This window comes from Somniosus microcephalus, chromosome 7 (assembly GCF_052327205.1).
Source record: "Somniosus microcephalus isolate GS21.2 chromosome 7, FLI_Smic_1.0, whole genome shotgun sequence".
Taxonomy (NCBI): Eukaryota; Metazoa; Chordata; class Chondrichthyes; order Squaliformes; family Somniosidae; genus Somniosus; species Somniosus microcephalus.
The window spans coordinates 248,850,662-249,133,168 of NC_140993.1; the positions used below are offsets into that span (position 1 = coordinate 248,850,662).

Genomic DNA, 282,507 nt, shown 5'->3' on the forward strand with positions numbered 1-282,507 from the left:
CCATCCCGTTCAGCTGCCTTACAAGTAATTTTACACCCAGAAATTCTCTGAACGTTCAAAGTGAATATGAATACTTTGGTTTCCAATGTTTACCTTGTTTTAATGTAATTTTCTACTGTTTATCGCCTGATCACACTCCAACTAATGATAATGATATTCCTGGCTAATTCTTTCCCCCTGTAATCAGGCACTGAGCACAAATGTAACACAAGCACCGCCCCCCCCACCACCACCCGCCCCCCCCCACCACCCCCCCCCACCACCCGCCCCCCCCCCCCACCACCCGCCACCCCCCCCCCCACCACCCGCCCCCGTGACTACACAAGTGGAGATCCGTTAACTCAGCACACAGCTGCAGTGTGGTTTTATGAAAAAGTTGTGTGAAAAATACTGTTTGGATTTTTTTTTCCTCTCAAAAGGTTTCTGACCTTGCCCAAAATAGATTCCGCGCGCCTGCAGCAAAATTATAAGTATGTTCCTTACAAAGTTTTTCCTCGATTTTGTTGCATATAACATACAAAGAAACATTTCCCTTGCTTTGTATATAGGGGCATGCACTACATAATTAGCCATGATGTTACTGCTGGACTCAGAATATCTTATAACCTGTAAACTTTAATTTAAACTTAACATAAACCAAAAATTCCAGCTGCACCATAATCTTAGAACAGTGGTTAACACGATGGGCAATTTTTGACGCAGTCTGTATTAGCTGTTTCAGGAACTTTGCTTGCCTGAGAACTCCCCAAAATGGTAAAGCAATCTTTTACTGGTAATAAAGCTGAAATGATTTGTATGCAGTTTGCAGCGTATTTGATTTGCGGTGCAATTCAGCAGATGACACTTGTTGAATGACCTTATTCCCAGCTCTAGAGCCCTCAACAAACTAACTATCAATCCCCACCATTTGATATTTATTGGATTAAGAATTTTCTTCTGTAGCCATTTAGCACAAAAATGGAAATCACAGACGTATTTTGGCAAATAAAATGTTGTCATATCCAATTTGCACAGGGGTATATTATATTGCTGTGTGATATAAAGTGATTAATGACCTGTGTAGGTTTTAGGACTTGAGTGATTGCCTGAGATTCCAGTTTGACTTGGTCAATAGCCTTTATGCAGCAAACCCTGTTCTTGTTTGTGGATCACATTTTGTAATCATGAGACCTGTCACATCCTAGTTCAAGAACTTTAGTACTCTTACACACCCAGTTTTTGTTCCTTTTTCGATTCTGATTTTTTTTTTTAAGTTTACTAAATTGAGGAGGAATTATGTGTTGCTATATGTTGCTTCTCGTGCAATTCTTACAGACGGAAGTGATGATGGCATCATTAGAGTCATAGGGCTGGATTTTGCCAATGGGGAGCTTTTGGAGGCGGGACTCCCACTTGTTGGGTTTTAGTCCCGCCTCCATCAACTTCTGGCCAACCCACGCTATTTTCCCTTGATTGATTTTGTTAAGCCCGCCCAGTGGGCTTAGCAGGCCAATTAAGGGAAAACCAGTTACAGAAAACTTTTGACAGATGAATTGCCATCGTTTGACAGCTCTGTGAAGCTGTCAAACACTGACATTCTCTGTAGTTTGATGAGTTCTTGAATTCAAGACTCATCAAACCTCTTTCTTTAGCAGAAATTAGATGGTTGTTGCATTGGAGAATGCAACAGCCATCTGTCATCTCTGCCGTGGAGGTGCGAGACTCTCTGCATCCCCAACTGTTGAAGCCTGCAGGAAGAAACAAAGGTAAGTGAACTTTTACTAACACTTTCCACTTACCTCACATACTCACCTCTCCACACTTGCACCCATCACTTACCTTCACAGCGCACTTTTGTTCCCCACCGACCCCCACAGACCCACTGCTCACCTCGGTGACCCTGGCGGGGTTCACAGCCTTCAGGAAGCCCGCACTTGTGTAGGTAAAATGGGGATAATCCTCTTATCTGCCTGTTAACAGGCAGATAAGTAGCAGTAATCCCCTTCCGGCCTCCAACGAGACGGGACCCGGCAAGGGTCGGCTACCCGCCTCCTGGCAAGATGGCATGGAGGCGGGTTGGGGGTGGGATGGGTACCCGCCTCCAGATTCTGCCATTTTCCTGGCAGTCCTGCATCTGTACCTGCCTCCCCAGGGCTGGCAAGATCGTGCTCAGAGTCATATGGCACAGAAGGAGGCCATTCAGCGCTCTGTAGGGCAATCCAGTCAGTCCCACTCCCCTGCTCTATCCCTGTAGCCCTGCAAGTTTATTTCCCTCAAGTACCTATCCAGTCTCCCCTTGAAAACATTGAGTGTCTCCGCTTCCACCACTTCTGTCGGCAGCGAATTCCAGGTCCTCACCACTCGCTGCGTAAAAAAGTTTTCCTCACGTCCCCCCTGTATCTCTTGCCCAAAACCTTAAATCTGTGTCCCCCTAGTCCTTGTACCATCAACTAGTGGGAACAGCCTTTCCCCGTCTAGCCTATCCAAACCAGTCATAATCTTGTACACCTCTAGCAAATCATCCCTCAACCTCCTTTGCTCTAATGAAAACAAATCCAGCTTCTCCAACCTGTCCTTGTAGCTAAGATCCCCCATCCCCGGAACCATTCTGGTAAATCTCCTCCGCACCCTCTCAAGGGCCTTCACATCCTTCCTAAAGTGTGGTGACCAGAACTGGACGCAATACTCCAGTTGTGGCCTAACCAGCGCTTTATAAAGGTTCAGCATAAATTCTCTACTTTTGTACTCAATACCTCTATTTATGAAGCCCAAGATCCCATATGCTTTGCTAACCACTCTCTCAATATGTCCTACCACCTTCAGGGACCTATGCACATTAACTCCCAGGTCCCTCTGTCCCTGCACACTCTTTAAAACTGTGCCATTAAGGGTATATTGCTCCTCCCTGTTCCTTCTACCAAAATGCATCACCTCATACTTCACTATATTAAATTCCATCTGCCACTTGTCTGCCCATTCTGCTAGCCTTTCTATGTCCTGTTGCAGTCGATTGGTATCATCATCACTGTTTGCCACACCCCCAAGTTTGGTGTCATTGGCAAATTTAGAAATTCTACTCTGTATTCCATTTATATATATCATAAAAAGCAGCCTTACATTACATTGCCTTTGAGTGTTCGTAGTTATCTTTGAATGCTGTGTCACCATCAAACTACCATGGGCAGGATTTTCATTCAGGAGTCGGGTTGGAGGCGGGACTACAACTTTCGCGGTTGTAGACCTGCCTCCATCGAGATGCGGCCAATCCACGTGATTTTAACTTGATTGACCTTGTTGAGCCCACCCAGCGGGCTCAGCAGGCTAATTAAGGGCCATGCGGCAACAGGTGACGTCACAGACTGAAATTTCATCTGTCAAGAGATCTTGACAGATGAAATATCAGCGTTTCACAGCTGTTTGAAGCTGTCAAACACTGACAGTCTTACTTCTAACCTGAGTCCTTCTCCACAGACTCAGTTAGAAATCTCTCCTGCTCAGAAAGCTGCAGGCTGTCACTTTTGACAGTTCGCAGCCATTCTGCTTTCTGTGCTGGTGAGATGAGGGACTCCCGGAACCTAAAGGAAGGAAGGCTGAAAAGGTAAGAAAAGGTAATTTACACTTCTTTAATCACTTTAGACACACCAAACACACTTACCTTTGCACTCATGCACACATCACTCACCTGAACACTGACATCTCGACCCCTACAAGCCCTTCAACCCGACAGCCCGACTCCTCTAATTTGGCGTGGTTTGGAGTCATCGGGAATCCCACAGCTCAACCTTAAAAATAGGGATTAGGCTAAAAACTGCCTGTTAACTACCTGTTAACAAGCAGTTAATTGGCACTAATCTCTTCCCGCCTCGGGTAGGCGGATCCCAATGCGGGGCGGGTACCCACCTCCTTTGAAACTGGCATGGAGGCGGGTTAGGGGCGGGATGGGGTCGGGACCCCCGATTTCAGGATTTTAACCCCCCGCACGCCTCCAATCCCGACTCCACGGCACAATGAAAATCGAGCCCCATATTTCTATTGTAAACAGCCTGATGTGAATGCTCCAAATTGCCTATTCTTTGAGGTGGTTGAGTGTCTTGTACCAATGTGAGCATTATGCGTGTGAGGCCCTGTGCAGTAGTGGGGCCTTGCACACAGCCAGTGCATATCAGAAAATTTTAGGCAACAGTTCACTTTGATTCATCTACCTTCCCATATAAAATGGGTGCACAGGGTTGCTGGGAACAGTACCGATTAGAAAGGTAGATTTGAAAAGCCCAATAGGAAGTTTGGTGGAATCATTTAGACTATTTTTGCAAGTGCTTATTTTTTTCCTAGTTCCGCTTAAGTGTTTACGAATCCCTGTTGCAATTGTTGAGGCACTGCTATTTTTCACCCAAGACCCACAACAATAGAACAGTAGAATTTTCCATGGGAATTTCCCTGCAATTCTGCTTTTTAGAGGAAGAGGAGGACCAATGGAGAGATGCCAGGGAGGTCAGGCCGCACCAGTGGTACCCTGCACCCAACCACCAATATTGTCATGCCCTCATCTATAGACAGAGGTGCACATATCTCAATGTACCAGAGGGACAGTGCCTGTGGAGGTCACAATTAACAAGGGAAAACATGACAGAGTTGTGCCACATGCTCCAAGATGACCTGAAGACAAACTCCTCCACTGGCACGGCACCGTTGTAGTCGTCGCCAAAATCACAACAGCCCTTAAAGCAAGTGGGTTGTTTGTTGCCCCTACGGACAGCTGCTGCTGCTGATGTCTCCTGTGGCAGCTTGGCATAGTCCTGAAGCATAGACTTTAATGGCAGTTGTGCTTTTGGCAACCACTACCAGTGCCGTGCCAGTGGAGCAGTTTGTCTGTAGGTCATCTTGGAGCATGTGGCACAACTCTGTCATAGTATCCCTTGTTAATTGTGACCTCCACAGGCACTGTTCCTCGAATACATTGAGATATGTGCCCCTCTGTCTATAGATGTGGGTGTGACGCTAGTGGTGGGTGGGTTCAGAGTACCTCTGGTACAGACAACAGAGGGGAGATAGAATTAGAAACACAAAGGGCGTTTCTAACAATTTTAATCTGCAGTTTGTTTTTTTTTAAATAACAATGTACCGTCTCTCTCTACTATTTAACATTGAAGTAAGTTTAAAAAGAAAAGACTTGCATTTATGTATCGCCTTTCACGATCACTGGATGTCCCAAAGCGCTTTACATCCAGTCACTGTTGTAATGTTGGAAAAAATAAGGACTTGCAAAAATAGTCTCCAAAAGATTCCACCAATCCTCCTATAGGCCTTTTTAACATCTGCTTACTAGAACAGTGACTGGTACAGTTGGACAAGCACTGTTTAAAATTAGAGTTTGGATTAAGTTTCCGTTAAGTGGAGATATGACAAAGCAGCTGTTCCCTCAATCACAGGCAGGAACAACTACGCAACTTACATTTATAACAACAACAAGTGCCTTTAACGTAGTAAAACGTCCCAAGGTGTTTCGCAGGAGTGTTATAAAACAAATTTTGACACAGAGCCACATAAGGAGAAATTAGGGCAGATGACCAAAAGCTTGGCCAAAGAGGCAAAAGGAGCATCTTAAAGGAGGAAAGAGCAGTAGAGAGGCGGAGAAGTTTAGGGAGGGAATTCCAGAGCTTAGGGTCTTGGCAGTTGAAGGCACGGCTATCAAAGGTTGAGCGATTAAAATCAGGGATGCTCAAAAGGCCAGAATTAGAGGAGCGCAGATATGTCGGGGGGTTGTGGAGCTGGAGGAGATTACAGAGATAGGGAGGAGTGAGGCCATGGAGGGATTTGAAAACAAGGATGAGAATTTTGAAATCGAGGTGTTGCTTAGCTGAGAGCCAATGTAGGTCAGCGAGCACAGGGTTGATGGGTGAACGGGACTTGGTTCGAGATAGGACACATGCAGCAGGGTTTTGGATGACCTCAAGTTTACAGAGGGTAGAACGTGGGAGGCCAGTCAGGAGTGTGTTGGAATAGTCAAGTCTAGAGGTAACAAAGGCATGGATGAGGGTTTCAGCAGCAGATGAGCTGAGGCAGGGGGGGAGTCAGGCGATGCTACGGAGGTGGAAATAAGCAGTCCTAGTTATGGCACGAATATGTGGTCGGAAGCACATTTCAGGGTCAAATGTGACACCAAGATTGCAAACAGTCTGGTTTAGCCTCAGACTGATGCTAGGGAGAGGGATGGAGTCAATGGTTAGGGAATGGAGTTTGTGGAGGGGACCGAAGTCAATGGCTTCGGTCTTCCCAATATTATAGCGTCCTCAACGTAGAAAAACATCTCAAGACAGTATGAGAGAGGCAGAACACTGATGCTTTAAAACAACTTGCATTTATATAGCACCTGTAACGTAGCAAAACATCCCAAGGTGCTTAAAACATACTGCTAATTAAAATGCAATGTTTATGGTACAATGCTCCTGTCATTAGAAACAGCGATTCCTCTGACTTACCATGAATAATATCACAGAAGATCTGCTGGTAATATTATACAAATAGTATAACTGCATGCATTCCCTGTCTATCACAACACATTTCCTTTGTCACACCTCCATGTCACATTTTGGGCTTCACATTTATCTTATTCCTGCTCAATGCAGATTTCTTCCAGCTGATTGGCACATAGGCAAATTTCTTAATTGATTCATTCAAATGCAAATTTATTAGAAAGAGGTGAATCAATCAGATCATTCCAACTAATTTCTTTAGTTTTTGTCTGCCATTTTTCTTCTTCACTCAGGCGACTGTATACTGCCCGACAGCAAAGAAAGACATGCATTTATATAGCGCCTGTCACGATCACCGGATGTCCCAAAGCACTTTACAGCCAATGAAGTACTTTTTGAAGTGTAGTCACTGTTGTAATGTAGGAAACACAGAAGCATAATGTAGAAAATAACAATTATAGCATGATAGTTACACAATTCTGGAAAAAAAAGTCCTGTATTCACCCATAAAAATGATTAATACCAGAAGTTTCCTTGGAAAAGCTTTTCTCTCTGGAGCCAAGGACTTGCATCAGACATTTCACCTAGGAACAGGACGTTGGAATTTCCAGCTGCTACGGATAAATTTAGTGGCCAAGAATTTGTTCATGCTTGAAAGCAGGCCTGCAGGGGACAGGCTATGCTGAGGGACCACGTGAAATTGGTGAGTCAAACGTGCAGCCATAGCTACCCGTACTATTCAATGGCTGCATGCATATTTGGGGTGGGGAGGTGGGGGGGGGGGAACCGTAAACCAGGCTTCACTGACACCACTTAAAGGCAGCCGACCCCTCTTAAAAGGGAGGTGTAGCCTGGCTGCAGACAGGAAGAAACACTTCTGATGAAAGAAATGGCTGCAAACTTGCAGATCCGGGCCCCCAGGTTCTCCAATGCCACATTGGAGGCCCTGGTCCAGGTGGTGGACAGGAGGAGGGAGTTCCTGTTCCCTCTGGGGGCTGAAAGCCCTCCTGGCAACACCTCTGCCATCAGTGGGAAGAGATTGCAAAAGAGATTAATGCCAAAAGTTTAACTCCAATGTAGAAAAAATTCAATGACCTCACCAGAGTTGTCAAGGTAAGAATCCTAACTCTCAGCTCTCTTACTGTCTGCTCACCTCTTCCGCTTGCAGCCTCATTACTCACAATAATCCGCTCTCCCGCATCCCTTCACCCTCCTACAATCACTGCACCACACTTAACTGCACCTCCTTCTCCTCACACTTCCACACTATGCACCTCCTACTCTCACCATTATTGCTACCCTCACATTCTCACACTGCACATCTTACACACCACAGACAAACTATTCGACCATGATGGGAAAATTTTCTAAACAACTCACAAGGATGTCACTAATTTACATGAATGTCACAAACCATTCCCTTATTTCTTGCCGGAGAAGGTCTCGCAGATATTGCAGCAGGAGACTGGGGCAGGAGGAGGCTGGGCCTGCCTGCATATTATCTTCCCTGTGGAAGAAAACATCCTGGCCATCATGGGCAGGGTGAAGAGTCATTGCCGAGGAAGTTGGCAATGCTGGAGGTGATTTCACAAAGGGTTTCTTCATACCTTAAATATTAGATTCAGATGGAATTGATGTTGTTGCATTCATTTTTTTTCTGGATTTAATATTAGTGTTAATATTTATAGTGAAGTGAGGGCAAGACCCATAAAGCTGGACTGAAGGATGGCAATCAGATGATGTTAGTAAGGACGGTGGTGATAAGGATTGCAGGACTGTTGATGTATTGGAGGTAGGAGGGATGGTTCATGTGAATTGCTCTTGGGTGAGCAGCTCTCTAAGAGTTCTGGCAGCTAAGAGCACTGGGGATTGATGTTGCTCCAGCTCTTTCTTCTCTTCATGCTGCTCTTTATCCTCCTCCTGCCCTTCTTGCTGCCCATGTGCCAATATGCGCTGGTCCCTCATTATGACAAAGTTGTGGAGCGTGCAGCAGACAATCACAAATCTGTTCAGTGGTGTACTGTAAAGCTCCTCCCAAACGGTCCAGGCAACAGAAGTGTTGCTTCAGCACGCTAATAGTCTGCTTGATGACATTTCTGGTGGTGGCATGTCTCTCTTTGTAGGCAGCTCTGCCTAGGTTCCTGACAGGAATCATGAGCCATGTCTGAAGAGGACATTCCTTGTTGCCCAATGACCAGCCTATGACATGTCTAATGAGAATGAGGAACTGAAAGAAATTGATATTAGTAACAAAAGAGTACTGGAGAAATTAATGGGACTGAAAGCCAATAAATCCCCTGGACCTGATGGCCTACATCCTAGGGTTTTAAATGAGGTGGCTATAGAGATAGTGGATGCATTAGATGTCATCTTCCAAAATTCCATAGATTCTGAAATGGTTCCTGCAGATTGGAAGGTAGCAAATGTAACATAAGAACATAAGAATTAGGAGCAGGAGTAGGCCATTTGGTCCCTCGAGCCCACTGCCATTTAACAAGATCATGGCTGATCTTCTGCCTCAAGTCCACTTTCCTGCATTATCCCTATATATTTTGATTCCCTTAATATTCAAAAATCTATCGATCTCTGTCTTGAATATATTCAATGACTGAGCCTCCACAGCCCTCTGGGGTAGAGAATTCCAAAGATTCACCACCCTCTGAATGAAGAAATTTCTCCTCATCTCAGTCCTAAATGGCCGACCCCTTATTCTGAGACTGTGACCCCTGGTTCTAGACTCCCCAGCCAGGGGAAACATCCTCCCTGCATCTACCCTGTCAAGCCCTGTAAGAATTTTCTATGTTTCAATGAGATCACCTCTCATTCTTCTAAACTCTAGAGAATATAGGCCTCACTATTTAAGAAAGGAGGGAGAGAGAAAACGGGGAACTATAGAGCAGTTAGCTTGACATCAGTAGTAGGAAAAATGCTCGAATCTATTATTAAGGATGTGGTAACAGGGCACTTAGAAAGTAATAATAGGATTGGGCAGAGTCAGCACGGATTTATGAAAGGGAAATTGTGTTTGACAAATCTGTTAGAGTTTTTTGAGGTTGTAACTAGCAGAATAGATAAGGGGGAACCAGTGGATGTGGTGTATTTGGAGTTTCAGAAGGCATTCGATAAGGTACCACACAAGAGGTTATTAAACAAAATTAGGGCTCATGGGATTGGGGGTGGTAAACTAGCATGGATTGAGGATTGGTTATCGGGCAGAAAACAGAGAGTAGGAATAAACGGGTCATTTTCGGGTTGGCAGGCTGTCATAGAGTCATAGAATTAAACAGCACAGAAAGAGGCCCTTCAGTCTATCGTGTCCGCGCCGGCCATCAAGCCCTGTCTATTCTAATCCCATTTTCCAGCACTTGATCCGTAGCCTTGTATGCTATGGCATTTCAAGTGCTCATCTAAATGCTTCTTGAATGTTGTGAGGGTTCCTGCCTCTACCACCCTTTCAGGCAGTGAGTTCCAGATTCCAACCACCCTCTGGGTGACAAAGTTTCTCCTCAAATCCCCTCTAAACCTCCTGCCCCTTATCTTGAAACTATGCCCCCTGGTTATTGACCCCTCTACTAAGGGGAAAAGTTCCTTTCTATCTACTCTATCTATGCCCCTCATAATTTTGTACACCTCAATCAGGTCCCCCCTCAGCCTTCTCTGCTCTAAGGAAAACAACCCCAGCCTGTCCAGTCTCTCTTCATAGCTGAAGTGCTCCAGCCCAGGTAACATCCTGGTGAATCTCCTCTGCACCCTTTCCAATGCAATCACATCCCTCCTATAGTGTGGTGACCAGAACTGCACACAATATTCCAGCTGTGGCTTAATTAGCGTTTTGTACAGCTCCATCATAAGCTCCCTGCTCTTATATTCTATGCCTCGGCTAATGAAGGCAAGTATCCCATATGCCTTTTTATCCACCTTATCTACCTGTCCTGCTGCCTTCAGGGATCTATGTACATGCACACCAAGGTCCCTCTGATCCTCTGTCCTTCCTAGGGTCCTACCATTCATTGTGTATTCCCTTGCCTTGTTAGTCCTCCCAAAATGCATCACCTCACACTTTTCAGGGTTAAATTCCATTTGCCACTGTTCTGCCCATCTAACCAACCCGTCTATATCATCCTGTAGCCTGAGGCTTCCCTCCTCACTATTTACCACTCCACCAATTTTCATGTCATCTGCGAACTTACTGATCATAGCTCCTACATTCATATCTAAATCATTAATGTACACTACAAACAGCAAAGGACCCAGCACCAATCCCTGCGGTACATTTCGTTGTACTGCACTTGTGCACTAACAATGACAATAAAAGTTGATTTGATTTTTTTTTTACACCACTGGACACAGGCTTCCAGTCACAAAAACAACCTTTGACCGTCACCCTCTGCCTCCTGCCACTAAGCCAACTTTGGATCCAATTTGCCGTGGATCCCATGGGCTCTTACCTTCTTGAACAGTCTCCCATGTGGGACTTTGTCAAAAGTCTTACTGAAGTCCATGTAGACTACATCAACTGCACTACCCTCATCCACACACCTAGTCACCCCCTCGAAAAATTCAATCAAATTGGTTAGACATGATCTCCCCTGACAAAGCCATGCTGACTATCCTTGATTAATCCTTGCCTCTCCAAGTGGAGACTAATTCTGTCCCTCAGAATTTTTTCCAATAATTTCCCTACCACTGATGTTAGGCTCACTGGCCTGTAATTTCCTGGTTTATCCCTACTACCCTTCTTGAATAATAGCACTACGTTAACTGTTCTCCAGTCCTCTGGCACCTCCCCTGTGGCCAGAGAGGTTCTGAAAATTTGTGTCAGAGCCCCTGCAATCTTCTCCCTTGCGTCACACAGCAGCCTGGGATACATCTCGTCAGGGCCTGGGGATTTATTCACTTTAAAGTCTGCTAAAACCACTAGTACCTCCTCCCTCTCAATACTACTTTGTTCAAGTATATCACAATCCCCCTGCCTGATTTCTATGTCTACATCGTCCTTCTCCATAGTGAACACAGATGCAAAATATTCATTTAAAAACCTCACCTACATCTTCCAGCTTTACACACAGATTGCCACTTTGGTCCCTAATGGGCCCTATTCTTTCCCTGGTTATCCTCTTGCGCTTAATCTCCGTATCTCTCAACATTAACTCTGAAGAGTGGGTGCCGGATAGCACAAAGTTTCCTGTACTTTAAGTTTATCTCCCCCCTCCCTTTCCACCCCCCACCCCCCCTTCCCCCCCAACACCCCTTCCCCTCCCCACACCCCCTTTCCCCCACCACCCTCCACACCCCCTTCCCCCACACCCCCCTCCCACACCCACTTCCCCCCAGCCCCCACCCCCCCACCCCCCTCCCCCCCACACGCCTCCCCCCCACCCCCCTCCCCCCCCCACACCCACTTCCCCCCAGCCCCCACCCCCCTCCCACACCCCCTTCCCCCCCACCCCCCCCTTCCACCCCTTCCCCACCCCCCTTCCCCCTCCCGTTCACCCCCTTCCACCCCTCCTCCCCCTCCCCCTTCCCCTTCCCTCCTCTCCCCCTCTCCCTCCCCTCCCCCTTCCACCCCTCCCCCCCTCCCCCTCCCCCTCCTCCCCCCTCTTCTCCCCCTCCCCTCCCTCCCCCCCCTCCCCTCCCTCCCCCCCCTCCCCCCTCCCCCCTCTTCTCCCCTCCCCTCCCCTTCCCCCCCTCCCCTCCCTCTCTTCCCCCCTCCCCTCCCTCTCTTCCCCCCCTCCCTCTCTTCCCCCCTCCCTCTCTTCCCCCTCCCCCCTTCCCCTCCTCCCCTCCCCCCCTTCCCCTCCCCCCTTCCCCTCCTCCCCTCCCCCCTCCTCCCCCTCCTCCCCCTCTTCTCCCCTTCCCCCCCTCCCCTCCCTCTCTTCCCCCTCCCTCTCTTCCCCCCCTCCCCTCCCTCTCTTCCCCCTCCCCTTCCCCCCTCCCCTCCCCTTCCCCCCCTCCCCTCCCTCCCCCTTCTCCCCCCTCCCCTCCCCTTCCTCCCCCCTCCCCCCTCCCCTCCCTCTCTTCCCCTCCCCTCCCCTTCCCCCCCTCCCCTCCCTCCCCCTTCTCCCCCCTCCCCTCCCCTTCCTCCCCCCTCCCCTCCCTCTCTTCCCTCCCCTTCCCCCCTCCCCTCCCTCCCCCTTCTCCCCCCTCCCCTCCCCTTCCTCCCCCCTCCCCTCCCCCCCTCCCCCCTCTTCCCCCCCTCCCCCTCTTCCCCCCTCCCCTCCCTCTCTCTCCCCCCCTCCCCTCCCTCTCTTCCCCCCCTCCCCTCCCCCTCCCCCTCCCCCCGCCCTCCCTTCCCCCAGTCTCTCTCTCTTCCCCCAGTCGCTCTCTCTCTACCCCCCCAGTTGCTCTCTCTCTTCCCCCCCAGTCGCGCTCTCTCTCTCCCCCCCCCCCCAGTCGCTCTCTCTCTCTCTCTTCCAACAACAACATGCCCTCGAAAAAGCCTCGGCACCGCCGGGCACTTCAGCTAGTATACTTATAAAACACCTTGGGATTTTCCTTTATTTTGCCCGCCAGTGTTTTTTCATGCCCCCTCTTCGCTCTCCTAATTTCTTTTTTAAGTACCCCCCTGCACTTTCTATACTCCTCTAGGGCTTCCACTGTTTTTAGTTCTTTGTATCTGCCAAAAGCCTCCCTTTTTTTCCTAATCCATTCTTGTATATCCCTTGACATCCGGGGTTCCCTGGGCTTGTTGGTCCCACCCTTGACCTTTACGGGAACATGTTGGCATTGTACTCTCTCTATTTCCTTTCTGAAAGACTCCCACTGCTCTGATGTGGATTTTCCTACAAGTAGCTGATTCCAGTCCACTTTGGCCAGATCCTGCCTTATCATATTAAAATCGGCCTTCCCCCAATTTAGAACCTTTATTTCGGTCCATCTTTGTCCTTTTCCATGACTACCTTAAATCTCACCGAATTATGGTCACTGTCACCAAAATGCTCTCCAACTGACACTTCTACCACTTGCCCGGCTACATTCCCTAGAATTAGGTCCAGTACCGCCTCCTCTCTTGTAGGATTTTCTACATGCTGGCTCAAAAAGCTCTCCTGGATGCATTTTAAGAATTCCGCACCCTCTAAGCCTTTTACACTCTGACTATCCCAGTTAATATTGGGGAAGTTGAAATCCCCTACTATATTACCCTATTATTTCTACACTTCTCTGAGATTTGCCTACATATCTGTTCCTCTATCTCCCCCTGACTGTTTGGGGGCCTATAGTAAACTCCCAGCAAGTGCTTGCCCCTTTTTCTTTTTAAGTTCTACCCATATGGCCTCATTAGAGGAACCTGCTAAGATATCATCCCTCCTTACAGCAGTAATTGACTCGATTAATATTGCGACACCCCCTCCTCTTTTACACCCCCCTCTGTCTCGCCTGAAGATTCTATACCCCGGAATATTGAGCTGCCAGTCCTGCCCCTCCCTCAACCATGTCTCTGTGATAGCAACAATATCATACTCCCATGTGTTCATCAACACCTTCAATTCAGCTGCCTTACTCGCAAGACTCCTTGCATTAAAATAAATGCCATCCAGCCTTGCCATACTCCCTTGTGCCATTACATATTTGCTCTGCCTTCCAGGCTGACATGGTTTTTCCTCCATAGCTCCACTCCGTATCCCATCCCCCTGCCAAGTTAGTTTAAACCCCCCCAAGCAAGCATGTTGGTCCCGTTCCGGTTCAGGTGCAACCATCCAACTTGTACAGATCCCAACTTCCCCAGAAGCAGAACCAATGATCCAGGAAACGAAAGCCCTCCCTCCTGTACCAACTTTTTAGCCATGCATTCATCTGCTCTATCCTCCTATTCCTAGTAACTAGTGAAGTACCACAAGGATCAGTGCTTGGGCCTCAAGCTGTTCACAATCTATATCAATGATTTGGATGAGGGGACCAAATGTAATATATCCAAGTTTGCTGATGATACAAAGCTATGTGGGAATGTAAGTTGTGAGGAGGATGCAATGAGGCTGCAAGGGGATGTAGATAGGTTAAGCGAGTAGACAAGCACATGGCAAATGGAATATAATGTGGAGAAATGTGAAGTTATCCACTTTGGTAGGAAAAATAGAAAAGCAGAGTATTTTTTAAATGGTGAGAGATTGGGAAATGTTGGTGTTCAGAGGGACCCGAGTGTCCTGGTACACAAATCGCTGAAAGTTAATATGCAGGTAAAGCAAGCAATTAGGAAAACAAATGGTATGTTGGCCTTTATTACAAAAGGATTTGAGTATAAGAGTAAAGAGGTCTTACTGCAAATATATAGGGCCTTGGTGAGACCACACCTGGAGTATTGTGTACAGTTTTGGTCTCCTTACCTAAGGAAGGATATTCTTGCCATAAAGGGAGTGCAACGAAGGTTCACCAGACTGATTCCTGGGATGGGGGGATTGTCCTATGAGGAGAGATTGAGTAGACTAGGCCTATATTCTCTAGAGTTTAGAAGAATGAGAGGTGATCTCATTGAAACATGCAAAATTCTTACAGGGCTTGACAGGGTAGATGCAGGGAGGATGTTTCCCCTGGCTGGGGAGTCTAGAACCAGGGGTCACAGTCTCAGAATAAAATGTCGGCCATTTAGGACTGAGATGAGGAGAAATTTCTTCACTCAGACGGTGGTGAATCTTTGGAATTCTCTACCCCAGAGGGCTGTGGATGCTCAGTTGTTGAGTATATTCAAGGCAAAGATCAATAGATTTTTGAATATTAAGGGAATCAAGGGATATTGGGATAGTGCAGGAAAGTGGAGTTGAGGTAGAAGATCAGCCATGATCTTATTGAATAGTGGAACAGGCTCGAAGGGCCGAATGGCCTACTCCTGCTCCTATTTCTTATGTCAGCCTGGTGGGAATAAAGGCAGCACAAAGGACTAGTGCAGGATGAATGAATCGTAACTGCTGCAAGGAAACTGGGCACAGGGCTGCATGATGCGCTGCATGTGGTCAAAAATAAGCTGGGTGTTGAGGGAGTGAAATCCCTTTCTATTCAGAAAGATGCCAGGCTGGTGGTGGAGAGCAGGCAAGGCAATGTGGGTGTCATCTATGGCACCTTACAACCTGGGGAACAATGAGGCTCGCTCGTCCTGCTTCGCTCTGTCCATGAGGAAAGTAATGTAGGTGTTCCTCCTGGTGTAGAGAGCCGCAGTATTCTCCCTGTTACAATGGTGGACTGCGAACTGGGAGATATCGCTGATGTCACCTGCAACAGCCTGGAATGACCCCATGGCATAAAAGTTAAGGGCCACGGTGACCTTGGCAGCCGCATGCAGCACTGCCCATGCCCTGCTTCAAGGCTCGAGTTGTGGCTGCAGCAGGTGACATAGCTCAGTGACAACCTCCTTGGTGAAGCAAACGTGCCTGAGACATTACTTCTCAGTAAAGTTAAGATAGAAGTGCTCCCTGAAGACCCTCTATGGGTATAACCTCCTGCGCAGTGCTCTCCTCCTCCCTCTCCTCGGAGCTTCCCCTGCTCTTTCCTGTCTTCTTGATCCCCCTTATCCTCCAGCCCCAAAGGCAGCCCTACCAGATCACCTATGACTGCAGTTAAACTGTTTTGAAGGCATACAAAAGCAGTCCACTATCAACAAAAACCTGTTAACAGAAGTCATAAATCAGCTATAGAAGGTAGAAAACAGGCAAGAAAATGCCCAGATGTTAACCAGTAGCCTAAAGAACTAACCTGGATGGAGTGGATGAGCCCTTTAAATAGTAATGCTGAGAGGTCCTTCCTGCCTGTTAGGGCAACAGGTTGCTGAACGAGTTTATCATGAGTGAGTCAGGTGCTGGGGTAGCCCAATTTCAGGAGAGGGTCCGACAACGAGCTTAGGATATTTGTTTAGATATTTTAATGAGTCTTTTTTAATATTTCCATCTTGGAAGACTACGGAGGAGCCCAATCCAATATGGTATGTGGCGCACTTCCAGCATGGAATGAGCGTGCGCACGCCCCACCTGCTATATTGCACCCTTAGATGCCCATTTTACATGAGTTAAAAAGCGGGCATGGTGTGATCAAATTTCTAGGCCAGTGTGCCTGAAAGAGATGCCTCATGGGAGTTATCTTTTCTTTGTTCCTGTGGAACTACAATACCCAGAATACATCAGAACAACCCACATCAGATGCCAACCAGGTAGAAAGCAATAGAGATTTTTAGTATCATTGGTGAAATTCTGTGCATGAGAGAGAGTTCTCAGTTTTCACCCGGCTTCTGGGGAATTACAATGCTCAGAGTGTATTGTGACAACCAGGCAGAAAATGTATAAATATTAACTGTGACAATTGATTAAAAAAAATGAAAAGCTTTAATTTTCTGCAGCTTTTTATACCACTTCCTGGGTTGTTTGAGAAGAGGGGCACTGATGTGTCATGGTTCTTGACTGATGTAATTTATAGGGGCCATTTCCTACTTTTGCGCTGCAAGTACATGCTGGGAGTACATGTCAGGATATTGTGCGTCACTAGCCTGTGATTTTCCATCCATTAATTTTAATAAATAGAAGATCATGATTTGAGGGTATGCCACGTCCTGATATGTGTTCACAGTATGCGCAAGTGTCAGCCGTGGCACAGTTGGTAGCACTCTTGCCTCTGAATCAGAAGGTTGTGCTTTCAAGCCCCACTCCAGACTTTAGTTCAAAAATCTAGGCTGACACTCCAATACAGAACTGACGGAGTGTCAGCCTAGATTTGTCAGAGGTGCTGTCTTTCTGATGAGATGTTAAACCAAGGCCCTGTCTCCTCTCTCAGGTGGACTTAAAAGATCCCATGGCACTATTTCAAAGAAGAGCAAGGGAGTTATCCCTGTTGTCCTGGCCAATATTTATCCCTCAATCAACATCACTAAAAACAGATTATCTGGTCAATATATGTTGAGGAACCAACTAGAGATCAGGCTATCTTAGACTGGGTATTATGTAATGAGAAAGGATTAATTAGCAATCTTGTTGTGCGAGGCTCCTTGGGGAGGAGCGATCATAATATGATAGAATTCTTCATTAAAATGGAGAGTGAAGTAGTTGACTCAGAGACTAGGGTCCTGAATTTAAATGAAGGAAACTATGATGGTATGAGGCACGAGTTGGCTACGATGGATTGGGGAATGTTACTTAAAGGGTTGACGGTGGATAGGCAATGGCAAACATTTAAAGATCGCATGGATTGTAGTGTCCGTGTGTAGATAAAGACACTGAAGACAGGAGTTGGTTCATAGGTATTTACTAAGCAAGTCTGGGGGGGGTTCTAAAGGATATACACAATACACAGGCTTATATAGCCCAAGTGGCAATTACCGGCATTACGCACACCTGGGGCTCTTAAAGGCACATACACCACAATTGCTCTTAAAGGCACATACACCACAATTCCTCCCCTTCTAGCTAACTAGTACATCATATTTTAAGTAATTATTAATTACATGTTATATGCAAAATAATATACATTGCTGTATTAATTAATTATAAGTTAGTCTCTCAGGAGGCTTCCTGACTCGGTCCGGATAACGCCTTGGGGGTGTAATAGTTTCTGGTGGTGTAGTAGGTTCTTCTGGCAAGGCTGATTAGGCTTGAAGGCCAGTGTCGGGTTCATCGGGTTCCAGTATCACTGGATCGGAGGTAGATATGGGTATCTCTACTTCATCGTTAGATGTATAGCGTGGTGGTGTAGGTTGTCCCTTTTCGGATGACTTGATGATTTGGTCCGCATGGCGCCTTATTATGCTTTCTCCGATGTCCACGGTATACATCAGTGGTCCTAGTCGTGTGCAGATAGTTCCAGGCTGCCATTTCTCGGTACGGTAGTCCCGGGCCAAAACCGGTTGGCCTATCTGGAAGGCCCTAGTTGGCCTTTCATTCATGCCCTGAAACTGCCGGTTCTCCACGTCCCTTCGGATGTTGGGCTTGACCAAATCCAGCCGGCATCTTAGGTTTCTATTGTAGAACATCATGGCGGGAGTTTGGTTTGTAACCATATGTGTGGCATTCCTATAGGCAAATAAGAAGTTATCCACCTTGTGCTGAAGTTTTATGTCTTCATTACCCATGGCCTTTATGGCCTTCTTAAAGGTCTGGACAAACCTTTCAGCCAAGCCATTGGTGGCGGGATGGTATGGGGCGGACGTGTAGTGCTTTACCCCATTGTTCTTTAAGAACTTTCTGAATTCTTCGGACACAAATTGCGGTCCATTATCAGAACATATCTGTTCCGGCAGCCCATTCCTGGCAAATATGGCCCTTAATACTGTGATGGTTTTTTCCGTGGTGGTGGAGGACATCTTTATTACCTCCGGCCACGTGGAGTGTGCATCAACTGCGATTAAGAACATTGAGTCCATAAATGGACCAGCAAAGTCGATGTGCACCCTTTGCCAGGGAGATGAGGGCCACTCCCATGGATGTAGAGGGGCCTGTGGCGGAGCATTTTGGACCTTCTGGCATCCTAGGCAGCTCTTGGTCATGTCTTCGATGTCTCCATCGATACCTGGCCACCATACAAACGCCCTAGCTAGGTTCTTCATTTTCACTCCACCCAGATGCCCCTCGTGAAGCTCCTTTAGCACTTTATCCTGGAGTTTGGGTGGAATCACCACTCTGGATCCACACATCAAGGTTCCTCAGCACACTGACAGCTGTTCTCTTCTTTGCGAGAATGCTGGCAACAGTGGTTCGCCATGTGCTGGCCATCCCTTCATTGTTAAATCGTAGACCCGTGAGAGAGTAGGGTCATTTCTTGTCTCCCTTTCAATGGCAGAATTTGTCACCGGTAGACATTCCACTATGGTAGAGTGGAATATCTCTACTGGGTCTACTGTAGGTGCCTCTTCTATCGTTGGCAATGGCAGGCGTGATAAACCGTCAGCATTCCCATGCTGTTTTGACCCTTTGTATTCAATGTTGTATTGGTGTGCCCCTAGAAAAAGGGACCACCTCTGTAGTCTTTGTGCCGTCATAATGGGGACACCTTTCTTAGGGTTGAATATGGAGATGAGGGGTTGATGGTCAGTCAGCAAGGTAAATTTTTGTCCGTGTAGGTAATGGTTGAATTTCTTCACTCCCCATACCAGGCTGAGTGCTTCCCTGTCTATCTGGGAATAGTTACGCTCAGCTGAGTTCAATGAGCGTGACGCAAAAGCTATCGGCCGTTCCGAGCCATCAGGGAATCTATGGGACAATACCGCTCCTATGCCGTAAGGGGATGCATCGCACGCCAGTCTGATTGGTAGTGATGGGTTGTAATGAGCCAAAACTTTCTCGGACGTGATTAAGTCTTTACATTTATGGAAGGCACGTTTACAGTCTTCGTTCCATTTCCAAATCACTCCTGTGTGTAGAAGATCATTAAGAGGGTGTAGAATAGTTGATAAGTTCGGTAAAAATTTATGTGCTGGGGCTTTTATAACTGCTTCAATTTTTTCAGGTGACTTATGCAACCCTTCCTTATTAATTATGTGGCCACAATATGATATCTGATTTTGGAAAAATTCGCACTTGGGGCGATTTGCTCGTAGGCCCCGTTCTTTCAGCCTAGTGAGCACCTGCTCCAAATTGGCAAGGTGCTCGTTGTCATTTTCTCCTGTTATAAGGATGTCGTCTAGGTAACACCGAGTCCCCGGAATCCCTTGCAGGACTTGCTCCATAGCTCTTTGCCAGATAGCTGGAGCTGATGCTACTCCAAAAACCAGTCGATTGTACTGGTACAGGCCTTTGTGTGTGTTTATTGTGAGATACTTTTTAGAGGTCTCCTCAACCTCCATCTGTAGATATGCCTGTGCCAAGTCAATTTTTGTGAAACGTTTTCCTCCGGATAGGGAGGCGAAAATATCTTCTATCCTCGGAAGAGGATACTGTACCGTGTGAAGGACCGGGTTTACAGTCACCTTAAAGTCCCCACAGATGCGAATTTTTCTCTGTTCCTCAGAGTTATTTTTCAATGCTTTTTTCATGACTGGAACGATGGGTGTTGCCCATTCGCTCCAATCTATTTTGGATAATACGCCTGCCTTTTCCAAATTCTCCAGCTCTGCCTCGACTGCCGGACGTATTGCGTATGGCACCGGTCTTGCCTTAAAAATTTTTGGAATTGCTGCATCTTCCACTTTTATTGAGGCGGTGATGCCTTTCAAGGTTCCTAGTTTCTCTTGAAACACTTCTTTGGCGTTGGCCAAGATGTCTTTTAATCGTTCAGGTATGATGTCATCATTGTTTTTTTCCTTACTGGTCACCGTCAGTGCCTGAATGGAGTGCCAGTCTAAACGTATCTTCCTTATCCATTCACGTCCCAACAACGGTGGACCACCATCTTGTAGAATGTATAAATACAACTTTTGTATTTCTTTGCCGTTGTATACCACAGGCACATTTATTTTTCCTTTGGGGTATACTTTCTGCCCCGTATATCTTTTTAAGATAATGGATGTGTCTTTTAGAGGTATATGCGAAAATAGCCTCTCGTAATCTCGTCGATTTATTACGGTTAGAGCTGATCCTGTATCTAGCTCCATTTTAACTGGGGACCCTGCTATTATGAGGGTAACCCAAATGGTCTGGTAATCTTCATTGGCAATTACATTATGTAATTTGAGAGAGCTTAGTCTCTTGTTCCCGGAGTCGCTATCGCTCTTCTGGTCTTTGGAGCTACTGTCCGTCATCATTTGTACCTTTCTGTGCTTTTCCTTATTGATTCTTTCCCCGTTAGTGGATTTTTTATTTTCAGATCGGCATACACGTGGAATGTGTCCCATCTTTCCGCATCGCCTGCATGCTTTTTCTTTGAACCAGCAATCCCTCTGGTCATGGTTGGATCTGCCGCAGCGATAACATCTCTCGAAACCCCGTGTCATTTCATGGGTGCCGAAGTCCTGTGGCCTTTGCTGTATCTTTGCCGCTCCTATTGCACTGAAAGCCTTGTCCAGTGTTAAATCTTTTCCAGAAGATACCTTTTTTTGTGTTTCTACACTTAGGGGATCGCAGATGAATTTGTCTTGCAAAGAATCTGCCAGTCCTGCCTCGAATTGGCAGTGTAGGGTATCAACAATCTCCTCAAAATTCTTGTCCATCGGTTCGGCTGGAGTGATTAAGTTGCGTAACAGCTTGTATGTTTCTGCGCCCATTAGATCCAGAAGCACTGAAGCTTTTTTTTCATCTTCTATTCCATTTGCGGTGCAAAACACCTCCACTCTTTCTACATATGTGGTCCAATCCTCTATCTTGTTATCAAAAACATCAATATTGCCAAAGTTAGGCTCTGTTTCGTTATCAAAAGCATCAATATTGCCAGACTTAGGCATTTCAAAAAAGATATGGCGCTTCCCGCACTTTTTTTTTCTCTCTGTAGCAACGATATGGCGCTTCCTGCACTTTCCCGCCGCTGCTACCGATAACAACGCTGTTTTACTGTGGTTTCCGTTTATTCACTGTTGGAGACTCGTTCCCGACGGAGGTCTAAACGTTGACCTGCTTGCCGCGCCGGCCGTCTCCCGAGTGCACCCTCCCAGTCCGTTATTGCTTGCCTCTGATTTCGCTGCCTGTCTCAGCTGTAGAGCCTGCCGCTGGAGCCCCAGCCTGACGCCCAGGAAGGACTAGCGCAGTACCTGCCACCAGCTTGGCCAGCTGGTGAAACCACAGTTTCTATTACTTCCTTGAGTCTTCTGGACGCTGGAGGAATCGATGTCCTTGAGGTGCTGCCGAATTGCAGGTAAGTCCGTTTCCACTTCGTCGCCACTGTAGTGTCCGTGTGTAGATAAAGACACTGAAGACAGGAGTTGGTTCATAGGTATTTACTAAGCAAGTCTGGGGGGGGTTCTAAAGGATATACACAATACACAGGCTTATATAGCCCAAGTGGCAATTACCGGCATTACGCACACCTGGGGCTCTTAAAGGCACATACACCACAATTGCTCTTAAAGGCACATACACCACATGGATGAACTACAGAATTTGTTCATCCCTGTTTGGCATAAAAATAAAACAAAAAAGGGGACTCAACCGTGGCTAACAAGGGAAATTAGAGATAGCATAAGATCCAAGGAGAGGACATATAATTTGGCCAGAAAAATCAGCAAACCTGAGGATTGGGAGCAGTTTAGGATTCAGCAAAGGAGGACAAAGGGATTAATTAAGAGGGGGCAAAGTTATGAGAGTAAGCTTGCAGGGAACATGTCCAAAGGCACTTCACAGGAGTGTTATCAAACCAAAATTTGACACTGAGCCACATGTTAGGACAGATGACAGAGGTGGTTTTAAGGGGCATCTTAAAGGAGGAGAGAAAGATAGAGAGGCGGAGAGGTTTAGGAGGGTAATCCAGAGCTTAGTTTCTAGGCAGCTGAAGGCACGGCCACCAATGGAGCGGCATGGAGATTGGGAATGCACAAGAATTGGAGAAACGCAGAGTTCTCTGAGGGTTGTAGGGTTGGAAGTGGTTACAGAGATAGGCGGCAATCATGGCGTCCTCAAAATGGCTCAGGCTTCACACTGGCACAAACGGGTGGACAGAGCAGTCATTCTGCTGACTTTGCCACTCGTTTTGAGCACTACTTGAAACTCACCTCCATAGTTGCCAGTCACCTCACAGGCTTTAGCTCCGAGAAGAAGCACAAGATTAAGTAGTATAGCACATCATTTACAGGGCTGTATTTTCCTCCGCCCACTGGAAGCATGGCAGGCGGGGCAGGTGGGCTGAGACCCTTGCCTACCCACATGACACGGATGCCAAGCCATGTGTCCCATTTTCCTGGGACGGGCGTAATTAGTTATTCAGGGCAGGTTTTGGAGCTGTGACCCCACTCCTGAATAGTTTACTGCCACTAGGAAAGAGGGAAGTGCTGTTCTGCTGAAGAGTATAAAACGCTGCAGCTGCTTAAAAGGGGCAGGCACTTTGTCTGTTGTGAACGGATATGGGAAAGTAACCTGAAGCTGGCAGTAGGACCTGGATTTGCATAGATAATGGGCCTAACGTTGGTTCCAGACGTGTGCCCTGGGAGACTCCGGGTGCCCTAGACAATTTGGAATGCAGCGCTTTCCCGGAGCGGAATTAGTGCATGCCATATTGGACCCTTCAGCCCCCATCTTTCGCTTGAAAAACAGATGCTGCACGATCTAATTTCTAGGCCCATATTTTCTTTTCTCGTTGCTTTTAACTTTCTTTTGGTCCCTTGCTGTTAGTAACAGCATTTGTATTGCGCAACGGTTATGGGGTTCACTTATATGTAACTGTGTGACAAGGCATAGTGGGGCTACTTTTGACTTTGTAGTAGTTGACTCAGAGACTAGGGTCCTGAATTTAAATAAAGGAAACTACGATGGTATGAGGCGCGAGTTGGCTAGGATGGATTGGGCAATGTTACTTAAAGGGTTGACGGTGGATAGGCAATGGCAAATATTTAAAGATCGCATGGATGAACTACAGAATTTGTTCATCCCTGTTTGGCATAAAAATAAAACAAAAAAGGTGACTCAACCATGGCTAACAAGGGAAATTAGAGATAGCATAAGATCCAAGGAGAGGACATATAAATTGGCCAGAAAAAGCAGCAAACCTGAGGATTGGGAGCAGTTTAGGATTCAGCAAAGGAGGACAAAGGGATTAATTAAGGGGGGGAAAATAGAGTATGAGAGTAAGCTTGCAGGGAACATAAAAACTGACTGTAAAAGCTTCTATAGATATGTGAAGAGAAAAAGATAGGTGAAGTCAAGCGTAGGTCCCTTGTAGTCAGAATCAGGGGAATTTATAATGGGGAACAAAGAAATGGCAGACCAATTAAATACATACTGTCTTCACAAAGGAGGACACAAATAACTTCCCAGAGATATCAGGGAACATAGGGTCTAATGAGAGGGAGGAACTGAATGAAATCAGTATTTGTAGGGAAATGGTGTTAGGGAAATTGACGGGATTGAAGGCCGATAAATCCCCAGGGCCTGATAAACTACATCCTAGGGTACTTAAGGAAGTGGCCCTAGAAATAGTAGATGCATTGCTGGTCATCTTCCAAAATTCTATCGACTCTGGAACAGTTCCCATGGATTGGAGGGTAGCTAATGTAACCCCACTATTTAAAATGGTGGTAGAGAGAAAACGGGGAATTATAAGCCTGACATCGGTAGTGGGGAAAATGCTAGAGTCCATTATAAAAGATGTAATAGCAGAGCACTTGGAAAACAGTGACAGGATCGGACAAAACAGTGACAGGATCGGACAAAGTCAACATGGTTTTACAAAAGGTAAATCATGCTTGACTAATCTACTGGAATTTTTTGAGGATGTAACTGGTAGAATAGATAAGTGAGAACCAGTGGATGTGGTGTATTTGGACTTTCAGAAGGCTTTTGATAAGGTCCCGCATAAGAGATTAGCGTGAAAAGTTAAAGCACATGGGATTGGGGGTAAGGTACTGACTTGGATAGAGAACTGGTTGGCAGACAGGAAGCAAAGAGTTGGAATAAACGGGTCTTTTTCCGAGTGGCAGGCAGTGACTAGTGGAGTACCGCAGGGATCCGTGCTAGGACCCCAGTTATTCACAATATATATTAATGATCTAGACGAGGGAACTAGATGTAATATCTCCAAGTTTGCAGATGACACAAAGCTGGGTGGGCGTGTGTGCTGTGAGGAGGATGCAGAGAAACTCCAGTATGATTTGGACAGATTGGGTGATTGGGCAGATGCATGGCAGATGGAGTATAATGTGGATAAACGCGAGGTTATCCACTTTGGTGGCAAAAACAGGAAGACAGATTATTACCTGAATGGCAATAGATTGGGAGAAGGGGAAGTGCAACGAGACCTGGGTGTCCTTGTGCACCAGTCGCTGAAGGTAAGCATGCAGGTGCAGCAGGCGGTTAAGAAGGCAAATGGTATGTTGGCCTTCGTAGTGAGAGGATTCGAGTACAGGAGCAAGGATGTCTTGCTGCAATTGTACAGGACCTTGGTGAGACCACACCTTGAGTATTGTTGTAGTGTATGTAACCGTTCCACCTTTAAGAGAACTATTTTAAGGGTTGCACTACTTTATCTTGGCTGCTGTATACTGTAATACCGGTGGTGACCACACCGGTATATAAGTGCTGTGTAATGATTTATTGGGCAGTTCCGCCCTGACCTTCAACTCGTAAAGACCTGTTAAAGTTTACTCTTGTGGTCTGTGTAGTAATTCGCAATATAACACACAGACTTAACAGTGGCGACGAGTACGATCTTACCCTGCGGCAGAGATACATCCAAGGCAGTTTAACGGGCGTCGAGAGGAGGCATCCGCCCTCATCATTCTGCTGAGAAAAGACTCGGGTCTGCAGAGCAAAGGAAGAATTCTGACACGAAGCCTTCCATCAGCAACAGGCAGTAATCATCCCTTCTATCATGGTGGTGGGTAAGCCGATCAGCGACGAGCAGCAAGTCGGCCACGTTGACTGTGAGTAGGGGAGAAAATAACAACAACAACAAAAAATGGAGGATATAAGGGCGGAGAACTCGACCACGGCCGGGGAAAAGAGCCAGACAGAAGTCGGGGCCAGAGGCGCTGAGACTGGGGCAGCGTAAGGCACGGAAGCCGCGGTGAATACAAACGCAGCCGGTGTGAGAGACCGGGCTGCAAGCGGGCTGGGAGACGCAACAGCGTCGAGAGAGAGCTCGACCGCGACCGGTGAAAAAGGCCGGGCAGCTACCGAGACCGCGAGGCGCAGCGACCGGGTCAGCGTAAGGCGCGGGAGAAAAAAAAAAAAAACGCGGAGAACTCAGCCGCAGCCGGGGGAAAGGACCGGACTGCAAGAGGGGCTGGGAGGCACGATTTGAAAACCGCTGGGGAGGGCGAACACAGCAATACGGCAATCGCCATTACAGCCAGCGGGGGAGAAAGGCAAACGCGGGAAGCCGCCATTTTCGGAGGCGGGGGAAGAAGACAAGCGCGGGAAACCGCCATTTTGTAAAAGAAAAAAAAAAATCTTTTGTTTCTCAAGAAGATCGCGAGGATGCCTAAGCGTGGTAACATCAACGATTTCGATCCCGATGTTGAAGATTGGGCCACGTATGTAGAACGCATAGAGATATATTGTAAGGCAAATAAAATATCAGATGAAGATAAAGCACTAACCTTACTAAACTCAATGGGTGCGAAGACATACGGGCTATTGAAGCATCTTCTATCACCAGCTAAACCGGCGGATCAGACTTTCGCTAAAATTGTTGCTGTCCTGAAGGATCATTTGAACCCCGCACCGCTGATGTTAGCGGAACGATTTAAATTTTATGCGAGAACGCAACTGAAAGAGGAAAGCAACGCGGAGTATTTAATTGAACTGCGTAAGCTAGCGAAATACTGCCAGTTTGGGGAAAGCCTGACAGAGGCACTGAGAGACAAATTCGTGTGTGGGTTGTCGAAAGAAGGAACACAAATGCGGCTACTTGAAGAGAATGATCTTACACTTGATAAGGCTGTCACTATTGCAGCATCGCACGAAGCCGCAGCAAGAGGCACTGCGGAAATGCAGCTGAAGGCAGCGGTACTCAGCGTAGATCAAATGGCTTTGGGTACAACGAAATGTTATCGTTGTGGAAAGACAACACACGATCAGAACCAATGCTGGTTTAAAAACCAGGAATGTAGAAAATGTGGCAAGCTTGGTCACATAGCTAAAGTATGCCGGTCAGGAAAGAAGACCAGCAACAAAAAGTCACCACAGGAAAAGTGCAGAAAGGTACATAAGGTGGCTGAGAAGAGTTCGGATGAACAGAATTCGGATTCAGACTCCAACAGCAAGGAACTGGGTAGTCTGAGAATTCACAACGTGAGTAAGGAAGCTGACCGACAAACTATCTGGGTCACACTGCAGATTGCAGGAGTCCAAGTGAAGATGGAATTGGACACCGGATCGGCGTTGACGGTCATGAATAAGCAAGATTACAAAAAGTTATTCAAACATATTCCCCTACGGGATACGGAGATAGTATTGCAGACATACACGGGGCAAAAAGTATACCCCATCGGAAAGATAAAAGTCAAGGTGATACACAAGGGCAAAGAACACCAAGGAATGGACTTATATGTACTACCTGAGGGAGGTCCACCACCTCTGGGACGGGAGTGGATCAGGAAAATAAATATGGACTGGCACTCCCTAAAAGCAATGACGGTAGATTCCGGAAACAAAAATGTCAAACCTGAACGATTGTACAGAATATTGGATGAGGCTAAAGAAGTGTTCCAACAGGGACTGGGAACACTAAGAGGAATTAAGGCAAAAATCAAGATTGCAGAACATGCAAACCCAAAATTTTTCAAAGCCAGACCGGTACCTTATGCGATACGACCTGCTGTGGAAGCTGAGCTGGAAGGGCTAGAACGTTCAGGAGTACTGTCTAAGGTGGACTGGAGTGAGTGGGCCACGCCCATTGTTCCCGTCATGAAGCGTTCATCGAGTAACAAGCCAGGGGAACCGGGGAAGGTCCGCATCTGTGGAGACTTCAAGATCACAGTTAATCCGGTGCTTCACATGGTGCAATATCCGTTTCCGCGGATTGAGGATATCTTTGCTTCATTGTCTGGCGGGAAACACTTCACCAAGATAGACCTGGCGCAAGCGTACTTACAGATGGAAGTTGAGGAAGAGTCGCGCCAGTATCTCACCATCAACACGCACAGAGGCTTGTATCGATATAATAGACTGGTTTTTGGAGTGGCTTCGGCTCCAGCAATTTGGCAGAGGGCCATGGAGCAGGTATTACAGGGAATTCCAAGCACTCAATGTTACTTGGACGATATTCTGATTACAGGAGATGACGATGAGGAACACCTTGCAAATTTGAAACTGGTGCTCACCAGGTTGAAAGAATATGGCCTTCGGGTTAATCGCCAAAAATGTGAGTTCTTTCAGAAACGGATCTCGTACTGTGGTCATGTCATTGACCAGGAGGGGCTGCACAAGTCACCTGACAAGATCGAAGCTGTCGTGAAGGCTCCCGCTCCGGAAAATGTATCCCAGTTGAGGTCGTTCCTAGGGTTGATTAACTATTACCATAAGTTTTTGCCAAATCTATCCACGGTGCTGCACCCGCTGAATGCTCTTTTGCAGAAAGAAGTACCATGGAAGTGGAGCGAGGACTGTAAGAAGGCCTTTCGCAAAAGCAAGGCATTGATCACCTCAGAGGAAGTGTTGGCTCACTTCAACCCAACACTACCTATTCGTTTAGCTTGTGATGCTTCCCCTTATGGTATTGGAGCAGTACTCTCACACAAGTTGCCAAATGGCTCGGAAAGGCCAGTCGCATTTGCATCCAGATCATTGACCTCCGCTGAGCGCAACTATGCTCAGATAGATAGGGAGGCTCTCAGCCTGGTGTGGGGAGTAAAGAAGTTTAATCATTACCTGCAGGGCCAGAAGTTTACACTGCTGACAGACCACCAGGCATTGGTATCCATATTCAACCCTAAAAAGGGCGTTTCCATTATGACAGCGCAAAGGCTACAGAGGTGGTCCCTTTTCCTAGGGGCACACCAATATGACATAGAATACAAAGGATCAAAACAGCATGGGAATGCTGACGGGTTATCGCGCCTACCGTTGCCAGCGGTAGAAGAGGCGCCTACAGTGGACCCAGTGGAGATGTTCCACGCAACCATAGTGGAATGTCTACCAGTAACAAATTCTACCATCGAAAAGGAAACGAGAAATGACCCGACTCTCTCACGAGTCTACGATTTAACGGTGAAGGGATGGCCAGCACATGGCGAACCACTGTTGCCAGCATTCTCGCAAAGAAGAGAGCAGCTGTCAGTGTGCCGAGGAACTTTGATGTGTGGATCCAGAGTGGTGATTCCACCCAAACTCCAGCATAAAGTGCTAAAGGAGCTTCACGAGGGGCATCTGGGTGGAGTAAAAATGAAGAACCTAGCCAGAGCGTTTGTGTGGTGGCCAGGTATCGATGGAGACATCGAAGAAATGACCAAGAGCTGTCTAGGATGCCAGAAGGTCCAAAACGCCCCACCACAAGCCCCTCTACATCCATGGGAGTGGCCCTCATCTCCATGGCAAAGGGTACATATCGACTTTGCTGGTCCATTTATGGACTCAATGTTCTTAATCGCGGTGGATGCACACTCCAAGTGGCTGGAGGTAATAAAGATGTCCTCCACCACCACGGAAAAAACCATCACAGTATTAAGGACCATATTTGCCAGGAATGGCCTGCCGGAACAGATCTGTTCTGATAATGGACCGCAATTTGTATCCAAAGAATTCAGGAAGTTCTTAAAAAGCAATGGGGTTAAGCACTACACGTCCGCCCCATACCATCCCGCCACCAATGGATTAGCTGAAAGGTTTGTCCAGACCTTCAAGAAGGCCATGGGTAATGAAGACATAAATCTACAACATAAGGTAGATAACTTCTTGTTGGCGTACAGGAATGCAACACATGCGGTTACAAACCAAACTCCCGCCATGATGTTTTTCAATAGAAGACTAAGATGCGGGCTGGATTTGCTCAAGCCAAACATCAGAAGGGACGTAGAGAACCGGCAATTTCAAGGCATGAATGAAAGGCCAACTAGAACCTTCCAGATAGGTCAACAAGTTTTGGCCCGGGACTACCGTACCGAAAAATGGCAGCCTGGAACTATTTGCACACAACTTGGACCGCTGATGTATACCGTGGACATTGGTGAAAGCATAATAAGGCGCCATGTTGACCAGATCATAGAGTCATCCGAAAAGGGACAACCTACTCCACAACTCTATACGCCTAATGATGAAGCAGAGATACCCATAGTAACTACCTCCGATCCGGTGATACTGGAACCAGATGAACCAGACACTGGCATTCAAGCCGAATCGACCTTGCCAAAAGAACCTACTACACCACCGAAAACTACTACACCACCGAGGCGTTATCCGGACCGAGTCAGGAAGCCTCCAGAGAGACTGAATCTGTGAACTGTTTTTACATGAAGTTGTGTATATATGTTATGATGTTATGTTAATGGGGAATATATACGGTTAAGCTAAAAAGGGAGGATTGTAGTGTATGTAACCGTTCCACCTTTAAGAGAACTATTTTAAGGGTTGCACTACTTTATCTTGGCTGCTGTATACTGTAATACCGGTGATGACCACACCGGTATATAAGTGCTGTGTAATGATTTATTGGGCAGTTCCGCCCTGACCTTCAACTAGTAAAGACCTGTTAAAGTTTACTCTTGTGGTCTGTGTAGTAATTCGCAATATAACACACAGACTTAACAATTGTGTGCAGTTTTGGTCGCCTTATCTGAGGAAGGATGTTCTTGCCATGGAGGAAGTGCAGCGAAGATTCACCAGACTGATACCTGGGATAGAAGGAATGATGTCTGAAGAGAAATTGGGTCGATTGGGCTTGTATTCGCTAGAGTTTAGAAGAATGAGAGGGGATCTCATTGAAACTTATAAAATTCTAACAGGACTAGACAGACTAGATGCAGGAAGGATGTTCCCGATGACAGGGGAGTCCAGAACCAGGGGTCACAGTCTAAGGATAAGGGGTAAGCCATTTAGGACTGAGATGAGGAGGAATTTCTTCACCCAGAGAGTGGTGAACCTGTGGAATTCTCTACCACAGAAGGCAGTTGAGGCCAATTCATTAAATATATTCAAGAAGGAGTTAGATATATTTCTTAAGGCTAAAGGGATCAAGGAATATGGGGAGAAAACAGGGACAGGGTACTGAATTTGGATGATCAGCCATGATCTCATTAAATGGCAGAACAGGCTCAAGGGGCCGAATGGCCTACTCCTGCTCCTATCTTCTATGTTTCTATGTAGTGTAAAACCGGTAATAGCGAATTGACAGCCTGTTTAATGGTCCCGATTTTAACTACTCCCGTGTGGTGGATGCTCCAGGAATGCCCAAAATGGCTCACATGCCTTCCCTTCCCGTACAAATGATCCCAACTCCGCACAAAATCAAAATTTCCCGCAGTGTGTTTATACCAGAGAACCAGTTACAGAAAGTAACATGTGTAATGCTCTATGATTAGCTAGCTCAGTGATGTGTGGCCGTGAATCAAGAAATAGTAGGCCCAAAATTCCTGTGGCCTCCCTCCACTGCCGGAAGTACAGCAGTGTGGGATTTCTGGCTGCCAGTTTTCCCCAGCCTTGAACCTGTCTCAAATTCAGGGTTTGGGATAATTTGCATAGAAGGGGTAGGCATGTGTGCCATTTTGGGCATTCCTGGGGCATCCACTACACAGGGGACCAGGAATTCCCCAGAGGACTCGATGGGCCGAATGGTCTCCTTCTGTGCTGTATTATTCTATGATTCTAGAACACCTAGCTGCTCTGTCTGAGGGTGGGGTGCTCAGTCAAAGAAGATCAGAAATGTAAAAAAGTTTGCATTTTAAAGAAATTGGCATTTGCAGCTTTTTTTGGGTCCCCATTCCTCCAGGATCTGATCCTGGCATTCAAGTAGACCTGGAGCTGGAACTGGCTGGGATCCCTACTGGATGACATCAATCCCGTTTCTTCTGAAGACGTCCACATGGAGGAATTTCTCCATGTAGGGGAAAAAAGTGGAGATCCAGTGGAACCACTTCTAGAAGGTGCAGTTCTGTGATAGACTTGGCTCTTGGCGCTGTGTAATCTGCCCTGTTTATATGGTGGAGCAGATTCCATAATCCCGGTGCAGCAGTCAAACAATCAATTCCACGTGCACAGCTGCTTGAGATTCGCCATTCACCAGCTTTTCACTGAGCAAGTTTCCTTCGGTGTTGCTGCTTGTTGCACGAGACTGGTCTGGCAGCAGCCAGCAGCACTAAACAAATATAGAAGCAGCTTTCACCTTGTTGCCATGGCACTGATGACTCAGGAGGTGCCCAAGAGAACCAGCTGTTCAGGCGGCTCCCAGCACCTCCAGCAGCAGCCAGAGTCAGAGTTTCCAACAGTACCAGTGCTGTAAAATGAATGCATGAAAAAATGCTAGTCAGTTACTTAAGATGTTAATTGGATTTGGAAAATAAATATTATTTTCTATTTAAGTTGCATTGCTTAAATGTACGCATTGTGTAACCTGCTGAAACGGCCTTATGCATTATCTAAAATAACAACAGAAAATGCTGGAAACTCTCAGGTGGTCAGGTAGCATCCGTGGAGAGAGAAACAGAGTTAACGTTTCAGGTCTGTGACCCTTCGTCAGAACTGGAAAAAGTTAGAGTTGTAACAGATTTTAAGCAGGTGCAGAGACAGGGAAAGGGGGGAGGGGAGGAAAGAGCAAAAGGGATGGTCTGTGATAGGGTGGAAGGCAGGAGAGATTAAATGTTGCAAATGGGGATGGCAGAATCATTAACAGCTGCCGCCTGAAAAAATAGGGGCAGAGGTTATAGTCTGAAATTGTTGAACTCAGTGTTGAGTCCAGAAGGGCCGAATAGAAAAATGAGGTGCTGTTCCTCGAGCTTACGTTGAGCTTCATTGAAACAGTGTAAGAGGCCGAGGACAGAGAGGTCAGAGTGGGAGTTGGGCGGAGAATTAAAGTGACAAGTGACTAGAAGCTTGGGGTCACCCTTATGGACTGAATGGAGGTGTTCCGCAAAGCGGTCACCCAATCTATGTTTGGTCTCTCCAATGTAGAGGAGACTGCATCGTGAGCAGCAAATACAGTACACTGTAAGGCCCCAGGTACATTCCCTGGTCGATGCTGAAATAGTGGATCTCAGTAGGGGTGGTGGGAACTACAATTGGATTCATAGGAACATAAGAAATAGGAGCAGGAGTAGGCCATTCGGCCCTTCGAGCCTGCTCCGCCATTCAATGAGATCATGGCTGATCATCGACCTCAACTCCATTCACCGGCCCTATCGCCATATCCCTTGATGCCCTTACTCGTCAGAAATCTATCGACTTCTGTTTTGAATATGCCCAATGACTGAGCCTCCACAGCCCTCTGGGGTTGAGAATTCCAAAGATTCACCACTCTCTGTGTGAAGAAATTTCTTCTCATCTCAGTCCTGAATGGCCTACCCTTTATCTTGAGGCTGTGGCCCCTGGTTCTAGACTCCCCAGTTAAGGGAAACATTCTCCCAGCATCCATCTTATCAAGCCCTGTAATAATTTTGTATGCTTCAATGAGATCCCCTCTCATTCTTCTGAATTCAAGAGAATACAGGCCTAGTTTACTCAATCTCTTCTCATACCCTGCCATCCCAGGAATTAATCTCGTGAACCTTCGTTGCACTCCCTCTATGGCAAGTATATCCTTCCTTAGGTAAGGAGACCAAAATTGTACACAGTACTCCAGGTGTGGTCTCACCAAGGCCCTATATAATTGGAGTAAGACTTCTTTACTCCTGTACTCAAATCTTCTTGTAATGAAGGCCAGCATACCATTTGCCTTCCTAATGGCTTGCTGCACCTGCACATTCACTTTCAGTGACTCATGTATAAGGACACCCAGGTCCCTTTGAGCATCTGCATTCCCCAATCTTTCACCATTTAGGAAATACTCTGCCTTTCTGTTTTTTCTACCAAAGTGGATAACTTCACATTTATCTACATTATATTCCATCTGCCATGTTCTCGCCCACTCACTGAGCCTGTCGAGATCCCCTTGAAGCCTCTTCACACCCTCTTCACAACTGATACTGCCACCTAGCTTTGTATCATCAGCAAATTTGGAAATGTTACATTTAGTCCCCTCATCCAAATCATTGATATAGATTGGGGCCCAAGCATCGATTCTTGCGGTACCTGCCATCCTGAAAAAGACCTGTTTATCCCTACTCTTTGTTTTCTGTCTGTTAACCAATTCTCAATCCATGCTATAGTAACCTTATCGAAGGCCTTCTGAAAATCCAGATACACCACATCTACCGGTTCCCCTTTGTCTACTTCACTAGTTACATCCTCAAAGAACTCCAATAGGTTTGTCAAACAGGATTTCCCTTTCATAAATCCATGTTGACTCTGCCCAATCTTACTATTAGTTTCTAAGTGCCCAGTTATTGCATCCTTTATAATAGATTCCAGCATTTTCCCAACTACTGATGTGAGGCTAACAGGTCTGTAGTTCCCTGTTTTCTCTCTCCCTCCTTTCTTAAATAGCGGGGTTACATTTGCTATCCTCCAATCTGCAGGAACCGTTCCAGAATCTATAGAATTTTGGAAGATGACAACCAATGCGTCCACTATTCCAATGGCCACCTCTTTCAAAACCCTAGGATGTAGGGCATCTGGTCCTTGGGGTTTGTCGACTTTTAGTCCCATTAATTTTGCTAGTACTGTTTTTTTACTAATAATAATTTCTTTAAGTTCCTCATTCTCGTCAAACCCTTGGTTTTCTCGTATTTCTGGGAGGTTTTTTGTGTCTTCCTCCGTGAAGACAGAAACAAAGTATTTATTTAATTTCTCTGCCATTTCCTCATTCCCCATTATAAATTCTCCTGTCTCTGACTGTAAAGGACCTACATTTACCTTCACCAGTGTTTTCCTTTTCACATACCTATAAAAGCTTTTACAATCCGTTTTTATATTTTTCTCTAGTTTGTGCTCATATTCCATTTTCCCTTTCTTTATCAATTTCTTGGTCCCCCTTTGCTGATTTCTAAAAAGATCCCAATCCTCAGGCTGACCGCTTTTTCTGGCAACTTTATAAGCTTCCTCCTTTGACTTAATACGAGCTTTAATTTCTTTTGTTAGCCATGATTGGATCACTTTTTCTTTTAGGTTTTTATGCCCTAGAGGAATATATGTTTCAGTATCCCTGAATTACAGAGGCGAATAAGATCAGCCAAGGATTCCACTCCAGACAGCTAAGAAAGACAGAAGTTGCATTTATATAGCAGCTTGTCTCAGAAAAATCCCAAATTGCTACACATACAATGAATTACTTTATATTATTACAACACTGTCACTCCGACAGCTAAACAAAGAAAGAACTCACATGTTCTGTTGATTTTGCCCACGTTTCCAACTGCAATGGCCGTGAATATCTGGCACCTGGACATTTTCTGCATGGTTGTTATGTAGACAAAAACAGCAGCTATTTTGTGCACAGCAAAGTTCCACAAACAACACTGAGATAAATGACCAATTAATCTATTTTTAATGGTGAGAGAAGAACATTGATCAGGACTCACCAGATTGGGACTTCTCAAATTGGGAGAATTCACCGTTCTTTGAATATTGCCACGAGATCTTTTTCTGCCTGAAACTACAGGAATAGGTAGACAGTGCCTCTGACAATGCAGTACTCCCTCAGTACTGCATTAGCGTGTCATCTTAGATTATGTGGCCGACTTCTTAGTGGAGTTTGAACTGACAATCTTTTGACCCAGTAATGAGTGCCAGTAATTCAGCCAAATTAACACTTGAAAATATGTGTGTAGATATTGGGTGAAGACAAAGTCAGGCTCAAATGTGATGATCCTCATAGTTGAATAGACTGATCATGTTTGCAGTCTCACACTAATGTTTGCATGAGTACTGCTCGTGTACTGCAAGGTTCTCTGTGCCTATCAAACTGTATCACAAACATGAGTCACTACCTTCAGGAGAGGAGGGATGAAACTGGAAGCAACAAAGAAATAAGGAGATGAGATTAGCTATTAAAGTTATGTGGTGAAACAGGCCAGAGAGGTTTGATGACAACTCCCAAAAAGTAGAACAAAGTTACATAATTTGATTAGGTTACCCACAGTGGCTAGAACTGAGGGCTTGGTGAAATCCAAAAACACTTGCTTTGCATTTGCACTGGGAACCGTGCCACTAGACAGCTCAACCCAAATCTGTTGTGCATTGCTTCCTCCATGTCCTTTAATTTAAACTATTTTCTAATTCCATAGACAATGTGATGACACGTTTGTAGACTATTTTTGTCTTTTTTAAATTCAAATTTCCTGTAATGGGATGCCTACCATTAAATGAATGCATTATCTTTTAACTGGAGACTTGGGAGATTGGACAAGTATGTTTCTGCTCCCTCCGCGCCTCCCTGAGGTGGTGTTCCATCTAATAGACCTGATAACATCTCGCTAAACTCACCAATGATCGCAATTGTAGTTGAGTGATTGCTGGCCCTGAGACTCAAAATTGCTGTGCTAAGACAAGCACTAAAACCACTTGAGCTCCTGGGCTGCAGCCATTTTATTTATTTCTCTTTTTAGAGTGAGAAGGTTGTTTTGTTTTTACCTGCAAGGAAAATAAGACCTTGAGTGCGTTCAAAATAATATACAATATACACTTATATTTAATAGCCCGTGGTTTAAAAATATGGTAGTGTCATCATTTGAAAACATAAGCCCAGTTTTTCAAAGTTAATTTTTAAATGCAAAATATCCATTTCTTGAATATATGTGGGAAGAAAACACCTTTTTGTATTTTGATATGTGCACATGGAGAATGCAACAACGGTAATATACAAGTTATTACTAAACATTCAGATTCCTCAACTAACAATTACTATACTTACTGTCATGATGTTTAAGTGCACATTTAGAACCAACTATTACAGTACCAAGAAAAATATAGTGAGAGAGAAGCATAAGATGTGATCCAAACTTGACAGATAGCCAAACTGTCAGTGTGTAACTGGAACAGATCTCACTGCTATGAAATGGCAATGAGAAGTGACAATTAATGTCATGAAAATGTATCCTGATAAATGTCATTCAGTGGTTGTGTAATCATATTTTGTGTGCTATAAAACATATGTGATGTCTTCATATCTAATTGATTCTTATGGGTCACAAGGTCACACGCAGTGAATTGTACAGAAAAAGATGATGTATACATGTGCATGCGTGGGAGTCTGTTGTCCTGAGGGGAAGAAGTCCATCTGTGGCTTCGTCTTCTTTTGAAAGCTTGACTTGAGGCAGAGAGGAGAATTTTATTTAGAAAATACATTTTAGAAAGGCATAATAGTTGATTTATTGAACATTATTGAACAGTCTGAAGGAAAGGATACAGCACACTAAAGTAATGAATAAAAACAGTTCACTTGGTAATATCATGGTACTAGTACTTCAAATGTAAAGTGTACATTTATGCATGGTGTAAACAAGCAAACATGTTTCCTCTACAAATAACAAAAGAACTACACAAAATTAAAGGAAACATGCCAAAATAGGGTACGGTAGCACAGTGGTTATATTACTGGACTAGTAATCCAGAGACTTCGACTAATAATCCACTTGGGAATGTGAGTTCAATCCCAGCATGGCAGTTTGACAATTTGAATTCAGTTTACAAAATCTGGAAATAAAAAGCTGGTATCAGTAATAGTGACCTTGAAGCTGTCAGATTGTTATAAAAACCCAACTAGTTCACTAATCTCCTATAGGGAAGGAAACCTGCCGTCCTTATCCGGTTTGGCTTACATGTGACTCCAGTCCCACATCGATGTTGTTGACTTTTAACTGTTCTCTGAAGTGGCCTAGCAAGCCAGTCAGTTGTATCAAACCTCTCTCTGGGCAACTAGAGATGGGCAATAAATGCTGGCCTTGCCAGTGACACCCACATCTCAAGAATGAATTTTTAAAACATGAACAAGCTTTCCATGCAGAGACGAGAGGTGGATAGTAAACAGTTAGCTATATTTTTTAGCTATCATTTTCTCCCTCCCACCGGACAAACAATATGCTTTTACCAGGAGGTTGAAATTGCAAAAGTATAGAACCATTTTTAAAGGTGGTTCTGTACTATAAATAAATTAAGTGTTAGAGCAGTGCTGAGGAAACAGTTCTGATCTAGCTGCACAATGGATGTATCACAGCCCATTTTGTCTCATCCTTCCAGAATATTAACAGTACCATCACAGCCTCTAGTTGTTTCTTAAATTAATTCAGTGTTCTGGGCCTAACCACTTTTCCTGGCAACACATTCCAGCCGTTGACCACCCACTATGAAAAGAAATACTTCCTGACCTCTGTCCTAAATTTGCTCTTTACAATCCTGAATCTGAACGCTGTTGTCCTGCTACCCTGGCATATCTGAAAGTATTGTTTTAAGTTTATTTTAGATATTATATTACAATAGTCAATTGGCTTAGGTCCTCTATTTGATAAATGCTTAATTACCAGTATGTTTTTTTTAAAATCCCGATCCTTTTGTATTTTTCCTACTGTTGATGTATGGATGTTGTGTATATTTAAAAAATTATTTTCAATAAACTTCATCATGAATTTCTACATTCAATTCCTGTCACAATGCAAAAAAAATATAAATGCATTGGAGAGGAAGCAGAAGAGAGCAACAAAACTGATTTGAAATGTAAAAGGGGATCACTTATGAGGAAAGGTTAAAGAAGGCCAAGTTATACAATATACAGTAAGATCACATTATTACTTAAAATTAAGACAATAATGTGGCATCAGGAGACGGAAAGTTATGTTAGTGAAAAGTAGATTTAAAGCAAGAACTTCTTTACTCTGTGATAAATGTCTGAAATAGTCTGCTGGGGGGGATAGTAGAGACAATAGCATTGGGGTCCTTTAAAATGCAGCCGAATGCCACAATTGGAAAATTAGATTTCTAGAACGACGAGCTTCAATGGGCTGAGTGGCCTTTACGGGTCCATGCCTTTTCTTATTATTTTCATAAAAAGGAAACCCTCAACTACTAAATTATTTATTTTTACTTCTGTTTGCAGGAGTCTATGTATGACGCATGCACGCTTAAGAAACCTCATTTTCTGGGATTGTGTTTACAAGCTTCTGGCTACTGTACCATTACTCCCAGAATTCCCTTACTAGCAGGCTGTTGAAGTGTGGGCAGGGAAAACCCCTGATCGAAATGGCAGCAGCAGCAGTTAAGAGCATTGTATTAAAATGATGACCATCAGCAAGCTGATCCAATCGCCGAGATACACAGACAAAAATAGAATTATGTAGATGTCTGGCTTCTGTGCAGAATTAAGGCAGCTGAATAAGTATTGGGATTCCAACAGTGAACTGAGTAGATGCTGTGGTACAAGGTACACGTGGTAGATAGTGAGGTCTGACTGGGAAGAAACTTAAGAGACTAAAAGCTTGAATTGCGAAAATCAGAAAAAGACAGAAGGGTGCACTAAAGGCACTATATAAATGTAAATTATTGCTGTTACCATCTGTTCTCCACTTGGTATCTTCTCACAGCAGCATGTTTGAGATTGGGAAGTCATGTTGTGGAAACTCACAGATACAATCTCCTGTTCTACCACTGCACAACACAATACAACATACTGCATTGCCATCCAGATATTTTCTTCCAAAATGTTGGCAGGTATCCACATAGATAAAATAGATCAGTGAACTGGAGTACAACAATCGAACCAATGGCTTCATACACTGCAGGTGGATCATCTCAACCCTAAGTTTAGGTTGTGGTCATCGACCTGAAACTTTTACTGTTTCTCTCTCCACAGATGCTGCCTGACTAGCTGAGTGTTTTCCATTATTTTCTGATTTCATTTCAGATTTCCAGCATCCGCAGGATTTTGCTTTTACCTAAGTTTACATTACTGGTTCAAATTCACTGAGGCAAGCCAATTATCGTGTACACGGACATTCTTTTATTTTCCTCAAGAATTTACCCTCTTATTCTGAGACTGTAACCCCTAGTTCTAGACACCCTAACCAGGGGAAACATCCTCCCAGCATCTACCCTGTCAAGCCCCTTAAGAATTTTATACGTTTCAATGTGATCACCTCAATCTCTCCTCATAGGACAATCCCCCCACACTGGGAATCAGTCTGGTGGACCTTCATTGTGCTCCCTCCAAGGCAAGTCTATCCTTCCTTAGGTAAGGAGACCAAAACTGTACACAGTGCCTACTGCCACCTGAACTGAAATAAAGTAACTCAGACCAGGGACTGAGCTTGGGACTTTCCTGGTCTGTTTGGCTCAGCTGCTCACAGGATGAACTTACTGAGCCACCCAGTGAGCCTCAAAAGAATTTTCTTTATAATTATTTTTAATAATTAGTGCTTATTTGAAGATATGAATATAGGACCTGAAGAGATATGTCAATGTCATCGGACTCATAGGTATAATGAATCTGTGATGTAGAGCTTGCAGTATTGCCATTTTAAATGATGAACTACATTAGAAAAGCTCACTGTTTTGAACAGAATATATGCAAAACTGACATTTCCAATAATTTTCCATTCAATAGTACCTACTGATACTTCACGTCCTCTTATCAAATTCAATGATCAGGTCTTTTGTCGTAAAAATATACATCTAAATCTGAGAAAATAGACTTGATTATATCCTTTATCTCATGTCAATACTTTCATTTTCAAACAGCATTGGGAACCTTTCTCATAAAACAGAAGGCATCAATTAATTTCCCCCCCAAGAATATACATAAAAACATTCACACACAATAATGGATATTCAAATAAGCAATAATGAAGCCTCTAAATGACTTTGAGACATTAATGTAATCGTGTGGTATCAGATGAGATTCGTAAACCAGTTGTGAGCTTTACACTGCATTGGATTATTGCCTTGTAATTCATTTAAAGGCAACCATTACAGGCTGTGGAAGACTGACGTGTTGTAATAGAATTAAATAAAACCGGAGCAATACTTTCCCATTTACAATATATAAACTCTGCTATTTTATTAACCTCGGTTTCATATTACAGTGTCTCATTTCATTGCCCTGTAAGTGTAGATAATACCAATATGTAGCAGGGAGAACTGTAGGGTCACCCACCAATGGACAGCTTGTTTTCCTCTTATCCCTTCTCTGTCTGACTCATTGCTTCTAGTGAGCAATTATTTGATTGTTCTTGTTTTGCTTTGCTTTCAACCACAGGGCATCTGACACTCTTTCAATGCACATAAATTAAAAAAGTCCACCACCAACAACAAGATTAAATATATAAAAATAAAATGCATACAAGGAGTAGTTGAGGCAAAAAGCAAAATACTGCAGATGCTGGAAATCTGAAATAAAAACAGAAAATACTGGAAATACTCAGCAGGTCAGGCAGCATCTATGGAGAGATTAACAGAATTAACATTTCAGGTCGAAGACCTTTTGTCAGAACTGGAAAAAGTTAGAGATGTAACAGATTTTAAGCAAGTGCAGGGGCAGGGAAAGGGGGAAGTGGAGGGAAGAACAAAAGGGAAGGGCTGTGATAAGGTGGAAAGCAGGAGTGATTAAATGACAAAAGGTATGATTGTACAAAGCAAAAGGAGACGGCAATGGAATAAGAAACAAAAAGATGAGTCTAGAAGCGGTGTAAATGGGAATGGCAGAATCATCAACAGCTGCCATGTGGGAAAAATAGGGGCAGAGGTTATGGTCTGAAATGATTGAACTTGATGTTGAGTCCAGAAGGCTGTAGAGCGCCTAATCGAAAAATTAGGTGCTGTTCCTTGAGCTTCGTTGGAACAGTGTAAGAGGCCAAGGACAGAGAGGTCAGAGTGGGAGTGGAGCGGGGAATTAAAAAGGCAAGTGACTGGTAGCTCGGTGTCACACTTACGGACTGAACGGAGGTGTTCTGCAAAGCGGTCACCCAATCTGCATTTGGTCTCCACAATGTAGAGACCGCATCACGAGCAGCGAATACAGTAGACTAAATTGCAAGATGGGGGAAGCTAGATAAGCACACGAGGGAGAAAGGAATAGAAGGATTTCCTGATGAAGTGAAATAAAGTAGGGTGGGTGGAGATTCGTGTGGCGCATAAACCCGGGCATGGACCACATGGTGGGCCGAATGGCCTGTTTCTGTACTGTAATTTCCATGTAGTTCAATGTAAATAAATTTCCCCGTTCAACATTTGATAATGCAAAGCGTTTAAATACATCGCCGACAGTCGGAGGTCCATCAGTCCTGCTCATTAAAGAGAGAGGGCGAATGGCGGCGGCGCGCACAACCTCCACCTGTACCACCGCCGCCTCCTCCCCGCCCCGCCAGAGCTCGCGCGGCGCCAACTTGCGTCCCGATTCCCCGCATTCCATTTTTAACGGCTCTCTCTCTCGCGCACCAAACAAACAGCAGCCCGGGACCGCGCATCACAAAAACAGCCAACGCGGCGGCGGTTGCGTGTGTGATGTCAGCTCAGTTCTCGCGCCAGCCGCTTTAATGAAGCAGCCCGAGGAGGAAGCGCGCGACCTGCCGATGGCGAGAGCGCGCGCGTGTGCGGTCGAGCTGAGCTAAGGGGCGTTTAATCAGCCGAGCCAAGAGTCGGCTCGGGTTGGTTGTTTCCTTTTTTTTTTAATTTTGAGGAGGAGGAGGGGGGACTTTCTTTTACTCCTCCCCGTTGGTTTTTTTTTGTCATTTCGCGCTCCGAACTGCTGCAGAAAGCAGAGCAGTCTGTTTCCCCCTCCCCGGTGTGTGTGTTTTTCTTTGCAACCTGCCGCATCATGTCGACATGATCCGTGTAGAGGACAATGGATATTGTCGGCATTGCGAAAAGAGCAGCGGGTCTCTCACTCTTTGGGGATAAGCGCTGACCGCAGGGAATAAGAGTGCGTTTTTTTTTGCAATCATCCAACAAACCCCTTAGTGGCATTGATTTCCCCCCCCCCGTACCACCACCCCTTCTTTATTCCAGATAGGAAGCTTTCATTGTAATCAGGAGAACGAACGCAACTGTTCGGTAGGTTTAGGGATTGTGTTCGAAGGTTTCCCACTCCCTCTCTTTGAAGAGACTGTGTGAAGGTATTTTATCCTCTCGTTTGTGGAGACCAGCTGTTTTTTTTTTGTAACGTTATTAGGAAAATGGAGGCTGTTATAGAGAAGGAATGCAGTGCGCTCGGTGGACTGTTTCAGACCATCATCGGCGACATGAAGGTTGGTGACCTTTTAAAAATTAATTATCCTACTGATCATTGCACAGAATAAATTAAGTCAAAAGTAGCGTTTGCATTAATTGTAGAAACAGTTTTTTTCCCCCATAGAAGGGGGCCAGAATATACTGAAAGTTGATTGTAGAGCACTGGGCTGTTGTGATGGTGACAGCGGCTTGTCCTTTTTTACAGGTTTCCTAGGAAATAAATACATTGATTAAATAAATACTAAATTGAACAGATATCTGTCTTAATTTGCTGATGTTCAGGATGCAAATATTTTTCAACATTAACCGTTTTGAAGACGATAATATTAACCAGTTTGGAAACTGCACCTGTCAGTTTCTTAATATATATGCCAATGGTTTTCTTTGCTGCAATTTGATTTTTGCACATTACTTACATATATAGGCGGTTCACTAATCGCTTATTTTTCTTGACATGTAGGGACAAGTGTGTTCAAATCCATGCTAGGAACTGTTCGATTTGCAACGAGCAAGCATATAAAATACAATCCTGTAAATGAATCCCCCTTGAAGTGATAGTTCAAGGGCTGTGAAATTGTTTCTGCCGAATTGACTAACACATTTTTATTATATGTTCAATATTCGGAAGTCTAGTACTTAGACTTGAATAAAAGTATGTATTTTATAGAAATGAACAGTAGCTTTTGCACCTTTTTCGGTTAACCTCTTGTAGCCCCTAAATAAAAGCTTGTTTCAGCTTTAAATGGCTTTATGCAGTTTTCTTATCTAAATGATTTTAAGCAGACACTGGATCTTTATAATAGTGTATGTTTTGTTGAAATCTGCTTATCAAATGTATGCCTTTTTCTAAAATCCAGTTCAATAACTTGCCTTTCTATAATGCTCCTCTCAGCAGGAAGTCTTGGATCTTGTACATGATTTAAGCTGTTTTAATTTTTATGTATTACTACATTTTCACCCGAGTCTGTGTACTTTTATAATTTTCCTGCTGACATTGAGTATGCTGGTGTCCCTCTAAAAGGATGATGTAGTCAGTTTCCATCAAACTGTGCCATTAATCACTGAGTTTATACAGACTTTATTGTGAATCAGTTCATCTGGAATCTTCCTGAAGAGAGGTGCATTTTTGGCATAAAACCTTGGTGGGGTGCTGGCTGATTTTTCCCCTCCCTAACCTAGGAGTGCCAAGGCCAGTTGTATCACCCCTACTTCCACCCTGGCTAAGATCGCTAACAGCACAGATTGGGAATTGAATCTGGAACCATGTCTGTATGGCACAGCTACATGATGTCTTTAGCATTTGAGCCATTGGGACATTTTGCTACATTAAATGTGCTCTATAAATGTATTTGAAGAACTAGTAACTCTCTTTAATGTAAAGCAAATTCCCAAGTACACTTTTTGTTAAAAATATAACTTTTTATTTTTGCTAATTTTCCATCTGCCTTCTCACTTTTTAAGGTGTTTACTCCTGCTGGGGTACAGATCCACAATGTTGGATGCCCTTTGGCACTCACTCAACTGTCCATTCTATATGTGTCAATCTAGATATTAAGTGCCAACTGTCTATTTCATCAAGTGAGGCATTGCCCACTCAACTGTCCATTCTATATGTGTCAATCTAGATATTAAGTGCCAACTGTCTATTTCATCAAGTGAGGCATTGCAACTGACCCAAATTCTGTCTTCATCTGACATCCATGTGCACACACTTTCCAGGAGGAGTCACTGGCGAGCAATCAGAAGTGGGAGCCTTGATGGATTTCACTCCCTCTTGCTCAGGGATGTTGAGGCTAACGGTAGCGCCTCTATTATCTCACCTTTCTCCCCCCACCCGCCCCCCCCCCCCCCAACTGAGATCATTTAACTTTGTACAATCTGGAAATTGAATCTGGAGCCATCTGATCACTATTCTGTCAATTTTAATTCGGTACAATTTGAGTTGACATGGGTCCTGTTCTGTGAAGCCTCCCTTGGTTGGCAAGGTGCTGCTGTTGGTTCCGTTGTTTTATGAAACACTGAAGACAAAGAGATGGAAAGGCCTGAGGGATCGAATCTATTTGTACTGCCGCTTTCTCGTGGGTAGATCAGGAATGGCACCAATAGATGTGTGATTGCAGAGTGTCATGGAGCATCAACATGCAATTCCATGAAGTTGCACAGTGCACGTTTATGCTCCTGTCACCCACAGATTTAGTTCCGTATCCCATCAGTGCTGCCACATATATGTTGTCCCTTGAATTGGAATGGATGAATTTTATTCACAGACTTTCTAGCAGTTAGTTTAGAGTGATAGAGATGGAATCTTGGAGCAGGTGGCTGCAGTTGGTGCCCTGGGTTAGACTGAGCAACATGGGGATGGGAAGATTCTATTGCTAGTGATGCTCTAGTGTTCCTTCTGAACTATTTAATTTGCAGCTAATACACAAGAACATTGAATTACATAAACAGATCTTTCTGTGAAGTTCCATTTTTTTTCTGATATTGGTCTCCAGATCGTGTACCAGCAGAGAAGGCAGCCTACTTGCTTCCAAGCTGCCTCTAATACCACTCGAACCACCGGATCGGAGGTATGAGTCATCTGAGATTTGAGAGCAGTGCAGTCAGGTTGATTAATTTTACACCCCCTCCAACTAACCAAATTCCAAGATCAGAAGCTTATTTGTGTTGCAAATCACAAGCTAGAATCTGCATCCTGATCCTCACCAGTAAGTGTTGCACTTTGGAATCCTGCACAAAGTTGGTTTATTTAGATTTAGGATGCAGTTATGCTGTCATTTTTGCTTTGATGCAAAGTGGTTGTGGATACTTATCCACACAAAAATGGCTGTGACTCAGGAGGCTGAAGAGTATAATAAAGCCGAGGCTGCCTCCAGGAGCATGTCTGACGCTGGTTTGAGTTTACAGAGAGTGGTGCATCACTCCAGCCTTAATCTGCATTAGCTGCTGAATAAAATTAAAGTACATCTGTGCACGGGTGGTCTGGTGACATGGTACATTGTTCTCTGCAGTTACTGAGTGGCAGGTGGATTCACATATGTGAGATGCTAAACTTATCAGGAGGTGCTGAGTGGATATTGGGTGACTGCACAGCCGGGAGGCAAAATCAGAAGGCAAGAGGACCACCACTTTATGTACTTTCTCGTGACTAGCTGTCTGCTCTCCTGTGCAGCAGGTAGCTCTCAGAATTTAGAGGAGAAAATCTCAAGTGGGGTTTGGGGAAGCGAGAGATGAAGGCACACACACCCACACACACATGCAGCCTGTTGTGGATTTGGTTTAATTTTGAAGCCTGACCTTTCATCTGTGTTCTGAAGTGAAACTGACTTTTAAATTGAAGTATGGTGCAAGACCAACCCACATTAAAGGCACATACCCATCACTGCAATTGTGTGTCATGCTGTATTTGTTGTAAGTTGACTGTGAAGGACTGTCATTCTCTGACCAGTAAATAAGGAGACCAGTGACCTCTAAAGTTGACCTGACTCTAATTGGATTCCATTTGCAAAATAAACTTTTGAGTTGATTGCAGTTCTTACAAGCTAAACGGAAGTCTCACTTCAGAATTATGGAAAAAGTTGTAATAATACAAAAATAGGGCTCTAGCTTCAAACTATGCATTGCTTTTGATTTGTGGCTTCTTCAATTTTCATTACCTTTCCTGGAGTTTTCTTATTCAGTGAATAATACTTAAATAAAACTGCAGCTTTCTGCACAACTAATGTTTCTTTATGCTGCTGTGGGTAAATCAATAAAAGAATTACTCCGCTACCGTCGGATGTGAAATGTACTGATTTTTTAAAAGCAGTTTGTAAAGTTGCAACATTAACATTTTGCTAACTGTAGCAACTAACTGACTAATTCTTTGTTCAATCGAGGGCACAATATTGGAGGGTAGTATTTTTTGATGCTTCCAGAAGTTTTGCTTAAATATATTCCAATTTAATGTGAGGAAGTGGTGAAGATTTAAAGGAGGTTGTAGAATTATATCGACTTAAGATGTCTTTTGCTGGTTCTACAGCTGTAACTTTGAGAAGTATTCATGCATGCATTTCCAACATTTCTTTTGAAGATCTAAATCATAGTAATTCTGATGTTTTGGGAGAACTTTTTCCCCAACTTAAGCCCAGTGGATACGGTAGTAAAAATTCCTTCACTCAGTAGAGTACTGTTTTACGTGGCCCCTGTACTTAATTTTATGCCATTTTAATTCAAATGCAGTCGACACTAAAAATTTCACTTGGGATTTGGATAAAAGCTTGAAGGAGGAAAAAATGGCAGGGATAAGGGGAAAGAGCGAGGGAGTGGGACTAACTGGATTGCTCTTCGAAGGAGCCGGCACAGACTCGATGGGCCGAATGGCCTCCTTCTGTGCTGTACTATTCTATGTAAGAAATCACACAACACCAGGTTATAGTCCAACAGCTTTATTTGAAATCACAAGCTTTCGGAGCGCTGCTCCTTCTTCAGGTGAAGTGGAGAAATGCATAAAGACACAGCTTATATAGTCAGAGAATCATGTCAGATGTTTACAGGTAACCTTTCCAACTGCCATTTATCGCACCTCGGCAGAGAGATAATCACAGCAGTCAAAGGTGTGAATGGTGTCCAAACAGGTCAGTCAGGGAAACATTACATCAAAGAACATCAATGAGACGCCCTTGTAAGAACGGGATATGACGCTCGACTCGTCGATCGACAGTTCCGACGGGCCACAGCGAAAAATCGCATAGACCTCCTCAGAAGACAAACACGGGACACAACCAACAGAGTACCCTTCGTCGTCCAGTACTTCCCCGGAGCGGAGAAACTACGCCATGTTCTTCGCAGCCTTCAACATGTCATCGATGACGACGAACACCTCGCTAAGGCCATCCCCACGCCTCCACTACTCGCTTTCAAACAGCCGCCTAACCTCAAACAGACCATCGTTCGCAGCAAATTACCCAGCTTCCAGGAGAACAGCGACCACAACACCACACAACCCTGCCACAGCAACCTCTGCAAGACATGCCAGATCATCAACACAGATACCATCATCACACGTGAGGACACCACCAACCAGGTACATGGTACATACTCATGTGACTCGGCCAACGTTGTCTACCTCATACGTTGCAGGAAAGGATGCCCCGGAGCATGGTACATCGGCGAGACCATGCAGACACTGCGACAACGGATGAACGGACACCGCGCAACAATCACCAGGCAGGAGTGTTCCCTCCCAGTCGGGGAACACTTCAGCAGTCAAGGACATTCAGCCTCCGATCTTCGGGTAAGCATTCTCCAAGGTGGCCTTCGAGACACACGACAACGCAAAATCGTCGAGCAGAAACTGATAGCCAAGTTCCGCACCCATGAGGACGGCCTTAACCGAGATCTTGGGTTCATGTCACGCTACATGTAACCCCACCTGATGCAGGGTCATCCAGACTCGAGTCGACATTGGCTTATTCTCTCTACACAGATGCGGCTGGACCTGCTGTGATTTCCAGCCCAAAAAAAAAATGTTTTTTGTCTTTTTTTGTTTTTCATACAGACCCCAGCATCTGCAATATTTGACCCCTTGTGACCCCACCTCATTGTTCTTTGATGTAATGTTTCCCTGACTGACCTGTTTGGACACCATTCACACCTTTGACTGCTGTGATTATCTCTCTGCCGAGGTGTGATAAATGGCAGTTGGAAAGGTTACCTGTAAACATCTGACATGATTCTCTGACTATATAAGCTGTGTCTTTATGCATTTCTCCACTTCACCTGAAGAAGGAGCAGCGCTCCGAAAGCTTGTGATTTCAAATAAAGCTGTTGGACTATAACCTGGTGTTGTGTGATTTCTTACATTTGTCCACCCCAGTCCAACTCCGGCATCTCCACACCGTACTATTCTATGATTTTCTACGATTCCATGAAATATATTCCAATCTAATTCAGATCAATTTATTTGATGTTGCATCTATTCTTATGTACAGGTCACTAAACCAAGAGAAAGACTGCCTTTGACAGGCAGCATGCATATTTTCTCTTAGTGGGACTGAATTTGTTGTAGAAGTTGTTGACAATAACTTGCAAAATAGGGACAGGGAGGAGTTGAATAGCTTCTGTCAGGCTTGTGAGGAATTCTAGGTGCAAGGCTAAATTCAGTAAGTCCGCAACAGACCAACATGCTGTGTCACACACCTCCTAATTTCCGTGTTTTAAATACAACTTTGATTGTTATTTGAAGACCCTGTGGCTTTTTTTGGATGCGTTATACCATTTCAGAAAGAGACTGTTAGACTGAGCACAGTGGGTTGGTGAAAATTGTTGTATCGAGATGAGAAATTGCCAAGAGTCTGGTTGCATTGAAGGGTCTCTAATTGACAGACTTGTGACCCATATACTGCTTTGATCCACCCTGATGGTGAGAGATCCTATGCTAAAAGCCGAGAATAAAGCTCTAGAAAAGATCAACAAATCTAAACACCCTGTGTTTGTCTTTAAGTGTGATAACCTATTTACTGTGTCAGCTGTGGCTCAGTGGGCAGTGCTTTTGCCTCTGTGTCAGAAGGTTGTTGGTTCAAGTCCCACTCCAGACACTTGAGCACAAAAATCTAGGATGACACTCCAGTGCAGTACTGAGGGAGTGCTGCACTGTCGGAGGTGTCATCTTTCGGATGAGACTTCAAACCGAGGCAGCTCAGGTGGATGTAAAAGATCCTATGGCACTATTTCGAAGAAGAGCAGGGGAGTTATCCCTGGTGTCCTGGCCAATAATTATCCCTCAATCAACTCTTCACTAAAACAGATTATCTGGTCATTATCACCTTACTGTTTGTGGAGCTTGCTGTGTGCAAATTGGCTGCTGTGTTTCCTACATTACAACAGTGACAACATTTCAAAAAGTAATTTATTGTCTGTAAACTGCTTTGGGATGTTCTGAGGTTGTGAAAGGTGCGATATAAATGCAAGTTTTTAAAATTTGTGTTAGACCCACAGAGAGTAAGAACATTCAGTAGTATCCAGAGTTGTTGCTAGGATTTCAGTGAAGTGTTATGGGCAGTGAAGTGTTATGGGCATATGCTGTTGTTTCTGTGCTATGTCCACTGTGAAAACACCAAACAATGCAATTATAGAATATCCCATATGAGACTTTGGATATGACTGGAGAGGGAAATTTCAATTAGTTGTTGCATGTCTCTCACTGTTGACGGTAGTGGTTAGAACAATGTGAGGTGATTATTTCAGGGTATTTCGAAACATAGAACATAATGGTTTGTTTGATTTTTTTTATTCCCCACATAGAGTATTCACAGAATCACAGAATCTACAGTGCAGATAGAGGCCATTTCGGCCCATCGAGCCTGCACCGACACATATCCCACCCCATCCCCGTAACCCCACGTATTTAATCCCCTAACACTAAGGGTCAATTTATCATAGCCAAATCAACCTAACCCGCACATCTTTGGACTGTGGGAGGAAACCGGAGCACCCGGAGGAAACCCACGCAGACACAGGGAGAATGTGCAAACTCCACACAGACAGTCGCCCGAGGCCAGATTTGAACCCGGGTCCCTGGCGCTGTGAGGCAACAGTGCTAACCACTATGCCACCGTGCCCCCCTTTATATACCGCTTAATAAATCTAGTTGACAGTGTTGGTATTGCAAATTTGTATGATGGCAGGAATCATTTCTTCTTATGATTGGGGAGATTAGTTCAATAATTCTTTGCAAGACAGAACTCTGAAGTAAAAGTATAAAGGAGTAATAACCTTAAATACTTCTAATATCCATTGTGGTGCAAGAGAGTTGTAGAATGCAGGAATGTGCCAGGGAATTCCTAACTCAGTCGGCTCTTAAACTTGGGTGTGGTATCAAGAGATGTTGAACAGAGGCTAGATGGTTCCTCCTCTCTGCCATTGATGGGGAAAGAAAACCAGTGGATGAATTACCACGGGAATGGTTTCATAGGTAAAGAAATAGGCCAATCTGCCCCTCAAACCTGTTCTACCATTGAATTAGATCATGACTGATCTGTACCTCAACTCAATTTACCTGCCTTTGCTCCATGTCCCTTGATATCTTTACCTAACAAAAATCTGTTGATCTCCATAAGATCAAACTCGTGTGTTACATTATATCCACAAAATGTTAACTATTTCCAAGGAGAGCAAAGGTTTGTTGGCAGCATCTCTGTTGCTGTGGCAACTGAGGTGCTAGGATACCAATACCAGTTTTATGCTGCCGAAGTGCTTTTATATGGAGAAAAATGGTGGTATGAAGTCTAGGGCTGAGTGTTGTTTTCCTGCCATTTTTAATACCAATAAGGTTTACACTGCTATCTTTTTACACCCTTGTGCTTGAATTTAGTATCAGATGAGCACTGAGTTCTGCTTAAATCTGGTATTAAGAATTAAATATAATTGTGAGCCTGCACACCCTACACATATATGTAACATATTAAGAAATCCTACACACTCAAGCCACTGTGCAATGGCTTTACTAACAAAAGATTAAAGCATGCAATGACGGCGAACATGAACAATGAAAGTCATTAAACCGTAGTCTAGCAGAAATGCTATACAGCGTCAACAATGAATGCTGATCAGCTGCTACCTGACCACATTACAAAAGCAGGCACGTTTTATGGTGATTTGTGCTGCTCATGAGGATACCTGGTATCTGCCGTCCACCTACTGATGGCATAAATGACTCTGCTTGTTGGATGTCTAATGACTAACTAGTGACTACAGTCTACCCTTCTGAATTAAAAGTTGCTTAATTCATATCTGATCATTTACATTTTTAGCACTAAATTTTCACTTTGTTTATATTGCTTAGCTCAAATTTTTGCTAATTTGAATTTTTTTTAATGGAAGGAAAACAAGTTTGAATCATCAGGAATAGACTGTATAACCTCTTTGGGGGTTGGGGGCAAAGGAGCTTAGTAGGGCTTCTTTGGAATTGAGTTGGCTCCAAGAAGGCATGTTCAGCAATGAAAGATGGGAACCAAGTGAACCCTTCATGAGAGATTTGTTAACCTGATACGTGAGCCAGGCTTCAATGAGCCAAGCTTCATTTCTCCAGGACAGTAAACCGGACTCATTAATGGAACCTGGAGGAGTAGACCTGTCATTGGGGGCTGGGATACTTCCCACTTAGCTCCAGGTAACCCTGCAAACCAATGTACCCAGCTGTATAACTAGTTGGGAATTTGCAAGTGTTTGCATTGGTAAACCTTGGTTAAACTAGTAATGGAAGTGTGTTCCTGCAGATGGAGAATGTTTACTATCTGTGTGGATTTCTCAGTACAGGAAACTCTCGATTTACCGGCACCTAAATAACCGGAAATCTCTGTTAACCAGCAAAATTCAGGAGTAGGTTCAGGAAAGTTTTACTTCATATTAGTGGCCGTTCCTGGATCTGTGGCCGTGTAACCGGGGTTCCTTCACCTGTTGCTATGCAACAGGGATGCTTGGTCTGTGGCCGGGGTTTCTGCACCTGTTGCTAAGCAACAGGGAAGCCTGGATCTGTGGCCGTGTACGGGGCTCTCGTACCTCTTACTATACCTCTCTGTAATCTGGACTTTTTGATAAACCGGCACACGTCGGTGCCGGATAAGAGTTTCCTGTAGCTTGTTTTAAAGACTCTTGAGCATGGCGTTGGGTTTGTGTGTGTGTATGTCCAACATCTGTCTGACTTTCAAAACAAAAGCCAGACTATAGGCAGAAAGCAATGTGAATGGATTTATCAAGGAACATAGGAACAGGAGTAGGCCATTCAGTCCATTGAGCTTGTTCCGCCATTCAGGTATATCATTGCTGATCTGTATCTCAATTTCATTTACCTGCCTTGGTTCCATACCCCTTAATACACTTACCAAACAAAAATCTCTCATCTCAATTTTGAAATTTTCAATTGACCTAACCTCATCAGCTTTTTGGGGGAGAGAGTTCTAGATTTCCACTTCCCTTTGTTAGTTAAGAAATGCTTTCTGACCTTGCCCTTGAATGGTCTAGCTCTAATCGTAAGGTTATGTCTCCTTGTTCTACTCTCTCTCAGCAGAGGAAATAGTTTCTCTCTTTCTACTCTATCAAATCCTTTAATCATCTTAAACACCTCAATTAGATCACCCCATAATCTTCTCTACTGGAGGGAATACAATCTTGGGAATGCAACCTGTCACACTTTAACCCTTTTAGCCCGGGTATCATTCTGGTGAACCTATGCTGTACCCCCTCCCAAGGCCAATATGTCCTTCCTGAAGTGTGGTGTCCAAAACGGAATTCAGTACTCTAAATGGGGTCTAACTAGAGCTTTATACAGGAAACTTTGTGCTATCCGGCACCGACGGGACCGAGCTGTTGCCGTTCCCGCAAAACTGCCGGACAAACCAGCGTTAATGTTGAAGCATACGGAAGCTCCGTATCTGGCAACAAACACTGTTGCTTAGCAACAGCTTCTAAACAGTTGGCTGTACCTTGGAAGCGTCTCTGTCGCTTAGCAACAGCTTCAGAGAGACTTTGCAGAGCCTGACTGTTGGGGAAAAAAAAAGCCACGAGAAGAAAAAAAAGCCACGAGAAGAAAAAAAACCTAACAAAACGGCTCCTGATTTTTGCCGGTGGCTCGAGCTTGCCGGACATTTAGCCTCCGGATAACACAAAGTTTCCTGTATAACTGTAACGTAACTTCCACCTCTTTTGTATTCCAGCCCTCTTGAGATAAAGGCCTACATTCCATTAGCCTTTTAAATTATTTTTTGTACCTGTCAACTAGCTTATAGTGATTTCTGTACATGGACCCCTAAAGCTCTCTGCTCCTCCACAGTTCCTAGCTGCTTATCAAAACATTGAGGAATTGACTTTTTAAATAAAAGTGGAACTGCTCATGTGAACACATTATGTATGACGCAGAATGTTGTCCAGCAGATTAGTGTAATTGGTCAATCTGTTGATGCATTTGCTGCCAGGACCCAGTGCTAATTCAGGATCATCATAGGTATAATAGGGACATTGTTTTAAAATGATTGCCATACCAGTATTGAAGTGGATCTGTTCATCACATAGCAACAATACCAGCCATCTCTAAATCCTGAATAAACAAGATTCTGAATGTGATTTAATTAAGGACCAGTGATTTTTAAGACAATTTCCAGTTTATATCTGTTGTGATTCACTTGTGTTGCTATTTTAAGAACAGACCCTCTTCCTCTACTTCACCTCTCCCCCTGGTCCTACCAAAAAAGTGGGAGAAAATTGTGCTTATTTTTGTGTTCTTTAGAGGATAGTTGGTGTTGGCGAAGAGCACACATTTACACTGAGTATCAAAAATATTGAATACCCCCAAGTCAGGAATAGTACAGGCCAAAAGCAAAGGAAATCTCTCTACTTTGTGAAAACAATGTGCTGTAACCCCAATCTTGTGTTCCAGTTAGCAATGTTTTACAATAAATCAGGTGGTGCACATGCTTTTGGAGGGAGTGCAAAATGGCTGACAAGTGATCAGGGCAGCCATTTTCTTCTGACCACAAGCAGGCTGTGACCTCTTATTGGCTAAAGTTCTGCCTTGCACACCTTGCACTTCCCCTGACACCTGCTTAACTTCTAGCTCAAGGTAATCTGACAACACAAAAAGCACATCTGGGTGGAAAATGCAGAAAAATTATCAGTTTAATGCACCATGTGTGGCTGAAGTATAACCTCATTAGCTTGCATGTCACATAAAAATTAGCAGGTGTTACAAAGTGCTGCATTTTACAGTGTTTTCTCTTTTTCAATAGGGGAGTTACCCAATCTGGGAAGATTTTATTAACAAAGCGGGTAAGCTGCAGTCCCAACTCAGGTAAGTCAACATATTAAAAACTCGTCGTGCTTCTGTACTATTATTTAGAGACCAGTAGCTTGAAGATAATGCTTCTGCTTTGAATTAAAAGGCACTTGAGGGAGGGGATAAAGGGAAACTTGTATTATAAAATGTAAAAAAAATCTCTTCGTAATCCTGGCGTTACCAGGATATCCTCTAAGGGCTTCATGTTGTTGTCAGAATGACAGGCTGTCAGATTACCAGCAAAGGTCAGGAGACCTTTGAACTTGAACTTGTAGCAAAGGATTGCATTGGGATTTGGGAGTGGTTTGGCTCAAATCTGCAGCATGTAGATGATGATCAGAAAGGTTAAAGCGGCAAACTGCAGCTATGGAGACAGATGGTTTTGTCCTTTAAAATTGCAGTGTGCCACGGAAAATTGATTAGAATCATAATTGCAACAAGTCCCATGGCATAAAAAGTCCTTTTGAAGGTAGCTGGGTATTATAGTTTAATAAAGGAAGAACAGCTCTAAATGTTGCTGATTTTTTTGAAGTCTTCAATTTATTCTGATGTAATTGAAGTAAAGGGGCAGAGAGTCTGTGATTTCTTTTTTACTATTCTTGTTTGAAATTTTAATGTAAAATTAAGATTTGCACGTGCCAATATCTGCCAGTTAAATAATCATTACGGGATGAACTGAAATAAAACTACAGGAAACTTTTGATTTACCGGCACCTAAATAACCGGAAATCTCGGTTAACCGGCAAAATTCAGGAGTAGGTTCAGGTAACTTTTATTACTTGTCTTCCTCCATCTGTTGCTGTGCAAGGGTGTGGCTGCAGCTGTTGCTAAGCTACAGAGACGCTTGCAACTTGTGGCCATTGTTCTGAACCTGTTGCTAAGCAACAGGGTTTGTTGCTTTATACGGAGCTATCTTTTACTATAGGCTTGATTGAAGACTCATGGTTTGGCATTCTAGCCATTCACGTTCGTTACCAATGTTTTGGATCCAACCTAGATTCTTGGGATCAAAGTCTTTCTGCACTGGCTGTCCGTTCTCTAAATAAAATGAGTTTGGATACTGTGGTTTGGATTTGTAGCGAGTGTAAACCTACTCACAATTCACACTAAATTGTCAAAATCACTCTGCAGTCACAACAGTGGATGGGTAATGTATGGGAGATAGAAACTTTCACACATCTGGTAAAGGGTCTGTTCACATTGGACAAAGTAGAAGGTTTATACTCAGCACCATGGCATGTTTGATGCTGACACTGGATAACAAAAAGTAGAAAAGGTTAGCCATACTTCCTCATTTGTTCAACTCCATACAAATAGGAAATTGCTGTCATCCCGTGGGGAGGAAACACCAGGGATAGAATCTGTAATAACTTTGATTGCATAATTTTTGTTTTAAGTGTTTTTCCATTCCCTGTATATAATGTTTTCTGAATAGCTTTTTGTCAGTCCTCTTTTTACCCCACTCTTTGATAGCAATCATATATACAGCTATATATGCACACAGTCCCTTATTGTTTTTTTTTAAAGCAGAGTGTGCAGAGTTACAATGACTAGAGAGCCTTTTGCTTTAAATATACCCTGTGAGTGCTTTCCTTTGTACTTTGGAGATATGCATGGGTAAAAATGTCAGATTTTCCAGCAGAATTAAAAAGTAAACTATTCAAGCTTACTTATTTTCAGGGACCTATGTTTCTGGCAACCAAGTAGATAATTTCAGAGATTTCACAGAACATCAGCAGAGACTAAAGATCTCCCAGGCATGGCATCTAAACTGAGCCTTGCCACAGTCCATGCTTCTACCTTTCAAAACATTGTGGTGGTGGGGGAAGGGAAGGAAAGACCTTTCAGGCCAGGGGAGACTTTATGCCAGGCTGGAGGAGGGAGAATAGCCAGAATGTAGGTGGGAAAAGCTGCCTGCCTCTGACTCTGCCACCTTTGAATTCTGATCATTACTAGACTGCAGAACTTCAGTTGGGAACTTCAGCTAGATGAGCAGACCTTGTTTCATTGGAGATATGTGGAATGGGGAGAAGGCACTGCCCTCTTCAGAGGGATTCCCACTGCTCACAATTTTGTAGTGACTTCTTTGAGAGGATCAAAGTGGTCAACCCAAAGAGCCCTTGACTCAATATATGTGCAGATATTTCGTCTTTCTCCCACCACAGAGATCAGGGATACTTGAGTTCCTATTCCTGTTGTAAATTTCCAGTATTTCTAGGACTACAAAACAACATACATATAATGCCTAAAAATTCTAAGCTGCTCCATAGTGAAAGGAAGGTTCAAGATTTAACATTACACCGAGATCACTCGGGTTAAGGAGGTGGGCTCACATTCTTATCTAGCTATTCTTAGATTGTGTTATTTGTATGCCGTTTCAGTAATAGATTGACACTTCTTTGCTGAATGGGGCGCACTTATGGAATGAGTATGGACCCCAGGCATAGGGACTCGGTTACACACCTTGAGGCTTGAAATCGGTCAGTTTGTTATCCTCCGAGAAGCATATTTGCTTTGCTCATTCCCTTATACCATTGTCTATTACTGTATTGGATATGCTAGGGAGGAAGTAAGTAGAGCCGGCTTTACAAATTGGCTTCCATCACAAATCTGTTGAGCTGATGAGCCACTTTTACATAGCGTGTCTATAGGTGACAGGTGCACAGTAGTCCTGCTGCCACCAGCATTCCATACTATAAGGTAGGAGATGTCTGCACTTCTGTCAGCTGTAGAGTCTTGGTTTGTGACTGAACTAGATTGGCCAAATGGGTTTACCTGCCTCTGCAAGTTACAACTGTCAAAGCTTTGCACAAGGTTTAAATTCTGAAGGCTTAAAATGCTAAACTGGAGGCACTTTTCTATTGACATCAAGATCACAAATATAGTGTGCAATAACTTCTAAAGTGTTTGCAGATCTTGTTCTTTGTGGCTAGTTATCTAGCTCACTTAAATGGAAATAACTGAATCTGGAACTTTTCACCTTCTTGTGGCAGGGAATTTAGTTGGAGACCACTCTATGATGAGGTTTCTGAAGGGTACTTGGAAAGTTTAAAAAATCTCACCTGGAATTTGAATCTTACTCTGAGTAAATGAATGTCAGAACAGTTTAATTCTGTTTTCTTGTGCAATTTACACTAAAGACAGTCACTTTGTTTGCACTTCTTTCTGTAAGTAGCAGGGGTGCTACTTACCTATCTGAGATGCTTTTATTTCAGGAAATTACAGTTTTGAAGGTTAGTCTACCACCATACAAGCCTATTGCTGAAAAGTATTGCCTTGTTGAACATACAAAGAATAATTGACAGGCAAAGACCCACTGGTCTATCCAGCCTGTCCCATACAGTTGTGATGCTTGCAATACATACAATCCCCACACCACCGTAAAGCCATGTAATCTCCTGGGCGAGGCGAAAAGACAGATTAAAACCCCAGGCCAATTAGGGAAAAGCAATCTGGAAAATTCTTCTCTGACCCCCTTAGGTGATCGAAATTAGCCTAGGTGACCACTTTAGCTCTGATTAATGTTATACAATACCTCGTGACTGGATGAGGCGATCTCTGCCTCAGCCAGAAACAGATCTAGCTCTCGCTTGAAGGAATTGAACGAACCAGCTTTCACCGTATGAGCTGGCAGCCTGTTCCACAGGTCCACTATTCTGTGGGAAAATGTGTAATTCACGCAATTGTTTTCTTTCCCAGTTAAAATGGGATTCTTGGTAGGCCTAATAGTTAAGTAGAGGTTAGCAAGTTGGACAATAGTATGCATGTCTTGATATTTTCCAGGGAAAGTTTGAGTGCATTTTATTCTTGCTCTAGCAATCTGATGAGCCAGTATGTGAAGGGAGATCTTCCTCTGATGAGACGGGTACTTGGAAAACTTACCATTTTTGAGCAAAATCTCACCTAGGATCTGAATCTTGGTTGGATGGGCTTTATACTTGGAACAGCTACCTAGTTAACACTCAACACTATAAGGCAGCTACTTGGAGCAACTTTTATGTTTTTGCTAAACATTTTTGACTTGATCTTTCAGTTTAGGATGATCAAATGTATACAGCTGAGTGGAATGGGATTACCTGGGAAACATTGCATGAAATTCTTAGAGATAGATTTCCCAGGTGACTTTCCCAATGAAGATAGTTGATAGCTCTATTTTTGTATGTGGATATTGAACTGCAAAGCAAAGAGTGAATATTACATATAGTAGTAATAATCTTCCAACATTTCCCAAACTGGCAGCTCTCTATTTAGCACTCTATTTAAGAGCTTGGCAAGGCAGCAGCTTTTATCACAGAATTGGGTACACGGTGCTCACGATTTTTCATCCATTCAATTTAATAGATTTTGACGAGCTCTTGTTCCCAAGCACTGAAGAGGAAAATCTAACCCCTCATGTCCACTAACGTAAAGCTTAAAAAAATCTCATGGCTTCATATATTAGATCAAAAAGCAGTGTTCACGATTTTTATTTCTGTTCCAGGACAACGGTGATGGCTGCTGCTGCCTTTTTGGATGCCTTTCAGAAAGTGGCAGACATGGCTACGAATACCCGTGGTAAGCAGTCCTATGTTTAGTGGCTTCTACCAGACTTTAATGGGGTTGCTTGCTTTCCAGTCAGCTTGCATTTGTATAATAGATTTTGCCAAAGGCTTACTGTAATATTTAGATACCAATATGTAACCCATGCATTTAATGGTTAGGTACTGCCATATATTGACCTTCAAATTATAAATTTAGAGGGCAACTAGTATAAGAATTTGGTATTCTGTTCTTCCATATAAGTTGATTGTCAGCTTTGCTTGGTTAATACTGCAACTACAGTGGGATTATTTTCCCATTATCTGCTTCAAGATATGAACAGAATATGTTGCAGAAGAGCTGTGGTGTGGTTGCGATCATGGTTCAAAAAAGACTAATATGCTATTTGACGTTTTGTTTTGGAAACATTTTGTTAAAAAATAAAACTAGTGTTTAAGTGCCAGAGTTTGCTTAATAAAGATTAATATTATTGACACTTGATTCAGTATTCATTTAAATAATTTAGACTGGGGCACTTTCGTTTTAGAATGCAGTAAGATTCTCCGAAATCAGTTTATTCACAAAATAAAGCCTCCTTGCGTTGTGCATAATTAATAGATATTTTAGCCAAAATTTGTTTCAAAGTCCTACCTGTTCTCTTCTAGACTGAAGAGCACATTATATGAGCACCTGCAGTGAATGATATTGGCTTAGGGACAACTGTAGCTTATCCCTTTGTGTTGGTGTGGAAAATGTGAGTGTAATTAATGTAGTCAGTCATTTGGAGGCACTTGTTGGGGTAAATTGTATGGACAGTTTTACAGATTGACTCTTGGATCAGTGTGATATTTTAATTTAGCCTAGGACTATAGCAAATTTTGATTTACATATAGACTTAAAAACTACAAAACCAAAATCCAGTATTGTAGGTTATTTCTTTTGTAAAGAAGACTTGGAAATTTTATGTTGCAGTGAAAATAATGTTGAAATTAAGTATATCTATGTTGACGATGGAAGGGGCTTATATTGAGGCCCATTTGTTTGTCTGCTATACCTACGTGAGACAAATAGTGGATGATCCTACTTTGCCTCATCTCAAAGTTACCGCCATTACAGACGCCAGTGTCCAGCCAATTCGGTTCATCCCACACCTTAAGAAGTGACTGCACTGGCCACAACAAAGGCTGTGGGCCCTGATAATATCCCAGCTGTAGCGTCGAAGATCAATGCATCAGAGTTAGTCACTCTCTAGCCAAGCTGTTCCAGTAGAGCTATGATACTGGCATCTACTGGACACTCTGGAAGATAGCCCAGTTATGTCCCATCCACAAAAAACAGGACTAATCTAAGCCAGTCAGTTATCATGCTAGCAGCCTTCTCTCGAGCATCAGTAAAGTGTTGGAGTCGTCAGCGTGACGTCAAGCAGCATCTACACACCAGTAATCTGCTCACCGGCCCTCAGTTTGGGTTCTGCCAGAACCAGTTGGCTCCAGACCCCTTCACAGCCTTGATCTGGACATGGATGCAAGAGCTGAATGCCAGATGAGACTGGCTGCGCTCAACATCAAGGTAGCATTCGACTGAATTATAGTACCAAGGAGCCCCAGCAAAACGGAGCTCAATGGGTGTCGAACGGAAGACTCTCTAGTGGCTGGAGTCATACCTGACACACAGGAAGATGGTTGTGGTTGTCGGGCACTATTCATTGGAGCCCCAGAACATAGCTAGGAAAGTGTCCTTAGTTCAACCATTTTCAGTTGCTTCATCAATTATGTACCTTCTAAGTTCAGGAGTGGGGCTGTTTGCTGATGATTCTAGTGTTCAGCTCAATTCACAACTCCTCCAATAATGAAGCAGCCCATGTTCGCTTACCAGAGGATCTAATAACATCCAGGCTTGGGCAGACAAGTGGCTGGTAACATTTGTGGCAGGTAACATTTGCACCATGTAGCATTTGCGCCACATAAGTGCCTGGCAGTTACCATCAGGTACAACAGAAAGCCCAGTCTTCTCCCATGACCTTCAATGACACCACCGATGCCGAGTCTTCCCCATCAGCATCTTGGGAGTCACCAGTGACAAGAAGTTTAACTCAACCAGCCATATCAACATTGTGGCTACAAGAGCAGGGAAGAGGCTGGATACTCAGTGACGAGTGGCTCGCCTCCTGACTCCTCAAAGCTTCTCCACCATCTACGAAGCTCAAATTAGGAGTGTGTTGGAATACTCAGCACTCACCTGGATGAGTGCAGCTTTAACAGTATTCAAGAAGCTTTAGATCATCCAGGACAAAACAGTTTGCTTGATTGGCCCCAGTGCCACTGAACTTTCAATATTCACCCCCTCTACTACTGGTGCACTGTATCTGCAATATGTACTATTTTCAGAATGTACTGCAGTAACTCATGAAGCTAACTTTAACAGCACATTTCCAGCTAACTTTAACAGCACATTTCCTGCGAACTTTACCACCAAGCAGGTCTAGAACAGTGGTTCTCAAACTTTTTTGGTTGAAGCTTCCCTTCTTAAATGGATTAGTAATCACGGACCTACCATCTAAATTATAATACTCATAATATGGAAGTGCTGCATGTAAAGAGTATTTTAATAATGCTTTTAAGGAGCATTGTCTTCATTGTTGCCATAGCAGAAAATGATGTTTCACAAATGTATGTTGGGAAAGGTAGCAACACTTTCATTGCTTCTTTTACCAATTCTGGGTACTGACTGGCAAAAGAACCAGAGGTGACATGAGGAAACATTTTTTATTACATAGCGAGTTGTTGTGATCTGGAATACACTGCCTGAAAGGGTGGTGGAAGCAGATTCAATAGTAACTTTCAATAGGGAATTGGATAAATACTTGAAGGCAAAATATTTGCAGGGCCATGGGCAAAGAGCGGGGCGTGGGACGAGTTGGATAGTTCTACCAAAGAGCTGGCACAGGCACGATGAGCTGAATGGCCTACTTTTGTGCTGTATTATTTATTCCTTTATTTATTTAAATAAAGGAAACTACGATGGTATGAGGCACTAGTTGGCTAGGATGGATTGGGGAATGTTACTTAAAGGGTTGACGATGAATAGGCAATGGCAAACATTTAAAGATCGCATGGATGAACTACAGCATTTGTGCATCCCCGTTTGGCATAAAAATAAAACAAAAAAGGTGACTCAACATTGGCTAACAAGGGAAATTAGGGATAGCATAAGATCCAAGGAGAGGACATATAAATTGGCCAGAAAAAGCAGCAAACCTGAGGATTGGGAGCAGTTTAGGATTCGGCAAAGGAGGACAAAGGGATTAATCAAGAGGGGGAAATAGATTGAGAGTAAGCTTGCAGGGAACATAAAAACTGACTGTAAAAGCTTCTATAGATATGTGAAGAGAAAAAGATTGGTGAAGTCAAGCGCAGGTCCCTTGCAGTCAGAATCAGGGGAATTTATAATGGGGAACAAAGACATGGCAGACCAATTAAATACATACTTTGGTTCTGTCTTCACAAAGGAGGACACAAATAACCTCCCAGAGATGTCGAGGAACATAGGGTCTAATGAGAGGGAGGAACTGAATGAAATCAGTATTTGTAGGGAAATGGTGTTGGGGAAATTGACTGGATTGAAGGCCGATAAATCCCCAGGGCCTGATAATCTACATCCTAGGGTACTTAAGTAGATGCATTGCTGGTCATCTTCCAAAATTCTATAGATTCTGGAACAGTTCCCATGGATTGGAGGGTAGCTAATGTAACCCCACTATTTAAAAAAGGTGGTAGAGAGAAAACGGGGAATTATAGACCGGTAAGCCTGACATCGGTAGTGGGGAAAATGCTAGAGTCCATTATAAAAGATATAATAGCAGAGCACTTGGAAAACAGTGACGGGATCGGACAAAGTCAACATGGATTTACAAAAGGTAAATCGTGCTTGACTAATCTACTGGAATTTTTTGAGTATGTAACTGGTAGAATAGATAAGGGAGAACCAGTGGATGTGGTGTATTTGGACTTTCAGAAGGCTTTCGATAAGGTCCCGCATAAGAGACTAGCGTGCAACGTTAAAGCACATGGGATTGGAGGTAAGGTACTGACTTGGATAGAAAACTGGTTGGCAGACAGGAAGCAAAGAGTTGGAATAAACGGGTCTTTTTCCGAGTGGAAGGCAGTGACTAGTGGGGTACTGCAGGGATCGGTGCTAGGACCCCAGTTATTCACAATATATATATTAATGATTTAGACGAGGGAACTCAATGTAATATCTCCAAGTTTGCAGATGACACAAAGCTGGGTGGGCGTGTGTGCTGTGAGGAGGATGCAGAGAAACTCCAGTACGATTTGGACAGGTTGGGCGATATGGCAGATGCAGTATAATGTGAATAAATGCGAGGTTATCCACTTCGGTGGCAAAAACAGGAAGGCAGATTATTATCTGAATGGCAATAGATTGGGAAAAGGGGAAGTGCAACGAGACCTGGGTGTCCTTGTGCACCAGTCGCTGAAGGTAAGCATGCAGGTGCAGCAGGCGGTTAAGAAGGCAAATGGTATGCTGGCCTTCATAGCGAGAGGATTCGAGTACAGGAGCAAGGATGTCTTGCTGCAGTTGTACAGGGCCTTGGTGAGACCACACCTTGAGTATTGTGTGCAGTTCTGGTCGCCTTATCTGAGGAAGGATGTTCTTGCCATGGAGGGAGTGCAGCGAAGATTCACCAGACTGATACCTGGGATGGCAGGAATGATGTATGAAGAGAGATTGGGTCGATTAGGCTTATATTTGCTAGAGTTTAGAAGAATGAGAGGGGATCTCATTGAAACTTTTAAAATTCTAACAGGACTAGACAGACTAGATGCAGGAAGGCTGTTCCCGATGGCGGGGGAGTCCAGAACCAGGGGTCACGGTCTAAGGATAAGGGGTAAGTCATTTAGGACTGAGATGAGGAGGAATTTCTTCACCCAGAGAGTGGTGAACCTGTGGCATTCTCTACCACAGAAGACAGTTGAGGCCAATTCATTAAATATATTCAAGAAGGAGTTAGATATATTTCTTAAGGCTAAGGGGATCAAGGGATATGGGGAGAAAGCAGGGACACGGTACTGAATTTGGATGATCAGCATGATCGCATTGAATGGCGGAGCAGGTTCGAGGGGCCGAATGGCCTACTGCTGCTCCTATCTTCTATGTTTCTATTATTCTATGATAATGGAGGTACTTCTCATGCCTTCAGTTATGACAGGTACAATGTAAGAAAATGTATTGAGCACTGATACTTTCCCACCTGTAACTTGGGTTTAATTGAAGTTTTCTCGCTGGATTTGCTTTAATTGTACATTGATTTAAAAAAAACTTTTAAACTCATTTGTATCGCTTCAGAGTAACTGTGAGGGGCAGGTGTCCAACCCGGGAGGGGATCGTGTACTGGCTCTACTGGGGAATGTACCCACACCTCGTCTCTCTGTCTCTGTTTGTCTGTCTGTCTGGCCATGTTGCAACCTGGGGGACTGGCCGCAGCAACCGCGAGCTGCCCTCTGCCATGCCATCGGGTCACAAAAGAACCTGAGCAGCGGCCTCACCCGTTGCGCCCCCTCCCCCCCCCCACTACTGTCTGTCCGGCCGGCTGCCTCTACCCGACTGCCGCAACCAGCCCACTCCAGGTATCCTGCGCCAGAGTCTGGGGATGACATCACTTAGCAACTGTGAACACTTAACCATGAACACTTCAAAAGCCATTTCCATGCCATTGATTCCAAATGGCTTTTCTGTCAACCAGATTCTAAATAGGATGTACATAATTGTAAGTAGAATTGAAGTGACTTTTCCCAGCTAATGAACTTTCAAATTATTTTGTGATGCCTCTGGAAGTCCACGGACCCCAGTTTAAGAACCACTGGCCTGGACCATCAATGTCATAAGAACACCGTCACCTGCAAGTTCCCCTCCAAGTTGCACACCATCCGGCGTGGGCATATATTGCTGTTCATTCATCGTTGCTGGGTCAGTGTTTTGGAATTTCCTACCTAATGCCATATTGAGAGCACCATCACCACAAGGACTGCAGCAGTTCAAGGGGGGTAGCCCACCACCACCTTCTCGAGGCGACTAAAGAGGAGCAATAAATATGACTGCCAGAGTCACCCACATACCAAGAGCAAATTTAATTTCGTTTAAAAAAGCGGGTATTTGCTTCTCTATCAACATTGTAGCTTGTCCTTCTACAATAGACAGATGATAAGCATGTTCGCCATGCAGCGAGATGATTTTGTGTTTGTTCCAATTGTCTTTTCTGAAGACTTTGGCTCTGGGGTGCGGTTTCATGGCCAACAACAGCTCCTCAATACCTCACCCCAGTGGATATTGTTCATGTGAGTCTAGGTATGGTGCATTAGCAGACTACTTGGCTACTGAGTATATAACATTGGAGTCGGATTCTGTTTTTGCACAACATCTGCATTTCGGTAGGGGCCACTTGATAGCAATTGGGAGCAGGATTTCAGGACAATTTTATATTTTCTCCTCCCTGACCCAGGACTGCTGAGGTCCATTATATCTCTCCGCTTGCTCTCCTGGCTGAGATCAAATAATTGAGCACAAACCAAAAATAGAACCAGGGGCCGTCTTGTATGTATGGCTTAATACCACAGTGGATGGAATCTTTTTCGGGAGGGATATGGAGCAAAGGTAGGTAAATGGAATTGAGGTTTTGATCAGCTGTGATCTAATTTAATAGTGAAACAGGCTTGAGGGGCTGAATGGCCAACTGTGGTTCCTACGTTCCTTCTTATGTTTACCCATTAGGCCATCTTGAGACCTTGAGATGTCTTTTGTACATTGTATACTTTGAAGTCAATCAAAGGAATACTGAAGACTGGATGTTCAAATGTAACCTAAACAATCCTTTATAGAGCTCTCTCTTATTTTAAATAGCGTAGCAACACTTTTGTGTAATTCCTATTAAATCTAACTAGCCTGGAATATTGCCTTAAAAATAAATATCTGATATCGTCCATGGCCTCTGATCACCTCTCTGCAAGTCAGGCATGGAAAGCAGCTAAATTACTGGCATATGTTGAAATAGTGGCTGCTCTCGGCACAGTGTAAACTTCACAATGGGTGGCCTCTGGCGAAGAATCTGGATAATATTGAGGTAGATTTCACAGTGGGTACCGACTTTGGACAGGATCTGAAGTTCCTTGTTAACAGTAAAAGGGAAACTAAGAGCATGGCTACATGTTGGTGCTGTTTGCTGTCGTAAGCTTTCTTCAATACCTCCCGCCTGGAATGTATTTTTTTTCTTGGTTTTGGAAAGCCAGTAACAGTTTTAGTAAAATGGTTCAGTTCTTCATTCTGTTTGGATGGTTTTGACACCTAAAGTCAAATCAGATCAAAGGATTTTAACTAACTACTGACTGGTCAGGTGTTGCATGGTATATACTGATGTGTTGCTTCTGGATGGCTTTGTGCCTGAAATAGAAAGAAGTAAATGTCAGTGACAGTTCCTCATCTCAGTCTGAGATGTTTTCTTTTCCTTTGTTTTAAAAGTGTAGTTAATTTCCATTGGCCTAAAGGAAACTGTCTCCGAATCAACCTTGGTTCCTCATTCTCATATGGCTGCTGGAATTGGGAGGAACTTTTGAAACCTAAGATTTGTAGCTGATGAAAGTACTACATCACTGGGGGTGTTAAATTTATTTGTGTCAGCAATGTTGTGGTTAGAGGCATTAAAGTGGCTGTGATTTTTTTTTTCTAGCAAGACCAGTTTGAGGTTGTTCGTTTTACTGTACTTGTGTATGTAGAAGTTATTGTCAACCGGTGCTGTCCACAGTGATTTATTGACTATACAGGTACTAGCTTTCAGGAAGTAGGTGCCTCTGTATTACAAATGGTAGTTTTGTTAAAAATAGCTCACTTGTTTCCTTTTTTGTTTTGATTTTTTTTGGGCCTCTGGCAGCTGCTTGTTGACTATTTGGTATGGCTTTACAGTTGCTGGACATTGTAAAAATACAGGCTGAGGGAGAGCTCATAATGCTGCTTAAGTTGTACAAGTCTCTTATACATTGGTCTTTTCAGCAAGTCAGATCATAATGTTTGGTTTGATGAGAGAATTGCTACTTCAAAAATGTCAAGTAGTCCTTAATTAGACTTTCTAGTAGTAAAATATTAGTAATTTGTTTTAGACTTGTAAATCTGTTTTTATGAGCAAGTATGATCTAAAGAAGCACAGGCTGCTGTTTGCGTAATTGTCGACTGCTTTTGATATTCATGTCTTGTATTTTAAGTTTTATGTCAGATTAAATGGCTAGACTTTCTATAAAATACGTTAAAGGTGCCGACTTTCTTGAGAAAATGCTGATGTATTTTTTGCTGAAACTGCTCCCTTGGGTTTGAGGGGACTACGCATCGTTCAGTAAATCTTCCTTTTTCTGTTGTGTTAAACCGTAGATACATTGATAGTATGCAAGATACGAACTTGGAAGGAGAAAATTTAATATTCTTTGGAGAAGAGTGAAGATTATTTTAAAATTTGGCTGGACATTAAGCCTTGGCACAATGTTGGGCTCCTTAAGACTTTTACTCCATTGTTAAAATCCATTAATTATGCTCCAAACTTGTAACACTGTCCAGCCTTTTTATTTTCCATGTAAGTGAGGCATATCATCCAGTCTCTTGTTTGAAAGTCCAGTAGACTGGGTTTTGAGGGAGCGAATAAATATTAGTTGCAATTATGCCCAAGAATGAGGCACTATCCTAATGACGCTGCAACACTGGGCTACCTGCATGCTAAGATGGGAAGCTCCAGGCTATTGTCTAAGCTAAGCGGTCCCATAATCATTGCCCAATCAGCAGGAAAGTAATGGAAGTGACTCAAACAGTGCCGCCGAGACACACCTACTTGCCAATAACTTGTTTGCTGACACTCAATTTGGATTTCACCAGAAATGCTCTGTTTCAGATCTTGTCACAGCCTCGAGTTCCTCAGGGAAGTGTTCTCGGCCCAATCATCATCAGCTGCTTTATCAAAGGGTCTGTTTGCTGATAATTCCAGTGTTAAACTCCAGTTAAAAAAAAATCCTCCAATAATGGAACAGTTCATGCCAGCCTACAACAGGACCTGGATAGCACCCAGGTTTGGGCTGACGAGTGGCAGGTAACATTCATGCCGCAAGTGTATTTTCCAACAAGAAAAACCCCAACAATCCTACTCTGCTCTTCAGTGAGACCCCAACATCATGTAGTTATCATTGATCAGAAGCATAACTGGATCAGCCATTTAAAAAAATGTAACTACAGAGGCTGGTTACTCTGCGACGAGTGGCTCACCTCCTAACCCCTCAAAGCTTCTCCACCATCTATAGGCTCAAGTCAGGGGTGTGATGGAATACTCCTGACTCATCTGGATGGATCCACCTACAACAATACTCAAGATGCTCAATACCAGCCAGGGCACAGCCTTCCGCTTGATCAGCGACCCTGCCATTGGAGCCTATTTAGCCCCTCCGCCACTGGCACACTGTGGCTGGAATATGTATACTAGTTACTATGATGGACTGCAGTAACTCACCAAACTTACTTTAACAGCATCTCCCAGCCCCGAGTCCTCTACCACCAAGACTGAAAAGAGCAACAATATCACGGGAACACCATCTCCTCCAAGTCACACACCATCCTGACTTGTACCTCCATTGTCGCTTATCCTTCTACAATAGACAGATGATAAACATGTTAGCAGTGCACCAAGATGACATTGGGCCATAATTTGCGGCCCTTATGGGCGTGTACGAGGTGCATACGTGCCCGTAAGAGCCCCACAAGTTCCGGGTTTTCGCACACGAAGTGCATGCGCGAAAACCCACAACTTGCGATCTGTCAAGAATCTTGACAGATCCAACGTTTCCCTGGGAAAAGGGCATCTGTGGGTGGAGAGTTGGGCTATTTGCCCAACCTCTGCCCAGCGAATGCCCGTGAATTTCTTAGGCCTGACGCAAGGCCTCCTTTTACCAGTGTAAGAGTGTAAAAAAAAAACATAAAATAAATTATCAATCATTTATAGATTTAAAATACCTGTGCAATAAGGTAAGTTTATTTTTAGTCCCATTAAAACATTTAAATTTATTTTTCAAAAAAATAGATTTTTGTTTTAAATGTATTTATTTATTTATTTATTTGATGTGTAGATGTATATTGGGTATTCCCATTCATGCTTGAGGTTTCCGTACATATGGAATCCCCATAAGTATGAATGGGGATTCCCTTCTATTATTGGTTGGGTTGGCCCATGTGATCCCAGGGGCGCTTGTGAACCGCCTGCGCCTCTGGGATACGTGGGCCTCTACCCGCGGGTACCTGGAGAGACTCAGGACCGCGAATCTCCGTACCTCCCGGACCACCAGGTACGCGGGCATTTTAACTGCAGATCGGAGGCATTTCCCCGCAGGAAGCCTCCGACCGCAAATTCAGGGCCATTGTGTTTGTTCCAATTGTTTCTTCTGCAGCCATTGACTCTACCACAAGAACTGCAGTAGTTAAAAGGAGATGGTCCAACACCACCTACTCGGCAACTGGGAATGGGCAGCTGAAAAGTAGCTCTGAAAGCATAGTTCACATCCAATGAATTAAATTAAAATAAGTTTATATGGCCTTTGTAGGCTAGGAATTGATTCTGGAGAGTCTGTTATAGTAGCATGGGGGGGGGGAGGGGATCTTAGCAAGGGTGGAAGCCAAATGGCTTGTTAGTGAATAGGAACTAAACAATAAAATTGGGATGATTTGCTTCCTGTTTGCCAATATTTTTTGTGACACAAGACAATCCTTCTGATTGCTTACAAAAAGAAACGTAAAATGGGTGGTTGGGGGCGGGGGTGGTCAAAGTAAAGTCCACTGCAACCAAAAAGAAAACAAAAACAATCCACAGGAAACTCGTTTAAATGGCACCTAAATATCCGGAATTCTCTATTAACTGGCAAAATTCTCACTCCGAAAACAACACCTCAATAACCGGCAATGTTGCCGAGTCCGAGTCTCCCACGGTGGCCGAGTTAGTCAGTGGGGGTAGTTCTTCAAACTGCCACTACTCGGCTTCTTGACGCTGTCGGAAGTCGGAACACCTCAATACCCCTGTAACAGGAGTCTGACTCTCCCACGCTGCTGGTAGTCTCGTCTGAGCCGCCATGTTACAGGGGTACTGTGCGCCTCCCATGCTGCTGGTAGTCATTGCATTGAATTACCCTCAACTGGCAGTACTGTAATTAATCAAGCATCTTCCACCATCCATTTAACACAACATTCTGTAGGTGAGTACCCAATTACTGTATACTGCACATTTCTTGATTTTTACATTTTTCTTTGTTAAAAATAGCCTCGGTAGATAACCCTCTCCGTCATCCGGAAATTTTGATCAACTGGCAACACGCTGGTCCCGTCGGTGCCAGATATCAAAGAGTTTACTGTATTACTTATTGTTCTGTACCTATTGCAGTTGGTGTTTTTTTGAATTTTTGGAGTTGTCTGTATCATTGATTGGAATACTATCTTCACTTTTTTCCCCCTGAATAACTTGCATGCTTTTGCAGCAAGTTAAAACAGAAAATGCTGGAAATACTCAGCAGGTCAGGCAGCATCTGTGGAGAGAGAAACAGAGTTAACGTTTCAGGTCGAAAGGTCATTGACCTGAAACGTTAACTCTTTCTCTCTCCACAGATGCTGCCTGACCTGCTGAGTATTTCCAGCATTTTTTTGTGTTTATTTCAGATTTCCAGCATCCACAGTATTTTGCTATTGTATACTTTTGCAGCAGTTGATTTTGAGCAATTTTTTAAAATGCTTTTAAATTTATTTTAAGTGCCATTTCCAGTCATAAGGAACTACAGTTAGTATATTCCTTCTGAAAACTGCTTGCATTGTGGTTGAAACAGGTGCTAGAATTTGCAAAGAGGGAGTGAGCAAAAGGGGGAAACTGCAAATGCTAAAGATTGGTTTGCAAACATTAATTTGTGGTATAGGAGGTGGTAGTAGGCAAGATCAGCAATATTAAGGAATTTCATAGATGAGCTAGTGAAGTTTTTTTTTTTACTTTCAACTATAATGCAAAATTGAGATACAAATATTGATTATCAAAGGTAATTGTCTTTGCAGAACTTACCGGACCCTGGGGATCCTGACTTTTAGAACAAAAACTTGCATCAATAGTTATTCGTTTCACCATATTATCCCCAGAACTTAATGTGCTGAGAGTCACTTGGGGGGGGAAAAAAAGGTGGCAAATGGAGTATTGCAGCTGCACACGGAGCTGTCTGCAGTTGCCAGCATCCTGCTTGTTTCCTTTCTGATGATTTGATAAAGTCAGATGCCAACAGGGCACAGAACCAGGCATGTGCTTCAGTGGGAGACAGTGAGCCTGCCAACTGTAAGGAGACCAGTTGGAAGGCAAACAATCAGATTTTGCCGTGATTTTTGAACCACGTTGTGTGGTGCAGACATATATTGCCTCTGGCCTGATGCATGTATTGCAGTATATATGAATACAGGAAATTTTAACTGAATGGCAGCATCAGAAATAGCTTAAAACTTGCACAAGCTGCAAAATCTTCCATATTCTGTAGTGGTTTGTTGGAGCCGATAGTCTGTCAGACATACTGCTGAGAATGTTCATTACATGTGCAGTGAGACCGAGGGACCTTGGTTGCTATGGGAATGTGATCATGTGCCAGTTTGTGATGTTGCTGTGGGACTTTTTTCCAATTTTTTTTTGTTTCCTTTTGTTAATGGTGGATTGAATTTGTGCCCACAAAATTATGCATTAAGGGTCTGTTCAGGGATAGTGCAGAATAAATCTTTTAACTTGTTAGGCATTGCTTTTAATTCCTTGGTAGTTGTTGAACATCAGCATTTTGCAACCTAAGGTAGTTTTGTGCCTGTGAATCAGAGTAATCTATACATCAAATTCACAATTACAAGCTGAAGGTAAATTATCATTTTGAAGGCTTAAAATGAGATGATTTTGATATTTTGTTTGGACTGGAGGAAAAACTAGAGGGAGCATTACTTCCGCAATTAACTCTTTTATTTGAACCGTGGTTGCTTGATGCCGAGACTGGTTTATGTAAAGTCCGCGCCTCAATAATACACGGACTTCGGGAGAACAGTTTAATAGGTACTTTACTGAACAGGAGGCAGCGTCAGACTGAAAATACAGAAGCCTGCTAGGGCCTTTTATACAGGGGTGGTCACTGCCGGTACTGCAGTCTAAGACCAGTTATTCCCTTAAAGGTACATACACAACAATTCCTCCCCTTTTAGATAAACAGTACATAACATTCATTTAACAACTAAATAATAACTAATTACAATTACAATTTTCTCCAATATATACATCAACTGAAATAGTCATTTATAAGTTCAGTCTTTGAGGAGGCTTCCTGATCCGGACTGGATAGCGCCTTTCTCGAGTATCCTGTTCTGGCGGTGGAGTCAATTCTGGCTCATTGTCATTGGTTGTTTCGTCAGCTTCCAATACCCCTGCTTCTGAGGTAGACGCAATCTGTACTTCAGGCTCATTACCAGGTGCACATGCTTGTGGTATAGGTTTGGCTTGTTCCTGTGACTCTAGAATCTGGTCAGCATGGCGTCTCACGATGCTCTCTCCAACGTCCACTGTGTACATTAGTGGTCCCTGCTGTGTGCATATCGTTCCTGGCTGCCATTTTTCTGTTCGGTAGTCGCGGGCCAAGACTGGTTGCCCTATCTTGAAGCTCCTGGTTGACTTCTCATTTATGTGCTGGAACTGCTTATCCTCAACATCTCGTCTTATGTTTGGTTTGAGCAAATCCAAGCGACATCTTAGTCTCCGGTTGAAAAACAGTACGGCTGGAGTTTGGTTGGTTATTGCATGTGTCGCATTCCGGTAAGCAAACAAGAAATTATCCACCTTGTGTTGTAGTGGTATGTCATCATTATACATTGCCTTTATGGCCTTTTTAAAGGTCTGAACAAACCTCTCAGCCAAACCATTTGTGGCTGGATGATATGGGGCAGATGTGTAATGTTTCACCCCATTATTCTTCAGGAACCTCCGGGAATCCTCAGACACAAACTGTGGGCCATTGTCGGAACAAATCTGTTCTGGCAACCCATTCCTGGCGAAGATGGTCCTTAGGACTGCAATAGTTTTCTCCGTGGTTTAGCTGGGGTAATTAAATTCCGCAATAGGCCGTACGTATTCGCACCCATCAGATTTAATAATACCGACGCCCTCTTTCCATCAGCCACCTCATTTGCCTTGCAGTACACTTCGATTCTTTCTACATACGTGGTCCAGTCTTCTACCTCGTTGTCGAAAGCAGTGATACTGCCACTTTTCGGTATCTTGGGCGATTTAAAATGGCGCCTCCCGCGTTTTTGCTCCTTCCCCAATGGAATAAAATGGCGCCTCCCGCGCTTTTGCTTCTTCCCCTTACTGCCACGCTGCTCCTAGCGTTCTACGGGGTAATGGCGGCGACCCGCAGCTTCGGCGCATCTCGCTTTCCTTTCCCCCCCCCCCCCCGTTTAGTTTCTCTCCGCTGTCCTGTTCTTGAGCACCGACCGCGCCCTGTGCACTCCACCCTCTCTCTTGTTTTCTTTTCCCGGCGATGCTGCGCAGCCCGTTTTGTAGAGCCGCTCGATCGAGCTTGAGCCCGCTGCAGTCCGGAAGGGTCAGCGCGCTACCTGCTACCAGCACGATTCGCTGGAACCACCGTCTCTCCCGCAATTCTACGAACACCGATGAATTCTTTGGGCGGTTGCCCTCGGTCGACGCCCGTTGCTCAGACTACGACCTTCCAGGACCCTCCTCTCAGGCGAGATCCCCGTGAGATAATGCCACACTGCAGGTGAGTTCGAACTTACTCGTCGCCAGTGTAAAGTCGGTGCCTCAATAATACACGGACTTCGGGAGAACCGTTTAACAGGTACTTTGCTGAACAGGAGGCAGCGTCAGACTGAAAATACAGAAGCCTGCTAGGGCCTTTTATACAGGGGTGGTCACTGCCGGTACTGCAGTCTAAGACCAGTTATTCCCTTAAAGGTACATACACAACAGTTTACAAAGAAGGAAAATGGTCCATCCTGCAGCATTGGCATTGCTTACCTTGGTGGAAAAGAGAATACCCAGAACTAGAAATATATGTTCTTATATATTTCATTCCCATGACTAAGATAACTCATGTGCACCCCAGCTGAAAGGACGGATATTCAGCTTTCAGGCTTTTGTGCTGCTCTAAATCAGTAAGGTATGCATTGACTCCTGAGATGCTTTCATGTTGCTCTTCATCAGCGGCTCCTCTTGTACGGGTCTCCCGCAGTTGGCAGAAATACGCTGACATGACTGTCATTTTTTAGACTGGTGGCAAGGCAGACCCGTTATCCGCTGAATCTTTGGGGGTAAAAAAAAGACTTAGAAACATAGAAGATAGGAGCAGGAGTAGGCCATTCGGCCCTTCGAGCCTGCTCCGCCATTCAATGAGATCATGGCTGATCATCCAAATTCAGTACCCTGTCCCTGCCTTCTCCCCATATCCCTTGATCCCTTTAGCCTCAAGAAATATATCCAACTCCTTCTTGAATATATTTAATGAACTGGCCTCCACCGCCCTCTGTGGCAGAGAATTCCACAGGTTCACCACTCTCTGGGTGAAGAAATTCCTCCTCATTTCAGTCCTAAATGGCTTACCCCTTATCCTTAAACTATGACCCCTGGTTCTGGACTCCCCGGCCATCAGAAACATCCTTCCTGCATCTAGTCTGTCCAGGCCTGACAGAATGTTATAGGTTTCGATGAGATCCCCTCTCAATCTTCTGAACTCCAGTAAGTATAAGCCCAATCGACACAATCTCTCCTCGTACGTCATTCCTGCCATCCCAGGTATCAGCCTGGTGAATCTTCGCTGCACTCCCTCCATGGCAAGAACGTCCTTCCTCAGGTAAGGTGACCAAAACTGCACACAATACTCAAGGTGCGGTCTCACCAAGGCCCTGTACAACTGTAGCAAGACATCCTTGTTCCTGTACTCGAACCCTCTTGCTACGAAGGCCAACATACCATTTGCCTTTGTATAGCTCTTGTATAGCTCCTTGCTGCATCTTTCAGAAACAACTCCAACTTCTTTGCAATGAACTAATTTGAAATTTAGTGACGGTTCTGTAGGCCTTTTGTACATGGCAAGATCCCACTAACAGTAGCGAGATGAATAACAAGCGAGCCTGTTCTGACTTAAATAGTGTCATAGGATATTTGTCTACCAAAATGGGCCTTCGTTTAATGTCTCAACCAAAGAATGTAACTTCCAGCAAAGTAGTGTACTCCCTTATGACTGCTTACGTTATGTGCTCGTGTTCTAGTGCTCGAGTAGGACTCCATTGTGTATTTAATGTAGAGCCACTGTAACCTGTTGGGAAATGAAAAAGTTAAGCATTCCAATAATTTTGTTTTTAAAAGCTTTAGTCCACAATGAAAGTGTAAGAATGTTTAGACCTATGAAAGTCTAGTGTTCTACATAATATAAGAAATAAGAGCAGGAGTAGGCCAAATGGCCCCTCGAGCCTGCTCCACTATTCAGTAGGATTATGGCTGATCTTCTACCTCCGCTTTCCCGCCATATCCTCATATCCCTTCATTCCCTTAGTCCAAAAATGTTCTTGTGTTCTAGTCACAAAGGACCTATACCCCATTTACAGTATATATCGGAGCAGCTTCCACTGTCTGTTGACTAAGCATCTTGCCAGAAAGGGAATGAAAGGCAGACGTTGGAGGCAGAGCTGTGATATAAATAGGATATTAAGGTGCTGCTTATGAAGATGTATTTTAGAGCTTCAGTCTATCCACTAAAACTCGTGTATAGCCCTAAATGTGTGTGGTTTTATTCCTTCAGCATTCATTTCATTTAAATCTCTGCAGCTACCTTTCGCTTCCTTCCTGGCAAGTTGGGGTTAACGGACAGTTTCTCTTGTTAGAGCTGTCAGCTCCCAATCTGTGGGTCACACTCAGCGGCAACGACACCAAAGCAAATTTGTAGATCCTGTTTAAAAATAACACCTGGCTTGGAATACCTGGCAAATTTACTTTAGTGTTGCCACTGGCTGTGCAATACTTGTGCTTCAGCGGGGTGACTGCAATAGCACATTTTAAAAGAAGCTTTTAATGTTAATTCAGGCCATTTAGTCTGGGAGCATATCTAAAACATCCTGGATCAAAACAATTGCATTGAAGTAGTAGTTCTAGAAAGGCATAGGATATCATTAGTATAAGCCTACTTGATGACCCTAATGGTGAATTGCTTTCCTCCGTTTGGATGGTTGTAGGCATCCAGGTTTCCGTTTTGGGTTTATTTAACTCATCAATGTGTCTACCAATGATGATAAAATCAGCTAGTTATTGGGATGTCTCACTACTATGTTTCATGCGACAGAGGAAATAAATTAGTCTCACTAATTAACACCTCTTCTGTTTGCTGCTAATGGAGCAGTAGTGTTCTGTCTGGAAGAAGCTGCTTTGATATAAAGGAGAAGCCCCACATTAGTGCATAGAAGTGAACTGACTTCCACTGTTCTAAACTGAAAATAATAAGGAGAATAAAGGATAATTGCATGACCTCAAACTAGTTTTGTTATGAGAAATGCTGTTGTTTGCACATAGTATCTAATTTGCGCACAGTATCTAGACAGGTATGTAGTCCGTTTGGCAAGCTCCTGTTGCTTTAAAACCTCACGTGTTGGGTTGTGGCCCACAGCTGAAAACCTATTTGTCCCAAGCTTAGCCAAACCACAGATGTTGAATAAAGCCTGTCTTTGTCACATTGTAATTATTGATGTCATGTTAAGCACAAACCGACTTGGTTCCAGCAGCTGATCCCGCACCTTGTTGGGGACAGTTTGTATGTATCTACGTAACCATTCTGTGGGGGCAAATTAGGTTTCTTGCCTTCAGTAAACGATGTTAAACTTTGTAGGTGCTTTATACTGCCACTGTTTTAATCAGATTCCAGGACCCCATTGGCCAGCTCCTGGTGTTTACACTGATTCTATTATCCTAGTAGCAGACTCTTAGAGCCACAAAAAACTGTGTCTGTGAGACTGCAGCTAGAATAAGGGGAACTGGATTTAGCAGCAAAAATGCTGGAAGTTGGTTTATGGGTGCCAGTCTCTTCGAATCCAGATTAAAACGGCACCAGTATAATAAAAGTACTATAAATTAGGTTTAAATTCCTGTCCAGAAATGAGCATCTCCATATTTTACTGTTTCCCTTTTGACTTTTGTAGCACCAAAACTTAATTATGGTGATACAAAAGCAAAATACTGCAGATGCTGGAAATCTGAAATAAAAACAAAAAATGCTGGAAACACTTAGCAGGTCACGCAGCATCTGTGGAGAGAGAAACCGTTGATGTTTCAGATCAATGACCTTTCCTCAGAACCATTCATTCTGGTGATGGTGAACATTACCCAGGCATCCAACTAAGGTGGTGTTTAGGAGTTTTGCCGCTTCCCTGAATCACAGACTTTGAATTAAAAAATAAAACCAAACAACACCTTCTCCAAAAATTAAATATACCAAAATATGAGAGAGTTTCTATTTCTGAAATAAAGGGTGCCACCTGACTGAAGTAGGAGTGAAATTATGCAATTTGCAAAAAGCAGTTTGCACAGCTACTTTGCATTTATGCTTCAACAGGAAGCAGTTGATCTGATGGTTGTTTCCCTGATGAAATTTGTTCCCTGTATGCTAGTAGATGGAGGGAGAACCATATATCTGCATTGCTGTAATGTAAAAAGTGCCTTGTATTGTAGGTATAATGGAGTGCACTAGGTTCATCTTTGTGCAAGTGGCATCTGAAGGTATCGTGGCAACCTTTTCCTGAATCCTGCCAAAGTAATGGTGGTTTCTCAACTTGTCTGTTTATCCTGTTGATCCATACTTATTTGCATTAGGTTAAACATTTACATGACACTGATGCAGAGCTTGCACCCTTGTGACCTTCTTTGTATATCTGTCTGTCAGGCAAGAGCCACTTTAGAAAATTGTTACTGCAATAACCGTTCAGGGTCCACGATGCTGCCATGCTTATATTGGATGGTAGAGTCAACATTGGTCGATAAAACACAACAGCTGCCTGTGTGGGTAGCTGAGCTGCTTGGCCAGAAACTGTGGCTGCTTCGGATGAGTTACTTTGCTGTCAGAAACTGCACTGCCATTGAAGGCACCTGCAGGAACCCCTTTTGGAGGTGATCATTTCCTCCAGCGACAGCCGTTTGGTTTATTTTACGACTATAGCCTATTTGCTTTTGTTTCTGTGTAAGGTTACATCCAGGAATGACTCTAGATGTCTGTACTAGTAAGGATTTCACAAGATTGTTATGCACAAGTGTCAGCCGTGGCTAAGTGGTATCTCACTCTCCTGAGTCAGAAGGTTGTGGGTTCAAGTCTCACTCCAGAGATTTGAGCACATGACCTAGGCTGACACTTCAGTGCAATACTGAAGGAGTGCTGCACTGTTAGTGGTGCTGTATTTTAGATGAGACGTTAAACCTCTCATCCTCTCGGGTGCTTGCAAAAGATCTCTATTTCGAAGAAGAGCATGGGAGTTCTAACCAGTAACCTGGCCAATATTCATCCCTCAACCAACACCTAAAAGCGGATCTTCTGGTCATGATCTCATTTGCTGTTTGTGGGACCTTGCTGTGTGCAAATTGGCTGCTGCGTTACATTACAACAGTAACTACACTTCAAAAGTACTTCATTGGCAGTAAAGGGCTTTGGGACGTCCTGAGATCGTGAAAGGTACTACATAACTGCAAGTCTTTCTTTTACTGAAGTACTTTTTGAAGTATAGTCACTGTTGTAATGTAGGGAAATATGGCAGCCAATTTGCACAGCAAGGTCCCACAAACAGCAATGAGGCACTGGGATAACTGCCCTACTCTTATTTGAATAGTGCCATGGAATCTTTTAGGTCCACCATGGATTAACATCTCATCCGAAAGACAGTGCCTTTCGACGGTGCAACATTCCTTCAGTACTGCACTGAAGCCTCAGCCTAGATTGTGATCCAGTACCTGAGTGGGGCTTGATCCCACATTGGCAAGGATGCTACCACTGAGCCAAGGCTGACACCTGACAAGTTGCATTTTGTGCCACTGCACGCAATCCATTTTGTCTTCCAATGTGGCTCAGTGTATAAGACTGTTTGTGTAACAGTTTCTTAACACTGCTATATCTTTACTGAATATCGCTTGACGCTTCATTTATTCTGTTAAATAATGAGTGTGGGTATTGGTAAGAGCCAACATTTTATTTGGACGTCTTTCAAGTGGGATTGTCACGCCCTGAAATATAATTCTGGTTGCTGGGTATAAATCAACATATTGGGTTCATTTCTGTTTCCCTTATCCGAATCATATCCGTCTTCTGCTCCATTTTGAAGCACGACTCAGCAGCTATAAGTGAGGTATCTGGAATTAAATACTGACTCATTGTGTGTTTTGGTATTTAATACTAAAATAAAAGTAACGATTAATTTCTTGAAGTATACAGTAATGCTGCACTAAATTCACCATGTTCAAACCCTTTATTAGGAGGGCGAGAAGAGCAACAAAAGAGACAGTATCTGTGTTGCATGTTCAACTTCAACTTCTGTGATATAAAATGAGAAAAGCCAGCTGGCTACATACAACTAAACATGTGTCAGACTTGTCCCTTAAATAGAAAATTAGAGCAAATGCTGAGAGGACAGCTTTCTTTCCAAGCCTATGAGTACCATCTGCTGTCGGTGTAGGGAAACGTCTTTGGAATCTTGGCATAGATTGAACTTGGGATAGCAAAAAGCAAGATAACATCTGGAGCCTGGAAGTGTTTTGCAATAATGTGATTGTAATCCTTTAAACTGTGGAAATCCAAAAATTCATGAAAAACATTTGTAAGCTTCTTTCCTCTTCCCCTGGCATGGCTTTGGGAGTTTATCCAGCCAGTAGCCGAGCCACATGGATCAAGGAGGTCCTAAGTTCGATCTGAAGTCACTGCCCGTAGCTAACCTTTGCTGGAACAGTGATCTCGGTGGCCTTGGTTAGGGAAGGAGAAACAAAATCGTCCAGGATTTGCCCTTTTCCAAAAGTTCGTGTGTGTGTGTGTGTGTGGATGTCAAGTGAGGACAGAGTCAGGCTCAAGTATGATGTCATGCACAGTAAATAGTTCAGGCTTATGCATAAGTAATGGCCACTTGAGCAAGATATTGGAGGATGATTGACGTCCTTGGAACTAAACCCCAGCAAGGAATCAATGCCTTCAGGAGAGGAAAAGAGAAGAACTGGCAAGAAATAAAGTTTTTTATAGTATGCATTTATGAGCTCCAGTGAACAATGGTCCTGTGCATACTTAAACAAATGAATTCCATGTTTATTTGCTGCCCCTTTCCCCTTTTGAAATCTAACTTGTATGTACAATATTGGCTTTTATTCAGTTTAATGAAAGCAATCTATTATAAGCTGGGGGGAGGGGGTGTTTCACTATATAAATATTCAGTTAGTTTGACCTGGCAGAACAAGACAATTTGCTTGTGAGATGAGTGTAAAACACATTCACTTTCTGTGGAGGTTTTCATTTTAGTGGTTAGTGGATTGCTTGAAACATTGAAATCCCTGTCAAAATGATAAATTATTGTAAGCTCCCTTTCTGTAGCAGTAGGTTGTACCAATTCATTGATCCACAGCTGTACTTGGGGAAAGGTTCATACCTGTAAGCTATCCACATTGGGTCATACTCCTCCCCTCCTCTTCCCCAAGCCCCATTCGCAGGCTCAAAAATAATCTGGACAAGCCATTTCCTCAACAGGGAATTTGGCCAGCCATTCTGATAGAGTACAGCAGGAACATTTTATTATATTTCTACGTGAGCACTGTTTCAAAACTGTACTTGAGTAAAACCAATTATTCTGTGAATAAGGGCCTTGGGGCACTTTGAGAGAGACCCCAGCTATCTAACATTCCTTTTAGACGTTCTAACGTGTCAGGATATGGTCATATTTATTTTGAGATCTTTTCCAGAATGGATTAATAAGGACTAAAACCCAAATATAGTTGTGAAGCACTTTGTGGAAAAATTGTAACGCATGCTTTTCCACATACAAAGTGCCTTTTAGTGTTGGCTCCAATGGAGCACTGAAGTATAAACTCTGAACTGCATGTTAATCTGTGAAGTCTTTATTAATATGAACTGTGGAATTAACCAGTTGTAAATGTTGAGCTGTTTACTGCACAGGTCAATCTTCTATACTTTGACTTAGTGAGCAGACTGCTGTAGAAATCTTAGTGGACTTATCAATTTTGGTCATTCTGACCTGACCACACTGCATTTGTTTGTGGTTCCAGAGTTCTGTACTGATCAAATAAATTATGTCTCTTTGCTGTTCTGCTTTGATTTTAAGGGAAATGGCATCATGCCAATAGCAAATAAAGAAAAATGGGTGTTAAAATCACAATGGTGTGTGTGTGTGTGTCTTGTACTGTTAACACGTTCAAAATTTGGTTGGACTTTTGTGGCTAAAAGTTCAATGTTTCCTGTGCAAGACATGTATCATTCAAATGTATGAGATGGTTTATAGAGAATATTGCTTTATCTTGTCCACCACCACAGTAGAACAAACCAGATTTTTGAAGAAAATGTTAGATGTGAAGTGTTTCTCCTCTACATGGCGCTTTCGTTAAACTTTTAGTGACAGAACGCTGATTTACTGGAATCTTTGCAGCTTATTCAGGTGAGACCATGCTGAAGTGGCTGTTTATGGTGTTTCCTTTGAAGGATTTATAGGGGAGTCTTTTATCAGATGTCAAGTTTAGATTAAGGATAGCATCAGTTGAATTCATCAGCAGCCAAAGCATAGTTCATAGCTCTTGCCCCTTATTTTGATTTAACGTTAGTGATGTTTGTTCATTGTCACAGGTCTCAACCTCTGGAAGGGTTGAATGGAGTGGAAGAAAGAAATCTGCTTTTCTTGCAAGAGTGATTGTTAATAAAACTATTTTGGGATGAGGTGTGGTGGAAAAGGAGAGACTCATGAATGACTATTTAAAGCAAAATTTCCACATCGCCAGTCTAGTTTGGAGATGGGAGCAGTTATAACTTGCATTTTTTTCTCAAGCCTTACAACACTTATCAAATATATTGTACTTCAACATACGTTCAAACAAACTTCCAAAGGAATATATGGTTAACTGGCATATGAGAGCACCTAGCCATAACAAAACAAGGTGATGATACATGTGTTTAATAACTAATAACTATTAAATGATGGTGTTTATTCTGAAGAATATAATTTATTGAATGTATAACTTGTATGCATTTTTTTTTACAATCTACTGCATAAAATAGTAATCTGTTCACATTACATTTACTTTAACTCAGATGAAATAGCCTTTTCCACAAGTTGTTACTAAATCATATATTTAGATTAATATGTGCTTTTTTTAAAAAAAAGGGTCATTTTGACATTCAAGCGAAGGTACACAGTTCCATAGTGTCTGAAACAGAAGTAGATTTTTAAAAAATCGACACTGCTGACCATTACTCTGTTGATCATGTGCTTGACTCGCCTTACAATCTATAGTAATTATCACTGGATACAAGCAAATAATGGACCAAGCAAATAATGGACCACTTAGTAGACAGATGTAATTACTGTAGATTGTTCCATTGCAAAGTCAAAAATTACCATAACTATGCCGTGATTTGGTTGGGATTTGTAGGGGGAGCTTTGCATACAATAAACAGCAAGTGCACATCTGCGCTCTCCGTTCTGTTTTATTAAAAATTTGTTTTATGGGATGTGGGCGTCGCTGGCAAGGCCAGCATTTATTGCCAATCCCTAATTGCTCTTGAGAAGATAATGGCGAACCGCCTTCTTGAACCGCTGCAGTCTGTGTGGTGAAGCTGACCAAGAGGAAGAAGGTACTCCCACAGTGTTGTTCGGGAGGGAGTTGCAGGATTTTGACCCAGCGACGATGAAGGAGCAGCGATATACTTCTAAGTCAGGATGGTGTGTGACTTGGAGGGGAACTTGGAGGTGGTGGTGTCCCCATGCGCTACCTTGTAGATGATACACACTGCAGCCACGGTACGCAGGTGGTGGAGGGAGTGAATGTTTAAGGTGGTGGATGGGGTGCTAATCAAGTGGGCTGCTTTGTCTTGGATGGTGTTGAGCTTCTTGAGTGTTGTTTGAGCTGCACTCATCCAGGCAAGTGGGGAGTATTCCATCACGCTCCTTACTTGTGCCTTGTAGATGGTAGAAAGGCTTTGGGGGTGAGATACTCTCCACGGAATACCTAGCCTCTGACCTGCTCTTGTTGCCACAGTATTTATGTGGCTGGTCCAGTTAACTTTCTGGTCAATGGTGACCCCCCCCCCCCCCCCCCCCCCAAGGATGTTGATGTTGGGGGATTTGGCGATAGTAATACTGTTGAATGTCAAGGGGCGGTGGTTAGACTCGCTGTGCATTGCTGAAAATTAAAATTGGGTGCAGAATGAGAAATTTTGGTCGGGTATTGAAAATAAATACTGTACAGGATAAGTATTCTTTGAAGTGTTCCTGAGATAGGACAGTAGCTTCCACTCTGAATAATTCTGCATGCAGCAAGGTACTGCTGGTTAGCTATCTATCTGTACACTGGTATCATTGATTTGGGTCATATTTTGTGCAATAATTCTAGGTGAGTCTGTTTGCAAAGTTAATGAATTGACCTATTTCTGAATCATCTATCAGGAAGTAATGTCCTGACAGCATAGTGCTACAAGATGATTTGCTGTATTAAGTCCATAGCTAGTATGGCTATTTTTGTCGCTGAGAAATAGATTTAAAACTAGTTTTTCTCCCATGGTGTTGCACACTGGGGACAAGATGAAATATATTCTTAAGGTGAACTGAGGTGAGTTGGTGGGGATAGTTTGACTAGGGCATGCAGACGTGAGAATTTTAATAAGATACAGTAACGACAAAAAATCTTGTGTTTCATTATTACTATTGGGCAAAATGGTTTATACAAATATAAACAGTTTATAAAGATCATCTAAATGTAAAAAAGATAAGAAAATTAGGAAGCTGCAGTAATAGGTAATTGATTTCAGTTGACAACATCTCACTACAGTTTCTCCAAAGGTTTACAATCTTCTCCTTCGTCACAAATTTATCATTGCTGCATAGTTCTACTTTATTGGTAATGTTGATTCTTGTCCTGCCTGGACTATTAAACTATTTTGCTAGATTTTTGCCAGCAGATCACTTTTTTCTCTTTACATTGCGTGACTGCTTTCTGAATAGGAATTAAATGCTCCACTTAAGTTAGCTGTACGGTGAAAGAGGTGTCTTAGAAACCAAGTGAACCAAGCAGAGGCCATGTTGTCAAGTAGTCATGTGGACGTAAGATTGCTTCCTTGATGCTGAGAAGTGTAGTCACAACATGTGGGTTGTTTATAACAGTTGATGGCATTTACAGTTCTCTGAACGCATTGATCATGTTACAATGTGAACATGTGGACATACTGAAATTCTGCAATGCTGCATTAAAACTTTACGCTTCTCATATCCCAACTTCAAGGGAATGAATTTCCCTTTGCCTATTCTTTATTTGAATAAAAGTAGTGTCGGTCTAACGGCTTAAAAAAATAGTAATGAGGTGGCAAATTCTGAAGTAGTTGCAGTGCATTCTTAGCGAGGAGATATTTGCCTTCCTATCTGTCTCTTGTGTATAGTGAAGCCTTGGCTCCCTTAAAGTAACTGGGCCAGTTCAAATTAGCAATATCCTCATTCCTGCCTTCCATTATTGTTACTGTTATGATCAGTTCAAATTTGTAAAATAACCAGAACATGTTGGTCCTCTAATGTTCCTACTGTGCTAAATGTGTTTCAAAATATTCCAAAACTGTCTAATTGAGGTTCTGTACATGTTCAGTTTGTAATACTATAAATATTGTAACATCATTCCTTCATTGAGTATTTTCACAGCCTCTTATGTAACCTTCCACTGAGATATTTAAATCACACAAGGGATTTTGCATTCTCTGGGATAGTTTTTTGAGTTATGCCCACTGGAAGTACATATCAGAAAATTGTGCACCTGAAATTGGGACTATAAAACTGGAAAATGTAAGGAACAGAACAGGCAACTTAACAAAATTAACTGTATAAGCCTAGAGCATTGCATGAAATAACTAATGGCTTTTAGCTTTGAAAAGTTTTACCACCAGATCAGAGTTTAGATGGCCTTCATCAACTGCTGAAGCTTCACTCTTGTATTTGGAAATTGCATGGAAGGGTTTTTTTGTGTTGAAGGCTTCTTTTCGTGTGGAAAGCCAACCCTTTATTTTCCCTTTTTGTTATGTACAACTTCAGTATAATGGTGGTGGCAACACAAGATATGAGTGACAATGACAAAATTCAAACACAAAGACTAATTTGAAAAAAAAGGAAACTGTTGCAAAGAAGCTTAGGGGTGGGGGAAATGTGTTGTACCTGCAAGAGTGTAATTTGCTATTGTAGGTTTTTAATGAAGCCCTGATATTTAAACTTGTGTGCCATTAACTTTGTAGCATGCTGTTGTGCATTGCTGGTTGTTAGTGTTCCTCTCTCCATTCCTTCCCCCCCAATGCAATTATTCCACTGTTAGTAAATCTACTCATAAGAGCAACTGTTGAAGCATCTGGAATGCTCTTCGTCATTTTTAAAAAAAAATTCATTGATGGGATGTGGGCGTCGCTGGCTGGCTAGGCCTGCATTTAGTGCCCATCCCTAATTGCCCCTGAGAAGATGGTGGTGAGCCGCCGCCTTAAACCACTGCAGTCCATATGGTGTAGGTACACCCACAATGCTGTTAGGGAGTTCCAGGATTTTGGCCCAGCGACAGTGAAGGAACGGCGATACAGGTCCAAGTCAGGATGGTGTGTGGCTTGGAGGGGAACTTGTAGGTGGTGATGTTCCCATGCGTCTGCTGCCCTTGTCCTTCTAAGTGGTAGAGGTCGTGGGTTTGCAAGGTGCTGTTGAAGGAGCTTTGGCGAGTTGCTGCAGTGCATCTTGTAGATGGTACACACTGCAGCCACAGTGCGCCGGTGGTGGAGGGAGTGAACGTTGAAGGTGGTGGATGGAGTGCCAATCAAGCGGGCTGCTTTATCCTGAATGGTATCGAGCTTCTTGAGTGTTGTTGGAGCTGCACTCATCCAGGCAAGTGGAGAGTATTCCATCACACTCCTGACTTGTGCCTTGTAGATGGTGGAAAGGCTTTGGGGAGTCAGGAGGTGAGACACTCGCCGCAGAATTCCCAGCCTCTGGCCTGCTCTTGTAGCCACAGTATTTATATGGCATTCAACACCGTAAACCAATTTTGCACTTTTGAAGCCAGTTCGTAAATTGTTGTGTGTCTGGGAATGTGTTGATGTAATAAAGATGATGGCTGTGAAATTAGTTCCTCCATATTTCTTTGTAGCAGCTCTTTTTCCAGTGTTAGAGCGCCAAAATATTGTCAAATTGCAGAAAATAGCATGAGATTCTGGGAGGACATCATCATTAAACAGTTATTCGAACAGTCATCCTGTTATGGTGGAACACCATCATATTCAGATGCTCATATTAGACATTAACTCAGAAGTGGACTCTTCAGTTGTGTTAATCACTGCAGTGTCATTCCACTTTGTACAAAAATTACTGGCATAATAAAAATATATACATCTGTGTTGCTTGATATCCTCACGTATTGCATGCTGCTGCTGTAGCTGTTTTATTAATAAAGCATAATGTACTTGTGGATATGACAGTTAAAGATGCTCACATATTGTAATCTGTTATAATTTGATGTTCCCCTCGGTTATGATACTGCCTGAATCTTGACAAGATTTAGGGTGTGTTTTGGATTGTAGTGTAACCGGACTGCATCATGGTAAACGAGGTCCCTCACAAAATGTGAGGACTTTCTCATCATGGGTGAATGGGGGTTGGAAATGTTCTTATTCTACGCACTCTCTTTATTGTTGCAGACATGCAGCCAGTAGCCATGGTACAGAAAATATGGGACTGGGAGATGGACATAATCGGAGAGGATCATTGAGACACACACTACTTTAAGAGCAGTTATCCAAATATCAGTCTGCAGCAAATTGCATGAGAGAGACAGAATTAATTTAACATCCTGATCTGCCTCCAGAATTGTAATCTAAAGCCCCATAGCATGCTGAAGGAACTCTGTTAGAGGGAGGCAAATGACCTTAAGAATGGGGCAAAAATTGGGAAATTCTCCAGTCAAGCCACAACCTTTTCATTTGGAAGGCTGTTCCAAGTATTTTTTTTCTTGTTTTTCTCTTCTCACATGAAGGAAATTGAGCAAAACTCCAAAACATCATCTGACTTTACTTCTTAGATTATTCACCTTTAATTTGAATATTGCTATCTTTAACCTTTCATCCCATTCCTAATCAGCTGTTTACCCGGGAACACACATTATTGATAAAACAGTACGTACCAGCAGAAATGTCCAAGGCCATCCACGTAACGCAAAGCAGAAATGTGCGACGCCAACCACACAACGCCAAGCTCAAGGTTATGCATCACATGTTGCATGCAGTAGCTATATTTATTAATATTGAGTATTTATTATAATTGAGATGACCGTCAAAATTGCTTACATACCACATTGTACTGATGTATTGTAAACTAATACGCCAATTTTGAACAAGATAACTGTACATCAATTTGCTGTACCGTAGAAGATCCGAAAAGATCAGCTGCTACCTGACTGAATTTTTCAAACTTGTGGCAGATGCTTTGGTAAATGGCTATTGCACATTCTTCTCTCTCCACTTATGTAGGACAATCTTTTGATGCTAGATGGTGTGCTTAAACAGCATATAAGACGTGTCTAGTGATAGTGCACACTACCAGTTAACTAATGTGGATTCTCCTTTAGCAAACACTTTTTTATAGCTACCCTTGATTGACCCAATTCATATTAATTTTCTGAGGTATAAACTTTCTGGTGTTTGCATCTGTAAATCTTCAATTTAGTCAACTTTATTTACGTAAAACTTGGATTTACACAAATCTCAGTTCCGTGTCAATAGTAACTTTCTCTCTTACCCACTTTTCACTCCCACTTACTTTCCATGAATTCGTTTGACATATTACACTCTCATTTAAATTTGCAAGAGTTTGTTTTCAGTATAAGAAATAGTGCATCAGAGTAGGTGAAACTTGCCTGTAGAATTTAGTAAATTGGCAAAGATGAGCAAGAAATTGACCAATTTTGCTTCCCGTTTTCTTTTGCTGAGGTATGATTCATGGGTGCCAGCAACACTCCAAGTGACAGGTTCTCACACACAGAACAAACAGTGTATGTTGGCAGGCTATTCAACCATGGACAGGGCACACATCAGCCTGATTATTATCCCCAGCTACAGTTAACACATGCACACTTTTTACAACAAGGGTCACTACATACAATCAAGATCAGGAACCCTGACTCTTTTTCCCCCCCCCCCCCAGCCCAGTAGCAGTTAGCCTGTCACTGAGCTCAGCACAGACCAGGATTAAACCTCAAACTTTCCTGGTGTGTGCGACTTGGTATCACGCAAGGGAAGGAGGTTATACAGAGTTACAATTGTATTTTCTGGGTAAAGAAGGAAAGAAGCAGGCAGGTAGGATTATTGTGCATGTTCAATAGCTGCAATGCATTTTGTAGTTGAGGGAATATCTATCTGAACTGAAGTATAGTTTGTATATAACAATATAAGCTTTTGTGAGCTCTTTACGTCAATAGGTGAATTTAAACTGGGGCACTTTCTTGTTCAAAGATGCAAAAGAGGGGATGAAATTGAAATTAACCTATGAGTCTTGGAAGACACCAAGCTCATCATGTCTAACCAATGCAGAGCTGTAATCAACAAAAGCAGTAGAACATAAGAACATAAGAAATAGGAGCAGGAGTAGGCCAATCGGCCCCTCGAGCCTGCTCCGCCATTCAATAAGATCATGGCTGATCTGATCCTAACTGCCAATCCACTATCACAGAACCATCTCCTGCATCTAACAGAATTAGACACACGAAATAGGAGCAGGATCAGGCTACACGGCCCCTGGGCCCGCTCCGCTACCCACAGGGCCCAGGGGCCGTGTAGCCTGATCCTGCTCCTATTTCATGTTGAACTATATAGCCAGAACAGTAGAGTATATGAGATACTAAATTGTACGGAAAAGGTAATTCAGGAAAATTATTTTAAATTAAGAGTGAGGCAAGGGGGCACGATTGTAAGAGGAAAATTTATGACTGCTGTCAATAAGTCTTGTCAATGCATGGAATTAACTTGCGGTTTTAGGAGTAGAATCAAAAACCTGGGAATCACTTCAGAAATGATTGTTAGCTGCAACTGTGGGGAGGGGGAACACTTTAGGCCCTTTCTGAATGGATGATTTAACATGGGCCGAATGGCCTTCCTTGACCGTCTACTATTTATGATGTCATTATGAATAGATTTGAAAATTAAGAGATTGAGATGGATCAGCACACATCTGCTTTAGGTTTCTACTATGGATTGTACAATCATATGCTGTTGATTTTCTTTTCTTTTATTCCTGAGAAATTTTTCTCCCCTCCTGTTGCTGAAGGCATGGACACCTGGCTGGGATAGGATTCCAAAGTGGAGGTTGTGCTCTGATATTTTACCTAAGTGGCCATCCTTTGTAAGCTGATTTGGTATCTGTTGGTAGGTTATTCAGGCCATTACAGTAACACTTGATCACATCCTCACCCAACAACTACAAATGCCCATTTCCAGTAGAATTGTTGGAGAATGGTCAGGTTATCCCCTGCCCCCTGTCCCCTCTCACTTGAGGGGCACCGAGGCAAATTTGAGCACCTCTACCATGACCAGTTAGCTTAACACATACGGGAGTTCAACCTGGGAGCTTCCTGGCTGAACTATTCACTACCAAAGTCGTTTGTAATTGACCTTCATTTGAAATATAATATTTCTTCAGGTATGTGAGGAGGTACCTTTTTTTATTTATAAAATATGTTACTAAAATTTTGTTGATTTCAGTTCTAGTTCAAAGATAATGGCCAGGAATTTGGGTCAGTAGCGAAGGTGTACGCTTCGCACAAGGATCTAGCGATCCCTGTGTCAGGAACTTCGGGTTTTCCAACCCTCAATTCAATTCAATGGAAGTTAATGGGGATTTTGTGTGAACTGCTGTGACATCAACAGGCTGTCTAAGCAGCCAATCAAAAGGCAGAATTCTCAGACGGCGAACAAGGAAGTGAGTAAGCCCGTAAAATTTTAGAGCGTGCAAAACAAAGATTGGAGGAAAAGGAAAACCTGGAATAAAGATGGATAAACTTGAAGAAAAAATTTGGATTTTTTTAAGTTTCTTAAAAATGTTTGTTTTTTATTAAAATAGACAAATTTCATACTGCACAAAATTAAAATTACTTTTCCAGACCCTTAACATTTGTTTAGCAATAATAACGCTGTTAAAACCCCAGTTACACCTAATCCCTTTGTGTCTAACTTTTAGTGGGGAATTTAACAGCGTAATTGCTGCGGAAGAGCCGAAGTTTTCGTCCTTTTCTCTGATTTGGCTGATTACACAAATTGCCGGCTCTGTGTGGTGGGGAGACGGTGAACAGCGCAGCCCGTGTCGGAGCTCTGAATGACTGACAGACCACAGCTTCAGGAGTTCTGCATGTGGCAAGCCCCAAAGTTGCGGTCAGTTTCAAAGGCGAAATGACGGCGAACGGTGCCAGTTTCGGGCCAATGTTGTAACGGTAAACAGCTTGCATTCTTCTTGCACCATTCTTGGTCTGTACTATCTCCCAAGGTTGTTCCTCGCCATTCTCCCCTTTGAAGTATTGGTTGTTAATAATATGACTATGTCCAATGACTAGGTGATAGTAATTCAATCTTGATGGTTATTGTTAATCATCCAAACTTAAGAATGTGTTTGCTTAATATTCTTTACATTATTTGCCAGAATCAAAGCCAATTGCCTACCTAGTCTGCTTTTAGTTGGTCCACATTGATCTCGAAATGCCTGTTACTTTTTAGAACCCTTTACTATATTTATATTTGTTAAAAAGGAAGTATTGTTCTTTACCTATAACTCATGTATTTTTTGAAAAGAACACAATGTTGTGGCCCATAGAGATGAATTGGCCAGGGCCATGGTGGCATTCCACTCAGTGGCTATTCAAGCTTGTTATGGGGCTGAGTGGAGCTGCAGGGGCTTTTGGTTTGTTGATTGATTGCTCTTGTGATAAAAGATCCAGTTTGGGTAGTTTAATATTACATAGTAGGCAGGATTCTGGTTGGTTGCTAAATTATTATTATTTTTCTTGACATGTTGAATCTACAAAATTATAAAAGGACTTAAACACACTAATTTGAAATTTCAAAAGAAGCAACTTTTCTTTTGCTCTTCCCCCAAAACAAGTATTAGCTGTTTTCTCTCTTGCGCATGCCAATCCCCTATTGAATTTGCACTAGTTCCCAGTTGAATGCCAGACAAGCAACCTGATCCCAGGCTTCTGTCTTTTTGTACCTAATCAGTAGAAACGTTTTCACTCACTACTGAACAAAATAGGTCAGGAACTCTATTTGAGTACTTTTTGGTATTCATCTGTTGTACCACTCATGGTGTGTTTTAATCCATCAATAGTATTAAAGCAACAAATACCGTTTAGGATTTTTAAAAAAAAAAACTTTTGTTTTATAAGAAACACTGCTTCATATGCATCATAGTGAACAGAATAGAGCAATCAGCTTGTCCTGTGGACATTAGTTTATTGCTTCAAATATTTGAGTTTAATCTGATAACTGACCAAGGCAAAATAAATCGGACATGCCAGTTTATGTGTATAATAACGGTAGCATTGCCTCAACACAAACACTTCTGTTGAATTCTGAACAATCTTGAGCACTTTTTATTTCATGAACTTTCTGGGTTCCTTTGCAGTAACTGACATGTTTGGCAACTGCAGTAAGGGAGCCGCTCTGTCTATAAAACCCTTCTCTCCAATCGTGTTTTTGAGAGAAGAGAAGAAAGAACTTGCATTTATATAGTGCTTTATTATATCCTCGGCACCGCCTGACAGTACTACATGTCAGTTAAAGTGCAGTCAATTGTTATGTAGTAGTATTCACTCCGCCCGCCACCTCACCCACAACATTTTCTCCCTTGCTCAGAGGTCAATTTGTAGCTACTTACTCAGCATTGAGCAGATATTTTCCTAGGAACTTCACACTTTAAAAAAATTTAATGGTTTCTTAAATTTACGACTTCATCCCCCTCCCTTCCCCCCCGCAACCCCACACATGTCACATTGAGGTCTAGACCCACTTGTGGGTCTATGATTCTGCACTTAGAATAATGGAGCCAGTTTTAGCATTGTAACACAGGGAGCCAGGGCATGGATGATGGCTCTATGTACCAAGCTAAACAAGCACCAATTGTAAATGTGTCTTTAGGAAATTAATGCTGATTTGTTTCTACTTGTGAAGTGTGTTTTTTTTCCCCCATGTAAGCACAGAAGTGAAGTTAGAAAAGCATCACCAGAATGATCTCCATGTGTATTTATTTATTTATTTATGCATGGGCATCTGATAGCACTTACCCTGTAGGTCTGTTCAGAGCCCGATTTGGAAAAACGGAAACATGATCTTGAGCAGATGTCCAGAGCATCCCGTGTTGCTGAGGACTATGAAAGAATTGCATTGACCCAATGCTGGCCCAGGCTAAGCAAGTTCAAGTTGGGGCTGCAGCAGGGAACTTCACATCATGATGCATGCAACAAGTCTGGGAACTGATGCAGAGTTTTTTTTAATATTCGTTCATGGGATGTGGGTGTCTCTGGCAAGGCCAGCATTTATTGCCCATCCTTAACTGCCCTTGAGAAGGTGGTGGTGAGCCGCCGCCTTGAACCGCTGCAGTCCGTGTGGTGAAGGTACTCCCACATTGCTGTTAGGGAGGGAGTTCCAGGATTTTGACCAAGCGACGCTGAAGGAACGGCGATATACTTCCAAGTCAGGATGGTGTATGACTTGGAGGGGAACTTGGAGGTGGTGGTGTTCCCCTGCGCCTGCTGCCCTTGTCCTTCTAGGTGGTAGGGCTCGCGGGTTTGGGAGATGCTGCCGAAGAAGCCTTGGCGAGTAGCTGCAGTGCATCTTGTAGATGGTACACTGAGGCCACGGTACACCGGTGGTGGGGGGAGTGAATGTTTAAGGTGGTGGATGGGGTGCCAATCAAGCGGGCTGCTTTGCCTTGGATGGTGTCGAGCTTCTTGAGTGTTGGAGCTGCACTCATCCAGGCAAGTATTCCATCACACTCCTTACTTGTGCCTTGTAGATGGTGGAAAGGCTTTGCGGAGTCAGGAGGTGAGACACTCGCTGCAGAATTCCCATCCTCTTACCTGCTCTTGTTGCCACAGTATTTATGTGGCTGGTCCAGTTAAGTTTCTGGTCAATGGTGACCCCATGGATATTGGGGGATTTGGCGATGGTAATGCCGTTAAATGTCAAGGGGTGGTGGTTAGATGCTCGCTTGTTGGAGATCGTCATTGCCTGGCACTTGTGTGGTGCGAATGTTACCTACCACTTATAAGCCCAAACATGAATGTCGTCCAAGTCTTGCTAAATGCGGGCATGGACTGCTTCATTATCTGAGAAGTTGCGACTGGCAATGAACACAGTGCAGTCATCAGCGAACATCCCCACTTCTGACCTTATGATGGAAGGAAGGTCATTGATGAAGCAGCTGAAAATGGTTGGGCCTAGGACACTGCCTTGAAGAACTCCTGCAGCGATGTCCTGGGGCTGTGATGAATGACCACTGACCGCCTCAACCATCTTCCTTTGTGCTAGGTATGACTCCAGCCAATAGAGTGTCCCCCCCCCACCAATTCTCATTGACTTCAGTTTTACTTGGGCTCCTTGATGCCACACTTGGTCAGATGCTGCCTTGATGTCAAGGGCAGTCACTCTCTCGCCTCACCTCTGGAATTCAGCTTTTTTGTCTATGTTTGGACCAAGGCTGTAATGAGGTCGGGAGCCGAGTGGTCTTGGCGGAATCCAAACTGGGCATCAGTGAGCAGGTTATTGGTGAGTTAAGTGCCGCTTGATAATACTGTCGACGACACCTTCCATCACTTTGCTGATGATTGAGAGTAGACTGATGGGATGGTAATTGGGCGGATTGGATGTGTCCTGCTTTTTGTGGACAGGACACATTGTCGGGTAGATGCCAGTGTTATAGCTGTACTGGAACAGCTTGGCTAGGGGCACAGCTAGTTCTGGATCGCAAGTCTTCAGCACGACAGCCGGGATGTGTCGGGGCCCACAGCCTTTGCTTTATCCAGTGCGCTCAGTCGTTTCTTCATATCACATGGAGTGAATCGAATTGGCTGAAGATTGGCTTCTGTGGTGGTGGGGACCTCAGGAGGTGGCCGATATGGATCATCCACTCGGCACTTCTGGCTGAAGATGGTTGCAAATGCAGCCCCTGAGGTCGGCAGAGACTTTTTTGGTCAACAGGGAAATCGAGTGCCTTGCTTGGGGAGGAAACTTGAGGCTGCTCAATTTTTTTTCCCCCTTGTTTACTGTTGCTGCCCTGCCCGATTCAAGATGGGATTGCAGATGAAAATGAGCCCGGATGCCATACCAGCAGAAATGGGCCTAACTGCTGCCTTCTGTGCTGTAATTTCTATATAGATTCCTTCTTTCGTAGCCCTGGGGCACTGAGACAAATTGTAGCAGACCAGCAGCTGTTGATCGGCTAACCCTACACAGACTGGGTTGAACCTGGGGCCTCCTTGGCCTGTGTGGTTCAAATTTCACACACAATAACAAATTTATCCAAGAAACATCAGGGGAGGCTGTTTTTCCACACTCTGATAGAGCATTCTTTTACAGCTCTTAAGGATTGCATAGTGCAGTTTAGGGGGAGGAGAGAAAAACACAAGTACTGGTTCAGTAAAATTCTCCAAATTACTTCTGATGAATACATGATATTTTGGAATTCTGTTCAAAGCAGGATTTGAAAGAATTCAAAAAGTGCCCTTATCAATCATTAATGTCCGTTATGCTGTGACTGCATGAGACAGCAGTTAAGGCACTTGTGCTGTTTTTCTATTCATTGCTGACGTGATGTGACCATGCTATTTAGAAACAGAATTTGACTTTAATTGACCATGTCATTGTGTTTTTAGATTTTCCTGTTCCTTGTGATAACGTGCTGAAATCAATGGGGAAAAAGAAACTGAACATATTGAAAACATAACATTGTAACTTTAAAAAAAAACTGTTTACTTTAAAGAGTAACATTTATAAGAAAAAATTGTGCATCTTCCTTAGCAAGAATTTAATAAATAGCTGTAGTTTTCCTAGTACTAAGTTTAATTTGTAATCTTACATTTTATGAACTTGGATTTAATAATGTAAAGGAAGGGCTTGCTCAAAAAGCATTACTGTACAAGGGCAAATTGTTAGCTGAACTTGGTGTGGTAATGAGTTCATTTATTAATTTTATCATGTACAGTATACTGCAAGCAGAGTAACTGGGCAGTGTGGCGAGCAACTTCTTTTCACCTTTGGGACCTGGATTTAAATCCATACTAGACTGAAGACATGAATGTCTTGTGGAAAATGAGTTGGGTAATCTCAAATCCATAATACAAAAACCATTCATAATGACCTGCATTTATAAAGCACCTTAAACATGGTAAAATCCAAGAGCAACAATGGAAGAGATGACCGAAAGCTTGATTGAAGAAAGATTTTGAGAAGACTTAAGAAGAAGGGGCGAGAAGCCGTGACGTGGAGCTGTTGGGCGAGTAGGGCTAAGACACCGATAATGGAGCATTTGGATGCATGGGAGTGCCGGATGTCTGAAGGACTCTGGCTGCGTTGTTGGGATGGAGGTAGTTTTGGGAAGTTCACCAAAGCAAGACATTGAACTTTAAGTAAGGGGCATCAGGGAGTAACTGTCTTTCCAGGGTGAAAAATTACGTTGCAAAATTGGGACATTGATGCATTTTATTTCAAATTTTAGGATAAATCTAATACAAATTTCCTTTCTGTCATGGTAGTGGCCAATACATGTAACTGACTAGATCTGTCAACCTATTAGATGAATCATCTGGCCTAGATAGTTTTCATTGTCATTGATGTTGCCTGTATTCAGAAATTGTGTCAAGCTTTCTGCATTAGTCTCTTTTGAGATGTTTTACCATCTGTGGAAAAGTGGCATTGACATCCCTTGCACTGAGCACAGAGCTTAACCTATCAATTTCTTTATATATATATATGCAACATGAGATAGGTCAAATTAAATATTGGATTAAATCCCATGCGTGATCTGAAAAGACATTTCAGTTCCAGGACAATCGAAGATGATCATAGCTGAGAGAATTGTGGCAGAGACTAGAAACTGATAATCCTCAAGAATGGATTTTGCGATCTTCTCTGTATGGCTCAGCTAATCACTAGACAAACTTAGAGCTAAAGGGGAGCTCCAGTGTCTGTATTGAGCACTTCTGCTTATTGTCGCGCTGGGTTGCATAATTATTACGAAGCAACCTCAAGAATATTCAGTACCCCTAGCCCTCCAAATTGCATTAAATGCAAAATCTAACCCACTGGCCTTCATCTTTCACCTAGGTTTTATTTCATTGCTGTTTGTGGGGCCTTGCTGTGTGAAAATTGGCTTCTGTATTTCCTACATTACAGCAGTGACTCCATTTCAAGAGTACATCATTGGCTGTAAAGCGCTTTGGGATGTCCTGAGGTCGTGAAAGGCACTATTTAAATGCAAGTCTTTATTTTCAGAAGAACCATAAATCGGGCAACTGCCGAAGGCTGAACCAGACTGTTCACAACCTTGGTGTCATATTTGACCCTGAACTGAACTTCTGACCACATATCCGCGCCATCAGTAAGACCGCCTATTTCCACCTCCGGCACATCGCCCGACTCCGCTCCTGCCTCTGCTCATCTGCTGCTGGAACCCTCATCCATGTCTTTGTTACCTCTAGACTTGATGATTCCAATGTACTCCTGGCTGGCCTCGCCCGTTCTACCCTACGTAAACTTGAGGTCATCCAAAACTCTTCTGCCTGTATCCTAACTCGCACAAGTCCCGTTCACCCATTACCTCTGTGCTCATTGACCTACGTTGGCTCCCGGTTAAGTAACACCTCTCTTTCTCATCCTTGTTTTCAAATCCATTCATGGCCTCGCCCCTCCCTATCTCTGCAATATCCTTCAGCCCCACAACCCTCCGAGATATCTGCACTCCTCTAATTCTGGCCTCTTGAACATCCCGATTTTAATCACTCAACCTTTGGTGGGCGTGCCCTCTGCTGCTAAGGCCTTAAGCTCTGGAATTCCCTCCCTAAACCTCTCTGTGTCTCTACCTCTCTTTCCTCATTGAAGATGCTCCTTAAAACCTACCTCTTTGACCAAGCTTTTGTTCATCTGTCCTAATATCTCCTTATGTGCCTCGGTGTTAAATTTTGTTTGATAACGCTCCCGTGAAGCATCTTGGGATGTTTTACTACGTTAAAGGCACTATATAAATGAAAGTTGCTGATGATGTTGCTGTTTCATCAATTTTTAACAAAGATCTTAAAAGCAGAAGCTTTATGGTTCATCTGAAAAGAAAGAAAGACTTGCATTTCTGAAGTGCTTTTTTTGACCTTGGGATGCCCCAAAGTGCTTTACAGGCAATTAAGTACTCTTGAAATGTAGCCACTGCTGTAATGTAGGGAACACGGAAGCCAATTTTCACACAACAAGGTCCCAAAAACTACGATGAAATGAATGATCAGATTATCTGTTTTAGGTGTTTGAGAGAATAAATTTTGGCGAGAACGCTGGGAGAACGGTACCCTGCTCTTCGAAATAGTGCAGTGGGATCTTTTACAACCACCTGTGAGGGCAGGTGGAGCCTCGGTTTAACGTCTCATCCGAAAGACGGCACCGCCGATAGTGCAGCACTGGCTCAGTACTGCATAGAAGTGCCAGCCTAGATTAAGTGCTCAGGTCTCTGGACTGGACTTGAACCCACAACCTTCTAACTGAGACAAGAGTGGTACCACTGAGCTCAAGACAATTACAATTGAACGCAGAGACTAATTGCACTCTCTGCCCGTAGGTTAGATTTTGCATTTAGTGCTGAATTATGAATATCTGGAGACTCTTGCCCTGTGGTGATTGGATTAAGACTGTCTAAACTGTCATAGAGGAGAATTTATCAGTAGTCTGAGCTGGGTTTAAACCCTTTCCCCAGATGTTAAGGAGCTGTCTGCTAACACATTGTGCTATGTAGTCTCCTACTAAGATTAGGACTTTCAGATTTGCACAGAACTTTCCAAAGCAACTGCTTTCAAGCAGTTAGGTGAGCACAGTGGAAGCATTCAGTTTTTTCTTGATGTAATGTGCTTAAAATCGACACTTGCCGCCAGCACAAGAAAGGGTGTGCAACTGTACTTCCATAAAACCCGTTCTGCACCAAAACACATTTGTGCTATTGCCAGGTCATTGAGAAATGAAACAACCTTAGATTTACAGTAATATTTGCATGTTTGTGTGCTAGTGTGACACTTGTCTTAAACTAATTTCTCTCAACCGTCTTCATCAACCTAGCCAGTGTTAAGACTGAACTAAACCTACCTTAAGTGTTCATGGCCTGCATAACCTATTGCTTAAAAGCAATTCAAAATTTATTCAACATTTTAAAAAAACTTCATTTTTGGAATAATATTGCTTCTCTGTTTTGCATATCATATTTGATATTTTGTCATGATTTCCAAAACCACCTAACATTGTTTATATTTTACAGAAAATGTTCATGGAAAATGTTTGCTCCACTGTGGATGGTTCCTGAAAAGCTAATTGTACAGAATTTGCCCTAAGAACTGAATTTAACTATGTAATATTTATTAACTTTCAGGCTATAACGCAGACTATTATTGTGGGAGGTATTGAGGTGACCTTCAATTTCAAATGTTTCTTCAATTAGTTCTGAAACTCTCAAGCCAGTTGTTTGTAACTATAGTTAGGAGCTGTGCAATACTGGGGCGCTGCCAGTTACCGCTGCTGCTAACCTCCCGTTGAATTTCGCAGGAGGTGTTGGCGGCGCCACGCCTGGGTGCTAGTTGCTTTGCGCCCCGTTGGCGCAAAGCAACCGAATTTCCCCCCCCCCCCCCCCCCCCACCCACCCCAAGTACCTTGTAACAGTTAGGCTGAATGCTTTTAAATTGGCTGAGCTCATGTGTGAATTGCCACATGATTACATGATTTCATGATTCCCTTACAAGATCACAAAGCCGCCTTTAATCCTATCAGCAGCAAGTGCTCCCTTGGTGGTTGAGTTCATCCAGAAAGGACTGCGTTTAAAGATCCCTCCCTCAACCTGCACCACCAAACAACAACAATAACTTTCATTTATATAGGGGCCTTTAACGTAGTAAAACGTCCCAAGGTGGTTAACAGGAGCGTTATCAAATAAAATAAAACCGAGCCACATGAGATATTAGGACAGGTGACCAAAAGCTTGGTCAAAGAGGCAGGTTTTAAGGAGCATCTTAACGAAGGAGAGAAGCGGAGAGGCTTAGGTAGGGAATTCCACAGCTGAAGGTATAGACAACTGAAGGCACGGCCGCCAATGGTGGAGCAATGAAAATCGGGATGCGCACGAGGCCAGACTTGGGAGGAGCGCAGCGATCTCGGAGGGATGTATGACTGCAGTAGATGTTACAGAGAGGGCATATTAGCTGGTCATTTATCTCGCTTGTTTGTAGGACACGCTGTGCGTAAATTGGCTGCTGCAGTAACCTTCTGTTTGGTATGTTTCCTATTTCATCAGTTGTAATTTCAGTTTCAGAAGCCTAAAATTCATCTACCCAGCACGAGAGTGCTGCATAATTTTAATTTGGAAAATGTGACCACCAATGTCTAACATCTGAAGTATGATGAGTGCTAGATGCAAGATTTTATTTGGCCATTTTTACAATTATGGTGCACCTTGTGTTCGATGCATGCTTTTCATTTTCTAAAGGAAAACCATTGTCAGGCAGCTCTAACAAACCAGAACTTTGTGATGGTGTGCTGGAACTTTGAAATAATTGAAAGACTTGCTTGGCTTAATGAAATGAACATATTGCATTAACAGGCTGCTGGGGAGTGATGCCTATATTTCTCCACATGTGAAATAATGAGATTACAAAAACTACAGGCTGATGAAGTGCCATTTCTGAAATGTAATAATTTATAACAAGAGCATGCAGCACACTTTTTTTCATCAGTTCAAATTTTTGCTGCAAATTATAGCATGTTACAGTTCGTATAATGCAGTGTTTTTGAATGGATAAAACCAGTTCAGATAAGTTTCCAGTATTCAGAAAGGGTTTCGTGTAATTTTCTTGCTTTGTAGTGAGGGGAATTTTGCATTTTTGTGACCGACTAAACCAATTACACAACCACAGGCTAATTTATAGCTCCATTTTACTGATCATACTGGTTAAGTACTGGCTCAGATTCTGCATTATTCAAGTTAAAAGATCACCAAGAGTCGCTACTCACTGATTTGCGGGAGCACAGAACTCTGTGCATGTGCACATTACAGTGGCAAGATATCACATACTTAACTACTATATGCATCAAATACACTTGGTGCCCACAACATACAGTTCAATTGTCGGGCCACTTCAGTACTTTGGCGTTTCAGCAGCATCACAATGGAGCACCAACATGTGGCATTACTACAATGGGGAAATGCAATCTCAGTTGCCTGCTATGACCATGGACCCATCCCTGCTCTTTTCTTACCAGCCCCACTCCTCTGCAGGGGAGACAAGTGAGTAGTTGTCACTGGACTGATGTTTTGTGCCTCCTTTGTAGCAGCCAGATTGCAAGCAGTGTTGGCAGAAGTTTTGAAGTCGTTTGTCTTCAGGAAGGTGTGTTTAAAGTTGATGCCATGGCAGAAAAGAGGTGAAATCTCGTGGGCAGCTTATACTATCAAGCTATACATGCCATGTCTAGTAGCTTAAGTCGTTCAGCAACAAATTGAAGATACTGGCTTCTTGTTTCCCTCCAGACAGTGATTTGTTGTAAGACTCTTGGAAATAATCTCATTTTGAAAGGTTTCAACTGCACTCTGGGAACTGTTGAATGAAAATAACAGTGCGAGACTACTCCAAAAATGTGATGCAACTGTCGTGTCTATTGCATATTAACTTTACCTGTATTGAGCTGTAAGGTCCAGGTTTCTCTCTCTAATTCTGGTTGAAAAGGTAGACTCCTTCTCGCACCCAGGCCGGATTAAAACTTGATTAACTTCAAATTCATTAATCCCTGTCCTGTTGCAGAACTGCATTAGCAGGAGTTGCTGGATAGTGATCAGGAAGAGCAAGGACCCTGGGCAGTTTTGTTTCTCCTTTCCGAGGAAGCTGAGACCAGATTGGGTTAAATCATTCTATTGTTGCACCGATATTGTTGCTTCACACTAATAACTTGTGCTGGTCTAATAAAGAGCAACACTTCATGATGTGCAATGTATTGTGCTTATTGGCTCGCATTTCAGTAGTATTAGCATACTAGAAGGAGAAACTGGAGTTAGTAAATTCAGATGAGACCGATGGGAACAGTATTCCGAAGCTAAGTATCTGTGCCGCGTGCATTTGATGACCTTGTCTTCCGTCGTTTAAAAAAAAAAAAGTTTCTCTGTGTGTCGTGAAACTGGTGCGTAGTTGAACAGTGGTATTTACATGCAGAGAGAAGACAGGTGCTGCACTCCAGGAACCAGCATTTCTGAAGAGCAAATCATTAACCATCTGTCCTTAACTAGAGCTGTAAACCAAGCATTATTGATGGAGTACAGTATCTTTTTTGGATTGTATTATCCGTACAACATGTTTCTTTTGTGTGTCCAGACTGCAGCATGTCAACATAGGGAGCATAAAACAATTTTATGTTAGCAAAATACTGCAGATACTGGAAATCCAAAATAACAACAGAAAATGCTGGAAAAATTCAGCAGGTCAGGCAACATCCTTGGAGAGAAATTAGAGTCAACGTTTCGGGTCAAAACCCTTTATCAAGACTAAAGAGGCACAGGGAATGAAATAGATTAAGAGGCTGGGCTGGGAGAGAACAAAAGAGAAGAGACATTAAGAGGTATTCAAAACGAGACGAGATGGTGATGGGACTAGTGGAGACAAAAGACAGCTCTAGATTAGGTGTGAAATGCGCTGGCAGAATGGGAGACAGCTGCCATGTGGGAGAGGGGGGGAAAAAAAGGGGGGGAACCAAAACTAAGGTGTGGATAAAAAAATAAGTGAAAATGTAATAGGGGCCGAGGTTATGATCTGAAATTGTTGAACTCGATATTGAGTCCGGAAGGCTGTAAAGTGCTTAATCGGAAGATGAGGTGCTGTTCCTCGAGTTTCCGTTGAGCTTCCGTGGAACAATGCAAGAGGCCAAGGACGGTGGGGTCCGAGTGGGAATGGGGCGGTGAATTAAAATGACAGGCGACCGGAAGCTCGGGGTCACCCTTACGGACTGAACGGAGGTGTTCCGCAAAGCGATCACCCAATCTGCGTTTGGTCTCCCCAATGTAGAGGAGACCGCATAGTGAGCAGCGAATACAGTATACTAGATTGCAAGAAGTACAAGTAAATCGCTGTTTCACGTGGAAGGGGTGTTTGGGGCCCTGGACAGTGGGAAGGGGGGAGGTATAAGGGCAGGTGTTACATCTCCTGAGCTTGCACGGGAAGATGCCGGGGAAGGGGTGCTGGGGGTGATAGAGGAGTGGACTAGGGTGTCTCGGAGGGAGTGGTTCCTACGGTATGCTGAAAGGGGCGGGGAGGGGAAGATGCGTTTGGTGGTGGGATCTCTTTGGAGGTGGCGGAAATGGCGGAGGATGATCCGTTGAATGTGGAGGCTGGTGGGGTGAAAGGTGAGGACAAGGGGAACCCTATCGTGGTTCCGGGAGGGAGGGGCAGGGGTGAGGGCAGAAGTGCGGGAGATAGAACGGACACGGTCGAGGGTCGTGTCAACCACGGCAGAGGGGAATCCTCGGTTGAGGAAAAAGGAAGACATGTCGGAAGCACTGGTGTGGAAGGTGGCATCGTCTGAGCAGATGCGGCGGAGATGGAGAAACTGGGAGAATGGAATAGAGCTCTTACAGGGGGCGGGGTGGGATGAAGTGTAGTCCAGGTAGCTGTGGGAGTCAGTGGGCTTGTAGTGAATATTGGTCAATAACCTATCCCCAGAGATGGAGACGGAGAAGTCGAGGAAGTGAAGGGAAGAGTCAGAGATGGACCATGTGAAGGTGAGGGAAGGGTGGAAATTGGAGGCAAAGTGAATGAAATTGTCTAGTTCAGGGCGAGAGCAGGAAACGGCACCAATACAGTCATCAATGTATTGGAAAAAGAAGTGAGGGAGGGGACCCGAGTAGGACTGGAACAGAGTGTTCCACATATCCCACGAAAAGGCTCCCTAGAGAGACGCATTCAGACACTCCCAACCTCTGGCCATCAGTCTCCCTGATTTATTTTTTAATTCTGCTGTCGCGCTTGTTGGAGATGGCTTCTGTGTGACTAGCATGTGAGAACTGGGAAATGTCATGACCCCACTTTTCCAGGGAACTTTTTATATTTGAGTACAGTCAAATGCAGGTATACTGTAGACCTGCCATTGACTGCATCCTCTCAATGTAAAACTGTATTTAGTGTTACTGTGGCTCACTGAGGACAGTTGGGAATTGGAGAGAGCACATTATAGGTAATTCCACAAACTAATCATTTTATCCTTTCCCTTGAGTAGACTGAGAAAGGAAGGCAGGGCTTTCTTTGGAAAGGCCTTTTTAAAAAAAAAAAAGTGTTTAATGCAGTCTTTCAAATTAAAATGAGCTGCAGCAAAAACAACTTTGCAGGGTTTTTTGTCCAAATTGTGTAGGTCAGCAGTTGAAGGAAGGGTATGTTTAAAACAGAACTTAGCATTTTTGTTCATCATAAAGGTCCCCTGAAGATTACAGAAAATATCAGTGATACCAGCCATTTGTTTACTTTCCGAATATATGGTCACTATTTGCAATAATCTAATGCAATTAACTGGAAAAAAACATTATAATACATATGATTTATAGAATCACTTTTAACTAAGTTCTAGGTTTTAAAAAAGTGTGGGGGGGGGGTGAAGTTAGGAAAATGTATGGTTTTGCAATAACTGGATGGTGCTCTAAATTGATGTTGCATAATGCTGTACACTGAGTTAGAGTCTATTTAAAAGTGATCTAACCTGAATATTGAAATTTACAGGCCAGGTAGTTAATTTTTTTACAGAAGACACTTTTTTTCCCTTCGGTAAGACTAATATTAGTTATAACCCTTTCCATTTATGACATTTTTTAAACAATAAAAAATTGTCCTAAAATCTATACCTGAGGAGATCCTGCATCTTCCATAAAATTTAATTCAAGGACCCAACTGGGAATTCCAGATAGTCTTCTCGATGTGGTTGATTACGAGGGTGGTCCCTTCTGTCTTGTATGCATTCACCTTGTCCAGAACAGTCTGCGGTCGAAGCCAGGAAGCGGGGGTGGGGGGATGCGGGCGAGTGGTAAATTCAAAACTCATCTGTGGAAATTATTTTTCAGTGAGCGAGTAGTCAATCTATGGACAGGCTCCCGAGGGAGACGGTGAAAGCAATTAGTATTGATTCATTGAAATTCAAATGAGATTTTATTTTCAAAAAAATAAAGTTTGGGATACAGTATATGAGTAATTTGAGACATGTCTTGTGGTAAGGGTAGCATGCTTGGGAGGAGAAAGGTGACTTTGGACCTACAGTTCCAAAGCTATCCACTGCTGGGGTTTTCCTCGTGTCATTTCTAGGTCTGTTTTAGACTAATTAATAGAGATTGATTACTATAATTAGTCAACAACTCCATTTTCCCTATATCATGCGACTACCAAGATGGTAGAAGGCGAACTATCTAGACTGTGATCATTTTTGTCTTAACAATACCTGTGGTCGTAGAGGCTGATGAAGCTTTTTTAGTGGTTGGTGAAAAACAGGCTTATTTCCTTCAGATGTAATGATGTACCATCCTACTCTAATTCGTTCTTTTCCGGGGCCTCTTAAACTATGGAATTCCTTTATCTACATCCCTTCTATAATCGTCAAACTTTTAAAACCCAAGTATGGCATCACCAAATTATTGCTTCTGGATTTTCAATCTTTGTTGAGTCCTGAACTAGGGTATAGGCCCTGTTAACTCGGTGTCCCAATTAAAAAAAAAATGAGATAGGAGATAAATGAAAGGATTATTAAGAGACTAGAACATGGGGCTAATTGATGGGTCTTCCGTTTTCATTCTAGCTGAACCCATTAGAATAATAGCTTTGTAAATAGATACCGTATCACCTTGGTAACCTGTCATGGCATCTTATTAGTACCTGGTGAGGCATGAAGTGATTATATTTGAAGTTACTGGTGCTGTTAACAGAACTACCCAAAAGAAAATGGCTATTGAACTACTAAACCATACCAGCCAGATGCTAGCTTTGTTACATCGTTAACCTAACTAATCCTTACCGTGAAATACTTGATTGCCTATTGCAAATTTAAACTTCCTGTTTGGAATATTCACAGTTGTTGCTTGCATAAATTGTGAGAATCAGCATTCCTTGTAGAAGTAATTCAAGGAAAGGAAATTTATTTCCTGTTCAGATTGAGATGTAATAGGGGAACTGCATAATTTGCAGTATGCTAATGACTACTTTGAAGTCTTAAACCCTTAAAGGCATTTTATTAACTCTAGGAATAATGAAGGAGCTGTTTCCCCTCTTCTCTCTGTTGGGAGAGCCTTCTTGAGCGTAGTTTAAAAATATTGGTATGCATATATGCGATAGTTTTCTCACTGCATTTTAATAAATCCATATGTGCTTTCACAAATGACATGTTTATGGATTTAAGACTAACGTAGAGGAAAATAATTTTTTAAATGCTGCTAGTGGATTGAGTGAATACTTTTAAGGAACTGCTTGAAAGTATAGTTTTAGTGAAGTGTCTGTTTATAACTCAATACCTGGAGCTCATTTCTCAATTGTGGTGGTATGTCAGTTAAACATTTGATAGGTTGTAACAGTTCATAAGACTGTAAAGGCACAATTTATTATATTACTGCAACATCAACAAAGTGCAGGAAACAATCAGCAGGTCAGTCAGCATTTGTGCAGAGATTAGAAATTTACATTTCATGTTCAGAAGAAGGGTGTGCACCAAAACTCGGCTGCCCCTGTCCTAACTCGCACCAAGTCCCATTCGCCCATCACCCCTGTGCTCGCTGACCTACATTGGCTCCCGGCTAAGCAGCGCCTCGATTTCAAAATTCTCTTCCTTGTTTTCAAATCCCTCCAAGGTCTCGCCCCTCCCTACCTCTCTAATCTCCTTCAGCCCCACAATCCCTCGGGATATGTGCGCTCCTCTAATTCTGCCCTCTTGAGCATCCCTGATTATAATCGCACAACCTTTGGTGGCCGTGCCTTCTGTTGCCTAGGCCCTAAGCTCTGGAATTCCCTGCCTAAACCTGTCTGCCTCTTGACCTCTCTTTCCTCCTTTAAGACGCTCCTTAAAACCTACCTCTTTGACCAAGCTTTTGGTCACCTGCCCTAATTTATCCGTATGTGGATCGGTGTCACATTTTTTGTCTTAAAAATACTCCTGTGCAGCGCCTTGGGGCATTTTACTACGTTAAAGGTGCTATATAAATACTTTGTTGTTGTAATGTAAACTTGTCTGTTCTCGCCACAAACGCTGATTGATCTGTATTTCTGTAGCATTTCAAGTTTTTGTTTCAGATTTCCAGTATCTGCAGTGTTTTGCTTTTTACACTTGTAATACTGCATTCAGTTTAGACTTTTGGTCAATTTCCAGTCTTTTTGGTTTTTGGGGTACATTGTATTAAATACAGTACCAGATAATAAAGGTTAATAAAACTTTTTGTTCAATACATGCAGTTTTCCATGTAATGCATGCACAGTATTACAGTACCATCATGCAGTAGGAAGTTTGGTTTCATTAATTTGTTCTCTCCTTTGTGTTATACCCTGCAGGCAGCTGCTTTGTTCAAATGTGTGACCTACATACTGGAAAATGGCTGGTTCCTAGATGTTCATAGTGTATCTTTAGAGACTGAAGGGGGGGGGGGGGAGCGGGGTGGATTCTAAAGGGCATTTTTATCCATTTCAAGCTATATTTAAGTACATCTAATTAATTATTTTAATCCAAAATATTTTAACGTATTGTGGCAATGATTTGCTTTAGTATGTTCTGAAAATTTTGAGATCTAAGCTTGTATTTTGGCCCCGAGCTGTGAAATATTGCTGCAATGTGTACTGGTCTTGCTGTTTTCTGCTGCTTATTGCCAGCATCTCTTTTTTTTTTTTTGCACCCCTCTTTCCCCCAACCCTCTCACCCCACCAGTCCTACCAAAACACAAATCCAGACAAATTTTATTTTGCGAACCTTTGCATACAAGCATGAAACATGTATCTTGTACAGAATTAACTCCTCTCTCCTGGTCGACATACATGCTCAGCTGTTTTACCTGTCCAATTTCTTTTACTTTCTTGTTCCTCCCTCCCTGTCTCATATATGCAAATTATTTTTAGAAACCGTATAAATTGAATTGCAGAAGCATTTTCTGTTCAAATATAATGAACGGCAAACCAGAGTATATCCTCCATTGCACACTTCAAAGATTACAGGATAGTAATCGGGGCCAGAGGGCTGTCTGGGTACTGAGGCCAATTGTAGCACCCTATTCCCATTTCAGCTGAGATTAACTAATTGACCTGGGAATAAACCTGATTTCTTGATGGTATATATGGTTCAAGACCACACCAGGCATATATCGATTTATTATCCATTGTCCCACCAGTGAGATGGAAAACCGTACTTTTTGGAGCCTATAGATTCCCAGGTGTAAGTGTAGCGGTCCTATGTAACATGTATTTATCTTCAGAATTTTATCTACTTGTCTACATAGGACTGTTGTGCTGTAAGTGAATGTAAGTTTTCTTTTTCATTGGTTAAGTGTTTAGGTCTCTATGCATGTTTTCTCTTTTTTTCTAATTTTCGGGGGACAAAAATGCAAACTAACCAATCCTTTCTCCGCAATAAAAAAAATTTCCTCGCTCACACTTCAGCAAAAATAATTCGGAGATAACTGCTGCCATGACAGTTTCTCACGACTACCCCCAAAAATGAAATAAAGAACCTGATACAAATGCGCACACAATGCAGCAATTCAAGAAACAAAATCGCAAACCTAGCCATCCCATTTCTAATCACTCCACCCCCAACAACTCTGTCCCCCGACTTTACATGGTCCAGTGAACCCAACAATGGCTACGCATCACCTACTTATCAGCCCAGCCTGTGCAGCTGAGACCTGACGTCCATAACCAGACAACTGCTGTACAGAATCCCACATGCTATTATGTGGCCCAGCCTCCAGCACGACACATGCAATGAGCGCAATTGTACTGTGAAGATGATCTGGCATAACAAACAACTTGAATTTATATAGTGCTTTTAATGTAGAAAACATTCCAAAAAATGTACGCAAACAGACTGTGGCCCCAGCAGCCTTACAGTGAAAGCATCAATCTCCCTGCACCTCACTCTTCCCCCTCCCACTCCACAGTAGCCCAAAGCCACAGATCTCCCTGCTCCTCATCTCCAGCCTCAGTTCTAACTGTGCTGCCTCCTGCTCCCAAGCCTGTTCTTTTTTTGTTCCCCATAAAAGCATTGATAATTCCAATCTCCTGCCTTTGACTTGAGGCCCGTTGACATCCCTGTCTGTGTTGCTACCTGCTGCAGCCTGAATTTTTTTGCTAGTTCCTCAGTCCCACTAATATTGACATTTGTCTGTGTGAATGCAGTGCTGAAATTATGCAAAGTCTTTGTCCAGGTAGATCACAGAGACCACTGTCCCCCTCAATCAATCAAATCATCAGTGAACCATATCTCTGATGTAATTTTGATTGGCAAATCACAGAAATTACTGATCCTATTCTACCAAAAAAAACCTCTTGACATACAACAGTCACTCAGTGCATTATAGAACCCTAAAAAATAAATGTGAAAAAAAATTTCATGAAACTTGGCTGCAACAATATACTCTTCTCCCCCTCCATAAACACACCATATAATCTGCTGAATATCCTTAAATATTCTGGGCACATCCTTATTTTCAAACCCCCCACCACCAAACCAATTACCCACTCTGCTAGCTGGTTCTCCATGTTTGGAGGCTCGATGTATTGGTCCGTGGTAAGGAAGCAAAATAAATCTGCAGGATTCAGTCTGTTGTCATGGACTACAATTCCCAGGAACTACCTGGAGTGTAGAGTTGCTAATCATGCACAAAAGAAATACACTTTCTTCTTGATACCACCATTGGTGATCCCAATATATGTGTCTAAGAGTCTGTTCTGATGAATGGCTATTTTAGCAATGCCTTGTTTCTACCCCGGCTGCTGACCCAAAGCTTCTTCAGATAATGTAATTGCCATAGACAATAGAAAGGTGACCTAAGATACCCTGCTGGGATTGCGCAGGTGAGCAGACTACATGTTGAATATAAGCAGGTGATCCTAATTTCAATACATGCTTTGTTCACTAGTACTGCAGCCTGTTTGAACAGACAGACTCTATATTGATTTTGAAGTTGGTAGCTCCCAAGATCAATGCTGTGAACTCTTGTCAATGGGATCTCTCTGGAAGTGAGTGCATATACCACACTCCTGTGTAGCTGGGGAGCATATTTGGCTTGTATGCTTACGTTGGCTAGAGTCATGGATGACTTGCAGTTGGTAAATCAACTTGTAGATTAGCTGTTTTAGTTCCAGGTGATCTTGCAGGAGCAGTACATCTGAAACTAATTATGTAAAAAAAAAAACACCTATCGGAAGTCCTGAGTCCCACAAGTCTCCGATTATCAGCAGAAAGTCTTGTTAATAATCAAAAATATTTCTAATTGGAGCGCGTATAATTGATGTTCCACTGCATGTTCATCTATAAGATAATTGGTAAAAGAACCAGAAGGGAGCTGAGGAGCATTTTTATTTACGCACTGAGTTGTTGTGATCTGGAATGCACTGCTTGAAAGGTTGGTGGAAGCAGATTCAATAGTAACTTTCAAAACCAGATTAGATATATACTTGAAAAGGAAAAATTTGCAGGGCTATGGGGAAAGAGCAGGGGAGTGGGACTAATTGAATCCCAGCACAGGCACGATGGGTGGAATGGCCTCCTTATGTGCTGTATAATTCTATAATTGACTACTGTGGATTTAGCGCAACTAAGTATAATTTTAAATTCTTCTTTGCACTCTTGCTTTAAATTTCATTGAGTATTGTCAAATGTTTCCATTACATTGCTCACTATTTGAAAGGTTAGATTTAAGCAGTAGGAAATAAAAATGCTATGTCATTATAGGGCAGTTTTGGTTAAAGAGAATGGGTAAATACCTCCTCCTATACCTAAAACTTAAGTTATTTCCAGGTCTAGAAGAGGGACTGAATATATGTGGAACTGTGGTACAATTAACTTGCCATTATAGAGTTAGTGTCAAGCATTCAACAAATTCAGTGATTCCCAAGCGGGCAGGCACCCATTAGTGTCAAGCCCTCATGGTGTAACTATCATTTTACTGGTGACACGACTTTGTTTTATAGGCATTTGGCTTCCAAAGTTAACATAAAAATTCTTATGTTCTTAACAATTGTGTTTTGGAGATTGGGCAGTGCAAACAGTAAGATTTGTTTTTGAGCAGTTTTTCCAAGTCCAGTAGTTTCATCAAACAAAACAAAAAATATATTGTGGCAGAGACCAGAGTTGATTTGTGCAAGATGTAATTGTGCTGTGCAGATGACTGTGAGCGTTCTGCCTGCCTGCAGATAATGTGCCAATAATTGCGGTGAAATGAACATGGCTGCCTTTTAGGCAAATATAACATTTTGTCATGGCTGTCAGGATGATCAAATCACTCTACTTATTTTTTTTTTGTGTTGGGAAATATTTCAGCCTTAAACACAGTCTGTCAGATTGGGGAAGATTTGTTGTAGACCATGCACCACAAACCTCAGATACAGTTGAATTTTATTTGTGTGCCGGTGTCTCATTTGTGAGAGCTTTCAAATTTTTGGTGGGGAAAATGTTTTGGAGCAAATAGCAGTAAATACTGATGTTTATATCAATCCCATTTTGACCTATTTTTGCTGACCTAGGGCGTACGTGCACATGACTGATGAGGCAGACTAGGTTTGTATGCATGTTGACTATCCATTTGCCAGCTTTCCATATGCACTTTGCATTTGAAAAGGACATAAAGATCCCATGGCACTATTTTGAAGAAGAGCAGTGGAGTTATCCCCGGTGTCCTGGCCAATATTTATCACTCAACCCACATAGCAAAAACAGATTATCTGGTCATTATCATATTGCTGTTTGAGAGTTGCTGTGCGCAAATTGGCTGCCGCGTTTCCCACATTACAACAGTGACTACACTCCAAAAGTACTTCATTGGCTGTAAAGCGCTTTGAGATGTCCAGTGGTCGTGAAAGGCACTATATAAATGCAAGTCTTTCTTTCCTATTTCCTGGAATAAGGGACGATGGGAAAACTGATGCAGAAATCTTGCTACTGAATTTGGACCTTTCCTCCACCTGCAAAAGGTGATGGAAAATCAGGGGAACATTCTTTGCTGTTTTCCTACCTTACCCCTTCCGAAAACAACATCCTGCTCATTACCATATCCCAAGAGACTTCATATTTTGGGATGGGATGATGTGGGCCTCAAACATGATGGCTACCTAATCAGTTGCAGATAAGTGTGATTGATGTGGTGTAAGACACCAACCCAGTCCGAATCATCTCCCTACAGCAGATAATTATTAGACCTATTGTCTTGTCATGTTGCACGCTTAAAATGGAGAGCAGGAGCTGAGTGAGGTAATGATGTATTCAATGTCATGCTGGTGGTTTTGCATATTTAACTTGAAGAGTAAGAAGATAAGGTCAGTATAAAGTTCCTGGTGATCACACTGAAGGATGAACGTCATTTACCACTTGGGGTCCATCCTAATGAAGCAAAAGCCTATATTTGCATTGTATTGCTATGTGGGGAAAATGTCAATTCTATTTGGGAGCCCTCGGTGCAAGAGACTTGCTGCTTTCTGTCATTTAAACGGGCATCCAGAGGGCTTTGTGCAGTGGCATTGCACCACGAACCCAGCCTGAATGGTTAGTAGAGCATGACTTTCTACATTTACCATTATTTACGCAACGGACATCAGTTTAGTTCGTTCTAGTCTTACTGGTGACATATGTACAGGAACTGGTACAGGCCACTGCCACATAATGTAACATTTCAAAGTTAAAATGTAAAAGATTAAATCATCTGTAGGTACATTTTTAAAATCGTCTTTAGGGTAAAGACATCACAGGTAAGAGATGGTAGAAGTTCATTAGACTTGCAAGAGTGTGAAGAAGTTGTGCATCTGAAGAATTGGAATAAACCAGATTTTCAATGTCCTACTGAAGGGCATAGAATAAGATTAAGATAATGGTGATTCAGCCATTGCATTGCAAGAGGATTAGAGTTTGTGTATGCCGAGAGTGTGTGTTGAGAAAGAACTTGCTGGATGTTGAATGAAAAGATGAGTAAAAGAATGGGGAAGTGTTGGATGATGACTGGAATGAAATAAAATGATGAAGTGCATTCTTCTTTTCCTCCACCCAAAGTATTTGGTGAACTAATCAAGGTGAGGATTATTAACATTAAAGAAGGGAACATTTATTTCACTTTTGGCATCCAATGACGATCAGGCATACCGTGAACAGGTGCAAAGTACAGCTCCCTCTGCTCTGATTTAACAGTGATTTTCACCCTCCTGCCTGACCTCGAGGCCCCTCACTACAGTGTGACATTTCTATTTACCACATCATTCATCCTTTGCCTCTGAGATTCAGTTTGTGCCACATTTAGTTTTGTGTTGTAGACCCATGCCCAAGACTGCCAAAACTATTTTCGCATGGGATCCTTCGAGTCAATTAGCATCACTGCAGCTAATCATGAATTTCTTGATTGGGGAAAAAAACAGCACTTTTTTTTTCTAATTTCATTTTATTTAAATATACACTCGTGTGGTTGGCATTTGGCCTAAATTTTAAATTTGTGTGCAGGTGTTGGGGTGAAAAGTATGTGGTGTCTTCATACAATAAACATCAGAATTTGCAGAAACTATTTGATCTTCCATAGGGTAGTCTTGCGTGTAGTTGGAATGGAACCCTTCTAATCGCAAGCACTGCTGGGGGAGGGGATAAGGAGATGAGAGTAGGTAAGACAGCAACAAAATGTAACATTTCTGGAGCAAAGTAGAAGCTTGCCTGTTCAATAGCACATGAAAAGTGGAAAACTGTGATGGCTGTTAGAGCGTATCCTTTCCCCCTGGTTTCCAGTATTTTGTTTGTCCAATCAGAAAATCACTAAGCAACAATATTTTTCATGACTTGATAAAAAGACTAGCCATTCAGAATGTGTTCAGACTGGCTAGTTGAAGCTCCACATGACAGTGAATTTTTTCCTGCTATGTAAAGGCTTAACGTGCCACTCGTATGTAACGTGATATGTACAAAACTTTGTGTATAAATAGATTGCAATCAGGCCACCTTGACACTTTGCAGGTATAGCTGGCATTTGTTGTGCCATAGGCAATGACTTCTTTAACTGCACCCACTGGAAAATATTTTATGGATGACCCAGAAAATATTGACTGGGAGATATCCACGTAAAGAGGATCTACTTTTCCAACATTCCCACCGAACAAACAGGGCAAGTTGAAGAGTTTTACAAAGGCTTTCTTTTAACTGGCTTTGAGTTACTATAACTTCAGATAACATCATGCCCCCCTGCTCTCCAAACCATTTGAGCTTTTGTTCAATAATGTGCTTGTCATTGGTGGGTAGATTAGTTCTCTTACAGACTTGTCTTTACGGGAATCGTTTATCATAACGTCAGAGAAGCCAGACCTTGACTAAAGCTGTATATGACTTGGCCAATGCAGTTTCAGATTGAAAACATTTTTGTGGGGGTATTTTCTTTTTGGCATAAATGTGGCCATTTTGATTCTGGAAAAGAGAAAAACAAAGTATGAAAAAAAATTCCTAAATAGAGGTTGTGATAAAAACACTACCTGGTGTGCTTTGAGACAATGCCACCTGACTTGGGAGCAAGAAACAAAATGTAGGTTCTCATTACTGAGCTAAGGGCAGGAGATGGACATCACAAATTCAAGATCATGTTTCGTAAAATAAATTGTAATCCATTTACTACACAATAGTCGTGTCTCATCTGGTGTACACTGTAAAAGGGGTCAATGGTGTCCTTGATTTATTAGTGAAGTCACTTTCCTTCTGCTTTCACACTTTTGCTCTGGAACACTAGAAAATGCAACAAAGACTGTAGCAGCAGTCTTATAGCCTCGGGTATAATCAGTAGGTGACAGAAGACTACAGTCCGTTGATGACGAGCAGTTGTCACTATATTTAAAAATCAACGTTTCCTTTTAATCAACCTTGTGTGCATTTACAGATCTACAGAGTTCCTGTTTTTCTTTCATCTTCACATTTCCTATTGCCTGTTCTCCACCACTAAACAGTGATATTCTTTAAAATAAAAAAAGTTGTGTTCGGAATGCAGTGATTGAAATCGCAGGAGGCGGAGTGTAGTTGGATTGCCTACGGGGATGGTTGAATTTGGGTCAGAATCTAGATCTGCCAGATTTCCACATTCAAATTCCAGCTCAAATTCCACTGGGGGTGGGGGGTGGTGGTGGTGGGGTGGGGTGGGGTGAGCCGCAGAGGATTGATCATCTTGAAGAAAGTAGCTTTTTGGTCCTTTAAGCACATAACACAAGATTACTGACCCTTTGCTTCAGCCCTTCTTGGGCCTTGATCTCTGCTATTTGAATGGCATGCCGTGCTGATTCACCTGTCAATAGAATGGTGCTGTCTCCTCTGGAGCACCTTTTATAGCACGGGCTGCCTTCTTTGATTTATGGTAATGATTCCATCCCAGGGTCTGCATTGCTGGGCAAGGGCAAATGGGAGCCCTGCTTCTGCTGGCAGAAAAGGACTCCCAGAATTTTAGGCTCACAGCATTTATTTTCCCACAAGCAAGTTCATTTAGTTTTCTTCTAAACAAAGTATGGAGCACTTCCAGCTTAATTCAATTATAGCAATAATGTTTTTTTTTCATGGTTGACCTATTACTGCTACAGATTTTCCTTTTATAAGCTTTCACAAATTCTTTCCGGGTTATTAAGTCACACATGTAACAGCTTCTGGATATAGGGAGCATTATTGAGATGTTTTGCTGTCTTAATGATCCAAAGTCACTGAAGCATATGAACCAGAGAACATTATAAGAAATGGTATTTCAGTACTTTTAAATTACTCAGATCTCTCAATCCTTCAGAAGGTGCTCAGAGCATATAACTGTCCATTTTGCCTCTTCTGCCCCCCCCCCCCCAGAAAAAAATTCAGTTTGTAATTTTTTTAAATTCTAAAAGTAGGTCAAGAATTAATGTCAATGTTTTATTCTGCAAATGATGTATTTTTGATTTAAGTTTAATCCTGATAATTGAGTTTTGAGCCTAAAGTCCTATCTGTATCTAATGTTTGCATAATAATAGTACTCAATGAAAGTGGACTGAGATAGCTGTTTAAGATTGCATTTATACTTAGCTACAGAATCAATTCCAGGGCAGAACCTAAATTATGCAGCCTGGTTGTAAATCAGGTGCTCAAGACCAAGAGAGAGTTCTGTAAATGTATACTTATATATTTTGAGAATCCAGGCAGTAGCAGACACACTCTCAAAACATTTAAAACAAGTATGCTAGTTTTACAAGGAACACCCTGATACTTTTTAAGCCAGGCTTGTAAAGACACCAGTGTCAAGACCAAGCGCAGTTAGTGGGCCTCTCCAAGGGGGTCCTGCATTGCTGTACCAGAGTCAAGTTGGGATCTGACTCGAGTTATAATTTCACTTTTGTGCCATTTTAAAACTGAAATTGCTTTGTCATGCCACGAGTTACCACACTCCCATTTTTGCCAGTTGCTGAAAGCAAGCTCCAAGCCAAGAACAGTGGCTACACTCAGTGACTTTAGTGCAGTCATAATTTTAGTGTGGAACCATTGTGTACTGAGTGCATCTTGCCATGGTGCTTCCTTGGTACCAGTGTAAGAAGTATGTACTCTTAACCCGAATCCATGCTTCTTTAGCCTAAGTGCTGACTCAGTGGCAGGAATGTGCGAGGTGGGAATAAAGTGGCATTTGCCTAAAGACAGCCAAGTCCAGATTGTCCTACTGCAGGCTTCACCTCTTGTGCTGCTGCCACATGTGCAGGCGCCGGAGGGAGCTAACTGGAGGGTACCACTGCCCTGAGATGGCAGTATTATCTGTGTCCCTTCCCGCCATACCACTGGTACTGGGCACTGGCTCGGCATGGCCACTGATCAGGAGAGCGGACTTAATAGCACCAATGAGATCAGGGAAGCCCTATTCAATTCTTGTCTACAACCCAGCTCCAATCTTTTGTAGTTTGGAAGAGAGGACCCTCTCCAGTTTGGCATACAGGAATCTAAGATTTCTTGGAAGAAGTACAGACTACATGAGGGCCTCTAGTGGAGGCTTCCACTACAGATGCCCCTGTAACTGTGCTTCAGGGTGCACTACAGAGTTGCGAAGCCATCCTCTTATGTATTGCACATGTTGTTAGTAGACTCCTCCAGCCAAGCTGCCATCTGCAATATACTATTTAGCGTGACACCCAATGCTTGCACTAACATATGATGCTCTGCAAGCATCACCTTGCAAAATCCAAATCTATATCCTCAGCCTATTTAGCCAAGGGCTAAACAACCTGACCCTCTGGCTAGCACTGTGCTACCAGTGCCTGCTCTGCTCACTCACTCCTGTGTGTCACCCAGTGCACTTCCTTTGGGCCCACTCTGTTAACTTCCCTGGGTGGATGTCTTTAATCAGTTCCTCGAGAGGAATACAGTGAGTGGGGCATGCTGTGAAATATTGGTTAGGCTGGACGTACTTGGGGCGTGCATGTTCTTCTCGGGCACATCTAGAAGATGGATAGAGAGATGTTGCAATGGTTTCCTGCTGACCAAACCCTTATGTCATGCATACTTTAAGTTGCATGCAAACTGAGTGCCTAGCCCACCACCTTCCATTTGCCTTGAGTGACTCTATTGTGCATCATAGGTTAATATCGGACAACTCTTGTTTAATGGAAGTATCCATTTTAAACAATTGTGAATCATGCAGAAACCTTGTTTTTACATATATACTGTTCAGTCCCATTGCACATAACCTAATCACTGTAGAGCAGATAATTGTTGAATGTTTATTTATGTAGATTGACTTTAATCTATTTCTGCTAAGTACAAACTATTGAGGTACCCAGGAGTATGGGTTCCCAACTAAAAGCCCAGCATTTGTACCTATATCAAATGATTGCCACAAGGGTGTGGTTTGCCATTCCACTGTCATCAGGGGCTTTCCTGGATCATGTGAGCATTCCTGGCAAGTTGTCGAATGATATTAGCAAATGGAGACATCCACTGGCTCGGCTGGACTGCTGTCTCAATGTGTGCAAAGATGATAGGTGAATATTTGGCTAATATGGAGGGATGGGAAATGACTGGTTCTTTTGGGACATCCTGAGGTCGTGAAAGGTGCCATCTAAAATGCAACAACTTGTGGCTTGAACTAAATGCTTACCTATTAGATGTAGTAATTGCTTCACTTTTGATTAAGTTATAGTTGTGCAAACAAATGTTCAATGTGGACTTTTATCATTTGGTTGGCAACTGCAGCAACAAGTGCTATTTTTAGTTAATGAAATAGGAAGCTTCTAGGAATGCTTATTACATAAACTGCAGCTGTTGAGCATTCTCAAGTCCCAGAAGTCTATGGCAATGCACGTTCAAATCTCTATTGCTGAATGCTATGTACAAAGTTTGCTATAAGTGATTTAAGTACAACATAGTGAAGCTGTTCTTAAAATTGATACTGATTCTAATTCTCAAACTTCTTCACCCTAGAGTTAAGGTGTACTGAAACAAAATAAGACACGTTGTTATAAGACTATCTTATAACGACGTGTTGGTTTCTATGTTTAAACTCACTGCTGCGTTTGACTACACCATTTCCAAGTAATTGATCACGAAGTGCTTTGACTTAATTTGAGGCAAATCTCTTATTTTTATGCTCTTTTGCTGTTTTGCTCTTCCCCTTTTTCATTTATCATTCCTTCGATCCAAGGTCAATAGCATTTTAATATTTCAGCAGTGCATGTATTTATGGTTAATTTACATTTTGATAGTTCAGATTACACGTGTTCCCAGCTGCAGTTTTGTATTTTCTGACGTGTAATTTTGTAACATTCCTAACATGGAATTTCCTGTATGTAGTTGTTTCTTTTTATAAAGTGTTTCTTTGTTGGGAAGTGCTTGTGTAATATACAGTAAATTCATCCGAATTATTTATTGTGCTTTTTATGTTGTATAAAACTGAAATATACCATGAACTCATTTTATGGTTCTAAATTTTCTTAAAGGATCTGGTGTACTAAATGACCAATTTTGCTGACTTACTCTCTTTTTTGGGAGGTCAAACTGTTTAACAATCTCTCTGCGATCAGTGCTGCTGTACCCATGATTGGGGAAAAAGCTTATGGGAAAGAGTAGAGAGCAGCTCCACTTGTAAACCTAAAGGTTATTTTTTTTCGATGCAAGTTAGGTGGTGTAATAGACTGCATCTAGTCACAACTATAACAAGAATAGATGTTTCACAACATGGTAGTTGCCAGGAGCAGAGAAAGATTTGGAGAAATGTATTAGAGTACAATGCTCAGGTATCTGCACCAGCAACCCTGGTTCAGCAATTGATTGTTAATTCTGCATTTGTATTTCTGCATGTGAAGGACAGAACTCCAAGTGACAGCATTGTCTTGGGAGAGTTTCACAGGCAGAAGAAGCTGTGTGTGAAGTTTCATGACTGGTATTCTATGTAGAATCTTTTGGATAGGCATAGAATGTTCTGCTCACAACTTTAGAGGACTGAGAGCTCAGCCACATCTGTCTGATTTCGATGGTGGATTTTGGCATAGAGTGAGATATCTTCATCCAGTTTACTGATCTTTATTGCTTTGGGCTGTACTGACCCTAGCAGCAAGAAATGTATTTTCTCCTTAGCCTGACCAACAGGGCTTAGTATTCGATTAGAAAGCAGAGGTAGCATTTTTTTTTTAGAAGATTAAAGTTGCTAACTGTGACAAACAGCGCAGTTTGTTGGACAGTCTAGATTTAAGCTACTTTACAGATACATCTGTTCACCTCTTATAAAATCTCTAGCTATTATTCGAATATTTTGCTGTGTTGCTTTATTGACTAGTTCATTTTGTTTCGCTTTGTCTTTTCTCTTTCTTATTCTTGTTTTTTTAATGATCAGACCATTCTCCAAATGGCAAGAACCTGCAAAATCGGCCACTGTATCACCCCATTATAATTTCATTTTTATTAACAGGTAGAAAGTACATTTTGAACTGTTGTCCCAAGGTTCTGTTACATATCTACAAGTCTTGAATAGAACATGTATGAAGCTGAAGGTGCCACTAATTGTACTGTACCATGCTCCAGAGAGACATAATTTTAAGAGCAAACAATTTGTAGCGTTCTTCCAGGCAGTGTGCAAAGCTTTGGAAAATGTATGTTATTGCCTATTGAGAAAGAAAGAAACCTTGCATTGTGTCATATCCTCAGAACATCCCCACCCTCACTTCAATTCCTGACCTGGACTGCACTACTATGAGATGTTCAGTGGAGATCAGGTAGGTGCCTTCTCGGAGACAGTTAAGAGCAAGTGTGTCATTGACCATTTCAGCATGCTTCTGGTTATTTGGAGTGACAGGTCACCTTCATCACAGATGGCATTTTATCTTTAAGTAGCAGAACTGGAGGCAGATGAAGGGCATTGGAAGGCATATGTCTTCAAATAAACATTGCATGAGAGTGGTCGGGACTTAGACTGTGTATTTTTTCAAAAATAGTAACACAAAGAACCATGCCCAGCAATTGTCTATATATATAAAACGGTATGTCTCTCTGTCTGTCTTTCTGTCTCTTTGTCCGGCTATACAATCAAAAGTTATAGAGCGTACCTACACGTGTGTTACATCAAAAGAAAGCTTACGATTCCAGAACGGCTGTAAGCGTATTTACGTTTCGGTGAGACAAAAATTGTGCCCGCGGTATCCAAAAAACGTTCAAAATTCCGCTCATTATCTGCTCATTAGCATTGAGTGACGTCGAGGTCGACCAATCGTACGGTCGAGCGACCCGACGGTCGACCAATCGCTGCGTGGCGGGTTCCTGGCGCGTGCGGGCGGGCCCGCCTCGAGTTGAGTGACGGGACGATTGACCAACCCTACACTTCGGTGACCTGATGGTCGACCAATCGGTGCGTGTGGGGGCGGGCTTTATCGTTCTGAACCGAGGTGAGTCGCCGCCATCTTGATTCCAAACTTTTCATTTCTTTTTCCCGCTTTCTGCGTCTTTTTAAAAAAAAAAAAAAAAGTTGCTTTTAAAACACATATTGTTTTTAAAAAAAGTTAATTACTTTCTAAATCTTTTATCTAATCTCATTAATTTTCCTACCTTTCCCCGTTTTTGCAGGTAGGCCTCGAAGCCTGGGCGTCTGTTGCCAGCCATGCTGGATCCTAGGTAATTGTTTTGTGGCAAGCTCCTCCCACCCCCCACCCCCCCACTGGGCCCAATTCCGAACCAGCGGCCAGCCATCTTGGTAAAGGCTGGCTGGGCTCACTGCAAGCTCCTTGCGCTGCACGGCGCACGTGCACCTCCACACACAGCGCGGCCAGAGGGAAGCGAGCAGGTTAGCGGGGGGGGGGGGGTGGCGGGGCTCGGGAGGGGAGGGGGAGCGGAGAGGGTTACCCCGGCAACTGGGCTCGCCAACCGCAATCGGCCGTCTCGGGCCCGGTCCCGGAGATCGGGAGGCGGAGAGGGGAGGAGGGTTATCAAGGCAACCGGGCCCGGCCAGCCGTCTCAAGCCGCCTCAGGCCCGGCCTCAGGAGGGCGGGGCTCGGGCTGACCGGGGCGCTGCGCTCGGCATGTCAGTGCGTGGGGCGGCACGGAGCTCAGCGGAGCCATCGCCGGCAGAGGGGAGAGGATCTGCTGGCTCCCCCCTCCCTTTCTCCCACCCCCCCCCTCCTTCCCCCACCTCCCCCACCCCTCCCCTCCTTTTTCCCCCTCCTCCTCCCCTCTCCTCCTCCTCCTCTCCCTCTCCCTCCTCTCCCCCTTCCCCCCCAGTCGCGCGCTCTCTTTTCTCCCCCCCCCCCAAGTCGCGCGTTCTCTTTCTCCCCCCCCCCCCCCCCCCCCCAAGTCGCGCACTCTCTTCCCCCACCCCCAAGTCGCGCTCGCTCTCTCTCTCTCTCTCTCTCTCTCTCTCTCTTCCAACAACAACATGCCCTCAAAAATCCCTCGGCACCGCCGGGCACTTCAGCTAGTTGTAAATATTTGGATAAGACTGTTTTGAAATTTGGGACTAGCTAATTTACGTTTTGTTTAGTGGAAATGGAATTTTCCTTTCTTTAAACTAAGTGGCGAGTAACGTTCGTGTCACACAAATGCCAGGCAATGAGCAGCTCCAAGAGATAGCCTAACTGCCTTCACATGACATTTAATGGCATTACCACCGCCAAGTCCTCCACTGTTAACATTCTAGGGTTCACCATTGATCAGAAAATCAACTGGACCAGCCTCACACATGCCGTGGTTACTAGAGCAGGTCAGCGACTGGGTGTTCTGCAGCGAGCGGCTCACCTCCTGACTCATCAAACCTCTCTACCTATAATCAAATCAAAATCAAAATCAAATCAACTTTTATTGTCATTGTTAGTGCACAAGTGCAGTACAACGAAATGTAGGCTTGCGGCTCCCGAGTGTGTACATTTGGATTAAGACATTTAAACATTCAACATACATTTGGCTTGTAGTATATTAACATAAATATGACCATAATAAAGTGCATTGGCAGATGTGCAGGCTTTCGTGTTTATTTGTGGAGTTCAGTAGGATGACAGCCCTGGGAAAGAAGCTGTTCCTAAATCTGGTCGTACGGGTGCGAATGCATCTGTAGCGTCTCCCAGATGGTAGGAGGGCGAACAGGCTGGGGTGGGTAGGGTCTTTGATGATGGACCGTGACCTCCGTAGACAGCGTTTCTGGTATATGTGCTCTATGGTCGGTAGCCGGGTGCCGGTAATGCGTTGGGCAGTTTTGACTACCCGCTGCAGGGCTTTCCGGTCATAGTAGCTACAGCTGCCATACCATACTGTGATACAGTTTGTCAGGATGCTCTCTATAGTGCAGCGGTAAAAGTTAGAGAGGATCAGGGATGACAGATTACATCTCTTCAGCCTCCTCAAGAAATATAGGCGCTGCTGGGCCTTCTTCACCAGAGAGGAGGTGTTGAGGGACCAGGAGAGGTCTTCCGTGATGTGGACTCCGAGGAACTTAAAGCTGTCCACCCTTTCCACCACAGCCCCATTGATGTGGATGGGGGTGTGACTGCCGCCTTTGGACTTCCTGAAGTCCACAATGATTTCTTTTGTTTTCTTGGTGTTAAGGGCCAGGTTGTTATCGGCGCACCACTTCACGAGATGCTGGACCTCCTCCCTGTAGGTTGACTCATCGTTGTTGGTGATCTGGCCTACTACCGTGGTGTCATCCGCAAACTTGATGATGGTGTTGGAACCATTAACAGCCACATAGTCGTGGGTGAAGAGGGAGTAGAGGAGGGGGCTCAGCACACATCCTTGTGGGGCCCCCGTGTTCAGGGTCAGGGGGTGGGGGGGAGGTGTGGTTACCTAATTTGACAGACTGGGGTCTGTTTGTTAGGAAGTCCAGGGTCCAGTTGCAGAGGGAAGTGTTCAGGCCAAGAGTTTGGAGTTTGGTGGCCAGCTTGTTGGGGATGATAGCGTTGAATGCTGAGCTGTAGTCTATAAACAACATTCTGATGTAGGTCTCCTTACCATCTAGGTGATTCAGTGCCGAGTGTAGAGCAGTTGTGATTGCATCCTCCGTTGATCTGTTTGCCCGATAGGCAAACTGGTGTTGGTCAAGGGAGGCAGGAACACTGGCTTTGATGTGGGCTAAGACCAGTCTCTCGAAACACTTCATTATGATGGGTGTGAGTGCGACAGGTCGATAGTCGTTCAGGCACAACTGTGATGGAATACTCTCCACTTGCCAGCATGGGTGCAGTTACAACAACTTTCAAGAAGCTTGACATCATCCAGGATAAAGCAATCTGCTTGATTGGCACTTTATCTACTAGCCTAAATATCCACCCCTCCTCCACTGGCATACCATGGCTGCACTGTATACTACCTACAGAATGCACAGCAGCAAGTCGCCAAGGCACCTGCAAAGCTTGCGACCTCCACCACATGGAAGGACAAGGGCAGCAGGTGTGTGGGAACACCATCGCCAAGTTTCTCTCCAAGTCGTGCACTATCCTGACTTGGACAAATATCGCCATTCCTTCATCGTCATTGGATCAAAATCCAGGAATTCCCTACCTAATAGAATTGGGGGAGCATCTTCAAGTTTTGCCAGGAGGCTATGTACCTTTATTGGACTTTGCCATAAAGACTTCCATAATAGCCATTAGGGCTGCATTCTCACTGAATAACTTTTGCAATTAAATCCTCTGCTCATACATTTTTGCCTGTAATGACACTTTCATGAGGTATTTTGATGATAGCATGCACTTAGAAGTATCTTATGTAATAAGGCTATCAATAAAATTTTACTCTGGTAAGTGTAAGTGGATCTCGGAGGAATTATTTTGGTTGTTTCCTCCTCGTATGACCTGTAACACTTCTCTACCCATGTTCAGAAAGTTAATAAAGAGTCCCATAGCCTAGGAGCAGATAGCACTAAATAGTTCTGGAACCTCTAATGAAATGTAGTATGTTCTTTTCTGCTATCTGGCACCTTAAAAGTCAGTTTTTGTGTCCATTTGGAATGTTGACATGTTTGAGCCTTGCCACAGGGTTTAATCCAATATTGGTTTCTTCTAACATTATGCTAAGAAATATCAGGTAAATATATTAATTAATGCAGCCTTTCAATTCCCATGTGCCCTTCTTGATCGTAATTCTAGTTTGAATCCGCCCCCTCCCCCCACCCGATTGAAGGGATGAAAATCTCTGCTAGCTGTAAGACTTCATAGGAAAATCTTAGTTTGGCATATCTCGGCCTAGTTCCTCGGATAGAGGCCCACAGTGTGATATTGATTAGACGCAGACACTTGCGTCTGCGCTCACTCGGAGGTCGAACTCCAAACCATCGTCAACACCTTCACCGAAGCGTACGAGAGCATGGGCCTTACACTAAACATCCGTAAGACAAAGGTCCTCTACCAACCTGCCCCCGCCACACACTACTGCCCCCCCCCCCCCCCCCCGATTATCAAAATCCACGACAAGGCCTTGGACAACGTGGACCACTTTCCATACCTCGGGAGCCTACTGTCAACAAGGGCAGACGTCGACGACTAAGTCCAACACCGCCTTCAGTGTGCCAGTGCAGCCTTCGGTCGCCTGAGGAGTGTTTGATGACCAGGACCTCAAACCCGGCACTAAGCTCATGGTCTACAGAGCAGCAGTGATGCCCGCCCTGCTGTGTGCCTCCGGGACATGGACCATGTACAGCAGGCACCTCAAAGCACTGGAGAGGTACCACCAACGCTGCCTCTGCAAGATCCTGCAAATCCAGTGGCAGGATAGGCGCACCAACGTCCGTGTTCTTACTCCGGCCAACATCCCCAGCATTGAAGCTTTGACCACGCTCGATCAGCTCCGATGGATGGGTCACATTGGCCGCATGCTCGATACGAGACTCCCAAAACAAGTGCTCTACTTGGAGCTCCGGCACAGCAAGAGAGCCCCAGGTGGGCAGAGGAAACGCTTCAAGGACACCCTCAAAGCCTCCTTGAAAAAGTGTAACATCCCCACTGATGCCTGGGAATCCCTGGCGCAAGACCACACAAAATGGAGGAGAAGCATCCGGGAAGGCGCCGAACACCTCGAGTCTCTTCGCTGGGAGCCAGTGCAGGCAGCGCAAGGAGCGCACGTCAACCCAAGCACCCCACCCACCCGCCCCTTCAACCACCGTCTGCCCCAACTGTGACAGAGACTGTAGGTCCCGCATTGGACTCATCAGTCACCTGCGAACTCATTTTTAATGTGGAAGCAAATCATCCTCGGTTCCGAGGGACAGCCTAAGAGAGAGAAGATATTGATTATATGTTGGCAGTCCCATTTCGCAATTGATTATTATTTTTCAGTAAAGACTCTTTTGAAATAGGGGGAGAAAGAGGAGTTATGGTCCTTTTGGCAGAGTAGGAGAGGATTTTGCACCATGTTTGCTCTGTTTTGTCCAACCTGAGGGGGCTTAGTGTGGACTCCAGGTGCGAAAGGTGAGTGGTCCATTTCTACTAATGACATCCCTCACTTCGAGTACAGAAATTCAACTTTTTGTTACATGGTTTTCTACTGGAGGTTAGTAACACATTTAGTCTTGGTTGCTGCCGTGAATCTTAATGTATCGGTGTAATAATTAAGTAAATTTTTTGGGCTGAAGTTGTACTATCTCGGCCTTGACTCTGTGATATTACTTGCGCCTCAAAGTCAGAAGACTCTGGGTTCCAGTCCCACTCCTCTTGAGCACATAATTCAGGCTGATGTTTCAATGCAGTACTAAAGGGATGGTGCACTGTCAAAGGTACCATCTTTCAGACGAGAATTTGGATCGATTCTGCCCTCTGAAGTGAAAGTAAAATATTCGAAGAAGAGCAGGGGAATTATCCCGGTTTATTCCTGAACGAACATCACTAAAGCATATTATCTGCTTTATCTCATTGCTGTTTATGGAACAGATTGGCTGTCGCTTTTCCTTGCATTACAACAGTGATTACACTGCAGAAGTACTTCAGTGGCTGTGAAGTGTTTTGGAGCGTCCTGAGGGTGTGAAAGGCACTAAATAAATACAAGTTCATTCGTCAGTGCGTAAGTGGGAATGGAGTTAGCGCCCTTCAACTTTTTTCAAGGAATTTCCCTACAAATGTAATATATATAGTACCAAGAATTTATTTTCAAAAGCACCAAAACCCACACAAAATCCAGCAATATGCATTTGTAACACACACACACATTATTTTTAAGTATATTGCTACACTTAGACATTTCCATGCACTGAAGTTTGACATGGAAACAAAAAGGGCAAATTACTTATTAAATTTGTACAGAAAATAAGCTACTGCCATAAGATATAGGAAATACCTTTTACAAGGGCAGTGCACATTTGGGATCAGCAACGGTAAGCACCATGGATTTTTTACTCTTAGCCATATCATTTGTGGAGGTGCCAAGAAGTAGCCAAGTGTTTCAGAAAAAGGAAATCATTATGGCAATTCCTTGGACGTTTTCCTTGGCTGCAGGAGATGCAAGGCAAGTGAAAGGATGTTAAAAGGATTGATTTAGTACTCTATGCATAAGCAGTTCTTTACATTTATGCTTTTGTAACAAATTTGTGTGTATAGGGGGCAAAATGTCATGAATATTATTATCATAAGGTCTGTAAGGACATGGGCCTAGAAATTCGTGGCCACCATGAAACTTGCCAGTGCCACTGCGGCCGTAGGTTAACGACTTCGGAAAATGGTGGCACTTGTAGGACTGAAAAATTGGTGCTGGGGACTAATGATTGAGTCCAGCGCGAAACTCACCGTTTAACGCCCTTCTGGTGCATTCTTCCCAGCATCAGGCCCCAATGTGGTTTCTACACACAGCGTTGCAACTTCGAACAGTCTCTGAAAGAGAGGCTGTGATTTTTCAAACCATTGTGGGATCTTAAAAGGGCAATGCATTGTCGTTTTCTTAAAAGGGCACTGTCTTCTGAGATGATAAAAATTAAAATGCTGTAAAATATGCAGTTTGCAGCTCATGCCTTGTGAAAAAACTTTTACATTAAAAAGAATTCCCAAATGGGAGTCTTCAGCTCTTAAAGCCGAATTCCCATCCACACCTTTTATAAAAAAAAAAAAAAAAAAAAACGGGAAAAGTGCTTCAGCACTAACACACATGGTTTAGCAAGCCAGGGAAGGGGCACCCAGGGTCTCGCACGCAGCACTCCAGTTTTGTGAAAGGCATCAACACTCCGAGAGGTCCTGTACCCACAAGGGCCAGGAGGCCCTCCAGAAAGAAGAATGTGGGACCAGATCACCGAGGCCAGCAGTGTCTCCCCCACGGCCTGGCTCCAGTGCCCAAGGATGCTTCATGATCTCAGACCAGTGGTCAAGGTCAGTGAATGCATCTTCAAAAGCTGTCTCCTACCAACTGCATCACTAGCCTCACACACTTCTCCCATGCATGACTCTTTCCTTTTCTCCTTCCCCCCAACCCCCCTAGCCCCTCCCAATCACTCACCTACCAACAATCTGTACCAGACAGGAGGCACACCTTCCATTCCTAGCTTCACCCCATCTCCTTGGAGGAGACGGTGCTGGCCATTCTTCGCAGGGGCATGGCTGAGCCCTTGGCCAGCGGCGGGGCTGAAAGGATACGCTATCATACGTTAAGGATCCTCATACGTTATCATCCTCCTTGCATGCACCTCTTGCTTTCCCGCCCTCCCCTCACCACAACTCCACCCTTGTGCCTTCCTCATTTCACACACCCAAGAAATGCAGCCTGCCCAGCCAGTGGTTGACCGAGAAGAGAATGAAGAAGAAACACCGTCACTTTATTTGATTTTCCCAGCCACCAGCTTGACCAGCAAGGCCATTTGCAGTGTCCCCCATAGAAAGTCAGCAGCCTTCCACCAGCCATGCTGCAGCCACTGGAGTAGCATTGCGTGACATCAGTAGGATAGGCAAAGGCACACACAAGATGGTCACTAAGGGAATGCATAAGGGCTATGAGTTGATTTCTTGATGTCATATTGGATGGATAGATGTATAAAGTTGGATTGGAAAGTTTGCTTTGTGGTAGCTTATATTTCAGCATTGTGGTCAAGAGGATGCTGTGATGGTCAGTAACAGGGAAGGTAAGGTGTGGGACAAATGTTGAAAGGGGAATTGGGGTTGTGGTTACTGATACCGCAGTCGGACGATTCCATCCCGGATATCCCAGCCAGAAAGGGGCTGTCTGGGTTGCTTCCTCCTCTTCTGCGTCTTCCTCTTCCCTCTGCAAGGGGATGCTGTAAATCTGAAATGCCAGCATAAAATGCTGGAAATACTCAGCAGGTCAGGCAGCATCTCGACCTGAAACGTGAACTCTGTTTATGTTTCCACAAATGTTGCCTAATCTGTTGAGTATTTCCAGCATTTTCTGTCTTGTCAGAGTCTTTCCTTTACCCGCCAAGGCCTTGCAAGCATACAGAAGCACTCCCTGCACACTTTAAAAAAAAAAAAAAAAAAAACTTTTAACATGTATTGTACCAAGCCACTGCTTCAATAAAATTTTAAAAAATCCAGCCCAAAGTCTTCCTGAAAGATGTGTGTGTCCCTTTTAAGAGGTGCTGACAATGCCTCTGTCAGTCTGCTGAATGCTCGGTTTTCATGGCGAGCTTAGGACCCAGTGCTGAACTCGGCGCTAAGGTCAAAGTTCGCTGAGGTGACGTTAAGCCCCTTCTTAATTTACATCTCCAGGGCCAGCGCCGCTATCGGCAATGCTAAGGCCCTCACCAAAATGGCTGCCACCGAGTCCCGTGCCACAAAGGGTGCTAGAGTGGCAGCCGCCATTTTTAGATCTGATCGCAGTGCAAACGGGTGGCGGTAAGTGGGTCAATTTCTAGGCCATGGTGTGTGTGTGTGTATATATAGAATTTTGATTTCTCTCTTTTCCTCATCCCTTAAGTCATCGTGAGGTTTGGTAACTTTTTATGCAGTTAGGAATAAGTCAACAAAAAACATTGGAGGTTAAATCCCTGGAAAAAGACTTTTGGTGATAAACAAAACTATAATGCTATCCAACAAATTGTGCACTGCACTGGCTCTTTAGCACTTGATCCTTCTGGCATTCAAAGTAAATCAGGACCTGCCAGGACTTAACCAAGTTTAAGACTACAAATTTTTTTTATTTGCAGGTCTTGCTGTGGACATTTAAGTTTGGTGCAGACGTTGCTGTGAAGTCCAAGGGTTTTTAATTAAATCTTAGAAAACTTATTTGAATATTGGATCAGTGATGGAAAGTTTCAAAACCCATCCCTCCCCATGCCAGAATTCAGTTCTGAGATAATATTGTTTCTGCCCTTTGGCTTGTATTATATTGTACTTTTGTTATGCTTACCGCCAAATCAAATACTGTGTATCCTTGAGGTTTTTGGTAGAATTAAGTTGCATCTCAAGGTTTTGTTTAAGGGGAAGAAGAGTGATAACAAAGTGGCATTTCTGTAGTCTTGCACTAAAACTAGCTATCAAACTGCTGTGTCATACACTTAAGTCTTTTTTAAAAAAAAACAATTCCTTTACTCAAGCATCAGCAATAATTTTAAAAGTTGAGGAAACCATTACACTTTCAAACGGGCAAATTTGATCTAGTTTTGTTTCAGTTTACAAGAACAACAAAGAATGCTTTTGAAATCTACCCATACTTTGGAGAGTTGCAGGTTTCATTGCTGATGCTATTTCGGATAACCCTTCATTGGCCCCATGTCTACGTGCAGAAATCCTATTGTAACAAATTCCTGATTATAATTCAGCTTCTGTATGAAACTTCTTTCCAAAGCAACTCTCCACTCAGCCAGCCTCCTACGATTGTGATAAATCATAATCAGAAGTGCAGTTGCACAGAGTGAGTGAGGTTCCTAATATTGATGTATATGTGGTGCATTACTGATTAGTAGCGCACTTGTCAACATTTCAAATAAAGGGTGAAAATGAGAATTCTTTTTCATTCTCTATCTTCCACACAGTGTAAAATAGCTTACGGGATACTATTGTGATGTTGCATTGTATAAAGCCCATAGAATCAGTGCCATTGTACCAATCCATTTATCTCCAGCTGATAGCTTTTTACTCCTTGTGTTGGACTTTTCATTGCCAAAGTTTGAGACAGCGAGTTAGATTTTGTGAGGTGAGGCTCTTGGTGCAGACCCTAACACACCAGAAGCCTGGGTAAAAGAATCTTGCGCAGAGGTCAATGCGCTTGATTTTCCAATCATTAGAATTAATGTCTGGAAAATCAGAAGCAGCACAAATCTGGCACATTGAAAAACTGGGGATGGAGGTCAATCATCTGCTCCTGGCAAGTGAAGCTCCATGCCAGGAGCCTCATTGTGCAAAATTATCCCTACTCTATTTAGCCTCTCCATAGTACTAAATTTGACTGACATTCTGTTGTCTAAATGGTCTGTCAGGGTTCTTGTTTCCTAGGGTGACGAACATCCAGAAAATATGTAGGCCTGATCATTTCAGGGCAAAAGAAAGACAGACTTGCATTTATATAGCGCCTTTTACGACCACTGGATGTCTCAAAGCGCTTTATAGCCAATGAAGTACTTTTGAAGTGGAGTCACTGTTGTAATGTGGGAAACATGGCAGCCAATTTGCGCACAGCAAGCTCCCGCTAACAGCAATGTGATCATAACCAGATAATCTGTTTTGGTTATGTTGGTTGAGAGAAAAGTATTGGCCAGGACACCGGGGATAACTCCTCCACTCTTCTTTGAAACAGTGCCATGGGATCTTTTATGTCCACCTGAGAGCAGACGGGGCCTCGATTTAACGTCTCATCCAAAAGAAGGCACCTCCGACAGTGCAACGCTCCCTCAGTACTGCACTGGAGTGTCCCTGGAGTGGGACTTCTGACTCCGAGGCGAGTGTGCTACCAACTGAGCCACAGCTGACACTTAAACACTGGCAGTTATATAAAAGGACACCATGCACGTTAGGGAAACATTAGTGACAGTGCATGGGTCATTGAGATTATCAGGGAGGGTATCTCTTCATTCTACAAGCCCACATCTAAGGTTCTAAGGCCTATCATGTTGGGCCAGCTGCCTTGTCAGCTGATAAACAAATAACCATCAGGGTAATGGAAAGAATTTACCCCAACAGGGGAGGACTGGTGTCCACTCAGACATTTTGTGGTTCTCAAAGACAGAAGGACTACACCTAAAGGTGCAAGATTATTACTGTATGTCAAACAATACATTTAAGATAGTCATGCTTTTTTAAATTTGTTTATGGGATGTGGGCGTCGCTGGCAAGGCCAGCATTTATTGCCCATCCCTAATTGCCCTTGAGAAAGTGGCGGTGGTGAGCCGCCGCCTTGAATCGCTGCAGTCCGTGTGGTGAAGGTACTCCCACAGTGCTGTTAGGTAGGGAGTTCCAGGATTTTGACCTAGCAACGATGAAGGATCGGCGGTATATTTCCAAGTCAGGATGTTACCACAGATTATCCCAGAATTGGTTGATTGTCATAGACTTAAAAGACGCATGCTTCCCTATTGCCATATAGGAACGATACTGAAAAGTTTTTGAAGTTCAATTTTAAGTAGCAAAATTTTCAAAGCACTCTAGTTTGACTTCTCAGCACTTGATGTTTTCATAAAGTACCTGTCCTGGTTGCAGCATGTTTCAGAATGCAGCATCATCTAGAATTATATCCATATCTGGATGATTAGTTCATCAGAGTCCCATGCCCGACTTCTGCTAGCGTGGCTCTGTGGCAAGTGCTCAGTACAGTTTAAGGTGGGAGATTTGGTCAATTACAAGAAGTTCAGCTACAACCCAGCAGGAGCTAATATTCTTAAGGACATTGCTTTGGAGGATCTGACACTAATCCTTTCAGCCTTCAGACCAGTTTATAATTCTCAGCATCTGACATCCCCTGTGCAGGAAGAGATGTCGTTCTTGGTTTAAAAATTATTTACGAATTTTAGGTCTAATGGGAGCAACTATCTTTGTAGTTTAAATAGCTAGCTTATGCGACCACTTCAGCTGAATGTGTACAGCCTATGGTTGTCTACAGAGCCTTCCTTTCCAAAGCAGTAGGAATTGGCCTGGGTCCTGGTGGTACAATACACGGCAAGTTCCCTTGTTATCCAAGGATCATACTGGGATGTGGGTGGGGCAGAGGAAGAGAGGAGCATGTTGGGTAACTTTAAAAAAAAAAAAAGAATGCTCATGGTCCTTTTTAATTTTCTTCTGTTTTCTCTTGCTGAAACCACAGCCATATGCTGGGGTTCACTTTGTGGATGCTGGTCATCTAATACCTTGCCCAAGTGGCACTCTTCTTGTACGAGGTGAGTGAGTAGTGGCAAGTTAATCAGTTAACAGTATTATATTGAAGACAAATTCCTAACCTTTCCCAACCTCTACACAATTTCAAGCAGGAGTCTCTGGATACCCTTTGCTAACATTTTTTTCTCCCCAGCCCAGAAGCCAATTGTAGTTGTATTGCTGCCCCAGCTGATATCAGTTTAAATCTGAATGGATTGGGGCTTCCTCATCGGTTTGTGTCAGTTTCACACTACAGTGTATTTACCAACTGAGCCATTTTGGGGAGTATTAATGTGTAACAGGATTTTAATTTACCAGGCATTCAATGGTCCAATGGTAATACATCTGATATTGAGGGCAGGGCAGCTGAAAGATTTGTAATAAATGATTGTTTTTCCCAATGCAAAAGGAATAGATAAGGGAGAACCAGTGGATGTGGTGTATTTGGATTTTCAGAAGGCCTTTGATAAAGTCCCACATAAGAGGTTAGTGTGCAAAATTAAAGCACATGGGATTGGGGGTAATATACTGGCATGGATTGAAAATTGGTTAACAGACAGAAAACAGAGAGTAGGAATAAATGGGTCTTTTTCGGGGTGGCAGGCGGTGACTAGTGGGGTACTGCAGGGATCAGTGCTTGGGCCCCAGCTATTCACAATATATATCAATGATTTGGATGAGGGAACTAAATGTAATATTTCCAAGTTTGCTGACGACACAAAACTAGTTGGGATTGTGAGAGTGAGGAGGATGCAAAGAGGCTTCAAGGCAATTTAGACAAATTGAGTGAGTGGGCAAATACATGGCAGATGCGTGTAACGTGGATAATTGTGAAGTTATCCACTTCGCTAGGAAAAACAAAGGCAGAGTATTATTTAAATGGTGATAGATTGGGAAATGTTGATGTACAAAGGGACCTGGGTGTGCTTGTACACCAGTCACTGAAAGCAAACATGCAGCTGCAGCAAGCAGTTAGGAATGCAAAAAAGATATGTTGGCCTTCATTGCAAGAGGATTTGAGTACAGGAGCAAGGATGTCTTATTACAGTTATTCAGCGCCTTTGTGAGACCACACCTGGAGGAGTACTGTGAAGTTTTGGTCTCCTTACCTAAGAAAGGATATACTTGCCATAGAGGGAGTGCAGCGAAGGTTCACCAGACTGATTCCTGGGATGGCAGGACTGTCATAAGAGGAGAGATTGGGTCGACTAGGCCTGTATTCACTAGAGTTTAGAAGAATGAGGGGATCTCATTGAAACGTATAACATTTTGACAGGGCTAGACAGACTGGATGCAGGGAGGATGTTTCCCCTGGCTTTGGGGGGGGGGGGTCTAGAACGAGGGGTCACAGTCTCAGGATACGGGGTAGGACATTTAGGACTGAGATGAGGAGAAATGTCTTCACTCAGAGGGTGGTGAACCTGTGGAATTCTCTACCACAGAAGGCTGTGGCGGCCAAGTCATTGAATATATTTAAGAAGGAGATAGATGGATTTCTAGACACAAGGCATCAAGGGGTATGGGGAGAGAGCGGGAATATGGTATTGAGATAGAGGATCAGCCATGATCATATTGAATGGCGGAGCAGGCTCGAAGGGCCGAATGGCCTACTCCTATTTTTCTATGTTTCTATGAAGGCATGTTCATCCCTAGAGTTAATGGAAAGGCACATGGTAAAACAAAGTCGAATTGGGTAGCGGGTCATGTGCAAGGACAAATCAGACTCGAGCAAAAAATATATTTACCGACCTAAAGACAATGAGGCAGAAATTCCGTTCCCTACGGGTGTGTACGCGCTGTGTACTCACCCGTAGGACCAACGGAAATGCCGGTTTCATGCGCTGGAAACCGGCATTTCTGATCTGTCAAGAAAGCTCCGGCTGCCCTGGAGCAGCGCCTCTGCAGGGGGAGAGTTCCATTTTTTGGAGACCCTCCGCCCACAGAAAACACTTACAATTCTTGCGCCTGGTAAAAGGTGTAAGGCCTGCTTTTACCAGGATAAGAGTTGAAAAAAGTAAATTAAAAAAATTCCACTGATTTATCATTTAAAAATACTTGAAAGAAAGGTAAGTTTATTTTTAGCCCCGTTAAAAACTTTAATTATTTTTTTCAAAAAATAAAATTTGTTTAAAATATTTAATTTATGTAATTTAAAGTCATTTTAAAAATGTTCTTTTTTAAAACATTTATTTGACGTTATACTATGTTTTGGGGGTGATTTCCATTCATATATTTGACGGGTCTTCCTGTCAAATGTATGAAGGGAGATTCCATTCTCTGATTGGCTCCCCATGGCCCACGTGATCCCAGGGACACTGCGAACCGCCTGCGTCTCTGGGATACGTGGGCCTTGTGCACCGGCAGTTTGGAGAGTCCCAGCAACGGAACTCTGAACCTACCAGGAGCCCTCTGGTCCAAGCGCAGATTTTTCCAGATCGCAGCTCTCTGCCTGCGAGAGGCCTGCGAAGGGAATTTCTGGGCCAATAGTTCTCAGAAGAACAGGGATAGACATCAAGCACAACTAAAGGCAACAAAAGCTGTTATGAGAGCAGCCAAAATGTCATTGAAGCAGAAGATAGTTGATAACTGTGGTAGCAATAATATTACTTTAGCTATATTAGGAGCCAGATGGGTCATAAGGACTTTATAGGGCCGTTGACGTATTCCATAGGGCAGATTCAGGTGGGGTCCTAGTCAATGGCAGAGATTGTCCTGAGGTCGTGAAAGGCGCTATATAACTGCAAGTCTTTCTCTCTCCTTTCTTCCTTTCAAATCTAATGTATGTCATTTTAATATAGGTAAATGTAGGGTTATGCACGTGGGTAGGGCTAACGCCAACCATGTGTGTGGTTTGCACGATTGAGTACTTAAGGCTGTTGAGTGGGAGAAAGACCGAAATACAGTACATGAACCTCAAGTTTTGCAATCAATGCTGTGACACTGTAGTAAACCACTGTTAGTATTGTTGTTCACCACTGTTGTTAGTACTGTTGTTCACTGTTAGTACTGTTGTTCACTCTTGCATATTGTTGTACTTGTCTGTGCATGCCTCAGCTGACTCCGCCCCTGGCTCCACCTTCATGGCTGGGTATAAAGGTCGCTGCTCGGCAGGCCTCGGCCCTTTTGGATACCAGGCAACCACAAGAGGCATGCTCTGTTCTTTGGTAATAAAAGCCTGTTTATTACTTTATCAACTTCCAGTCTTTTGTAGCAATTGATAGTGCATCAATTTTATTACCAAAGTTAAATGTTGGCTGCGGATGCTGATCAACCGATGGCGCAAAACGCTGAGCAGCAGGCGCTGCTGCGAGCCCTCAGACCAACATGCCTGGACCTAGACCCCCAAGAAACGGGTTCGTCGACTAAATTCGCACAATGGCTGCGTTGCTTTGAGGCGTATCTGGAAGCCTCGACCGTGACTCTTGATGAAAATAAACTGAAAATCCTGGCCTCGAAGGTGAGCCACCAAGTCTATACTTTAATCCAAGATGCGACGACCTACGCGGCGGCTATCGACCTACTGAAAGGGCAGTATGCACGCCCGGTTAACACGGTCTATGCCAGGCACCTTTTAAGATCTCGCAGACAGCAGCCCGGGGAATCGGTGGAGGCCTTCCTACGGGCACTGCGGGTACTCGGACGCGGCTGCGACTGCAAGGAAGTATCGGCCGCGGCACATGCGGAGGGACTGATACGAGACGCTTTCGTTGCGGGTCTAAGGTCCGACTACTCCCGGCAGAGGCTGCTGGAGAAGGGTGAAATAGACCTGACAAAGGCAGTGTCCCTCGCGCTCTCGCTCGACGCGGCCCACAGAAATATGGACGCTTTCTCCCCTAATCGCCCCGCGCCGTGGACGCCGCAATCTTGGGCCATGGGACTGCCACCTCCGACTGCTGCAGCGATGTCCAAGGCACAAAAATGCTATTTTTGTGGCCAAGCTAAACACCCTAGAGCACGCTGCCCCGCGAAGAATGCTACCTGCTCCGGCTGCGGGAAGAAAGGTCACTACGTTAGCGCCTGCAAAGGGAAGACCGCTAACGCCAGCAGCGCCGCGTGCGAACCGTGGGCACAGCCATCTTGCCCGCCATCTTGGGCTCCCCCAGCCGCGTGGGGATCGGGACCGTGGGCGCCGCCATTTTGTCTGCCATCTTGGACGCCTCCGACTTCGGTTACGGGGGACCCGGACTCCACCACCGCCTCATCGGACGACCGCATCGACGCGCTTGAACATACGCTGGCTTCCGTGACACTGGATCAATCTCTCCCGCATCAACTGTCCAGGTCCATGATGGACATTACGGTAAACGGCCGCGCCACTACCTGCCTTTTTGACAGCGGGAGCACGGAGAGTTTTATACACCCCGACGCGGTGCGCAGTTACTCTCTCCCGGTCCTGCCGACGCGTCATCGCATCTCTATGGCTTCCAAAGCCCAGTCAGCGGAAGTCGGTGGCTACTGTATGGTGACTCTTTCAGTGCGGGGTACTGAATACAAAAATTTTAAACTTCTGGTCCTGCCCGATCTCTGCGCTGCCGTCCTACTGGGGTTGGATTTTCAGTGCCACCTTAAGAGTGTCACTTTAGCGTATGGTGGACCCCTCCCCCCTCTCACGGTCTGCAGCCAGCAGTTTTTAAATCGCCCGCCGCGTGCCATTTGCAGCCTCTCCACCCTTAAAGTCTCCCCCCCCCCCCCCTCCTTGTTCGCTAACCTCACCCGCGACTGTAAACCCATCGCTACCAAAAGTAGGCGTTACAGTGCCGGGGATAGGGGTTTCATTAAATCCGAGGTAGCGAGACTCCTGAAGGAAGGGATTATCGAGAGCAGCAATAGCCCATGGCGAGCACAAGTGGTGGTGGTGAAGACTGGCGGAAAACAGCGCCTAGTTATTGACTACAGCCAGACGATCAATCGCTACACCCAGTTGGATGCATACCCACTCCCCCGCATATCTGACATGGTCAATCAGATAGCACAATACCAGGTGTTCTCGACGATTGATCTGAAGTCGGCATACCACCAGCTCCCCATCAGGGCTGAGGACCGCCAGTACACAGCTTTTGAAGCTGACGGTCGGCTCTATCACTTTCTCAGAGTTCCCTTCGGCGTCACCAACGGAGTTTCTGTCTTCCAACGGGAGATGGACCGGATGGTTCAATGAGCCCCCAGATGCCCTATCACGTGGTACGTGCGCCAACGCGCAGGTTGATAGATTACAGACCCTCCACAATGACCTCTGCCACCCGGGGGTCACCAGGTTCTTCCATTTTATCAAATCCCGTAACCTGCCCTACTCCATCGAGGAGGTCAGGACCATGACCAGGAACTGCCAGATCTGTGCCGAGTGCAAGCCGCATTTTTATAGGCCAGACAGAGCGAGCCTGATCAAAGCCACGCACCCCTTCGAGCGGCTGAGCATCGATTTTAAAGGGCCCCTCCCCTCCTCTGACCGCAATGTGTACTTCCTCAATATAATTGATGAGTACTCCCGTTTCCCGTTTGCCATCCCTTGCTCGGACATGACCAGTACCACGGTCATTAAATGTCTGAATGACCTCTTCGCATTGTTCGGTATCCATAGCGACAGGGGCTCATCTTTTATGAGCGACGAACTGCGGCAGTACCCGCTCGCGAGAGGCATTGCTACAAGCAGGACCACCAGCTACAACCCCCGGGGTAACGGCCAGGTGGAAAGGGAAAATGCGACAGTCTGGAAGGCAGTCCTTTTAAACTTAAAATCTAAGGGCCTTCCAACCTCCCGCTGGCAGGAGGTCCTCCCTGCGGCGCTCCATTCCATTCGGTCGCTGCTCTGTACACCCACCAATGCCACTCCTCACGAGAGAATGTTCTCCTTCCCCAGGAAGTCCACGTCGGGGATGTCGCTACCAACATGGCTGACTTCTCCAGGACCCGTCCTACTGCGGAAGCACGTGAGGACCCATAAGGCGGACCCCCTGGTCGAGAGGGTGAGCCTCCTCCACGCCAACCCGCAGTATGCTTACGTGGTGTACCCGGACGGGCGGGAGGACACAGTCTCCATTCGGGACCTCGCACCTGCGGGTGCTCCTGAAACACCCTCTTCGCCACCCACCGCTACGCCTGCCTACCCCCAGGACACAGTCCCCGCACGAGACCTCGCACCTTCGGGTGCCTCTGAGAGACCACCATCGCTACCTCCCATTACCCATGCTCTGACCCCTGTAGACGGCATGCAGCAGCCCCAGGGTCCGCCACCTGCTACACCTCCTCTGAACGAGACACCGGGTTCAACGTTGGATGCTGCACCATCACCGCCGCTGCTGCGACGCTCAGGACGGCTTACAAGGCCTCCTGATAGACTTCAGTACACGAATTTTTAGTGCACGTCACCCCGCCGGACTCAATTCTTAACAAGGGGTGAATGTGGTAAACCACTGTTGTTAGTATTGTTGTTCACCACTGTTGTTCACTGTTAGTACTGTTGTTCACTCTTGCATATTGTTGTACTTGTCTGTGCATGCCTCAGCTGACTCCGCCCCTGGCTCCACCCTCATGGCTGGGTATAAAGGTCGCTGCTCGGCAGGCCTCGGCCCTTTTGGATACCAGGCAACCACAAGAGGCATGCTCTGTTCTTTGGTAATAAAAGCCTGTTTATTACTTTATCAACTTCCAGTCTTTTGTAGTAATTGATAGTGCATCAGACACTATATAGTAATATATAACAGAGCCAGGGCAATCCAATGCAAAGCAAAAAGCACTAAACTGTCCTTGTACAAGACCTGAGTTAGGTCTCATCTAAAATAACTGTCTAGTTTTGGTCACCTCATATAAGAACATAAGAAATAGGAGCAGGAGTAGGCCATTTGGCCCTTTGAGCCTGCTCCGCCATTCAATAAAATCATGGCTGATCTTCTACCTCATCTCCACTTTCCTGCACTTTCCCCATGTCCCTTGATACCCTTAGTATTCAAAAATCTATCGATCTCTGTCTTGAATATACTCGACGACTGAGCTTCCACAGCCCTCTGGGGTAGAGAATTCCAAAAATTCACCACCCTCTGAGTGAAGAAATTTCTCCTCATCTCAGTCCTAAATGGCTGACCCCTTATTCTGAGACTGTGACCCTGGTTCTAGACTCCCCAGCCAGGGACAATATCCTCCCTGCATCTACCCTGTCAAGCCATGTAAGAATTTTATGATGGGTGATATAGAGGCCCTGGAAAACGTTCAGAGGAGGGCCATTAGATTGATACCTAGCTTAAAGGTCCTGGGTTACTACTATTAGGCTTAAGAGAGCTGGAATATTTACACTAGACCAGCTAGTATTTTCCTATCTGTCGGTTCATATAGCTACTTCAGGCTTCTTGCAGACAAGTGTAGAAAAGTCCTTGTAGAATTTTTAATTCTTTTTATGGTATTTGCTTGTAACAGTTGGGCAGCCCTCAAACAGCCAACTCAGCAGGGGTAAGCTTTGTATATTTTGTCAATTAAAGCCTTGTGATCATGGTAACAAGTCTACTCGAAGATCAACACCAGTTTTTTTTTATTGATTTGTGGATAAAAGTTAAATATAAGACTCCTGGAACTTTAGGAGGGAAAAATTGGGTATCGCCCATTTTGGGGCGCAAATATTAGCCGGGCGCAAAGTTTAGCGCCCGGTGCTAATTATCACCTCCAACTGCAAAATTCGCCTTGCCCCTGGAGTTGACCTGAGCGCTAAATCAAACGCTACACACCTAACATTGGGGAGCGAGGTGCTACCTCCGAATGTTACCGAAGCTCGGGCGATGTTGGTTGCCATGGAAGCCAGACAGACTGGCGCCGTCCAGTTCTTAAAGGGGAGGGGCCATCTTGCTGGCCAGCTCACCCTGCTCATTGCAGCCTTGAATTTTGGCCTGGAGAGATCTCTAAAGCAATTGTGTTGGAAGCACTAATGGATAGACCTAGGGAAAGAGCTTGGCGCTTAGGAACTCCAAAGTGGTTCTTAGGACCCAAAACTCCTTTGGACAGTGTTGAATCTCTCTCTAGACACAAAAGGCATCAAGGGGTATGGGGAGAGAGTGGGAATATGGTATTGAGATAGAGGATGGTATTGAGATAGAAGATCATATTGAATGGCGGAGCAGGCTCGAGTGCCGAATGGCCTACTCCTGCTCTTATTTTTCTGTTTCTATGTTTCAGACGTCTCTCTCCCTTTCAACCTGCGTGTTCCAAAAATTTCGCCGATAAGAAAAGGCAGGAAGTGCCCACTTTTAAATAGCGCTCCCTCAGCCCCTTCCCGACTTGAAAACGTTCCCCTCGACCTGTCGTTCCTAGCGGCAGGCGGTAAGGTAGGGGCGCGACTCAATATCCGGACCGGGGCATTGCACGCTCGACTGGCGTCACGATCTGCGGGCGCAGGAGATCGTGGTGGTAGTGTTTAGTGCCATCGCAAAACGACTGGTCAATTTCGCGAGCGGTGCTAAAATCGCTACGCTCGGGTGCTAAGTTCCTAGTGCCCCCCGGAGGCACTAACCAACCGAATTGTTCCCCCATGGTATTTAAATATTTGATGTTTAAAGTAGTCAGTTATACTCTTGATAAGAATTGATTAAAACCTGAATAAATTTTGTGGGAAAAAGGATTGTTTAAAGCCAAACTGAACTTTTCTGAAAAAACAAACATTATTTTCCATTAACTAACAATTGGCCACAAAAATGTGCAATTTTTAATCACAAATGCAAGATCTTTTTATATTACTACTTGGTTCAAACTACTGGATAAAGTTCTTTAGAAAAGGCTTTGTATGTATGTTGAAATGGTTATGGTTATTATCCACAATTGACCGCTTGTCTTAAGAATTTACATAAAAACTGAAGTTCAGCCCTCTAGTTTGCATAATTGACAGACCTGTCTAATTCTAATAATGATCCCTGCAACATCATATAAGGTTAATTACTGTTTGACACCAGTAATGAGCCTCATTTATTGGGCAAAAAAAATGAGGGCCTAGAAATTGGAAGTGTTAGCGCTAGCCATTAAGGCCCATTTTGGGAGGGAAAAATGGCGGCCGGTGGGTCCCGCAGCGGCCACCATTTTTGGCTGGTCAGCAGCGCTGCTGTTGCCTGCGCTCGCTGAAAGTATTGTAATTAGTAGGAGCATGACCTCAATCGTCGTGCAAAGCCAAATTGGCGCCCGCTCATCCATTTCGGAGATCGAAGCTCCTCTTACCGCCCTCTCCGAAGTACGGCCGTGCGTGCAACCGCTGACGGCGCTTCACCATCGCAAGCAGCAATTCCCCGAGGACGCTTCAAGTGACAAATTTAAGACAGACAGAAAGTAAAGATAGAATTATCTCCATGTAGCTAATGTAGTGTTTATATTAATCGCAAACCTAGGTCTTGACAGCTAACCCTTGAGATTTGTAGGAAGTTTTTTTCCAGATGTTTGTTTGAAACTGTCCTGGCTAAGATTGTAATACTGAATGTGTAACAAATGGGAAGATGCAGAATATTGCAATGGATTACTTCTGAGTGATTATAAGAGTAAGCTTGAGGTTTGGATTAGGAATCACCTATGGATGTTCAGTGTTTTGATCTCTGAAATCTGAAATGTGAATTCAAATTCTTTTAAGTTATCAGCTATGAGTACTCTCTCCTCACCATGGAGTAGTAAAAAGCCCTTAGTTGTCAGACCCTCCTAAGCCAGTGACTAAAGTGACCTCAGCATATCAATGAAATTATGACTACAGTACAGAAAACTCTTTGGTATCTGGCACCGACGGGACCGGCGTGTTGCCGGTTGATCAAAAATTCCGGATGATGGAGAGGGTTATCTACCGAGGTTATTTTTAACAAAAAAATTTTAAAAATCAAGAAATGTGCAGTATACAGTAATTGGGTACTCACCTACAGAATGTTGTGTTAAATTGATGGTGGAAGATGCTTGATTAAGTACAGTACTGCCAGTTGAGGGTAATGCAATGCAATGACTACCAGCAGCGTGGGAGAGACACACTACCCCTGTAAAATGGCGGCTCAGAAGAGACTACTGGCAGCGCGAGAGAGTCAGACTCCTGTTATTGAGGTGTTCCGACTTCCGACAGCGCCAAGAAGCCGAGTAGTGGCAGTTTGGAGAACTACCCCCACTGACTAACTCGGCCACCGCGTGAGACTCGGACTCGGCAACATTGCCGGTTATTGAGGTGTTGTTTTCAGAGTGAGAATTTTGCCGGTTAATAGAGAATTCCGGATATTTAGGTGCCGTTTAAATGAGAGTTTCCTGTATAATGGTTTCAAAAATTACATAGTGCTGGATTTGATCATTTCCTGTGCTGTATCTTTTTCTTCCTGCTTCATGAAAATTTAAACAAGCATTTAAATAAATAGCTTTGCTTAGTCTCTATTCCTTTTGAATGAGATGTGTGGGTAAAGTGATGGCAGGGGGTGGGGGGGGGAGGGGGGGGAGTCCTTGAAAGCATTAAATGGGCCATCGTGGCTCAATGGCAAAAAGAAATGAGCAGTGTTCCCTTTTATCTGACGTTTGCAGGGAACGGTTTCTCTTTAAACAACACTGAATGCTGCATGCCTTCTTCAGCGCAATGAGAGGTACTGACTTTTGCCCTGTTTTACACCCACACCCTCCCCCCTATAAATGAAAGGAGGATCCCATAAAGCCTGACATACGATCAAACCACAGACTTTACCAGCGCAGTTAACAGACTCCCCACAAATGAATAAATAAGTTGCTGAACCCTTTTTCGATCTGTAGCACTTCCATAGGTAGGTTCCGGAGCTTTGCTTCTGTCACTTTCATGCACTTTAAACAACAAGCGTTTTCTCCACAAGAGGTGAATGCAGTACTGTAACATTGACGGATTGGTGAGCGGTTGGCAGGTAAATTGCTGTAATATATATGGCAACTATTCCGTACATGGGCTACAGGTTGACTCGTTTGTTCCTTGTTTTCCTTAAATCCAAGCGGTAACAGATGCGACCTTTGGCCTCCTGCTCAGCTTAGCGCCGGAAAGAGCGCATTGCCCCACAATTCTCCGCTCTGCTGATGTAAATTAGCAGGCAGTACCAAAATACCGGTGCTGCCTGCGCTCTTTCTGCGGCTGGCCATTAGCCTTTGCCAGCGCTGTTACCAGCAGGTTGCCAGCCTACCCGAATTTCTAGGCCAAGGTTTTAACTGGCAAAAATGAATTAAATCGCTGAAGGACATGCAAGAGTATCTGTTTGTCACATTTGGAGTACTTAATCAAACATTTGTCCTTTTGATTTTCGAGTTCAGAGTCAAATTTCTTTTTTTATGTTTTTAAACAGAGCTAGAAAACATTATGCCCCAAAATATGGAGAAATGTGTTTGCAATTAAATTTCTCAAATGCCCAAGTTTTTTTTTTCATAGCGAGTACTTCACACAGTTTTGTGAGGCACTGTTTCCTCACATGCAGAACTGCCGCCAGCGTAGTTTAAGGTTGTGTCAGTCTGCAAATAGATCTTGTACTTTGTATTGATATTAAAACACCCTATTTGCCAAGGTTTGCTTTTTAAAAAAAAACACCCAACAGATGTTTCAAGTGTATAACAAAAAGGACACTTGTGCTCCATCTTCAAACAACAAATGAAGATGACCTTGTGCTTTGGACAGCTAACTCCTGGCTGTGATTGGTGACGTGTCGCATTAACAATGGAAATGCCTCCTCAGTAGTATTGGGCCAAACGGAGCAGTGTTTAAATCATGTTGCGAGCAGGGAGCTGTGGTTATACAGCCCGCTCGCACGTTGCCGACTGCCTTTGATGGCCAGTGACCTTTCTAATGAGAGAAAAGAACTTGAGGCCAGTTAGAAATTCAAGGCCAATATAGTGGTCCACCTGCATTTGTTCTTTTTTGAAAAGCTGTGATGTGCAGCACTAGCAGTGCAAGACCATCATTGTTGTGTGGATGTGATTAGTACCACTGATTTCTGCAAAATTGGCTAAGTTGTACTGAGGTTATGGATTGGGGTAGCACAAAATCAGGTCACAGTGATGCCAAATATAGTGCAGCACAAGACTATTGTAATACAACTTTCTGTGTTGACCTGATTTGTCTAGTTTTTAATAGTTCTTTCGCTGGTTATAATGTATATCTATCAGTGGTAGCTATTCTGAATCTTCAAAATGCACCCATGTAAGGTGCCCAGTTTTTTTTTTGATTGTTAGCTGAATAACTACGGAAACCATTGATTATTGGCTAAAGACTGCTTGAGCTCTAACTCTGGAAGAAATAAAGTGCACCATTTCATTAGCACCAGAAAGCAAAACGATTCCCGATGCAGTTGAATCGTAGATCATTTACATAGATTACCTGCAACTAATCAACTTAAGTAAAGCAAAGACCTGACAAATGTGTATTCCTGCCTCCCATAACTGATGAAACATGCATTACTTTTGATGCTTTCAGTTTGGGAACACTTTTTTTTGTCTGGCTTAGCTCATGGCATGGACTATTTGCATTGTTTTTAACTAATGTATGTTATAATAACTGGGGCATAAGGAACATAATAGTTGTGAGATGGTGTAACTCTGACATCGGAGCTTCATCGTTTCCTTTTTATTCAAGCAATCCTTGTTCTTGGGCATCTTCATAAGCAGCCATTAATAGCCTGCTGCTTTCAGGATTTGTTGTATTCAATCCCTTGTTTGTGTTGAGAGGCATGCTCAGAGGCACTAAGGCCTTCTGGTGAAACAGATCTGTAATGTACCACAGGCCATTTTGACCAACAGGAGGGAAGAAAACAGGGCAGCAGCAAATTAACTTGGCTGCTACCAACCTGCCTGTGGTCCTACAAAGACACACTTGTCCATCTGCCTTGTGGATGGTTTTAACAAGACTTGCCAACAGTATGGTGTTTTAATAAGAAATTGCTTCACTTTTTCAGATCAATTTTAGAAATGTGTGGACAAGAGTAATTTTGGTCTTTAAAAAAAAAAAATTGAAAGGTAGGGAGTTGATAAATGTTAAATTGCCACTGTGATAAAATTGTTTATGAAATTTTTCAGCTATCTGCACTGGTGGGAACTCCATTTAGAAAATGGAAAATCACCAAAAAGTTGGGTTAGTGATTTGATAGTGGCAAACAGAGGCAGAATTACTTTGTACTCGGATGATGACTGCTCCCAGGTGAATGGGATTAAGTGATTTGAGAGTACTAAACAGAACTTTACTACAACAACTTGCATTTATAGCGTGACTTTAAAGTTTTTAAAGTCCAAAGGTCCTTCCAAAATGGAAATAGGGTGTGAGTTCTAGAGAGTGGGACTGAGGTGACTGAAAACTATGCTACCAGTGATGGGGTGGTGAACACACAAAAGGCCAGAGTCGAGGACAGAAGGGTGTTGGGGGGTGGTTAAATGTTGGGGTAGGGTGCAGTGATAGAGTGGGACAAAGCAGTGGATTTGAAGATGAGAGTAAGTTTAAATTTAGTAGACAGGCCAGAAGGAGCCAGTGTAGGTCAGTGAGCATGGGGGTGATGGGCAAATGGAGCTTAGTACAGGATAAGATATGGGCAGTGGAGTTTTGGACAGTTGGAGTTTGCATAGGCTGGGAGGCCAGAAAGATCAGAATTGAAATAATCAAGTGGTAGATGTCAAAAACATCGATCAAGGTTTTAACCATGGCAGTGCTGAGGTAGGGTTGGAGAAAGTCAGTGTTGTGAAGCTGGAAACAAGTGCCAGGCAATGACCATCTCCAACAAGAGAGAGTCTAACCACCGTCCCTTGACATTCAATGGCATTACCATTGCCGAATCCCCCACCATCAACATCCGGGGGGGGGCGGTCACGATTGATCAGAAACTTCACGGGACCAGCCACACACATACTGTGGCTACAAGAGCAGGTCAGAGGCTAGGTATTCTGTGGCGAGTGACTCCCCAAAGCCTTTCCACTGTCTACAAGGCACAAGTCATGAGTGTGATGGAATACTCTTCACTTGCCTGGGTGAGTGCAGCACCAACAACAATGAAGAAGCTCGACACCATCCAGGGCAAAGCAGCCCGCTTGATTGGCACCCCATCCACCACCTTAAACATTTACTCCCTCTACCTTCGGCGCACCGCGGCTGCAGTGTGTACCAGCCAATGTTCCCTCTAAGCTGCACGCATGCATGGCCGCACAGTAATCTGCAAGGTACCGCGCGGGCCACTCACAACCTTTTCCATTTGAAATGCCGCGCACGCACAGAAATTTAAAGGGACTGCGCATTGAAATAGACAGGCCATGCACAGCAAAGACAATTTAGAGGGAACATTGGTACCATCTACAAGATGCACTACAGCAACTCGCCAAGGCTTCTTCGGCAGCACCTCCCATGCCCCCCACCTCTACTGCCTAGAAGGACAAGGGCTGCAGGCACGTGGGAACACCACCACCTGGATGTTCCTCTCCAAATCGGTGGCATAGTGGTTAGCACTGTTGCCTCACAGCGCCAGGGACCCGGGTTCAAATCTGGCCTCGGGCGACTGTCTGTGTGGAGTTTGCACATTCTCCCTGTGTCTGCGTGGGTTTCCTCCGGGTGCTCCGGTTTCCTCCCACAGTCCAAAGATGTGCGGGTTAGGTTGATTTGGCTATGATAAATTGACCCTTAGTGTTAGGGGATTAAATACGTGGGGGTTACGGGGGTAGGGTGGGATATGTGTCGGTGCAGGCTCGATGGGCCGAAATGGCCTCTATCTGCACTGTGAGGATTCTGTGATTCTGTGAAATCGCACATCATCCTGACTTGGAAATATATCATGGTTTCTTTAACGTCGCTGGGTCAAAATCTTGGAGCTCCCTCCCTAACAGCACTGTGGGGGTACCTCCATCACGCGGACTGCAGCGGTTCAAGAAGGCGGCTCACCACCACCTTCTCGAGGGCAATTGGGGATGGGCAATAAATGCTGGTCTTGCCAGAGACGCCCACATTCCATGAACGAATAACACAAAAAAAATAGGTAGTCAGCAATGGATAGGATGTGGGGTTTTAAGCTTAGCTCAAGGTCGAACAGGACGCCAAGATTTCACATGGTCTGTTTTAGCATTAGCAAGTGATGGGAATTGGAATGGAATCAGTGGAATCAAAGGCAACAGTGTGGAATTTATGGCAGGGTTCAAAAACTATTGTTTTGGTAATCCCAATGTTCAGTTGGAGGAAGTTGTGGCTCATACATGAGTTGATGTCAGACAGGTAGTTTGACAGTACGGAGGTCATCGTGTGGTTGTAGAGGGGTCAAGGATGGATAACGTGTCACAGTCACAGAGATGTTTGTGATTTTCGGTGCTATAAGTGGGGCGGATGCTGGACAGGAGGGATTTAAACAGAGTTTTGACAGATGTGCACAGAGCTGGGAGATACCAACGCTATGTAGAACCTTCGAGAGGAAAGCAAGTTTAGATAATGGGGTGATTAGTTAGAGCGGATATTTAAAACACTTGTACATTGCTGTTTGGGCTCACGGAGAGAACTGCAATCTGAGCATTACTCTTTTATTACTGCACCTGTGTTGTCAGTCCTTGTAGGAGGTCCTGTAGAAAAAATTCCATGCCACTGACCTTTGCTCTCGGGATCCTAGGCGTTCTCTTGCAAGGAGTTTGGCTCGTTTCTATTACAATGTGACTGGGTACAACACATCTGTCAACGGTACGTTAGGAATATTAAAGCTTTCCCTTGCCTGGCCCCTTTTCGTCTATACCTCCAAGATAATTTAGGTGGCACAATTATTGTTGCAGTGTTCTGCTTTATGGAGTGATTGGGTGCAGGTTCATCTCAAATTTTTATCATGGATAGCTTCTGATCTGAGCTCGACCATCGGAGACGTATAGAGCAGAAGGCAGGTGCTTCCTCACAGGCAGGTAGGGAAGATTTAGGAGTTCCTTCACCTGCCAGTCCTACCCCTGGTGGCTATGCTCCCATATTTCATGATTGACAAGAGAGCTTGGAAATAGTCTGCTTTTATACTTTTCAGTCTGAAAATTACAGTGCAGTATTATTGTATGAATGCTTAATATGTTCATAATAAATTCCTCTGATTTTAACTGTCGGTAACCTATTCAAGGATTAACTCCCTTCTTTAAACAGACAAAGGAATTTGGTACAAAAGGCTTAAGTATTCATATCATAAGGTTGGAGAAGCTGGATTTGTTTTCATTCGAGCAAAGGAGGTTGAGGGGTGATTTGATAGAGGTGTACAAGATTATGACGGATTTGGATAGGCTAGATGAGGAAAGGTTGTTCCCACTAGTTGATGGTACAAGGACTAGGGGACACAGATTTAAGGTTTTGGGCAAGAGATACAGGGGGGACGTGAGGAAAAACATTTTTTCGCAGCGAGTGGTGAGGACCTGGAACTTGCTGCTGACTGAAGTGATGGAAGCGGAAACACTCAATGTTTTCAAGGGGAGACTGGATAGGCACCTGAGGGAAATAAACTTGCAGGGCTACAGGGAGTGAGCGGGGGAATGGGACTGACTGGATTGCTCGACAGAGAGCCGGCACGGACTCGATGGGCCGAATGGCCGCCTTCTGTGCCGTTATCACTCTCTGGAAATTATATTGAGCAATAGTGTCAGCCAACGGGGCATTTATGGCGGGGGTCAAACACTGAACCATCCACAGAAGAAGAGGATAAAACAAATATTTAATTCCCCATCATTTCTTTGCACACTTCAAAGAATCAGTTGACATGAAGGTCAACTATTTCTGTCTAGCATTAGAAATACTTTATATGAAAAGAATTAGGTTATAGGAGCATATATGCATGAGAAGTTTTATTTTCTGATGCTGACATTAAGGGTTTGATGTTATCAATTTTTGAAGCGCACTTTTCCATTGCTACTTGTGAATTATTGAAGAGGTTTCACTTCGCCAGCAATCTTCCTGTTCCATTCCAAGTTCCCAAATGAGGTAACTTTTACATGACCACTTGAAGATATAGGTTAAAAAATGCATTTTTATCCCCTGTAGATTTGTTATAATTTTAATCTCCTAACGAGCAGCTTCTCCAAAGGTGTTTTAATGATGACGTGAGCATCATAAGCCAGCTTTATATTTGGCCTAAAAAGCCATTTCAGAATGCTGGCAGGTGGTGATGAGTCATGAAAAGAACCCTTCCAGTCATTGCATTTTCAAGTCAGCTTCACACTAATTAGTGATTGAATAGCTCGAAGGATATTTTCAACAGTGAATGGCATTCATTTCAAAATACAAGCTAGTTTACTTCTCGTTGCGTGCATCCACAAAATAAAGCTGATCAAATACCATTCAGACTTGAGCTGAAAATATTTTTTTCTTAACCACAATAAAAGATTAGAGATTATGGGGTGGAGGGAGAGAGTAGAAAAGGCTTGTGATCACTAATCTAGGATCAGAAAACAACACCTTGAGTTTCTTGGTCTTTCTTCATGCTTGCATTCATTAGGGTTTTTAAATTAATTTTTTCATCACCCAGTCACTATTTCCTAGTTTACCTTGTCATCTTTTATTCCTTTCAACCTTAGTGTTGTTTTCTTACACTGTGGGCCTTGGCCCTTCAAGGTATCTCAATTTTTAAAAAATCTATTGCATATTGGTGTGTTGTTGTAGAAGGGTTTGTTCCCACTTGCATGTCCTTTTGTATTTGTCCACCAATCCAGTCATACAGGGTCATGGTACTTCAGGTGGGTAAGCCTATTATGGATATTTCTATTGCACCCAAACCATTTGCCTTGGCTCTTTTCCCATTGGAATCCAGAATGAGACATTTAATCAATCTGTTCATTGTGCACCATTACATTCCATTTCTCTTGAGACAGATGCTGATGCCACCTTGCTTGGCCTGGGAGAAGTGATTATGAAAGTTGGCTCAATTGAATATGTTCTTTTAATTTATCTGAGGCAAAATTTATTCACTTGTGGAATTATTGCCCATGAAGGTGGGGAAGATTGTGTTAGCTCCAGTATTCTCACTTTGCTCTCAGATGAGTGTGCTCTGGGCTATGGTTGTTGGTGCTAGGGTTCTGAAGGGCTCTGTATTTCTCTCTCATCTCATTGTACAGTATGGTGGGGGCACTACCTCGTCTGGACGTGTCCTTCCTCTCCCCCTTTACATTATTGTTTGCCCATTTTCCTCAGTTTATTATCCCACAGGTATCCATTTGGTCTGCCCCAAACACAAATTCCCAACTAATCCTTAGGAGCTCTTAAAATCCTGAGTAAGGCCTTTCTTACTGCATTTCTGTGACTTGCTACCCTGGTCGTAATCACTCCGACTGAGAGCAGGCCTGAATTAGGCCTCATGATTTTTTGCTTCTCCTTTGAGACTCTGATCATAGTACCTTATGTTTCAGTTTGTAGGATCTTTTGAAGTTAATGGTTGGTTAGCTTAATTGTTCTGAGGTACTTATGTTTGCTGTAATATTGCTTATTCTGCTGTATATAGTGTGATGCTAGCTTTTTTCCCTTATTTTTCTTTACTTGCTTGAATTTTTCCTCCACACACTTTGAGCTATTGCTATGTAATTTCAAAAATAAATAAACTTTTTATAACTGACTTCCTGGAAAGGTGAGGATTTGTTGAATGTTACAACAATTTTCTATGAAAAGGTTTGATTGAAAAATACCAGATAAATCTTTGTATTGTTTCAACTCCTTGAAGGGTCATCCAAAACTCGTCTGCCTGTGTCCTAACTCGCACCAAGTCCTGGTCACCCATCATCCCTGTGCTCACTGATTCACATTGGCTCCTGGTTAAGCAACACCTTGATTTTTAAAATTCTCATCCTTGTTTTCAAATCCCTCCATAGCCTCACCCTCCCTATCTCTATAATCTCCTCCAGCCCTACAACCCCCCCCGACATATCTGCGCCGCTCTAATTCTGGCCCCTTGAGCATCCCTGATTTTAATCGCTTCACCATTGGTGGCCATGCTGTCAGCTGCCTAGGCCCTAAGCTCTGGAATTCCCTGCCTAAACCTCTCCGCTTCTCTACCTCTTTCCTCCTTTAAGACGCTCTTTAAAACCTACCTCTTTGACCAAGCTTTTGGTCGTCTGCCCAAATTTTGAAGTGTCTTGGAACGTTTTACTGTGTTAAAGGTGCTATAAAAATACAAGTTGTTGTTGAGAGATTCTATCCACTCACTGTTGCAGCATTTTTTTTGGATTGTAGCAGCACAACACTGAGGCAGTTTTATTTCTGTTTTATTTTTGAATTGAAACTGGAAAAATGTACAGGTTAGCTTTAGATTTCTTTGCTGCTAATTCATTGGCTGCATCAACATCTTAATTAGTCACTTGGGAAGTGGCTGCAGGTTGTGTAGAAAGTGACAGTGTTACCACATCAAAGCCAGAACAGAGCTAATCACAGAAGCTTCCTGCTGCATTGCAGTGTGACTGCGTCATATCTATGAATAGTAATACAGTGCAGCCCGCTTAAATGCACATTGATTTTGCGAGCTAGAAATATGCACTAAACCAAGCTGTGCATTTTAACTGATCTGTGTTTTACTTCAACTGTGAACAGTTTTATTATTGTGTATTGTACTGTCTCTAATCTTCACAATTTATCTTTTTCCTTTCTTAATTGTTCTCTACTTTGCAGTGTATTAAAGGATAATGTTTTAATCCTGACATAATTAGGCATCTAAATGAGCTGGTGAGGAGAACCTGTGTTGCGTGTACAGTAACCAGCTGGAGTGGAAGGGGAGAGATGAAGTATTATTGAAATGACTTAGTTTGTGTGGGGAGAGTTTTAGCATGCATAAATGGGTCCACTCACAGTATGTGAAACCATGGCAGGTCATGCTATGATCTGATGTTTAACCAAGTGGTTTTCATTTTATTTGAATTGAATTTGTTAATCACAAGAATGGTGCATAAATGTACTATTACAAATGTTAAAAAAAAATGTTTTGCATTGTTGCAAACCTAGAAAAGTAAGTGATGAAAATACTACAGTTTAGAGTTAACAAATAAAGCTGAGGGGAAATGAATACAAAGTAAAATGTTCTGTAGTCATTCGGACTGTGTCCACTCATGGCAGCTATTTGAGTTTAAAAAGAATGATATGACCAATTATAAGTTCTGTAGCTCTTACAATTAAATACAAACCCATGGAGGAAGGTTTCCACTTTTTCCACACACAGGGTAGTGGTAACCTGGAACACTTCCCCCAAAAGGCCAGGGACATTGAGTCAATTGAAATTCTCAAGACTGAGATTGACAGATTTTTATTTGGTAAGGGTATTGTACTATGGGATTACTGAAAAACATAAATTTTATTATGGTTATTTCAATAATGCTCTCCAAATTTCCAGAAAATGTTGGGTAGTGTAACAAGTGAAGAGTATCCTTCGAAAAAATGTTCCGGTTTGGAGTATTGAGTGCTAAATGTGTTGTTTGGAGCCTGGAGTTTACCAAATTAAAATATTTAGTCATTATCTAGTCATTGTGAAACAAGAAGCATTTAAAAAGGATTAAAATTATGGTCTACAAGTTTCAGTAGAAGTATCATTTGATGTTTTGAAGTGCATAATAAATTGCATTGAAGCAAATTTAAAATTGATTTTGCTCACGGCGATGTGGAAGAATATAGGCCTAGAAATTCAGTATAGCCACTTTTGGGGTGGTAAAGTCGGGCGGGCGCTAAAGTTAGCGCCCGCCGGAAAGTGGAGGCCACTTCACCGATATTCAGTAGCTTTGGCCAAGGAGTTTGGGCGAGCGCTGAAACTGGCGTTGCACTCCTATCTTTAGGCGCTAAGCCAGCGGTGCAGAGTGATAACGCCGAGGCCGGGCGCAGCGCAGGTGCGGTCATGTTTTGATTGACAGCAGACACCCTGACGCCGGCCAGCTCTTAAAGGGGGAAGGGTCAACTTGGTCTGCTGCCACGCCCTGGATAGTGGAGCCCTCCAGCTAGGCCTGAACACTGCTGCTGGACCCAAATAGCGCCTGAAGCCATGCAGAAGGCCCGTGAACGAGCGCAGCGCTTCTCAGAGCATGCTTTGAGGGTGCTGCTTAGGGGTTTGGAGAAGAAAAGAGATATCTTGTGCCCGGACAGTGGCAAGAAGGCTCCCAAGAGGCTGTACAGGAGAGCCTGGAGGGAAATCGCCCAGAGGGTCACAGCCAACAGCGATGTCCCCAGGATTGGTGACCAATGCCGCAAGAAGTTCAACGACCTCACTCGGTTGGTCAGGGTGAGTACCCTTTCCAGTGTCCTCCTCATCCTTGCATGTGCACCTCACATTATGGGCAAAGGGACCTCAAAGGCCTAATGGCCAGCCCTCCTCCAGCAGCTATGGCACTGGCATGATCATCAGTAGCACTTTCTGCACTTGACACACTGGCCAAGCTATTCGACCATGGGAGGCAGTGCACACAACAACAGGGCACCACACTGGCCAAGCTATTCGACCATGGGAGGCAGTGCACACAACAGGGCACCGCACTGGCCAAGCTATTCGACCATGGGAGGCAGTGCACACAACAGGGCACCACACTGTACTTAGAGGCCGTCCTTTCTCTTGCAGGCCAAGCTGGCGCAGAATCTGAAGAGCCGGACTGTCACCGGGGGAGGCCGTGTCCAGTTCCAGGAGCTCAGTGACCTGGAGGAGCGCGTGGCTCGACTCATGCGTGCCCGGGTGATTGGCCCCGTTGCTATTGGAGATGCCGACCCTGTGCTGGGCCCCAATGGTAAGGACATGACCGTTTGGACCTCTCTCGTTCCCCTTGCGCTTCAGATCTACATCCTTTGCCACTGTCCCACCAATGCGCATAATGCCACCACTCATGCCTCCCTTGCTGACGCCCTGTCCTCACTCTAAAGCTACTCTTGCGCCTTCCTGCTTTCAGCTGGTGAGGAGGAGGTCCCTGAAGCTGCGAGTGTCAGTCCCTCGGAAGAGGAGGACGACGAGGACCAAGAGGAAGGCGGCACATCGGGGGAACCCTCATCCGCGCCAGGGGATGGCAATGGAGGGGACACGTCTTGCCTGGAGGAGAGCCAGGGGGAAGTGTTGCAGGGGGGGTGTAGCTCCTGTGCCCAGTGGCGTCCAGCCATGCGGGAAGGGTCGGGCAGCACGGCTGCCTTCTCCCCAGAGGGGGGAAGTGTTGCAGGGGAGGGCAGTTGCTGGGCCCAGTGGCGTCCAGCCACGCGGGAAGGGTTGGCCAGCTCGGCGGCCTTCTCCCCAGAGGGGGGAAGTGTTGCAGGGGAGGGCAGTTGCTGGGCCCAGTGGCGTCCAGCCACGCGGGAAGGGTCGGCCAGCTCGGCGGCCTTCTCCCCAGAGGGAGAGTCCGGCCTCCAGTCCGGAGACGGTCCTCGCCCAGGAGGTGCGCCTCCTTGATCAAATGTCCGCGGATTCGGAGCGGCGCCACACCGAGTTCATGGGGGTTGTGGGACAGTTGCCTCAGGCCATTGAGTCCCTGGCTCATAGTGTGGCCGATTTCGGGGACTCACAGGCCAGGGGTGTTGAACAACTCGCGGCAGCACAGGACGCGAGTCGAGAGTTCATGAGTGGTGCCGTGCAGACACTGGCTGGTCTGATGCGGGCACAGACCAGGGCAGTACGGGCACTCACTTCTGCCACACTCGCTGTGTCACGGACGCATCGCCAGGGCACCCGCCGCGCTGCTGCAGCACAGCGGTCTGGCCTTCACCAGATTGCTGCGCTTGCTGCAGTGCCAGTGTCTCTGGCGACCAGCGAGCGCCTGGCATCAGCCAGCTTGCCCCCATTGCTGCAGCCGCCACTGCCACTCCCTCAGCAAAGCTGCGACGAGCTGCTGGAGAGACTGATGCTGCCCAGCCACAGCTGCAGCAGTCAGCAGCCGGCCCCTCCAGGGCCGGACCTCGTCTAGGCCGACCCCCAAGGGCATCTGCCGTCACGCTTTGTGCCCCTCAGGAGCCTTCCCCCAGCCTTGCAACACCCACAGGGCCCAGGTTGAGGCGGAGCAGCAGGTCAGGCAGGGGCCGGAGAAGCCTGCACAAGGACTCGCCCTCTCGGCACACCAAGTAGAGTGTGTTGCCAAATGTTTTTTTAGATGGGGGTGTTTGTGTTCTGTATGGGGGGGTTTGTCTTGGTAAGGCCGAGGATGAAGGCCAATTGGATGGACAAGTTTTGTTATTCCTCCCCAGGTTGTGGGAGTGAGATATGTTTTTGACTGTTTTTTGGGGGTCTTGTCTGTTTTTGTGTTTCGTGTGGGAAGGGCCCTGAGTTTGTTAAATAAAGCTTTTTATTTATTCAGCTTGTCCATGTGTCATGTTTCAAGTGGTTGTTGCGTTAACCGGCTGAGGGCTTGCGGAGCGGCTGCATTCAGGTGCGTTCATGGCCACAAGCCATTCCCTGACAGGGGGCCTAGAAGTGTTGTTCAATAAGCCGCCGGCGGACGGCCCTTGGACCTTGTGGCTCCCTCCTGGGCTGGTACACCTCCTCCTCCTCCTCCTGCTCCTCCTCCTGAGGTGGTGGTCCAACGTGAGGTGGCAGTGCCCGAGTCCTGCTGATAGCCAGGTTGTGCAGCATGCAGCAAACGACGACGAACTGGGAGACTCTATCCGGCGAATACTGTAGAGATCCGCCGGAACGATCCAGGCAGCGGAACCATTGCTTGAGGACGCCAATCGTTTGCTCTATGATGTTCCTTGTGGCTTGATGGCTTTCGTTGTATGCCTCCTCAGCAGGGGTCCTGGGCGCGCGGAGCGGGGTCATGAGCCATGTACACAAAGGGTAGCCCTTGTCCCCGATAAGCCATCCCCTTGGGGGAGGCTGTGCCTGGAACATGTCAGCCACAGTAGTCTGGCGCAGGATAAATGCATCGTGGCTGCTTCCTGGAAAGCGGGCATTGACAGCTAGGATGCGCTGCCTGTGGTCACACACCAGCTGTACATTGAGGGAATGGTAGCCCTTCCGGTTGCGGTAATCCTCGGCATTGTCGATAGGTGCCCGCATAGCCACATGTGTGCAGTCAATGGCGCCCTGCACCATGGGGAAGTCGGCGATCCTGGCAAATCCGACTGCACGCTGCTCCTGCCTCTCTAGGGTCATGGGGAAGGAGATGAATTGGTGTCTCCTTGTGAAAAGGGCATCGGTGACCTGCCGGATGCAGCGATGCACGGCGAACTGGGAGATGTTCGCTATGTCCCCAGCAGCGGCTTGGAAGGAGCCGCTTGCATAAAAGTTCAGAGCCACCGTGACCTTCACTTCCACCGACAGAGACGTCCTGCACATCAGCTGTGGACGCAGATCTCTGTGAAGCAGCTGGCAGATCTCTGCAACCACCTCCCTTCTGAAGCGCAGCCTCTTCACACAATGCGCGGCAGTCATGGTGAGATAGGACACCTGCTGCCGGTATTCCCTGAGTGGGTAAGGCCTACGTTGCCGACGCCTGATGGCCCCTCTGCGTCTAGGCATGGCTGCCCCTCTCATACAGCGTCTGCGAGCCCTTCGCACATAATGCTGGAACTGAGGGTTGGAACCCCATGCAGCCCCCATAATATACTTGCAAACAGTCAAATCACAATGAGTCAAATTTCCAAGCTCTGGCCAGAAGCCAAAAATACCTCCTATGTTGTCCCAAATCAGTAAGGTCTGTTCCTTGGTCTCTGTCCAGAAATCCAAAGCACTAAAGTCATTGCAGCAAAATGGCTGGCCTTTATACCTCAGTCTAAGTGTCCTTTAATTAGCGCTCCCCGAGGCCCACAGGGCCTCTGCTGCGTTCCACTTCACAGTTCTTAACAGCGCCACGCCCACATTGGGCGGGCGCCACTGAAGTTCCGGTTTGGGGCGCACAAACGGCGTTGCACGACGAAATGACATCATAAGGTGCGCACGCAGCTGAGCGCGCGCAAACACTTTGCGCCGGCGCAAAATGTCAACTGAAGTTGGGCGTAGGCGCAGATCGCTCTGCGCCCGGGCGCAAAGTGCCTAGCGCTCGAAATCTACTCTTATGGCGCTAACGGCTGGCGAACGCAACTGAATTTCTAGGCCATAATCTTTATAAAGTTTAATCTAAATGAAGTCCCACTTAATTCTAAGACATTTCCTCCAGAGCCTGCTAGGATAAATTAGGTGGTCTGCAGTTTATAAGTGCTGGAATATAATGTGCAGTGTTCAGATTAGATTACTATATAACGCAGATGACTTTCGAGCCAAAAAATAAATTGAGATACTTCCTTTGAACTGAAATTGAACAGTTTCCTCTAATGATAGGTTGCACAGTGTAAATTGGTGCAGTGATAAGTGTTTTTAAGCTGATTTATTGAAGTTGAGCAATTATTGGTAGATGAATACTTGATGCCCCTTCTTCCTTGGGAGCTAAAATTGCCGTTGGATTCTTCTGCAGTAAGTAGTCCTTGACATTTATATTTAATTGCCCTCTGGTCTGGCACACCTGGAAATTTGGAGAATGTTATTCAAATCACCATCATAAAATTGGTGTTTTTTCAGTAAGCCCATAGTATTTACTTTCTGAACATTTTTTTCTGCATTGTGCAGGACTTCGACTTTGACTTGTTAAAAATGTAATTGTGAATTTCCATTCTGGGTGACGAGTGTACAGGAAACTTTGTGCTATCCGGCACCGACGGGACTGAGCTGTTGCCGTCCCATCAAAACTGCCGGACAAACCATCGCTAATGTTGAAACATACCGAGATTTTGAGTTCCGTATCTGGCAACAAACCCTGTTGCTTAGCAACAGCTTCTAAACAGTCGGCCGTACCTTGCAAGCGTCTCTGTAGCTTAGCAACAGCTTCAGCGAGACCTTGCAGAGCCTGACTGGTGGGGGGAAAAAAAAGCAACGAAAAGAAAAAAAAAACTAACTAAACGGCTCCTGATTTTTGCCGGTGGCTCGAGCATTCCGGACACTTAACCTCCGGATAAACCAAAGTTTCCTGTAGTTTGTTATGGGCCTGCTGTTAACAGGAACCCACTGTGCTTTTCAAAAATAGCTTTGAAAACTTGCTATCATTTAGCAATTATTGGCACTGGGAGTGGAAATGCTTATAAGAGTGCTACTGCAGACCCAATGACACAATTGTCCTGGATCAGATGGACTCTACAGTGTACTGTAACTGCAAGATTAATCCATTTCCTTTAATAATGACTATAAAAGCTTGCATGCTTGTGCTATTTAATAGAGTCGATTCTGAAACATTGGCTTGATTGCTGGAGCAGTGCACAGCTGCACATGTGGCAATTATAATGAAAGATTGTAAAGTTCAGCACAAATTGATCTTTTGAAAACATCCTAGGTTTCCAGGGCATTCAGCAAAAGGAGTGAAAATAATGAATGGGATGGCCTTATTTAGTCAGCTTTGGAACACAAAAGGACATTTGTCACTAGGGCTCAGTCATTTCCTGGAGGGTATTCACAGTCTCTGTTTGAATTGATAATTCGAATGTTTGAATTTCAGGACAAGGGTTGATTGTCGCTCACTGGAATGAATGAACTTGCACTGCAGTTGTACATCTGAACTTTTCACCAAATGATCATTCCACTGATACTTGATCAGCATTCAATAACCTTGTGCTGTAGTAATTTATACTCAGCCCCATTTTTATCTAAGGGTAGAATTGAATACTGACTGTCATGGGACCGATTAAACTATTCATTATTGCCTTAACACTTAACAAAGACTTTCTTGTACCAGTAACAGTTTAAGCTAGTATTGCAGTACTGTATGTACAAGGCTCCATGTTTTTCCTGTCCTCGAATTGGAAATTAAGCAAATACCTGCACCACTGTTCAGATGCAAGCTTCAAGACTGACTTCAAGTGCTGCACTGTCGGAGGTGTCGTCTTTCGGATGAGACGTTAAACTGAGGCCCCCTCTGCTCTCAGGTGGACGTAAAAGATCCCATGGCAATTTTTCGAAGACGAGTAGGGGAATTCTATTGTACACAAGTCTCATTGCTTTTTACAAGTTACAAGGATAATGTACAAATCGGCCTTCTGTTAGAGCATGGTGACAAAAACATGCATTATAGGTTAACTATAATGTATTCTCTGTTATCCAACTATTTGATTTATTTTGAATAATCACTATTGTTTAACATTGCTTATATTACTAGAAAATCAGTGCCTTTCAAAATTTTGTTCCTGGTTCTACTTTGAGCTTTGGAATTCAATGTAGAGAAATGCAAAGTGCTTCACATGGAGACATAAAATCCAGGAAGATACTATTTATTAACTGGAAATAAAATAATGTGTATGGAAAATTAAAAGCAATCTGGGATCCTGATTGATAAATTAAAGCTATTGCAACAATGCTCGGTGGCAGTAAGTAAAGCAAGATAGATTTTGGGATATTTTAAAAGGTTAATATTGAAATGAAATAAATCCTGACACTTTATAAATCATTGGTGTCACCACACTTAAAATATTGTGTACAGTTCTGATCATCACATTATATAAAGGATATTACAGCTATTGAAAAGATATAGAAGAGCGCAACCAGAATGATTGTGGGGGATGGAGGGATTGGATTATGATGAGCAGTTACTTAAATTGGGTAAGTTTTCATTGGAAAAGAGAAAGTTGAGAGGTGATACGACTGTTGTTTTTAGGATTCTAAAGGGACTAGATAATGTAGATGATGACAAGCTATTTCACTTTGTCCAAAACAGTAGAACCAGAGGATACTGTCTGCACTTGAAGGAGGGTAAATTGAAAACTAATCTGCAGAAACAATATTTTAGTGAGTGAGTGATAAATCTATGGGATAAGCTTCCTCGGACAATACAGTGGAAACGGATTGGGCTGGATTTTGATGTAGGAGGCGGGACTACAACTTTCAGGGTGTAGTCCTGCCTCCATCGACTTGTGGCCAACCCACGCGATTTTCACTTGATTGACCTTGTTGAGCCCGCTCAGCAGGCCAATTAAGGGCCACCTGGCAACAGGTGCCTTCACAGATTGACATTTCATCTGTCAAGAGCTTTTGACAGATGAAATATCAGCGTTTGACAGCTGTCAAACACTGACAATCTGTACTCCAAGTTAATTCCTTCCTCTCAGGCTGATTTAGAGACCTTTCCAGAACAGAAAGCTGAATGCTGCAACTTTTGACAGCTCGTGGCCATTCTGCTTTTTGTGCCGGTGAGATGAGGGACTCCCGAGACCTGAAGGAAGGAAGGCTGTAAAGGTAAGTAAATGTAAGTAAAACTTCTTTAGACACTTTACACACACCAAACACACTTACCTCTGAACTCATGCACCCATCACTCACCTGAACATCAGACATCTCGAACCCTTCAACCTGATGGCCCGCCTCGCTAACTTGGCGTGGTTTGGAGCTGTCGGGAATCCCACACTTCAGCAATAAAAATAGGGATTAGGCTAAAAACTGCCTGTTAACTACCTGTTAACAGGCAGTTAATTGGCACTAATCCCCTTCCCGCCTCGGGGAGGCGGGTCCCAGCACAAGTCGGGTATCCGCCTCCTTTGAAACTGGCTTGGGGGCGGAATGGGTTCGTGCCCCCCGATTTCAACCCCCCACACGCCTCCAATCCCGCCTCCACGGCCCAATGAAAATCCTGCCCATTGTATTGATTCATTCGAATGCAAATTAGATATATTTCTTTCAGAAAATACTATTTTGGGATATAGTATGAGTAATTGCGACATGACATATGGTAAGTATAGCCTGCTTGGGAGGAACAGGTGACTTTGTACTCTTGCATCCCAAAGTTCTCCACAGCTGGGGGGGGTTTCTTCGCTTCATGTCTAGGTATGTTGTAGACTGATATAGGTTGATTATCATGATTAGTCAACACCTCTATTATTGTTGTCCTGTGACTACCACGATGGTAGAAGACGAACGAGATGGACAGTGAACTTTTGATCAGTCCTTAAAAAAAAAAAGGGACTTTCACATTGTCAGGATGTCACAAAGCACTTCACAGCCATTGAATTACTTTTCAGTTGTTATCACTATTGCGTAGAAAGAAAGAACTTCCATTTACAGGAAACTTTGTGATATCCGGGACCGGCATGTTGCTGATCTATCAAAACTGCCGGACATACAAAGTTAATGTTAAAGCATACGGAGGTTTTCATCTCCGTATCTGACAACAAACACTGTTGCTTAGCAACAGCTTCTAAAGAGTCGGCTGCAGCTGCAAGCGTCTCTAGCTGAAGCTGTTGCTATAGCTACAGACCTTGCAGTGCCTGACTGGGGGAAAAAAAAAGGAGATCTAAAAAAAACTTACAGAAAACGGCTCCTGATTTTTGCCGTTAGATCGAGTATTTTGGACATACAACCTCCGGATAAACCAAAGTTTCCTGTATATAGCTCTTTTCACAACCTCAGGAAGTCCCGGAAGTGCTTTACAGCCAATGAAGTATTTTTTTGAATTGTAATCACTGTTGTATGTGGGGAAACGCAGCAACCAATTTGTGCGCAGCAAGGTCCCACAAACAGAAATGAAATAAAGTACCAGATAATCTATTTTAGTGATGTTGGTTCAGACAAAAATGTTGTCCAGGACACTGGGAGAACACCCCTGTTCTTCGTAAAGTACCGTTGGGATATTTTACGTCCAACTGAGGGCAGATGGGATCTCTAATGTCTCATCTAAAGACGGCACCTCCGACAGTGCAGCACTCCCTCTGTATTGAACTGAAAGCATCAGCCTTGATTATGTACTCAATCACCGGAGTGGGACTTGAACCCACAACAGTGGTAGCCACAGCTGACACCAGAGGCAAATGCAGTAACCAATCTGCGCACAGCAAGGTCCCACAAATAGCAATGAGTTAGATGGCCGTTTACTCTATTTTGTTGGTGTTGGCCAGAATATTGAGAGAGCTCCCCTAATCCTCTTTGAATAGTGCCGTGAGATCTTTTACGTTCACCTGAAGCAAGCAGATGGCTCCTCAGTTTAATGTCTCATCGGAAAGACTGCACCTCCAACAATGCAACACTCCTTCTGTACTGATGAAGTGTTGGGCTCGATTATGCACTCAAGTCCCATAATCTCTGACACTTTATTTCCCAGCTAAATAATTGCCATTCCAAAAGCTAAGTAGCACTTTAGCTCCAAATTGTGGACTGTGCAACACAGTTGGTGGACCTTTGTTATATTGCAGACCACACTAAGTAGGCCTGATATTGATGTATGGGGCTCGGCACCTCTGCCAAAAAATGTTTGATGTTGGATTGCAGGCTTCTTCCTAACATTAAAAAGATTTCATATAAATCAATTGCTCGAACACTTTTTTAAACTGGGGTTTCAAACTGGATTGGAGTTAAATTTGAAGTGGAATGAGATGATCTTTAGGGGGAGGTCTTGCATTGCTTGGCTTTAGTGTGCTTGAATGATAGGTAGGGACCTTGCACCTTAGTTATGCTGCCACTTTCTGCATCAAATGGGCATCTGAAACTTCTTACTTTTGGCACAAGTTAAGCAGAATAATGACACCGAGTAATGCATTAAGTGCAATTAGTTAGATAGCTAAGTATTATTGTGATTTGGTTCCACAGTTGGTTTGAAATTTTAGTTTAGAAAAATTCTGTGTATGCAGCACAAATATATTGGACTAATGCTTTTTATTACTGTGGTTTATAGTTTAAGCCCACCAATGAGCAAATACAACAACAAATATTGGGGACTTGCTGCTTAGAGTATCTAGATTTTGCATTTTATAGTAATGAGGATCTTTTATTCTGGATTTATATTTTTTCTCCAAACTAGATCAAGTGTCCCATTGCTATAGTTTTGGTTTTACTAATCTATGCCATAGACTAAACCGAAAATGGAACCTATGCCAATAAAACCCAATGTTAAAATATGCCACCATATTGAAACTTGCACTTCATCACATGCAGCATTTAAAAAACACATTGTAGTTTGCAAAAGTGTCATAGTTCCTCCTCGTGTGTCCAACAATATTAGCTTTAGATGAGAATGTGAAATACAGAGGCTGTATAGACATAGGTCGAGTTGAGTACTGTTGTGAATGGTGGCATTCACATAATAGACTTCTTGTGCACAGTGCAGCCCATCTCACTGGAGAGATTGTATTGAATGCATGTTGATTAGCTCCTTAGGGTGGTGCATTTCCCAAACTGGGAAAAGACAGTTGCTTACAGATGAGATTCTGAGTGACAGTGATCCAGAACAACACCACTTGCTAGAGTGTTGTCTTCTGCAACATCAGTGTTACCTTCCAGTGAATTGATTGCCATTTTTCAGCAGAATTGCAGATCAGTTATTTTCTCTGCAGAAAGTGTTTAAGTTCTAAGTGTAGCTGAGTACTTCCCTAAATCCCATTTCATATCTATCTGTTGAACTTCATTGGTGCTACTTCATGAAAGATAAGAACTTAAAATGCTTCTGCTACAATTCTTGCAGTTATCTAATCCAAGAAAATTTATGCTGAAAGAGGCTCAGTTTATGGTAGGGTTTTTTATATGCATGGTAAAAAATAAAATTATGTATCTAGTCCAAGCCCCAGATTTAATACAGAGGCCAATTCACTTCTGTTGGGTATTTTCAGCTGAATTGTTCTGTGTTGGCCAAGTATAAATGATTTGTGAAAGAGTTAACGTTTCGGGTCGATAACCCTGCGTCAAAACAGTTCTAACGAAGGGTCATCGACCTGAAATGTTAACTATGTTTCTCTCTCCACAGATGCTGCCTGACCTGCTGAGTATTTCCAGCATGTTCTGTTTTTATTTCAGATTTCCAACATCTGCAGTACTGTATTTTGCTTTTGTATAAATGATTTGTAGTTGGTTATTGAGAAAAACCTCCCACTGCTTGACTTTGGATTTGGCTCGGGCTGTGAAGCAGATTTGCATCTTGCTGATGCAAACGCATGATACATATCTCCTATATGTTGTTAATAATAAGCAGAAGAAAAAGACAATACATCACTAAATGTAAATGTTGAAAGTGCATTGCAGGCCATACGGTGTCTGAAAGAGAAGAGATACATTAATGTTTTGAGTGGCACCATTCATCAGAACTACCTACATTTGTTTAGTACATTTGAAATATAAATATTGGATTTCCACCCTTTCTGGAGTTCATATAGCAATGGGACATTTTTAGTCACAGATTAAATATAGCAATGAGCAGCATAGTGCTATTTGTAACTAGCTTATTTTTCCTTTGAGTAATCTTAAGACTAATGTTACTGCAGTTAACTGGGTCAATTCTCAGAAGGGCAAGATAAGAATTTTAGGAAAAGGACTTTGCAAGAAGTATTTGTAATGTACAGTTAAAAAGTGACCTGGAAAGAATGTGCTTATAAGGGAATAATTTTTTTTTTTCCAATTGTCACCATGAAGATCAATTTTGCAAGTTTATTTTACTTGTGTATTTGAAATTGTTAATGAATATTGCTCAAATAGGTTTGTAATGCTTTTTTCATTGTCCTACATATTGAGAGTTAAGTCAAAAATTAAATAGATGGGAAGACAATTATTGAGGGTTTGACAGACATTTTCTGTAGGATAAACTATTTAAGTATTACCAGCCAAATGTAGCAGATGGAGGCCCATTTTAATTTTGAACTTAATTTGTCCCATCTCCTGAAGGCACCTACTCTTGCTGAGCTACATTTCCACTGGTGCTGGAAGCTCGCTAGTGCTTTGCCCAAATTCCTTCACCTGACGGTGACATGTGTGTATTATGTATTTCCCAGCAGAGATCACTGGATACCAAGTGGGATCCCTGCCTCTTTCCTTTATCTCGCTCTTTCCATCTCCCACCCTCTCTTTCCCCATCCCTCTGCCTCTCCATTGCTGTCCCGCTCGCTCTCTCTCTCTCTCGCTCGCTCTCCTGCAAAAAAGAGCTTGGGAGCTCAGCTGTTGCAGTGCCCACAACTAAATTGAATTTGAGGGGTGGTGAAGGAGAAAAATCTGCATGTGTGTGTGTGTCTCTGCTTCTGTGTTTCTTTTTCTGTGCCTGATCCAAATGGAAAAGTAGTTAATATTACTGAACATGTTGATACTGATTTTTGTTGCCTGAATTAAAGTGAAATTGTTCATGGTTCAAGTTGAGGGATGACGGATACCATGAACAACTGTCTATTCTCTGCAGTACAGGCACAAGCTAATTACAGTAGGCAGGGCAGCTGAATAAAAACATCTGTGGAGGCATTTCACAACAGGCGCTTTTCTAATTCCATATTTTTTGCTGCCATTTTCATTAGCAGCTGAAGATGAAGAATTCCACTGGGTTTCTGAAATAATTCCCAACTTCTGTGCTACAGATTAGTCCATGAATTTTAGGGAATATCCACAGGAGCCTCCTAAATGACCTTCAGGATCTTTTACTCATCCCTACTGATAGCCCATATTTGAAAAGGGGATATTGTTCTATCTTTCAGTTACTTTAAGATTTCCTGCCAGGATTTTCTGCTTCTGTGATTCCCCACCAGCTTGTGATTTTCCACTCTCCCATTAATTTTAGTGGAGGGGAAATTACAGGGTGAGGAGTGCAGAAGTGGAAAAATTTGGCTCCTATATTTAGAGTTTGATGCCTATGAATAAAATCACATTCTTTAACAAAAAGTGTTTGGGAGGAAGGAGAGGGGGTCATTTAAAGTCCTCCTTATTTTTGGATTTCATATAGTCTCCAGGATTTATTTGCCAAGAGGGTAGCCATGAAACTGACTTATAATTCCCTGCAAAATCGCTCTCTGTCTGGCTGTTAGGCTGGACACAATATAGATCTGTTGTGGTATCACATCATCTATGCCCAAGATCAAAAGCTTGCTATGAATAATTGCAGGGAAAAAAAAAACCCCTGCATTTTATGGAACATTCTGTTGGAGCATCGATGCAATTTCCCAGCATGCTGCTGCTTTTAATAGAAATTCAGCACAAGATTTAGACGACGCAGTGAGCAAGAACTCTGTCCTGTCACCTCCGTGACCTGGATTTGAGTCAAACCAGGATTAATGGAATGAACGTCTCTCTGACAGCTGTAGCTGTCCTACATGCAGTTAGTTTGGCCAGTCTCAACCCAGTTCCCAATGAGCAAGAATCTGTTGTGCAAAAGTGGCCACAATATAGCACTAAAATGGCAACCTTTCTCAAAGGCCACAAAGATGGCCGGTGTGGGAAAACTGAATCCCTCGTATGTTTTGGCTAACTGGCACTCCTCTATCATCCTTGAAGCTAAGGACAACCTCACACTCCTACTCTTCACTACAAAATGAATCACCTAACTACCTGTCCCCACCCCTTTCATCCTTGCCTCTGACACCAGCTATGAGAAGTTCAGCTTTAAGTACTGGCTGACTGATGCGCTCCCGACGGCTACAGGAAGAAAGGCTGTGAAGGTAAGTACAGGTAAGTAAAAGTTCTTTACACACTTTAGACACACCAAACACACTTCCCTTTACACTCATGCACCCATCACTCACCTGAGCGCCAACATCGCGACCCCTCCAACTCCTTCAACCCAACGGCCCGCCTGCTCTAACCTGCCGTGGTTTGGAGCCGTCGGGGAAACCCACACGAAACCCCTCAAAATAGGGATTAGGCTAAAAACTGCCTGTTAACTACCTGTTAACAAGCTGTTAATTGGCACTAATCCTTCCCGCCTGGTTTCGGCGGGTCCCAGTGCGGGGCGGGTACCCGCCGCCCCTGAAACTTACGTGGGGCGGGGTTTTGGGCGGGATGATGTCGGGACCCCCAAATTCGGGATTCCCCCCTCCCCCCCCCCCCCCCCCCCCCCCCCCACACGCCTGAAACCCCGCCTGACGGCTCCACGAAAATCTAGCCCATCCTATTCAATTCTTGCAAGAAATGCTACAGAAGTCCTGATTCTATCCTCCCTGGCTACTCGGTCAAGTTAAACTGGATAAAATGCACCTTTGTTGTTTATCGAGACTGCCAATTACTAACATTATTGCTGCCTCTGTCTCTGTCACCCCACTACCACTAAAACCCTCATCTAGCATTTGCCAATTATTCCTCACTGCTCCTCTGAATTCTACTGTAGATAAACTCCAACTGATCTAGCACCCTGCTGTCTGCATTCTACCACACTAAGTCTTGCTCAATCATCAACCCACCTCCAATGTTCTCCACTGGCTTCCCTAAACCAACATACTTGGGTGGGGGGGGGGGGGGGGATTTTAGCCTAAAAAACGGGCGGGTTAGGGGTCGTGTGGGAAGTTAAAGTGTTAAAAATCTGAATCTCGACCAAAACCCGCCTCCAACCCACCCACTTCCAGTTTTAATGGAGGCGGGTCTTCTATTTAAATATTATGATGCTGGAAGCCTCTGCTTTAACCTCCATTTTGAATTTAGCTGGTCGGATTTTGCAGGCCTCGTGAAACCCGCCAGCTAATGCAAGGTGAGGACTGCTGGATCCAGGAGATAAGTGCCTTTACACTTACCTCCTGAATCCAGCACCCCTCTCTAACCCACTCCCCCCGTGCTCAGAGACCCCACCATCTAAGGCCTCCGATTCGCTTCCACCTACCACCACCCCCCCCGCCCCCCCAACGTCCTCACTGGCCGTTAAATTCGGCAGGGCCTGCAGGAAACCCGTTCTCCTGGGTTTCCCAATCGCTTCGGAGCCTCCTAGCTCCCAACCTGCCTTCCCCATTAAAATTCAGCCCATTGTCTTCAAAATTTTCATCCTCACAGACAAATTCCTGCATGGCTTTGTTCCACCACACTTCAACCTCCTCTAGCTTTCTATCCTTGCTCCTCTCCGCTGAGTCTGAACTAATGTATGTCTACTGCCCCCTCGCCATTTTTGCTCTGCGCTACCATTGGTATTGGAGCTTTCAGCCAGCTCTCTGGAATCTCTGTCAAACCCTCCCCCTTCCCCATGCTTCATATCTCTACCTTCAAAAGCCATCTCGGGACCTAACAATTCTTTTCCAAAATAACAACAGAAAATGCTGGAAAAACTCAGCAGGCCAGGCAACATCCGTGGAAAGAAAATAGTCAACGTTTCGGGTCAAACCCTTTGTCAACCCGAAATGTTGACTCTATTTTCTCTCCATGGAAGTTGCCTGGCCTGCTGAGTTTTTCCAGCATTTTCTGTTGTTATTTTGGATTTCCAGCATCTGCAGTATTTTGCTATTGTACTTCTTTTCCAAATCCTCCTTCAACTCTTTAGGGTTTTTTCCCCCTTCCCTACTGTGAAGCACTTTGGGATGTCTTGCTATGTTTAAGTTGCTGAATAAAAGCAAGTTGTTGGTTTTCTCTCCTGAAAGTGCCAACTCTCATGGGCATTAGTAGCCTTCTATACCACATGACCATTCTTCATGTGTAAACCATGACAGTGAGCGTGAATGTCAGCAGGTTATTCAAGCTTTGAGGCCGCCAGGATGAGCCCAATCTTGTTGTAAGTCGAAGTCCACACATGCATACTTAGCAGCAGGGGTGCCTCGATAGCAATTGGGGTGGAAACTCTAGCTGCTTTTCTTTTCCCTTTTCCCCAATCCAGACACACTTGAGACCAATTGTAATGCCCCCCCTGCTGCCCTGGGTGAGGTCAGCTAACTCTGAGTAGAACTGTTGGTCTGTATGGCTTGGTATTGTAGCAGATGACATATTTATCAGTGCACTGGAGAGCCGCCTTTTCACAGAATCACAGAAACCCAACAGTGCAGATAGAGGCCATTTCGGCCCATCGAGCCTGCACCAACACATATCCCACCCGATCCCCGTAACCCCTACACCAACACATATCCCACCCTATCCCCGTAACCCCACGTATTTAATCCCCCTAACACTAAGGGTCAATTTATTATAGCCAATCAACTTTTGTTTGAGGATTAGCTCTAAAGTTTTTGTGATTTTATTTAATGCCACTAATCCACACTCAACAAAGAAGGTCTTGTATTTGTCTCGTGCCTTATAACGACTTAGAAATATCTGAACTTCCAATACAGTGATTTTCTTTGGAATACAGTAATTGTAATGTAGACAAACTATAGACTTTGAAAATGGTACTTACTACAGGTTGACTATCCCTTATCCGAAAACCTTGGGACCAGCTGTGTTTCGGTTTTCGGAAATTTTCGGATTTCAGAAGGTATTATTTCAGACTGGGAAACTCTGAACATTAAATTAATTTGGTAATTAGTATTTGTATTTGATATAAATTTTAAAAGTTCAGGCTACCTCTTGCGACTGTTCCGTGTCTCATTCCCCTTCCTGCTTCTCTGTGCTGCTGCTCAGTCTGTTTACAGCTCCCCCTGCTCCGTGTCTCATTCCCCTTCCTGCTTCTCTGTGCTGCCGCTCCCAGTCCGTTTACAGCTCCCCCTGCTCCATATCTGAATTCCTTGACTTAGTGGGGGTCTGGGGCTCGACTGCCGCCGCCAGTTGTGGGAAAGCCGGATATCGGCTGACTCCTACGCTAAGCTGGCTCGCAAATTAGGTCAGAAAAGCATCAGCCGCGTCGGGTCATGTTTGGTGCCACTCGGGTTATGTCGTGCGCATGACTTACGCTCCACAAAAAAACTTTCGGTTTTCAGAGGTTTTCGGTTTTCAGAAGTGCGGATAAAGGATAGTCTACCTGTAATATGTCTGTGCAAATGTACATGTTCTCATAACACCTGATGATTCCAAGTTTTATTTTTCCAGAGTTGTTAAAGCATACAGGATCCATGGCTTTATAAATAGTTATGCTAAACCTTTATAAATCACTGGTTAGGTCTCAGCTGGAGTATTATGTCTAATTCTGGGCACCACACTTTAAGTAGGATGTCAAGGTTTTGGATATCGTGCAGAGACGATTTGCTAGAATGGTACCAGGAATGAGGGACTTCAGTTACGTGGAGAGACTAGAGAAGCTGGGATTGTTCTCCTAGGAGCAGACTGGTAAGGTTAAGGGGAGATTTAATAGTCGTTCAAAATCATGAAGGGTTTTGATAGAGTAAATAAGAAGAAACTGTTTAGATTGGCTGAAGGATTGGTAACTAGAGGACACCGATTTAAGATAATTGGCAAAAGAGCCAGAGGTGAGACGAGGATAATTTTTTTTACGCAGCGAGTTATGAATGCACTGCCTGAAAGGGTGGTGGAAGCAGATTCAATAGTAACTTTCAAAAGGGAATTGGATAAATACTTGAAGGGGAGAAAATTGCAAGGGTATGGGGAAAGAGTAGAGAAGTGGGACTAATTGGCTAGCTCTTTCAAAGAGCTGGCACAAACTTGATGTGCCGAGTGGTGGCCTCCTGTGCTGTAATATTTGATGATTTTATGAAATTAGCGGGTGGTTGGAATGTTGACCCATTTTCTTGCTAACACTGCCTCAGAGATAACCTAAATAGCTTGCAATACCCAAAGCAATCCTTTTTCTTTAATGTTAACTAGTAAGGTATTTTTATTTTCAATTTATTTTTAAAAAAAAGTCAATACAGAAGATGTTGTGGCAGAGAGTTAAGCACACTGCCCTTTTCAGATTTGAGGCACAAGTTAAAATCCAGTTTAGATTGATGAGATGAAAGTTGTCATTTTCTGTTAGCTGTAAACGTCTTCGGGATTAGACTTTGGCGAGCCTTGACACAGTTCATACTGGGTGTTTGGCAGGGGTGGGGAATTGATGGAGCAGAACCATGTCTTTATAGTTGGATGATTCTAACTGAATATAATACTGTATGAGCAAAGTCTTGTTTTCTGCAATCTGCATTTCATTGTATTAGATTTACTTGCATTCTTCTGTATTCCAAAACTTTGCTGCCATATCCTAACTCTCACCAAGTCCTATTAATTCATCACCCCTGGCTCCCAGTCCAGCCAAGCCTTGATTTTTAAAATTCTCATCCTTGCGTTCAAATCCCTCCATGGCCTTGCTCCTCCCTATCTATGTAACCTCCTCCAACCCTCAACTCTGCGTTGCTCCAACTTTGGACTCTTCTTCCTTCACCCCACCATTGACGGTCGTGCTTTCAGCCATCTAGGCTCTAAACTCTCGAATTCCCTCCCTTAGCCTCACCGCTTCTCCACCTCGCCCTCCTCCATTTAAAACGCTTTGACCAAGCTTTTAGTCGCCTATCCTAATGCCTCCTCCTTTGGCTCTTTCTCAAATGTTGATTGTTAACGCTGCTGTGAAGCGCATTGGGACATTGTACTACGCTAAAGGCGCTATATAAATGCAAGTGGTTCGTTCAACTTCTGCAAGGATACTTCTTGAACATTCTCAGAACATTTTTAAATATATAAGCTGCAATAATATTTTTGCATCGAAAACCTGTTACTATGTAGTAAGGAACATTTATCCTGCAAATGACGGGGCTGTTGTCGTCTTGTTAGGCAGTCCCTCGGAACTGAGGATGACTTGCTTCCACACTAAAAATGAGTTTTCAGGTGACTTGAGTCCAATGTGGGACCTACAGTCTCTGTCACAGGTGGGGCAGACGGTGGTTGAAGGGGCGGGATGCTTGGGTTGATGTGCGCTCCTTCTGCTGTTTGCGCTTGGCTTCCGCTTGCTCCCGGTGAAGAGGCTCAAGGTGTTCTGCGCCTTCCTGGATGCCTCTCCTCCACTTTGTGCGGCTTGGGCCAGGGATTCCCAGGTGTCGGTGGGGATGTTGCACTTTTTTAAGGAGGCTTTGAGAGTGTCCTTGAAGCATTGTCTACACTGTTGTAGAGTTGCCATTTTCCCTGCCATTCAGGAAGTTTTTTTTACCAAGGATGTTCTTGCCTAGGAGAAAACTATATAAAGTGCTTGAAATTCAAAATAGAATTACTAATCAAGGGTATTCTCATTTGTGCATTAGCAGTACCCAGAGTGTTCTCTGTCAGAAATGCCAGACATTCCCTAGTGGAGTGACTAAGCGCCTTGAGCTCCATACAGACTGTGATGATGCATATTGAGGTTTTTTTTTCTTCCTGAAGCTGATATTCCTCATCAGTCAAGAACCTTCAGCTTCAGCTGGAACTGGCCCAGTATCTGCTTTTCACAGATGGTGGGCGCCAGCTATCTTTAGAGAAAAAAAATAATCGGTCCACAATAATTTGCGAGCATTTATCCCTCTCGGCTATACCATATGGGGGTTTTAACACTGAGGTTTGTAACCCACTGGATATGACGCACTTTGAAATTGCTGCAGTGAAACCCTCCTGCTCGTTGAGCACCAAAGCACACTTTGTTTTCCCTGATAATGAAGAATTTCTAAGATAATTGCACTTCCTGCTCTATTACCTCAGCAGTTAAATTAAATGAGCTTTATGCTCTAATGGTGGGCCTATCTTATTATTTGGCACAAAAAGGCAATCCTTTACTTTCTATATATACGGAACCAAGAATATTCACCAGTCTACACAATTGCTTCATCTGATAAAGCTAGCTAAACCCATTAGCAAACAAGATGGGTGGGTGGTAGCGTGTATTATAAATAAAAACACAAAATTCTGGAAATACTCAAGGTCAGGCAGCATCTGTGGGGAGAGAAACAGAGTTAACATTTCAGGGCAATGACCTTTCGTTAGAACTGGAAAAAGTTAGAGATTAAACAAATTTTAAACAAGTGCCGGGGCAGGGAAGGGGGGTGGGGAGGGGAGGAGAGGAAAGAACAAAAGGGAAGGTCTGTGACATGGTGTAAGGCAGGAGAGATTAAAAGACAAAAGGGATGATAGTGCAAGGCAAAAGGAGATGGTAATGGGACAAGTTAAGAATCAAAAGATGAGTCTAGATGAGGTGTAAATGGGAATGGCAGAATCATCAACAACTGCCATGCGTAAAAATAGGGGCAGAGGTTCTGGTCTGAAATTGTTGAACTCGATGTGGAGTCCAGAAGGCTGTAAAGTGCCTAATCGAAAGATGAGGTGCTGTTCCTCGAGCTTACGTTGAGCTTCGTTGGAGCAGTGCAAGAGGCCGAGGATGGAGAGGTCAGAGTGGGAGTGGAGTGGTGAATTAAAGTGACAGGTGACTGGAAGCTTGGGGCCATGCTTACGGACTGAACGGAGGTGCTCCGCAAAGCGGTCACCCAATGTGAGTTTGGTCTTCCCAGTGTAGAGGAGACTGCATCGTGAGCAGCAAATACAGAATACTAAATTTCAAGAAGTACAAGTAAATTTCTGTTTCACCTGGAAGGAGTGTTTGGGGCCCTGGACAGTGGGAAAGGAGGAGGTAAAAGGTCAAGTGTTGCATCTCCTGCGCTTGCATGGGAAGGGGAAGAGGTGTTGGGGGTGATTGAGGAGTGGACCAGGTTGTCGCGAAGGGAGCAGTCCCTTCGGAATGCTGAAAAGGGAGGGGAGGGGAAGATGTGTTTGGTGGTGGGATCATGCTGGAGATGGCGGAGGATGATCCGTTGAATGTGGAGGCTGCTGGGGTGAAAGGTGAGGACAAGGGGAACCCTATCGTGGTTCTGGGAGGGAGGGGAAGGGGTTAGAGCAGAAGTGTGGGAAATAGAACGGACATGGTCAAGGGCCATGTCAACCACGGTAGAGGGGAATCCTCGGTTGAGGAAAAAGGAAGCCATATCAGAAGCACTAGAATGGAAGGCCAGTTAGCCTGTTATCAATCGTCGGGAAAATGCTGGAATCTATTGTTAAGGAAGTGGTATCAGGGCACTTAGAAAATCATAACATGATTAGGCAGATTCAACATGGTTTTATGAAAGGGAAATAGTGTTTGACAAATTTATTAGTTTTTTGAGGATGTAACTAGCAGGGTAGATAAAGGGGAACCAGTGGATGTAGCATATTTGGATTTCCAAAAGGCATTCGATGAGGTGCCACATAAAAGGTTATTACACAAGATAAGGGCTCATGGGGTTGGGGGTAATATGGATAGAGGATTGGTTAATGGACAGAAAACAGTAGGGATAAACAGGTCTTTTTCAGGTTGGCAGGCTGTAACTAGTGGGGTGCTGCAAGGATCAGTGCTGGAGCCTCAGCTATTTACAATCTATATTAATGACCTAGATGAAGTGACCAAGTGTAATATATCCAAGTTTGTTGACGATACAAAGCTAGGTAGGACAGTAAGCTGTGATGAGAACAGAGTCTGCAAAGGGATATAGATAGACTGAGTGGGCATTAAGGTGGCAGACGGAGTATAATGTAGGGAAATGTGAGGTTATTCACTTTGGTAGGAAGAATAGAAAAACAGAATATTTTTTAAATGGTGAGACACTTTTAAATGTTGGTGTTCAGAGAGATTTGGGTGTCCTCGTGCAAGAAACACAGAGGGGTCGATTTTCATTAAGCTGTCAGGAAGGAGGCGGGACTACAACTTTCGGGTTTTAGTCCCGCCTATATCGACGTCCGGCCAATCCACGCGATTTTCCCTTGATTGACCTTGGTGAGCCCGCGCAGTGGGCTCAGCAGGCCAATTAAGGGCTACCCGGCAACAGGTGACGTCACAGACTGAAATTTCATCTGTCGAGGTCTTGACAGATGAAATATCAGTGTTTCACAGCTGTTTGAAGCTGTCAAACGCTGACAGTCTGACTTCTAACCTGAGTCCTTCTACACAGACTCAGTTAGAACTCTCACCGGCAACAAAAGCTGAAGGCTGTCACTTTTGACAGCTCACAGCCATTTTGCTTTCAGTGCCGGCTGAGTGATGGACTCCCGAAACCTAGAGGAAGAAAGGCTGTTTAAGGTAAGTACAAGTAATTTAAACTTCTTTACACACTTTAGACACACCAAACACACTTACCTTTGCATTCATGCACCCATCACTCACCTGAACACCGACATCGCGACCCCTCCAAGTCCTTCAACCCGACGGCCCGCCTGCTCTAACCTGGCGTGGTTTGGAGCCGTCGTGAATCCCACACGACACCCCTCAAAATAGGGATTAGGCTTTAAAAACTGCCTGTTAACTACCTGTTAACAGGCAGTTAATTGGCACTAATCCCTTCCCGCCTCGGGTCGGCGGGTCCCAGTGCGGGGCGGGTACCCGCCTCCTTTGAAACTTGCGTGGAGGAGGGTTTTGGGCGGGATGGTGTCTGGACCCCCGGAATCGGGAGTTTAGCCCCCCGCACGCCTAAAAGCCCGCCTCACGGCACACTGAAAATCAGCCCCAGAGACTCTGAACAAATATTTTGTATCTGTCTTCACGGTAGAAGACACTAACAACATCCCAATAATGGATAATCAAGGGGCCACAGGGAGGGGGGAACTAAAGACAATCACTATCACTAAGGAAATCGTACTTGGTAAAATAATGGGACTAAAAGACGACAAGTCCCCTGGACCAGATGGCCTGCATCCTAGGGTCTTAAAAGATGTGGCTGCAGAGATAGTGGATGCATTGGTTGCAATATACCAAAATTTCCTGGACTCTGGAGAGGTCCCAGCGGATTGGAAAACTGAAAATGTAACACCCCTATTTAAAAAAGGAGGTAGACCGAAAGCAAGAAACTATAGACCAGTTAGCCTAACATCTGTCATTGGAAAATGCTGGAGTCCTTCATTAAGGAAGCAGTAGCAGGGCATTTGAAAAATCATAATGCTGTCAAGCAGAGTCAGCATGGTTTTTTGAAAGGGAAATCGTGTTTAACAAATTTGCTGGAGTTCTTTGAGGATGTAACGAGCAGGGTGGACAAAGGTGAGCCAGTGAATGTGGTGAATTTGGATTTCCAGAAGGCATTCGATAAGGTGCCACATAAAAGGTTACTGCATAAGAGCTCACAGAGTTAATATGAGGTTATTATATTATGGGTTAATACAGGAAACTTTGTGCTATCCGGAGGTGAGCTATCCGGCAATCTGGAGCCACCGGCAAAAATCAGCAGCCGTTTTTTATTCTTTTTGTTCGTTTTTTTTGCTTTGTTTGAACAGTCAAGCTGTGCAAGGTCTGTAGCTATAGCAACAGCTTCAGCTATAGAGCTTTAGGGCCACACCCGAGTGTTTAGAAGCTGTTGCTAAGCAACAGTGTTTGTTGTCAAATACGGAGATAAGAATCTCCGTATCTCTCAACATTAACTCTGGAGAGTACGGCAGTTTTGAGGCAACGGCAGCAGTTCGGTCCCGTGGGTGCCGGATAGCACAAAGTTTCCTGTATGGGGTTAATATATTAGCATGGATAGAGAATTGGCTAACTAACAGAAAGCAGAGAGTTGGGATAAATGGGTCATTTTCCGGTTGGCAAACGGTAACTAGTGGGGTGCCACAGGGATCGGTGCTGGGGCCTCAACTATATTTACAATCTACATTAATGACTTGGATGAAGGGACGGTGTGTAATGTAGCCAAGTTTGCAGATGATACAAAGATGGGTGGGAAAGCAAGTTGCGCAGAGGACTCAAAGAATCTGCAAAGGGATATAGACAGGCTAAGTGAGTGGGCAAACAATTGGCAGATGGAGTATAATGTGGGAAAATACGAGGTTATCCACTTTGGCAGGAAAAATAAAAAAGCAAATTATTATTTAAATGGAGAGAGATTACAAAAATGCTGCAGTTCAGAGGGACCTGGGGGGGTCCTTGTGCTTTAAACACAAAAAGTTAGTATGCAGGTACAGCAAGTAATCAGAAAGGCAAATGGAATGTTGGCCTTTATTTCAAGGGGGTTGGAGTATAAAAGCAGGGAAGTCCTGCTACAACTGTACAGGGTATTGGTGAGACCACACCTTGAGTACTGCATACAGTTTTGGTCTCCTTATTTAAGGAAGGATATACTTGCATTGGAGGCAGTTCAGAGACGACTTACTAGGTTAATTACAGAGATGAGGGGTTTGACTTATGAGGAAAGGTTGAGCAGGCTGGGCCTATACTCATTGGAATTTAGAAGAATGAGAGGTGATCTTATTGAAACATATAAGATACTGAGGGGGCTCGACAAGGTAGATGCAGAGAGGATGTTTCCCCTTGTGGGGAAATCTAGAACTTGGGGGCACAGTTTCAGAATAAAGAGTTGCCTTTTTAGAACTGAGATGAGGAGGAATTTCTTCTCTGAGGGTCGTAAATATGTGGAATTCTCTGACGCAGAGAGCTGTGGAGGCTGGGTCATTAAATACATTTAAGGTGGAGATAGACAGATTTTTGCAAGGTAAGGGAGTGACGGGTTATGGGGAGCGGGCAGGGAAGTGGCTTTGAGCCCATGATCAGCCGTGATCTTATTGAATGGCGGTGCAGGCTCAAGGGGCCGTATGGCCTACTCCTGCTCCTATTTCTTATGTTGTTATGGAAGGTGGCAAGAGCCGATGCGATGGAGAAACTGGGAGAATGTAATAGAGTCCTTACAGAAAGAGGGGTGGGAGTCAGTGGGCTATTAGTGGATCAACAACAGAAAATGCTGGAAACACTCAGCAGATCAGGCAGCATCGTGGAGAGAGAAACGGAGTTAACGTTTCAGGTCGAAGACCCTTCGCAGAACTGGAAAAGTTGGAGGAGTAACAGATATTTAAGCAAATGTGGGGCAGGGAAAGGGGGGAGCGGTGGAAAGAACAAAGGAAAGGTTTGTGATGGGATGGAAGGCAGGAAAGATTGAAAGACAAAAAGGATGATGGTGCAAGGCAAAAGGAGATGGTAATGGGACAAGTTAAGAAACAAAAGATGAGACTAGATGAGGGGTAAATGACAATGGCAGAATCATCATCAGCTGCCGTGTGAGAGAGAAAAGAAAACATGAGGTCCGAGGTTATAGTCTGAAATTGTTGAACTCGATGTCGAGTCCAGAAGGCTGTAAAGTACCTAATCGAAAGATGAGGTGCTGTTCCTTGAGCTTCGTTGGAACAGCGCAAGAGGCCGAGGACGGTGAGGTCAGAGTGGGAGTGGAGCAGAGAATTAAAGTGACAGGCAACCGGAAGCTAGAGGTCACCCTTACAGACTGAACGGAGGTGCTCCGCAAAGCGGTCACCCAATCTGCGTTTGGTCTCCCCAATGTAGAGGAGACCACATCGTGAGCAGTGAATACAGTATACTAAATTGCAAGAAGTACAAGTAAATCACTGTTTCACCTGGAAGGAGTGTTTGGGGCCCTGGAGAGTGGGAAGGGAGGAGGTGAAAGGGCAGGTGTTCCATCTCCTACACTTGCACGGGAAGGTGCCGTGGGAAGGGTAAGGTGCTGTTGGGGTGATGGAGGAGTGGACCAAGGTGTCGCTGAGGGAGCGGTCCCTTCGGAATGCTGAAAGTGGAGGTGAGGGGAAGATGTGTTTTGTGGTGGGATCATGCTGGAGGTGGCGGAAATGGCGGAGGATGATCGGTTGAATGTGGAGGCTGGTGTGGTGAAAGGCGAGGACAAGGGGAACCCTATTGTGGTTCTGGGAGAGAGGGGAAGGGGTGAGAGCAGAAGCGTGGGAAATGGAATGGACACGGTCGAGGGGAATCCTCGGTTGAGGAAAAAGGAAGACATATCGGAGGCACTAGTATGGAAGGTGGTATCATCAGAACAGATGCGGCGGAGACTGAGAAACTGGGAGAATGGAATAGAGTCCTTGCAGGGAGCAGGATGGGAGGAAGTGTAGTCCAGGTAGCTGTGGGAGTCAGTGGGCTAATAGTGGATGTTTGTTGATCGCCTATCCCCAGAAATAGAGACAGAGAAGTCGAGGAATGGAAGGGAAGAGTCGGAGATGGACCATGTGAAGGTGAGGGAAGGATGAAAATTAGAAGCAAAGTGAATTAAATTTTCGAGTTCCGGGCGAGAGCAGGAAATAGCACCAATACAGTCATCAGTGTACCGGAAAAAGAGGTGAGGGAGGGGACCTGAGTCGGACCGGAACAAAGAATGTTCCAGATATCCCACGAAAAAGCAGGCATAGCTAGGACCCATGCCGGTTCCCAAAGCAACACGTTTAATTTGGATGAAGTGAGCGTAGTCAAAGGAGAAATTGTTCCCTTCCCACCGCACCTTCCCGTGCAAGCGCAGGAGATGGAACAACCTACCCTTTTACCTCCTCCCTTCCCATTGTCCAGGGCCCCAAGCTCTCCTTCCAGGTGAAACAGCGATTTACTTGTTGTACTTGAAATTTAGTATACTGTATTCGCTGCTCACAATGCGGTCTCCTCTACATTGGGGAGACCAAACGCAGATTGGGTGACTGCTTTGTCGAACACCTCTGTTCAGTCCGTAAGCGTGACCCCGAGCTTCCGGTCATCTGTCACTTTAATTCACCGCTCCACTCCCACTCTGACCTCTCCATCCTCGGCCTCTTACGCTGCTCCAACGAAGCTCAACGTAAGCTCGAGGAACAGCACCTCATCTTTCGATTAGGCACTTTACAGTCTTCTGGACTCCACATCGAGTTCAACAATTTCAGACCATAACCTCTGTCCCTATTTTTTCACATGGCAGCTGTTGATGATTCTGCCATTCCCATTTGCACCTCATCTGGACTCATATTTTTTGATTCTTAACTTGTCCCATTACCATCTCCTTTTGCTTGGCACCATCATCCCTTTTTGGTCTTTTAATCTCTCCTGCCTTACACCCTATCACAGGCCTTCCCTTTTGTTCTTTCCTCCCCTCCCCCCTTTCCCTGCCCCTGCTTAAAATCTGTTTCATCTCTAACTTGATCCAGTTCTGACGAAAGGTCATCGCCCTGAAACATTGGCCCGTAATTTCCGATAGGAGGCTTCTTGCGTGCTGAGGCTTCCTATCGGGAAAGAATCTACGCCTTTACCTGAGGGCTCCAGAGGTCCGGCCATTTCCGCTCCTGTTCCTCTGCTCTACGAAATGTGCAGGGCCCAGGTATCCCAGGGGCACATGCGGTTCGCAAGTGTCCCTGGGATCACGTGGGCCAGGCGAGCCAATGGGAGAAGGGACTCCCCCTTCATACAGATAGACCTGTCAAAAGTATGAATGGGGATCACTGAAAAAAGACATCAAAACATTAAATACATTTTTAAAAAACATCACCTTTTTAAAAATGAGTTAAAATTGCATTAAATTTTTTGAAAAAAAAGGGCTTAAAATAAACTTCCCTTTTTTTAAAGTATTTAAAAATTATAAATGAGTGGAAAAAACTTTTTAAAAAACTTTTTAAATCTCTTATGCTGGTAAAAGCAGGCCTTACGCCCGCTTTTACCAGGCGTAAGATTTTTAAGTGATTTCAGCAGGCGGAGGTTCTGCAGAAAGCGGAACTCTCCACCCGCAGAGGCCCTTCTCCAGGGCAGGCGTGCGATCTGATCGGAAATGCTGGTTTTCAGCGCATGCGCTTTACATGCCTGAAACCGGCATTTCTGATGTCCCTATGGGTGTGTACACAGCCTGTACACACCCGTAGGGATCGGAAAATACGGGCCATTAACTCTGTTTCTCTCTCTACAGATGCTGCCTGACCTGCTGAGCGTTCCCAGCATTTTCTGTTTCTATTTCCAATTTCCAGCATCCGCAGTATTTTGCTTTTGTAGTAGTTGTGGTAGAATGTATTATCTGTGCTACATTTCATGATTGTGTCCACCAGACGAGGTTAGCCTCGTCCTGCTGCTGATGTGGGAACAAATTCACCTGCTCTGAACTATAAACAGAAAATGTTGGAAATACTCAGCAGGTCAGGCAGCACCTGGAGAGAGAAAAACAGTTAACACTTCCCCTTTCCTTGCTCTCCGTACTTTCTTAAAACCTGTTCCATCTGTAAAATTTTCCAATTCTGACCCCTTTCCCTGCCTCTGTACTTGCTTGAAACCTGTTACAGCTGTAACATTTTCCAGTTCTGATGAAAGGTCACTGACCTGAAACGTTAACTGTTTCTCTCTCACAGATGCTGCCTGACCTGAGTGTTCCCAGCATTTTCTGTTTCTATTTCAGATTTCCAGCATCTGCTGAATTTTGCCTTTCTCTAGACATTTGTATCGGTAGTTAAATGAATTAATATGTTGCTTTCACAAACTGTTAAGTCTTGACAGCGAGGGATGACTACTTGGTGCTTCTCTACTCCAAGATGGCCTCTTGGAGTTAAATCCTAGTTGACCATTTCCAGAACTATACTGTATAATTAATTTGTGGAGATTGAAACACTGAAACAAATTCTATGTTGGTGCGCAGTCTTTGACTCTGCAAAACCATCCCGCTTACAATTGTTTTCCCTTTGTCTGACAAAGTGCTTTAAACTCAACATTTTTATATGTTATCCCTCTTGTACATTTGGCTTCCGTGTAAATGATTCCTGTGCAAGGCCTTATGCAGTGTAGGCTGGGGAGATCATGTAGTTTGCACACTGTTTAGTAAGACTGTGAACTCTTGTCCCATGTTTCCCTCATTAAAAATGATGCGCTAGTCATTTTAAGGAGTTTGAAGCACCTTCAAACAATGAAAAAAATCTGTGCTGAATGTACGTAGTAATATTTTTTTCTTCAAAATTAGTTATTTTCTTATGAACATGATGTACAGGTTTTGTAATATCAGCACTCTCCAGGCTGTTCACTTTCACTTAGCCTCACCTTTATGAACTATTCTTTCCATAACTGGAAGGTACAGTAAATACAAATTCAGTCTTTCCAAATAATATACTTGGAGAACTCTCTGGCAGAATTCACACTGAATTTTCATAACCACAATTTTCTGGGAATTCAACATCCAGGGGTATTCAATATTCAGGAAGGACAGGCAAAAAGGAAAAGGAGGTGGGGTAGCATTGCTGGTTAAATAGGAGATTAACACAATAGTAAGGAAGGATATTAGCTCTGATGATGTGGAATCTGTATGGGTAGAGCTGAAAAATACCAAGGGGCAGAAAACGTTAGTGGGAGTTGTATACAGACCCCCAAAACAGTAATGCTGAGGTTGGGGATGGCATTAAACGGGAAATTAGAGACACGTGCAATAAGGGCACAGCAGTTATCATGGGTGACTTTAATCTACATATAGATTGGGCTAACCAAATTAGTAAAAATACTGTGGAGGAGGAATTCCTAGAGTGTATACGAGATGGTTTCCTGGACCAATATGTTGAGGAACCAACTAGAGATCAGGCCATCTTAGACTGGGTATTATGTAATGAGAAAGGATTAATTAGCAATCTTGTTGTGCGAGGCCCCTTGGGGAGGAGCGATCATAATATGATAGAATTCTTCATTAAGATGGAGAGTGAAGTAGTTGACTCAGAGACTAGGGTCCTGAATTTAAATAAAGGAAACTACGATGGTATGAGGCGCGAGTTGGCTAGGATGGATTGGGGAACGTTACTTAAAGGGTTGACGGTGGATAGGCAATGACAGACATTTAAAGATCACATGGATGAACTACAGAATTTGTTCATCCCTGTTTGGCATAAAAATAAAACAAAAAAGGTGACTCAACCGTGGCTAACAAGGGAAATTAGGGATAGCATAAGATCCAAGGAGAGGACATATAAATTGGCCAGAAAAAGCAGCAAACCTGAGGATTGGGAGCAGTTTAGGATTCGACAAAGGGATTAATTAAGAGGGGGAAAATAGAATATGAGAGTAAGCTTGCAGGGAACATAAAAACTGACTGTAAAAGCTTCTATAGATATGTGAAGAGAAAAAGATTGGTGAAGTCAAGCATAGGTCCCTTGCAGTCAGAATCGGGGGAATTTATAAAGGGGAACAAAGAAATGGCAGACCAATTAAATACATACTTTGGTTCTGTCTTCACAAAGGAGGACACAAAAAACCTCCCAGAGATGTCGGGGAACATAGGGTCTAATGAGAGGGAGGAACTGAATTAAATCAGTATTTGTAGGGAAATGGTGTTAGGAAAATTGATGGGATTGGAGGCCAATAAATCCCCAGGGCCTGATAATCTACATCCTAGGGTACTTAAGGAAGTGGCCATAGAAATAGTAGAGGCATTGCTGGTCATCTTCCAAAATTCTATAGACTCTGGAACAGTTCCCCTGGATTGGAGGGTAGCTAATGTAACCCCACTATTTAAAAAAGGTGGTAGAGAGAAAACGGGGAATTCTAGACCGGTAAGCCTGACATCGGTAGTGGGGAAAATGCTAGAGTCCATTATAAAAGATGTAATAGCAGAGCACTTGGAAAACAGTGACAGGATTGGAGAAAGTCAGCATGGATTTACAAAAAGTAAATCATGCTCGACTAATCTACTGGAATTTTTTGAGTATGTAACTGGTAGAATAGATAAGGGAGAACCAGTGGATGTGGTGTATTTGGACCTTCAGAAGACTTTCGATAGGGTCCCGCATAAGAGATTAGCGTGCAAAGTTGAAGCACATGGGATTGGGGGTAAGGTACTGACTTGGATAGAGAACTGGTTGGCAGACAGGAAGCAAAGAGTTGGAATAAATGGGTCTTTTTTCAAGTGGCAGGCAGTGACTAGTGGGGTACCGCAGGGATCGGTGCTAGGACCACAGCTATTCACAATATATATTAATGATCTAGACGAGGGAACTAGATGTGATATCTCTTTGCAGACGACACAAAGCTGGGTGGGCGTGTGTGCTGTGAGGAGGATGCAGAGAAACTCCAGTATGATTTGGACAGGTTGGGTGACGTGGATAAATGTGAGGTTATTCACTTTGGTGGCAAAAACAGGAAGACAGATTATTATTTCAACGGCAATAGATTGGGAAAAGTGGAAGTGCAACAAAACCTGGGTGTCCTTGTGCACCAGTCGCTGAAGGTAAGCATGCAGGTGCAGCAGGCGATTAAGAAGGCAAATGGTATGTTGGCCTTCTTAGTGAGAGGATTCGAGTACAGGAGCAAGGATGTCTTGCTGCAGTTGTACAGGGCCTTGGTGAGACCACTCCTTGAGTATTGTGTGCAGTTTTGGCTGCCTTATCTGAGGAAGGATGTTCTTGCCATAGAGGGAGTGCAGCGAAGATTCACCAGACTGATACCTGGGATGGCAGGAATGACGTCTGAAGAGAGATTGGGTTGATCAGGCTTATATTCGCTAGAGTTTAGAAGAATGAGAGGGGATCTCAGTGAAACTTATACAACTCTAACAGGACTAGACAGACTAGATGCAGGAAGGATGTTCCCAATGGCGGGGGAGTCCAGAACCAGGGGTCACAGTCTAAGGATAAGGGGTAAGCCATTTAGGACTGAGATGAGGAGGAATTTCTTCACCCAGAGAGTGATGAACCTGTGGAATTCTCTACCACAGAAGGCAGTTGAGGCCAATTCGTTAAATATATTCAAGAAGGAGTTAGATATATTTCTTAAGGCTAAAGGGATCAAGGGATATGGGGAGAAAGCAGGGACAGGGTACTGAATTTGGATGATCAGCCATGATCTCATTAAATGGCGGAACAGGCTTGAGGGGCCGAATGGCCTACTCCTGCTCCTATCTTCTATGTTTCTATGTTGGTGTTTTCTGGAGTGAGTTGATCTTACTTTAACTCCAGATCTGCTTTGTTTTGACTCAGCCAGGTTAAAATTTGTAAAGGAGATGGGACAGTCTATAACTGAAATGGTAAAGTGGTGTTGCATTGGTAGTGTAAATGGGTGTAGCACCATCTGCTGGATGTACTGGCTATCCAAATTATATTTTATTTTGGACTTTGCTTTATCAGTAAGGAAATGCATATGTTTCCCTTTCATATGTATAAACTTACTTCCCTGATGGTATACTGGGTAAATGCATTTTGTGGTGTGGTAATTAGCACAATCATTTTTTAAAAATCTGCCTCAATTCCCACTCTGCAGTGAGTTGGCTAATCTCAGCCAGGGCAGCAACTGGTGTGCTCCAGTTGTCCTGAATGTAAACAAGTTGGCTGAGGTTCCCGCTCCTGATTGTTAGGCCGTGAATCATTCTGGAAATGTATCCTTCTGGAAAGATATTCTTCTGGAAATGTTGAATGTGTAGGTGAGGATAAGATCAAATTTGCTTGTTCTGTCCTCCACAGTTGAATAACTAACCAGAGGATTATTTGAAATCATTGTAGTGCATTCACGATCATGCTTGGAGGGTGACATTGGGCTTTAGAGTGCCCTGGTGAAAACAGCCAGTATTTTGTCAACAAAATATTTTGCAGTGCTGTGCTTACTAACTGACAGCGATTGAGTGGAGCAGCATGCGATTGTATTCTCCAAACCAAATGATATTCGGGTGTGTTCCAAATGATATTCGGGTGTGTTTATACTACAGATTTCGTAATCGAGTTGGCATAGAGTGGTGTGAAATTCCCTGGAGCAGCAAGGCTCACAGTGCTTGGGTTTCACACCATATTTGAGTTCATGTATTGTCAAACTGGGTTCAAAAAGTGGTTGGGGTCCCTTTTGCCTCCTGATCATTTTTTAAATGTATCTGAAGTTTATTGAAGTTTTAGGAACGTGGGAACAGGAGTAGGCCATTCAGCCCCTAGAGCCTGTTCATTCAGTTGATCGTGGTTGATCTGTATCCTAACTCCATTTACTCGCCTTGGTTCCATATCCTTTAATACCCTTACCTAACAAAAATCTATCACTCAGTTGTGAAATTTTCAATTGACCTAGCCTCAACAGCTGTCGGAGTATTGATACTGCTACCCGCACTCAAGACATTTCAATTTTAACTGCTTTGAGATGAGTGACACCGTTCAGTCTCAGTCTGGTAGCTGCAGTGTAAATCCTTCTTGTGCATTTATGTTGAGGAACTACTTCAAAAAGAAGTAGATCTATGCTAGCTTTGGCTCCTGGAACATCTCAGTTTGGCAGATTCTGCAGCACTGCAGCAATAAATTGTGATTTGCAATTTCATTTGTAACTACAGATCACCCATGATGGTTAAGAAAGGCCCATCAGGCCAGATCTTGGAAAACTGCATCTTGAGCTAGATGCACTGCCTGATGGCAGCCAGAAAGAATGGCCAGTGCTGATTTTTCATGATGTAATAGTGCAACCCACCTCTTTAGGTGGACTTCTCTTCTTCATTCGCTATACAATCCTGTCATCGTAGCGGGGACTGTTGCTGGCAAAAGCAATAGAATTTAGCATGTTCGGAGCCTATTGTGCTGGGAAGAAATTCTTGCCACAAATTTAGTTTGGCATGGATAGGACATAAATGTAAAGTACAGTGGCCCACAAAGTTGCAATAAGCGCTCCATCCAACTTATTTACTACTGCAGATTTTGGCCTCTACATACTGGCATTAATTTATTTATCACTGCAAATAAATAAAAGTGCTTTATAATTATGTACAAGGAGGCATCCATAATTGTTTTCTGGTGGGTGAGTATTTATGCTCCTTGCACGTTTTCATTTTACAGTATAGTCTACACTTAATTCAAAGTTGTTTTGCATTAAAAGAAATCTAATTAAGCAGCTGAACTAAAACAGTTAGCTTTGTGCTCACAGGTTAACGGATAATCCAAGTTGATTTTGAATTAAAAGGAGTAAACTATTTTGTTTTGAAGTTGGTGAAACGAGTGCACCTGTGGAAAAAGATGTTGAATAATCTCTCATTCTGTTTTGAAACTGCTCTGAAGATAGATGTGTTGAAGCTTAAGTATAGAAATATTGGTACAACACTAACATGATTTGATGGATGTAAATGACTCCCTTCCCCTTCTCTCTTTTTAGGTGCAACAAGAGAAATAGGTTCAGCATTGACCAGAATGTGTATGAGACACAGAAGTATAGAGGCTAAACTTCGTCAATTCTCGGCGTAAGTTATTTTGCTTTTGTACATGTAGAATAATGAGTGCACAGTGTAGGATCATTATTTATGGGTTTTTTTTCTTTTAATTGGTTCAAAATCTACTTAGACTGATTATAATCTTAAAGGTGATCTGGCTGAATTGGATGGGAGTTTATTTCAAGGCCTGGTTTTCAGGAAAATGTAGGAGCCCATTCAGCTGACCCAATTCATTTTCCACATTTTTGTTTTCCAATCTGCTGAGTGACATCAAATTACACTTTTGAATTTCTGGTTGGGCACTCAATTGGGTCACTTCTGTTCTTTTATGAGCAGCTTTTTAATATTTTTTAAATTTTAAATGCATTTCCTTCAGCTTTATCTGGAGAGCTGTGTTATACAATCTATGCATTAAAAATATTGAAAGGAAGTCTTTCTTTACCAATCAAGTTGATTGTACTGTAGTACATCATACATTTTTTAATGGTCTGCTAGATGTTTCATGTTTAAAATCAATTGAGTAGTCCTTTTTAAAAAAAAAAAAAAAAAAAAAAATTGATAATGGCGAACAGCATATTTGTTGCCTTTCTATTAAATGGCTTTTATTTAAAGACACTTACAATATATAAGATTTGTTGCATTCTTTTCAGATTAAAAACCCAGTTGTCTTTTCTGATCTTAACACTATTTGGTTAACTTAGAGCTCTGGTCGATTGCCTGATAAATCCACTTCAGGATCAAATGGAAGAATGGAAGAAAGTGGCCAACCAGCTGGATAAGGACCATGCAAAAGGTACACTTAACCAAGGATTCATTATTTTAAAATGTGCTGTAAATACCTCTGAACAAACAATTGTAAAAGAGTTGTATTTATAAAAATAAAATCTAGTCTCATTCACTCTAAAGGTCTTGTTTTGAAAATAATTAAAATATATTATTGGCTCCCTTTGTGAGCCAGTCCTTATTCCAGGTTAGCCAAAATGACACATGCTATAGAGAGTCTATCATATCTGTCACCATAACATGCATTATTTAGGGGGAAAGCTAGTCAGGTTGCAGGTGGCCAGGAAGTTGGAGGTGCACACACCCTGTTTATGTACAAATCGGCTGACCTGGTTTAGCTTGAAGTAATGCTATTTAGCTTGAAATCTATTGTATTCAATTACATATGTTTTGGGCAGATCAGTAGAATTGCAGTATTGGCATTAATACCAAATATCCTTTCAAATTTACTAAATATCAGTGTGTACTGTTTTTAACATGACTTGCACTACAGTAGGAGATGTATAAAATATAGAAATCACTATAGTAGGGGATGCAATAAAAAATAATAATAGACCTTGACAGAAGTTTTCTTTGTTGTAAAGAATATAAGAAAGCTCGACAAGAAATCAAAAAGAAATCGTCTGATACATTAAAACTTCAGAAGAAGGCAAAGAAAGGTACGTTATTTCAAAATGCACATTTGTATTACTGTTTCTTTATATATAGTGCTATGTAAACATTTTACAAGTGGGTTTATCTCATTAACTGCAACGGTTTTGGACCTACCTTTTCTGCACAACTGTGTGGTCTATTCATAGTTATAGATATTGTAGCCCAGTTCACATTAACTCAGCCAGAGGTGGATAGGCAGTAAATATTGGCTCACTACAGTTGTTTATGACTATAGCGATAAACTGTTGATTTGAGTAATACAGGAGTGACCAAGCATGTTCTTAATGGTTTCAGGCATCATTGCTCATTTCTATGACCTCGTAATACAATATTATTTGAATTTGATTTACTCATAGTCAGCTTTTTAAAAACCCTTTCACTTCTTTTGTACAGACAGTAGCTTGTGCTTTGTGCCATTTACAGTCATGCTATTTCTTCCTGAGATTAATTGTCATACACCACTGGAAACAAGTCACAAGTACTGAGCAATCTCGACTGTTAATTTGCACTATATATTTCTCCACCATTCTCCTTCAAGGAAAATAAATCAATGCCATCAGCATAAGTCTAGGAGATATGGTGCTATCAGTGCTGCCGTTTCTTGAATCCCAAGAAACTTAAGTAGCTCATAAGGTTATCCCTCCATCAAGTGACCAGGCCAAAGTAGCAAATGTTTACCTCTATTATTATCACAAAGATAAGTACAGATGAGAAAGACTGCGCCAAGCTTATTCTTCTATAGGAATCTGCAGTCCCCCATCACAGTATCTAATGGTCATTTGAATAATTCTCATGTTCATGCTACCATACCTGGAAGACCATTTTCTTTTTCTCCTGCTAATCTGTCCTCATCCATACCATTGTTTAATGTTCGGTAATTTAAGAAGTTTACAGCAACAGGTTCTGCAAATCAGGACTTGTACAATATCTCCCACCTGGGGTTATTTTTATTGGGAATCTAATCCACAATGAAGGAAGCAAAATTCAGCATCCACATGTTGGAAAGAATCCTACAATGACTGATTATGAACTCTGCATTTTTCTTCATTTATCATCTTCCACATGCCTTAGGAGTTAGTCCAGGTCTGAATTTGTTCTCTGAAAACCATGCATTGGCCATGCCATTTTAACATCAGAGACTTGGTGCTTTAAATGGCATGTGTGTCATATATAAGCCTGACCACGTGCCGAAGCATCAGTTCATTCTGAGTTCAACTCAGTTTCTTGTGAATGCAACATTCTTTTTAAATATAGAATATACTAGCAAAATTCAAATTTGACGAGACAATTTCGTACATTTTTAAAGGTGATTTTTTTTTTTTTTAGGTCAGATCCAATTAACAGCAACATTGCTTGTTTGTTTCATGGCAGACTGAAACTCTAATTACAGTCAAATGCTGCAAACCTATCATGAAAACTAATTCAGTACAGCTGTTTGCAATCTTTCTAGAAGGAAATTTTTTGTGGACAAAAAATGGCTACTATTTAAAACAGTTAAATTAAAACTGATTTTAGTTACAGGAAACTTTGTGCTATCTGGCACCCACGGGACCGAGCTACTGCCGTTGCCTCAACTTCCGGATAGACCAGCGTCAATGTTATCGGATAGGAGCTTTTCCTCTCCGTACCTGACAACAAAGACTGTTGCTCAGCAACAGCTTGTCAGCACTCCGCCCGTGGCTTGGAAGCGTCTCTGAAGCTGTTGCTAAGATACAGAGACGCTTTCTAGAGCCTGCTGTATCTGACCACAAACACTGTTGCTCAGCAACAGCTTGTAAACACTCGGCCCAGTAGCTTGGAAGCGTCTCTGAAGCTGTTGCTAAGCTACAAAGACGCTTTCCAGAGCCTGCCTGTGAAAAGAATGCTAGGAGAAGAAAAAAACCTAAACAAAATGGCTGCTGATTTCTGCCGTTAGATCGAATTTGCCGGACATTCAACATTAAAGTTTCCTGTATATTTGTTTCTATTGTTTTGGGTCACTGCACATTTATGATCAGTGTAACTTCTGGCACAGATTATAGTCAAGAAATTAGGCCATTGTAGCATATAATCATGCCATGGATTTCCACCAGTATTCTAATTTTAAAACTATTGCAAATAGAATTTTTGGTCATGCTCAAAGTCCAAATCCCTTGGATCCTTTGTCTTAATTCTCCAGAGTTTTTAATAAACATTTTCTATTACTTATTATGCTAGCATTCCTACATGCTTTGTTGAACACAATTTATCTTTTTTCCTAAAGCCAACATTAAAGTTACACATGCTTTGCTCAATACCAAAAACTATTTGCTCTAGGGCGAACAACTGGGATTACATCAAATACTAATGTTTCATTTTGTGTCACAGCTGTCCCACGTCTTTGCTAGTTATTTTTTCAAATGTATTTATGCTTTTTTTTTAATATAAAACAAAAATGAGTTAAGTACTTTGGCACATCACAAATCTCCACAAGAGTAAGATTGCTGTATGAAAGGCATCAGTTTATGAATAAAAGATTTCATACAGAATCTTAAATTAATACGGGAATATTGGGCAAAACATTTTATGACGCGAAGCTGCCCTGTAAATTTTGGCCATACATGGCTTTAGTAGAAAAATTGATCTACCAACAGTAATCCCAAGCACATCTCATCCATTTTTTAAAAAAAAAGAAAAATAGTTGGGTGTGTGTTCGAGTGTAGGATATAACACTCAAAGGTCTTGGATGCTGTTCAGTTCTTAACCTCATCCAGTCTCATTGAGCGTTAATGTTGCAACATAACCATCTGGTCTCTAGCACATTGGAGGAAAACTGAAGATACTTAATTTGATGTGGACATATTCAGCTCGTGATGTTGTCCTTGTTTGAGATGTGTTGAAGAAATTCTGACTTTGATCTAATAGCAGTAGTGCCTACCTTGATGAAAGACAAGAACTAGCTTTGCAAAAGCTTTGATTGTGGCAGGGAGTGGGAGGGAAATTAATTAATTCATATATTTGAGCTCTCCACTTGATCTGGAAATCAGTGTATTATTTGCTTTTGACCAGTATTTTAATTCTGAAAACTCAATTGTGCAGTTTTCAACTTTAAACGCAAATCCTGGTGGAGCTAGTTTTTAAGGTATAGTTCAACACTCCATGATTTATGTGTTAATATGTGCTCTATGTGGAATAAAAAGCTAAGAGTAAGTTGCATGTTGTTAAACTATTCCCTTTCCCAAACTGCATGAAGTTGCAGTTTACAGAGAATCCTCTCCTTGTGAGCCATTCACCACTGAATCTCATCTTTGAGGTGACACTATCTATGTCACCAGCCTCATTTGTAATTCTGGTTCTTCTTTCTCCCACTGAAAGAGACTAATCTTGCGCATTTAAAAAAAATCATAATACAGATTCCTTTCATTTGATAATGCTTGGAATGTGCAGAATTGGTTGAGTTTGCTTTTGTGTTTATAAATCTGATTGAATCCTGAATGCTTACTATGATTGTTTTATGTCGTTTATCATAATTCAAATCGGCAATTGTGATATTAGTGTATAGAAGATGTTATGCTTTTTAAACAAATCAATTGAATCTTTTCTCTACTTCCCAACCCCCCCTCAACATTTACATTGCCTTTGCCTAACATCATAATGAACATTTTAAAATTGACTAACTTTAAGAGTGTAAACCTCAATTTGACTAACTTGAAAAGTATATTGCTGTATTTTTTAAATGGAAATACAAGTACTGGTTGACTCTGGTAAATTTCCGTATGGACAGTTCTGTGGATTATTAACTTGACAATGTGACGCCTGCTCATATAGGATTACATAGGATATACGGCACAGAAACAGACCATTCGGCCCAACCAGTCCAGGTGTTTATGCTCTGTCTTTATACTCCTCTGTCTAAGTAGTGTGGGTTCACCAGGATAAATCTGATCATCTGGATTGGGTGTTTTTTTTTTTTGCTGGAATATTGTGCAGCAATCCTCAAAGCAGCTATTATGCTGAACTCTAGATAAGTCCCAACTCTGAGTATATTTACCAACCTTAATATCCAGATAAGCTTTTCTTGTAAAAAGACATGCCCAGGATAACTAACCATGCAATTGCTTTTAACTATTGGAATTATTCTGTGCCTCCATAGGATCTTTCACCAGTCTTCAGTGAACAAAAGAGCATCACAACATCAGACCTCATTTGAAGTTCAAATTATTAATTTAATATGAGTAAATGAACCAGTGATACAATAAATATATATTTTTTACAATGGAAATCCTTCTCTATGCCTCCTCCAAATGAAAATAACAAGGTTGCAATGTAAAGCTAGTTGTTCTTTTGTAGAATGCTTCTATATATACGCAGTGTTTCTTTTCTTCTCTTTTGTAACTGCAGGAGCTAGCTAGTCTACTTCAATTTTCTGTAACAATTCAAAACCGTTCTACCCTCTTCTACTAAACTCCACATTCAGCTCTGTTCTTTTCTTTAAATATCCTTGAAATCAGTTACTGAGACCTTGTGCATGTTGAATAAACGTCAAACACATTCGAAAATAAGTTGCTGTCATACATATAACTAAATTAATCATATTTTAAAGTTGGTTTGAAAGTGGTTTGGCTCTTTTTTTTTTCCCCAGCCTTACAGATACCTGAACTTAACTTAATGCATTTGTATTCACTCGCTCTTTTTGTCAGTTGTAGCTCAGCGGTAGCACACTCTCCTCTGAATCAGAAAGTTGTCGGTTCAAGTCCCACTCCACAGTCTTGAGTACATAATCTAGGCTGACACTTCAGTGCAGTACTGAAGGAGTGCTGCACTGTTGGAGGTGCCGTCTTTCAGATGAGACATTAAACCAAGGCCCCATCTGCCCACCCAGGTGGATGTAAAAGATCCCATGGCACTATTTCGAAGAAGAACAGGAGAGTGTTCCCGGTGTCCCGGCCAATATTTATCCTTCACCCAACATCACTAAAGCAGATTATCTGCTTATTATCACATTGCTGTTTGTGGGACCTTGCTGTGCGCAAATTTGCTGTTGCGTTTCCTATATTATAACAGTGACTACTTCAAAAGTACTTCATTGGCTGTAAAGCGCTTTGGGACGTCCCAAAGCTGTGAAAGGGACTATATAAAAGCAAGTCTTTCTTTTCTTGAACTAAGATTCTGTCTGTTGCTAGTTTTCTTTAAAATTCCTTGTGTATTGTGACCAGATTTGAAGGCATAGCCTTTAACTCAAAACTAGACAAACAAGTGGTGACATTCAGTTATGGGTTTTCCCAATATCAGTATGTAATTGCCCTCGAGTCATTCTCAGTGCTGGCCACTCTGGACTGTCATTTTATGATACCATTTGACAAAGACAACCATCTTCTTCTAAAGTGGGACTTGTCGCCTTTCTTACAAGTCTCTGCCCTGCTGAGAGTTGACTACTTAGCTAAACACCCTAAAATGGAATCCTTGCTCCCAGCTTATTTTCTAATGTTACAAGGGAGCTTCAAAGCTATGTCCTGTGTCAGGAAGTTTTGATAGAGTTCTTGTCCTGAAACCATGAAATGCATTCTTAAATAGCAGTGTGTCATTTCCATTAAATGGAAACTCATATACAAAACAACTCCAATCCTCCGATATTGATAGATACTAGCTGATTGGTAGAGGACCTCAGCTCTTCCCGCAGGTGCCTCTCGGTAATGAATTTGCTGTTGTCTAGGTGCACAGTGACTTGTAGCTGTACCTAGATGGCTGGCTAGTTCGAGCTTTCAGCTGGAACTCAGCCAAGCAAGTGGTCCAGTGAGTAATCAATGTCTTCGAGTGCTTGGGCTTTTGGTCAATCGTGAGAAGTTGCAGCCGAACCCCATGCAATGCCTTGTGTCTCTACATTGTCAGCTTGTCTCAGTTGATCTATTTTCGCTTTGAGTCAGAAGGTTATGGGTTCAAATCACACTTGGGCCTTGAGCACATGTTGTTGTAGGCTGACCCACTAATGCAATACCGAGGGAGTGCTACATTGTTGGAGATCCCATTCTTCTGATGAGAGGTTAAATTGAGACCCCATTTGCCTGTTCAGGTGTACCAAAAGATCCCACAGCATTATTCTTTATAAAAAAAATAAATAAATAAATAAATAAAAAAGAAATAGCAGGCAGTTTTCCCTTCAACGACCACTGAAAACAGATTGATTCATCATTTACCTCATGCAGTTTGTGGGATCTTGCACAACATGGCTGTAGCATTTACCTATACTATAGAATCATACATCACAGAAGGAGGCCATTTGGCCCATCATGCCTGTGCCAGCTCTCTGAAAGAACTACTAATTAGTCCCACTCTTTCCCCATAGCTCTGCAAATGTTCCCTTTTTAAGTAGAGATCCAATTACCTTTTGAAAGTTACTGTTGAATCTGTTTCCATCACCTTTTCAGGCAATGCATTCCAGATCATCATAACTTGCTGAGTAAAAAATATTAGAGTCATAGAGTGATACAGCACAGAAAGAGGCCCATCGCGTCCACGCCAGCCATCAAGCCCTGTCTAATCTAATTCCATTTTCCAGCATTTGGTCCGTAGCCTTGTATGCTATGGCATTTCAAGTGCTCATCCAAATGCTGCTTGAATGTTGAGGGTTCCTGCCTCTACCACCCTTTCAGGCAGAGAGCTCCAGATTCCAACCACCCTCTGGGTGAAAAAGTTTTTCCTCAAATCCCCTCTAAACCTCCTGCCCCTTACCTTGAATCTATGCCCCCTTGTTATTGACCCCGCTACTAAGGGGAAAAGTTCCTTTCTATGCACCCTGTTTATGCCCCTCATAATTTTGTACACCTCAATCAGGTCCCCCCTCAGCCTCTCTGCTCCAAGGAAAACAACCCCAGCCTGTCCAGTCTTTCTTCATAGCTGAAGCGCTCCAGCCCAGGTAACATCCTGGTAAATGTCCTCTACACCCTTTCCAAAGCAATCACATCCTTCCTATAGTGTGGCGACCAGAACTGCACACAGTACTCCAGCTGTAGCCTTACCAGCGTTTTGTACAGCTCCATCATAACCTCCCTGCTCTTGCCTTCATTAGCCGAGGCATAGAATATAAGTATCCCATATGCCTTTTTAACCACCTTATCCACCTGTTCTGCTGCCTTCAGGGACCTATGTACATGCACACCAAGGTCCCTCTGATCCTCTGTCTTTCCTAGGGTCTTACCATTCATTGTGTATTCCCTTGCCTTGTTAGTCCGTCCAAAATGCATCACCTCACACTTTTCAGGGTTAAATACCATTTGCCAGTGTTCCGCCCATCTGACCAACCCATCTATATCGTCCTGTAGCATGGTCTGAAATCAGCCTGTTTGCATTGCCATTCATGCATGTTCTAGTCACCCGTGATTCTTGGTGAACTTAGTAATTAATAGTGCCAGCAGTAGTTGTTATTTTGCAGGAAGGACTTGCTGGCATAGTGGGAGGGCCATATTCTGCATCCAAAACCAGAATATTTTCAGCTGGGAGTATGGTTATTGTACAATGTTGACTTCTAGATTAAGATCTTCCCTCATTGGTGGTTGACAAGTGGTGTTCCCCAGAGACTTGTACCGGGGCCTCAGCTTTTCACCCTATATATCAAACACTTGGACGAAGGAATAGTGAGTGTATATCCAACTTCCTCCCCTTTGTATTACAGGAAACTTTCGATTAACCGGCCCCTAAATAACCGGAGCGCTCTATCTACCGGCAAAATTCAGGAGTCTGTTCCGTTAACTTTTATTACTTTTATTACCTTTTTAAACTCCATTTATTGCTGTGCAAGGGTGTTAGCTGAAGCTGTTGCTAAGCTACAGAGACGCTTGCAACTTGTGCCGATTGAACAGGGTTTGTTGCTTTATACGGAGCTCTGAGCTCCGTATCTTTTACTATAGCGTTCGGTTATCCGGAATTGTTGATGGACCGGCACCAGGTCGGTCCTGTCCATGCCGGATACCAGAAAGTTTCCTGTACAATCTCTTGAGATAAAGGCCAACATTCAGTTAGCCTTTCTGATTACTTTTTGTAGCTTGTGTACCTGGACACCCAAATCCTTTTGCTCCTCCACAGTTTCTAGTCTCTCGTCATTAAGAAAATATTCTGCTTTGTCTTTCTTGGATCCAAAGTGGATGACCTCACACTTCCCCACATTGAACTCCATCCGCCACAGTTTTGCTCACTCACTTAATCTGTCTATGTCCTTTTATAACTTTCTGCTCCCATCTGCACAACTTCTTGTTCCTCCTAATTTAATGTCATCTGCAAACCTGGATATACAACTTTTTATTCCTTCATCCAAGTCATTGAGATATATATGGTGAAAAGCTGAAGCCCCAGTACAGAACAGCATGGGCCAGAATTTGCTGGAGCGGGGCATCCACGGCATGGATTTTTTACATCATCCTTCAGCTCGAAATGTTTTTGTGCCACAAGTTGCTGGAAGTGCGAGTTGATAATGGTGTGGCGAGGGCAACGGAGCATCTGGAACCTGTAATGACTGGACCAGAGGTCTATCTCTTAACCCAATGTAATTTAAAGATAGATAAAGAAACAGGAATGGCGGAGAAGGACATATGGTGAATTAGAATCAAATTAGATACAGAAAGAAATCGAGAGGGAAAGAAAGATTGGATTAAGAGACAGAGTAAAAAAAAAACAAAGGAAAAGTAAGAAAAATAATTAAGTTTAAAAAAAAACCTAGGAACAATTTAATTACCTGGAGGAGTGCGACTCCAAAGTTTCAATTGTTCCCTATCTGGGTCTCCAAGGTTGAGTGGCATTGCAGGAACATAACTCTCGTCATTAAAAGGTTGTTAAATACCAACCCTAAATTTCTACAGTGAGTTTAATTCCTATTTATGGCACAAATCCAGCAATTTCTTAAAACTCATGGAGATTGACCGTGAGATTGATGGCGAGATCCCGTTTTTGCGAAGCAAACGGCAGAGCGCATCAAATCATCCAGCAATTTGTGGAGATTCGCAACTCGTATCTTTTCTTCGCCACAAATTGCTGAGCTATTTTACGCACAAATAACAATGTACGCATTAAACTCAGTTATTTTCCCAGCAAATTCTGGGCCTCTGGGCTAGATTTTACCAGCCCAGAGGAGGCGGGTTTGGAGGAGGATCAGGTGGTAAAATGGCTAAAAATGCCGGCGGGTTCCGATCCCGCCGTCAACCCACCTCCGTGAAACTTTTCCAAAGGCGGGCTTGCAGACTCTCGTTCAGTCCCGCCACCAAGCAGTGGGATAGGCCCTTAAAGCAGTTAACTGGTTGTTAACTGCCTGTATAATCCTATTTTGCCTGCCCTTTTAAATTTTACCACAGTTTCAGCATGTTCCACGTCATTCCCAAACGATGCCAGCTAATTGTGTCGGGTTCACAAGTGGCTGCTGTCTTGACAGCTGCAGCACCAGCATAAAAACGGAGCTCTCAACAAGGATCAGTTGCAGGTGGCAGAACTTTTGTTTTTTCAGGTCTTGGAAAACTTTTTGCAGGTCTACTGATCTTGGAAGTGGTGAAGCTGAGATCCATCTCCACTGTGACCTCCTCGGAAAACCCTCCCCCACATTGAGCGCTTCTTCAACGGAGATATCTACCAGCAGCATGGGAACCATTTATTTCCTTTCATCCTGGTCCTCAGATTTGGAGGACGAGCAGCCACGGCAGTAGCAGAACCAGGCACAACAGTGGGTCCCGCCGACCACCTGACCTGCACCCAACCCGCCTCTATTAGTAAAATCGCGGCCTATATGTCACATTTCGCCAATCAGAGTACACTCTGTTTATCCCTAGTCTCTGTCTCCTACCTCCCGACGAATTTTCTAACCATGTCCTAAGATTACCTCCAATTCCATACACTCGCTTTTTGGCTAATGTGTGAGCCTTATCAAATGCCTTCAGGAAGTTCAGATAGACAACAGCCATAGACACTCCCATGTCCACCTTGTTAGGGGCCTCCACAAAAAAAACTTAGTTTAGAACTCTGATATGACCTACCCTTCATAAATCCATACTTGTTCAAATGCTCAGTCATTCTGTCCTTGATGATGGATTCCAGTAACTTATCTACAACTGACGTTAAACTGACAGGTCTGTAGTTTGCTAGTTCCCCCTTCCTCCTGTCTTAAATAAGAGGTATGAAACAATTTTGAATTTCTTTTCATTACAACGTTATGTAGTGCTATATACTGGGTTTAGGAAGTGGTTCCCTTTATTGGTTACAAACAATTTAATGTATTTTGATTTATACATGTGATACTTTTAGCAAAATTGCTCTAATCGATGATCGTTTGAAGATTGACGCAATCCATTGTGGGGGGGAATGGAAAAAAAATGATTTGACGGTTCTCTTCCTGAATCTGACCTGATCTCCCATACCTTTGAAAGATGCATGAGCAGCCTGGAGATGGTACTTCCTGTGATGGACCACTTTACCTCTGTTGAATAGCTTCTCGTAGCAAAGACCTGAAGCACATTCCCTCGGGATTATAGGAAGAAATTTGTTCTGATTGTTTCAGTGCATTGTATCACTGCCCCATTGCAAAACTGGAAAATACTTCTATTTCCCTTCCCCACCCCCAATTTTCCCTAGCCCTCTATGATTTTCCCCATGTTGCTCTTTAGTCAGACACGAGGGGTTGCTTTCTTACCAGCTATTCTCCCTGTAAGGAAATTCCTTCTGATCAAGAACACTCCTTGTGAGCCCATGTCTCGCCACTCCAAGACAGCACAGCCTACCAGCAATAGTTTTATGAAGAAGTATTCTTATCAGTTGTACCTTCATGACCGATGAAAGTCACAACTAAATTTAATCCCGTGATGAATGCACAGAAGGCAGTTTTACTTGTTTGGAATATTTGCTTGTCACTGTAAATTCTTCATCTTATAACTCCCCAAAAAATTGCAACTTTTTAGTACTTTAAAAGCAATTAGATTGTTTGGATGAGTCCCTTAAGCGAGAGTGTTGGCAGTTCTCAAATTTCTACTGTGAACTAAACTAATTTTAGGTTATTTGAGGCAGGGACAACATTAGTAACATTTAGATTGCTTGAGGTAGTTAGTCAAAGGGCAGGCCTTTGTTAGTCAAAGGGCAGGCCTTTTTTTATTCACCTGTTGATTTGTGCTTAATTTCCCTATTAAGGATTTTAGAGTGCCTCCAAGTCCTTCTGTAATGTGCTGTTCCCTCTTGTCCTTATAGAAGAAATTCTCATCATTCCCCACTGAGGCCTACTGTCACTAAGTAATAGACTGATTTCAGTGTGGCTCAGATAACCTACTTCCAAGCAGGGATTCCTGACTCTCTCTTGGTGCAAGGGGAAGAAGGAGCAGCACTATTTTATGGGGAAGAAGGAGCAGCAGTATCTTATGGAGACGAGAAGCAGGGCCAAGGCATGAATCGCTAAAATGTTTGTTCCATATTCCAGTTAAATCTCAGGGTCTAAATGTTCCTTTTTTGTTGCTTGCCACCAAGAGACAAGTTTACTGCAGGCAAGAAATAGCTTTGCAACAGGGCATTCTGTTTGAGTCTTGGAATTAATTGGGGGCGGGGGGGAATTTAAAATAGACAAAGTTAGAATCATACAGTAGAGAAGGAGGCCATTCGGCCCATCGTGCCTGTGCTGGCTCTTTGAAAGAGTTATCCAATTAGTTCCACTCTCCTCTTTCCCCATGGCCCTGAAAACGTTTCCTTTCAAAGTATATATTCAATTTCCTTTTGAAAGTTAATGAATCTACTTCCACCACCCTTTCAGGCAGTGAATTCCAGATCATCATAACTGGTTTAATTTTTTCCCCTCCTCTCCCCTCTGCTTCTGCCAGTGGAAACAGTTTGTCCTTATTTTTCTTATCAAAACCCTTCGTAATTTTTTGAACACCTCTATTAACCATCCCCATAACTTTCTCTGCTCTAAGGAGAGAAGTCATAGCTTAGTCTCTCCTGTAACTGAAGTCTCTCATCCCTGGTGTCATTCTAGTCAATCTCCTCTGCACCATCTTCAAGGCCTTGACATCCTAAAGTGTGGTGTCAAGAATTGGACACAATACTCCAACTGAGGCCTAACTAGTGATTTATAAAGGTTTAGCATAACTTCCATGTTTGGCATGTTGTCCACTTTGTATTTCGATATACAATTTCAAAAAAACGCAGTTGATGTGTAAGGATTGTAAAGTATAGCTGAAACAAAAGGTAGTTGACATCAGCCATTACGTTTAATTTCTACAGTTTTGTATTTCCTAATGTATTTAGAGGGAAAAAAAATAATTAGCTATTGCAGCTTTCTAGTATTGTACTGACAAATTTAATCTTGTGTAAACTTTAACGAGTTTAAAAAAAGTGACAAGTGTTTTGGTAAATTTGAAAAAGGGTAAATTGATAAATGCCATCTGTGGTTCTGAAAATGTTAACTCATAGGATATTTCATATGACCACATACTCACTTTCATTTGCAAGCAAATTATACTCTTTATTTGTTCACATTAATTTGTCTGTATTGCATTCTTCATTTACACCACCAAAACCTATACTGAACAAGCTGGCTAAAAAGGTGGTGTGGATAAATGGCTGTGAAGTGAATCTTTAGTTTTGTTTTAAATTCAGCCCCTTACATAGTAATTTTACAATATGACACACTAGTGTTGAAATAAATTTCCATCAATTTTGTAATTTTCTGCTTTGCTGATTTTAAAATGAGTTAAAATAATAGGATAAGCGGGTTACAAAATTTAACAATAAATTCGACTTATTGCAAATCGTAATTTGTGTCTCCTGTTAATTAATTTTTAACATTATCTTGTTAACACTTCGCATGTATTTTTTCCTACATTCACTCCCACCTTTTTAAATTAATGTATCACCCAACTGTTGGCATCAATTGCTGTTCAGATAGTTATGGAGAAGTGACTGGGCCGAAATGCCATGAGTGGGTATGTCAGTAGCACAATGCCGTCATAAGATTGAGTGACAAGATTGCACTATTAGCTGTAAACTATCAGATTGTAAACTAATATACCACAAGTAACTAATTTCCAACCTTGTAGGACAATATAACCAAGCATATAAATGTAAGTTGGATCAGCAATATTATCTTGCAGTCCTATTGAAATAAAGTATGGGTTTGCATATACATGTATATATTGGCACAGAACAAGATAGATATTGTGCGTAACACCATGAAGATTAGTTTGACTTAATTTTTTTTCCTTTTTGTATCAAATTTTGCTGTGCCATATCTTCCTGCTAGCTGATGTTTTTGGTAAGTTGAGCTCTACCCTGCTGGCTGGTGATTAAACCTTTTTGTGGGATACATGTGCATAAACGATATTCACCAGTAACTGCCAGTCTGTTTCTTCCCTTTGCCTCTCTCCTTTTCTCCCCCTCCTCCCACCATGAAAATGCCGTTGAATGTTTTAATGCTGGCACCTTTGTTTTGAATGAATAAAGAAGTAGCACACTGTGCAATATGTGTTCTGTTTGGACATAAACCTGATGTGTGATTGGAAACCGTTGACTCGAAAATAGTTGCATTGTAGCAATACTTACTTGAAATTTAATCTTCTGAGTGTTGGGTATTTTTGGCATTAAATAGCAACAAGTTTTACAATTGATACACCAAAATGTCATTATAATAAATAAATAATAAAAAATGTAAAGGATTATGATGGTGGAAGATTTGACTTGTCCTATGGATTTTATGTTGACTGAAGTTGAACATGTGAATTGTTCAAGGAGGAATCTAGTAAAACTCAAAGACACTGTATTTTATTTGAGTATGATGCTTTCATTAAGAGTTAAAAATGTATGTTCATATTCACAAGCACATAACAGTTGTGACATCTATACATGTAATTTAATGTACCTTTAGACTGCTGTTATTCAGATGTAGGCCACTAACTGAACCATTTTAATGTAAATTCTTAATTCAACTCAGTCATGTATAACTATTTGTAACAAATGAGACATCAAAAAGCAAAACCTTGGATTGAACATTTTTGTATAAATGTACCACTTTATCTAGGTTTTCAAGCTGTAGATTGTACAGTACCATAGTTTAATTATGTTTAAGTGTGGTTAAGTCCATATAGCTATTTTGATACAGCTTGGACAGCAGTCACAACTTTAATGACAATCACGGCAGGATAGAGGTTCAAAAGAAGCATTCTTTCTATTACGAAACCTTGGGGTCATTTTGAGTCCACACACCCAGCAGGGAGCCTTGTCTACCAGGCGCACATGTCTGAAATTCAGGTACACACTGCTCATCATTTTGCGACCGTTAACATGTGCGCCTGAATTCCCAGTGTGCTCTTCTGGCAAGCAAGTCTTCCAAAGGCTTGTAAAGTTACACACCCACCCCCTCCACATCTACCCCCCACCCCAAAACATAGTATAACACTCAAAGTATAACGCTCGAAACACCAACAGTTAGCTCAAAAGTGGCACTGGGCAAGATTTGGGAGCCATCTTCACTCCCTCTATCCATCCTCTCTCAAAGGGAGTCAAGGAATCATAGGCCTATCTAAGGGAACTTTTGCTTTCTGAAATAAGTACATTCTTGCTACAGAGAGGGAGATATGAGCCTGCAAGCCTTTGAAGAGTCAGCAATCTGATTTCAGGGAGGAAAATATAGGTAGAATAGGCTGTAAGTTGGAAGGGATATGAGACCTAACCAAATATATATGTATATATGTGCAAGTAGCACACGAAATACATTCCTGGAATGTCTACTCCTGTTTTCTAGCAACAGAATGTTTTAAATTTTAATTTAAATAAAAGTTATCAAATGAAAATAACTAATGGGCATAACAAGTCAAGCTGAAGAAAAGAAACATTTGGGGTCTAATACTGGAGGTTGAAATGAGGACAGAACAGATTAAAAACTCTGTCTATCACCATCGATTTATATGCTCAAGTCCTGGAGTGGAGCTTGATCTCACAACAACAACTTTCATTTATGTAGTGCCTTTAACATAGACAAACACCCCAAGGCACTTCACAGAAGCATACTCAAACAAAAATTAATGCCAAGGCAAATAAAGAGATATTAGGAGGGGTGACTCTTGAGAAAGATCAGAGTATAAGGCCTAGGCGCCTGAAGGTATGGCCACCAGAGGTGGCATCAGGTAAAGGGAGTAGGGGTTGCACAAAAGCCCAGATTTGGAGGAACAGAGAGGCGAGAGTGCCATTACTAAGCTAAGGCTGATGCCTTAATGCTAGAATATATATATCTAGAAAAGTACCTTCAAAGTCTACAGAAGTTATGCTAAGCCTTTACACTGCACTGGTGGGAGTACACATAGAATATTGTGGTTACTTTTGATCGCATGGCTCAAAAAGGGCACAGGAAAATAGCACAGTTGATTCCAAGTTATAAAGGAAATGTGTTAATGAGGAAAGATTGAGAAGCTTAAGCTTTATAATCTAGAAAGGTCAAATGTGGATCCCATCAAAGTATCCCCAATTTTAAAACCCAGATTACTTTAAGGGTCATAGTCATAATGGCACTGAAGGAGGCCATTCAGCCCATCGAGTCTGTGCCGGCTCTCTGTAGAGCAATCCAGTCAGTCCCATTCCCCGTTCTATCCCTGTAGCCCTGCAAGTTTATTTCCCTCGCATATCCAGTCTCCCCTTGAAAACATTGAGTGCCTCCGCTTCCACCACTTCCGTTGGCAGCGAGTTCCAGGTCCTCGCCACTCGCTACGTAATAAAGGTTTTCCTCACATCCCTCCTGTATCTCTTGTCCAAAATCTTAAATCTGTGTCCCCTAGTCCTTGTACCATCAACTAGTGGGAACAGCCTTTCCCCGCCTAGCCTATCCAAACCCGTCATAATCTTGTACGCCTCTATCAAATCACCCCTCAGCCTCCTTTGCTCTAATGAAAACAAATCCAGCTTCTCCAACCTAACCTTGTAGCTAAGATCCTCCATCCCTGGAACCATTCTGGTAAATCTCCTCTGCACCCTCTCGAGGACCTTCACATCCTTCCTAAAGTGTGGCGACCAGAACTGGACGCAATATTCTAGTTGTGGCCTAACCAGCGCTTTATAAAGGTTCAGCATAACTTCTCTACTTTTGTACTCAATACCTCTATTTATGAAGCCCAAAATCCCATATGCTTTCCTAACCACTCTCTCAATATGTCCTGCCACCTTCAGGGACCTATGCATATTAACTCCCAGGTCCCTCTGTCCCTGTACACTCTTTAAAACTGTTCCATTAAGTGTACATTGCCTTTCCCTGTTCCTTCTACCAAAATGCATCACCTCACACTTCTCTGTATTAAATTCCATCTGCCATTTGTCTACCCATTCTGCTAGCTTTTCTATGTCCTGTTGCAGTCGATTGGTATCATCCTCACTGCCACACCCCCAAGTTTGGTGTCAGCGGCAAATTTAGAAATTCTACTCTGTATTCCAATATCCAGGTCATATATTTATATATATCAAAAAAAGCAGTGGCCCAACACTGACCCTTGGGAAACACCACTGTCTACCATCCTCCAGTCTGAAAAACAGCCATTTACCACAACTTGCTGTTTTCTGTCCTTATCCAAGCTAACACTGACCCACCTATTCCATGAGCCTTTAGTTTTGTTAACCAGCCTTCTATGTGGTACTTTGTCAAACGCCTTCCGAAAATCCATGTAGACAACATCTATTGCATTCCCTTCATCAATCCTCCCTGTTACTTCATCAAAAAATTCAATTAGATTAGCCAAACATGATCTGCCTTTTACAAATCTGTGTTGGCTCTCCTTAATTAGCTTAAACCTCTCCAAGTGCCTGTTAATTTTTTCCTTGATTTATTGTTTCTAAAACTTTACCCACCACTGTTGTTAAACTGACCTGCCTGTAGTTACTAGGATTGTCCTTACACCCTTTCTTGAACATTGGTGTCACATTTGTCACTTTCCAATCCTCAGGCACCTCTCCCCGTATCTAGGGAAGATTGGAAAATTATGGCAAGCCCTTCTGCTATCTCCTCCCCCAATTCCCTTAGCAATCTGGGATGCAAACCATCTGGACCAGGCAACTTATCCACTCTAAGCATACCCAGCCTTTCTAGTACATCATGCCTTGCATTCTACCTTCTAGCGACACCAAGAAAGTAGGACCAGAAGACAAAAATGGGAATGAATGAAAAGTAAATTTAGAAGAAATGTCAGGAAAAATACTTTAAACAGTGAGAAATGTTTGGAATAATCTAGCGAGCAAAACAGAATTGGCAAAAACATGTAATATTATTCAAAATACAATTAGTTACTATGATGCAAGAGTTAATGCACTAGAGGGATGAGCTTCAGTGGGCAGAATGTCCTTTTCTCATCTGACTTTTATGGCATTTTTCCCTTGCCATTTTCTCTGCTCCCAAAGGCACTGATCTTGCTGGGTACAGTTGAATAGGTGCCAACCAGCATCTTGTATACTGTACCTTGCCCATTATTCATGTGTAAGGCCTGACCTTGAGTCTCAGCAGGCTATTTGGCTACATGGAACATTACAGCCAACTCTTGTCTGATCTTTCCTTCATCTGACACCTGCACACTTCTAACAGAGGTTGTTGAATTGCGATGAATAATGAGAACCCTAACTAAATTTCATCTTCCGAATACACCAGCGCTGAGGCCAGTTGTAGTGCGTCTACTACCGGTGAGACTGAGATCGGCTAATTCCACACAGACTGGGGTTTGAAACTGCTTTCTTTTTATGTTGTTCTATTTTGAATTTTGATGTAATTTCCACAAACTACAAAATATTTGGGATATGACATCACAAACCACAAGGACTTCAGACTTGCACAGAAGGGAAATGACAATTGAGTTTACATATATTGAAATAACTTAGACATAATTTAAAATTTTCTGATGTGAAGAGTGAATTATACATATTCTGACATGCTATGATGCTGCCAACCAAAGTTTTGACCTAGGTTATACTTGCCATTTATTATATGAGCATCTTGTGTTGCACTAGTTGTGTTACGGAAAATTGGTAAGTAAAATAGTCCAGTAAAAGTGACATAGGAGAGATAATTCTACAATACCAAATGTTCCAACCCATGGATATTTGCATCATTTAATGATGTATGTAAATAACAAATCACAACATTACCTGATAACTTTGTCTTTCAAAGCAATTTGAAGTGCATGTTTTATTGTAGAATCACCACTTTTACAAATAATCTCCCATTTTGAAAATGTGCAATTTGAGGACCAGAAATGTTAAATGTCTTAATGTTTAAAACAAAGGTCTGCCAAGCATTATTACTACTAGAACTGAAGAGGAGTCAGCAACTTTACTGTGCTGTGATAATCTGAGGAAGAGAGGAATTTTTTTGTGGGGGGAGGAATAGAGGGGGCTAAGAGTTAGTGTGGAAAATATTCTCATAAGCATCATAATCCTTTACAAATCTTCCTACTTTTTCTTCTGCCCTACAAATTTCCTTTTCCAATGGACAGCATGCAACACTACTTATTTCTTTCAGCTCAGCCAATTCAGGAATAAATGTAGTTTCACTGTATATTTGTAATTCAACCAAATAATTTTGCTGTTATGATCAGGTTTAGTGGGGTCGCTCTGAACCCACCTCCACTTGGATTGGTTCAACGAGGCAAAGGGAGCTGAAACAACCCTGTACCTGCAGTTGATGTGTTTCCTTCTTTTCCTCCACACCCACCCCACTCACCCACAAAGTAAACGTCTGTGTAGTAGCCTTGTTTGTGGTTTATTGTTCCAACTGCACTACCTCAATGTTTTGTGAGTGAATTGTGCACTGAAGTAGTACTGGTGATTGAATTATAGAGGCACCATAATTTATAACATTAATTAAGCATGTTAATGATGTCTTGTCCTAGTATTTCACACTGCATTTATTTAAAACATATTGGGTGTGCTTTTGGTGTTTTGTGATGCACTATGGTTTGGGAAGGGAGCACACGATTGCATTATTAAAAGTGCTCTAGTCTAGTTCTTGATCAGTTTAAACGTCCTTTCATTTCTCATTATGAAATCAGAAATTGGCTTATTCACATTATGAAAGATGGTCTTTATGTAACTGAATGTATAAGACCTTTTACTAAAAAGGTCTCGAGGTCCATTATTCATTCTTATTTGCTGAGCGTTTAAGAATGTTTGAATGCAAATGAGTGTTTCGTCTTCTTGAGATGTTCCAGGTAGGTAGCACAGAATTGAACATTTATTTCTGCCAACATAGGCTCTTCCAGAGCCACTGGAAAACGTTACCTAAATATTTATTGATTTTATATATTGTAAAAGGAGGGACAATAAAAGCATCATATGATCTGATGTGAAAACAAGTAGATGGTGCAAAGTATGTGAAATGATTAAATTGATTGCATCTGGCTATAGAGGAAACAAAAATTTCTGATGAAACATTTACAGTGTACAAGATTTGATAATCAACTCTCTAGCAGTGATTTGGTCAAAGTTTCCATCAGATGTTTATTTCACTTTTGAGTAAAAAACTTTGTTCCATTTATTTGGAGGGGTGGTAAATCTTGCTTTTTTGTATGGAATACGAGAGTGCATTTTATGTTAACCTTTTGATAATAGAATAGCTCCAAGTGAAGAGAAAATTCTGTTTCAATTTTGTTGGGGGTACATTTTAAAGAAAAGAAGGAAAAGGTAGTCCAGGGCAAATGATGCCAATTTACTCAACTTTCTACTGAACACTGCGTGATCACTCGGTCTGTAGTACTGTACTAAAATGTTGTTTGCGGTCTACATAACAAAAAGAAATGTTCACAGGTTGCAAATTCTAAGCAGAAATGCAAAGGACTGAGTGCCTGTTTAGCAAACATACCTTTCGGCTTAGCTTATTTCTAAATCTTAGTACTAAGTCCAAACACTCAGCAGAGCAAGCAGGAGTCTTGCACCGCACAGAACTGTAGGAGGATGGAAGATTCTAAATTGAATTGTGTACATGCACATAATGATGTGTATTGAATTGTAATCTATTTCTCAAGGCTGCTTGTATTCCTTACAAAATTGCCCATTTACTCAAGTGAGTTATTACGCCACACAGATCAGGAAGGACCCAGATTTCATCCCTGGTCTGTGGTGATTTAGTTAAAAGCAAAATACTGCAGATGCTGGAAATATGAAATAAAAACAGTAAATGCTGAAAACACTCAGCAGGTCAGGCAGCATCTGCGGAGAGAGAACAGACCAGTTAACGTTTCAGGTGCGGATTCTTCATCAGAACTGATGGCTCAGCTCCTGAAACATTAACTTGTCTGTCTCTCCACAGATGCTACCTGACCTGCTGAGTGTTTAGAGGCTTTTTTAATTCTGATAGTATGTTGGGAGGGCAAAGAGGAAAAAAATGAAGGCCCTTAATATTTTTGTTTGAAGTTGATAATTATTTCTGTATCTTTTCAGGAAAAGGAGACATTCAACCTCAGTTGGACAGTGCTTTGCAAGATGTAAATGATAAATACCTTCTGCTTGAAGAAACCGAAAAGCAAGCTGTCCGTAGAGCCCTCATTGAAGAACGCAGTCGCTTCTGTGCTTTTGTTTCCATGCTGCGGCCTGTGGTTGTAAGTTTGTTTCTTGTTCCACTTAATTGGAAACTATGCCATTGCATAATTGGACTCATAAAGGCTATTAACATTACTAAAAAGGAACTAGGGAGTCTGTTGCATGGGGGTTAAAATAAATGTTGAGGGATGACTCATTTTACCCATTACTTAGATTCTTAATCCATTCTCTGTTTCTTTTGGAAGCAAGATTATTATTTTCATAATTCTGTTAGTTTTGTGCATGCTTAAATCCTTTATAGGAAAAAGGAAAGGACTTGCATTTATATAGCACCATTCACGACCATAGGACCTCCCAAAGCACTTTACAGCCAATGAAGTACTTTTGACGTTTTAGTTACTGTTGTAATGTAAGGAAACACACAGCAGTCAATTTGTGCACAGCAAGGTCTTGCAAACAGCAATGAGATACTTGACCAGATAATCTGTTTGTGATGTTGGATGAGGGATAAATATTGGCCAGCACTCTGGGAGAACTATCCTGCTCTTCTTCACATACTGCCTTTGGGATCTTTTACACCCACCCGAGAGGGCAAGACTCTGTTTAATGTCTGATCCAAAAGAAGGTACCTCTGGCAGTGCAGCACTCCCTCAATAATGCACTGAGATGTCAACGTGGAACATGTGCTCAAGTCTCTGGGGTAGGCCTTGAACCCACGACCTACTGACTCAGAGTCCAGAGTGCTACCGCTGAACTGTGGTTGACACCGTATAGAAAAATAGCCGTAACAAAATACAGTATAAGCCTGTTCTGCCATTTGTACAAGGACTGTCAAATATTCATCTCACCAGTTCATACTTTAAAAACTCCCTGAAGTGCTTTGTACCAAAACAAATAACATTGTTTTGAATAATAGAAATGCTGAGTGGCGAGGTTAAAAAGTTGATGCTGTATAGTAAAGCCTCAATTATCTGCTATAATAGAGAAGACTTACTTTTCTCACCCCATACCCAATAATCAAAACAACAATGCCAATTGTTGCTCTAAACTTTGAATAATCCGTTTCTTCCACCCACCCCGCCTCTGTTAGTTCTGCTGGCAAAATGACCTGATCTTCCAGTTTACTGATGCTCCATGCACCTGTCCGCAGCCCCAGTTGTCGAACCAGCCCCAGTTGTCAAACCTGCCCCAGACTCGGAGAGCCAGACAGAAATTATCCTAGTGCCAGCCACTGAGGTGAGAGTTAAAAGATAATGTGAGCTCACCCCAGCGATCCTGTCTGTAGCTTCTGCAGTGCTTTCAGCTGAGAGGGAGACTTCAAAATTACTACAGACCCTGCTTGTTTACGTGCACTCCTGCAGACAAGAATGCATTTGAGCAGGCTGACTATATATTGATCTTCAAGCTGAGATTAGTGTTGCAGAAGCTGCAAATGGGATCGCTGGAGATGAGGACATACCTTTAGCGATTGCCTCCATTCAAGGACAGGAGGGGTGACTGGCTGGCTCTCTTTGCTCTGTCAAAGGCAGGTGGGTGAGTTAGCTGCGAGGCAACAGATCAACTGTGCAGCACTAACTGCTCTTGCCAGCATGACAAATAGAGGGGAGTGCTGCTGAAAGTTACCACTCGCTTGTCCTTGCAGACAATTGAGAAGTTGGATAATTGAGGTTCTACTGTATTGGCAAATGGCTGTTGCATTTTATTTACTAAATCTCCACAAGGCAGAATTGGGTGTTTGATCAGAGGCAGATCACAATTGTGTGATGCACAATTTGAATTCATCTTCTTAGGCAGTCCCTCGGAGCCGAGGATGACTTGCTTCCACATTAAAAATGAGTTCGCAGGTGACTGATGAGTCCAATGCGGGACCTACAGTCTCTGTCACAGGTGGGGCAGACGGTGGTTGAACGGGTGGGTGGGTGCTTGGGTTGACGTGCGCTCCTTGCGCTGCCTGCACTTGGCTTCCGCTTGCTCTGGGCGAAGAGACTCGAGGTGTTCGGTGCCTTCCCGGATGCTTCTCCTCCACTTTGTGCGGTCTTGGGCCAGGGATTCCCAGGTGTCGATGGGGATGTTACACTTTTTCAAGGAGGCTTTGAGGGTGTCCTTGAAGCGTTTCCTCTGCCCATCTGGGGCTCTCTTGCCGTGCCGGAGCTCCGAGTAGAGCGCTTGTTTTGGGAGTCTCATATCGGGCATGCGAACAATGTGACCCATCCATCGGAGCTGATTGAGCGTGGTCAAAGCTTCGATGCTGGGGATGTTGGCCTGAGCAAGAACACTGACGTTGGTGCGCCTATCCTGCAAATGGATTTGCAGGATCTTGCGGAGGCAGCGTTGGTGGTACCTTTCCAGTGCTTTGAGGTGCCTGCTGTACATGGTCCATGTCTCTGAGGCATATAGGAGGGCGGGAATCACTGCTGCTCTGTAGACCATGAGCTTAGTGCTGGGTTTGAGGTCCTGGTCTTCAAACACTTTCTTCCTCAGGCGACTGAAGGCTGCACTGGCACATTGAAAGCGACGTTGGACTTCGTCGTCGACGTCTGCCCTTGTTGACAGTAGGCTCCCGAGGTATGGAAAGTGGTCCACGTTGTCCAAGGCCTTGTCGTGGATTTTGATAATCGGGGGGGCAGCACTGTGTGGCGGGGGCAGGTTGGTAGAGGACCTTTGTTTTACGGATGTTTAGTGTAAGGCCATGCTCTCGTACGCTTCGGTGAAGGTGCTGACGATGGTTTGGAGTTCGACCTCCGAGTGAGCGCAGACACAAGCGTCGTCTGCATACTGTAATTCGACGATAGAGGATGGGACGACCTTGGATCTGGACTGGAGGCGACGGAGGTTGAACAATTTCACGTTTGTTCTGTAAATTAGCTCCACTCCAGTGGGGAGCTTACTGAGGGTGAGATGGAGCATTGCAACAAAGAAGATCAAGAAGAGCGTTGGTGCGATAACACAGCCTTGTTTGACCCCGGTTCGTACGTGAATTGGGTCTGTGGTGGAACCGTTGGTCAGGATCACGGCTTGCATGTCGTCGTGAAGCAGGCGGAGGATGGTGACAATCTTTTGAGGGCAGCCAAATTTGAGGAGGACACTCTATAATTCCTCACGGTTGACAGTATCGAAGGCCTTTGTGAGATCAAAGAAGGCCATGTACAGCGGTTGGTGCTGTTCCCTGCATTTCTCTTGTAACTGACGTGCGGTGAAGATCATGTCCATTGTGCCCCTTAGTGGGCAGAATCCGCATTGCAACTCTGGGAGGAGCTCTTCGGCCACTGGGAGAAGGCGATTGAGGAGGATTCTTGCGATGACTTTCCCTGTGGCAGACACAATTACTGTAATTTGAAATACTCACTTGTGATCTCCCTTTTATGTTAGGTGGGCACGTCACAGCTACTTTTAAGAAAATAACTTGAAACTAAACATCGCATATTAAATCAGTAACAAACACATGAGTTTTGCTTTATTTAGTTAGGAAAAACTATGGACTAAGAGCATGCAACAGAATATAACTGAATACCCAACCTTAAGAGGGGACCTGATAAATTCCATGTAATTAAGCATTGAATATCAATATTATAGAACTGTTTCTCATCTTGTTCCCCATACTAAATTCTTAGAAGTTTGGAGAGTGCTTTCTCCCTTCCTCTTGACCACCCCCACCCCCCCCCCAAGAAATTCCACAAACTGCTCTTTACCTTCTCTACACACAACTCCCATGTTTTGTAAATCACCATAGCACTTGAACTATCTTGTCCCTAAATATGGTCTGCTTTTAATTCAAACTGCTTAATTCACATTATCTGATAATTCAAACTTTTTTTAAACCATAAAAATGATGTTTGTTTGTAAGGAGTATAGTGTCAAAGGTCTGTGTAATGAGGAAAGATTGGAGAAATTTCAGGTAAACTTGTACTTTTCAACCTTGAAAGAAGGCATCTTAGAGGTGTACAAGATGGTAAATGGTATGGAAAAGGTAATCTAGAAAATTTATTTTAATTGAATTGCAAGAGTAGGATGAAGGGACGGCTTCAAGCTAGTAAAAAGCAAATTCAGGATTGATATCCGGAAGTTCATCACATCCGTAAACTTGAGGTCATCCAAATCTCTGGTGCACATGTCCTAACTCGTACCAAGCCCTGTTCAGCCTGTAGCCTGGTTCTGCTCCTACTGTGTTCTAATTCTGTTAGATTTCAGGAGATGGTTTTATTCCTGTTCCTGGCTGGGGTGGAGATTGCCTTTACAGAGGTAAGTACTGTAGAAAATATAGGGACAGAGTGATCTCCTGGAAGAATTTCGATCGCCTAGATGGGTCGGAGAGGAATTTCCCAGATCTTTTTCTCCCAAATTGGCCATTGGGTCTTTTATCTGGTTTTTCGCCTCTCCCGGGAGATCACATGGGTTCGGGTGGATGCAGAGTGATAGAAGATTTGAGGTTAGGATCAGATCAGCCATGATCTTATTGAATGGTGGAGCAGGCTCGAGTGGTCGATTGGCCTACTCCTGCTCCTATTTCTTATGTAACTCTTATATCTTATTCACACATCACCCCTGAGCTCGCTGACCTACATAGGCACCCGGTTAAGCAACGCCTCGATTTAAAAATTCTCATCCTTGTTTTCAAATCCTTCCATGGCCTCACCCCTTCCTATCTCTGTAATCTCCTCGAGCCCTTACAACCCTCTGAGATATCCGTGCTCCTACAATTCCGGCCTCTTGAGCATCCCCGATTTTAATCGCTCCACATTGGCACCTGTGCCTTCAGCTGCCAAGGCCCTCAGCTCTGGAATTCCCTCCCTAAACCTCTCTGCCTCTCTACCTCCTTTAAGACGCTTCTTAAAACCTACCTCTTTCTGCCCTAATATCTCCTTATGTGGCTTGGTGTCGCATTTTGTTTTATAACGCTCTGGTGAAGCGCCTTGGGACGTTTTGCTACCTTAAAGATGCTATATAAATACACGTTGTTGTTGTTGTAAAGAGTTACCAATACATGGCATCTACACTTCCGGGTAGAATCATGGAGGCAGAAACCCTGAAATCATTTAAGAAACAATTGGATTCTGCCATGCGTAGACTTTAGGATCTGGATGGATGAACTAATATGGGGTGAATGGCTTTCCTTATTTATAATTATCTCGTGCTCTTCTGAGAGATGTGAAGTGTACCATTTCCCCGTTAAATGCAAAATGAAACCAAATATCTTTTCAAATCAAATCATGTGGAACAGTAACTCTTCAGCTTCTGTAGTTTAATCATGAGACCCTGCTATTCGTCAACATCCACTATGACACCCACATACAGCAAAAATATTAAAAATGCCCACACAAACTTTACCTAGTGCCCATCAAAGATTTGATGTTGACAAACTGCCCTAGGCTTGATTTTATGGTTTATTTTCATTTGAATCCCTTGCTGTTTCTGCCCAGTAACACATGGGGCCAGGTGCCATTTGTTCAACTTGCCCTTGCCCGTTTAATTTCCATGAGCTATTGCATGGCAAGTTGCTGTTAGCGGAAGATTGAAATGGCGCAGCAGCAGCATGAAAGAACAAAAGGGAAGGTCTGGGAGGGGTGAAGAAACATGAAGAGATATTCAAGGCGAGACGAGATGGTAATAGGACAAGTAAAGAGACAGAGGATGGCTCTAGATGAAGTGTGAACTACGCTGGCAGAATGAGAGAAAGCTGCCATGTGGGAGAGAAAAAAAAAGGAAAAGGCACAAACCAAAAGTGTGGATAAAAAATATATAAAAATATGATGGGGGCCGAGGTTATGATCTGAAATTGTTGAACTCGATATTGAGTCCGGAAGGCTGTAAAGTGCCTAATCGGAAGATGAGGTGCTGTTCCTCGAGCTTACGCTGCTCAGCATATATTTTTTATCCACACTTTTGGTTTGCGCCTTTTTTTTTCTCTCCCACATGGCAGCTGTCTTTCATTCTGCCAGCACATTCCACACTTCATTAAGAGCCATCCTTCGTCTTTTTACTTGGCCTATTACCATCTCGTCTTGCCTTGAATATCTCTCAATGTCTCTTCACCCCTCCCAGACCTTCCCTTTTGTTCTTTCATCCCCTCCCCCATTTCCCAGCCCCCAAACTTGCTTCTTAATCTATTTCATTTCCTGCTTTTTTTCTCAGTCCTGACGAAGGGTCTTCGATCTGAAACGTTGACTCTCTTTCTCTCCACGGATGTTGCCTGGCCTGCTGAGTTTTTCCAGTATTTTCTGTTGTTACTCCTTCACACACTGTTGATTCTCTCCAGAAGTCTCTCTCTGAATGCGTAGTGCAAAAATGTCACTGACAAAAAAAGGCAGGAAGCGGCCGCCTTTAAATAGTGCTCCCCCAGTCCCTTCCGACTGCAAAACGCTCCCCTCAACCTGTCATTGCTAGTGGCAGGCAGTAAGGCAGGGGGCGCCACTCAATATCCGGTCCGGGGCACTACCGGAGCGTTGCACGCTCGACTGACGTCACGATCTGCGGGCGCAGGAGATCGTGGCGGTAGTGTTTAGTGCCGCCGCAAAATGTCTGGTCAATTTACGAGCGGCGCAAACATCGCCGTGCCCGGGCGTTAGTTGCTTTGCACCCCATTAGCGCCCTCTTAGCTAACAGGAGGCGCAACGCAACCGAAATTTTCCTCCATTACTAATTTTATAATATTAAATCCACTAAGTTCCTTCCCTTCATTTGTATTTAGGTCCCCTTGAACTGCTGGTATTTTGTCCTCTTTCTCCACTGTGAAAACAGATACAAAGTAATGTACTCATTTAGTAAATCTGCCACTTCCTTATTGTCCATTATAGTCTCGCCTGCAACTGTCTTTAATGAACCCACATTCCCCTTTACCACTCAATTTCTCAATATATTTATAAAAACTTATATTGTTAGCGTTGACATTCCTTGCAAGATTTTTTTAATGTATTCTCTTTTTACATCTCATTACTTTCTTTGTATCCCTTTGTTACTTTTTATAGCTCTCTGTCTGTTTGATTTCAACTTTTCCTCGCATTTGTGTATGCCTTTTTTCTTTGCTTGATACTGTCATCTCAATTGTTGACCACGGTTGTTTAGCCGAGTGGAGCCTTTACCGTCATAGATACCAGTGTCTAACCCATTCGGTTCACTCCACATGATATTACAACGCGGCTGAATGCACTGTATAGAACAAAGGTTATTAGCCATGAAAACATCCTATCTGTAGTGCTAAAGATTTATGCACCAGAGCTAACCACTCCCATAGCCAAGCTATCCTGGTGCGACTGTAACACTGGCATCTACCTGATAACTTGAAAGATTGTCTAAATCTGTCCTGTCCACAAAAGATGGGATAAATCTAACCCAGCCAATTATCAGCCTCTCCTGTAATCGGCAAAATAATGGAAGGAGTCGATCTACAGTGCCATCAACCCACACCTACTCACCAAGAACCTGCTCGCTGATGCTCAGTTCAAATTTTGCCAGAAGCACTCCACCTCATCACAACCTTATTCTAGATGTAGACAGAAGAGCTGAATACCAGAGGAGAGTAGCTGCTCTTGATATCAAAGTACCATTCATAGTAAAACTGCGATCACTGAGGGTCAAAGACAAAACCCTCCATGGCTGAAGTAATGCCTGGCACAAAGGAGGTTGATTGTAATTGTTGGAGGCCAATTGCCACAGCCCCAGGATCTCGCTGCAGGAATTCTTCAGGGAAGCATTCTTGAACCAACCATCTTCAGTTACTCCATCAATGAAATTCTCTCATAGGTAGGGCTGTTCACTGAAACTTCCAGTGTTCAGCTCCAATTAAAGCTCCTCCGATACCAGCCTACAGCAGGACCTGGATAACATCCATGCTTGGGCTGGTGTTGCTATGGGAACCCGCATGGGTCCTAGCTATGCCTGCCTTTTCGTGGGATATGTTGAACATTCTTTGTTCCAGTCCTACTCAGGTCCCCTCCCTCACCTTTTTTTCCCGGTACATTGATGACTGATTTGGTGCTGTTTCCTGCTCTCGTCCTGAACTAGAAAATTTAATTCACTTTGCTTCCAATTTTCACCCTTCCCTCACCTTCACATGGCCCATCTCCGACTCTTCCCTTCCCTTCCTCGACTTCTCTGTCTCCATCTCTGGGGATAGGCTATTGACAAACATTCAGTATAAGCCCACTGACTCCTACAGCTACCTGGACTACACTTCCACCCCGCTTCCTGTAAGGACTCTATTCCATTCTCCCAGTTTCTCCGTCTCCACTGTATCTGCTCTGACGATGCCACCTTCCATACTAGTGCTTCCAACATGTCTTCCTTTTTCCTCAACCGAGGACTCCCCTCTACCGTGGTTGACATGGCCCATGACCACGTCCGTTCTATTTCCCGCACTTCTGCTCTCACCCCTTCCCCTCCCTCCCGGAACCACGATAGGATTCCTCTTGTCCTCACCTTTCACTCCACCAGCCTCCACATTCAACGGATCATCCTCCGCCATTTCTGCCACCTCCAGCGTGATCCCACTACCAAACACATCTTCCCCTCACTTGCCCTTTCAGCATTCCGAAGGGACCGCTCCCACTGCGACACCCTGGTCCACTCCTCTATCACCCCCAACACCCCTTCACGTGCAAGCGCAGGAGATGCAACACATGCCATTTTACCTCCTCCCTTCCCACTGTCCAGGGCCTCAAACACTCCTTCCAGGTGAAAGTGATTTACTTGTACTTCTTGCAATTTAGTATACTGTGTTCGCTGCTCACAATGCAGTCTCCTCTACACGGGGAGACCAAACTTGGGTGACCGCTTTGCGGAACACCTCCGTTCAGTCCATAAGGGTGACCCTGAGCTTCCGGTCGCCTGTCACTTTAATTCTCCGCTCCACTCTCACTCTGACACCTCCGTCCTTGGCCTCTTACACTGTTCCAATGAAGCTCAATGTAAGGTAGAGGAACAGCACCTCATCTTTTGATTAGGCACTTTACAGCCTTCTGGACTCAACATAGAGTTCAACAATTTCAGACCATAACCTCTGTCCCTATCTTTTTTCTCTTTTTTTCTTCTCTCTCTCACATGGCAGCTGTTGATGATTCTGCCAGTGCCATTTACACTTCATCTAGAGTCATCTTTTGTTTCTTAACTTGTCCCATTACCAGCTCCTCTTGCCTTGCACCATCATCCCTTTTGTCTCTTAATCTCTCCTGCCTTCCATCCTATCACAGACCTTCCCTTTTGTTCTTTCCTCCCCTCCCTCCTTTCCCTGCCCCTACACTTGCTTAAAAACCTGTTACATCTCCAACTTTTTCCAGTTCTGACGAAGGGCCATCGACCTGAAACGTTAACTCTGTTTCTCTCCACAGATGCTGCCTGACCTGAGTAGTTCCAGCATTTTCTGTTTTTATTTCAGATTTCCAATACCCACAGTATTTTGCTTTTGTATTCATTATTATATGTTTGGCTTCTAGATGTTCTTCTATTTTCTCCTTCAGTGGGGATTCCATTATTTTTCCTACCACAGATGTTAAGCTGACTGGCCTGTAGTTCCCTGGACATGTTCTATCTCCCTTCTTAAATATAGGTCATAAGAACATAAGAAATAGGAGCAGGAGTAGGCCAATCGGCCCCTCGAGCCTGCTCCGCCATTCAATAAGATCATGGCTGATCTGATCCTAACCGCCAATCCACTATCACAGAACCATCTCCTGAATCTAACAGAATTAGACACATGAAATAGGAGCAGGATCAGGCTACACGGCCCCTGGGCCCGCTCCGCTACCCACAGGGCCATGACCGATCCGAACCTAGACTCATGTCCAAATTCCTGCCCGCTCCCCGTAACCCTTAATTCCCTTTACTTCTAGGAAACTGTCTATTTATTTCTGTTTTAAATTTATGTAATGATGTAGCTTCTACAGCTTTTTGGGGCAGCATATTCCATGGACCTACCACCCTCTGAGTGAAGTAGTTCCTCCTCATCTCAGTTTTGAAAGAGCAGCCCCTTATTCTAAGACTATGCCCCCTAGTTCTAGTTTCACCCATCATCGGGAACATCTTCCCCGATCCACCCGATCCCGATTAAATAGAGATATCCTCAGAACAGTTTGAAAGAAAAATTGTAAAGTTGGCTGCTGCTAATGTGGCTAATCATCAAATAAATCTGTCGTTGTATGTCAGATTTATGCAAGTATTAAAATCAGTGAACAACATAGTGCCATCTTATGGCTAATATCTTCTAAACCAGTCATTATATTCGGAACATAGGAACAGGAGTAGGCCATTTAGCCCTTTGAGTCTGTTCCGCCATTCAATGAGATCATGGCTGATCTGTGGCCTATTTCCATAAACCTGCCTTTGCCCCATATCTCTTAATACCTTTGTTTAACAATCTTCTCAATCTCAGATTTAAAATTAACAATTGACCCAGCATCAACTGCCGTTTACAGAAGAGAGTTCCAAACTCCTACCACCCTTTGCGTGTTTCCTAACTTCACTCCTAAAAGGCCTGGCTCTCTCTTTAGGAAGCACTAAAACTCGAGCTGCTATTAATTTATAATGTGTTCAGTGATTTGGACTTGTAATGGCGCCACTTTTAGAAATGACACAATATAAATACGTCACTTTTAGAAAAAAAAAAAAAAATGTAATTACTATTTCGCTCTTAGGAGGAAGAAATGTCGATGCTGGGAGAAGTAACCCATCTGCAAACTATTGCAGATGACCTGACTAATCTGACGATGGATCCTCACAAACTGCCGACAGCCAGTGAGCAGGTCAGTGAGTCAGCAGCCCATGAAATGATGGACTTCAATTTAACAGAAAATCTCTATCAACTTAATTGTGCTTCATGAAAGTTAATTTAAGAAGTCATCACTTGTGTGATTTAAATATTTTCAGAAGCCTCATGTGTAAGTAACATCCTGTAATGGTAATTCTGTGTTTTTGTCACTCTGTGTACAGCAATGTTGAAATGAACAGGGTTAAACTGCAAGTTTTCTACCTATGTTGTAAAATCTATAATTTACAATTTAACTAAAGTAATTTTTGAAGTGTAATTTTTTTTAAGGTGTCAATTTTATGATTTTTATTCCAGGTAATTATTGACCTGAAGGGCTCTGATTATAACTGGACATACCAAACCCCTCCATCTTCTCCAAGCACCACCATGTCCAGGAAGTCCAGTGTCTGCAGGTATGTGAATGTACAGACTGTACCAGCTGTACCCATGCAGGGTGATTTTTACAGCATAGATTAAGGGATAGTTTCAGAATTTGCTGAGTTTGATGCCTGACTTGTATTGTATTGCTGAGGTCAATTTTGTACCTGCATTTTCCCCTTGAGTTTGGTTTGTTTTCATGGTGAAAGAGAGGCATGTCTCCTGTTTAAATTAAATGTAAACAAAGTGTGTTGGTATTTTTTAATAGCTACAACATTTAAAAACAATTTATATGTTTAAAACATTGAATTGTGTAGAAAGACAATTGCACTGATTAGATTAGAGAGTGTCCACCACAGATTAGACTTTTTTTTTGTGTAGCATATAGCTGCCCACTATGCCTGTGCCGGCTCTCTGAAAGAGCTATCCACTCGGTCCCATTTCTCTACCCTTTCCCTATTAAATATTTATTTTTCACTTATATGAAAAGCCAACTCTGTTGTCATGGTGTTTCATGATAAATCACTACAGGAGTAACATCCTGTACTGTACTTTCCTGTTCGTCTTTTTACTAATCTGGATTAGCATTCTAAATGAAGTTTCATCTCCTGTCATTCCAGGCCCTGAATTTCATGTGGAGAATTACAGTTAGTTAATTGTTTATTCTTGTAAGCCATTTAATTAAGGGTGTAACCAACCTCAAGCTCCCTCCATGAGTTTCAGACATTGAGCATTCTGTTTGTGATCCATTCTGATCCACTTAGAATAGTTTATTTACTGCTTGTTTCTTTTGGAGTAAATTCAAATTATATCTAACTTTCTAAAAACCTAGGAATTCATTTAAGTCCCATGTGCAGTGTCTAGGAATCCAAAATTATATAAATCTAGAGAAAAGTTGGTGGACGTACTTTGTCCCAATTGTCTCTACTGGTTTTTTTAACTGCACCGTATAAATATTTAATGATGAAATCATGTATTGGTGACATCTAATGGTAAAGCATCAATATTGCGCATTTATATTTTTCATTGTATAGGGGCAGGTTGTTCAGTATGGACACCATTTTTATTATGTTACAGATTTCCAATCGAAATGTTGCCTATTGATTGACCATTTGGTAGCTTCTTACTTTTTAGTTTGTAAATTGTGACCTCAACACACTAGATCTGATCTCCCTTACCCCCAGTAAGGACTATTGTAGCCACAGTTTCCAGGCTTCAGCTGCACAGGGCAGTAAAGAGTCAAAGTTAAAAGCAGTGGCTTTGCTGGATCACTGATTTCAACTTAAGATTTATGGTAAAACCAGCAGCAACTTGAGGTTCAGTAAGTTTGAATATCTGTGTGTAAACATTTTACAGAACGTGTTGGTTTTTTTTTTATTCCCAGAGTTCATTTTTGAAGTTGACTTCACTTGAGCTGTTGCATACTGAAATGTCGCACTGCAGCTTTTAAATTCTATTGTTTTCTATCTCCTAATATCCAAAATATATATTTTGTGTTTTTAAATATAATGTAATAAAATTAGTGAATTGTAAAACTACAGAACATTTAGAAAATTAAGCTTAAAAAAATAATTTTTTTTGGTGCAAAGGGCCAAATACCAAAGTATTTTATATTTGATGCAGAAGAATAAATGTTTCCCAATGTGATAGTCTACCTTCCTGTCCTGTGTCTGACTAGTTGTGTTGATCATCGTTGGAAAAAGCTCCCATTCTCTGTGACATATAGCAGCTGATAGCATGCTGTGTTTGTATTCATGTCATAATATTCACTTTTATTTTTGCTCTGAACAAGAAAAAGTTTGCGAAGTTCATTGCTGTCTTTAGTTTATTGGACGGACACATTTCTAGTTTGAGCTAACACAGCAACATTGTCAAAGAAATACTGTTGTAGGCTGAAGGAACTAGCTGGCATGCCAGGTGTAGTGAATGCCCAACAATTTGCTTTTTCTTTCTGCACCAATGGCACAGTTCCTATTTATTTTACTTTCTTGATGTGTTTTTTGTGGCTTAACAGTGAATGGCTGTTGCTTCTGATATGTGGAGCCTGGGTGTTTAATTGTACACGGTCTTCCCCTTCCTGTCCTCCCTTTTGTCTCTCTTAGCAGTCTGAACAGCGTTAACAGTAGTGACTCCAGATCCAGTGGATCCCACTCTCACTCACCCACTTCACACTATCGCTACCGCAGCTCCAACCAGCCCCAACAGGTTCCAATGAGGCTGTCCAGTGTATCATCCCATGACTCTGGCTTCATGTCCCAGGATGCATTCCAGTCAAAGTCCCCTTCCCCAATGCCACCAGAAGGAACCAACCAGGTACGTGAAATTGCATGCAAGGTCAACTCCCTGAGATGTGCAGTGTTAGGTTATGTAAAAATTACAGTCTATACTAACACAATACTGTAAACCCAAATGAATCCTTTTGAGGGCTGCAGTTACATTTCTCAACCAGAATGAAACATAACCAGATCAATCAAAAAAAATAAAATTCTATAAATTTCTCAAACCCTAAAATGTAATTGACCATGAGAAACTTGAAGCAATATTAAATGATTTTTAAAAAATTGATTATAGTTTTAAAATCTGCAAAGTACCCTCTGCACTCAAAGTATTAAAGCTTGTCTTATGCTACTAGTGTTTTAAAAATAGATATGTTTTGGAAGTATGGCAGAAAAAACATTTTAATAAATGAAAGGAGAGTTGTACCATAAGAAGTCAATAGAGGTTTTTTTATGTGACTGATGCTGTTCGTTCCTTACAATTATTAGTGGCAGTTAAGCAGCGAGATTGAACAGGGCCATCTAAGAAAAATGAAACTTTGGTAATGATCTCAGTCCTAAATTATATATAGCTTGATAAAAGCTCAACAGTGAGATTCTAGGAAGAAAAATTGTCTGTCCCTGTTGTCATCCCATTCTTGTATCTGGTTAATTGCTGTAATATAAATCTCGAAGCAGTGCCAAGAACTCTGCTTCAAAACATTATTCAGTGCAAACATATGTCCGTAAGTTTCCAGTTCATTAATTTAGCTGATGTAGCATTCAGCTGTTTCACCCATTTAAAGCACTTCACCACATAATCCTTTGGGTATTTAATGCCATTCAAGTTGTTAAAAATTTTAACTACAGTAATTTGCTTGCAATGGTGTAGTAGTGACGCAAGATGTAGCATTTATACTACTCCAAAAATTAGCATTTATCTTTTTTAAAGACTCCTTTTATCTTTTTTTAAGACAGAAACTTGTGTTGCAGTGAGCTCTTGTCTGTTGTAATATTGTATTTTAAATTTTGATTGTCATAGTCGTAAGCATTGGTATAGAGTATATAGCACCTTTCACAACCTCAGGACATCCCAAAGCGCTTCACAACCAATGAAGTACTTTTGAAGTGTAATCACTGTTGTTATGTAGGAGACACGGTAGCCAATTGGTATCATTTTATACAGTTGCCACTAGAATTGTGGTATAGTGGGCATTGCCATCCAGTGTGTGAAGTTCTTTGTTTTCCTTTTACTTCTCTTTGTTTTGTTTCCTTTAGCTGTCTCTCTTGCAATAGTCAGGTTCATACTTGGAGCCAGAGCTTACTTATACATAGTAAGAGTGAAATTGCTGTATGATCATTAATTCATAGTAGTGGTTCACTTTTCCTGAGCAATAAGGGTGAGATGTGCCTCCATTAGTATGAAACTGAATGGAGGTTTCATAGCCTGTAACATAATGCGCTACTGTCAACATGTCAGGCATGTGTGATGTTTACCATCATATGTCTGACCTGATGCGCTTAATGAACCTAGTCATAACTATGATTTTGTAAAGTAGAAATGTTCTGAGATGCATATTTAGGAAACTATTAAAATACTCCTCAGTAGATCCCTAATATTACCTGATGCTTCATTTAAATATATATATAAATGTTAATTTCATATTTAATGATTATGGTTTGTCCTTTTGTAGCATAAAATTACTTGTTTTCACTTTGTATGCAATCACTGGCTTGTTAGGTTTAAGCAGAAATAGACATGCTAAGTATAATCACATTAATGATGTTCGTTGCCAACTAATGCAAGCATATTGCGGTTTCCCATTAACCAGGCTTGCTAATTTAATTGTCTTGTTAATTAGAAACAAAATTGCTCAACAGAATATATTGTTTGCCTTGAATCTTTGTTCTGTGCATTAGTATGATTGAATTTTCCTGCCTATTTATCCGTGAAATTATTTGATAGTGTTAGTTGTTTTTGAAAGCATTTTATGACAACTTGGCCCTAACCCTCTGCTTTTCTTCTCCTCCTTCCCTGCTTTTTTTTTGCTTCTTTTTCCTCCTCCATTTCTTCCCTCCCCAACCTCTCCCGCCTATATTGGTGTGCTGCAGAATTCATCAAGCTCTGCCTCCTCTGAAGCATCTGAAACGTGCCAATCAGTGAGTGAGTGCAGTTCACCCACTTCAGTAAGCTCGGGTTCTACCATGGGAGCCTGGGCATCAACAGAAAAGGTGATGAATCTTGCTCGCTCTGTCCACCTCCCAGCCTGTGAATCTACAAAATGAGGACACAGGAAACGTTCTGATTACTGTTACTCTAGCCGCTTTCATCTTTTTCAATCTGTTGATCCCATGAAATTTATGCTTATGGATTATTAATGCAGAGTTAATTGTACATAAAATTGGAGTGTTTTGAAATTTTTTAGTCTATTCAAAAAAAAAGGCACACAGCCAAGGGCTCAGTTGAATAAAGCACCAACTGGTGTATTGAACCATATAGAGCTAGGTTAGATCCACTAGCTGGGATTGTGGTGGGGATCCTGCTAATTACCATCATGCCCTTGAGTGAGGGAGGGGTAAAATATCATCTGAAGTTCCCACTCCTGATTTGCTATCCAGTGACTGTGTGCTTGTGGATGTCCAGCAAGATTGGGATCAATCTTTGCCGTGATTCACTCTCCATTCAAATAGCCTTTTGGCAATTTCTGAGCAAGCGTACCCCGACATGAATTGGTGCTTTCAGGAGAGGATGGGAGGAAGAATTGGAAAAAGAAAATGCCACCAGCTGCTAACTTTATAATCATCTTAAACCTGAACTAAAATGGGGTATGTTTGCATCTTTAGCTTAGCGATGGAAGGCCGCCAGTATGGATCCTCTACTGAGCACAACAATGTTCTCTTTTAGCAGGGATATAGGAAATTACTAAAACGCCATTGCAATATTTGTAGAGTTATTTGAAGGTCTTCTATGTTTTTATAATATAATTGTTTATGTTTCTGAGTTAGCTTTGTTTTAAATGGAATGTTTTACTTTAAATACAAGAAGGAGCCCTGTGAGCTTGTTTCAGACTGCATATTTGTTATAGTTTGTGAATATTGTTCCCGATTCATGGATACTGCTCCCATTGATTTTGTATTATAGTTATTGTGACATTCTTCATAATCATTTTTATTCCATTTGTGTATTTTTTTTTTGTTTTGCTTTCTTTTTATTTGCAGTTGACAAATGGGTTTGATTACTTCAGTTCATCTAGTGAACCATACCTTGCCTCAGTTGGTACACGCTTTCTCCCACATTTTCAGCCCTCTTCCCGACCCTGTTCCAGACCTTGTTCAGCTGCTCTCCCAGTTTATCCTCATTATTATACCATTGGGCCTGGCATGTTTCCAACATCAATGGTTCCTAGCTGGAAGGTTTGTGTTTTTCATTTTTTTTTAAAGTAGCTTTTTCAAAACCATTTCATAGAACAGCTTTCTCATGTTTTAAAAAACCTAATGACAATCTGTAGCTTTTCCAAAATAAACTGGAGATATGGCAATATTTGCAGTTAATTAATATTATTGTTTGCACAGCAGCTTGTTCAATTAGTAAAGCCACTAGGATATGACACTGTGATGTCTCTCTCTCTGTCTCTCTCTCTCTCTCTCTCTCTCACACTCACACTCACACTCACACACACACACACACACCTCTTACATTACTATAGTGCCTAATCAGGTCCTCAAGATGTCGCAAAGTGCTTCACGTCCAATAAATTCCCCATCGGCCCCCTTTGGCTTCCACCCACCGTGGCCCCGTATGGCCCTCCTCTCTCCCACCCCCCCCCCCCCCCACCCAACCTCTGCTCCCTTTAAGCTCCCCCACCCCCCACCTTGGTCCCCTTTCGTTTTTCTCTCCACCCACTCCCCAGCACGGCCCCTTTGGCTTCCCCCACCTCGGTCCCCTTTAGCTTTCTCCCCCTCTTTTTCCCCCCCCCCCCCCGCCGCTCTCTATTCCCCCCTCCCTCTTAGCAGAAATAGTATTACTGTGCTGCAGCAGTTGTGTTCTGGTAATTTCTTTAAATCGCAGCTGCTACTGAAGAATTCGAACAGGTGAAAATCATTGTTTTCATACTTTTTCTTGCATAATTCCATTAAATTACCTCCATCTTTTCCTGAGTTCTCATCCCTGCTGCCCAACCCCCAGTATCCCAGAAACAATTCCTTGTCTGAGAAGGCAATCTGTTCCCAGGCAAATCCACTTGAATAAACCAATGAAAGTAGTCATGGGTGACGCTGCTTCCATCCTGCTTTTGTTTATATGCACATGAACACCAGTGGAGAAGCATCTGTCTGACACACTGCACTCACACTAGCCAGTGCAACCAACATAGGTGTTCCTCTCATTGACTTCTCTGTCACTCAAGGATGCAGTGCCTTCGAGCTTTTGATTCAGTATTCTTATAATAGTAGAAAAATGCAGATATTTATTTCCATTTTTAAATACTTGCTGTGTTTTAATTAGGACTGGGCAAGACCAGGTCCCTACGATCAGCCAGGAGTAAATACCTTACCAAGGCGTAAAGACTCAGAGCAGCGGCGTGATGCTGAAGCTAAGGCTGCAGCATCAATTGGCCAGAGTGTACAAATGGAGGAGGCTCAGAGAACTAGAAGTATGACTGTCTCTACTGCAGCAAGGGTAATGGCTGTATTATATCATTAATGTACTGTGAATTCTGTGCTCATTGTTGGAGATGCTATGTATTTCAGATAACCATTTAAAGGGAAACCTATTTGCAGCCCTCTGGGGACAGAATGCATAAGTCCTGTTTTTTATCATTGCATATACAATATTTGTATCTTGCTAGTTTTATAGACTCAGCACCGTTAATGCTGGATATGTTTTCACATTAACGGCACAATAATTTAGTAGTCTTTACAGCAAATTCAACTTGGAAGTTTATTTTAAGCTGTTTAATTTTGATGCTGTGATTTTGATGATGCAGTAACTACTTTATCAGTTTTCATGAAACAGCTTGAGGAATTTTATATCAGAAAAGGGTAAATTCATGAACAAGTGACTACCAGGCTGAGCCTAGAACAAGTCTAAAGACTTCAGTTTGTAAATGAGAAACTAAGCTTTAATTTTTCAAATCTTGATTTGAGTGCTAAATATAGCTGTAATATTGGTGCAGTAATAACGTACTGTGGATTGCTTGTTTTTGGCAGCAGGGGGAGGAGGCGGAAACTCATGAAGAACTGGCATTGGCCCTGAGCCGAGGTCTTCAGCTGGATACGCAGAGGAGCAGTAGGGATTCCTTGCAGTGCTCCAGTGGATACAGCACACAAACGACCACACCGTGCTGCTCCGAGGACACAATCCCTTCACAAGGTAAATGTGACCGTGCCTATTTATTCTAACCTTTCTTTGGTTCCACATCTAGATCCTTGCAATCCTCTATTGCCATAATAGGCACAACAAGCTTTAATGGAAAGGAGCTCTAGTGGTGTGTAAAGCTGTATCATACCCTGTGCCCTTTTTCCAAATCCTTGTGAATTTCATAAAAGTTAATCTTGCAGTATAAACATCAATATTGTTTACACTTTTTTTTAAGTCTGAAATTTCCACCATATGCTGGTGGAAAGTGATGTGGTTGGATTTTGGGTTTTCCTACCTACATGATTGTGGTGATCAGTAGACATGTCTATTGGAAACAAAGTACTGTATTGTTTAAGTTTATATCACTTTGTAGCTTGAAAGGTCGCAAGGAATGCTGGGAATCTTGAGTAGGCTTACACGGAAAACTGATTAAAATTGTTCAGTCAAACAGAAACAAAGGCTTTACATTCATTCAAATATAAACACAACTTGAATTATTTTGGTCACTTTTCTCTGTGGTTAAAGTTACTAAAATGTTTTCAAAATGATCTTTGATTTGATTGGTTCCTACACTTCTGTTAAGAAGTTACAATTGTTGAAATTTGGATGAAACATTTTACTTTTCAGTAATTCAAGTTGGTGTATTGGAAATGTATGTTTCTCTATTGAAAGCTCCTCATTTTAGTCATGATAGGACCAGTTTCATCAACAGCCCAGTAGCAATGCAATTTAAATTCCACTGAAAAACAGTGGTATGGTAGCATCTTCGATTCTCATCCGAACAACAGGTAGGCACTTGAATCCTTTAACCAATATAGGAGAATTTTCATCATTTCTGAGGTGGCTTCTTATGTAGCTTACACTGGCATCTCACCTTGGTAGAAATGCGGTGTTTTGTCTGAGAATTGCCCCATCAGTTGACTGAAACATTATTCGGCAGTAGTATAAAAACTATGGAACAATTCATGTGTCTCCTGTCACCTTTTTTTTGCCACTTGCCCCATACATTCCCCTTCAAGTGGATGTGTAGCAGTAATCCTCACTTGTTTTTATGCAGTCTGTTTTGCTAAATTGAAGTATCTGGTAATTTACTACTTGCTTTGTGTCATTTTTAAAAAACAGATTATATCGTAATTGGACAATTGCTCATGATAATGACTCCTTTGAATTTGTTTTGAGAGGTACTGTTATCAGATTTGCATACATTTGTGCAGCTTGTTTAACTGATTTATGTGTACATGTATCAGTTAATGAAACACCAAATTCTGTTTCTGGAAAACATTTTTTCCCCATTCAAGGCTTTTAATACAAGTTGCCTACAAATAAGTGATCTTTTGGATAAAATTATTTTCCTTTTGGAGATTGAGAACCAGAAATGTGTGGTATGTGTACTTGCACTGACTGTCACTTTGATTCCTGGTTCTGTGATTAGAAGGTAGCAGGAGCAAAGAATTAAGCTGAACACTTGCAATTTCAAACCACGCATTTCCCAATTGTCAGCTATATTTATTACAGGATTTTACTGCAATGCAGTCAATAAAATTTTATAAGTTTCAAAAATTGAGTTTTTTAATGTTCTATTCAGTTTCAGATTATGATTACTTCTCAGTTAGTGGTGATCAAGATATTGAACAGACAGAATTTGACAAGTCCTCCACCATTCCACGAAATAGTGATATAAGCCAGTCCTATCGCCGAATGTTCCAGGCGAAGCGTCCTGCATCCACAGCAGGCTTACCAATAAACACCGGACCGGTGATGATGACGCCAGGAGTTGCTACAATCAGGCGGACGCCTTCAACCAAACCGTCAGTTCGAAGAGGAACTATAGGAGGAGGCCCAATACCAATTAAGACTCCGGTGATTCCTGTTAAAACACCAACTGTGCCTGATGTAAGTAGCTTGTCAGGTGTGCAACCTGGGCCAGAGGAATGTGCAGAGCAGGGTTCTGAAGCTGCAGAAAGCTTGCCGGCCTCTCCAAAGCGAAGCAGTATACCGTCCTCTGCTTTCACACAGGCACCTGTCATCCCTCCCGTGCCATCCCACTCCATAAACCCCACAGAAGAGAGGCAGTCTGTGATGAGCCAACAGATGACAACGGAAGTTGGAGCATCCAGCTTGGGTACCACAGTGGCAGCTGGGGATCAGGCTTTTACTGGTACAGCTTTAAGCCTGCAGGAGTTGGATACAGCAGGAGAGCGTTCCACGGCCGATAATGCAGAACCCCCCCAAGGTGAAGACATGCTGAGCGCCATCCGACGTGGGGTGAAACTGAGAAAAACAATTACTAATGACCGCTCGGCCCCAAGGTTTTCATAAATGTATAAATTGTATCGTAGAGATTAAGGTGGAGGTCTCTGTGACTTGGAGAAATCCATTCCAGTGTATATTTGAAAGAAATGATTCTGTTGTAATCTCTAACATACCACCATGTATTTTATTTGAGAAGCTCGTGAGAGAGGAGACTGGTGGAATAAAGAGAAAAGGCAGTGGGGGGGAAAAACTTTACTAGTTGCATTACCTTTTGGATTTTATGCTCTGTAAATATGAAAACTGTTTTCTGTTGTAGCTGCTTTTTAGTTTACCAGTTGCTTTTTTTCCCCTCCCTTCTGCCAAATCAGAAGGTGCCAAATCATATCTGAATCTCATTGTAATCTGACAGAGCACAACACGTTAAAGATGTTTTTATTAAGGATGATTTTATGTAAAAGACTGTCATGTAAGGTGTTCATTAACTGCAAGCTGATGAAGAGTGCACTGAATTAGTGGTGCATTGAGAAAAATGAAAGTTTTAATTTATTGGATTTTATCCATGTTAAAAGATTTATTTCTATAGGATGGAGCGATAAGCAGCGTCACTCAATATTAAACTTAGTTACTGTCTGAACAGTAAAGAGGGAATTATAGCAGACTACCAGCTAACATAATTTAAGCAATACAGTGCAAATGAGTCAGTGTGGATTTAATGTTTAGCCGTAAATTAAATAGGGTGCCACGACAGTAACCATCCTTACAAAATGGATGTTTTTACACCGATAGTTAACCATACTGCAGTTTTTTAGTGCTTAATGTTGATCCTATTGAAATGAGCCATGCCTAATTATAGAACTTATAATTTCATATGCTGTTTAGACATTGCATTCAGTTGAATTTAACTGTCCAGATTAGCTTGTTTGTATGCATGTGCCCAGATGTTATTTTCTTTGTACCCGCTGCAGTTCATAAGCTCTCTTCGCCTTTCCCTTTTCCCCTCTATTTTTCTAATTTTAAATACGACTTTTAGGCTAAAGCAATGGAAAGTATGCGAAATACAGTAGTAACACACCTTTTAAAAACTCAAAGGTAGCAGGGAGTTCTCTAGATAACAATGCCTTTTTCTCAAATTTTCTTTCTTTTTAAAAAGAGATTAACCCAGCAGGCTGGGGTAAGTAAAAACCCATATAGTACAACTTTAAGAAAAGGAAGCAAAATCTTCATGCTATGACAGAGCAGTAGCCATAGAATTACAGCTCAGGTCTTATCCCTTGTGCAAATGTACGTTCTATTAAAAACAACCTTCAGGGGCTTGTTTGTTATGTATTGCAGCTCTTGATTCATATCTAACCTGTAGTAATACTGAATACAGGAAGCCACAAATTGAAGCGTGTGCAAGCATTGTGTATAGTATGCATGATTAATTCTTTAATATATATATTTAGCGTTTCTGGTAAACTAAGTCTTAATGTTTTGTCAATTTTGTATTTTATTCGCCATCATAACTAGTAATGGCTGGTATAAGCCATGCAGTTTTCAGTAAATGCTTAATGCCACCTTCAACCCAATTCTCTCTTTTCTCTTCATTCCCAACGCCCTTAAGGTGTCTGCACGAAGTGATAGCAGGTATGTTAAGTGTTTTCGAATACAGTTTGCTTTTCTTTAAGCGTTAGCCATTAAGCGCATTTAAATGCGGGTATTTTTAATCCCAGACTTGCAGATATTTTTACACAATCTTTTAACATCTCAGGAGTCCCAGACAACAGGAGATGAAATCATTTCCATCAAGTACTGAGAATACAAGGACATTCTAGAGGCACAAAACATAAAGCCGCTGTTCGTAATATATAAAGTGGTGTGAAGCTGTTTTTGATTTTTTGTAAGAAAAGCTGGGCAAACCAGCAATTGAAGTTTCACAGTTGCAATTTGTTTAATAAACAAGCCCCTGGCTAGAAAACAGTATTATCTTTGTAGTGCCTGTGGTGATTCTGATATTAAAACGAAACAGAAAAGACAGTGCTAACCACAAGTATACAGTGAGACAGGAGTAGTTGATATACAGTAGTAACTCCAGCTGATGCAGATTGCAGATGATGCTAATAGTCGATGGTTACTTACTAGCTCTTTAAAAAAAAATACTAAAATCATAGACACAGTTGTAATTGTTCAGTACTATAAAAACGTAGGAAAACTTTTCAATAAGAGGTAGTATGTCAATGTAGATTCTAACATTCATCACATATCCTTGCATCTCTTCATGAAGTTAAATATTAAAGAATATTGCCAAAATTTTAATAATGTGTAAACTGATGGAATTGTTTTTGAAATAGTAAAAAAATTGATGTGTTTTGCATATTGTAAAAGCAGGCTATCACACTGAAACTAGAATTGTTTCTAATGGTAAATTATTGTGGTTTTGTTCCTGGTTTGTATTGAGAGTTGACCTCTCCATGTGCAGTTTTTTTTGTTTGACAGGTGTAAATATAACAATCTATAATTTTTGTGTCACCCTCTTCTGTGTAATGATTGCTTCAACCCATATTAAAGAAATATAAAAAATCTATTTTGTTTTCATTTTGTAATGGAGTATTTGTGTTTTTTTTTAAAGTTATCCAAGTTGTGCTTAAATTGAACAGTCATTTGCTCTTCTCGTACTCATTTTCTGATGTCAGATTTTGCATGTCGTTCGCATTAGGTCTTGGCAACTATGGCATTGTCAGCATACACGGGTTGTCTGTATTTACGTAATTAAATTTGATGGCATAAACAGCAGTTTGTTTCTCCAGTGCTGGTCATCAGTATATTTATTTATTGTACACTTTATGATGACTGCAGGCTGAACTGCTGTACTTTCAAAATGAATAGACGATACATCAATAGGCCACATCTTGCTACATGCTATGGTGGCAACAGTGTGCATTAACCAAAACAATCTGGGAGGCTTTCTACAGCTGTAAATAGAATTTGTGGTTTTAAAAAGATATAATTGAGGTATGGATGGTACAATAAATCAGCGCACTATTTTACCTTCTGGGTCTTGGGTTGGAACCATCCTCAAACAGATTTGATTGTTTTGTGTAAAGTGGGGTAATAACAGTGAAATGAGGGGCAACTGTAACAGTTAGCAACATTAACTTGGGGAGGTGCTATTTTCTCGAGTAATCAACATTGAACAAATGATGGTTCATTCAGCATATGAACTAAAGGATATAAGTGAGAGTTCCACTAGCAGCAGGATATAAAACTTTGCCACTGGTGTTCTGTTATGACTTTTCAGAACGATGAAGTTACTTGAGGTAAAACTGTGTCAAAGTTTCTTGGTGTAAACATGGAGGGCATTCTTAATCATTAGAAAATATTGTGCTGCTCCATGTAAGGTGAGCGCAGTAATCTGCAAGGTCCCGTGCAGGCCGTTCATCGGCTTTTACATTGTAAATACCACACATGCGCAGAAATTTAAAGGGACCGCACATTAAAAGAAACAGGCCGTGCAAAACAAAGCACAGCTTACAGGGAACATTGGTAGCAGTCCATCTGTGACGCTCCAATATGTGAATGAACTCTTCTGCTGTGGAGTTAACACTACAGGGTAGAATTTGCACAGAGGTTTCCGCTAATCTGCTGTAACTTCTGATTTAAGAAAGGAGGGAGAGAGAAAAGGGGGAACTACAGACCAGTTAGCCTGACATCAGTAGTAGGGACAATGCTAAAATCTATTATTAAGGACGTGGTGACAGGGCACTTAGAAAATAATAATAGGATTGGGCAGTCAACACAGATTTATGAAAGGGAAATAGTGTTTGACGAATCAGTTAAGAGTTTTTTGAAGTTGTAACAAGCAGAATAGATAAGGGGGAACCAGTGGATGTGGTGTATTTGGATTTTCAGAAGGCATTCAATAAGGTGCCACACAAGAGGTTATTAAACAAAATTAGGGTTCATAGGATTGGAGGTAATATACTATGGGCCGGATTTTCCGACCCCCACGGGTACATACGCACCCATAGGGACCTCGCAAGTGCCGGTTTCAGGCATGCGAAGTGCATGCGCTAAAACCTGGCACTTGCGATTGACAGATCATCTGCCTGCCTGGGAAAAGGGTCTCCGTGGGCAGAGAGTTGCGCTTTCTGCACAACTTCCGCCTGCTGAAAACCTTTAAAAATCTTATGCCTGGTAAAAGCAAGCGTAAGGCCTACTTTTACCAGCATAAGAGTTGATAAAAAATAAAAAATGTTCACTCATTTATAATTTAAAAATACTTTTTAAAAAAAGGATACTTGGGCCTCTGCGCATTTCGTAGTGGAGAGGCCCAGGATCGCAAGCCTCGGAACCTATGGAGCCAGCAGGTAAGTGCATAGATTTTTTCCAATCGGAGGCATCCGCATACAGGAAGCCTCCGATCAGAAATTCAGGGCCTATATCAATGATTTGGATGAAGGGACCAAATGTAATATATCCAAGTTTGCTGATGATACAAAGCTGAGTGGGAATGTAAGATTAGAGTCCAACGCCAGAGCTTGAGCACAAAAATCTAGGCTGACATTCCAGTGTAGTGCTGAGGGAGTGCTGCACTGTCAGATGTGCTGCCTTTCGGATGAGACATTAAACTGAGGCCCCATCTGCTCTCTCAGATGGACGTAAAAGATCCCATGGAACCATTCTGAAGAGCAGGGGAGTTATCCTGATGTCCTGGCCAATATTTATCCCTCAATCAACGTCACAAAACACATTATCTGGTCATTATCACATTGCTGTTTGTGGGAGCTTGCTGTGCACAAATTGGTTGTCGCGTTTCTTACATTGCAACAGTGACCACACTTCAAAAGTATTTCATTGGCTGTAAAGTGCTTTGGGACATCCAGTGGTCATGAAAGGCATGATATAAATGCAAGTCTTTCTTTTTGTCCACATAATTTAATATATCAAAAAGGGCAGTGGTCCTAAGCCTGACCCCTGGGGAACACCACTATATTTCCCTCCAGTCTGAAAAAACAACCGTTCACCACTACTCTCTGCTTTGTTTCTTAGATAATTTTGTACCTATGGTGCCATTATGGGCTGAAGCAGATGGCAGCCATATCTGCCTAGTGTACATGAAAAGCTGGTCAATAAATACCTAGAAGCAACTGGTCCACTTCCAGTTAAAAAGGGAAAAGCCAAGAAGTAACTGTCATGTCATTTTAACTTGTCTTTCATTCCACCTCCCTGAAACTGATGAGCTACTCCAGTCTCTACAGAAACTGACCCATACCAAGTTGGAAAGCCAATTGAAGCTGGGCTTTGAAATCAGAAACTGTGATCAGTTAGTACGGAACATGATGCTGTACACGGTAGTAATCCAATCTCTGCTGCTTGTCTAAAGAGCTCACTGCTGTCGTACCCGAGCATATAAAAGATTAACATCTGAAGTCTCTCGAATGGGCACACTTTAATTGTTTCCTCATCTCCTACTGCTTAAAAAATCCCATGGGCTTCAATTTTGCTAACAAGTATGAGGCTTTTTATCAAATGCCTTTTGAAAGTATATACAGATCAACAACACTACCCTCATCAACCATTGCTTCATTGAAGAACTCGATCAAGTTTGTCAGACACGATTTGCCATTAACAAATCCATGCTCGTTATTGATTAACTCATGTTTTTCCAAGTGACACTGAATTTTGCCCTAGATTATGGTCTCAAAGTTTCCCCACCACTGATGTGGATTTAAGAGTTTTTAAAATTACAAAGGGTTTTGATACTGAATAGGGAAAGGCTATTTCTTCAGATTGGGGAATCCGTAACAAGGATGTTACCAATTTAAAATGGTCACAAAGCGCAAGGAGAGAGCTTTGAAGAAATGTCTTTATGCAGAGGGTTGATGGAACATGGAATGCCTTGCCTCAGGAACGGAGAGAGCCCATTGCATTTTTTTAAAGAGAAAATTGGATAAATATTTGAAGCAGAAGGTGATATAGGATTATGGGGAGAGAGTGGGGCAGGGAATTGCTTTTGCAGAGCCAGCAGACACAATGGGCTTAATGGCATCCTGTGCGAAATCCATCTCTGGTTCTATTACACAAGTCAACAGGAGCACAGGCTTCTGTCTCAATTTGGCAAGCCGGTGCTTATAATCAGTAGTGGTACTGAAATACAGCAGGGCATCTGTCCCAATATTTATGGAATACAATTGGTTTGAAAGGAAAATCCACGCCATTAAATTAGGAATTGTGCCTCTGTGGTTATAAAAGTGGGCAGCTGCATATTTGCACTCCCCCTTATGGATTATGAACACATTACATCATACTACTAGAAAAATGCTAAGCAAAACTGACATCTAAACATGTGCTTTGTACACTGGACTTGCTTTATCACGTGTGTATAGTTCATATTTTTCAACAGCACCATCCAGAAATTAATAGGAATTTCATTGAAAGCCGGCAATCTTGCAGAAATTTACCATTTATTTTCATAAAATGTTAGCTCCAGATTTCAGTAAAGTGCACATAGATCTTTTAACACTATCTTACCTGCTCAACTTTTACAATTCTAAAGCAGTAGAAAATGAGAGAAACATAATCCCCTGCATAAATAGCCTGGATTGCACAAACCTGAAAGATGGAATAATTTAGAATGCAGCACCTTTGGTTTGAGATCAGAGTTTAAATTCCAATCCAAGAGATAATTAAAATCTCCACGCTGGCTTTCAAGGATACCCAGCTAAATACTTGAGAGTTTTAACCAAAATCCTAACAGACACAAGTCTCTCTTCCACAAAATGAATTTAAGACTAATTTGGCAGTCACAGATTCATCAAACATTCAGATCAATCAGTGGTAGTGCATCAATTGCTTCAGTCGAATTAGATCCAAATCTTCAGGTGTGAAAAAGTGCATTACGGATGAAAACACTTAAGCAAATATCACAAGCTTAATGGTGGCCAGCTCACTGAATAAATTGTACTTCACTAAGTATAATGGCTACTAAATTAATCTAGTCCTATGAAAACATTGATATCGGCACAGTCACTGACCAACCTATTGCTTTAGTATTCATATCTTACAATTTTCTACATTAATAGCTTCCTTGTGCTGTTGGAAACACATTGGTGCAGTTATACATTTACAGGATAGAGATCTCAAGTGATTGCCAGCATAATTGTGCATGTTGGTAGTTGCATATGCTTCAAATCCCTCCATGGCCTCGCCCCTCCCTATCTCTAATCTCTTTTTTATTTGTTTATGGGATGTGGGTGTCGCTGGCAAGGCCAGCATTTATTGCCCATCCCTAATTACCCTTGAGAAGGTGGTGGTGAGCTGCCTTCTTGAACCGCTGCAGTCTGTGTGGTGAAGGTACTCCCACAGTGTTAGGGAGTTCCAGGATTTTGACCCAGTGACGATGAAGGATCAGCGTTATATTTCCAAGTCAGGATGGTGTGTGACTAGGAGGGGAACTTGGAGGTGGTGGTGGTTCCTATGCGCCTGCTGCCCTTGTCCTTCTAGGTGGAAGAGGTCGTGGGTTTGGGAGGTGCTGCTGAAGAAGCCTTGACGAGTTGCTGCAGTGCATCTTGTAGATGGTACACACTGCAGCCACGGTGTGCCCGTGGTGGAGGGAGTGAATGTTTAAGGTGGTGGATGGGGTTCCAATCAAGTGGGCTGCTTTGTCCTGGATGATGTCGAGCTTCTTGAGTGTTGTTGGAGCTGCACTCATCCAGGCAAGTGAAGAGTATTCCATCACACCCCTTGAGCCTTGTAGGTGGTGGAAAGGCTTTGGAGAGTCAGGAGGTGAGACACTCGCCGCAGAATACCTAGCCTCTGACCTGTTCTTGTTGCCACGGTATTTGTGTGGCGGGTCCAGATAAGTTTCTGGTCAATGGTGACCCTCAGGATGTTGATGGTGGGGAATTCGTCGAAGGTAATGCCGTTGAATGTCATGGGGTGGTGGTTAGACTCGCTTGTTGGAGATAGTCATTGCCTGGCACTTCTGTGGTGCAAATGTTACCTGCCACTTATCAGCCCAGGTCTGAATGTCGTCCAAGTCTTGTTGAATGTGGGCATGGACTGCTTCATTATCTGAGGAGTTGTGAATAGTGCTGAACACTGTGCAGTCATCAGCGAACATCCCCATTTCTGACCTTATGTTGGAGAGAAGGTCATTGATGAAGCAGCAGAAGATTGTTGGGCCTAGGACACTGCCCTGAGGAATTCTTGCAGTGATGACCTGGGGCTGTGATGATTGACCTTCAACTACTACAACCATCTTCCTTTGTGCTAGGTATGACTCCAGCCCATGGAGCGTTTTCCCCCGATTCCCATTGACCTCCTTGATGCCACACTTTGTCAAATGCTGCCTTGATGTCAAAGGCAGTCACTCTCACCTCACCTCTGGAATTCAGCTGCTTTGTCCATGTTTGGACCAAGGCTGTAATGAGGTCAGGAGCCGAGTGGTCTTGGTGGAACCTAAACTGGGCATCACTAAGCAGGTTATTGTTGAATAAGTACTGCTTGATAGCACTGTTGATGACACCTTCCATCACTTTGCTGATGATTGAGAGTAGACTGATGGGGCGGTAATTGGCCGGATTAGATTTGTCCTGCTTTTTGTGGACAGGACATACCGGGCAGTTTTCTACATTGTCGGATAGATACCAGTGTTGTAGCTGTGCTGGAACAGTTTGGCTAGAGGTGCGGCTAGTTCTGAAGGACAAGTCTTCAACACAACAGCCGGGATGTTATCGGGGCCCATAGCCTTTGCTGTATCCAGTGCACTCAGCCATTTCTTGATATTACGTGGAGTGAATCGAATTGGCTGAAGACTGGCTTCTGTGATGGTGGGAACTTCAGGAATAGGCAGATATGAATCACCCACTCGGCCCTTCTGGCTGAAGATGGTTGCAAACGCCTTGTCTTTTGCACTCACGTGCTGGGCTCCACCATCACTGAGGATGGGGATATTCATGGAGCCTCCTCCTCCCTTTAGTTGTTTAATAGTCCACCACCATTCACGACTGGATGTGACAGGACTGCAGAGCTTTAAGATGATCCATTGATTGTGGGATTGCTTAGCCCTGTCTTTAGCATGCTGCTTCTGCTTTTTAGCATGCATGTAGTCCTGTGTTGCAGCTTCCCAATTTGGCACCTCATTTTTAGATATGCCTGGTGCTGCTTCTGCTATGCTCATCTACACTCCTTATTGAACCAGGGTTGGTCCCCTGTTTTTATGGTAATGGTAGAGTGAGGGATATGCCAGGCCATGAGGTTACAGATTGTGGTTGAATACAATTCTGCTGTTGCTGATGGCCCACAGTGCCTCATGGATGCTCAGTTTTGAGCTGCTAAATGTGTTCTGAATCTATCCCATTTCGCACGGTGGTAGTGCCACACAACACAATGGAGGGTATCCTCAGTGTGAAGACGGGAGGTTTCCTTGCCTATGCTTGACCTGAAACCATGAGACTTATTGGGGCCAGGATTCAATGTTAAAGACTCCCAGGGCTACTCCTTCCCGACTGTATACCACTGTGCCACCACCCCTGGTGGGTCTGTCCTGGAGGAGTTTGGGACATTGGCTGAAAGGTATGATTCTGTGAGTATGACTGTCAGGCTGTTGCCTGACTAGTCTGTGGGACAGCTCTCCAATTTTGGCACAAGTCTCCAGATGTTGGTGAGGAGGACTTTGCCAGGTCGACTGGGCTGGGTGTGTCGCTGCCATGGCCATAGCCGGTGCCGAGGTGGATGCTGGGTGGTCCGTTCGGTTTCATTCTTCATTTTTTTCATAGCGGTTGGTTACAACTGAGTGGCTTGCTTGGCCATTTCAGTCAACCACATTGCTGTGGGTCTGGAGTCACATACAGGCCAGACCAGGTAAGGATGGCAGATTTACTTCCCTAAAGGACATTAGTGAACCAGATGGGTTTAAAGCAGCAGCAGGAGGATAAAGAGTGGCCCTGGAGCAGACTTGAATGAAAGCAGGGACAGCGGCGAGAGGATAAAGAGCGACCTTGGAGCGGACCTGAATTAAAGCAGCGGCGAGAGGATAAAGAGCATCCGAGAGCGGAGCTGAATTAAAGCAGCAGCGAGAGGATATAGAGCGATTTGAGAGCAGACCTGAATTAAAGCAGCGGCAGCGATTCAAAAACATTAAAGAATGATGTCACAGGAGAGCAGGGAGGTGATTGGTTGGTGAGTATTACAGTTCTTTTTTGCTCTCTGTTAGGTAAGGGGGTTAAATTAAGAGCAGAGAAACTAACTTGCTCGTATTTAATAAATTAATAACTAAATAAAATAATCAAAGAATAAACCTAAAATATCGATTAAATAAATAAAACAAGGTTAGAGATGACAGAGCAGGTAGTGTGTTGTAATTGCTGCATGTGGGAGTCTGAAGAGCATCGCGATCCCGAGCAACCACATCTGCAGTGTCTGCAGCTCGAAGAACTTCGGCTCAGAATTGTTGAGCTGGAGGACGAGCTGCGGACATTGTGATGAATCAGGGAGGGCGAGGGTTACCTGGACACTTTGTTCCAGGAGGCAGTCACACACTTTAGATTAAGTAGTATTTTAGAGTTCGTCAGTGGTCAGGGACAGAAGGGTGTGACTGCGACTCAATAAGGTATGGGGACCCAGGATGTAGTGATGGAGGAACTTCAGCCCTGGACCTTGTCCAACAGGTACGAGGTACTTTCTGCCTGTATTGAGGAGGGAAAAGGACTACCGGGAGGATGGGCAAACTGACCACGGCACCGTGGTACAGGGGGCCATCCAAGTGGGGGGAGGGGAGAAGGAAGGAATCTTCTTAGGCAGTCCCTCGGAACTGAGGATGACTTGTTTCCACATTAAAAATGAGTTCGCAGGTGACTGATGAGTCCAATGCAGGACCTACAGTTTCTGTCACAGTTGGGGCAGACGGTGGTTGAAGGGGCGGGTGGGTGGGGTGCTTGGGTTGACGTGCGCTCCTTGTGCTTGGCTTCTGCTTGCTCCCAGCGAAGAGACTTGAGGTTTTTGGCACCTTCCTGGATGCTTCTCCTCCATTTTGTGCGGTCTTGGGCCAGGGATTCCCAGGTGTCGATGGGGATGTTACACTTTTGCAAGGAGGCTTTGAGGGTATCCTTGAAGCGTTTCCTCTGCCCACCTGGGACTTTCTTGCTGTGCCAGAGCTCAGAGTAGAGCGCTTGTTTTGGGAGTCTCATATCGGGCATGCGGACAATGTGACCTATCGATCGGAGCTGATTGAGCGTGGTCAGAGCTTCGATACTGGGGATGTTGGCCTGAGCAAGAATACTTGACGTTGGTATGCCTATCCTGCCAATGGATTTGCAGGATTTTGCAGAGGCAGCATTGGTGGTACCTCTCCAGTGCTTTGAGGTGCCTGCTGTACATGGTCCATGTCTCTGAGGCATATAGCAGGGCAGGTATCACTGCTGCTCTGTAGACCATGAGCTTAGTGTCGGGTTTGAGGTCCTGGTCTTCAAACACGCGACCGAAGGCTGCACTGGCACACTGAAAGCAGTGTTGGACTGCGTCGTCGATGTCTGCCCTTGTTGACAGTAGACTCCCGAGGTATGGAATGTGGTCCACGTCGTCCAAGGCCTTGTCATGGATTTTGATAATCGGGGGGGCAGTACTGTGTGGCGGGGGCAGGTTGGTAGAGGACCTTTGTCTTGCAGATGTTTAGTGCAAGGCCTATGCTCTCGTAAGCTTTGGTGAAGGTTATTGACGATGGTTTGGAGTTCGACCTCTGAATGAGCGCAGACGCAAGCGTTGTCTGCATACTGTAATTCGACGACAGAGGATAGGACGACCTTGGATCTGGACTGGAGGAGACGGAGGTTGAACAGTTTCCCGTTTGTTCTGTAAATTAGCTCCACTCCAGTGGGGAGCTTACTGAGGGTGAGATGGAGCATTGCAGTAAGGAAGATCAAGAAGAGCGTTGGTGTGATGACAGCCTTGTTTGACCCCAGTTCGTACGTGAATTGGATCTGTGGTGGAACCGTTGGTCAAGATCACGGCTTGCATGTCGTCGTGATGGTGATAAACTTTTGAGGGCAGCCGAATTTGAGGAGGACACTCCATAATCCCTCACGGTTGACAGTGTCGAGGGCCTTTGAGATCAAAGATGGCCATGTACAGCGGTTGGTGCCGTTCCCTGCATGTTTCTTGTAATTGACGTGCAGTGTTGATCATGTCCATTGTGCCCCTTAGTGGGCGGAATCCACATGGAGAATCTGGGAGGAGGCGATTGAGGAGGATTCTTGCGATGACTTTCCCTGTGGCAGACAGCAGGGAAACTCCTCTGTAATTACCACACTCGGACTGGTCACCTTTCTTGAAGATGGTCACAATTACGTCCGAGATCCCCTGGCATGCTCTCCTCCTTCCAGATAAGAGAAATTAGTTCATGAATTTGCACCAGTAGTGCTTCTCCTCTATGCTTTACTGCCTCAGCGTGGATTCCATCTGCTCCTGAGGCCTTGTTGTTCTTCAGTTGTCGGATGGCCTTTTCAACCTCATGCCGGGCTGGGGTTGTGCTGAGATGGTGGCGGGTATCATGCTGTGGGATGGAGTTGAGGACACTCGTGTCGAAAACAGAGTCGCGGTTAAGGAGATCTTCAAAGTGCTCCTTCCAGCGGGCACTGACTGCCCCTCTGTCCTTGATGAGTACCTCTTTGTTCTTGGCCTGCAGTGGGGTAGTAGTAGGGGACAGTAGGCAGGGGGATAGATACTGTTGTCTGCAGCCACGAAAGAGAGTCCCGCCGGCTGTGTTGCCTGCCCAGTACCAGGGTTAAGGCTATCTCCTCGCGGCTGGAGAAGAACTTGGAGTGGGAGAGGGAGGATCCAGTTGTCATGGTCCATGTAGGAACTAACGACATAGGTAGAACTAACACTGAGGTTCTGCGGAGGGAATTTGAGGAGCTAGAGTCTAAATTAATAAGCAGAAACACAAGGGTAATAATCTCTGGATTACTACCTGAGCCATGCGCAAATTAGCATAGGGTCAAGCAGATCAGAGAGTTAAATGCGTGGCTCAAAGAGTGGTGTGGGGAAAAAGGGGTTTCAATTCATGGGGCACTGGCACCAGTCCTGGGGAAAGAGGGAGCTGTTCCATCAAGACGGTCTCCACTTAAACTGGGCTGGGACCAGCGTCCTGGCGAATTGAATAAGGGCTGTAGCTAGGGCTTTGAACTTTTAAAAAAAAAAAGGGGGTGGAGGTGGAATTTAGAAATCTAAAGAGGAAGTTTAGGGCAATAGAGCAGTGCAGTGATTTGGGTAAAAATAAGTAGTGTGTGACAGGAAGGGGCAGAGAGTTTAATGGTAGAAGTGCAGCAGAGGATAAGGTCGAAACAGGGAATAATGGTAAAAAAATTTAAATTAAAGACACTTTATCTGAATGCACGAAGCATTCATAACAAGATAGACAAACTAGTGGCACAGAGATAAATGGGTTTGATCGAATAGTCATTAGAGACATGGTTGCAAGGTGGCCAAGGTTGGGAACTAAATGTTCCAGGGTACTGGACGTTTCAAAAAGACAGGCAGAATGGAAAAGGAGGGGGAGTAGCTCTGATAATAAAGGATGACATAAGGACAGTATCGAGAAAGGATCTCGGCTCGGAAGATCAGGAAGTAGAATCAGAATGGGTGGAGATAAGGAATAACAAGGGGCAGAAAACACTGGTGGGAGAAGTATATAGGCCCCCTAACAGTAGCTGTACCGTTGGACAGAATATTAATCAAGAAATAGTAGGAGCATGCAACAAAGGTAATGCAATAATCTTGGGGGACTTTAATCTTCATATAGACTGGACAAATCAAATTGGCAAAGATAGTCTGGAAGATGAGTTCATGTAATGCGTTTGGGACAGTTGCCTAGAACAATATGTCATGAAACCAACCAGGGAACAGGCTATTTTAGATCTTGTACTGTGTGTAATGAGAAAGGGTTAATTAGCAATCTCATAATAAAGGATCCTCTGGGGCAGAGTAATCATAATATGATAGAATTTCACGTTAATTTTGAGAGTGACTTGCCTAAGTCCAAAACTAGAGTCTTAAACTTAAATAAAAGCAGTTACAGAGGTATGAGGGGCGAGTTGGCTAAGGTAGATTGGAAAAATAGATTAAAAAGCAGTGGCTAGCATTTAAAGAAATATTTCATAATTCTCAACAAAAATACATTCCATTGAGAAACAAAAACTCCACAGGAAAAGTGATCCAACTGTGGCTAACTAAAGAAGTTAAGCATAGCATTAGATTGAAAGAAGCTTATAATGTTGCAAAGAATAATAGTAAGCCTGAAGATTGGGAGAGTTTCAGACACCAAAGGTTGACCAAAAAATTGATAAAAAGGGAAAAAACAGAATGAGAGAAAACTAGCAAGAAATATAAAAGCAGATTGCAAGAGCTTCTACAGGTATGTAAAAAGGAAGAGTGTAGCAAAAGTAAGTGTTGGTCCCTTAGAGGCCGAGACAGGAGAAATTAAGGGGACTAAGGAAATGGCTGAAATGTTAAACAAATATTTTTATCTGTCTTCAGATTAGACGACACAAAAAGCATACCAAAAATGGTGGGGAACCAAGGGTCTAATGAGGGTGAGGAACTTAACGTAATTATTATAAGTAGAGAAAAGTACTAAACTAATGGGACTAAAAGCCGACAAACCCCCTGGACCTGACGGCCTACATCCTAGGGTTCTAAAAGAGGTGGCTGAAGAGATGGTGAATGTATTGGTTTTGATCTTCCAAAATTCCCTAGATGCTAGAATGGTCCCACCGGATTGGAAGGTCGCAAATGTAACACCGCTATTCAAGAAAGGAGGGGGGAAGAGAAAAAACAGGGAACTACAGGCCAGTTAGCTTGACATCAGTCGTCAGGAAAATGCTGGAATCCATTGTTAAGGAAGTGGTATCAGGGCACTTAGAAAATAACAACATGATTAGGCAGAGTCAACATGGTTTTATGGAAGGGAAACCATGTTTGACAAATTTATTAGAGTTTTTTGAGGATGTAACTAGCAGGGTAGATAAAGGGGAACCAGTGGATGTAGTATATTTGGATTTCTAAAAGGCATTCGATAAGGTGCCACATAAAAGATTACACAAGATTAGGGCTCACGGGGTTGGGGTAATATAGTAGTATGGAGAGGATTGGTTAACGGATAGAAAACAGAGTAGGGATAAATGGATCTTTTTCCAGGTTGGCAGGCTGTAACTATTGGGGTGCCGCAAGGATCAGTGTTGGGGCCTCAGCTATTTACAATCTATATTAATAACCTAGATGAAGGGACAGAGTGTAATGTATCCAAGTTTGCTGATAATACAAAGCTAGGTGGGACAGTAAGCTGTGAGGAGAACACAGTCTGCAAAGGGATATAGATAGACTGAGTGGGCAGTAAGGTGGCAGATACAGTATAATGTAGGGAAATGTGAGGTTATTCACTTTGGTAAGAATAGAAAATCATGTTTTTAAAATGGTGAGAAACATTTAAATGTTGGTGTTGAGAGAGATTTGGCTGTCCTTGTGCAAGAAACACAAAGCTAGCATGCAGGTTCAGCAAGCAAATGACATGTTGACCTTTATTGCAAGGGGGTTGGAGTATAAGAGTAAGGAAGTCTTGCTACAATTGTACAGGGCCTTGGTGAGACCACACTTGGGAGTACTGTGCACAGTTTTGGTCTCCTTATCTAAGGAAGGATAGACTTGCCTTGGAGGCGGTGCAACGAAGGTTCACTAGATTGATTCCTGGGATGAGAGGGCTGTCTTATGATAAGAGATTGTGTGGAATGGGCCGATACTCGCTGGAGTTTAGAAGAATGAGGTGATCTTATTGAAACATACAAGATTCTGAAGGGGATTGACAGGGTAGATGCCGAGAGGTTGTTTCCCCTGGCTGGAGTGTCTAGAACAAGGGGGCAGTCTCAGGATAAGGGGTAGGCCATTTAAGATTGAGATGAGGAAGAATTTCTTCACTGAGGGTTGTGAACCTTTGGAATTCTCTGCCCCAGAGGGCTCTGGATGCTGAGTCTGAGTATATTCAAGGCTGAGAGAGATAGATTTTTGGACTCTAGGGGAATCAAGGGATATGGAGATCAGGCAGGAAAGTGGAGTTGAGGTCAATGATCAGCCATGATCTTATTAAATGGTGGAGCAGGCTCGAGGGGCCGTATGGCCTACTCCTGCTTCTTATGTTTTTACAACAATCTGATAGTTCCATTACTGATGCTAGCTTTTTATTCCAGATTTATTTAATTAACTGAAATTAAATTCCCCAGCTGCTGTGCTGGGATTTGAACTCGCATCTCTGCATCATTAGTCCAGGCCTCTGGATTACTAGCCCAGTGACACTATGCTACCATTCCTCCAGCCCTACAACCCTCATATCTGCGTTCTCTTGAGCAGCCCCGATTTTACTCATTCCACATTGGCCGCCATGTCTTCAGCTGCCAAGGCCCTAAGCTCTGGAATTACCTCAGTCTCTCTCCTTCTTTAAGACGCTCCTTAAAACCTACCTCTTTGACCAAGCTTTTGGTCATCTGCCCCAATATCTCCTTATGTGGCTTGGTGTCAAATTTTGAGATAACGCTCCTGTGAAGCGCCTTGGGACTTTTACTGTGTTAAAGGCGCCATATAAATAAAAGTAGTTGTTCTTTGGGGTAGTGTAAAATGAAGACAAACATTTAATTTTAGATATTTATTAGACTTCATTAAGTTTACAGAAATGTTTTGAAACAGAGTGTAGATGTCAACTCTCTTGATAAATAATCTGCTGTTGACAACACTGGCACCATTTTTTTCTCTCCGCTTTAACTGTTCTACCTCGTTATGTTGGTCGTTCACGGGGTCTTGTGACGATGTTCCACCACAGCGGAGGAAGGTCACCCTCCTTACGAGCTGGGGGCAGAGCCTCACTCTTGGGATTATCAGTCACTTCCTCCTGCAGCTGCTTCACCTACAGAGCAGAAAACAAAATGTTACCCCATAGATACCCTTCCATTTCTCTAATGCCACCTTCTACAACAACATCAAGTAATTCCACATTGCCGTTTTAACTGGCGCGCCTACAATAATAATTTTTGATTTCCATACACAGAAGTAAGTAGAGTTCATACATAGTTTGGATTAAGTTTAAAACCCTAGACCCATTGTCAAAATCATGATTTGATTTTCAGCATTTTTGTGTTGTCTACAGATGGTAGCCACATTTTTGCTAAAAAAGGTCAACAATGTGTAAATGAATTTTTACTACAAACTCTTAAAAGATTAAACACACAACTGATCCATCTCCTATCAAATCACCTGCTTTAGTGTGACAAGGGTTGAGAATTATTACAACACTAACCTTTTGAAGATTTGAGTTTTCAGTGTTTTTAATCAGTGTTAAACATCCCCATCAGGACATGCAATGGAATACCAACAAACAGTGCCATGGAGGTGAGATGCATACTTCTTTACCTGCTAAGTTTCTGATCACTCATGCAGTGAAGGGAGGCAAGAGGTAGGTGTCTTCCCCCTCCCAAAAAGGGGAAGATATCAAAGAGGAGGCTGCTCTATTGTGTTTAATGGTTACATAGAATTATGTATATGATACGGTGTCAGCTGTGGCTCAGTTGGTAGCACACTCCCCTCCGAGTCTGAAAGTACAAAATCTAGGCCGACACCTAGGAGGTGCCATCTTTCGGATGAGAAGTTAAACCAAGGGCTAGTCTGCCCTCTGTAAAAGATCCCATGGCACTATTTCAAAGTGGCCAATATTTATCCCTCAACCAACATCACAAACAGCAGATTATCTGGTCATTATCAATGTGTGTGCAAATTGGCTGCTCCGTTTCCTACATTACACAACAGTGACTACTCGTCAAAAAGAGTACTTCATTGGCTGTAAAGCACCCATGGACACAGAGGTTGTGAAAGACGCTATACAAATGAAAGTCTGTCTTTCTTTTTATATAGAAATGACATGGGAAAAAGGCTGTTTGGCCCAACTAGTCCATGTGGTGTTTATCTTTTGCGTGGACAGTCATCCTAACTTCGTGTGCCTCTGCTGTTCCACATCCCTTATCGCTTTTCTTTCAAACACCAATCTAGCCTATTCTTAAATGTTAACGTGGTCTCTGCTGCAATCACCAACTCTAGTTGTGCATTTCCGAGCCTCAACCCACTGTGTAAAAGAAAAAGCTTCTCCTGCTCGCTGTCCTAAATCGCTTTCATTTAATCTTGCATCTATGTCCTATCATTCTAGATCCCACAAGCACTAGAAACAGTCCATTTCCATCTACTCTATTCCTCCCAATTATAATTTTAGACGCCTATATCAAATCACCCCGCATTCTCTTCTGTTCTAATGAAAACAGTCCCAATTTATCAAGCGTTTCTTCATATTTGTTGGCCAAGGGTAGAGATGAGGCAGGCGATGGCGTGGAGAAAGGAGCTCACGCCACTAACCTGCAAGAGGAGAAATCGAGATGGAAAGGAGGATATAGGTCCTCAATAAGAAACCAGATTATGGTAGCCGAGGCCATACAACTGTGACATAGCAGTAAAAGTTGATCTCTATTCATCTGCTCTCTGATCAGAGCAGTTAAAAGAACGGCAATTTCTACTGCTCAAAAGGTATCACCCTCACCAAAACTCTGGTAATAGTGAAAGGATTTTATACAGGAGGTAAGTCAGGAATAATAGAATGTTACAGCACAAAGTCTCTGCCACTGTTTTTCTTCACAAGCCACCTCTTCTAATCCAACTCTACTGCTCGCTCTTCATACTCTTTAATATTCCTCTTTTTCAATCAACTTGCTAATTCCCTTTTTTAAAAAACTTTTGAAATTCTTCTTTACAGTGATGGAGAATACCACATCCTAACCAATGAAAGCACTTTTCAAAGCAAGTGTCTATTATTAAATGGGAGTAAATTAAATTGCTGTATATGAATATTTTGCACAATTTCTTTACCAGCAAACGCTGGTAAAATTCTATACATCCACTACAATATCTTGCGGTTTATTAATACATTTAATTGCACTGATGTGCCAATCACACAACAGAGCAAGATCCTAATAAGTGCTGCAGATTGAACTTATTCAATATTATTCTCCAAGTGAATGGAAAGCAAGTAACCAAGATACTGAGAAGTATAATAGGATAAATGCAGAATACAGAACATTACAATGACCTTGTACCCACCTCTCTGTCCCAGCTCAGGAGTCGCAGCTGCTTCCATTGCTCTCGCTTGGCAAAGTAATCTGGGTACATTGCCTTCTCAGATGGATGCCAGTAATCCAGATAGCATTCAGGTGTCTACCAGAAGTAGAAGAAAACAGATCTTAAATAGATTTAAAGATTAACTTACAGCAAATCAATCAACTTTTTGATTTTCAGATGTTGCACATCAGTAAAAGAGCAGCAACAACTTTGGGGGAAATGAGTTGAGAAATTTTTAGTTGTCCATTAAAAATATCAAATCAGGTTACAAGTGCAAAACCATCTATGCTTCAATCAAAGCTTACAATTCTGTAATTTACAGTCATGCTTATAGCCTGTATGAGTTTACCTCACAGACTTAAAGCACAAATTCTCTAGATTACTGAAGTAAGATATTAAAAATTGGACATAAAAGGCAAGCAGAAGTAACTCATTTAAAGAAAAACAAGTTCACAACTGTCAAATCACAATGTTCCAGAACAAAATGTACTTATGCTTAACTTACCACCTGTAAAATTAGAGGTTAATCGTTGGCGAGACGTCAAGTAAGATCGACGTACAAAAAGAACTATAAGAAGAAAGACACCTTTAATTGAAGGCGGTTAAAACAAACCCACGAGGCGGGAAATCCTTATAAAGCCGAAGGCGGCGAACCCGTGAGGTGGGAAATCCTTATAAAGCCGAGAGGCGGCGAAACCTCAGTAAACGAAATGGAGTGTTTGACAGGAAGTAAGGAACTACCTAAGTTAATGCTATAGTGGCAAACAACATAGCATACAAACCTAATTTACCAACATGAATTAAGTATTAAACGTAACGCTTTTTGGTAAGAAGAAAGGTATTATACAGTGCCCATTGTGTAACAACGCACTTACCAAGAGGAGTCTGCAGGAAAGCACTCGCTTTAAACAACTTATGGAGGGTATTATGAAAATGATCCATGTCTTTGAATTGGATACAGGTTATGAGTTCTCTGTAGACAACTCGCCCAAAAAAAAAGAGACTCCAGCTGAGATCAACTCTTACAAACAGTTATGGCAAAATGACAGCAGCGCCCAGAGCAACAATACACCCCAGAAAGTTGTAGCTACCGGAGTCTCCAAAAACCGCACTTTGAAGGTGTGCTCTGACGCTCCTTTGATTGACTTTGTAAGGAGGGTTTCCCCAAGAAATAAAAGGCAGAAAATACAGGTCACTCCTGTCTATGTTGAAATTGATTCGGACTCTTTAGGAGCCTTTGTTCAGAACACATCTTAATGTAAAGTCAACATTACAGCAAAAAACCATAACTCCAAAAAGAGAAAGTTGATCGATGTGACAATGATGAAAAACCTTTGGAGGGAAAGAAATCAAAATTATCTAAACTAGTACTGGAGGAACTGTTTTCATCAGACATGGATGATAATGAAGTGTCAGAGGATACTGCAAACACAGATGCTGGTGATTATTCCTGTGCAACTGAATCAGAGACGGAACAAAAACAAATGATTGCGAACAAATCTGAAAGTAGCTTCTGTAGCCCAGAGGCACCTGGCAAGATGCTTAGCTCTCCAGTTGAGAACGCAAATGAGAGCTCCTTGCAAGTTACTGAAGAAAGGGTGAATAGGCAAAATTGCATTGATGGAAACACGCTTTTCAGCGACCATGCAATGCCTTTTTCAGAAAAAATATATTGAAAAAAGATATGGATATATTGGGTGACCATGAAGAGCTTAACCAGAAAGATTCAACTTGGTTAGTCAGAGATGAAACTGATGTTCAAAGAAGTGGGAACCAACCTAATTATCCGCCACTTCTAAAAGTGTCCAAGAGAAAAAGCCAGAGAATTATCAAGAAAGTCAGTGAATGGTTATCCAAAAATTAATGTCGATGAGGTGGCAACTCTTAGTGTTGAATTTAATCCGTATGACCAGAACACCGAGTCCGATTCTTTAGCAGAAAGAGAGCCATGCCTCTTGTGAGGAAGCTTCGAGGTCAGAGGATACCAAAAAAGTTGACCATGATCTACTCTCGTCACCTTTAAAAGACAAAAATGTGACAAAAGCAACTGCAACTGATATTAAAAACAAAATCTTTGGGAAAACCTAAGAGAGACAAGAGGAAAAAGTGCTCCAGTAAACTGGAGTTTTAATTCTGATAGTAAAAGTGATGACTTTACTTCCCACAGGGAAGATGTCTTTGATATCAGTTGCAATAAAACTCAAAGGAAAAACAAGAAGCAATGGACTCGATCCTGAAGACTTTACAAAGAGGACTGCTAATGATAAAGATAACCATGACAATGGTGTTCAGAATGGAAATAACCAAATAGCCCACACGGAGCATGGTCCTGTATCTAAGAACATTGAAACGGAGACAAATAAAGACATAATAGATGAGTCGTCTGATGGTAAACAAAATGACGAACCAGTTGTTGCTACTCTGACTCCGGTAGCTGTTTGTAGTGACATGGTGGAAGATCCGAAGGAAAATGTGCAGTTGCTTGACTTGGAGTTATGCAAGACTGATGCTGAAAGCAAAAAAAAAAAAATTTGAACAAAGCTTTGGGGGAAAAAAAACCATCAGTAAAACAGACCAAAAAGAGAACTAAACCTTTGCAGCTGGTCAATCAGCTTGCAAGGGCTGAAGGGAGTTTAAGGAGCAGCCTAACTGACATGAATGAGAACAAGATTGATTGTTTCCCGAGCAGTGAAAAACCAGTAAAGGTGGAACTAGCAATGAGGACGACCAGAAGCAGCAGCGGACTGAAGCTTCTGGGTGAAGAGTTGATCATGCAAGACAAAAACCAAGGCAAGCAATCTAAACTGACCAGCTTGCATTCAACCCTCAAGCCTGGTGCAGGCATTGCATTTTTAGTAGAACCGAGTGAGGAAAATACTGATGCCGGCATGGTATGTGTAGAAACTGAGAGTCTACCATTGCAGGATATTATCGTTCAAATCTGCAATGAGCCGTTACCTAACGCTAACTATTCAAATCAAGATTCTGTGGCTTTCCGTGGATCACTTGGGAACCGTGTGGTAGAGGAGCTTGAAGACAGTGCTGCATGAAGATTATCAGAGGATGTGCGGAAACAATTCAGGGACTGTGATAAAACAGCAGAAACTGATGATGCTAGAGGGCCAGCTGAATGTCCACTGTGCCCTGATCGTTCAACCTTCACAGTAGCTTCTGCCACACAGTCAGAGGGTTCAGGCTTACAGACCAGCTTGATGCTACTTGCACCTCAGCCTGTTCCTGGGAAAAACGTAGCGACCTGTGAGTGCATTCCAGTTGTACAGAAAAAGGTGAGGTGAACCCAAATGGTACAACGTGTTTGTCTGGGAGTCATTCCAGAGTAGGAAGTGTAAACAGTGAAGAGAACAGCAACGAGGAAGTGTCTATAAAACAACAGACAAAATCGAAGGAGGCAACTGAAGACAGTGAAGTGGACACTGAACTTCTTCTAAAGTCATTCAAATTATCAAAATGAAGATCTTTCATTCTTTTGCCAGCCACAGAGCATCAGTGTGTAGAAGATGGATGTCCAACAGCTCCAGCTTCCAAATGTATTGATGATGTGTCTGCTGATAAATCAAAGGAGATCCATCGAGGTGTTGCAGTAAAGAGAGAGTATGACGGAAACTCTGCTATATCTCAGAAAACTGGAAAAGTGAATTTGGATAAAACTGGTTCTCCAATCAAAGAAGCTAAGGTTGCCAATGGCATCAAAAGTAAACCAAGTAGCTCGGAGTTAGATAATGAGCTGCAGCTATTGAACAGAGCAGAGCAAGATTCTGTTGAAACTGTGCCTCCGACAGCCTCGACCCTTGGATCGCCTCTTCCTCCTGTATTTCCACAGCATGTCCAGCAGGTGGTGCCTCTATCAACTAGCAGGACAAAGGGAAGGAGCACCAGGTTGCTCAGAAGAAAAGGATTGAATAATAGTAGTTCACTGGTTACTACAGAGAAAGACATATTTGATTCTGACAAATCAAGCCAAACCACAGCTAGTGAGCACTTAAATAGCAACACAAAACCTTTCTTGGCTTTAAAAAAAAACACAAATGCAGAAGAAGATAGAGCCTTAAAAGTAGCTATCGGCCAAGAGGTTCAACAAGATGTTTTAGGTACAGGACTTGAATCCAGTGCCCATCCAGAGTCTGAATTGTTGTTTTCAACTAGAAGTCAGCTTGGACAGGAAGCAACTGAAAAAGATATCCATCAAGGAGAAGAAATCAGATAAATTGCTAAGAGAGAAAGTTTTATAAAAATAGTGAATTACCTCAAAAAGTTCCTACGGTTGAGGAAAGCAATACAGAAAGTGAATTGGATCAATTAACTGATGCAGCAAGAAACCACTCTGAGCCTATGTTTACTAATGCACATGTATAACCTAGACTGGTAGATGGCCAGAGAATGCACGCTCAGGCAGACACCAGGAAGTGGAAATATACATGTTGACCTGTATTGGAACAATTGTCCAAAAGGTCAAAAGGGGGGACTGAAGTAAGATAGAGGAGGTATGGCAGCTAAAGTGTGTATAAACATGTGTATTTTTGAACGGCTCGTGGGAGTTGGACTCGCGCAGTAACGTGAGAGGTTCTCCCCAGGCCTGAGTAAAACCGTTTTGACTTCAATTACTGGTCTGTCTTTCTTACAACAAGCCGGTGACATCAACCTTTTATATCACTTGGTCCGCACCTTGGGGGCTCACTTCAATTACAGACTCTAGATTTCTCCCCAAACTTATCTTCTTAAAGTATCCAAGTAGTTCAAGATCAGGGAAAGTATAACAAGTGCTGGATAGATCAGTATGGTCAGCACTATGCAAGTGGATCAGACAATTCCAGGTCTGTGCTGAGTTAGGAAATCACAGCCAGGGCATCGGTAGAATTGCTACAATTAACACTGGTTTCACCAGGCTGCAAAGATATTAAAAAAACTGATCTTCCTCCAACAAGCCCGGCTGGAAGCAACCATTTGCAGATACTGGGTGAGGACAGTTTAAAAAACCACTAAGGCAGCTATAAGGTTAATGGAAGAGGGTCATTGACAACTATGGTAGCAATGGGAAATGCTTTTTCAGTTACCTAAAGAGTCAGAAGACCGTCAAAGACTCTATTGAGTCACTGAAAGATGCTCAAGGACAGGTTAGAAATGACACTCGGTGTGGTGGATATACTAAATGAGTACTTTGCATCAGTCTTCACTCTTGAAGATGATGCTCAACTGACAGAATTAAATTGTGCTATTAGCAATAAAAGATATTGAAATAGATGAACACACTGTTTAGAAAGAATAAAGAACTTTAAAATAGATAGGAATGCTGGCCTGGATGATATCCACCCGAGGAGATGGGACAGGAGCTATGCCGGGCCTATGCCCGTATCTTTAATAGCTCACTGGAGTGTGGACTCTTCCTTTAGACTGGAAGGAGACTAACGTAGTTACAATCTTTGAAAAGGGAGATAAGGCAGATCTGGGTAACTGTAAGCCTATTAGCTTAACTTCAGTAATAGGCAAGATGCTTAAGGGAATCGTTTGGGATGCAATATATGACTTAGACAGAGAAGGCTATATCAGGGACATCCAACACAGCTTCTGAATAAAGTCATGTCTTACCAATATTTTTGAAGAAGTCACCAGGATAGTGGATGAGGGAAATCTGGTAGACATCATCTATCTGGACTTTTAGAAAGCATTTGATAAGGTATTGCAAGAGGGGCTTCTCTACAAGATAGCACGATCTGCAAGTTTGCGGATGATACCAAGATATGTGCGACAGTTAGGACTGTAGAGGATGCTCGACTCCTACAAGCAGATCTAGAAGCACTGGGTCTATTACATAGAATTTACAAGCTTCCTCCCACCCTACTTCATCTAACCCTATCTGCATATCTTTCTATTCCTTTCTCCCTCATGCACTTTTTTTTTTTTTAGCTTCCCCTGAAAGTCATCCATGCTATTTGCCTCAACTACTCCATGTGGTAGCGAGTTCCACATTCTAACCACTCTCTGGTAACGAGGTTTCTCTTGAATTCCCTATTGGATTTATTGTGGTGCATAAAGCATTGCAAATGTATGGGCCAGGCTGGATGGACCGATAGGTCTTTTCCTGTCAGTCATTTTTGTATGTTTGTAATGGCCTCTTGTGGATGATTAGGCACTGACCCTCCATGTCTATGTTCACATGAAGAACACCACTTGAGCGAGAGCAGCAACCCACTGTGAATTACTATTTTCCAAGAGGTAGGGTATAGGGGAGAAAAGTGGAGCAATAAAGCAGCATCGCAGCAGTTTATCTTAGGATTAAATGGAGAAATATTATATGTAAAGGGTATTTTACAAAATCCTGCTCCTGAGAGAGCTTCGCCTGCTGGAAGCATGTCAGTAATACAGGTGCATGCTGCCTACAGTTTTCCATCCATTAAAATAAATGGTTGGAAAATTGTGGGCATACAGCACTAAAATTCCTGATGTGCACTCCCAGTTAAACAGAAAAACTTATGGCAAGTTGGGACTCAAGAAGTAGAGTTTGTTGCAGTAGTTTCAGAGGAGCTGGGAGACGTGAAGAGGTGTTACAGTGCCACCACTACTGGGAGGGTATAATTACCACGTAATAAGTTTACATAGGCAGGCTCTATAAGTGTGGACATAGGAAATTATAATGGGAAGAACGCGACTGGAAGAGCACACAGATGCAATATTTTTAATATATTACCAGTCGATTGACAGTGGCATCGCACATGACAAGTTAGAGAATATGGTCACTCTCTTACTTGTCAATGCTAACTTTGTGCTGCTGTTTCTGTTTCTCATCTACTTCTGTCTCTTCCTATTCTTTTCTACTTCTCTCCCATAACTCCACAGGCAGAGAAAGGAGTTACAGAATGGCTGGTAGTTGCATTTGGGGTAGGGGGTTGCTGCTAAAATGTGGTCTTCAGAGGCCCCCCCTTTCCCCTCATCACTCATACACCTCCCCCCACCCCGTCCTCGCTCTTACCACATCCACAGCTCCTTCACCTTCCCACTAATTATTCTTCCTACCTCCTCACTCCCATAACTACCCCTCGCTCCACTGTTATTCACTTCACCGTTAGCCCTCCATCCACTCCCCCTCCCTCCATAGGCAGGTGGCAAGAGGCCAGATGCCTCCTCACCTTTAACCAGTTTGCTTCCTACCCTCCCTTCCTATCTATTTCCCTCAGTGTCTTTGTTTCCTTTCAAAATTTATCTTGTTTATTTAAAAAGAAATTAAATTAGAACGGGGAAAGATACTGCCTGTCTTTCTCTCTACTCTGTTCGTCCATCCGTCCCTCCCGTTTTCACAAATATTAGAAATTAGAATCTCTGTTTCTGGTGTAAAAGATTAGCATCAAACTTCTCCAACTGACAAAACATAAGATTTTTTATATATTATAGATACATAGTAGTATTATATAGTATGAATTTCACCTCACACCTTGTAGCAATCGTATCTCTCATAGGACGTGCCTCCAGGAGAATCAGGGAAAATGTAGGGCTGAGGATGCTGATTTGACCAGAATTCCTCCTCACCAGCTTTCAGCAGCTTAGTAGCCTTTACCATGTCCTTTTCATCTCTAGTGGCATCAAACCTTGCTCGCAGCATGCAGGCATAAAAACGGTATTTGTCTCTAATTAGGAAAAGAGTAAATATCACAAACTCAGCTGTATTTAACCCAGGAACTGTATTTTCACAATTCATTCCAACAACACATTCTGCACTCTAAAATAAATTAAAATGGTGGTAGCTGCAATCAAACATTACTATTGTGACCTTTTCCTTGTTTGTCAGTTACCAAAAAGGTTCCCTGTCTAGGTAGTGCTGGGAGGACAAAGTGCTCAACACCAGTGTCCCACTGACCACTCTGGATCTCAACGGATATTAAAGGTGCTGCAGAAAAATAATTGCTTTTCCAATAAAAAGTTTATTTGATCCATTAGTGATGAGTTTCTGTTTCCTTTGTCTCTCCGCAGACACAGACTTAGGTTTAACTAGCTCAGTTGCCTGTTATGAATAGTTTGTGACTTTAGTTTCTTGAATTCAGGTCAAAATCAGCTTTGAACAAATACATGCTCTTGCATGAAAAAGAACCAATGTTTAAATGCAGTTTTCTGCTTATAATCACCAAAACAATTTAGGCAGGAATAAATACTTTAAATACACACACTGGTCTTCCCAAGTCTAATGCTAAAAGGCATTAAGCTGCATCCCCAGCACCTGCTCCTCCATACAATGTATGTGACACAGGTGACTGCTCTACACTAACTGCCATTCAATACAGAGACAAAATGAAATGCTCCAAATAAGGTCACACCAGTACACACTGGTAGAGTACTGGAGGTAAAATCTGTGGAGTAATTCAAGAGGCAGCTAGATGCTGTGCTTGGAGGAGGGGGAATTGTAGGTTTACATGAAAGGATAAGTTCGGTGTGCCAAATCAGCCCCTTTGGCAGTACTTATTTTAATTTAGGGATTCATTTTGGGGGGGGGGGGGGGGGGTTAGTTACTGGCATTAGTCCTAAAATCAAACACCTTCGTTTTGAAGCAGAAACTCTGTTGCACTAAATTCTAATTGTAAAGTTATCCTTAAATTGGTAGAATTTTAGCAAGGTTGCCGTTCCTTCACAGAATGTCACAAGTAAAAAGTGTTACTGTTTAAACAAGCCTACGCCAACAGCAATCGCAGTGGTGTTTTTTCAAATTTATTAAAGTCCCTTTACAAAACAATTTATTTAAAATAGAAATCATATCCTTTAAAGAAAAGGCTGCCTTCAAATAAATTCCTCCTTCAATGGTGCTTCTCCCACAAGAGATGTTATTATTCAGCATCCGCAAACAAATACTTCCAGTAGACATCACTGAAGGTTCAGAAACAGAAACCCAAGCTCATTTTTTTCCTCCTAATCCAAGAATGCTAAAACTAAGAGCCGGCACAGACGCGATGGGCTGAATGGCCTCCCTCTGTGCTATATGATTCTATGAACTGGCTTTTATAAGTTGAGAGGAAAATAAATGTTTGACACAAAAGAGGAAACGGTCAACAGAGCAGATGTAGGAACTCCATTTGAGGGGAGAAGATATAGTAAAGCGAAGAATGTTGATAGATTGGGACTAGGGATGGAGCGATCATAGGTAAACGGTGGTTGCAGTTTGTTACAGTGCAAGAGATGTGAAGAAACTGTTTTTGAAGAATATCACTAAAAATAATGTTCACTGCCCTTCAAGAGAGCATGGAGATCAAATGCAGCGATTCATTCATTATACTGTGTTAGTGGCAGCGTCCGAGGATGTGTGATCAGAAGGAAGTTGAATGGAGTGTGAAATCATCAGCAAAATGCTGGATAAGTTTGGTTGAGTGGAAGGGGCCAGTGATAGGAAGGAATACAGCGAGAGAATCAGAGCTATGGAGATGCCAAGTTAACGGGAAAAAAGTCAAAGGATGAGCCACTGACAGCACAGTTTAGCAATCTGGAGTAAACTAGATGGCCATAAACATAGTTCTAATAGACCATATTTTGGTAAATTGTTTAGCCATGTATGGTGCCAGACTTTGTCAAAGGCTTTCGGGATGTCAATGATGATGCCAAATGATTCAAAGTATTCAACAGTTGAATTCCAGAGGCACGAGTACCAAAGTAGCTGCCCGCAATAATTGATGCAGCACTCCAATTATTATGGCACCTAGGCGACATAGCCAAACGGGGTCAATAAAGGTCATGGGGAACACCCTCCAGTGGCTGGGATCATATCTGACACAAAGGAAGATGGTTATTGGAGGCCAATCATTCCAGGCCTGGGATACCATTGCAGAAGTACCTCAGGGAAGCATTCAGAACCCAACACTTATCACCTGCTCAATCAATAACCTCCCTTCCAACACAAGTACAGGAGTGGGGCTGTTTGTTGACAATTCTACAATGTTCAGCTCCATTCACAACTGCTCTGATAATGAAGCAGCAGTAGCACCTGGGCAACAACAGCCAGGCTTGGGTTGATAAATGGCAGGTAACATTCATGTCACACAAGTGCCACAATGACCATCTCCAACATGAAAACGCCAAATTATCCACCCGACCGCCAACTGTCACCCAGCCCCACCATCGACTAGAAGCTATAGCAACAAAGTGACAAGAGCAGGGCAGAGGCTGGGTACTGACAAATGCCTCAGTTTCTGGCTCCTCAAGGCCCTTCTACCATCTACAAAGTTCAAGTCAAGAGTGCGATGGATTACTCACCACATGCTTGGATGGATGCAGCTGCAGCAGCAGTCAAAGAAACGCAACACCATCCAGGACAGAACAGTCTGCGTCATTGGCACTGCTACTGGGCTCAATATCTAGTCCCTTCATCACCGGCGCAATGTGACTGCAGTTATTTGTCATCTACAGGATGCACTGCAGCAACTTGCCAAAGTTATTGCAACAACGCCTCCCAGCCCCGTTACCTCTACCACCTAGAACGACAAAAGGAGCAATATCGTGGGAACACAATCACCTTCAAGTTTCCCTCCAAGGCATACACCATCCGGAGTCAAAATTGTGGAATTACCTACCTAACACCATCACCATAAGGACTGCAGCAGTTCAAGGCGGCAGCTCACCACCTTCTCAGGGCACGTGGGGACGGGCAATAAATCCAGCTAGCATCGCCCACATCCCAAGAACAAATATATAATAAAGTAACATAGGCAATGAGATCACCAGTGGATTTGTCATTCGCAAAGCTATACTGATCATGGATTAGGCCACAGCTTTCAAAGTGATAATGAGAGTTAACAACAGCTGCCATAACTTTACAAAGGACCAATAGTGTGGTAGTTGGAATAGAAATTTTATAGGAATTTACAGAACAGAAAGAGGCCATTCGGCCCATCGTGTCTGTACCGGAATGGTAAGAGGAAATACTTTTCACAGAAGAAGGATGAACATATCAAAAGGAGAAGGAATGGCAAGGCTGGAATCAAGGGAAATAACATACAGGAGGTAAGTTTGGAGGCAGCCATCTTAAGTATGAAGAGAAGCATACCATCAGAACCAGGGGCCTTAGTCATCAGGGGAGCTCCAAGTTGTGAAGGGGGAAAAACAAAGGATGCAAATCAATGTAAGGGTTGGATGAAGTAAGCACGTAAACCAGAAGGCTCTACTTGCTGAAATCTTAAATTATTTAAGTCAATAAAAAAGACCCTATAACAGGTACAGAGTGATAAGAATTTTAACAATGTACCAAGGTAAAGGTGCACAATGTCAGATACTGCTCCACCTTCATATCAAAAACAAATTAAACTATTTATTTTCAACAGTATAGCCAATTGTGGTACCAATTCAATATGCAACTAATAAAATTTTACTTGCATATTAAATCAATACAATCCACATTCTATAAATACTTGCACATGAATTATCATCTAATACTCACTTTGACTTAGTAGCTTCCCCCCCCCCCCACACACACACCACACCCCTTCCCCCTTTCAAGGCTCAATTAGCACAAAAAATGTGTTCTGATTTGACAGTTTTCAACACAAATTCTGACAGCAAGACCGCCGATAGTCAAGTCTTTTTACGTTATACTTTTGGCATTGTTGTTGCAAATAGCAAGATTGCCCCCAAAAAATGATCTCACATTTGTATTGATGCAGTGACATAAATATAACTGGTGCAAGTCCTAGCCCAAAAGAGTATAACAAGCATACTACATTGATCTTTAGCATTAACAAAAAAAAACATTTTCCTCATTTCTAGACAAAACACGACATAAATCACAGACTAAGAACCATAGCCAGAAATTTGATTTTCAGAAACTAAGTCCTGGTGAAAGATTCCACCTTCCCCAAAATGTTAACCTACATTTCTTTATCAGTTGTCAACTAATCTACTTATTTCAGCATTGTTTTTATTTCTGATTTAGTGCACTTGGAAACTCCTCTTAATTCTCAAGGTTGAGCTAGATAGATTTTTGGACTCTAGGGGAATCAAGGGATATGGCGATCGGGCAGGAAAGTGGAGTTGAGGTTGATGACCAGCCATGATCTTATTGAATGGCGGAGCAGGCTCGAGGGGCCTTATGGCTCTTATTTTCGTACACTGAAATTAGCTCAGTTTTTAAGGCTCAATTGTTTGAAAATAAAAATACACCAGAAAACTAAGCAGTTAGTTTCAAAGACATCCTAGAAAAGTGTCTTTTTAAAAATTATACCAGATCTCGATTAGCATTGCTCACAATAAATCAAATAATACACTCTAAGGGCGAGGGTAATGCACAATGTACTGTATTGTTCTGCTAAGGTGCATCAGTGACTTTTAAAGCTACAAAGTCGAATTGTTAAGTAATTCCGTTTCAAGTCAGAACTTAATTGCTGTTTGGTGATGGAACTGTGGAGATGGCAAAATGTTTTATCGTTTCAGGCTTTACACTACCGCTTTAAAATAAAATGCATCTATAACAAAGTATGGCAGTTGGAATAAAAACAAGAAAAAATCTGGAAACACAGCAGGTCAGGTCAGGCAGTACCTAGAAACATAGAAAGATAGGAGCAGGTGTAGGCCATTTGGCCCCTCGAGCCTGCTCCGCCATTCAATATGATCATACCTGTGGAGAGAGAAACGAAGTTAACATTTCAGGTCGATGACCTTTCATCAGAACCACACTCTCCACAGATGTCGAATTTTTGCAGCTTTTCCTGGTTTTGTTTCAGCATTTCCAACATCCGCAATATTTTGCTTTTTTTTTTAATTGACAATCTATTGAACAAACATGCAAACAAACAGAAAATGCTGGAAATACTTTACAAACAAACATGCAAACACACATTTTTTTGATTTAGGAGCATTTATGCATTTTGGCTTATTGCATCAGTCCAGTTAAATGGTAAATTAAATACTAAAATAAAACATCTCGTTCCTGCATTTCAACCAACTGCTGCTGCCTGCACTTCTGTGCAGCCGCTGTGTCCGTCAATCCCGCTCCAATTCCACAAGATTCTCTGACTTTGAACCCCCGCCATTGACTCAAGTGAGAAAAAGAACGCACCTGAAAATACACCAGGATTCCAAGTGCCGCAGAGCCCTTTTGTAAAGTCGAAGCACTTTCTGCTGGTGAGTCAAGTAAGCAGCCATCGCTCAATCCGTCCTTCCGCTTCACCTTCCCGCCCGAGGAACCACGGGAAGGAGGAGGACCACAGGCTGCCCCGAGGAACCACGGGAAGGAGGAGGACCACAGGCTGCCCCGAGGAACCACGGGAAGGAGGAGGACCACAGTCTGCCCGCGCCCCGAGGAACCACGGGAATGAGGAGGATCAAATCAATATGGATTAAGCATCATCTGTGGCAGCAATATAAAGTCAGCCGAACCCTAAAGCTGTTTTTAAGGCTTTGTTTTATTGCGGCTAATGAATGTAATGGATTTATTATGTAATTGATGAGTTGTAACAAGTACTATCATATTTAAATAAATATGTTTAATTAAAAAAAAATCTAGTTTCCTTAAAAAAAATAAAAAGTCAGCCGAAAGGGAAAGAGCTTCTTCAATTCTCACGCCCAAAATAGTCGCAGGGACAAGCCAAACAGAAATAAAAACAGAAAATGCTGGAACTACTCAGCAGGTCAGGCAGCATCTGTGGAGAGAGAAACAGGATCACAGATTGCGACAACGGCCGCCGGGCATCCGAATTAAACAGTGCCAGTATAAAACCGGCGACTATTTTCGGGGTGAGAATTGAAGAAGTTCTTTCCATTTCAGCTGTTTCTCTCTCCGCAGATTCTGTCTGGCCTGCTGAGTATTTACAGCATTTTCTGTTTATGCTTCAGATTTCTAGCAGTTGTCTGGTATCTCATTCAAGTGGCCATTCTTCATATGTGAGCCTAGACAGTGAATGTTAGCAGGCTGTTCAACAGTGAAGGATGTCACACAAACACACCGGTCAACAACGACCAGCTGAACTTGTCATAGAGTCATAACGGAAGCCATTCGGCCCATTAAGTCCGTGCCAGCTCTCTGTAGAACAATCCAGTCAGTCCCATTCCCCCGCAGCCCTGCAAGTTTATTTCCCTCAAGTGCCTATCCAGTTTTCCCTTGAAAACATTGAGTGGCTCCACTTCCGTCAGCAGCGAATTCCAGGTCATCACCACTCGTTGCGTAAAAGAGTTTTTCCTCACGTCCCCCCTGTATCTCTTCCCAAAACCTTCAATCTGTGTCACCTAGTCCTTGGACTGTCAACTAGTGGGAACAGTCGTTCCCTGTCTAGCCTATCCAAACCTGTCATAATCTTGTACACCTCTATCAAATCACCCCACAACCTCCTTTGCTTTAATGAAAACAAATCTAGCTTCTCCAACCTGTCCTTATAGCTAAGATCCCCCATCCCCGGAACCATTCTGGTAAATCTCTGCGCCCTCTGAAGGACCTTCACATCCTTCCTAAAGTGTGGTGACCAGAACTGGACGCAATACACATCCTTCCTAAAGTGTAGTGACCAGAACTGGACGCAATACTCCAGTTGTGGCCTAACCAGCGCTTTATAAAGGTTCAGCATATTTATGGAACCCAAGATCCCATATGCTTTGCTAACCACTCAATATGTCCTGCCACCTTCAGGGATCTATGCATATTAACTCCCAGGTCCCTCTATCCCTGTACACTCTTTAAAACTGTGCCATTAAGTGTATATTGTCTCTCCCTGTTCCTACTGCCAGAATGCATCACCTCACACTTCTCTATTAAATTCCATCTGCCCATTCTGCTAGCCTATGTCCTGTTGCAGTCGATTGCTATCATCCTCACTGTTTGCCACACCCCCAAGTTTGGTGTCATTGGCAAATTTAGAAATTCTACTCTGTATTCCAATATCCAGGTCATTTATATATATCAAAAAAAGCAGTGGCCCCAGCACTGACCCTTGGGGAACACCACTGTCTACCATCCTCCAGTCTGAAAAACAGCCATTTACCACAACTCACTGTTTTCTGTCCTTAAGCCAATTTATTATCCAAGCTGCCACTGACCCACCTATTCCATGAGCCTCAATTTTGTTAACTAGCCTTCTATGTGGTACTTTGTCAAACGCATTCTGAAAATCCATGTAGACAACATCCATTGCATTCCCTTCATCGATCCTCCCTGTTACTTCATCAAAAAATTCAATTAGATTAGTCAAACATGATCAACCTTTTACAAATCCATGTTGGCTCTCCTTAAATAGCTTAAACCTCTCCAAGTGCCCGTTAATAAAACTTTACCCACCACTGATGTTAAACTGACCAGCCTGTAGTTACTAGGATTGTCCTTACACCCTTTCTTGAACAATGATGTCACATTTGCCACTTTCCAATCCTCAGGCACCTCCCCCGCATCCAGGGAAGATTGGAAAATTATGGCAAGCCCTTCTGCTATCTCCTCCCTCAATTCCCCTTAGCAGTCTGGGATGCAAGCCACCTGGACCAGTCAACTCATCCACTCTAAGCATACCCAGCCTTTATAGTACATCCTGTCTATCAATTCTCACCCCTACCATTGCTTCTACCTTTTCCACTGCTACTGATATTTTGTCAGCATCCACCTCCTTAGTAAACACCGATACAAAGCACTCATTGAGTATTCTAGCCTTGCCCGGCGTCTCTAAGCATATAACACCTTCTTTGTCGCTAATAGGCCCCACCTCGCCTCTTACTATCCACTTACTGTTTACATGCTGGTAGAAGATTTTTGGGTTCCCTTTTATGTTAACCGCCATTCTACTCTCATATTCTCTCTTTGCCAATCTTATTTTCATCTTCATTTCCCCTCTCAATTTATTGTATTTGGTCTGGTTCTCCCTTGAAGAATTCACCTGACATGTATCATGCACCCTCTTTTTTTGTTTCATCATCTTCTCTATCTCCCTCGTCATCCAAGGAGCCCTTGCTTTGGTTCCCTTACCCTTCCCTCTTGTTGGAATGTACCTAGCCTGTACTTGGAACATCTCCTCCTTAAAGATCACCCATTGTTCCATTACAGCTTTTCCTGTCAGTCTTTGGTTCCATTTTACCCTGGCTAGATCCTTTCACATCCCATTGAAGTTAGCCCTATTCCAGTTTAGAAGTTCCACTCTAGATTGTTCCTTGCTCCTTTCCATTGCTAATCTAAATCTTATGATACGATGATCACTCGTACCCAAGTGTTCTCCCACAGACACTTGGTCGACCTGGCCCACCTCATTCCCCAGCACCAGATCCAGTAATGCCTCCTTTCTAGTTGGGCCAAGAACATATTGGTCAAGGAAATTCTCCTGAACACATTTCAGAAATTCCTACCCCTCTTTTCCCTTTACCCTAGCATTATCCCAATCGATATTTGGGTAATTAAAGTCCCCCAATATCACCACTCTGTAACTCTTGCATATCTCTGCGATTTCCCTGCAGATTTGCTCCTCTACCTCCCTCTCACTATTTGGAGGCCTATAGAATACCCCCAATAGTGTGATCATACCATTTTTGCTCCTCAACTCTAACCAAACGGATTCTATCCTTGTCCCCTCAAGAACATCCTCCTTTTCCAACACTACAATGTCTTCCTTAATCAACACTGCCACCCCACCTCCCATTTTTCTTTCCCTATCTTTTCTGAACACCTTGTACCCTGGAATATTAAGTGCCCAGTCCTCACCGCTTTGAAGCCACGTTTCCGTTATTGCCACAACATCATATTGCCACACAGCTAATTGTGCTTGTAGCTCACCAACCTTATTCACCACACTTTGTGTGTTTATGTCCATGCATTCTAAACCCATTTTTGAATTTTTCATAGTCTTTCTTGGTCTGCTCCTCTCTAATATGGTACCACTTCCGTCTCTAATACTACTTTCCTCTCTAGTACTATCCAACACACTCACTCTTTTATGCACCTTAGTCCTCCTTTCTACTCCTATATGCTGGTGCCCATCCCCCTGCCAAGCTAGTTTAAACCCTCCCCAACAGCACTAGCAAACCTCCCCGCGAGAATACTGTTCCTGGCTCTGTTGAGATGTAACCCGTCCGGCTTGTACAGGTCCCACCTTCCCCAGAAAAGGTCCTAATGCATCAGGAATCTAAAGCCCTCCCTCCTGCACGATCTCTCCAGCCACACATTCATCTGTTCTATCCTCCTATTCCTGTACTCACTAGCATGTGGCACCGGGAGTAATCCAGAGATTACTACCTTTGAGGTCCTGCTTTTTAATCTCTTTCCTAGCTCCCTATCGTCTGCCTGCAGGACCTCATCCCTCTTTCTGCCTATGTCGTTGGTACCGATATGGACAATGACCACTGGCTGTTCACTCTCCCCCGTCAGAATGTCCTGCAGCCGCTCAGTGACATCCTTGACCCTGGCACCAGGGAGGCAACGTACTCTCCTGGAGCCACGTCATGTGATGTGGGTGTCGCTGGCAAGGCCAGCATTTATTGCCCATCCCTTGTTGCCCTTGAGAAGGTGGTGGTGAGCCGCCTTCTTGAACCGCTGCGGTCCGTGTGGTGAAGGTGCTCCCACAGTGCTGTTAGGTAGGGAGTTCCAGGATTTTGACCCAGCGACGATGAAGGAACGGCGATATATTTCCAAGTCAGGATGGTATGTGACTTGGAGGGGAACTTGTAGGTGATGGTGTTCCCATGCGCCTGCTGCCCTTGTCCTAGGTGGCAGAGGTCGTGGGTTTGGGAGGTGCTGTCGAAGAAGCCTGGGTGAGTTGCTGCAGTGCATCCTGTAGATGGTACACACTGCAGCCACGGTGCGCCAGTGGTGGACGGAGTGAATGTTTAAAGTGGTGGAAGGGGTGCCAATCAAGTGGGCTGCTTTGTCCTGGTTTGTGTCGAGCTTCATGAGTGTTGTTGGAGCTGCATTCATCCAGGCAAGTGGAGAGCATTCCATCACACTCCTGACTTGTGCCTTGTAGATGGTGGAAAGGCTTTGGGGGGGTCAGGAGGTGAGACACTCGCCACAGAATACCCAGCCTCTGACCTGCTCTTGTAGCCACAATATTTATGTGGCTGGTCCAGCTAAATTACCAGGGATGAAGTACTTCAGTTCTGAGGAGAGGTTGTAAAAGTTAGGACTGTTCTCCTTGGAACAGAGAAGGTTAAGGGGTGACCTAATGGATGTTTTCAAGATGATGAGAGGTTTTGAAAGGATAAATAGGGAAAAAAATATTCCCTCTGGTGAGTGGGTCAATAACTAGAGGTCATAGATTGAAAATCATTGGGAAAAGATCTAGAGGGGAGATGAAAATTTTTTTCACTCAGAGGATTGTCGGGATCTGGAATGCTCTACCTGAAAAGGTGGTGGAGGCTGATTCCATAAATAATTTAAACCGGAGTTGGACAGGTACTTGAGGATTAGGAACTTACAAGGGTTACAAACAAAAAGTGGGGATGTGGGACTAAGCACAACTGCTCTTTTGCCACGACGGGCCAAATATCCTTCTTCTGTGCTGTAAGTTTCTATGATCAAAGGGACTCTCGAACAACTTGGGTTGTAATTTCAAAGACAAGGTCAGTTAAACATGACTGGATGAGAATGGCCCAAGTTTCAAAAAGAAAAAAAAATGACTTGCATTTATATAGCACCTTTCATGACCTCAGGATGTCCCAAAGCACTTTACAGCCAATGAAGTACTTTTGAAGTGTAGTCACTGTTGTAAAGTAGGAAACATAGCAGCCAATTTGCACACAGCAAGCTCCCACAAACAGCAATGAGGTAATGACCAGATAATCTGTTTTAGTAATGTTGGTTCAGTGGGATAACTCCTCTACTCTTTGAATAGTGTCATGGGATCTTTTGCATCCACCTGAGAGGGCAGTCGGGGCCTTAGTTTAACGTCTCATCCAAAATGAAGGGCATTAGTTATAGTCTGGTGCTAGTGAAATCATCGGAATGTGCTGCGCATTTGGGTCCTTTTACCCTTTTTGCTCTAGATATATTTTTGGCCTCACCTCTGTTTCAAACTTAGGAATCTCATAATTGAGTCCTGTTTCTCTATGTTTTGGAATATGTTTACATGAAACCTGATATCTGGGTAAGTTTGATAGTGCACCCAGGATGATGAACAGAAACTCTATTTTAGGTTTCTTGAGGTACTGATTCTATTTTATGTTTCACAGGATCCTCCTTGTCTTCAAGAAGCAGCAGAATGACACTACATAAGACCTTATTTTAGGCTTTAAATGCCGAATGAATTTATTAAACAAGCAATACACCTGTTTGGTAATGCTCCTGTGAAGCGTCTATATAAACTTGCATTTATTTATATTGCACCTTTAACTTAGTAAAACGTCCCAAGGTGCTTCACAGGATGATTATCAGATAAAATTTGACACTGATCCACAGAAGGAGATATTAGGACAGGTGATCAAAAGCTTTGTCAAAGAAGTAGGTTTTAAGAAGTGTCTTAAAGGAGGAGAAATTTAGGGAGGGAATTCCAGAGCTCAGGGATTAGACAGCTGAAGGCACGGCTGCCAATGGTGGGGGTGAAGGAAATTGGGGATGCACAAGAGGCCAGAATTGGAGGAATGCAGAGTTCACGGAGGGTTGTAGGGCTGGAGGAGGTTACAGAGATAGGGAGGGGAGATGCCATCGATGGATTCAAACGCAAGTATGAGAATTATAAATCTGAGATGTTGCTGGACTGTAAGCCAATGTAGGTCGACGAGCACTGGGATGATTGGTGAATGGGACTTGGTGTGAGTTAGGATAAGGGAAGCAGAGTTTTGGATGAACTCAAATTTACGGAGGGTGGAAGATTTGAGGCTGGCCAGGAAAGCATTGGAATAGTCAAGTCTGGAGGTAACAAGAGCTTGAGGCAGGGGTGGAGACAGGTGACATTATGGAGGTTGAAGTAGGTGGTCGGTAATGGAATGTATATACCTTTAAGTGGGGGGACTATGTTTTACAGCTCATGTATACTGCAGTACCGGCAGTGACCACACCTGTATATAACACTGTGTGGTAATCTGTACAGATCAGTTGCAGTGTGAGCCACGTTGAGTAAACACCTGTTGTACCGTTCTCCGCAGTCTGTGTCTTATTATACACGGACGCAACATTGGCGACAAGGCAGGTTCGAACCTACCTGCAACTCTGCATCACCTCCCGGGGATTCGTTCCTGGAGATCAGTGGATTGGAGGTCAAGGCCAGAGACTCGGGCGTCAACCACGGGCAACCGCCCAGTCATCCAGCAGAGACTCGAGAATTGCGGGGGAGGCTGTCGAGAGCCAGGCTTGGCTTTCCAGTCGAGGTGGTCTCAGCAAAACGGGCTGGCAACAGGTAGTGCGCAGACCCTTCCCGGACAGCGGCGGGCTAGAGCCCGACCGAGTGGCACAGCAAAGGGCCGAGCAGCGTCGACGGGGGAGAGAGAGAGAGGGCAGAGTGCACAGGGCGCAGCCGGTGTTCAGGGGCCGAGCAGCGTCGGAGAGAGGGAGAGAGAGACGCGCAGAAACCTGCGAGGCGCCGCCATTGCCATGAGGATCGCCGAGAGCGGTGTTGGCAGCAGCGCAGGAGAAGCGCGCGAAACCTACAGGGCGCCGCCATTGCCACGAGAACCGCCGGGAGCGGCGTCGGCAGCAGCGGGGGAGGAAGGAAAGCGTGGGAGACGCCATTTTAAGCCATTGGGAGACGCCATTTTAAACCACACCCAAAATACCGAAAAGTGGCAGTATCACCGCATTTGACAATGAAGTCAAAGATTGGACTACATATCTCGAATGAATAGTGGTGTACGTCAAGGCAAATGGGGTGTCAGATGACAAGAAAGCGTCGGTATTGTTAAATTTAATGGGTGCAAAGACGTATGGTTTATTATGAAATCTAGTAACCCCAACGAAGCCAATGGAAAAGAGTTTTGAAGACATAGTAACGATATTAAAGGAACATTTAAACCCCACACCGCTGCTGATAGCAGAAAGATTCAAGTTTCACAAACGGAACCAGCATAAGGATGAAAGCAATGCTGATTATTTAACAGAACTGTGCAAACTATTGAAACACTGCCAGTTTGGAGCGGGACTGGCAGATACCTTAAGGGACAAGTTTGTGTGTGGACTTCAAAGTGAAGGAACCCAGAAACAGCTTTTATCTGAAAAGGACCTTACGCTGGAAAAGGCTTTCAGCATTGCGGTATCATATGAAGCAGCAGCACGGGGCGCTGCAGAGAAACAACAGAGACCGCAAGAATATGGCACAAACAAAATGTCATATGGAACAGAGAAGTGCTATCGCTGCGGCAGAACAACACACGACCAGAATGATTGCTGGTTCAAAGACAAAGTGTGCAGACAGTGTGGAAAAGTAGGACACATAGCATGAGTCTGCAGGTCAGGAAAGAAAACCAGCAATAAGAAACCTACCAAAGGAAAGCACAAGAAGGTACATAAGATGACGGAGAATAGTTCAGACGAACAAAAGAGTGATAACGACTCCGAAAGCAGGGAACTGAGTTGTCTGAAACTACATAATGTGATCACAACGGAGGATCACCGAACCATTTGGGTCACTCTCAAGTTAGCAGGAGTCCAGGTAAAGCTGGAATTGGACACAGGATCAGCCCTAACAGTCATAAACCGACGGGACTACGAGCGGCTATTCTCACACAAAGCCTTGAGAGACACAAAAATTATTTTGAAGATGTACACGGGGCAAAAAGTCTACCCCAAAGGAAAAATAAGGGTGACCGTTATATATAATGGTAAGGAAACACCAAAACTAAACCTGTATGTATTGCAAGATGGAGGACCACCATTACTGGGACGTGAATGGATCCGGAAAATACAACTGGATTGGCATTCCATACAGGCACTGACTGTGGCTGACAAAAAGGATGACGACGTCACACCTGGGCGACTGTCAAAGATCCTAACTGACGCGAAAGAAGTGTTCCAGCAAGGACTTGGAACACTAAAAGGCATGACAGCGACGATTAAAATTAAAGAAAACGCAAGCCCAAAATTTTTTAAGGCCAGACCGGTACCTTATGCGATCCGCCCAGCCGTTGAAGCAGAGCTGGAGAGTCTGGAACATTCAGGTGTACTGTCCAAGGTAGACTGGAGCGAGTGGGCTACACCCATCGTCCCTGTGATGAAAAAGTAGTTGAGCAGCACTCCTGGGGAACCAAGGAAGGTTCGCATCTGTGGGGACTTTAAGGTAACAGTGAACCCGGTCCTTCACACCGTACAATATCCACTTCCGCGGATTGAAGATATTTTCGCCTTGCTATCTGGAGGGAAACGCTTCAGTAAGATTGATCTGGCCCAGGCGTATCTGCAAATGGAGGTGGAAGAAGCATCAAAAAAATACCTCACAATCAACACCCATAAAGGTCTCTACCAATACAACCGGCTGGTATTCGGGGTAGCATCAGCTCCGGCTATTTGGCAGAGGGTAATGGAACAAGTCCTGCAAGGGATCCCAGGGACCCAGTGTTATTTGGATGACATCCTGGTCACGGGCGAAAATGACAATGATCACCTTGCCAACCTGGAGCAGGTGCTCACTAGATTGCAGGAATATGGGCTCCGAGCTAACTGCCCCAAATGCGAGTTTTTTAGAAAACAGATCTCGTATTGTGGCCACGTTATCGATAAAGAGGGGTTACATAAATCCCCAGAGAAGATTGAGGCAGTAGTCAAGGCTCCAGCACCGGAAAATGTGTCACAACTGAGGTCGTTCCTCGGGCTGGTAAACTATTACCATAAGTTCTTGCCAAATTTGTCTACAATACTACACCCACTGAACACCCTACTGCAAACTGGGGTGCCATGGAAGTGGAGTGACAAATGTAGACGAGCTTTCCAGAAGAGCAAAACACTAATCGCATCGAAAGAGGTATTGGCCCATTACAACCCAACATTACCAATTCGGTTGGCATGTGATGCGTCACCCTACGGCATTGGAGCGGTGCTGTCGCACAAATTCTCGGACGGCTCAAAGAGGCCAATAGCCTTCGTGTCACGATCACTAACCTCAGCCGAGCGTAACTACGCCCAGATTGACAGGGAGGCCCTCAGCCTAGTGTGGGGAGTGAAAAAGTTCAATCACTATCTGCACGGGCAGAAATTCACCTTGCTGACTGATCACCAGCCTCTTGTCTCCATTTTTAATCCGAAGAAGGGCGTTCCGGTGATGACTGCGCAACGACTACAAAGATGGTCACTTTTTCTAGGGGCGCACCACTATGAGATTGAATATAAGGGCACGAAACAGCATGGAAATGCTGATGGGCTATCATGCCTGCCACTGCCTACTGCGGAGGAAGCACCAGCAGTGGATCCTGTCAAAATATTCCATTCGACTATAGTTGAATACATACCGGTAACTAACGCTTGTATCGAAAAGGAAACCCGAAATGACCCGACACTGTCTCGGGTATATGATTTGACGGTGAAGGGATGGCCAGCACATGACGACTCACTGTTGCCAGCATTCTCGACAAGGAGAGAACAGCTGTCAGTGTGCTGGGGGACCTTGATGTGTGGATCCCGAGTGGTAATTCCACCCAAGTTAAGGGATAGAGTGCTCAATGAGCTTCATGAGGGTCACCTGGGAGGGGTAAAAATGAAAAGCCTAGCCAGGGCTTATGTGTGGTGGCCGGGAATCGATAAACAAATCGAGGACCTGACCAAGAGCTGCTCAGGATGCCAGAAAGTCCAAAATGCACCACCACAGGCCCCTCTACACCCATGGGAGTGGCCCTCATCTCCATGGCAACGGGTGCATATTGATTTTGCTGGTCCATTCATGGACTCAATGTTTTTAATAGCCGTGGATGCGCACTTGAAATGGCCTGAGGTCATCAAAATGTCCTCCATCACCACGGAGAAAACTATTGCAGTCCTACGGACCATTTTTGCCAGGAATGGCTTGCCAGAACAGATTTGCTCCGACAACGGACCACAGTTTGTGTCCGAAGAGTTCCGGAGGTTCTTGAAAAAGAATGGGGTAAGGCATTACACATCCGCCCCGTATCATCCAGCCACAAATGGATTGGCTGAGAGGTTCGTACAAACCTTTAAGAAGGCAATAAAGGCTATGTACAATGACAACATTCCGCTGCAGCACAAGGTGGACATTTTCCTGTTCGCCTACCGGAATGCGACACATGCAGTCACCAACCAGGCCCCAGCCATGATGTTCTTTAACCTAAGGTTAAGATCTCGCCTGGATTTGCTCAGACCAAACATACGAAGAGATGTTGAGAGTAAGCAATTCCAGCACATCCATGAGAAGCCAACAAGGAGCTTCAATGTAGGGCAACCAGTCTTGGCCCACGACTACCGAACAGAAAAATGGCAGCCAGGAACGATATGCACACGGCAGGGCCCACTAATGTACACAGTGGACGTTGGGGAGAGCATCGTGAGACGCCATGCTGACCAGATCCTAGAGTCACAGGAACAAGTCAACCCCATGCCTCGCCCATACGTACCTGGTGATGAACCCGACGTACAGGTCGCATCTACCCCAGAAACAGTAGCATCGGAAGCTGATGAACCAACCAATGGGGGCCAGAATCGCCTCCACACCAAGAACAAGACACTCGGGAAAGGCGCTATCCAGAAAGGATCAGGAAGCCTCCCCAAAGACTGAATATATAAATAGACTATTTTCAGCTAATGTTGCATGTTAAAAGTGTTAATTGTAATCAGTTTGATATTTAATTGTTAAATGAGTGTTATGGTACTGTTAATCTAAAAGGGGAGGAATTGTAATGTATATACCTTTAAGGGGGGGGACTATGTTTTACAGCTCATGTATACTGCAGTACCGGCAGTGACCATACCTGTATATAACACTGAGTAGTAATCTGTACAGATCAGTTGCAGTGTGAGCCACGTTGAGTAAACACCTGTTGTACCGTTCTCCGCAGTCTGTGTCTTATTATACACGGACGCAACAGGTAATGGAGTGGATATGGGGTCTGAAGCTCAGCTTAGGGTCAAATAGGACTGTGAGGTTACGAATAGTCTGGTTCGTCCTCAAACAGTGGCCAGAGAGGGGGATGTAAATTCTGTAAAAGTATCCTCCGGACTCAAAGGAAAACCGTAAACAATGCATGCAGGGCAGAACTAGACCAATATCCATTAATAATCACTATCCAAAAAAGAGCCACCAAATTTTGGAAACACCTAGAAATGAGCAACCCCCAATGCTATCATTACGAAGCCCTGAAATGCCAAGAGAGGACCATAAAGAAGAATACCCTCAGTCAACTAGTCCTGGGACTCAGTGAAGTAACTACTAACAATAACCAGCCCCAGGACAGTGACTGCGTAACACAAAGAATTCGACCCAACACAATCGTCGCTAAGCAAAAGGAAACATTTCTGTCATATTGGGCAGAAACAACAAAAACCCAAAGCAAACTCAATTGCTACTTGGCCCTAAACAGACAATACAACATGGTTGATTACCTGACTATGGTAAAGGATAGCAAACTGAGAAAAACTTTGACAATGTACAGGCTTAGTGAACATAACCTGGCGATCGAAAAAGGTAGACACAGGCAGACCCGGCTACCAAGAGAGGACAGGATATGCTCTCACTGCAGTCAGGGAGTGGTGGAGACAGAGATGCACTTCCTCACAGCTTGTAGAAAATATCAGGGCATAAGGGAGAATTTCTACCCAAAATTCACAAAAATATGCCCGGAATTCAGAAATTTGAATGACAACCAAAAACTCCCATACCTACTAGGGGAAGAGAGAAATTGTGTAACACTAGCGGCACACTATGTTACAGCTTGCCATAAACAGAGGGACAACCACTAAATATAAGAAAAGAGTATATATAAATTATATGAAAGTATATTTATACACTCAGGGATATATCTGTTTATACACTGTATGGATAGATCTGTATTTTTGTGAACAAACATGAATGTTTTTCGATGCTTTGGCAACATAAGATGTAACTTGTCATGCCAATAAAGCAATTTGAATTGAATTGAATTGAATTGGATGGAATTGGTGGCCAGGGAACGGAGTTTGTGGTGGAGGCCGAAAACAATGACTAGGGGGAGGGTGCAAATGTGAATTGGAGATGGATGAGGAGAAAACTGCCACTGGGAATTGAGGGGAGGAGAAGAATGCTTCCATATGAAGTGTAGTAACCCAATAAACAATGTAACAATAGTACTTAGCCACAGAGAGTACCATTACTGTTAAGTCTGTGCGTTCGAGTTGTAATTACTAACACAGACTACAAGATTAAAGTTCAACAGGTCTTTACTGGTTGGAGGTCAGGACTATATTAAATACAATATTACTACACAGTGCTTATATACCGGTGGTCACCACCGGTATTACGTATACAGCAGCCAGAGGAAGTAGTACATCTCTTAAGGTGGAACAGGCTTAAGTTCTCTTAAGGTGGAACAGGTTACATACACCACAATCCTCCCTTTTTAGCTTAACAGTCATATCCCCATTTAACATAACATAATAACATATATAACTTCAGGTATACACAGTTCAAAGGTTCAGTCTCTCAGGAGGCCTTCTGATTCGGTTTGGATAACGCCTTTCAGTGGTCTCTGATTCCTGTTGCTGAGGTGACTCCTCTAGTTGGTCTCCCATGCATTGGGTGTTATCATCATCAGGTACATTCCCTGCCGAGGTAGATGCTTCAGGTTCATTAACGTCTTCCACAGTTGTCTCTGTCGCAACCATGGGTTCGACCCTTGCTCTCGATTCTACCAGTTGATCCGCATGACGCCTTATCACATTGTTACCAATATCTACTGTGTACATCAGAGGTCCTTGTCTGGCCCGAATTGTTCTGGACTGCCATTTTTCATTTCCATAGCCCCTTGCCAACACTGGTTGTCCTACGTCGAAACTTCGAGTGGTCTTGTTATTAATATGCCGGAACTGTTTGTTTTCCACTTCCCTCCGCACATTTGGTTTTAACAAGTCCAACCTGGACCGCAACCTCCTGTTATAAAACATCATGGCAGGACTTTGGTTAGTCACTGCATGAGCGGCGTTTCGATATGCCATTAGGAAATTGTCCACCTTGTGCTGTAGCGGAATCTGATCATCGTTCATGGCCTTTATTGCCTTTTTGAATGTTTGGACAAATCTCTCGGCCAACCTGTTTGTCGCCGGATGATATGGGGCAGAGGTATAATGTTTCACCCCATTCTTCTTTAAGAATTTTTGGAATTCTTCCAACACGAACTGTGGTCCGTTGTCCGAACAGATCTGTTCTGGCAATCCGTTCCTTGCAAATATTGTTCTTAACACCGCAATTGTCTTTTCTGAAGTAGTGGTATTCATCTTGATCACTTCTGGCCATTTGGAATGTGCGTCCACCGCAATTAGGAACATGGAGTCCATGAATGGACCAGCAAAGTCAATATGTATGCGTTGCCATGGGGCTGAAGGCCATTCCCATGGGTGTAGTGGTGCGATCGGAGGTGCATTTTGCACTTTTTGGCACCCAGCGCAGCTTTTCGTCAACTCCTCTATCTGTTGGTCAATACCCGGCCACCATACATAAGCCCTAGCAAGACTTTTCATCTTAACTCCCCCAGATGACCTTCATGTAGTTCTTTTAGAACTCTTTCCCTTAACTTGGGAGGAATAATCACTCTTGTCCCGTACATCAAAGTACCATGGCAGACGGACAGCTGGTCTCGCCTTGCCGAGAATGCCGGTAACAGAGGATCACCATGTGTTGGCCATCCTTCACTGTCACCTCGTAGACTCTGGACAGTGTCGGGTCGTTCCTGGTTTCTCTTTCAATATTTGCATTGGTGACTGGTAAACACTCGATGATGGTCGAATGAAATAACTCAACAGGGTCAACTTTCGTCGTTTCTTCTTCTTCAGGTAGTGGCAGGCGCGACAGCCCATCAGCATTGCCATGCTGCTTCGTACCTTTGAATTCTATTTGATATTGATGTGCCCCTAGGAAAAGGGACCATCTCTGGAGACGCTGTGCTGTCATCACTGAAACACCCTTCTTAGGGTTAAAAATGGATACCAACGGCTGATGGTCTGTCAGAAGTGTGAATTTTTGGCCCTGCAGGTAATGATTAAACTTCTTCACTCCCCATACAAGGCTGAGAGCCTCCCTATCGATCTGCGCATAGTTGCGCTCAGCGGAGGTCAATGATCTGGATGCAAACGCGACTGGCCTTTCCGTGCCATTTGGCAACTTGTGTGAGAGTACTGCCCCAATACCATATGGAGAAGCATCACAAGCCAACCGAATAGGCAGTGTCGGGTTGAAGTGAGCCAACACTTCCTCTGAGGTGATCAATTCTTTGCTTTTGCGAAATGCCTTCTTACAGTTTTCGCTCCATTCCCATGGTACCCCCTTCTGTAAAAGAGCGTTTAGCGGGTGCAGTACCGTGGATAGATTTGGTAGAAATTTATGGTAATAGTTAATCAATCCTAGAAACGACCTCAACTGAGAGACATTATCCGGAGCGGGAGCCTTTACAACTGCCTCTATCTTGTCAGGAGACTTATGAAGCCCCTCCCGGTCAATGACATGACCACAGTACGAGATCCGCTTCTGGAAGAACTCACATTTCTGCCGATTAACTCTAAGTCCATACTCTTTCAGTCTGTTGAGCACCAGTTCCAAGTTTGCGAGGTGTTCTTCATCACCATCACCTGTAATCAGAATATCGTCCAGGTAACATTGTGTGCCTGGAATTCCCTGTAATACCTGCTCCATGGCCCTCTGCCAAATTGTTGGAGCCGATGCCACTCCAAAAACCAGCCTATTGTACCGGTACAAACCTCGATGCGTGTTGATCGTGAGGTATTGGCGTGACTCTTCTTCAACCTCCATCTGCAAGTATGCCTGCGCCAGGTCTATCTTGGTGAAGTGTTTCCCGCCAGACAACGAAGCAAAAATATCCTCAATCCGCGGAAGCGGATACTGCACCGTGTGAAGCACCGGATTAACGGTGATTTTGAAATCTCCACAGATGCGAACCTTCCCTGGTTCTCCTGGCTTGTTGCTCGAAGGACGTTTCATAACGGGAACAATGGGCGTAGCCCACTCACTCCAATCTACCTTAGACAGTACACCTGAACGTTCTAGCGCTTCCAGTTCCGCTTCTACAGTAGGTCGTATTGCATAGGGTACCGGTCTGGCTTTAAAAAATTTTGGGTGTGCATGTTCATCAATCTTGATGTTTGCCGTAATTCCTCTCAGTGTTCCCAGTCCCTGCTGGAACACCTCTTTAGCATCATTCAATATTTTGGACAATCGTTTAGGTTTGACATCTGTTTCCCCGGAATCTACCGTTAGTGCCTTCAAGGAGTGCCAGTCCATATTCATTTTCCTAATCCACTCCCGTCCCAGTAGTGGTGGACCTCCTTCAGGTAGCACATATAAGTCCATTACTTGGCTTTCTTCGCCCTTGTGGACCACTTTTACCTCTATCTTTCCAATGGGGTACACTCTTTGCCCCGTGTATGTTTTCAATATAATCTCCGTATCCCGTAGGGGAATATGTTGGAATAACCTTTTGTAATCTTTCTTATTCATGACCGTCAATGCCGATCCAGTGTCCAATTCCATCTTTACTTGAACTCCTGCTATCTGAAGGGTGACCCAAATTGTCTGGAGATCTGCATCCTTACCAACGTTGTGTACTCTTAAGCTACCCAGTTCATTACTGCTAGCGTCTGAATCTGACTTCTGTTCGGTCAAACTGTTCTTTGTCACCTTGTGTACCTTTATGTATTTTCCTTGCGGTGACTTTTTGTTGCTGGTCTTCTTTCCTGACCGGCATACTTTAGCTATGTGGCCAAGCCTGCCACACGTTCTGCATTCTTGGTTTTTAAACCAACACTGGTTCTGATCGTGCGTTGTCTTTCCACAACGATAACATTTTACAGTACTCAAACCCAATTTATTTGTACTGAGTTCCGGTGACCGTAGCTGCATTACTGCCGTGCCTCTCGCTGCGGCTTCGTGTGCTGCTGCCATAGTGACCGCTTTCTCAAGCGTCAGCTCATTCTCCTCGAGCAGTCACTTTTGTGTATCTTCTTTTAATAAACCACACACAAATTTATCTCGTAGCGCCTCTGTCAGTCTCGTTCCAAACTGACAGTACTTTGCTAGCTTACGCAATCCCATTAAATATTCAGCATTGCTTTCATCCTTCAGCTGCCTTCTGCTGTAAAATTTTAATCGTTCCGCTAGCATCAGCGGCGTGGGGTTTAGATGATTTTTCAGGACAGTAACAATCTTCTCGAACATCTTATCTGCCGGTTCATCTGGTGATAAAAGGTGTTTCAATTGCCCGTATGTCTTCGCACCCATTAAGTTTAATAATGTTAGTGCTTTCTCTTCATCTGGGATTTTATTTGCTTTACAATAATTTTGTATGCGTTCTACATACATGGCCCAATCTTCGATGTCGCTATCAAAGGTATTAGTGTTCCCATGTTTAGGCATCGTTGCAATTTAATTTATTTTAATTTTTATCCAAGATGGCGGCTTCCCGCTCTTGTCTTCGTCCTCCGCCTACAAAATGGCGGTTTTCCCGTGCTTGGCAGTCTTCACCCGTCCCCCGACGCTGTCTCCGCTTCACCGCGGCTCTTGCGCCTTCAGTTGCCCCAGACGCTGCGCCTTTTTAGCCCGAATGCGGCCCGGCCCTTATCACCAGCCGCGATCGATGTCCCCGCGCTGCGCCTTTCGGCCCGAATGCGGCCCGGCCCTTATCTCCGGTCGCGATCGATCTCACCGCCCTTATTCCTCCGTCTTCCCTCCCCGTCTGTACAGCCAACGCGGCCGACTTTCTGGTCGCGTCGCTGCCCGGCTTACCCACCACCGAGGTAGAAAGAAGATAGCTGACAGCCGCTGATGGAGGCTTCGAGTTCAGGATGTCTTCTGCACTCTGGTTTCTCGATGTCTGCCGCGCGACGTGTCTTCCAGCAGGGTGATGAGGGTGGAAACCTCTCTTCGACGTCCGTTCTGTGGACGAAGCCGCCGTGGATATAAACTGCCACAGGGTAAGAATCGGACTCGTCGCCACTGTTAAGTCTGTGTGTTCTAGTTGTAATTACTAACACAGACTACAAGATTAAAGTTCAACAGGTCTTTACTGGTTGGAGGTCAGGACTATATTAAATACAATATTACTACACAGTGCTTATATACCGGTGGTCACCACCGGTATTACGTATACAGCAGCCAGAGAAAGTAGTACGATAGCAAAATACTGCAGATGTTGGAAATCCGAAATAACAACAGAAAATGCTGGAAAAACTCAGCAGGTCAGGCAACATCCGTGGAGAGAAATTTGAGTTGACGTTTCGGGTTGGACCCTTCTTCAAAACTGGAAAGAAAAGAAACTAGATCGAAGGCAGGGCTGCGATCGGACAAAAGAATAAAAGAAACAAAAGAAGTAAAAGAGATTAGAAGCTAGACGAGATGGTAATAGGCTGAGATTGGGTGTAAAGTGTACTGGCAGGGCAAAAGATAGCTGCCAGGTGTGAGAGAGAAACAAAAGGAAGGGGGGGGGGGGAAAGGAGTGGAACAATTACAAGAGAAAATGAAATGGGGCCCGAGCTTATGATCTGAAATTGTTGAACTCGATATTGAGTCCGGAAGGCTGCAAAGTGCCTAATCGGAAGATGAGGTGCTGTTCCTCGAGTTTACGTTGAGCTTCCGTGGAACAATACAAGAGGCCAAGGACGGTGAGGTCCGAGTGGGAATGGAGCGGTGAATTAAAATGACAGGCGACCGGAAGCTTGGGGTCACCCTTACGGACTGAACGGAGGTGTTCCGCAAAGCGGTCACCCAATCTGCGTTTGGTCTCCCCAATGTAGAGGAGACCGCATCGTGAGCAGCGAATACAGTATACTAGATTGCGAGAAGTACAAGTAAATCGCTGTTTCACCTGGAAGGGGTGTTTGGGGCCCTGGACAGTGGGAAGGGGGGAGGTATAGGGGCAGGTGTTACATCTCCTCCGCTTGCACGGGAAGGTGCCAGGCGAAGAGGAAGGGCTGTTTGGGGTGATAGAGGAGTGGACTAGCGTGTCTCGGAGGGAGCGGTCCCTGCGGAATGCTGAAAGGGGAGGGGAGGGGAAGATACGTTTGGTGGTGGGATCACTTTGGAGGTAGCAGAAATGCCGGAGGATGATCCGTTGAATGTGGAGGCTGGTGGGGTGAAAGGTGAGGACAAGGGGAACCCTATCGTGGTTCCGGGAGGGAGGGGCAGGGGTGAGGGCAGAAGTGCGGGAGATAGAACTGACACGGTCGAGGGCAGTGTCAACCACAGTAGAGGGGAATCCTCGGTTGCGGAAAAAGGAAGACATGCCTGAAGCACTGGTGTGGAAGGTGGCGTCGTCGGAGCAGATACGGCGGAGGCGGAGAAACTGGGAGAATGGAATAGAGTCCTTACAGGAAGCGGGGTTGGAGGAAGTGTAGTCCAGGTAGCTGTGGGAGTCAGTGGGCTTGTAGTAAATATTGGTCGATAACCTATCCCCAGAGATGGAGACGGAGAAGTCGAGGAAGGGAAGGGAAGAGTCCGAGATGGACCATGTGAAGGTGAGGGAAGGGTGGAAATTGGAGGCAAAGTGAATGAAATTGTCAAGTTCGGGGCGAGAGCAGGAAACGGCACCGATACAGTCATCAATGTATCGGAAAAAGAGGTGAGGGAGGGGACCCGAGTAGGACTGGAACAAAGATTGTTCCACATAGCCCACGAAAAGGCAGGCATAGCTAGGGCCCATGCGGGTACCCATGGCGACACCTTTGATTTGGAGGAAATGGGTGGAGTTAAAGGAGAAGTTGTTCATTGTGAGAACAAGTTCAGCCAGGCGGAGGAGGGTCGTGGTGGATGGGGACTGGTCGGGCCTCTGTTCAAGGAAGAAGCGGAGCGCCCTCAGGCCATCCGGGTGGGGGATGGAGGTGTAGAGGGATTGTACGTCCATGGTGAAAAGGAAGCGGTTGGGGCCAGGAAACTGGAAACTGTTAAAGTGGCGGAGGGCGTCCGAAGAGTCGCGGATGTAGGTGGGAAGAGACTGGACAAGGGGAGAAAAGATAGAGTCAAGATCGGTGGAACAGGCTTAAGTTCTCTTAAGGTGGAACAGGTTACATACACCACAATTACCTGTCCACCATAGTCCACAATTACTCTACAGGAAATGAGGGGAAAATTCCCAATATATTGCCAGTCTTCCATATAAACGT

The 282,507-nt window shown here is 43.3% G+C and overlaps 2 protein-coding genes and 1 pseudogene across 11 annotated transcripts; 2 read left to right on the forward strand and 1 right to left on the reverse strand.

The window, feature by feature from the left end:
* The first annotated feature begins 42,486 nt into the window (after positions 1-42,486).
* Positions 42,487-232,732, forward strand: LOC147115213 (protein MTSS 1-like). Of its 10 annotated transcripts, XM_085993579.1 has the most exons (16): positions 42,487-42,997; positions 43,116-43,191; positions 54,937-54,998; positions 59,464-59,537; positions 187,234-187,318; positions 187,990-188,081; positions 188,656-188,730; positions 209,093-209,250; positions 219,814-219,921; positions 220,242-220,339; positions 222,407-222,617; positions 224,672-224,791; positions 225,779-225,973; positions 227,064-227,237; positions 227,768-227,930; positions 229,504-232,732. In XM_085993579.1, the coding sequence occupies exons 2-16, from the start codon at positions 43,120-43,122 to the stop codon at positions 230,235-230,237; spliced, it is 2,421 nt and encodes an 806-aa protein (XP_085849705.1). In that variant the 5' UTR covers positions 42,487-42,997; positions 43,116-43,119; the 3' UTR covers positions 230,238-232,732. The 10 variants fall into 10 exon arrangements, with proteins under 10 accessions (XP_085849705.1, XP_085849709.1, XP_085849708.1 ...); XM_085993583.1 differs by lacking the exon at positions 225,779-225,973 and having other exon boundaries at positions 42,489-43,191; XM_085993582.1 differs by lacking the exon at positions 224,672-224,791 and having other exon boundaries at positions 42,495-43,191.
* A 14,090-nt stretch (positions 232,733-246,822) lies between these two features.
* Positions 246,823-262,572, reverse strand: ndufb9 (NADH:ubiquinone oxidoreductase subunit B9). Its single transcript, XM_085993588.1, has 4 exons — positions 262,381-262,572; positions 256,789-256,981; positions 249,327-249,440; positions 246,823-247,095 (listed from the first exon to the last, which is right to left on the reverse strand). Exons 1-4 carry the CDS (start codon positions 262,464-262,466, stop codon positions 246,967-246,969), a joined length of 522 nt encoding a protein of 173 aa, XP_085849714.1. The 5' UTR covers positions 262,467-262,572; the 3' UTR covers positions 246,823-246,966.
* LOC147115215 (uncharacterized) lies at positions 250,055-253,718 on the forward strand (annotated as a pseudogene).
* Positions 262,573-282,507: the final 19,935 nt, after the last annotated feature.

What these genes read in the sequence shown, in the direction of transcription:
- LOC147115213 (XM_085993577.1), top strand. Translation starts at nt 132,716, where the DNA reads ATGTGTACAGCCTATGGTTGTCTACAGAGCCTTCCTTTCCAAAGCAGT. An exon ending in TCAGAAGAAGGCAAAGAAAG is followed by an intron (nt 188,731 to 209,092) that starts GTACGTTATTTC and finishes GTATCTTTTCAG; the next exon opens with GAAAAGGAGACATTCAACCT. An exon ending in GGACACAATCCCTTCACAAG is followed by an intron (nt 227,931 to 229,503) that starts GTAAATGTGACC and finishes TGTTCTATTCAG; the next exon opens with TTTCAGATTATGATTACTTC.
- ndufb9 (XM_085993588.1), bottom strand. Translation starts at nt 262,466, where the DNA reads ATGGCTGCTTACTTGACTCACCAGCAGAAAGTGCTTCGACTTTACAAA. An exon ending in AGAGATACGATTGCTACAAG is followed by an intron (nt 249,441 to 256,788) that starts GTGTGAGGTGAA and finishes TACTTCTGGTAG; the next exon opens with ACACCTGAATGCTATCTGGA. An exon ending in TCCTGAGCTGGGACAGAGAG is followed by an intron (nt 247,096 to 249,326) that starts GTGGGTACAAGG and finishes TCTGCTCTGTAG; the next exon opens with GTGAAGCAGCTGCAGGAGGA.